The sequence below is a fragment of the Mercurialis annua genome, linkage group LG1-X (assembly GCF_937616625.2).
Source record: "Mercurialis annua linkage group LG1-X, ddMerAnnu1.2, whole genome shotgun sequence".
NCBI lineage: Eukaryota > Viridiplantae > Streptophyta > Magnoliopsida > Malpighiales > Euphorbiaceae > Mercurialis > Mercurialis annua.
In genome coordinates, this window is record NC_065570.1 from 3,566,099 (window position 1) to 3,805,813 (window position 239,715).

General features: G+C 32.3%; 22 protein-coding genes and 2 long non-coding RNA genes across 45 annotated transcripts; 14 read left to right on the forward strand and 10 right to left on the reverse strand.

The window, feature by feature from the left end:
* Nucleotides 1-1,421: 1,421 nt before the first annotated feature.
* On the forward strand, nt 1,422-2,438 carry LOC126665940 (VQ motif-containing protein 4). The gene has a single exon (XM_050358875.2). The coding sequence runs from the start codon at nt 1,564-1,566 to the stop codon at nt 2,314-2,316; it is 753 nt and encodes a 250-aa protein (XP_050214832.1). The 5' UTR covers nt 1,422-1,563; the 3' UTR covers nt 2,317-2,438.
* Nucleotides 2,439-47,584: 45,146 nt separating this feature from the next.
* Nucleotides 47,585-50,602, forward strand: LOC126679582 (uncharacterized). The gene is made up of 3 exons (XM_050374674.2): nt 47,585-49,416; nt 49,504-50,048; nt 50,126-50,602. The coding sequence occupies exons 1-3, from the start codon at nt 48,522-48,524 to the stop codon at nt 50,600-50,602; spliced, it is 1,917 nt and encodes a 638-aa protein (XP_050230631.1). The 5' UTR covers nt 47,585-48,521.
* A 9,631-nt stretch (nt 50,603-60,233) lies between these two features.
* Nucleotides 60,234-64,579, forward strand: LOC126686663 (nonsense-mediated mRNA decay factor SMG7-like). Of its 2 annotated transcripts, XM_050380811.2 has the most exons (6): nt 60,234-60,405; nt 60,610-60,690; nt 61,023-61,586; nt 61,676-61,798; nt 61,910-62,049; nt 62,447-64,579. In XM_050380811.2, exons 2-6 carry the CDS (start codon nt 60,634-60,636, stop codon nt 64,413-64,415), a joined length of 2,853 nt encoding a protein of 950 aa, XP_050236768.1. In that variant the 5' UTR covers nt 60,234-60,405; nt 60,610-60,633; the 3' UTR covers nt 64,416-64,579. The 2 variants fall into 2 exon arrangements, with proteins under 2 accessions (XP_050236768.1, XP_050236776.1); XM_050380819.1 differs by lacking the exons at nt 60,234-60,405; nt 60,610-60,690 and having other exon boundaries at nt 61,023-61,068; nt 61,199-61,586.
* Nucleotides 64,580-64,657: 78 nt separating this feature from the next.
* Nucleotides 64,658-68,583, forward strand: LOC126686677 (uncharacterized). 3 transcript variants are annotated; one of them, XR_007643982.2, is made up of 4 exons: nt 65,160-66,570; nt 66,662-66,819; nt 68,066-68,317; nt 68,451-68,583. XR_007643982.2 is itself a non-coding variant. In XM_050380833.2 (3 exons), the coding sequence occupies exons 1-3, from the start codon at nt 66,331-66,333 to the stop codon at nt 68,145-68,147; spliced, it is 480 nt and encodes a 159-aa protein (XP_050236790.1). In that variant the 5' UTR covers nt 65,160-66,330; the 3' UTR covers nt 68,148-68,583. The 3 variants fall into 3 exon arrangements, 1 of the variants encoding a protein (XP_050236790.1); XM_050380833.2 differs by having other exon boundaries at nt 68,066-68,583; XR_007643981.2 differs by lacking the exons at nt 68,066-68,317; nt 68,451-68,583 and having other exon boundaries at nt 64,658-66,570; nt 66,662-66,798.
* Nucleotides 68,584-69,862: 1,279 nt separating this feature from the next.
* Nucleotides 69,863-72,387, reverse strand: LOC126664654 (30S ribosomal protein S5, chloroplastic). The gene is made up of 2 exons (XM_050357161.2): nt 71,619-72,387; nt 69,863-70,240 (listed from the first exon to the last, which is right to left on the reverse strand). The coding sequence occupies exons 1-2, from the start codon at nt 72,296-72,298 to the stop codon at nt 69,991-69,993; spliced, it is 930 nt and encodes a 309-aa protein (XP_050213118.1). The 5' UTR covers nt 72,299-72,387; the 3' UTR covers nt 69,863-69,990.
* Nucleotides 72,388-74,035: 1,648 nt separating this feature from the next.
* LOC126665189 (late embryogenesis abundant protein 14-like) lies at nt 74,036-75,222 on the forward strand. Its single transcript, XM_050357912.2, has 2 exons — nt 74,036-74,179; nt 74,285-75,222. The coding sequence occupies exons 1-2, from the start codon at nt 74,045-74,047 to the stop codon at nt 74,969-74,971; spliced, it is 822 nt and encodes a 273-aa protein (XP_050213869.1). The 5' UTR covers nt 74,036-74,044; the 3' UTR covers nt 74,972-75,222.
* Nucleotides 75,223-82,201: 6,979 nt separating this feature from the next.
* LOC126665625 (dof zinc finger protein DOF1.4-like) lies at nt 82,202-84,431 on the forward strand. The gene has a single exon (XM_050358466.2). The coding sequence runs from the start codon at nt 82,939-82,941 to the stop codon at nt 83,866-83,868; it is 930 nt and encodes a 309-aa protein (XP_050214423.1). The 5' UTR covers nt 82,202-82,938; the 3' UTR covers nt 83,869-84,431.
* Nucleotides 84,432-100,673: 16,242 nt separating this feature from the next.
* On the reverse strand, nt 100,674-102,734 carry LOC126664916 (dof zinc finger protein DOF1.7). The gene is made up of 2 exons (XM_050357539.2): nt 102,550-102,734; nt 100,674-102,390 (listed from the first exon to the last, which is right to left on the reverse strand). Exons 1-2 carry the CDS (start codon nt 102,589-102,591, stop codon nt 101,416-101,418), a joined length of 1,017 nt encoding a protein of 338 aa, XP_050213496.1. The 5' UTR covers nt 102,592-102,734; the 3' UTR covers nt 100,674-101,415.
* A 13,636-nt stretch (nt 102,735-116,370) lies between these two features.
* Nucleotides 116,371-120,358, forward strand: LOC126665578 (dol-P-Glc:Glc(2)Man(9)GlcNAc(2)-PP-Dol alpha-1,2-glucosyltransferase). Of its 2 annotated transcripts, XM_050358411.2 has the most exons (8): nt 116,371-116,686; nt 116,778-116,866; nt 117,301-117,634; nt 117,934-118,207; nt 118,391-118,528; nt 118,599-118,803; nt 119,656-119,798; nt 119,879-120,358. In XM_050358411.2, the coding sequence occupies exons 1-8, from the start codon at nt 116,597-116,599 to the stop codon at nt 120,136-120,138; spliced, it is 1,533 nt and encodes a 510-aa protein (XP_050214368.1). In that variant the 5' UTR covers nt 116,371-116,596; the 3' UTR covers nt 120,139-120,358. The 2 variants fall into 2 exon arrangements, with proteins under 2 accessions (XP_050214368.1, XP_050214369.1); XM_050358412.2 differs by lacking the exon at nt 116,371-116,686 and having other exon boundaries at nt 116,777-116,866; nt 117,342-117,634.
* A 2,827-nt stretch (nt 120,359-123,185) lies between these two features.
* LOC126665037 (squamosa promoter-binding-like protein 3) lies at nt 123,186-126,164 on the forward strand. Its single transcript, XM_050357711.2, has 2 exons — nt 123,186-123,572; nt 125,862-126,164. The coding sequence occupies exons 1-2, from the start codon at nt 123,268-123,270 to the stop codon at nt 125,977-125,979; spliced, it is 423 nt and encodes a 140-aa protein (XP_050213668.1). The 5' UTR covers nt 123,186-123,267; the 3' UTR covers nt 125,980-126,164.
* Nucleotides 126,165-126,398: 234 nt separating this feature from the next.
* LOC126665036 (mitochondrial arginine transporter BAC1) lies at nt 126,399-129,085 on the reverse strand. Of its 2 annotated transcripts, none has more exons than XM_050357709.1 (8): nt 128,804-129,077; nt 128,577-128,666; nt 127,947-128,048; nt 127,673-127,777; nt 127,480-127,578; nt 127,221-127,409; nt 126,994-127,092; nt 126,399-126,876 (listed from the first exon to the last, which is right to left on the reverse strand). In XM_050357709.1, exons 1-8 carry the CDS (start codon nt 128,891-128,893, stop codon nt 126,742-126,744), a joined length of 909 nt encoding a protein of 302 aa, XP_050213666.1. In that variant the 5' UTR covers nt 128,894-129,077; the 3' UTR covers nt 126,399-126,741. The 2 variants fall into 2 exon arrangements, with proteins under 2 accessions (XP_050213666.1, XP_050213667.1); XM_050357710.2 differs by having other exon boundaries at nt 126,718-126,868; nt 128,804-129,085.
* Nucleotides 129,086-130,537: 1,452 nt separating this feature from the next.
* Nucleotides 130,538-136,075, reverse strand: LOC126659055 (glyoxysomal processing protease, glyoxysomal). Of its 4 annotated transcripts, none has more exons than XM_050352708.2 (14): nt 135,838-136,075; nt 135,703-135,749; nt 135,435-135,618; nt 135,278-135,325; nt 135,122-135,199; nt 134,180-134,323; nt 133,739-133,840; nt 133,462-133,565; nt 133,247-133,332; nt 133,068-133,162; nt 132,246-132,984; nt 131,609-131,801; nt 131,234-131,325; nt 130,538-130,986 (listed from the first exon to the last, which is right to left on the reverse strand). In XM_050352708.2, the coding sequence occupies exons 1-14, from the start codon at nt 135,901-135,903 to the stop codon at nt 130,721-130,723; spliced, it is 2,244 nt and encodes a 747-aa protein (XP_050208665.1). In that variant the 5' UTR covers nt 135,904-136,075; the 3' UTR covers nt 130,538-130,720. The 4 variants fall into 4 exon arrangements, with proteins under 4 accessions (XP_050208665.1, XP_050208667.1, XP_050208669.1 ...); XM_050352710.2 differs by having other exon boundaries at nt 134,180-134,268; nt 135,118-135,199; XM_050352712.2 differs by lacking the exons at nt 135,278-135,325; nt 135,435-135,618; nt 135,703-135,749; nt 135,838-136,075 and having other exon boundaries at nt 134,180-134,360.
* A 9,433-nt stretch (nt 136,076-145,508) lies between these two features.
* Nucleotides 145,509-150,592, forward strand: LOC126665529 (putative E3 ubiquitin-protein ligase RING1a). Of its 4 annotated transcripts, none has more exons than XM_050358351.2 (10): nt 145,509-145,789; nt 145,905-145,974; nt 146,804-146,862; nt 148,194-148,275; nt 148,386-148,506; nt 148,584-148,625; nt 148,708-149,226; nt 149,368-149,475; nt 149,893-150,102; nt 150,186-150,592. In XM_050358351.2, exons 1-10 carry the CDS (start codon nt 145,678-145,680, stop codon nt 150,216-150,218), a joined length of 1,356 nt encoding a protein of 451 aa, XP_050214308.1. In that variant the 5' UTR covers nt 145,509-145,677; the 3' UTR covers nt 150,219-150,592. The 4 variants fall into 4 exon arrangements, with proteins under 4 accessions (XP_050214308.1, XP_050214305.1, XP_050214306.1 ...); XM_050358348.2 differs by having other exon boundaries at nt 145,509-145,777; XM_050358349.2 differs by lacking the exon at nt 145,509-145,789 and having other exon boundaries at nt 145,915-145,985.
* A 4,312-nt stretch (nt 150,593-154,904) lies between these two features.
* LOC126665149 (dormancy-associated protein 1) lies at nt 154,905-156,401 on the reverse strand. Of its 2 annotated transcripts, XM_050357864.2 has the most exons (4): nt 156,188-156,401; nt 155,882-156,101; nt 155,681-155,738; nt 154,905-155,208 (listed from the first exon to the last, which is right to left on the reverse strand). In XM_050357864.2, exons 1-3 carry the CDS (start codon nt 156,279-156,281, stop codon nt 155,714-155,716), a joined length of 339 nt encoding a protein of 112 aa, XP_050213821.1. In that variant the 5' UTR covers nt 156,282-156,401; the 3' UTR covers nt 154,905-155,208; nt 155,681-155,713. The 2 variants fall into 2 exon arrangements, with proteins under 2 accessions (XP_050213821.1, XP_050213820.1); XM_050357863.2 differs by lacking the exon at nt 155,681-155,738 and having other exon boundaries at nt 156,188-156,371.
* A 2,996-nt stretch (nt 156,402-159,397) lies between these two features.
* Nucleotides 159,398-165,504, reverse strand: LOC126665148 (protein FRIGIDA-ESSENTIAL 1). 10 transcript variants are annotated; one of them, XR_008790595.1, is made up of 7 exons: nt 165,081-165,504; nt 163,006-163,480; nt 162,645-162,850; nt 161,065-162,560; nt 160,867-160,982; nt 160,125-160,212; nt 159,398-160,027 (listed from the first exon to the last, which is right to left on the reverse strand). XR_008790595.1 is itself a non-coding variant. In XM_050357861.2 (6 exons), the coding sequence occupies exons 1-5, from the start codon at nt 165,418-165,420 to the stop codon at nt 160,953-160,955; spliced, it is 2,547 nt and encodes an 848-aa protein (XP_050213818.1). In that variant the 5' UTR covers nt 165,421-165,504; the 3' UTR covers nt 159,398-160,212; nt 160,920-160,952. The 10 variants fall into 10 exon arrangements, 2 of the variants coding, with proteins under 2 accessions (XP_050213818.1, XP_050213819.1); XR_008790594.1 differs by having other exon boundaries at nt 160,388-160,982; XR_007637540.2 differs by adding an exon at nt 164,306-164,384 and having other exon boundaries at nt 159,398-160,212; nt 160,388-160,982; nt 165,081-165,214.
* Nucleotides 165,505-167,514: 2,010 nt separating this feature from the next.
* Nucleotides 167,515-173,476, forward strand: LOC126664410 (receptor-like protein 4). Its single transcript, XM_050356783.2, has 9 exons — nt 167,515-167,693; nt 168,079-169,146; nt 169,455-169,602; nt 170,702-170,773; nt 170,880-170,951; nt 172,094-172,165; nt 172,258-172,335; nt 172,610-172,791; nt 172,992-173,476. Exons 1-9 carry the CDS (start codon nt 167,621-167,623, stop codon nt 173,111-173,113), a joined length of 1,887 nt encoding a protein of 628 aa, XP_050212740.1. The 5' UTR covers nt 167,515-167,620; the 3' UTR covers nt 173,114-173,476.
* Nucleotides 173,477-177,090: 3,614 nt separating this feature from the next.
* Nucleotides 177,091-178,130, forward strand: LOC126676699 (ethylene-responsive transcription factor 12). Its single transcript, XM_050370967.2, has one exon. The coding sequence runs from the start codon at nt 177,245-177,247 to the stop codon at nt 177,824-177,826; it is 582 nt and encodes a 193-aa protein (XP_050226924.1). The 5' UTR covers nt 177,091-177,244; the 3' UTR covers nt 177,827-178,130.
* Nucleotides 178,131-186,233: 8,103 nt separating this feature from the next.
* Nucleotides 186,234-190,984, reverse strand: LOC126665407 (protein yippee-like At5g53940). Its single transcript, XM_050358199.2, has 5 exons — nt 190,795-190,984; nt 187,767-187,810; nt 187,423-187,531; nt 186,825-186,880; nt 186,234-186,720 (listed from the first exon to the last, which is right to left on the reverse strand). Exons 1-5 carry the CDS (start codon nt 190,888-190,890, stop codon nt 186,642-186,644), a joined length of 384 nt encoding a protein of 127 aa, XP_050214156.1. The 5' UTR covers nt 190,891-190,984; the 3' UTR covers nt 186,234-186,641.
* Nucleotides 190,985-195,814: 4,830 nt separating this feature from the next.
* On the reverse strand, nt 195,815-196,972 carry LOC126665830 (ethylene-responsive transcription factor 4). Its single transcript, XM_050358760.2, has one exon. The coding sequence runs from the start codon at nt 196,870-196,872 to the stop codon at nt 196,123-196,125; it is 750 nt and encodes a 249-aa protein (XP_050214717.1). The 5' UTR covers nt 196,873-196,972; the 3' UTR covers nt 195,815-196,122.
* A 9,752-nt stretch (nt 196,973-206,724) lies between these two features.
* Nucleotides 206,725-207,957, forward strand: LOC126665463 (uncharacterized). The gene is made up of 3 exons (XR_007637609.2): nt 206,725-206,765; nt 206,932-206,986; nt 207,080-207,957. It is a non-coding gene; the product is annotated as an uncharacterized LOC126665463 (long non-coding RNA).
* Nucleotides 207,958-208,112: 155 nt separating this feature from the next.
* LOC126665464 (uncharacterized) lies at nt 208,113-208,856 on the forward strand. The gene is made up of 3 exons (XR_007637611.1): nt 208,113-208,147; nt 208,282-208,446; nt 208,552-208,856. It is a non-coding gene; the product is annotated as an uncharacterized LOC126665464 (long non-coding RNA).
* A 13,088-nt stretch (nt 208,857-221,944) lies between these two features.
* LOC126680844 (MACPF domain-containing protein NSL1) lies at nt 221,945-225,342 on the forward strand. The gene is made up of 7 exons (XM_050376083.2): nt 221,945-222,384; nt 222,756-222,994; nt 223,517-223,703; nt 223,850-223,930; nt 224,000-224,183; nt 224,280-224,446; nt 224,529-225,342. The coding sequence occupies exons 1-7, from the start codon at nt 222,121-222,123 to the stop codon at nt 225,222-225,224; spliced, it is 1,818 nt and encodes a 605-aa protein (XP_050232040.1). The 5' UTR covers nt 221,945-222,120; the 3' UTR covers nt 225,225-225,342.
* LOC126680838 (pentatricopeptide repeat-containing protein At5g04780, mitochondrial-like) lies at nt 225,231-228,427 on the reverse strand. Its single transcript, XM_050376071.2, has one exon. The coding sequence runs from the start codon at nt 228,274-228,276 to the stop codon at nt 225,463-225,465; it is 2,814 nt and encodes a 937-aa protein (XP_050232028.1). The 5' UTR covers nt 228,277-228,427; the 3' UTR covers nt 225,231-225,462.
* Nucleotides 228,428-231,885: 3,458 nt separating this feature from the next.
* On the reverse strand, nt 231,886-234,896 carry LOC126680851 (protein DEHYDRATION-INDUCED 19-like). The gene is made up of 5 exons (XM_050376095.2): nt 234,504-234,896; nt 234,261-234,400; nt 233,262-233,339; nt 232,874-233,160; nt 231,886-232,253 (listed from the first exon to the last, which is right to left on the reverse strand). Exons 1-5 carry the CDS (start codon nt 234,589-234,591, stop codon nt 232,145-232,147), a joined length of 702 nt encoding a protein of 233 aa, XP_050232052.1. The 5' UTR covers nt 234,592-234,896; the 3' UTR covers nt 231,886-232,144.
* Between the last annotated feature and the right edge of the window lie 4,819 nt (nt 234,897-239,715).

Consider the following 239,715-nt stretch of genomic DNA (forward strand, 5'->3'; position numbering starts at 1 on the left):
GAAGTAAATCTAATAAATATATAAATAATTTTTTATTTGACCTATTATCATTCTGTTGGACATGTCATTATTTTTTTTTTTTTTGGTAAGCCCATCCGGTTTCCAAGGCTTCGCCCTGACTAATCCGGATCCGACCCGTGTCGCGCACCTGGCATGGTGGGTGAGTCTTCCAGTGGGAATTTTCTGCATTCACAAGGACTCGAACCCGAGACCTTGTTTAAGCGATACCAAGCCGCTTACCACTTGGACCAACTCCCATTGGTTGTTGGACATGTCATTATCTTTATGTTTCCAACAATTTTGTTTTTGAATAATCATTAATTTTACTATTAAGGTTGAAAATTATGCTTTGTTAACTAATTCAGACAACTAAAAAGTAAATGAAAAATAAAAGTACAAAATGTCAAAAACTGTAAAAAAGAAGCAGCAGTTTAAGTCTTCACAAAAAGAGGTTCCTAAAATCTAGCACTTTAAGCTGTTGAATTTTTTTTCACCAGTTCATAGATTCTCCCAATTTACATTTTCTCTGAAACCAAGACTCAACAGTCTATAGCACATTATCAATGTAATCGAGTCAAACTCGCAAGCTATCCAGATTTAACTCAAAAAATATTCAAAGCAGCTCAATTCATGTTGAGTCGAGATCGAATTCGAACTAATCAAATAGAGTTCAAACTTTAAAATACTTACTTAATAAGTTCGTGAGTGTAATTGAGTTTTAATGAATTTATATTTTACTGTTTATATTTATATATTTACAATAATATTTATATAGACAATCGAGTCAAATCGAGTCGAGATCGAGTCTCAATTATCCTATCTAATTCGAGTTCGAGCTCCTAAATTAAAACCTGATTGAGTTCACATCAGATTTTGAATTTTAAATTTTAAAGCCGAGTCAAGTTCGTATTTGGCAGTAGGGGTAAAAAAACGGCCGATCGAATCAATGAATTTCGGTTGGTTCGGTTTGGTTACAATGATTAATTTGGTTAGTTCAGTTTTAGTATAAAAATTTTGATTTTTCGATTATCGGTTCGGTTTGAATTTAAATCATCCAAATTAACCGAACCGACTCAATTAACTGAAATTTTAATTTTTTTTATAATTTTGTCGGTTTTGAGATTTTTTCCTATCTTATTCGTATCAATTTTGAATTAAAATGACTTATTCAAACGGTTTGATTTAGTGATTCGGTCGAACGGTTAATTCAGTTAAAGAGACCGTACCGACGAAATACTCACCCTTATTTGACAGTGTTTCGACTTGACTCGAGTCGACTTATTACACCCTGAAATCCATTATAGAAGATTTAGGAGCGTGGTTGACAAACACAAAATAATAGCGTGGAGATAAAATATTTAAAATAGGAGGAAACTTCAAAGCCCCTCTAGTCCCCACCAAAACATTTCTTACCAAACCAAAGAAAAAGTAACTAAAGTCTTCTCTTCTCTCTCTCAATCTCTTCTCCTAAAACAAAAAAAAAAAACTTAAAACTCTCCGTTTCATCTCCTCCGTTCTCCGTTCTCCATCTGAAGAAGCAGCACAACAAAATCCGACCCATCAATGGAAGCTCCACCAAATTACCAAAATAACCACAGCCCACAAACACACTCTCTCCTCCCTTCTCCGAACAGCCATAGTAGCACCAGTAGCAGCAACAGCACCACCACTTCCAGCAATGCTCCTCCGCTTCAACCGCCGCCGCTCCCCTCACCCAAACCCATCACCAGATCCGAATCCGCTAACCCTTACCCGACCACCTTCGTTCAAGCTGACACTTCTTCCTTCAAACAAGTCGTTCAAATGTTGACTGGATCCCCTAGACCCACCTCCACTGCCGCCACTCAACCCGACCCTCTACAGAAAACCCATACCCATAACATCCCTCCGATTAAAACCATGCCTAAGAAGAACCAATCTTCATCCGGGTTTAAACTCTACGAACGTAGAAACTCACTTAAAAACCTCAAAATCAACCCTCTCAACCCGATATTTTCTTCCGGGTTTTCGCCGCGAAAACCCGAGATCCTTTCGCCTAGTATTCTTGATTTTCCGGCTCTTGTTCTTAGCCCGGTTACTCCGTTAATCCCCGACCCGTTTGACCGATCCGGAGCTGTAAAATATTATAACAATCCGGCGAGAAATAATAATAATTTAATGGATATTGATGCGGAGGAGAAAGCAATTAAAGATAAAGGATTCTTCTTGCATCCGTCGCCGGCATCGACGCCACGTGAAGCGGAGCCACGGTTGTTGCCGTTATTTCCGGTGACGTCACCTAGAGTTTCATCAGGTTCTGCAAATCCTTCTTCTTGAATAAAAGTGTTTTAATTTTTAATCTCTCGTGTACGATTTTAATTAATTACTATATAATTATAATTAATATTGATGGCATTGTTATAATGAATATTTGCAAGAAATGAGCTTCAATTGTATAATTTAGTCTCTTTTGAGTTTTTTTGTCTTTTAATTTTCTTGGTAATTAGTTTGTTTTGTGTGAAGTGTTTGGTTACTGAGAAAATTCAGCTAAGCTAGATTAGTAAATAAGTTGGGCAAGTGATTGTCTTGTTATTACCTTTTCGAATTATGGATGAATTTAGATTAGATTAAGATAAAAAATCTGAGTAGTCAAATTTTGAAAATTAATCTTTCAGTATCTTGTCTTATTACATTATCGATCTAATATTTTGATTTATGCGGGTTAAAATCTCTTACTGTTAGTGAACTTTAGGCTTCTAAAACTTCGATTATTGTTATTTTAATTTTTGCATTTTGATAATTCAACTTTCATATTCTGAAATCGGAATGTTATTATCGCAATTCCAAATAATAATTACTTATGTGGCAATAAAAAAGTTGATTGCTTCATAAGCGGCAATGTTTCTACTCGACTAATATGTGCTTATGTCGATCTAATATGATGACCCGGGTTAATTTTTTTAAGGATTATTGAAATATAAGCTTCTTACACTTCGGTTATTGTTATAATATTTCTTTTATTTTGATAATCCAACTTCAATAATTGCTTGTATGACAACGGAAAAATTGAGTGTCGCTTAATTTTCTATTGGCTACATAGGCGATAATTTGCATGAATTCACTAACCTACCTCCCGATGTTGAAAATATAAAAGTTGGATTACCAAAATGTAGAATATAAAATTATAATGACTGAAGAGTAAAAAACCTATAGTTTACTAACCGCAATGAATTTTAACCGATATTATGCCAATTTAGTTTCCTTCTGTCTCCAACCAATTTATTTTTCAATTATGGAGTAGGCCTAATTTTTCTTTTAGTTTCTATTGGTGGCTATAATTTTCATGGGTAGTTGATTGACTCTTCTTTTCATTCTTCTTTCAATTAATGCCATAGAAATTTTGACTAGAACTAAATACAGTTCCATTACTCTTTAAGCATTTATAACAAAAGTATTGCTTATAAGAATCAAAAAAGAAAAATAGGTGTAAATGTTAGAAAACTTGGATCAAATGGCAAAAGCAACTTTGGCAAGCTGGCAAAGAAAGAGTATATAATTGGAGGAAAAAGATGCCAATCTCTATGTGATTTGAATTACTATAAGTAATCTTAAAGTTTTAATTACTTATTTAATAATCTCTAAACTTCCACTTTGTTTAAAGATAAAGTCTAATGTACCCAACTCTATGCTAGACTTTGTTGCCTTCTTTATATTGGTTATAGTGGGAAAATTAACTTGGCCTTGGAATCTTGATGGGTCCATCTAAACTTTGCCTAATCAAGAAGTTATAATTAAAAATGGAGCTTAGCTTAATCATGTGTGATCTCTTGCAAATTTTGGTTGATTGATGGTTGCTAATTTAATACATTGGTGTAATTAGAGTTTTGGTTGTTGATTATGGTATTGAATAACTAGATTGGAACAAAATTTAGACTTTCTATAAGGACCCAATTGTAAATTTAGGACCCACTTAGGAGAAGAAATGGTGGGCAAGAAAGGGAAAGGGAATTGACCCAATTGAATGTCATGGGTAAGGGGATACTTGAATTGGTGTAAAGGGTAGTTTAGTTCCTATTTCTTTGAATCTATCCATTACTTTGATTTTATAAAGTTCTTCTTTTTGACCCAAATTGGACTGATTTTTTATAAATGGGGACAAAGTGGGACTTGTGATGATGAAAGGAAGAATTCAAAGAAAGAAAAAGGAGTGAAGAGTTAAAGCCATAAAACATGGTGTGGGGTGTGGCTTCATTGTGTTAATGTTTTGTTTGCTTGCTTTGGTTTTGGAGACTTTAGCACCATATTGGTTTTTGGTGGGCCAATATTATTGAGAAAATGTTGAAACTTTCTTCATGTGCACTGTTTTATAACTTCTTTGGCATTTACTTCCCAATCATCATCATCATCAAACTCATCTTCATCCTTCTATTCTCAATTTGCAATTGCCTCCCTCCAATTTGATCAACCAAATCTTTTCAATTGGGTCAAAAATGGTGAATATTAGGGGTGTGTATTTGTGAGTTCTCTTCTTTTTAAAGAAGATAAAAATCAAATTGAATTATAGGGAAAAGTTTGGTTTGGTTGTCTTAACCGGAATACAAGATTTTTTTTTAAAAATCCGTAGTTAAAAAAATCATTAAATATGAAATTATAAACTCAATATATACTAAATTTTAATAAAATATACATTTTAATCATTTGAATATATAAATAATGTTATTTTTAAGAAACTAATATTATTTGTATAAAAAATAAATTATAAATCTAATTTGAATTTTTTTGTTATTCTTAAAAGGATTAATCATTGATTTTTTTAATTTTTTTTGTTTATAGTTTAAACTTTCAAAATTTTCAAATTTAGTTTATTTTTCAATTTTCAGTTTTAATTGGCATGCTTAATCAACTTTTGCTTTTCTTGGTGGAGGAAGCTCAACCCACCAGTGAGGTTCAAATGGAGGATCAAACAAGCTTAAAAATAAATAAATTATTAAGATAAAGAATATTGGTGGTGAACTTAACAGTTGATTTGGGTGCAAATGTCTATGATTGATAAGCAGAGTTAAAAAAAATATCATGTAAAATGGCAGAATTGAAAGTTACGTACCCATACACAACATTTGTAAAAATTTCAAGCACGATATTTTATTATCTTTATATTCCCACTACTATAAAGATTTGGAACCTCTAAATTTTATATTATCTATAAGATTATAAAAATGCATAATAATTAAGAAAAAGTCTTATTACCACGTACTTTTATATTTTCATTTCCTTCAAATACACAAATTTAAACAAAACATTTATTTATGTAATAATACTTATTAAGGGGGTTTCTCCTTAATAAGATTTTAATATGTGTACTGCATGGACTGAGCTGATGATGATTTAAACGTTTAATCCCGCACCAAGATTGACGTTAGCGTTACCTCCAACTCCAACTCCGACTCCAAGTGCTTTCTCAAGATCGGAACATTCAGAGCCGCTGCATCCATTAAGAATGGCCGAATCTAACAAACCCTTCAAAGAAGCAGCAGCATCAACATTAGCATCACCATTGATAGCTGCATCAATATTTGGAAAAGTTGCCTTTGCTTGATGATCACTTACTATGACCATAGCCAACATTACGAAAAGGGCACAATACTTAGCGTTATAACCCATTTTAGTTAATTTTGAATTTTGGTATACGTACAACTTAATTTTTTGATGAATGTATACAACTTAAATATTAATTAAGAGATGAAAAAAATGATATGGAGAAGTGGAGTATATATAGGAGGAGGATGTGATTTATTGTTAGATTATTTTGTGATTTAAGAAAGAATTTAGGGATCTTGTTTGCTTTTTTTAGCTATTTATGTATTTTGTTGAATTTTCCGAATTAAATTGCTCCATTTACTTGTGAAACATTGGGGGTCAATCAAGCATAACAATCACTGCTGTAGTAGTGAGTACATTGTGCATAGAATCAAGTTAATCATGGATTAATTATATTGACATATTGTTTCCTAGGGAGGTGTATCATTAACCGTAATGGAAGTTTTCCAATTTTTTTTTGTTAAAGCATAGCTAGTGTATATCTAATCACCCATCACGGATTTGCTCAGTTAGTTTCTAAATGGAGACTATAATCATCCGACAAAGACTAGTTCAGTACTGGTTCGATTATTTTTCGGTGGAATTTTATAACTAGCCTTCCCAAAATTTACTAAGAGGTTCCGCTGTGAATCCCCTCATCACCAAATTTATATAATCAAATTAAAGTTATTAGTTATTTCAGCTAAACGGTTACCATATTATTATTAAGATTAATAATTTGAATTTTGGTATACAACTTAAATTAAGAGATGAAATGGAGTTTGTTTATCCAGAATTCTACAACAGATATGACATAATTTACCAAACAAATTGTGTGCATACTCCTCAGCAGAATGGTGTGGTTGAAAGGAAGCACCAACATATATTGAATGTGACCAGAGCTCTTAGATTCTAGTCTAATTTTCCTATGATGTTCTGGTCTCATTGTATTACATGCCACTTATCTAATCGACAGGACGCCATCTCTTGTGATAAAAAAACTCCATATCAACAGTTGCATGATAAGCTGCCCACTTATAATCAACTGAGAGTTTTTGGCTGCCTTGCATTTGCCGCAGTTATTGATTCTCATAGATTTAAATTTGATGCAAGGGCTATGAAATGCCCGTTTCTTGGACATCCTTCATACACAAAGGGATATATCATGTATGATTTGTCCACCAAGAAAATATTCTATTCCAGGGATGTTGTCTTTTATGAGCACATATTCTCATTCTCTGGACCTTCTTCTATTACTCAACCACCAAACACACATTCTGATCTAGATTACCCTCTTCACTTAAATTCCTCACCAAATATAGATCAATTCAATATCACTTCTTTACCTATACTTCTTCTTTACCATGGACCGCTGTTCCTCCTGCAGCTTCTTCTCCTCTCATTCTTGTATTCCAGGACAATGATTTTCCAGAGTTTTGAAGATCTCAAAGAGTGAGTCATTTACCTGTTCATTTTCAAGATTATCATATTACTCTACCTCACACAACTACACCTCATTCGCTTGACTCAGTCCTAAACTATAATAGATTTTCTCATGCTCATAAACAATTCAATTTATCCATTTCCTCAGTTACTGAACCAAAAACATATAATCAAGCTTTACAATTTCCATGTTGGAAAGAGGCCATGAAAAATGAGATTAATGCATTGCAAGCCAATGATACTTGAATATTGACAGATCTTCCTTTTAGTAAGAGAGCCATTGGTTGTAAGTGGGTTTATAAGGTGAAATATAAATCCAATGGTGATACGAAACCATTGAGAGATTACCTGTATCCCAAGTAGAAAAACCGAATGGGACAGCCTCCCAAGGACAGTAGGAGGGAATCATGCCTGCCCTTGAACAGGTAGCCCTGCCTACACAAGCCTGTCCTCCTCTAAGGGCTCGGAAAATGAGAAAGGGAGAAGGATGCCCAGTATTGCTCGAGATCTCTCAATACAAGAAGGCGTTAAAAGATGCAAGGCCAGATTGGTTGCAAAGGGCTATACTCATCCAGAGGGCTTAGATTATCTTGAAACTTTTTCACCTATGGCAAAAATGACAACTATTAGATTGCTATTATTATCCTTATCAGCAATTAACAAATGGCATCTTTACCAACTAGATATCAACAATGCCTTTCTTCATGGAGATTTAGAGGAAGAGGTCTATATGAAACTTCCTCCTGGTTTTCATACTCAGTCTTCCAGAAACAAGGTATGCAAGCTTCAAAAGTCCTTATGTGGACTTAAACAAGCTAGTAGACAGTGGCATGCTAAGCTCACTTATGCTTTACATACTCATGGCTTTAAAAATGCAACTGCAGACTTCTCATTGTTTATCAAACAAACTGCAGAAACTTTCATTCCTCTCCTCATATATGTAGATGATGTCATTATTGCTAGCTCTTCTTTAGCAGCAATTAAGGAGATTAAAGCTATTATACATGCTGAATTTGGCATCAAAGATCTTGGTCCATTAAAGCACTTCTTCGGATTGGAGGTAGCAAGATCAGATAGTGGCATTAATCTCTCTCAAAGGAAGTATGTGCTGGATCTTTTAACTAAGACAAATTTAGTTGATTGTAAACTAGCTCTTTCATCAATGCTTGTTTCTTAAAAACTAGCCAAAGATTCTACAGACTTATTGCCAGATAACTCTACATATAGAAAGCCTGTTGGCAAATTTCTTTACCTATGTCACACAAGATCTGATATTTTATTTGCGGTCCAACAACTCAGTCAGTTTCTTGACTGTCCCACTACAGCTCACTTACATGCTGTACACAGAGTTCTGAAATATCTAAAGAATTCACCTGAGAAATAGATTTTTTTATCAGCTACATCTTCCTCGGTGTCGCAGGCATTTTCTAAATCTGATTGAGCATCTTGTCCTGAAACAAGAAGATCCATTTCTGGTCATTGTGTTTTCTTGGGAAATTCCTTAATTTATTGGAAGTCTAAGAAGCAAACAACAATTTCTCGTTCTAGCTCTGAAGCTGAATATAGAGCACTTTCTGGTCTCACTTGTGAATTGTATTGGATTTCTTCTCTCCTCAATGATCTCCAGCAACCCTTTACTTTGCCAATTTCTGTCTATTGTGACAATAACTTAGCTATTCAGCTAGCACATAATCCAGTTTATCATGAAAGGTCAAAACACATTGAAATCGATTGCCATGTTATTAGAGAAAAGATCACATCAGGACTGCTTCATCTTTTTCCTGCCAGCCATTCAAATCAAGTAGTAGATTGCTTTACTAAGGATTGCAGCTGAGTTCTTCAAACAGCCAAGGATTGCAACTGAGTTCTTCAAACAGCCAAGGATTGCAATGTTGATTCCTTAGTTGGTAAGCTATCCATGCAGTGTTGATTACTTAGCTGTCAAGATATCCATGCCATATCATCAATCTGTGTGCATCAGCATGAGGATAGTGTGCTCTTTTTCTAGTCCACGTGCAAAGCAATCAAGATGGTGTGCTTTGTTTGTTAGTTGATGAGTTGGCAAAAAGAGTTATCTAAACTGTTTTGTATAAGGTCTAATGTCTTAAAAAAACCCCAATCTTTTAACCCCTTTTCAATCATACACTGACGTCGAAAATTTGTCAATTTTACCCTATTTTGCATTTTTGTGTTTCAATTGTACCCTAAAAAATTAAATTAACGTCTTTTTCGTTTGGAAATTTGTTTAAAACATTCTCCATGTCTGGCATATATTAATTGTACGTTTTTAAAATTTATTTAAATTTAGTTAAATTAATTAAGAATTTAAGTTAGTGTTAATATGATTATGATTTTAGTTAGTTTTTAAAAATAAAGGACTTATTTGTATTTTTTTTGTATAAAAAAGAATTTAATTTCATGTTTAAACTTAGTTAATTGAATGATTTCATCATTTAAGTTAAAAAATTAACAAAAATTAAAAAATCGGGGTACAATTGAAAACGAAAAATTTAAAATTGGGTAAAATTGACAAATTTTCAACGTCGGGGTGGAATTGAAAAAACAATTAAAGGTGAGGGTTTTTTGAGTGATTAGGCCTTTGTATAAATAGGTAGTTAAGTTATTTTTGTTTGTAATCTGAAAATTCTCAATCAATAAAATTTCATTTTACAATTTCTTTCACACTAGTGAGTTTCAAATAAAGGATCTAACAAGTTTAACAAAAAAAATAAATTATTAAGATAAAGCATATTGGTGGTGAACTTAAGAGTTGATTTGGGTGCAAATGTCCATAATTGATAAGCAGAGTAAAAACAAAATCATGTAAAATGGCAGCACTGAAAGTTACGTACTCATACACAACATTTGTAAAAATTTCAAGCACGATATTTTATTATCTTTATATTCCCACTACTACAAAGAGGTGGCCTTTTCAATTGGAACCTCTAAATTTTATATTATCTATAAGATTATGAAAATGCATAATAATTAAGAGAAAAGTCTTATTACCACGTACTTTTATGTTTTCATTTTCTTCAAATACACAAATTTAAACAAAACATTTATTTATGTAATAATATTTATTAAGGGGGTTTCTCCATTAATAAGATTTTAATATGTGTACTGCATGGACTGAGCTGATGATGATTTAAACGTTTAATCCGGCACCAAGATTGACGTTAGCGTTACCTCCAACTCCAACTCCGACTCCAAGTGCTTTCTCAAGATCGGAACATTCAGAGCCGCTGCATCCATTAAGAATGGCTGAATCTAACAAACCCTTCAAAGAAGCAGCAACATCAACATTAGCATCACCATTGATAGCTGCATCAATATCTGGAAAAGTTGCCTTTGCTTGATGATCACTTACTATGACCATAGCCAACATTACGAAAAGGACACAATACTTAGCGTTATAACTCATTTTAGTTAATTTTGAAATTTGGTTTACAACTTAAACTTTGTTTTTTGATGAATATATACAACTTAAATTAAGAGATAAGAAAAATGATATGGAGAAGTGGAGTATATATAGGAGGAGGATGTGATTTATTGTTAGATTATTTTGTGATTCAAGAAAGAATTTAGGGATCTTGTTTGCTTTTTTAACTATTTATGTATTTTGTTGAATTTTCCGAAGTAAATTGCTCCATTTACTTGTGAAACATTGGGGGTCAATCAAGCATAACAATCACTGCTGTAGTAGTGAGTACATTGTGCATAGAATCAAGTTAATCATGGATTAATTATATTGACATATTGTTTCCTAGGGAGGTGTATCATTAACTGTAATGAAAGTTTTCCAATTTTTTTTGTTAAAGCATAGCTAGCGTATATATAATCACCCACCACGGATTTGCTCAGTTAGTTTCTAAATGGAGACTATAATCATCCTACAAAGACTAGTTCAGTACTGGTTCGATTATTTTTCGGTGGAATTAGCCTTCCCAAAAATTTACTAAGGGGTTCCGCTGTGAATCCCCTCCTCACCAAATTTATATAATCAAATTAAAGTTATTAGTTATTTCAGCTAAACGGTTAACATATTATTATTAACATTAATAATTTGAATTTTGGTATACAACTTAAATTAAGAGATGAAATGGAGTTTGTTTATCCAGAATTCTACAGCAGATTTGACATAATTCACCAAACAAATTGTGTGCATACTCCTCAGCAGAATGGTGTGGTTGAAAAGAAGCACCAACATATATTGAATGTGGCCAAAGCTCTTAGATTCCATTCTAATTTTCCTATGATGTTCTGGTCTCATTGTATTACATGCCACTTATCTAATCGATAGGACGCCATCTCCTATGATCAAAAAACTCCATATCAACAGTTGCATGATAAGCTGCCCACTTATAATCAACTGAGAGTTTTTGGCTGCCTTGCATTTGCTGCAGTTACTGATTCTCATAGATTGAAATTTGATGCAAGGGCTATAAAATGTCCGTTTCTTGGACATCCTTCATACACAAAGGGATATGACATGTATGATTTGTCCACCAAGAAAATATTCTATTCCAGGGATATGTTGTCTTTTATGAGCACATATTCTCATTTTCTGGACCTTCTTCTATTACTCAACCACCAAAAACACATTCTGATCTAGATTATCCTCTTTTTTCTCACTTAAATTTCTCACCAAGTATAGATCAATCCAATATCACTTCTTTACCTACTTCTACTTTACTATGGATCGCTGTTCCACCTGCATCTCCTTCTCTTCTCATTCTTGTATTCCAAGACAATGATTTTCCAGAGTTAACAAGATCTCAAAGAGTGAGTCATTTACCTGTTCATTTTCAAGATTATCATATTACTCTACCTCACACAACTACACCTCATTCTCTTGACTCAGTCCTAAACTATAATAGATTTTCTCATGCTCATAAACAATTCAGTTTATCCATTTCCTCAGTTACTGAACCAAAAACATATAATCAAGCTTTACAATTTCCATGTTGGAAAGAGGCCATGGAAAATGAGATTAATGCATTGCAAGCCAATGATACTTGGATATTGACAGATCTTTCTTTTGGTAAGAGGGCCATTGGTTGTAAGTGGGTTTATAAGGTGAAATATAAATCCAATGGTGATACGAAACCATTGCGAGATTACATGTATCCCAAGTAGAAAAATCGAGTGGGACAGCCTCCCAAGGACAGTAGGAGGGAATCATGCCCGCCCTTGAACGGGTAGCCCTGCCTACACAAGTCTTTCCTCCTCTAAAGGCTCGGGAAATGAGAAAGGGAGAAGGATGCCCAATATTGCTCGGGATCTCTTAATACAAGAAGGCGTTAAAAGATGCAAGGCCAGATTGGTTGCAAAGGGCTATACTCAGCCAGAGGGCTTAGATTATCTTGAAACTTTTTCACCTATGGCTAATTGACAACTATTATATTGTTATTATTATCCTTATCAGCAATTAACAAATGGCATCTTCACCAACTAGATATCAACAATGCCTTTCTTCATGGAGATTTTGGAGGAAGAGGTCTATATGAAACTTCCTTCTGGTTTTCATACTCAGTCTTCCAGAAACAAGGTATGCAAGCTTCAAAAGTCCTTATATGGACTTAAACAAGCTAGTAGACAGTGGAAATCTAAGCTCACTTATGCTTTACATACTCATGGCTTTAAAAATGCAACTGCAGACCTCTCATTGTTTATCAAACAAATTGCAGAAACTTTCATTGCTCTCCTCATATATGTAGATGATGTCATTATTACTAGCTCTTCTTTAGCAGCAATTAAGGAGATTAAAGCTATTATATATGCTGAATTTGGCATCAAAGTTCTTGGTCCATTAAAGTACTTCTTAGAATTGGAGGTAGCAAGATCAGATAGTGGCATTAATCTCTCTCAAAGGAAGTATGTGCTGGATCTTTTAACTAAGACAAATTTAGTCAGGGCGGATCTACGTTCAAGTTAGGGTAGGCTTGAGCCCGGGCTGAAATCGGAAAATCGGAAATCAAAGGTATAGAGTAATAGAAGTGTTGCCTGAAATTGCAGAGTTTGATTTGTTCAGCCATGGCTGCTAAAGGCTGGAGGAAGAAAATAAAGAGAAAAATAATAGAATGACCCTTTTAGCCTTAGGTTTAAAGGGACTGAATCCCTTCTGTTTTAATCACTAAAGGGCCAAAAGCTTGGCCCTTCTTTTTTCAAAATTATGAAAGGGCTTTTGGACCAGCTTTTACTTATTAAAATAGAAAAAGAGGAAATTACATCCTATATCTCAAATATGTGAAATGTATACATTCGTGACTCATTAAATTGAAAAGTGCAGAATTCCCCCTTTTGTCTTTAATACTTTTCAGTTATACATCATTTATTTTTTATCACTATTTTACCCCTAACTACCCACTAACACAGTAATCAACATTCAAGATCTATCATTGTCGCAACCACTGTCATATGCTCCGACGACCGCCTATAACCTCTACTTATACTCTGACGAGCACCGATGACCGCCGCAATCCTCAATTTCAACCAATAACCCTCTATCTAATTTCAATCGAACTCCTCGATTATGCCGACTCGATTATATGTGTTACATCCCAGAAAATGGAGAACAATCGTTGTTTGCATTTTCTTAAAAGACAAGCCTCAAATTTATTGTGATTTCTTCAACTACGGTAGATCTAGACAATAGATTTAAGAAGTTAAAATATTGCAGAGACAATGATGTGAAGCGGAGACCGGATTTTTTGTATTGCGACAGTGAAGAAGAGATTGGACTTCTCTTTTGTTAAGATAACGAAAGCAGTGAGTTGATTTCTCTTCTATTGTGATGGAAAAGATTGGTGAGTTATCGATTTTATGGATTTGAATACTATAGTTAGATTAGGAATTGAAAGTGGTTTAAATTATCATTTTTGTTTATTTTATGAGTTGTTAATTGTAAGTTTAAAACTCACAAATTTGATAAATATTATAATTTGATTTTTTCAACCATGAAAATAGTGTTGGATAATTCTAATAATATCTTCAAGTTCTGTGTGATGGGTTTGTGGAACTGTATGTATGTTTATGTGTTTGTGTTTATTCCTCAATGAAGCAATATTTGTCTATTTGTTTGTCATTCATGTCTTGCATTTTTCAGAGAGAACCTTTTTATTTTTTGCTATATATGTTGTTACTTATCATCGATGAACGTACTTGTTTATTGGCTAATCTGTCAAGCATGACAAGCAAATGAACATCAAGAAATTACTCTTGCAATTTCCTTGAGCTAGAGGGCTTAGCATTATCCCTCTAGCATACTCAACGTCCAGCAATTCTTGGTGGTCACTGTATGTATGTGTGTTGTGGTCATTTGTGGGCATAAAAGCTTAGATGCAAGATGATAAGGCTATTAAAATATTCAATTTTAAATCATTTTTAAATACAATCAGTTCAGCAGTTGAGATGCTCTTAAAAGCTTAACATCATGCATTTCAATCCAGTCATTCTCACTTAATTTTTGTTCATAATTTTCTCATTTTAACATCAATTTTCTTCTATTAAACATGCATTCAAATTTGACCTAATTTTAATCTAAAAAGTTAGTTTGCGTTGATTTCTTCTGTTTGTGAATGACCAAATGAGCTATTTGTGGTCGTGATAGCAAAAACCTATCACAATAATAACATCAAAGATAAGATATGCAAATGCATATTACATTATAATATGTTTTTTTGAAGATTAATAGCATATTATCAACCCTAAATAAACACGAAGTCAACTTCTTGATTATTAAATATTTATAATGAATTAATAATATTTTTACCTTTTTTTATTTTCTTTTTTTATACTTTAAGTAAAAAACTAACTTTAAAAAATGAGTTTTTTTTTATCAAAGATAAAATAAATGTCAACCGGAAATCAACTAGAAATCAACTGAAATTGACTAATTATCAACCAAATGTTAATAAAATATTAAAAAATTGACTTTTCGTTTATCTTTTGCGACACATTTGAAAACCACGGCTACCATAGTTTTCCTCCTTAATGTTGACAAGCGTCGATTTCGACTGTTTTGACGAGTTCACATTATGTTGAAGCTCTTTCTTTATAATTTTACTAAATTTTAAAGATCAACCAAATGCCAACAGAAGATCAACCAAATGTAAATTAAAGATAAACCGAATGTCAACCAAAAATCAACTGAATGTCAATTGAATATCGATAATATAATTTAGTTAATAAAATTTCTAATAAGGGTTTGGTTTTTTTTTCTCGTAATTACTTTTATTTTGTAATTTCGCTAAATCTAAATGATAAACTAAATGTCAGCCGAAAATTAAGTATAAATCAACCAAATGTCAAAAAAATGACTTTTCATTTGTCTTTCGGGACATATTTCAAAACTAACCATTTTCCCCCTCTTTAATGTTGACAAGTATCGGCTGTTTTGACGAGTTCGCTTTATGTTGAAGCTTTTACTTTATAATTTTATTAAATTTTAAAGATCAACCAAATGTCAACTGAAGATCAACAAACGTAAACTAAAGATCAACCGAATGTCAACCAAAAATCAACTCAATGTCAACTGAATATTAATAATATAATTTAGATAACTAAAATTTCTGATAAGGGTTTGGTTATGAATTTCTCGTAATTATTTTATTTTTGTAATTTCGCTAAATTTAAAAGATAAACTAAATGTCAACCAAAAATTAACTATAAATCAACCAAAAATCAACCAAATGTGAAAAAAAGACTTTTTATTTGTATTCCGCGACATATTTCAAAACTAACTATTTTTCCCCTCCTAAATGTTGACAAGTATTGACTGTTTTGACGAGTTCGCTTTATGTTGAAGCTCTTATTTTTTAATTACCAAATTTTAAAGATCAATCAAATATCAACAAAAAATCAATCAAATGTCAACCAAAAATCAACTGAATATCAATAATATAATTTATTTAACTAAAATTTCCTATAAGGGGTTGGTTAAGATTTTTTCGTGATTTAGATACTAATTTTACCGCGTAGCAATTTAAATTTGGGTAGGAAAAGTAAATGCATTTTATTTCATTTGTGTCTCAACCGAAGAAAAATAACCATCCAAAACTATTATAAAGGTCAAAAGGTAGACAAATTGTGAATAAAGTCCAACCTTCTTTAGACTCTTCAAGACATACAACAGATAGATAAGTCATTACTAGCCATTTGCAGATGAACACTATTGACCCTAATTTAAATTTGCTGGAAAGTTATTTATATGGCAATGATGGAAGAATGCACTAACAACAATGAAAATGTGCTTGCATGAGGAGAAGATATGGAGGGGGTTTCTCATACCAATTATGCCATAAAGCTCCACTTAATTCTCTGTTTCAGTGGATAAGGCATCGATTTATTGAGAATTTCTCATAATGTAAATACTGTTCTTAAGCTTGTTATAGGCAATTGTCTCTTTTCTGTGTAAAAACAAAAATGAAAAGGCAAACTAAATTCAATTTTTTTGAATGCAATTTTTCATTTTTTTATTGAAAAATGCAATTCTTCATTTACTCACTCAAACAATGAATAGTCTCCTCCTTTCCTTCACCCTATTCATTTTCCTATCCATCAATTCACATCTCTCAAGTAAGATCAATCTTTTATCATTAATCACTAATTTTTAATTTAATCACTAATTTCTCATTAACTTACAATTGTTAATTCAATTTCTTTCAAATTCATCAACAAATGCCGTTACACTGTCTGGCTTGGCATCCTCTCCGGCACTACCTCCTCACTGCCTCCTACCACCGGCTTCACTTTCAAACCCGGAAGATCAAGATCCATTTCCGTTCCACCGTCTTGGTCACTGTTCTCGAGATCCCTACGGTAAATTCTCTTGTCTTATTCGACTCTGATAAGCTCGAGTGCCGCGGAAGCGGCGCTATTCCACTGGCGACTTTAGCTGAGTTTGCTGTTAATAACGCCGAAAGTTTGGATTTCTACGATTTTAGGTTAGTCGGCGTTTAGAATCTCCAGATGCTTGTGATTCCGAAGAAGCTACTGACGAAAGATGTTGTGTTACCGGCTATTTGGTGACCTGAAGGAAAGAAGAAGGCGATGTGAAGATTTGGCTGCGTGCTTGGGAAGAAGGGGGGTATACTTGTCTTATTTAAATGCTAAATTAGCTTATTTTAGGTTTTGAGGTATTTATGAAAACTATTTTTTTTGTGAGAGATTTCTGCATTTATTTTTTAGCTGATGTATTTATAAAAAGAAAGGGGCTATTTGGGTGATTTGTGTGCTTGACCCATAGAAAAACTGACATTTAGCCTTTCTAATTTTATTTATATAACCATTTCTAGTTCCTACGGACAACTAGTACAAAAATTACTTCCATAAAAAAATTAATTTTCAAATTAAATTACTAATCTTTTAAATTAATTTATTGTTTCTTTATTAAATTATCTTTATTGTCTATCGATTTTTTAATTTGATTCTCTTAATGTTTTTACTTATTTTTCTGACTTAATTTCCTAAATTTTTACTTAATTTTCAATTTTTTAATCAATATATCTTTAATATTTTAATTAAAAAATAAAAAATTTAATAATTCTGTAATATTTTCTCTTTAAAAATCTATCCACAATTTTTTTAAGTAAGTTATTGTCCTTTTTACATTATATTTATATAAATTAGTTTAATTTATACTTTTATGTACTAATTATAATAAATTATAATTTTGGGTTATTTAAGTTGATTTATTCATGGAAAATGAAATAACTGATTTTACTATAAAAAATAATAATTTTTAGTTATTTTTATTGATAATTGATTTTATTTTATTGGGAATTAATGAATTTTATAATTTGATTTTTGTGTGAATATTTAGAGAATTGGCTTGATAAAAATTAATTAAAATGACTTAATTTTGTTAGAATACAAAAAATATCAACTCTACGGAAAAGTAATTCGGCCATAACTTTCGGGTAAAAAAGAGCACGTGTTGATTTTGATTTTATGGATATAATTGAGGATCATGGACATCGAATTTCAATTAATGAAAATGAAGCCAATATTAACCCAAGTAAATGTTTAAAGGTCTTTATGAATCAAGATCAATTTGCATAATAAAATAAATAGTTTTAATATGCTATATGGAGACATATTTTTGTGAAAATCAATGAAATCTATTTTACATCGCTTTCAAAATATTATACACGAATAATGCAATTAACTCGTGTTGAATATAGTTAATATTGAAGGTTAATATTATATTTTCTATCGTTATTTATCAATAAATTTTATATAAATGAGATTTAAATATCTATTATTACATGTCTTTTAACCCGGGCTGGAATTAAATCATGAATCCGCCACGATAAAGCATATTGGTGGTGAACTTAGGAGTTGATTTGGGTGCAAATGTTCATAATTGATAAGCAGAGTAAAAACAAAATCATGTAAAATGGCAGCACTGAAAGTTACGTACCCATACACAACATTTGTAAAAATTTCAAGCACGATATTTTATTATCTTTATATTCCCACTACTACAAAGATAATAAAAGAAAAAGTGGCCTTTTCAATTGGAACCTCTAAATTTTATATTATCTATAAGATTATGAAAATGCATAATAATTAAGAGAAAAGTCTTATTACCACGTACTTTTATGTTTTCATTTTCTTCAAATACACAAATTTAAACAAAACATTAATTTATGTAATACTACTTATTAAGGGGGTTTCTCCATTAATAAGATTTTAATATGTGTACTGAATGGACTGAGCTGATGATGATTTAAACGTTTAATCCCGCACCAAGATTGACGTTAGCGTTACCTCCAACTCCAACTCCGACTCCAAGTGCCTTCTCAAGATCGGAACATTCAGAGCCGCTGCATCCATTAAGAATGGCTGAATCTAACAAACCCTTCAAAGAAGCAGCAGCATCAACATTAGCATCACCATTGATAGCTGCATTAATATCTGGAAAAGTTGCCTTTGCTTGATGATCACTTACTATGACCATAGCCAACATTACGAAAAGGGCACAGTACTTAGCGTTATAGCCCATTTTAGTTAATTTTGAATTTTGGTATACAACTTAATTTTTTTTTTTGATGAATGTATACAACTTAAATTAAGAGATGAAAAAAATGATATGGAGAAGTGGAGTATATATAGGAGGAGGATGTGATTTATTGTTAGATTATTTTGTGATTTAAGAAAGAATTTAGGGATCTTGTTTGCTTTTTTAACTATTTATGTACATTGTTGGATTTTCCGAATTAAATTGCTCCATTTATCTGTGAAACATTGAGGGTCAATCAAGAATAACAATCACTGTGCTGTTAGTAGTGAGTTCATATGTGCATAGAAATAGAATCAAGTTATTTCAGCTAAACGATTAACATATTTTTATTAACATTAATAATTTAAAAAGCAAAAATTATTCTTGGTATTAGTTTTCCATTACATATAAGTTCAAAAGATAAATTGATATCAACATTTTAATAAATAATACAAAGTACTTTAATCTTTTAGAATAATCACAAAAATAACATTTTATAGATATATAGTTTGGTTAATTCTAGATATTTTGGCGGTTAATTCAGAAAGGTCATAAAAAATATAGTACTTAACCTATATAAATAAAAAAAGTTAAAAAATTTCAACCATGATCGAATAAAAATAACCACTAGTTTAATTAAAGTAAAATTATAATTTGATTTCGTGGATTAATTTAATCAATACACAAATACTGCACACTTCTATTATTACTTGCTGAGACATTTAGCTTACTTCCTTTCAAAAAAAGTAAAAGAAATGGAAAATTATGTCCTCGTACAATAACTTCGCTATTGATCATAAGAATTTTAACACGAGCAATCTAATCTTTTAGAATAATTATAAGAATAGTATTTGAAAAATTAATTTTATATTTTTTTTTGAAAATTAAACGTTGACTTTCTGATCGAAGAAATGAAGTCGTTGGACTGTCACCGGCGATTATGGTCGATAGTCGAATATATTTTAGATGGATATTATATAGATCTAAGAAAAACTTATATCGTTGTATTTATTGTCTGAATAACATTCAAAATTTGTATGGATTTAGCGTGGACTTTAGATGGACCTATGTAGATATTATATGTTGTATTCATGTTTGATTGATAAATTTAAAATTTCGGCGGATTTGAGAAGATTATAACGAATCTAGGTAGATATTATATTGTCATATTCATTTCATATCAACAATCTAAAATTTAGATAGATTTGATGTGAATTTAAGATGAACATATGTTAGAACAACACTATATTCATGTTCAGTTTATTTAAATAAATAACTATAAAATTAAATTCGAAGTCGGTTTGCTTATAAATGAATACGAACCAAACTTTATCGAGCCGAATGTCGAGCTGCATGCGAGCATTTTAGTTCGATATAGCCCAAGTTGGTCTTTGATTAGTGTGCAACAGTTAAGATAAATTTATATGATAAATACTCTATTATAAAGCTTATTTACAAAATTATTTTGCTTCTTAAAACTATTTATTTACTCTTCATTTTTTAAAAATTTAAAGTCTTACTCTTATATATGCTTTAATGAATTTTTGTCATGATGGTGCTAAAATTCAAACCGTTTGCATATTTTTGCAACTTCAAAAACTAGACCTCTCAAATGTTATGATTTTATTCCAATTTTATCTCTTTACTGCAATTCTTATCAATATTTTCAAAATCAATTTAGTTTTACTCATATGGCACTGCAATTTATATAAAATGACAAATTTATTCAATTATTTTAATTATTTTTATCAAACGTTTAAGAGAAAGTTCACAAGTGCAAATTCCACATTTTATAAACTTAAAATTTGTTTTTCAGTGAGTGTCGCAAGACTTCTGTTGAGAGAAAGAAACCTCATATTCATTGATAAAATGAAGTAATGAATACAAAGTACACTGATGATGCTTTATATACTTTAGCAATCATCAAGATGAAATCTAACCACCAAACAAAATATCCTTTTCTACTAACAAAGTATTCTAAGACTGTTAAACTAACTGCTACAAACTAACAGACTAAGATTCCTTAACTGATAAGTTAACGGAATCCTAACTAACTCAAATACCATTCAGCTCGTGCATCTTGTGTTATGCACTCTTCATGTCATTTGAGTCTAAGCTGAGAGAATCCAATGTTGCTGACTTGGCAATATCAGCATCCAATGCAGATGAAGATGACTTGGCACTGGCCCTGTCATTAGCCCCCCGTAAGCTGGCATTATAAATGTTTGTCATGCCAACCTTAGAGATTGCATGATGGAAAAATTATGGAGATAAAGGCTTGATAAAACAGTCTGCTAGTTGATAAGCAGAAGGAACTGACAGTGGATGAATGATTCCTGCGCTGATCTTATCTCTAATGAGATGACAATCTATCTCAATAGTCTTAGTTCTCTCATAGTAAACAGGTTATGAGCCAATTGAATGGCTGATTGGCTATCACTGTAGATCAAGACAGATTGAGTATGTGACAGATGAAGATCTTTCAACAAGTATAGCAGCCACCACACTTCACAAGTGAGAGAAGCTAAGGCTCTGTATTATGCCCCAGCGCTTGATCTAGCGATAATGGTTTGTTTCTTTGAAACACAATATATTAAAGAGGAACCAAGGAACACACGCATGCCAAAGATTGACTTTCTGCTGTCAATATAAGATGCCTAGTCAGAATCTGTGAATCCTTCAATTGAGTGCAACTAGTGCCAGGGAATAATAAGCCTTGACCAGGGACCCCTTTCAAGTACTTAAGACCCTGTGAATTGTAGTCATACGAGCATGAGTTGGTTTGTCAAGATACTAAGACAACTGTTGAATTGCAAAGGATACGTATGGCTTTGTATTGCATAAGTAGAGCAATTTTCCAACCAGTCTCCAGTAGAAAGTATTATCGGGTAATTGGATACTATCATTTTTGGATAGTTTTGAGGTCTTGAGCATTGGTGTTGGAGCAGGTTTTGCATCTAAAAAGCTATTTTTGTTAATAGGTCCATTGCATACTTTCTCTAGCAAAGGATTATACCAGATGAAGATTTAGCCCCTTCAAATCCTAGAAAATATTTGAGTGGGCCTAAATCTTTAATAGAGAACTAATCATGCAGAAATGCCTTAATGTCTTGAACAACAACAAGATCATTACTTGCAATAATGACATCATCTACATATATATAAGTAAGGTAAGAAAACTGGAACTTGTTTTCTTTACAAACAAAGAAGGATCATCAACTGCAGTAGGGAATCCTTTCTATAAAAAAGCCTGAGTGAGTTTAGCATTTTATTGCCTACTTTCATGTTTAAGGCCATACAAAGACTTCTGAAGTTTTCAAACCTTCTTTGAGTTAGAAGATTCAAACCCTGGTGACAATCTCATGTATACTTCCTCGTGCAAATCACCATGAAAGAAAGACATCATTAATGCCAAGTTGAAGTAGGCGCCATCTTGGAATAAAAGCAGAAGCTAGCAAAATCCTGATTGTTGCCATTTTATCCACTAGACTAAAAGTATTTAATTAAATAATCAATTCATGCTTGCTGTGTAAAGTCTTTTGCCACCAGTTTGGCCTTGCACCTTTCAGCTAAACCAGTGGCTTGACATTTTACTTTACACACCCATTTTCAGCCAATAGTATGTTTGCCTTGAGGTAAATCTGTAATAATCCTTGTTTTGTTATGATCTAATACAACAATTTCTGCCTACATTGCCTTTTTCCAACAATCATGTTGGATAACCTCATTATAAGTGGATGGCTCTTCGATATTGGTTATGGCAACAATATATGCTCTATGGTTATGAGAAAGGTTTTGGAAAGAAAGAATATAAGATATGGGATAAGGGATGGTAGTGTGCACATGGGAAATAATTTTGGTAGAATGACTTTGAGGTAAAGTCAGTGAAAGTCTTTTAAGTGAATGAGAAGGATTGATTTTCTGGTTGATCTTCTCAAGATAGGAAAGTCCTTTATCAGTTGTAATAAGAATCTCAACAGACTGTGTTTTATGATAAAGAGCAAAATCATCAAAAACAGAACTATTAGTAGATAATGATTGATCAGTGGAAGAATGTGCTATATCAATTACAAATTTAGAAAAAGGAAATATGTTTCATAGAAATGGACATCCCTAGATATAAAGAATTGTTTGGTTTGGATATTGAAGAGCTTATAAACTTTCACTCCAATTTGAAAGCCTAAAAAAATTGCTTTAATGGCTCTGATGTCAAATTTTGATTTATGAGAACGCACATTTGTGGCAAAGCGAAGGCAACCAAAGACTTAAATTTGAATAAGAGCAACAGGAAAAGGAGTCCTGTTAATCAAATGAACAACATGCAAAATGCATTCTGGCCACAAATAAAGAGGTAAGGAAGCCTGAAAATACAGAGCTCTAGCAACATTAAGAATGTGTTAAGATTTTCTTTCAACGATACTATTTTGTTGAGGTGTGTAAACACAAGATTTTTGATGTATTATTCCTTGTTCTTGATAAAAAGAAAACAAACATTTCAAATTCTAAACCATTATCTGATCTTATAATTTTGACTGGTTTTTGCAATTGAGTTTTTGTAAATTTGTAGAAGATTTGAATGTTTGATCTTGCTTCAGATTTTGATTTAAATAAGAAAATTCAAGTGAATATACTAAAGTCATCAATTATTGTTAAAAGGTATTTAAAATATTTAAGAAAAAGGGTCTGAAAAGGTCCCCACAAATCAATATATGTTTAAGATTCACTTAAGGAAAAGATAATCTTTCCTGTTATTAATAAATTATTAAAGAATTTAATAAATTCAGAGTAATGACAAGTTTCACACAAATTAGAAGCAGAAAAATAGATTGAAGGTTCTATTTTCTGCATAGTTTATCATTTGATAAATGACCTAATCTAAGATGCCATATTGATTTGGCAAAAGCATTATTGTTGAAAGCTGAATGAGATTGTTGACCTGATATTTTTGTTATTTGTTTATTACGTGTAATCACAATTCTTAGTTCTAACTATTTTTCTTTTGAAAATCAACTTCTCAACTTTAACTTACATTTTATAGAATCTATTAAATTTTGAAAAATGAAAATGCATAAGAAAAAGTCTTATTATTACCCACTTATGTTTCTTACAATACATACGCTATGTTTTCATTTTCTTCAAATTCACACGAATTTAATTGGAACATTTATATATTAATGTAACAATATTTATTTAGGGGGTTTCTCCATTAATAAGATATTAATGTATTTACTGCATAGACCGAGTTGATGATGATTTAGACGTTTAATCCCGTATCAAGATTGGCATCAACGTTACCTCCAACTCCGACTCCAACTCCGAGCGCTTTCTCAAGATCAGAAGTTAAAGAAGCAGTAGCATCAACAGCAACATCAACATCACCATTAATAGCTGCATCAATATCTGGAAGAGTTGCTTTTGCTTGATGATCACTTACTATGACCATAGCCAACATTACGAAGACGACACAGTACTTAGTGTTATAACCCATTTTATTTAATTTTTAATATTGGTAGACAACTTAAATTAAGAGATGAAAAAATGATATGGAGAAGTGGAGTATATATAGGAAGAGGATGTGATTTATGGTTAAATTATTTTGTGATTTGAGAAAGAATTTAGGGATCTTGTTTGCTTTTTTAACTATTTATGTACTTTGTTAGATTTTCCGAATTAAATTGCTTCATTTATTTGTGAAACATTGAGGGTCAATCAAGAATAACAATCACTGTGCTGTTAGTAGTGAGTTCATATGCACATGAAGACGTATGAGCTAGTTAATCACGGGCTGAGAGCATATTGTTTACTTATGATATTTAATCTTTTCTCAATTTCTTTATTAAATGGAGAAACAAAAGAAAATATATTTAGGAGGGTCGGTTTTTTTTAGCATGACATGTTTGCAATTTTTGATGATTTATTTAGGCTAAATGACATATTATTAACTATTTTAAATATTTTGAAGTCGAATAATATATCGTTTGGTTTAAAATTATTATCATTAGAATAAATTTATTATAAAATTCATCAATTATTTAAATAATCTAATATATTAAAAATTAATTAAAGAAAAATAGTAAATAGTTAAATTGCTATAAAAATTTTATTTTCATTTTCAAAATTTCCAATTAAATATATTAATAAAAATTAATTTTATTTTAAGAAAAACGTGGCAACACAATAAGCAAAAAATAAAAACGAAAACGGAATTTAAAATTAAGTACATAGGTTGTAAAAGAAAAAAATATATATAAACAACACTACCAACAAATGATTTTTTAGAAAGAAAAATCTGAAAAAAATATCATAATTAACAATGAAACGGCTTATATATATATTTTGACCTTTCCAACTCAAAATTTAGCAAACTAAAAGCATAAATTGCAGATTTACAATTAGAGGTGTGCAAGATTCGAAGGGATTCGAAAATTGATGAATCTTAAGAACTCTAATAAATATTAGGAATTTTTTAAAATGAGATCTTAGAGACTGTATCATAAATCAGTTCGGTTCTGGAATTGCATTTTTTGATATAGTTTAGTTTGAACATTCAGTTCCAATAGTTTGGTACAATTTAGTTCAGAAATCACTAGAAACACGAGTTTTATTTTAGTTTAAATTGAGAGATGCATAACCGAACATTAAAACCTCAAGAATATAATATTAAAATTAGAAAAATTATAAATTTATGTTGCAATGATGTTGTGAGTTGGTATATTTTTGTGGATAATTGGAAATATGTTGTGGGAGAGGAAAATGATACATCGTTTTGGAATGATAATTGGATGGACAATGGTCCGGTAATCTCGCTGTTTTCTCGGCTTTATAATCTTTACCAAAAAAGCAACAATTAAAGACGTATTGTGAGAGTTGGCGGTAGAGACATCGTTTACGTGGAAACGAGCTCCTTCTACTTCCTGATTTGCAAGTAATTTTTGGTTCGATTACTTGTACTTTGGGGAGTAAAGACGAATTTGTGTGGAAGTCTACTTCGGGTATTTTTAGTGCAGCTTCTTTTTGTAAATTACATGGTAGTTCTGGGGATAATTTTGGAGTGTTACAACTGCTGTTCGTCAGACTGATCTTGGGAATACTACTAAGCGTGTTTCAGCTTATATTAATGTTCGGTCTGGGAAATCTGTTCTGTTCAACTAAGGACTATTGTTTTTGCTCGTTAAGGAGCTGTTGATACTGATCATCTTGAAACTATTGTTAGAGCTGTTGGTGAAGAGCGGAAAAGAAGAGATGTTGTTGTTCAGATAACGGCAAGCACTAAGGTGTAACAGTCCGGTGTGGGTTTTAGGGATGGAGTTGCTGCTTCCGTGCGGGATGATTCTCAGGTTTAAAATATCGAGGACGTTTCATCTGTTTTATTTATTTCGTTCAAGCATGTCTGGAAAATTATAGTGTCTCCACGAGTTAAGTTTTTTCTTTGACTTGCTACTCATGATAGAGTTCCTTCTCTGCACTTTTTGATTATTCGTTCTATAGTTTATTTGGAAAACTCTATGTGTTCTATTTGCGAGATAGTGGAAACACAAGCGCACATCTTTATTCACTATAGTCTTGCCATAAGCATTTGGTGTGACATTCTTCATAGATTCGATGTGGTTTTGATTTCTCAGAATCTTTTGCAGATTTTATGTTGCAGTGGAATAATATTATTTTAAGGGATCCGTATTGGAAACTTTAGCAGGTTATTTGGATGCTTTTGATTTAGAAAATTTGGAAATGCATGGATGAGAGAATTTTTCAGGCAAAGGCTTCAAATAAATATGTTGTGGTTTTAGTTGTTTTTCCAGGGCAGTGGGGTTATATAAAAGTTGCAATAGGAAGTTTGCCTACTCGGCTTTAGATTATTTTAGAAATCTTCGTTGTATTTTGTTTCAGGATATTTAACTTTGTCATTATTTTAAGTCCTAGTTTTTAGTGTGTCTCTTTAAAAGTGCCACTTTTTAGGCGAAAGTTTAAATCTTAAATTTTTTGCCACTTCTTGTGGCTGTTAATATACTTATTATTCATAAAAAAAAAATATGTATGCAATATATGCCAATATGGTATCACACATTTGCTGCATGCAATTCTTTCTTTTCTTCAATGCATTCATTTTGTTCAAAAGAGTTGTGATACTAAATAGGCCTAATGTCTTAAAAAAATCCCAACCTTTTATCCCTTTTCAATCCTACCCTGACGTTAAAAATCAGTTAATTTTATCATATTTTACATTTTTTAATTTCAATTGTACCCTAATGCATAATATTGACCTTTTTTTATTTAGCAAAAATTCAAAAAAAATTCGAAATTGACCCTTCTTGCATTAAATTAACTTTTATATTAAATTGACCATTTTAAAGAATTTTTGTAATTTATCGATTTTGTGATTTTTACGTTTTATTTCAATTTACAAACCTAAACAAATTGATCTTTTTTCCCCGTTTTTTGTAGAAAAAACAATTTTCAGTTGAAAGAAATGATTTCTGCAAAAAAGTAAAAAATGATTTTCTGCAAAACAAACAGTGTCTGATTATCATGTTGCTATCACTGTATTATCATGTTGTTATCACTGTATTATCATGTTGTTATCATAACATTGCAAAAAAAAATTCTACAAAAAATATTGACTATCATGTTGTTATCACTGTATTATCATGTTGTTATCATAATATAATCACATGATACCGAGATGATAAAGTTTTATGATACCTATATGATAATGTTATGATAACAACAATGATAATATATATGATAATGTTATGATAAAACAGTTTTCGATGTTAGTATCACTATATTATCATGTCGTTACCATAACACTCAAGTGTGATAATGTTATGATAACTATATGATAATGAAGTAAGAAAAAGTTATGATAACCTACATAAAAAAAATATAGAAGGATTTCATGATAACATAATGATAATATTATGATAATTAGATGATAACGGAGTTAAATAACAATTATTTTAAATACTCAGAGTAAAAAAATAAATCCAAAAAATCTTAGAGTATGTTTTAAAACTTTTCCATTTTGAGGTAAATTTTTTTTTTTTTTTGAGATAAATACGTTAACTTCTCTAAATTAAATTTTGGTAAATATAAGAGTGGATTGATATTAGAATTTCCTCCCTCTCATTTGGAATATCGTTCTTAAAACTTGAATGTATTGATACATTATGCTAGCTAGTTTTTGCATATATCACATACATTATGCTAGCTTTTGCATATGTTACATACATTATGCATTCATTTTTTTTTCATTCACATAAATATAATCAAAACATTAATTTACATGACAATACTTATTAAGGTATTTTTCATTATTAAGATATTAATATGTATACTTCATGGACCGAGTAGTTCGATGATGCTTTAGACGTTTAATCCTGCACCAACATTAACGTTACCTCCAATTCCGAGACCAACTCCGAGCTCTTTCTCTACAAGCGAATTTTCAAGATCTGCACATTCAGGACCGCTACATACATTGGCCAAATTTAACAGACCTTTCACAGAGGCACTAGCATCAGCATCGGCATTTACAATTGCATTTATATTTGGAAGAGTTGCTTTTGCCTGATGATCACTTACTATGACTATAGCCAACACTAGGAAAACCACCAAGTATTTAGTATTGTAACCCATTTTATTTTATTTTATTTTAGTTTTAATTTGTGTATACAACTTAAAGTAAGAGATGGAGAAAAAGATATGGAGAAGTAGAGTATATATAGAGGAGGATGTGATTTATAGTTTTATTATCTTGTGATTTCAGAAAAAATTTAGGGATTTTGTTTACTTTCTTAACCATTTATATATGTACTTTGTTGAAATAAAAATTAAATTGCTCCATTTATTTGTGTAACCAATTAAGAATAACAATCACTCTGCTATTAGTAGTGAGAAGAGAAGGCTTAACCCATCAAAAGGTTCATATTTCAGTATTTTGATGATCTGGTTCTTTTTGACAATTTATTATTCAATAGGTCCTAATATTATTTGTTTTTTGTTTAATAAGTCCTTTTAGTGAGCTGTGAATGTGACTTAATCTCCGTTAAATTTTTAATAATTTTCACATCGGTAATGACAAAAGGTCCATGTACTTATAAAATTTTATTATCTAATGCCTCTTAAAGTTTAATGATGGAGCACATTTTACCAACATTTCAAATTAGTTGGACATTTAAAATTTGGTGTCATGCGCATTTCACAAAAGTGTAAACGCACGCTCATTTTCCGACCAGAAAGATCTAAAAATTTAAAATAAATTAAATATAAAAACTAAACAAAGACAAAAAAATTAAAATAATAATAATAATAATAAAGTTTTTAAAAATAACCTAAATATGACTTTAGCCTAGAGGGAAAATGTGACTCATGAGATGAAAACATATGAGCTAGCTAGTTAATCATGGCTTGAACATATAGTTGCTTTGGGGATGTACACTAAACAAAACTGAATTAATTGTAACTTTTTATTTTACTTTTTTTTAAACCACCACACAATTTTATTAAAAGCCTCACTTATGGCGGAGGGAAGCCGTAGATACATAGGCCAAGAGAGATACAAATAAATAAAAAAAAAATCCTCTTAAGGCATAAAAACGAAAGTTATAAAAAAAAAAAAAGAAGGCATACCCCACTCAACTAGTATTAGGAAACATATAACCATGATAATCCTGCAAAAGAAAAGTAGAAACTGAACTAGGTAAATGTAAAACATCAAAAGAAGTAATAACAGCTAAAGAGTGACCAATCTTGAAAATAGCGTCTACCGTCATATTCTGCTCTCTAATGATGTGAGTGAAAATCGTAGAGTTTATTAAGGAATGACTATGAGACAAGATTCTATTAATAATCCAAGGGGCAAAAATCGAGCCTTTAACAGTTTCCACCAAAATTTTGGAATCAGACTCCACTTGAGTGACAGCTGGCCAATAGTCTGAACCAACTGTCAAACACTGCAAAAGACCCTCTAACTCTGAATCAAGATTGGTGCTAGCACTCACTGGACTTGCAAAATAACTAATACATATACCTTAAGAATCTCTAAAAATACCACCTACCACACCACGACCAAGCATAAACGAACCATCAAAGTTGATCTTAAGCCACTTGAGGGAGTCAACCATCTGTGCCGAGACATTCTCTTAGGGATGATAAGAATGATTCCAATTTGAAGAGTCTGAAGAGAATGGATTTCCCTACCCGAAAGATGAGAGGAAAATTTAGAAGAAAGTTGAAGACAGCTCTAAGAGGGAAATGTAAAGAAAGAGAATCACCAGAATGAAAGCTAGCACATCTATGCTTTCAGATCTCCCAAAGGGCACGACACATCAACTACATTTTGAATTTGTTGAACTGGTTATACAAACTACCAAAAAGCCAATTCAATACAAATGCGGGATAGTGAGAGGAAAAGAGTAATCATCAAGAATACGACCTAAATAGCGCCAGATGAAAGAAGCAAGATGGCCATGAAAGAAGAGGTGATCATAATTAACATTTTGGTATCTCTTATTTGAAAATCAAACGATTTGGTACTTTAGTTTTAATTTTGCAAACACTTACAATCATCTGCTAAATATAAGTACCAAATCGTTAACGGAATTAAATGTGAGGTATCAAATCATTTGAAAATGAGATAACAAATTGTTAATGTTAATCTAATTGAAAGTGAGGTACCAAATCGTTAACATAATTAAAAGTGAGGTCACAAATCATTTAAAAGTGAGTACCAAATTATTAATGGAACTAACAAAAGCCTCTAAATATTGACGGAATTGAAAGTGATCAGATATCAAATTGTTTGATTTTCAACAAGAGTATCAAACTGTGAATTATGACAAATATGAGGGTAATAGAGTAATTTGCTCTAAAATATATAGAAACATATCATAAGTGTGAATTGAAATAATAATTTACTGATGTCGTTTATTTCACTTAATTAAATAACTGAATAAGTAAATTTAATTAATATTAATTATTTAAAAAATAAAAATAAAAAAGCTAATTTTTCATTAATAAATTTAGAAAGCAAATTAATATCTAAGTTCCATGAAACATTATAAAAAATATATCTGAGCTGCAGGATGAAACATGCGTTTCCACTTTCAGCGATTACGATATTGTTGTTAATCAAAATTTAAGACCACACTACTAATTATGGGAAATAGCATGAAGGTTATTTTTTTAGATAGGTTCCATCATCAATCACTAGTGACCGCATGATAAGCAGAATTTCTCTTCATTTTTCTGGATTTAAATAATATGTTGTTGTTTATTAATAGAATATGTCAAAATAAAATTACGAACTTTACATATTTTTTCATTTTAATCATGTAATTTTAATTTTATTATTTTCATATACGAATTATCACTTTTTTTTCAAATTTATACACGGTGCTGAGGTGTTACAGCTCCATTAGTGTAATTCGCTAAAGTGGAGGTTATTTTACACCAATAATGAGCAAATTACTCTAATGAATTATAAAATCAAAACTGAGGTACCAAATCATTTGATTTTCAAATAAGGAGTATCAAACTGTGAATTATGATAAATATGAGGTACCTTAGAATAATTACGCATTATAATAAATATTATTATTTTCTCAATGCATCAATAATCAATTTATTTGGAAGTGTCTAGATCAACTTGTGATATTTCTATTATGACAATATGCGCTCCATGCTGCTTACTTGCTAGTTTAGTCCTTGTTCAGTAAGTAAATATTTTGAAATTTTTAGAGATTTCTGGTGAATTTAAATAGTTAATAACTTCTCTATTGCGTAAATGACCAACGAGCTGTAATTCAAATGCTATAAGCGTTGAATAGCAATCTGTGCAAGGTCGTGGATTCATTTTCTCTCATAAGCACTCTCTCTTTCTAATAATAATAAAAAAATGATTGCATAAATGGCAAATTATCAACGTGACAAGGGTGTAACTAGGGGTGCCGTATTCTAATTAAAAGGCTAAATTCGACTAGGAAAATAATGTTGGTAATTTAGATTTATCCAAAATTGTATGGAACAATTTAAACTGATTGACAAGTATAATTTGAAACTAATTTAATAAAAAAATAATATGAAAACAATAATTTATTATTATTATTTTATTTTTATTATTACTAAAAGAAAAAGGCTTATTATCACACTTCTATTGCACACATTACAGACTATTAAAAATAATTTAAAATTAAATAACTTTTGGTTTTTGAATTAAATTTAATCAATTTTTTTGAGTTATTTTTTATTTTACTTAGATTACATTTTCTCATCTGTATTCAAGTTTTATTTTAGTATTTGTTACTTATAATATATCAAAATTATGTAATTAAATAGGCCTAATACTTTAAAAAATCCAATCTTTTACTCTCTTTTCAATCCTACTCTGCGTTAAAAACTGGTCAATTTTATCATATTTTGCATTAAATCGTTTTAATTGTACCTCAATTTTTTCGATATTTATAAAATTTTTCACTTAAATGATGAAATCATTCAATTAACTAAATCTAAAGATAAAAGTCAATTCATTTACATTCAAAAACGTAAAAATAACTCTTTTTAAAAAAAAACTAACTAAAAACCATAATCAAATTAATATTAATTAATTTAACTAAATCTAAATAAATTATAAACACATAAAATTATTATATGCTAGACGTAGAGAACGTTTTTGAATTTTTTTTCCAAATAAAAAAGACGTCAATTTAATATTTTTGGGTACAATTAAACACAAAAATACGAAATAGGGTAAAATTAACCAGTTTTCAAAGTTAGGATAGGATCGAAAAGAGGCTAAAAGGTGGGGATTTTTTTAAAGCATTTGGTCTATTAAATATTAGTGTAATTTGTGTTATTTTTTTGAATATAAATACAATCATGTATTTCAAATTTTCAACACATACATTTTGCTTTCATTTTCTTCGAATCTACACAAATGTAATCAGAACATTTATCTATATATAATACTTTTTGTATGGATCTATAGATAACACTTATTAAGAGGTTGTCTCCGTTGATAAGATATTAATATATATACTGCATGGTACGAATTGATGATGATTTAGAGGCATATAGGTTAAAAATGGCTAATTTAATCCTGCATCAACATTGGCATCAACATTGGCATCAACTCCGGCTCCAAGTCCGGCTACGACTCCGAGCTCTTTCTCCACGAGCGAATTCTCAACATCGGCACATTCGGAACCGCTGCATACGTTGGCCAAATTTAACAGACCATTCACATTGGCACTAACATCTGCATCACCATTAATAGCTGCATTAATATCGGGAAGAGTTGCTTTTGCTTGATGATCACTTACTATGACCATAGCCAACATTACGAAGACGACACAATACTTAGTGTTATAACCCATTTTTTAGTTTATTTTTTTATTTTGGTATACAACTTAAATTAAGAGATGAATAAAAGGATATACAGAAGTGGAGTATATATAGGAGGATGGTGTAATTTATGGTTAGATTTTTTTGTGTTTTAAGAAAGAATTGAGGGATCTTGTTTGATTTCTTAACTATTTATGTACTTTGTTGGATAGTTCGAATTAAATTGCTCTATTTATTTGTGTAACATTCAGGGCCAATTAAGAGTAACAATCATTTCTGTTACTAGTGAATATATGGGAGTAGGGAACTGAATAATCAAACCGACGTGTTTGGTTTATTTTGATTTTGACCCGAAAAGACTTCAGCTATGTTTCAACGTAATCCTACTGAAAATAATCAAATCGGACGACAAAAACGATTAAACCAGCCAATTTGGTTTACTTTTTCCAAAATTTAGTTCAGCTTTATTTTAGAAGAGAAATTTAATTCGATTGTGTTGTAATATTGATACCAATTATTGAAGGGCTAATTCAGTGGGCATATACTAATGTGTGCCTAGTTTGAATGATTAAAATACCTCTGAGTGCATTAAGAGGTTGTGGGTTCGAACCACGCCTTAACTAACAAACTAACAATTGAGTTTGTAAAGAGTTGATTACCATATTTGACATAGAAAAACAGTAGGTATTTAATTATGAATTTAATCGGCAAACAATAATATAGTAAAATAAATAAATAACATAAGAGATTTATATGTTTCGACAATTACGCTCATATCCACGGTTGAAATATCGAGTCATCAACTAATCATCAAAATGAGTACAAAAATTGATGGAGAATCACCAAATAAAATATATAATAAATATATTTTTGAAAAAAAAAACTCATAAAGTGATCTTACAAAAAATGCCCAAAAAAATCAAAATTAATTTATATTTCTCATCCCATTTTTTCAATGTTCACATCCGTATATGAATTGCATTAGGTGTTCACTTTTTTGTTCTTGCTCTTAAAAATAATAAAATTATATATATATATATATATATATATATATATATATATATATATATATATATATATATATATATATATAAATAATTTTTTCTTTTAATCCTAATTGAATTATACTTCTAATTATCTGGTGATGATGAAATTATTGCGCAAATACACCATCAATAAAATCCTAATATAAATAAATTTCTAAACATTATTACATTGTTTTGGAGAAGGAAATTTATAGATTTTCGCATTAAAGGAAGCTATACTTAATCCTTTAATTCTTTAGAGAAATTTAGTCTCAAACATATAAAATTTTAGGAAGATAAATTTTAGTTCAAATTGAATAATAACGAAAGCATAATCAAACTTTTCAAACCTCTAAAAATAAAGTTTAAGTCAGAGCTACTAATTCCTTCAGGCTGATAAGCTATAAAACTTGCAACTTCGCTATTTCACACCTTCATTATACCAAACCTCCGACCTTCAATTTTTCAGGCAGTTCGAGCTTTAGCCCACCCTAATCTTAGGGTAGATCCGTCCCTGTTTGTAGTAGCTTAATGGAAAGTTACCAACGTGACAATTAGTGTTGTGAAAAAATCGAATTGAACGGAAAATGAACCAAATCAAACCAAAAATTTAATATTGGTTCAATATTTTTTTAGTTAAAATGGTTTGATTTTGTTTTTATCAACATAAAAATCTAATATTTAGTTTTCAATTTGGTTTCAGCTGTTTGCAAACCGGACCGATTGAAAAATCAAATAACAAATAATTATTAATTTTTTTAAAAAATAAATAAATAAATATATTTATTTGTATTTTTTATTTTTTATTTTTCAATTATACCTAATATACAAGTTAATAAAATGGATAAAATGTAGTGATAATATATGTATATATAGATACATATATATATATATATATATGTATCTATATATCTATATATATATATATATATATATATATGTATCTATCTATCTACATATATATATGTATGTATGTATGTATGTATATGTATGTATGTATATGTATGTGTGTATCTGTATGTATGTATGTATGTATGTATGTATATATATATATAGTCAATAATTTCTTGAATTTTCATAATAAAAAATATATAATTAAAAAAATTGATTTTTAACCGAACCCAATTTTTTGGTTGGGTCAAATTTCGGTTTTTGACCTATTTTAAAACCGATCTGGTTTTATATTTTGGCCTATTTTTGATTTTGATTTTTTCGATTTGGTCACTGAAACCGACCGAGCATAGGCCTAGTGACAAGAGTGTAACTAGGGGTGTCGTATTATAATTAAGAGAATTTTTCAAAAATACCAATACTATGTATAAATATTTTGAAAAATATTTGAAAATAAAGTTTGACCAGTTGGAGTTCATTTTTACGGTTTGACTTTTAAAAGTTGCGAAATTACACTTTTTGAGTTGAAAAATACGGTTTTTTATTTTTAAAAACCAGTAAGTTTACTATCGGGTTACTAACAATTTACCAACAGTTTACAAAACAAAAAGTTGACTAACAGTTTACTAACGGTTGTTATTTATAAAAATACGGTAAATCTCTTATCAGTTTACTAACAAAAAGTTTACTATCAATTTACTAATTGTTTACTAACAGATTACTTAAAAATCAAATTTACTATTAATTTCTTTTTTAACCGTATAGTTAATTCATTAATCGTTTACTATCAGTTTACTAAAAAATAAGTTAATTTACCATACGTTTACTAACAGTTTATTAGTTTTACTAAAAATTATGGCTAATTTATTAAATATAAAGAATAGTTATATTTTTTAACCGTTTACTAACAGTTTACTATTGTTTTACTATCAATTTACTATCAGTTTATTTATTTATAAATAAATCATGCCCTTAATTTAACAATGAATTTAAAAGAGACAAATTGCCTAGTATATGAATATTTTAATCGAAAACTAAACAGAAGAGAAGAGATTTTATCTCTGGTTCTATTTTCTCATTAATGGCTTCGCTAAAATAAATTTATAAAACTTTTAGTAAACTACTAATAAATCGTTAGTGAACTGCATACCCACTTACATTGCTCACTGACTCCCAAAATTATCAACTATCCATTTTAATCAAAAATCCATCACTGAATTCACAGATCCACCGTTGTCAGCAAACCACCGCAACCCATCAATTCCAATAAATCCACAAAATCTGGAAAACCCTCAGCCGCCACAACCATCGATTAACAACCCATAATCGACGATTGTTCCATTTTCATAAGATTGAGCTGTTGTTGTAGATTTAGACATTTAAATCGACAACCCATCACCGCCGCCATCGCCGGCAACCTATGAATCGGCAACTCTTCGCCGTTGTAGTCGCAAAATCAGAGAAAAATACTGCTGCACGAAGAAGATGAAGATCAAAAGAAAGAAGAAAAATCCATAGCCATTGTCAAATCCACCGTAAAATCAAAAAGAAAAAAGTGTAAAATTCAAACACGCCGAGCTTCGACCGCATTTCTCAAGCCGGAGATGCTGAACAGTAAAAGTGAGATTATTTTGGGTTTCAACAGTGTATGGTCTAATTTCCTCTATAATTAAAGGCTAAATTCGACTAGGAAAATAGTGTTAGTAACTTAGATCTATATCCAAAACTGCATTGAACAATTTTAATCGATTGACAAGTATTCAGAACTGATTCAATAAAAAAATTGAGCAATAATTTATATTATTAATGACGTTTTTAATTTTGGTTAGATTTAGTTTATTAAACTTTAAAGCCCTTTTCCTTAAATAATATATTTGTCTATATAATTGGTATTAAATCCATCTTTCATGTCATGCATATTGTATTTTTATTATTATATTATTTAATTTGTGATATTTTCACACCAATTATCAGAGATAATTTAAAGTCGTTAAAATAAAAAATGATATTATTATTTTAAAATAAAATAGAAAGGTCTAATTGTAAAAATAAATCTAGAATTTTTGCATATATTTACAGTTTAAACTAAATTGTTTAATCTTTATAATATGAACAAAGGTCAATGTGCGCGCCACCTGAACTTATGATATAGGGTCACTTAACTCAATTTTTACTTTCTTGATCAATTAACCACAAAATTCTTACATTTTAGGTCAGATTATCCATAATTGTATTTTTAAAACGTGCGTAGTACAAACTTGAAGTGAGGGATGCGAGAGAAAAATTAGAAAACTCTCTAATTGCGATAAAATTATCCTAAATCTAATTTTTTGCAATGAAAAATTAAATTATGGATAATTTGACCTAAAGTTGAAGAGTTTTGAGGTTAGTTGCTCAAAAAAATAAAAATTGAATCAAAAGACTTTGTGTCACATGTTTAAGGGTCACGTTGACCCTTTGTTCTTTATAATATTGTTCCAACTTGATAGTTTTATTGTTATTTTTTTAATTAATTTAAATTTTATCAATTATTTATCTCAGTATATTACATATTCATTTTTTTTAACTTTTTTAATCATTTTTAATATCAATTTGGCTTTTTTTTCTTCAGCCACCAAAATTAGAGAATTTAAAACTATACTTGAATATTTTGATTTTTCATATTAGGAGTTAAATTTTAACATTTTAAAAAATAATTTTGCAAAATTACCAATTTACTATATAAATTTAGTTGAAAATTGAAACAATTAAATTGATTTAAAAAATAAAATTTTCATGTTGCCTTATAGGCAGTAGGGGTTTCTATAACTGTATATGTGGCACTCTCTAAGGCTGCTACTACACAACTTTTTATTTATTGTAGTTAAATAAAAAAATTAATTAAACACTTTAGTCCTTGGACAATTAATCTATTTAGTTCTGGTTAATTAAACATTTCAATTCCAAAAAAAAATTGAAATTGTGACAATGTTACAAAAATTAAAAAATTTAGTTTAAATTACAAATACACATATGATTATATCACACTTCAGACCATTAACAATAATTCAGAATTAAAAAAATTTCGGTTTTTAAATTAAATTTAATCAATTTCTTTTTTAATTATTTTTTATTTTGTGTAGATTTTTAGACTATATTTTCTAATCTGTATTCAAATTTTATTTATTATTTGTTGCTTGTAAAATATAAAATTATGTTATTAAATATTACTGCAATTTGTGTTACTTTTTGAATATTAACACAATCATGTAATTCAAATTTTCAACAGATACATTATGCTTTAATTTTACTTAAATATACACAAATGTAATCAGAACATTAATTTATCTATATATTTTTGTGTGGATCTATAAAAACACTTATTATGAGACAGTCTCCGATAATTAAGTTATTAATTAATATGTATACTGCATGGTACGAGTTGATGATGATTTAGAGGCATATAGGCTTAAAATGACTAATTTAATCCTGCATCAGCATTGGCATCAACTCCGGCTCCAAGTCCGGCTACGACTCCGAGCTCTTTCTCCACGAGCGAATTCTCAACATCGGCACATTCGGAACCACTGCATGCGTTGGCTAAATTTAACAGACCATTCACATTGGCACCAACATCTGCATCACCATTAATAGCTGCATCAATATCTGGAAGAGTTGCTTTTACTTGATGATCACTTACTATGACCATAGCCAACATTACGAAGACGACACAGTACTTAGTGTTATAACCCATTTTTTAGTTTATTTTTTTGTTTTGGTATACAACTTAAACTAAGAGATGGAAGTAAAAGATATGCAGTTTAAACTAAGAGATGAAAAAAAATATATGCAAAAGTGAAGTATATATAAGTGGAGGGTGTAATTTATGGTTACATTTTTTTGTGTTTTAGAAAGAATATTGGGATCTTGTTTGATTTCTTAACTATTTATGTACTTCGTTGGATTGTCCGAATTAAATTGCTCTATTTATTTGTGTAACACTCAGGGCCAATTAAGAGTAACAGTCATTTATTTTGTTAAGAACGACAGAAACTGAATAATCAAACTGAGGAGTTCGGTTTATTTTGATTTTGACCCGAAAACATTTCAGCTATGTTTCAACATAATCCTACTGAAAATAATCAAATCGGACCACAGAAACGATTGAACCGACCAATTTGGTTTATTTTTTCCAAAATTTTGTTAAGCTTTATTTTAGAAGAGGAATTTAATTTGGTTTGTGTTGTAATATTGATACCAATAATTGAAGGTTTAATTCAGTGGGCATTTAATTATGGATTTGATCAACAAACAACAATATCGTAAAATAAATAAATAACATAAGAGATTTACATGTTTCGACAATTACGCTCAAATCCACGGACGAAAGATCGAGTCATCAACTAATCATCAAAATGAGTATAAAAATTGATATAGAATCGCTAAATAAGATACATAATAAATATGTCTTTAAAAGAACTCATAAAAGCAATGCTTTTGAAGGCGGTGGAATTGAAAAAATAAATATTATACATAAAAATATACTATTTGGTTAATCGGTTAATCTAAGTTCCAAAATTCTTAACCATAATTGAATTAAATTTTTTATTAACCGAATCGAGCAAGCTAGTAAAATTTTGTAAAAAAAAGCAAATTAATGAAAATATCGACCAGATTAATACGTTTTGATCTAACAATTTGCTCAACCTAGTTGATAGTTGATGATATTGTTTCTTGCTGACATATTCAGCTCACTTCTTATTAAAAATTCATAAAAAAAAAATGGAAAATTATAATCGTGGGCAGTTCATCCAGGGTTATTAAGAAGTTAATTAGCTAAAAATTAGTGTCTTCATCTCACGAGTCACATGTACTCTATACTAACAACAAAATTTTACACTATGATTGTTATTTTTTATTGGCCATGCATGTTGCACAAAATAAATGGAGCAATTTAATTTAGACAATCTAATAAAGTAAATAAATAGCTAGGAAACAAAACAGAATCCCTAAATTCTTTCTTAAATCGCAAAATAATTAACAAAATCCCCCTATTTATACTCCACTTCTCCATATATTTTTTTCCATCTCTTCATTAAATTAAGTTGTACACAGAAATTTAAAAATAAAATAAAATGGGTTATAATACAAAGTACTTTGCAGTTTTCCTAGTGTTGGCTATGGTCATAGTAAGTGTTCATCAGGCAAAAGCAACTTTTCCGACTATTGATGCGGCTATTGATGGCGATGCTAATGTTGATGCTACTGCTTCTTTGAAAGGTGGTGTATCAGAAGTTGCTAATGTCAATGAATGTAGCGGTTCTGAATGTTCCGATCTTCAAAACCCGCTCGGAGTCGGAGTCGGAGTCGGAGTAGGAGTCGGAGTTGATGCTGATGCCAAACTTGGTGCAGCTTTAATCGTCTAAGTAATCATCAACTTGGTCCATGCAATACACATATTAATATCTTATTAATGGAGAAAACCCCTTAATAAGTACTATCATATAAAATAAATCTTTGGAATACATTTACGTGTATTTGAAGAAAATAAAAGCATAATAGGTAGTGTAATGTTTTTTTAAAATTTAAACAGCAATATCATGGATGAGACGAGAAGACTCATGAGTTTATGTACTCTTGTATTCGAAAATTAAATTTATTGGAGTTGCGGTCCCATTATAATGGATAAGCAATACATCAAAACATTTAAAAAAAAATCGTATTTCTGTTGTTTGCAAAAATAAAAATGAGATAGGGACTTCTATCTTTTAAACATTTGTTGAAAAAGAATTAATAATTAAATCATCTTTATATAATGCACGGTTAAAATATTTTAAATAATATAAGATCGATGTCCGTGCATTGCGCCAGTCAATTAAATAATATTATTTTTTAATAATTAATAATTAATTTTTTAAATTTAAAATTTGTAAGTTTAAGTAATATTTTTTTTAGAATCTTATTTAATATAATAGTTGAATTAGTTGATATAAGACGCAATTTTAAATTAAATTTACTAATTATGGAATCAAAAAATTAGTCTAATGGTAAAATAAATCCAATTTTTTTCCGGTTGTTACAATTTTAACAATTGTTTTAAATTTTATAATGACGTGCCAATTATATCATTTTGTTGCAGTTTTAGCCAACTTTTATTTTGTAATCAATTTAATTGTTCCACTTTGTTGTTGAATTTATTAGTTAACTCTGTAATTATCAAAAGTCATTTTCAAAATTTGAAAATTTAATTTTTAATAGTAAAAATCAAAAAATAACATTAAAATTTAATTTTAAATTCTCTAATTTTTTTACGGTTGAAGCAAAAAAAAAAATTGAAGCTAAAAATGAACTCAAACAAAGCTCATAAGTATTGTATTGAGGTAAAAGATTGGAAAAATTAAATTGATCGGAAAAAATAAATAAAATTACAACAAAATGTTAAAATTATGACATTTTTCAAAAATTACAAGTTTTAGTTAAAATTACAACAATATGCAAAGATTTGAAATTACTATGCTAATAAATCATTTTGTTATAACTCACATTAAATTAAATTATTTAATTTAATTAAATGCTCTAATTTAATAATGTATATAATAAAATTGAGCTAGAAGGAGTATATCTTGGAAAATTACCATCTATATTTTTTTTTGATTACTTGGGTAGGGGGAGCACTTGTGGGAAAAATAGAACCCACAACCTAGCAGTTTACTACTCAGCGCTTATAACATTTGAGTTAAAGCTCATTGGTAATTACGCACCTTCTATACTTCATTTTTTGAAACTTTTGCAAAAATGTTTTTTTTACCTTTAATCTACCAATAATTACTAATAATCTACTAATAAACAACCAAAAATGATATTTTTGTAAAGAATTTAGAAAACAGAAATATTTGTGGAAAAAAAAAACCGTATATCTTTTAACCGGTTAAAAATTATAATGTTTGTTTGTGCTTTAAATTCAAACTTTTTGCAAATTTTTTGGTTCGTTCAAAAAAATTACGTGCTTTTTTGAGTTTCAAATTAGAACTCTTCAACAAATCAAAGGTTTTTTTTGTTTTAGTTAAGTATATTCACAAAAAAAAAAAAAGCATATTGACAATAAAAATTCTAAGGATGTAAGTAGTGCACGAGGCAATGTTCTAGGTTGTTTTATACCATCAAAATATTTTCAGGTTATTTTTTTTTTCTGTTGAATAGATCAAATGCTAACTTTGTTGTACTGGTTTGATTTAGCATTTGATTTATAAGAGCGTACTTTATTTTTTATTTTTATTTTTTTTCTCGGATACTTTATTTTTTATTGAATACAATCTATTTCTGTTAAAAAAATAGTTCACTTTGTTATTTGAATTGGCAGCATGAAGTTGATTGTTTCCCTTGTAATCATTGAGCATATAAATGTCAAAAAGATCAAAATAGTATGACCTGTAGCACTAAGCTCATTAGCAATAGTTTTGGCACAATGCAAATACTTTGAATCAGAAATGTCTTTTCTTTGGATTTCTTGTAAACCACTAAATAAAGGCCAGATGACTAAAAAATATTAAATTTAAAAAAAAAAATCAATCATAAAAAATTAAATTTTTTAATTTTATCCAATTTATCCTAAAACGCAAGATTTCTTTTCAAATATATCCAACTCAAAAATAGCACACGCTTTACTTATATGGCGTCATTGGCTTGTATGTGACGCTAACGTGGCATACCACACATATGCCACCCTAGCAAATATTAGGTTAAACGTGCAAATAAATTTTTAAATTTAAAAATTAGGTTGAAACGATTTAAAATTAGGTTGAAACGAATTAAAATTTAAGGGTGTTAACATTTTTAGTGAAAAATCTAAAAATGTGTTTACACATTTAAGCTAATATTTGCCATGATGGCACATGTGTTGCACGCCACATCAGTGCCATATAAATAAAATTGCATGCTATTTTAGAGTTGGACATAATTGAAATAATAAATCCTGCGTTTTAAAATAAATTAGATAATATTAAAAGATTTAAATTTTTATGAAATTTTCATAAAAAATTTATTCATTTTAGTCATTTGTCCCTAAATAAATGACTAAATAAGCAACACATCTAAGTATATCAAAAATATTTCTATGAGCCTGCAATTCTAACAAATTTAACTTTTGAGCACGAGAGTATAAATTTAGGATTCTGATCTTCCTCCCATTTAGCATATCGTTGTTTGAAAATATAATTTATCCATAACTTTTGATTAAATTAATAAATATTTTTAAAAATAATTTTAATAGTCCGGTTCATTAATTTTACGAATTCTGATAATTATATTCACGTAATAGATACAAAAGATGAAAGATCTAAATGATAAAAGTAAAATTTATTTTTATCTCTTAACTTATTTTCATACTAAATAAGTCCATAATCAAAGAAATAATCGTAAATTTTAAAATTTATATATCTAAGTTTATAAATAATTGTATGTTATTATTATTTTTGAATTAAAATAATTTTATTATTATAGAAATATATTTATAATTTCTTCAAATATGAAATTAAAAGTGAAAGGTATAATTGAAATCAAAAGGTGTGGGTTTTGATGTTTGAGAGTGCAATTGAAAGTGAAAGGTGTGAATTTGGACGTAATCGGTAATTTTACAATGTCAGTGTGCAAACGAAAAATAGGCTAAAAGGTAGAGATTTTTTCCAGACCATTAGCCTATATTTATTATATATTTTTTTAAGATAAAGATGATATTATTAATAACTCAAATCATTAGCTACAACATTTGTAAGAAATTTAGAAAATGGCTAAACCATTCTTGATGACCTGACAAAAAACGGGCATAATGCGCTAACACGTGTGCTGGCTGATTCGCAGGTCGCCTTACATAAATAAAAAATAAATTAGTATACAGTTTCACTAACTCCAAACAATCTTGAATAAGAAGATCTGATTCGATACGGACTAGATTTCAAACATCTAGAATCACACTCAAGGCATCAGATTCTACTACCACATTGCAGCCACTCTTAAGACAACTTAAAGCTTCCATAATCCCTATAATCTCAGCGGAACGAGGATCAAAATTACTCGTAATATTAGCGGCTCTTGCTTGAAGTAAAACCCATCGCTATCTTTAGCCGTGCACCCCATTCTGACTGAGTTACCACTAAGGTTGCAGCTAGCATCAACATTGATCTTTAAAAAACCTTGATCAAGTTTTGCCCATTTTAGCTTGCCATCACCCTTCTCTGTTAACACCGCCGAAGCCTATATTTATTAATTAAAATCTTCATTTTTTTCATTGGTTTTTTGATATAATTGAGAGGACTTGAATTGACAAATAATGTTGTTTACATTATTTTTTTGGGAAATTTTTTTTTTTTTTTAATAATTGGGGAGGGGGAGCGCTTGTGGGAGGATTTGAACCCACGACCTTGACAGTTTGATGTCCAGCGCGTGAGCTACATTATACTTATATGAATATATAAATTATTTTACACCTTAAAGTTACGATACCTACTGCATATGTTACATACATTATGGTTTCGTCTTCTTCAAATTCACAAAAATGTATCATATATGATAATACTTAATGGGTGGCGATATTTTCAGATCATGTTTTGATAAGGTCATAACAGTTTTTAAGATTGCCCTTTAATAATTAGCCAGTTATTTTCTCCTTATGTTTATCTTTTTTATTCCTATATTAACATTATTGTTAATTTTCAACGTTGGTTCATATAGCTTGCTAAATTTTAGAATTCATCTTATCCCATGTTCTTCATCAAATTACTTGCTTACAATAAGTTGACCTCCATTAAAATTGAAACATTAAAAATTAAGTTAAAAATGAACAAGTGAAACCATTTTTCATTCACCATACAACCCTTAAATTTGAAATTATTTCGAACTAGAACATTTTTAAGATATTTTTTTATGATAGAAATAATAAGCAAATGTAGTACTATTTTTCTCTTGGCGCTTTTTAGAATAAAACAAAGGAACCACGATATTTGCTTACCGATCAAAATTAATGAGCACTAACAGTTTGGCTGAATTGGTATTACTGCAGAATGAAAATCATTTTTGGATTCTATCATAAATAACATCAAAATTGTAACCTAATAAACTAGCAAGAATTAATTATCTTTCATGGGTCGTTAGTACTTTTTTTTCTAATATTTCTTAAGAAGATGAATTTATAGATGTAAGTTACAGAGAAGCTAATGTGAAATAATTATAAGAGGGTTTAAATTGTTTACTATAATGCTAATTTAGGAATAAAAAAGATAACCATAAGAAGAAAATAACAGACTGATTAAAAAAGGATAATAATGTCAAAATCCTAAAAACTGCTCTGCCTCTATCAAAATATGATCTGGAAATATCGTCACTCTACTTATTAAGGGGTCTTTCTCGACTAATGAGATATTACTATGTGTACTTAATAACCGAGTTGGCGATGGTGATTTAGACATATATAGCTGTGAAATGACTAATTTAACCCTGCACCATAATTGAGATCGGCTGTAGGTCCGACTCCAAATTCATTATCCATGAGCGTTTTTGTCTCAACATCAAAACATTCAGAACCACTGCATCCATTATCATTGGCGAAATCTGAAAGACCCTTCCAAGAGGTACTAATATCAGCATCAGCATCGGCATCAATAGTTTGAAAAGTTGCTTTAACACGATGATCACTTACTATGGCTATAGCCAACATTATGAAAATTACACGGTACTTAATATTATAACTCATTTTATTTTTATTTTATCAAAATGTTTGTATACAACTTAAAAGCAGAAATAAAAAAAACAGACATGGGTATAAAAAGGAGGAGGATGTAATTTATGGTTATATTATTTTATGTTTTAAGAAAGAATTTAGGGTTTCTGTTTGGTTTCTTAACTATTTATGTACCTTACTGGTTTGTCCAAATTAAATTGCTCCATTTATTTGTGTAACAAGCATGTCCAATAAATGGGTGATGTGATGTCCAAATTATATAATAACGATAAATAAAGTGGGAGTTGATGAAAAATCAAATAGAAACCAATAAGAGGAGACATAAAGACAAGTGATAGTTGGTTTGGTTAGCTATGCTTCCACTATGATTGGATTAAGCTGCGCAATGCATGGATCAATGCTAATTCAAGTATTACTAAAAATTTAATCACTAGTCAAATGGTCTTTTAAATACTAATATGACGAAGAAAAAATAACAATATAATAATTGAAAAGAGCACTTGTTTAATATAGTAATCAATTTTAATATTCTGAAATTAAAAACAAACAAATAAAATTTCAAGTTGCATTTTTTACTTTTTTTCATTATTTCAAAATCTTGTACCTAAACGCATCTTCATTGGTTAAAAGTGTGTACGATAAAATTAAAGCTTAATCGTCCAAAAAATATGAAAAAAACAAGATAACAATATAATTATTGACAAGAACACTTGTTTAATATAGCTTTCGAATTTTTTATATTTTAAAATTTGAAAACAAATAAATAAATCTCATGTTACATTTTCAACCTTTTTGATTATTCCAAAATTTTGTACGATAAGGCTAAGGTTTAATTATAAAAAAAATTCATATTTTCGGCTCTCTTTTTTTATGGTGAAAAAAGTTAAAATTATCAACTGTAGTTAATTTTTCAGTTTTAATTTTAGTCATTCGTTCGAATTAGAGTGAAAAAATATTCAAATATGTCGTTCATATTACTTCATATTATTCCAATTACCTTTTTATCATCAAAAATATAAATTATGAAGGGCATGCTTGTTTTTTCCGCTCCACTTTAAACAAGTGATTTTAATTAAAATTGAAAATTGAAAAATTGAGCTAAAATTGATGTTTTCATATATGATTATTTGCATATTTATCTATTGTATGTAATTTATTAACTTGTTTATTAGCTATAATTAGCTAATATAAGTAAAAACATTTGAGAAAATAATTTTATTAAAAAAAATAGCCACCTTTATTTCATTTTATTTTTATCTTTGTATGTTAATTTTTTTATATATCATTTAATTTTAAAATAGATGTTATGGCAGATTAAAAAAAACTGAATAAGTATCCTCCGCTTAAATTGCCACTTTGAGTCTTTATATTTCTAAGCTATATCTAAGGCTGCAATTCGTGTCATCCTACATAAACGTGTTGTGTACTTTTCAAAAATAGATATATTTTGTTAATTCAAACACGATGCATTTAACTAATTTGTTAAAATATTATTTAATGGATTTAAAATTATCAAGCTATCTAATTCGTTTATTAAAAATGTTATAATCAATTACAATGCTAACCTTATAAACATATTTTTAATGAAACGAACATAATTGATGGAGTCTGCCTTCTGAACCGGTGAGTGAACCTGCAAAACAGGGTAGAAGCTAACCGGACGGTGGTTGTCCGATTAACTCTCCGATGCTAAAGTCAGTTTAGAGCTTTGAGCAGCGTTTTGAGTATATGAATGTAATTGTAATTCTAGGCATACCTCGTGCTCCTTTTATAGTAGACGAATATACCTAGTAGAGTTGTATTAGGTAGGTGAATCCTACTTTGTAGGGATTCGGCCGTATCTTAAGGATTCTCCTGATTTGTCGAGATCTACCTTAATCTGATAAGAGTCCTATTTAGGAACGTCTTCCTAAATAGTCTTATCTTCCTAAAGTAGAGCTTATCCTTCCATATGTAGTGTTTGTGTCCAAATAGGACAAGGTTTCCATATTTAGTCGTTTATCCGAATCCCGGACCTGACGCGCTCTTGGCGGATCATGTGGGATTCGGTCTTTATTAGTGTATTACCGAATCTTAGAGATTCGGTATCTCCTTCATATCTTTCCGTCTTCAGGGGGAGTCCGGTGTCGCCTGAGAGTGAATCTCCTGCAACTCGGCTCCATTATACTTACAGTAGGATTCGGTATCCATCATTAGCCCCCCCGCAAGTGAGCTGAAGTAGTTTGGCATTTATGCCTTAGTGGATTTTAGCTCTTTTGGAGCTGAGTTCTTTTATGCGGGCGAGTCGCTTTGCATTCCGGGCGAGTCGTTTCATATGTTTGTGGGTGACGTTTCTTCTTTAGTAAGATTCTGTGTTGCCACGTGTCGGCATTTAATGATTTAAAAGGTTAATGATTCAAAAGCGTTTTGTATTTAATCTCTTCGCATTTCTTCTTTTCCCTCTTACTTTGCTTTTCGAATTTACTCTCATTTCTTGTAGCTATTTCCTTTTCGTTCTTCGTTTGATTGTTTGATTCTTCGTGACTTGTTTTCTCCAGATTTTTCAGGTATGTTTTCTTTCGTCGTTTGGATGTTAATATGGCTTTCTTCTTTGTATATTCTCCATGCTTTATATTCTGGAAATTTCTTCTGTACTTGTTGTTCTTTGATGTGTTCTTCAACGTGTTCTTCAATATATTTTTTGTTTGATCCTTATTTTGTGTTTATGTTTGTGATTCCCTGTTCTAGGATGCCTCTTAGTCGAGTGGAAGATGCTTGCGCTGCTATGGCTTTTACCCGATCGAAGCTTCGTAGGGATGAAGTCTTAGATATCTATTTTAAGTATAGTTTTCCTTTTGATTATAGGGTAATATTACCCGGTGCCGATATGGCTGCGTCTGACTCTCCCGGATCTTCTTGTAGGGCGGTTCTTTTTGAAGAGCAATTTGCTGCTGGTCTTAGGTTTCCTTTGGATCCCTTTTTAGTAGAAGTGTGTAGGGATTTAAAGGTTGCTCTAGGGCAACTTTACCCTGGTACGATTAGAGTAGTGCTCGCCTTTTCGGAGGCATGTAGGCTCCGGGGCTGTGCCCCTTCTCTCAAAGTGTTATATCATTTTGTAGACTTTAGGAAGTGTGATGGCTGCTTCGTTTTCGCCCTTGGTAGAGAAGGGCGATCTCGTATTTATCTTCCTTGCCTAACCAGTCGCTGGCGAAGGCGCTTCTTTATTGTCTATCATAAATTTGCTTTTCTTCATTTTTCGGATGGTTTTTCTTCTCATCCAGTTCGGAGCTATTCTTCTCCTTTAAGTTTATCCGAGTCAAAGCTTGCTTTTGACATATCTTCCTGTAGTATTGTGTCGCGTCCCATTTTAGATGTCTTGGTTAATAGTCATCTTCGGAGTCGATGGTTTCCTTTGGAGGATCCTCCTCGAGGCTTGGCGGATCTTTGCTACTCTTTTGTTCAAGGTATATTAATTTGCTTAAGTTCTTTTTAATGTTTCTTTTGTAGGATGTCTTCTTCTTCTGACGATTTCCTTTCCGGATTTCAAGTAGATTTGGACGTTCCGATGGGTGGTCCTGACGTTCCTATCGCCGACGTTATTCCTGGCGACATTGTCGTGGATGGGGCTCCTGTTGATATCCCCCTAGCTCCCGCCGAGGTAGCGTTGCCTGAGGTTATTGTTATAAATGATGATGATGGTGATGACTCGGCTGTTCCAGTCGACGACGAGGCGATTCCGTCACTACTCCCCCCTCTAGCATCATCTATCGTTTCGGGGGGAGTTGGGGGTGTGGCCTCAGGGGGGCCTGTTGTTGCTGATTCGGGGGAGATTTCTCTAGGTCGAGACCCGGATTCTCCGTCTAGGAAAAGACGTCGAGTTGTCGATGATTCTCCTACGAGGGAGAGTTTTCCTGGAAGCTCTTCTTCTGCTCCAGACTTGGTTCAATGGGTCGAAGGTCAGGATCCTGCCAGTTTGCTGAATCCGAGAGTGCTAGCGGAATATATCCGGACTTTGGCGATTCCTGATGATGTCACGTGGTTCTGTGGTAGGCCGGGTCAGGAGCTTTCCGATCTGGCTTGTTTTCATGGTTTCTCTGTAAGTGCTTTCTTTCTTGAGTATAATATGTTTTTTGTATTCAGTTGCTTTCTTATTTGTTTATTTCTGGTGTGTAGGCCCTTCAATCTGTTCTGGTATTGAACGACCGCCGACAGTGTGCCGAGGAGGAGGTCGAGCGTCTGTCTGCTCTTTTGGCGACTTCCGAGTCTGAAAGGGCGAAATTGAAGGCCTCTTTGGAAGAGCATGATTCCCTTCTGGCGCAGCTCAAGGCGCAGGATGCGATTAATGATCGCCAAGTGAAAGTGATTGAGAAAAAGACCGATGACTTGACTCAAGAGATCGAGGAGCTCATTCGGATCAATTCCCTTGTTGGTGGGGAGAGGGATAGTCTTAGAACGGAGGTTGAAGGTCTTCACATCCGTCTGCTAGATACGAAGGCTTTTTACTCTGCTCTGATAAGCGAGTATCGCCTTGCGATTGGGAAGAAGCTTCTGGAGCAGAATCCCAATATTGATCTTTCTGGGGTTAACGGGTTGGATCCCCAGGCCATCGCCCGTGATCTCCTCGTCAAGATTTCTAAAGACCGTGTTTAGTGGTTTTCTTTTGATTGTATTTGCTGATGTATTAATTTTGCTTTTTGTAATTCGCAATTTATGAATATATTTTCTTCGTTTTTCTTCGAAATGTGCTTTTGCCTTATCTTTATGTACTTGTCTTGCCTCGAGGGTTACTCTAAACCCTGTTCTTGGCGTTGCTTTTTGTAGAGTTAATCTAAACTCTTTTTATTTTTGTTTTTGTTTCGAGTTAATCTAAACTCTTTTTTGGCGATTCGCCTTTTCTGAGTTAATCTAAACTCATTTTTAGCCTTTCGTGGCGATCTGCCTGGTTCGGCTATTTTGCTTTGAGTTAATTTAAACTCGTTTTCTTGGTTTTTAGCCTTTCGTGGCGATTTGCCTGGTTCGGCGATTTTGCTTTGAGTTAATTTAAACTCATTTTCTTGGCTTTTAGCTTTTCTTGAGTTTGATCTTTAATTTATTTTTTCTTCTTTCGTCTTTGATTTAATCATTCGTGGCTGTTCTTGATTTTTATTTCTTTATTGGTTCGTCTGGCTAATCAGATGGTAGCGAAATTGAATTTTTATTGATAAAAAGATGGCATACAAAGCATTAAAGATAGATTTGACGCCATCTGGTAAGACGGAGAGTCGTTACCGATGATGGGTCGTTTTTCATTCCTATTCTTCCTTCTTTTCGGTCTTGTTTTCTTGGAGATCCACCACTGATTCATCATAGCACTTCTTGGCTATTCCTTGGTCTCCTCTCAGCGTCACTACTCCCTTTTCAGTCGGTACCTTCATTGCCAGTGCTCTGATGCTGGTTACCGCTGCCGAGTCATGGAGGAAAGGTCTTCCTAGGATGGCATTATATGTCAATTCCATGTCCACTATGTTAAATAGTGACATGATTTTCTTGTTCATTCCTCTTTCTGGGCCGATTATTACTTCCAAGGTGACTGCTCCCAGCGGGGTGATGGAGGGTCCACCGAGTCCTGATAGCGGAATTGGGACTCGGCGTAACCTTGACGCTGTTCCTCCCAACATTTTGTATGCTGCATTCGTCATGAGGTTTACTGCACTTCCTTCGTCGATAAGGATCCGCTCCATGTTCCAATTTTCAATGATAGTAGTCACTACCAAAGCATCGTTGTGAGGTGCTTTGACGTGTTCATAGTCTTCTACATCGAAGATCACTGGCGGCATGTGAGTTTCTCGTATGTTCATTACTTCCTTCCTTTGCTTCCTCCTGATCGTGGAGCTACTATGCCCTCCACCATTAATCATGTGTATGGTTCCCAGAATTTTGGATGGGCGCTCGTCTTCCTTTTCTTTTGGCTTGTCTTCTCTGTTTCTTTTTTCTCCCTTGTCATTGCTCTTCTCTTTTCGGGCCACAAATTTCCTCAGTTCGCCTGTGTCGATCATTCTTTCGATCTCGACCTTTAAGTCTCTGCAGCTATCCGTTTCGTGTCCGTAATCGTCGTGAAATTTGCAGTACTTTCTGGTGTCTCTTGCTTCTGCTTTCATTTTGGGTGGCCATACCACGTTTTTGATGTTTTCTTTGATCCACATGAGGACATTAGTTCGGCTGGTGTTTAATGGAGTGAAGTTATTCTCATCATCTCTGGGATCATATCTCGATTCATATCTTGTCTGGGGGGCGAATCGTCTGCTTTCTTCGGGTCTTCCTCTTCTGTCATCAGGTTTGGACTTGGTTTTTTCTCTGGATCTCTCTTTTGATTCTTTTCCTTTTGCTTCCTTTCCGCGAATCGCCCTTCGCCCTTCGTCTAACTCGAAGTATTTCTGAGCTATGCCCATTAAGTTTGAGAAAGTTGTGGGTTTATTGACTAGCAGCTTGTCCACCAGCTTTCCGAATCGCGTCCCGTCTCGCAATGCTTCTGTCGCCATGTCGACGTTCAGGTTGTCTATCTTCATAGCTTGCTTGTTGAATCGTTCGATGTAGCTTCGCAGGGTTTCTCCTTCTTCTTGGATACAGGCTCTTAGGATACTGGTAGTGGTTTTAGCTGGGATGTTTGTGAGATATCTGTTGAGGAATTCTGTTGAAAGCGAAGCGAAGCTTTTGATCGAGCCTGGTTTTAATTTGTTATACCATCTCTGGGCTGTGCCCGTGAGCGTGGTAGGGAAAACCCTGCAGAGGATGGCGTCTGATACGCTGAGTAGCCCCATGGTCGCTGTGAACCTAGAGGTATGGTCTCGGGGGTCTCCTTCCCCATTGAAAATTGGCAAAGTCGGCAGCTTCATGCTGTACGGGATGGTTTCCTCCATGATCTCGGGCGAGAGGGGTGATCCTTTCAGCCTGAGGTCCTCTATATCCAATTCTTCAGATTTTAGTTTTTTGAGCGCTTTGGCGATCTTCTCTTCTAGATCTTCTTCCACCACATATGTGGCTTTGCTTTTTTGGGGTGTCTCTGACGATTCGCCCTCTCCTTCTTGGTGTTTTTTCTTATTTTGTTCTTTCCCTGCATCTCTTTCTTGTCGCTTACTCCTCGGTGGGGCATCTTCTTTTTCCTTCTCCCTTCGTTCGTCTCGTTTCGTATTCAGACCGCTTCGGGCGTCCTCCTGGTTGTGCTCATTTCTGGGTGCCTTTGGTGATTCCTCGTTAGATTTTTCTCTGTCAGGACTTTCCTCTTCGCTGGTTTCCTTTTCTCGTTGGTTTCTTGCTTCGTTCCTCTCTCCGTTTCCTCTGGTCCGAGGTTCCTTGCTTTTGTTGTTTTCTGCCCTTGTCTCCCGTCGGCCTGGGTTTGCATTTCTTGTTCTTTCTCTTCTTCTGGGAGCTGTAGGGCTGAAGTTTTCCCTTAGCATTCTCATAGTTTCTTCGTGCCTGTCGTTTGTTCTTTTGGCCTCATTAGCCAATCTGTCAAGATTTGCCTGCACAGATTCTAGTATCTTTTTCAGCATTTCGCTGTGTGGATCTTGTGTCGCTGCATTTGGTGCTTGTTCTTCAGTGCTTAGGTTGAAAGCAATTGGGATGCTTCCTCTTATTGGATTAGTTTGGTACTGGGGTGTTGAGAAAGAGAGCCCTCCGGTGTTGCTTTTTTCCCCGGAGTTGAGGAGCCCGTCTTCCGTCACGTTGATTATCTCCGGAGTGCTTTTTGGGTCCATTGGTTGTTTGTCTTTCAGGTTTACTCTTTCAGAAGTCATCTTCTTCAATGAGATTTGTTTTTGAGTTCAGAAAAGCTCCTTCTTTTGAAGTTTAGTTAAGCTTTTCCCACAGACGGCGCCAATTGATGGAGTCTGCCTTCTGAACCGGTGAGTGAACCTGCAAAACAGGGTAGAAGCTAACCGGACGGTGGTTGTCCGATTAACTCTCCGATGCTAAAGTCAGTTTAGAGCTTTGAGCAGCGTTTTGAGTATATGAATGTAATTGTAATTCTAGGCATACCTCGTGCTCCTTTTATAGTAGACGAATATACCTAGTAGAGTTGTATTAGGTAGGTGAATCCTACTTTGTAGGGATTCGGCCGTATCTTAAGGATTCTCCTGATTTGTCGAGATCTACCTTAATCTGATAAGAGTCCTATTTAGGAACGTCTTCCTAAATAGTCTTATCTTCCTAAAGTAGAGCTTATCCTTCCATATGTAGTGTTTGTGTCCAAATAGGACAAGGTTTCCATATTTAGTCGTTTATCCGAATCCCGGACCTGACGCGCTCTTGGCGGATCATGTGGGATTCGGTCTTTATTAGTGTATTACCGAATCTTAGAGATTCGGTATCTCCTTCATATCTTTCCGTCTTCAGGGGGAGTCCGGTGTCGCCTGAGAGTGAATCTCCTGCAACTCGGCTCCATTATACTTACAGTAGGATTCGGTATCCATCAATAATTAAACCATAAACTTTTTAGACAATCATAAATTTTTATAAAACAATCATCAACAAATAAATTATGTATATTTCGTAACATATAATAAATTAATTGATTAATATAATTAATGCACATGTTTAAACATGTTTTATTAGATGGAATTATAACTTGTTCAATATTTAACCGTATTATTAGTAGATTGATCCATTTTTTGAACCAATTTATATACTTATATAATTGAGAGGACCAACGGAGATCTCTCATTCATTATCACCAAATAAAAGTTTTCTTATTAATTCTCAACAAATAGAGCATTCTCATCAGTTTTCACTTTTTCTAAATCACTTATTTAAAATATATTAATTTTAATGAGTGTTTTATTTATATTAACTTCTAATCTCTACATATCATATTGTTCTAATCTTATTAACTTCTAATCTCTGCATTTTATAGTGTTTAATATATATTAACTTTTAATCTCTAAAAATCATTTATTTATTGAATATTAATCTTTAAAAAATAAAATTAATCTAAAATTTTGACAAATTTACATATTATAAAAATATTTATTTTTTATAATTTTAACATTATACTTTATTTTATTTTTACCTAATATGAAAATTGTTATTAAAAGAATAATAATATTAGAGAGCATCAGCATTTTCAAATAATCTATTATTAACATTAAAAGAGATTTTTTTTTATTAGTCTGCATATTATAAAAATTATATTTTTTATATATGTTTTTTAATAAATCTAATATTAAAATAATTTATTAATTTGATTCCTCGTAAATACGCGGGACTTACGTCTAGTTTAGTTGTAATTTTAACACAAATGCGGGCTATTAATCACCCATGACCCCTGACCTTTGAGGGTTCGGGCGCAAAACCCCCTAATATTTACAAACGGGCACAACACCCCCTGAGGACGAAAAATACCCCTGACGCCGTCTTTTCTGCTCTACTAACATTCTTAAAAAAATAAAATCTGACGGCGTCACATCATTTGACACGTCATCAAAAAGAACAGATCTGTTCTTTGAAGAATAGATTATCTGTTCTTCAAGAACAGAAGACGACCCAGCTGGGTCGTCTGCTCACCTGAAGAAGACGACCCAGGTGGGTACGTCTTTTCAGGCAGAATATGATGACAAATTTTCGGTCATCTTCAATTCGGAGAAGATGACAAAAAAAAATTTCGGCGGTGGTGGGGTTGTGGCGGCGGTTGGGTGTGGTGGTGGTTGGGTGTGGTGGTGGTTGGTTCAGTTGTTGGGTTAATCAAATGGTTGGATAAAATTGGGTTGATTTGTTTTTTTTTGTTTTTTTTTTTAATTAAATTAGGGGTATTTTGAGTGTTTGAAATTTTAAAGGTATTTTGCTAACGTGTCAAATAACGTGGCGCTGCCAATTTTTTTTTAAAAAAATGGCATTTGATTGAAAAAGACGGCGACAGAGGTATTTTGGTCGTATTTGGAGTTTAGGAGATTTTATGAGATCCGTCATAAAAATCAGGAGGTTTTGTGCCCAGTGGAGATTTTATGTCTGAATTTTTAAAGATTAGGGATAATGGGTGATTATTAGGCAAATGCGCGATTCTGTGTTGCATCACATCATGTAAAAAGATCGTGGCGAAAATTGGCCTTACTATGGTTAAGATATTATGAATAACGTTAACAATTTTGAAGTTAGGTTGGTCAATGGCAAAGGGAGCTCCTGTCTTGATCTACGGCGTGTTTAAATTTTAATTAACGGAACATACTTCTCCTCCCATCATCATCTTGACTATTTAGGTTATTTTGTTTCTTTCCTTTTAAATTTAACAATTGAATCATTGTCCATTAAAAAATTAAAAAAGTGGGTCAAAAAAATGAATATTTAATATGTAATAAATTGATTCAATTTAAAACAATTTTCTACAATTAAAATAATTTTTTTAACTTATGATATAATTGATAAATTAAATGTCTTTTCTAGAATTTAAAATTAATAAAATCATGAAGAATGTGGATACTACTATGTTTTTTTTTCCTTCGAATAATGCTAAATCTAGTCTTTAATTTGAACACGACAATAGTACTAATATACCATAATTTTCTTTCTAATAAATTCACATAAATTCAGCTTACAGAAATGCAACTTTAACTATTAAACTGTAAATTTCAATATTTTATTATAGGCTTAAAGTCTGAAAAACTACCGATCTTTCAAAAAAAATTCAATAGCACCCTCACCTTGTAATTTTTTCAATAGCACCCTATTTTGTATTTTTGACTTTCAATAGCACTCTAAAATAAAAAAATTAGATGATTTGATTACTATAAGGATTAAAAAGTTCAAAAAAACTAAATTTAAAGGTGAAATCATACTTTTTTCTACTTGAACACTTTTAAACAAGTTTTTTAATTTAAAAAAAGTTCAAATAAGTCTTCGATAAATGAGTTTAATTTGATAATTTATGGTGCTATTGAAAGTCAAAAATATAAAATAGGGTAAAATTGACTATTTTACAAGGTCGGGGTGCTATTGAAAGTCAAAAATACAAAATAGGGTGTTATTGAAGAAATTACAAGGTGAGGGTGCAATTGAAAAAAAATTGAAAGGTCGGTAGTTTTTCAGACCCTAAGCCTTTATTATAACTACCGCAAATGAGTAAATTATTATTATTATTCAAAAGGAGAGTATTTTTGACCGTTTGTAAACAAAAATTCCATAATTTTTAATAAAATATTGTCCAGCGGATATCATTTGAATTATAAATACAACTCACGGGTATAAATGAGTCAAATTTGATCTCTGCTAGACAATAATTTGCATTATATAATTCATCATGTATATATGTATTTTTATTTTTTAGGAAATTTGCATTATATAATTCATCAGATATCATTTGAACTAAATTCCACAATTTTTTAATAAAATATTGTCCAGCAGATATTTTTATTTGTTTATGCTGATCTGTTAACTTATTTCTTTGGTCTTGACAAAAATGAAGACATTTGGTTCATTTTTCCGGATAGAGTGAGCCCCTATTAATTAGTGGGGCTTTTTTAAGCGAGCTTAATAAATAAATAAATAAAATATTTATTTTATTTTCCTATTTACATACTTATATTATATGCTGAGGAACCATAATGTTGGCATACTAGCATTTGAGAGCAACCTCACTTCTCAACTACCCACCAGCTTTTGCACACGTGTATATTATATCTCATCGCATTTAATTTAAACAATTCTAAAACTATTCAAAGTTCCCATTTAATAAAATAAAAAAGAGAACAAAGGATCATCCTGGTGCATGAATTTATGCGTTCCAATTAATTAACACCCGTTTAATTATCTTAATCGATTACTCTCTTCAGTCCATAATTTTTATCGTATTTGGCTTTAACATAAAAATTAAAAAAATAATTAATATATCTTAATTTATAAACACTTTTACTAAATTAATCCTACATTAAAACTTGTTTACATTTATTATTATTATTTTTATTGGCTCAGCGTATTCTTTCAATAAATTAATGGGGGCAAACATGGAAAAATAGTAATTAATGTTTGTTTGATATTTTAAAGTGACAAATATTATAAACTAAAAATATTTCTCAAATGCGACAAAATATTATAAACCGGAGGGAGGGAGTACTAGTAAATATATAGTATTATTTTTGAATCAATTAACTTTTAATTATATAAAATGAACAAATTTATGAACTAGAACAATCCAATTTGACATTTAATTAAAAATAAATAGTATGGTTTCTAATTGATCTAAAATAGAAAATATTATTTTTAATTGATTAAAATGACTACGTGTGAGTTAATTGATCTCGATGTACAAATTTATAGACTACAACGATCCTTTTTCAACAATAATGGTATTTAAAATTCTTAGATATACTATTTAAGTGTTTGAATTTTTATAGTTTTAAATCAGTATCCCAATTTTTAAAAATACTAGTTTCGCATTACGTGCTATGCACGTGGCTCATAAAATAACTCGTCAATATAAACTTATTATAATTATATCAATTTTTTATTTATAATTAATATTAAATTAGTTAAGAATTTTTGTAAAAGTAAATATAATATATTTGGTTATTAAAGTTTTTTCCATACTGAATTTTTTCTTTTTTTGGTTTTATAATAACCATAGTTAAATAATTAATTTAATTTTATTAATAATATCTTTAAAAATAATAAGATAGAAATTTAAATAATAATACATTGACCAAATATATTATTTTAATTTTGTAGTTAAATCAAACTAAAAGATAGATATTCCTACTAATTCAATTTAGTTATTTTTTACATACTAAAAATTAAATTGGAGATAATTTATCTACCTATTCTAATTAGGACTTTAATTACGATAGTGATTAATTAAATAACTAATTAGTTAATGACTATAAAACCTTTATTTAGTAATAAACTGAAAATGATTATTCAGTAAATTTGCATGTCCCCCTCATCCGTGTATTTATATATAGTATAGATACTAAAGTATGTTAAAATAACAAAAATAAACCTCATATTTTCTTAAGTTTTATAACTAAATTAGCAAAAAATAACACTTGTTTGATATTTTAAAAAAAATCAATTTTAGATTAGCATACCTAAAACTCAAACACTAATAATATAATTTTTCCTCAAAAAAGGCATTTGACTATAAACTTTGGACTACCTTTTTATCCAAATTTTGCAATTGCATAGATTCTTTAATTTCTTGTTAAATTAGAAATAAATCTTTGGAAACACCTCTAATATGAGCTATTGAATTGCATCTTAGTAAAGTTATAAGACCAAAAAGATGGCTTAGCTTAGATTGCAAGGGATCCTCCTCATTTTAGTCGACAATAACTCAAAATCATATCATCACCTTACTTTCTTTATTCTTTATGTTTCTCCATTTTATTTATTAATTTAAATCACTTTCACATCAACATTTTTACGGATAATTATTGTACAAATAAAATAGATTCAAAACCAAAACTCAAGAAATTGAATCATAAAGACTCGTACATGGAACTTTTATGAAAGAAAATTGAACTTCCCTCACCCATTACAATTAAAGAAACTGAAAGATAAAATCAAAGTAGCCATAATAAATTTGTTTTTGAGAAAACGAATTTATGTACGTTAATATAATTTGATTTTAATAATTTAGTGTATAATTCTTTAAAATACGCACAATCACATCTACTTTGCATTTTTAGAATGCGTGAAATAGCCGTAAAAATATAAAATATAATTATACTAAAACTAATATAAAACATTAAATATGAATATGTTAAAAATTAACATACAAATATTTAATAAAAATTTCTTTATAGTATTATTTTTTATTTTAAAGAGTTGTGAACTAAATTATTAAATTAGGCTAATTTTAATTTATATGAATTCGAAATCCGAATTTAAAAGATTAAAATTATAGTTATTGAACTATTTTTAGCTTAATTGTTTTAACAATCATGAAGTTTACATGTTTCATAATTTTACCACAAACTTTTAATACTGACAATTTAATACATGAACTATCTTTTTGCAATTTAAAACACTGAATAATTTTTGGCAAAAAAATGTTGATATAGACAATGCAATAAACACTGTTTTGGTGCTGAATTCATATCTTTTAACGGAAAATTGCTCAATGTTTTTAAAAATTGGTGTTCAATATTATCAAAATTAAAAATTTACGTAAAAATTATAAAACAAATTAGAGTTCGGATTTTTAAAAATTATGCTATTATTTTGTACTTAGATTTGAGAGCGTAAAGTCAATAATAATAATAAAAATAAAAATAAAAATAAAATAACAATAAATGTGATAATAATCCACATCTTAGTTTGTCTATTTCACAACTGAAACAGTACAAAGTGGGCAGCTATAAGCAGTTCTTGCTTCTTCCAATCCCCGCACTTCAACTCTCTCTGTTTTGTCTTTGTTTGTTTGATTTCATACACAATTTACTTTAGCTTTTAATTCTTTCATGCTTTTTTACTGCGCATGATATGCTCTTCAGGTACACTTTTTTTCTTTATCCAGTTCTTGAAACTCTTCTTTGAATCTTATTTTCTTTTATCGAAATTTAATATTTTCTTGGCTTTGAGTTGTTCATCTTGCGTTTAATTCTTGTTTTTCTGTTGCTGCATGCTGCTGTTTTGCAGTTTTTTTATTTTGTTTCTTGGTTTAATGTAAATTTTGAGTTTTGTTTAATAATTGGCAGGCAGAGAGATTTGCAACTCCAGTCATGGATACAGTGAATTCAATTAAGGATCAAAAAGAAAAACCAAAATCTCTAGTTGAGGTGAATTTTCTGCAGTTTCTTTTTTGCTTGAATTTCTACACTGTTCACTTCAAATTCCAGGTAGCACGGACACTTGGCATTTCAGACACGAAACTTCAATTTTAACATAGCAAACATTAAAACAACTCCGTTTTGACGTGTCCGTGTCCAAGTGTCTCGTTTTGGAAACATGTCGGGCACTTGGCGTTTTGGACACGAAACTTCAATTTTAGCATAGGAATTCTTAAAATAACTCCGACGTGTCTGTGTCCAAGTGTCCTATTTCCCTTGTCCGTATCCGTGCTACCGAGAATTCTAGTTGGAGAATCTGAATGTTGTGATAATTATTGCAGGCTGCTAATTTAGAGAAACAGTTGTGGTCATTGATAAATACAAGAGGTTTATTGCATTCTGATATTAAAGCTTTATACCAAAAAGTTTGTTGTTGCTATGAGAAAAATTTCCTTAATGATCATGAAGTTTCGGAACTTCAGGATATTGAATATTGTTTGTGGAAGCTTCACTATAGGCACATTGATGAATTTCGTAAAAGAATGAAGGGAAGTTCTGGTAATGAAGAGCCTATGAAGTCCGTGGCACAGCATGTAGAAGGGTTTAAGTCATTTTTGTTAGAAGCAGCTAGGTTTTATCAAAACTTGATCGCAAAGATCAAACGATATTATGGTCTTACCGAAGAATTTTCCTTCATTAGAGGAAATTCTGTCTCTATTGAACCGAGGAAAATGCAGAAACTGCAGTTTTTATGCCATCGCTTTCTAATTTGTCTTGGAGATCTTGCTAGATATAGAGAGCAATGTGAAAATTTAGACATACTGAAACAGAACTGGTCCGTTGCTGTCACGCATTACCTAGAAGCATCCAATATTTGGCCGCATAGCGGTAACCCTCAAAATCAGGTAATTTCGAGCTACATAATGTAATAACATTGTTGTATTCCCCTTGTTATTTAGTACATAATGTTTGATACCTAGTATGTTTATTGTAGTTGGCAGTGTTGGCTACATACGTTGGCGATGAGTTTCTAGCTTTATACCACTGCATAAGAAGTTTGGCTGTTAAGGAGCCGTTCCCTGATGCATGGAACAACCTTATTTTGTTGTTCGAAAGAGTAACTCCGGCTCTTCCATCTTATTTAGGAAATTTGTCATCTTTAAATTGATATGGTAATTAATCAATTTATTTTTATATAATATTTCAATGATTTTTCATGATTTTGCAGAACAGGTCATTTCCATTACAGTCACTTTCTAATGATGCATCAAATTGCAAGATGTTACAAGGGAAACATGAAGAGTTGGAGGAAACTCATCTATGGCCTCTTTTCATCAGAATGATAAGCTTCTTCTTCATAAAATCCAAGTATTCCTCGAGATCCTACTAGATTTAGTTAAACAGCTACAAAATTTTCAGTTTCTGGTATTTGTAGGCTATATTGCACATAAACTTGTCGAGTCCTATATTTCAGCATTTTATTTTTGTTTCCATAAATCTTTTTGAGAATCTGGAACTTTATATTTACAACCTATTCTTATCAAAAAATATAATTTCACAGTTACCTATTTTTAGCATTTCCCGTTTCAGTATTTCCTTATGCAACAATGCTTGTAGGGTGTGCTAGTAATGCCTTGTAGTTTAATGTTTTTGTTTTTTGCTATTCACATAAGCGTCTACTGCTGCTTATTTATAATACATTTAAAGCTTCCAATAAAGGCTCTACTCAAGTTCTGATGTTTCTGCCATTTTTTACATGATGCAGTTTGGAGGATTTTCCTTGTACTTTTGCTTCTACTATAAAAGAGCTGGACATATTGATGGCATTAGATGATTCCAAATTAAAATCTGCTGTGGAGGCTTATCAGCGTATGGATTCATTTAGAACTGGCCCTTTTCGAACACTTCAAATTGTATCTATTTTCATCTTTGTCATCGAGAATCTGATAGACTGTCCAGAAGCAAGAGATTCGAAAAACAAGAATCATTTCCAGCAGCTTGAGGTGATACAGGAGGCTCTGACTGCTGCTTTTACTTTCGTGGGACGCCTCGCTAACAGATGCGTTCAGGCTAATGTCTTGGACTCTTGTCCTCTTTTGCCGGCTTTACTTGTTTTCTCGGAGTGGCTGGTGAGCATTCTTGATCAAGTAGAACTTCGCGGATCTGATGAAAAAAGTACAAGCGCTATGCTTTCCTTTTTCGGCGCATTTCTTGAAATTCTTAGGCAGATTGATAATAATAAGAGTAAAATGAAGGCTCCAGGAAAGACTGCTCTTTGGGAAGATTATGAATTGAGGGGCTTTGCACCTTTAGCTTCGTCTCATGTTTCGTTAGATTTTTCAACTCACTGGGCAAATGCAGACAGTTACGAAAATGGAACTGAGTGCCGTGCCCACCGCCTTACTACTGCTGCAATGAAGATTGCAGATAGATCAAATAGTAGTCGGAAATGGATTTGTTATGATAAGTCTGGAAGAAATTTTTATATACCGGAGTCAACTAAATTTCAACAGAAGACAGAAACTGAAATCGCAAAATCCCCCAGTACAGTTGTTGAGATGAAAGAGTCTAATCAGCAGCATATTCAGAAAATGACGGAAGAATCTGAGAAGCTGGAGGAGAAACCGAGTAGCCCTGCTGTGGTTAGCAAATCTGTTACCACGGAGGATGAAGAAGTCATTCTCTTCAAGCCTTTGACAAGATACAATTCTGCACCACTTTACAAGCCTATCATGGCTAATGATGAAGCGACTCCTGAAGATACAGGTCACGAGACAGTACCTGCTGATGAATGCTTGCGACGTGCTACTTCAGTGTTAATGGCACAAAACGAGGCTCGGGCTGATCCTTCACCATTCCATTCCGATCTCGCTAATTTCAGGGGCAACAAGCCGGCTCAACGTCAGGATTCAGTAGCACATACATTTTCAGAAGCCTGCACTTCCAGTTCTTCCGGACCGCCCTCGCTCAATGTGTGGGTCCTCAATAGAGGAAGTTTGAGCAATGACAAAGTGAAAGGGAAGCGAGATCCGAATAAGCATAGCATGCCACCTATTGAGGAAGTAGCATCTCCGTCACTGGATTATCTCTCGATCAGTGACAATGATTTTAATGTCATCAGTTCCACACATGAACCTATAACTGTTGACAACTCTTCTCCGGCTTATGCAGCTCCAACGCCTTCCGCCCCTTTTCTGCCTGATGATGCTGTTTGGTTCAATGGCATTCAATCTAACTTAACCAACTTATATGATGCATCAAACGTGAGTGGCCATTCAAATTGGACAGGTGCTCATCGACCACTCGATTATGGTCTCGGTATTCCAGGTTTTGCTGAAGGATGTCCGCCGCGGCGACCAATGACCTCCTCTGAATGGCTTCGGCAATACAGGGAAAATCACAATCTTGTTGAGTGGACCCCAAGTCATGTATGGCCTGCAAATACTTATGCTGCTATGAACACTGGATCTGGTCTTTTCGAACAATTTGGAGTTCCATTCGCCGCTAACCCGCTGATTTACGAGAAGAGTCCACCGCTCAATTCAGGTTTTCCTCCTGGTTATGGCATTGTTGATCACAGGAGGGAGAAGCTCTATCATGGTCATCAAAGACCAAGCCCTTACGGGTGCGGCGCAGTGAATGCACCCGAGCCACTTCTGCAGTATCTTAAAGAAAAAGAGTGGCTGCTCCAGCAAGATCCAGCCTTGAGAGGTCCCAAATTTATGGGAAGTTGAAAATCTTTTAGATAAAACAATGCAATGAGGTTTTTCATATTGGTTTATTAATGCGTACGTGTACATATGTATGAGTTTGAAAGAAAAGCTTAAACGAAAGTTTACAGAAATTTCTGCCGTGTATTTGATCATATATACATCAATTACAACGTTTAAATTTCAAATGTGATCAACTTAGGGTGTAAATGAGTATATGTCAAATTTCAGCTAGAGTATGTTATACAAGCTCGAGCTCAAGTGATCTAAAACTCTCAAATTTGAATTCGAGTTTGACTCAAGAGTTTAAAAATGTAAAATTTTAATGCATTTAAATTCTTTTTCACTATAAAATATTGAATTAAACATACACTTAAAAGTAGAAGTATAAAAGTTAATATAGTAAAAACATATATCACTATTTTATTATGTGTTAAGAAGTTTACCCAAGGTGCGATGTTCTGTCGGGAAGTGTAGGCTATGCTCCGAGCTATTTTTGGCGAAGCTTACAAGAATCTATTGAGCTTCTTCGAGATGGCTTGGGATGGAGAGTTGGCAACGGGTTGGATATCTGCATTTGGAAGGATAACTGGTTGGGGTTTAGCCCTCTGAGTCGACCCTTGGTTATGAAGAATTTGGCTCCTGATGCCCGTGTTCAATGTCTGATAGATGAGGATAAGCTGGTTTGGCGAGAAGGGTTGATTCGGGAAACTTTTTTGGCTTTTGAAGCTGAGATGATCCTGGCCCTCCGGATAGACTGTTTTGGATGTACACAAAGGATGGACAGTATACGGTTAGATCTGGATACAAGATTGCTCAAAAAATTAAATGGCGAAGCCAAGAGAGCAGTGGTTCAGCAGGAAATTATTCAGCCATCTGGAAAGCTATTTGGAGATTACAAGTGATCCCCAAAGTGCAACACTTTATATGGAGAATTTGTTCAACCATCCTTCCGTGCTTTCAAGTATTGAGTAGTCGAGGTGTTGATTGTGATGTTTTATGTCCTAGATGTAGAACACATCCGGAGTCGATTCTTCACGCCCTTAAGGAGTGCAGCTGGGTTAGGGGTTTGTGGCTCGGGTCTCGTTTGGGAATTAGAACTGATTTGGTTCCGGCACCAAATATCACTGCTTGGATTGAAGGTATGATCAAGGTCTTGAGTAAAGCTGACTTAGCCTATTTTGCTTCAGTATTATGGCAGATTTGGTTCTCTAGAAATCTGTTAGTTCACGAGAGCAAAGACGAATGTCATGAGGTGATTTTGCAACGCTGTTCTGAGTGCGAGGCTGAAGCTGATTCAAGTGCGAAAGAGGCGAAGTCCGGGTCCATAACTGGGTGGTGTGCTCCTGCGCAAAATGTTCTGAAAATAAATACAGATATGGCTTTGATGGCAGACGGTACTAAAGCAGGTCCGGGTTTTGTTGTTCGGAATTCTGCAGGCCAGGTCATGGCTTCAGGGGGTAAGCGGATTAATTCTGTTCAGAGTGTTGCTATAGGTGAAGGGCTAGCCATTTACTTCAGCCTTATTACTGCTGCTGATTGCGGGTTTAAGGACGTGGAGGTTGAGAGCGATTCTCAATCAGTAATTCAACTGATACAGGGAGGACGCTTGGATACATCGCAGCTGGGGTTGGTGATTGAAGATATCCGTAGCTTATTTGCGCGCTTTCATAGTACTAGTTTTGTTTTCACTCGTCGAGAGAATAACAAAACCGCTCATTCAATTGCTAAATGGGCGTTAACTTGTGCGGATGTTATGGTGATGATGGAAGATGTTCCTATTCACATTAGGCCTTGTATTACCGAAGATATCGCTTCGGCTTTTGATAATTAATACAATGCTTCTTTGATGATCAAAAAAAAAAAAGAAGTTTGTTTAGGTTCGTGACTCTTACGAATCCCCTTAATTGATATTTGAAATCTGCTCGAGATAAAACTCATGTTGGCTGCACTGCAAAGGCATATACGGCACCGTTTTAAACGCATTAAGTCAACCCCCAAAATCATACACCTCAATTCAATTTCAATTAGGTCTTCTCCAACGTTTTTATTTCCTTCAAAAAGAAAAAACAATTCACAGATCCGATTCGAATCTTCGACAACAAAAATGGACAAGAAGGCAGAAGACATGTCATCAGCAGAAGCTGTGTTCTTAGGAGCTCTAGCTCCTGGTGTCAATGTTAGTGCCATTCCTTTTAATTTTTAAAATTTCTAAACTTAAAATTTGAAAAGCTTACGTCTTTATGAATTATGATCCTTAAAATTTTCAGGGTCCGACATGGAATACGCTAAAATCAGCATTTGTGTTACTGGGTGTGTCCCTTGCTGTAATGTTTGGCTTAGCATTCTCTTCAAGTGATGTTTGGTTGATTCTTCATGTTGGGTTTCTTGTTCTGATCACTTCCACACTCTTTTTGCTTCTTAGCTGGTAATTTCATTGAATTCTTTGCTCTTTTAATTGAATAATTGTTTGATGTTTTTGATTGGATTCGGAAACATGTAGGAAACTTGGCGTTTCAGTTTTTAACATAGAAAACCTTAAAATAACACTGTCTCACCGTGTGTCCAAGTGTCCCTCTTCCCCGTACCCAAGTTTTGTGCTACATAGCTGTTTTTATCTGAACAGGAAACATGTCGGAAACTTGGCGTTTCAGTTTTTAACATAGAAAACCTTAAAATAACACTGTCTCACCGTGTGTCCAAGTGTCCCTCTTCCCCGTACCCAAGTTTTGTGCTACATAGCTGTTTTTATCTGAACAGGCAACTGTATTGGCTTTATAAAATGCCTATCTCCTCGAATGAGTTTTCGTTAGCCATTCATTACTACACCCCAGCTCACGACTCTAGTCATTGTATTGTGCAGCCACCAGTGTGATGTTGTCTGTCTTACATTGCTTGGATGCACCACTTGTATAGTAGATAGAGTACTAAGAAGTAAAAACAGTATGAAGGTCCAGTTGCACCTTTTCTTTTCAACACCAAAAGGGCGGAAGGGCGGAAGGGATAACGAATCCCGGTTGATTTTATCATTTGATCTCTTTTTTGCTACGAAATGTATATAGAACAATAGCTATTTTTGGGATGGGTACCCAACTTCGTCATCATAGTACTCATCTATTGTATTTTGGCTATCCTTTCAAATAAAGACATTATTTCTTAAATCGTCATTACTGAAATTCGAGTCAAGAGCGTGTAGTTCGGTGAAGCGCATCCTTTACTACTAGGCTACCACCTGGACGGTATTGCACCTTGTGTCTTACAGTAGGACATTTAAACAACTTTTTGTAATTCTCTTGAAGAATGGACCATGAAGTCTCTTACTGTTAGAATCAACAATGGATAAGCTGTGTTATATACAAGCTAAGAGAAAACGGAACTTTCTCATGTATTCATTCGGGTTTTTCTTCCTAATTCTCTGCTAATATAAATGCTTAAATTCCATTTATAGAGAAAGGAGATGGATTAAAAGAAAAAAGAAATTCTGCGCACTTATTCACATATTGATTTAAGTTGTCAAACTAACCCATGGATTGAATTTGATTTGTTTTCTTATTTTGAGAATACAAAAGAAACAGAAGTAATATTAATGAGTATTAATCATATCTGAATGTGAATAATAGGAACATTTTAATTTGTACATCTCCTAAAGCAGAATTGTTTGAGTTTCCCTGCAGGTTTCTTTCTCAGACTGGTCTGGTTGCTGTCGAACATCAAATGCGAGAAATTGGATTGGTTCCAAATGATCATAAGGAATGAAAACAAAATCTATTGCTTTGTTAATATGTTTATGACAAGCAGAGATGAAAACAAAACACCCATCAACAGTCGAAAGAGCCGAAAGACTTTTACATTATTACTATTTGGTTACAACATATGATTCATTCAACCATAACAAATTGAGACGAAAAGATTTCACAAGCAGAAAGGTAATCACCAATCACCATAGCTCCTCGTTATGCTTTGAGAAGAATTTCCCGGCGTGCTTAATTGTGCCGATTCAATTAGTCATGTTTGTGTTCCTTCTCCTTATGTTTATCTTTTTTGGACTTGATGAAACAGAAACATGAGCAACAAGGAAACTGAAATAGGAACTTCATCTCTTTGATGCTGATTTTAATTGTTTGGAGATCTTTATGTATATAGAGGTTCAATACATGATTATTTTATTTATGGTATATCTTTTTGGATGCCATTCTTATCTCTATACATACAAATATGCTTAACTTCTCCATTTTCGTATTCATGGTAATGTATTTGTCTTCTGCTTTCTCAATTTTCCATGTGGCTACTTGCATGAGACAGGCCAAAGGAGAAAAGGAAATGTTTTAAAAAGTGAGTTTATTCTGTAATGCTTTCCTTCTAGAAAATGCATTCTCAAGCTAACATTAACAAAAGAAAGTAAATGGATTATCTTCCTTAAAAATCATAATTTGAGTGTTTTCCAGGGCCCCTTCAACAAGAACAAAATAATTTTAACTCAAACTTGAAAATATTTTTATTTATTATTGTATATCAATTTCAATGCGTTTATATTTTTATTTATTTTTTTTTTTATAAATTTGTGTTTATATTTCATGGTTGCATTTTAAACTATTTAAAAATGACTTGACCTTATTTAAAGAGTTATGAATTAAGTTGTTTATATGAATCCGTCTCACAAATTTAAGGATTGTGATGACCTTTTATATAAAACAAATCTTGTGTCTCATGCCGGAAATCAAATAAATATCAGCAAAGTCTTGATGGCTATTTTAGAGTCAAATAAATAGAAGTACAATTTGATCGACGGTTATATAATAAAATACATTAAAGTACAAAAAGAAAATTAATACAAATTATATCTATATTTTTCAATCTTGTTCCCATTTTATGATTACTTCAATTATAAATCAATGATTTGATCTTGAATGAATCTGATTCAAAAATATGAAAAATAAAATTTCATCAATAATAATTCAACTCTTTACTCTATTAATGTATTCGTGACAGATATACCTTGAAACCGCGTATCAGTTTGTGGATAGTAGAGTTACCCTGTCTGTTTGAATTTTATGTTACAGTTAATTGAGCTGTGGAATCCAGTTGATGGCAATAAAACTAAATTTGTTTCAGCACATATGGGGTTAGTTTCTGCACTGGCTGGTCCATTGAAAACTGAAAAGATTGAATCAGCAAGCCATGACTTGTGTGTCAAGTTATGGGAATGAGATTTTTTCTGCTGTAAACTCCTCCATGTCTGAGTATTAGCATTTCAAACCTATGGATTGTTTTTGAAAACCGCAAATTTCATTCTATCGAAATGTACAAGGAGCTGCTCGTATCATTGAAATACGTCAACCATTAACATCTTATGAATCAAAGAAAGAAAATCTGCAGCAAAAAGCCTTTCTGTTTTGCTTGCTTTCTGTATTTGTTTACAGTTTTGGAGTTTTGAAAAGCGGTTTTTATAAGCAGAAATTTCTTAATACACGTAAATGGAATTACAGATTTTTTTTAAACATGCCAATGCAGAATAAGAGTTAATTTCCTATTAACATGGAGTTTTCTAGTTGCATCTGAAAAAGAAAAGAAAACAAAAAATTAAGATGAAAAAAAGCAATTACTTCCATAATTCCTCCATTGGGATACCTCGCTCACGAGCAACATCGCGGAATTGCCTCATTTTCTGTACTGCAACAACAGTAGCTCTGGCATTGTTGAGGGCATTTTTACTTCCAATTTGCTTTCCCAAGGCGTTCTCAACACCTGCCATCTCAAGAACAATCCTCACAGCACCTCCCGCAATCACTCCCGTACCAGGTGAGGCGGGTCTAAGCATTACCTTTGCTGCCCCATAATCCCCATCAGACCTGCCATCAATTTACGCAGACAACTTAGTAGCGGCATATCAGTGGCAGCAGCTTAGTTTCTTTCTAAGCTCATCGGTAATTATAATATGATGAGTGAAACATCCACATTGAAAGAAATGCAAATGGTGCACTCAAATGCATAACGATGCTCATGCGTCACCGACTAAGCTATATACTTTGCCCTTACAAAATATAGCCATATCAATCAACTCTAGAATTCAGATTCTAACTTCTTTAAGAAATAACAGTAGCAAAAATAAATGGACTTATTTCATCAATTCAAGCTCTAATTTTTTAACTTGTTTATGCGCAGTCCAAGTAAATTAAAAAAGATCTCCTCATCAACTGCATTCTCTTATAAATATCTAATTAATCGAACAGCTCCAACAAATAACTTACTAATTTAACCATTATCCCTATGGATCTGACTTCAGCCTGCAATAACGCAGTGTTTTTTTAAGGTTCGCTTTCTTAGAATACGGTTGGGTAACTGAGAATTTTCCGACACTGCGTGGATCGAAATCAGGGTGTTCCAAGGTCTATATCAGCATATATGAATAGCAGATAATAAGCCTCTTGGGTCAAATTTGAAACAAATCAATACAATCTTCAGGGTCTAAGCTTTTTCGTTCAACCAAGATGAAGATCAGACACAAATGGCTCAATTATACCATGAAGCCACCCGCAACTAGCACTATTTGCTGAAAATGCCAAACATTGTAACTGTCACACTCTTAGGGCACTACTGATGACCTTACATAATCGCTGAGATGCTATCTTATTCTTTAACCAAACCTATAAATCCGCAGATTACCTTCTAAAACAAAACAACACAATGCCTACAAGACCCACACAGGTTAATAAAGTTATAAGGGGCAACTCGAAGAATCTCAGCTATAAGTAGATCAATAAAACCAACTCAACTGGATAAAAGTAATTCAACATTAAGAACTCCCCAGAATCCAATAATCACCACTTGCCCTAAAACCACAATCAAAGACTGAATGAACACACCTTAGAATTCATACAATTTACTTAAAACAAACACTACTCTTGTTCAGACAATTGATTCCATTATCTTCACAAAAACTTAGTCTCAAACCATGTAGCACAAGACACAATACGGCGAAACAGAACACTTGGACACGAACACGGCAAAACAATATGTAAAAAGTGAAGTTTCGTGTATGAAACGTCAAGTTCTCAACAAGTTCCCCAAACGGGAAACATTGATCGAACAAAGTCTCCGTGCTACTTTATCTCAAAAAACAGCTTGAACACATAAAAAGCAATGAACTTTAAAAATAAAAACACAAAGCAGTGAACTTTCCAATTACCCAAATACAAAACCAAACATTCCAATCCAAAAAACACATACCTATGAGGAAAAGTCGAGTATTTCGTCAAAGGAACAGAAATAATATTCCTCCTAGCATTAAGAGCAGATTTTTGAACAGCACCAATAACCTCCTTAGCTTTACCAACACCAACCCCAACATTCCCTTGCTTATCTCCGACAACAACAATTGCCCTAAAATGCAACTGCTTCCCTCCCTTAACAACCTTAGTAACTCTCCGAACTTGAATCACTCTCTCCTCAAACCCATCTCTAATCTTCTCCTTCTTACTCTTCGTCCCATACCCAGTTGCCTTCTTAAACTTCGAATCCATTACATACACGTCGTTGCCCAGAACACTCTCACCGCTGTAAGCAGCGCCGTACAGCTCCTCGTAAGCTTTAGAAATTTCCTCCTCGGTTTCCATGGGTTCTTCATCGAAAGCCGGTGGGTCGACGAAGTCGTCCGGTGGGGTTGGTGGGTCGAAAACGATGTCTTCTGAGTTGAAATTGTCGAAGAAAATTGTCTCGTATTCAGCGGTGGGTTTTGGTGCGTCGGTATCGGAGGTGGATTTTGTGGCGGTTGTGATGGGTTTTGGGGTGAATTTGGGGGAGAAGAAAATGTGTTTGATGGGTTTTAGAAGGGTAATGTTGGAAGTTTTGGTGGTGTGGAGGGAGAGGGATGAGAGTGAATATGTTAGTGTTGTGGATGTTGCTGCCATTGTTGATATGGGGAGAAGAGAGTGGAGAAGAGGGTGAGAGGTGACTGACTTATCCTCAAGAGAGGATATGTTGTGACAATGTGACTAAAAGGTCTTTGATTTTGGTGATGATGGAGGGTCATTTAGGGGTAAAGTTGGTATTTTTAATATTGTTGATTTGGTAAAGTTCTTTAAATTTGGGAATTAATTTGAACAAAGGATCAATTCATCCTTTAATTTGATACGAAATATTGAAAAAGTTCAAATTGGTGAAAGTGAATCAATTTAACCTTTCCTCTTCCAATCTTACCTCCGAGAGTTATACATACTCCCCATTAAAAAATGATAAAATAGTTCTTAGTATATTATCTTTCTTGAATTAGCGTTTAATGATTTTCAAGTATCAATCTAATCTATATAATTTTAACTTCCATGTATTATAAAAAAATTATTTGAAAATTTAGACCTTTTAGCAATTTTTCCATTTCATCTTCTAAACCAAATTTTATAACCTTGAATCCTAATTTTTAATCTTGTTGTTTGCAGCTGAATTCGCATTCTCTTGCGAACACAATCAGAAGGCAGAAGAACAACTTTGCCTCGTTGTTCAAACAATCTTTCGTTTATGGATTAATATCGATTATTAAGGAGTATAAGTGATCTAAAAAGTATGCTTGCCTGGCCGTCTTCGTTGCAACAAAGGCACCTCGTCCAAGCATTTCGTCGTACTCAGCAATGAACTAACAGCAACCACAACATAAATGATGGCATTGGAGAAGTGATGGAGAAGAAGCAGTGGTAGGACGACGACACGTGGTCGACGACAACATGTTGTGCTTTTAGGTCAATTTTAGTTTGGAATTAAGTTTAATTATATTTTTTTATGTATTAGTACTAGTTAGGATTAATAAGAGTTAATTAAACTTAATTGGAGTTTTAATTGTAATTTTTATGTATTAGTACTAGTTAGGATTAATAAGAGTTAATTAAAATTATTTAGAGTTTTAATTAAAATTAGGGGTGAAACCGATCTGGTTTGACATAGTTGTAGATTGAAATGATCCGATTTTACGAATTTAAACTTTTTTAATAATTAGTGCCAGATTGAGAGGGTAAAATGATCTTTTATTCAAATTAATTTATTATAAAAAATAATATGAGAATTTATGAATTTAAAACTTGTTCACGCTTCAAAATTCATCACTTAAGATCTCAATTTCTAAATTTAAAAGTTGAAATCTATCACTTTTTAAAAGTAATTGACTGTATTAACATTCAATTATTTTAAATATATTTTTGTAAGTTCATGATTTTACATTTAATTGATCTAAATTTATAAAGTTAATAAAATATATGAATTTAAAAAAAAAAATCAATTCAAAGAGCTCTTAAAGGAAACATCCACATTTTTAACGTGGGCCATGAGTCCATTAGAGCCAGAAATAGAACAAGACCGGACCATAAGAGCAGATAATGGGCCATTTATTTCACCTTCAGCCCAGGAAAGACCCAAATACTCAGTTCAGCGAATTTGCCCATTGCTGAAGTTAACTGAACAAACCCAGTTTTGAATTTTGCCGTTTCTCTTAAAAGAGAACGTGTGTTGAGCCAACCTCCTTACTTAAATATGGTAAAGCTCTTCACTACACGTAGCAACTTCTAGCTTACGTGTCACTCACATAAGCTGCCACCTTTCCTCTTACACCATTTATAATCAACACCAAGCACCAAATTAAAGAGCACAAAAAAAATAATTGAAGAATAACAATGGCAGCATTTTCAATAACCAAGAACATCATCTTCAACCTCTCAAAAACCTTCCCAAATTCCCCTTCTCTGTTTCCCGGGTCTACCCATAATGTCTCTCGGGTCTGCTTCACCTCCGCCTCTAAGCACAACCGGGTAGCTAGCTTAAAACATATATATATATATATATATATATATATATGAAGTTGGCTTATATTTTACGGTTTTGAATTTTTCTATTTTGTATATTTGTGGTTTCAGGACAGAAATGCAGAGAATGATAATGATTTATCGGATGTGGCGAGAGAAACGACCAAGGAAGGCGCTGAAAGAGCGAGAGCACGAGCAGAGCAGGCTATGGAAAAATCGGAGGATATGAAAGAAAAGGCTAAAGAACGAGCGGGTGATATGAAAGAAAAGGCGAAAGGATACGCCCACGAAACTAAAGAGAGTGCGAAAGAGACGGCGAAAGAGACTAAAGAGAAAGCGGAAGATTATGCGTATCATGCGAAAGAGAAGGCTAAAGAAGGGAAAGAGAGGGTTGCTGATACTGCACATGATGTGAAGGAAAAGACGAAAGAGAAGGCTGAAGAGGGGAAAGAGAGAGTTGCAGATACTGCACATGATGTGAAGGAAAAGGCGAAAGATTACGCTGGTGCAGCTTCTGAAAAGGCGAGAGATGGGGCGATTAAGGTGGTGGAAACGGTGGGGAGCGTAGGAGATAAAGCGAAGGAGACGATGAAAGGTGCTTGGGATGCTGCGAAGAATACTACTCATAAGATTAAGGAGACAGTGGTCGGAAAAGATGATACCAGTAGCGGCACCAGCAGCAGTGAGAGCGACGAGGATGATTATGGTAAACGAGGGAAAGCGATGGATGAAGATGTGGTGGATTTGAGACGGAAAGCCGGTGGAGGAGAGAACCTTGATTTCAATAAGAAGGATTGAGGGATGAGTTTTGCTTTGATCTTTCTTCTTTGTTGTGTTCCAACACATAAGTAAATTACATGTTAATTGAGTATTTTCTTTATTCTCAGTTTGCTGGAGCAAGTGATCAATATATTTCGGTATTTTGGTTACTTGATTGAAGCCTATGCATACAGTACTAAGTTTCATAATTCTAGTGTTGCTTCGCTGCCAAAAAGGATTGTGAGTCATAATGTTTTTTCTAAATAACTTGGTTGAAATGTTCAGACAGAATTGCTTATTACGGTTTCTTTTTAGTTTTGAAGTAATTAAGCAATTGACATTTGATTTAACGACTGCTCATTATTTGATTTTGAGGATAAATCTTGATTGTAAAAGAATCCGAGTTTGTTTTGATTTTGCTCAATTATCTAGCTCAACTCAAATTCACTGGATGATTTAGTTACCTAAAGAGGAATAGCGACCCAAAAAATGTTTGGTAGGCCTTCATGCCAGCTAAAAAAATGTCAAATGGAAGAAGCATATGCAAATAAATCAGTAATTCTAAAATAAATGCAGGAACTTTTTTGTGCTTATTGGACTATAATTGTTTAAAACGATGATCAAATAACAACAAAATATGAATTAGTTATCGAGCCCATTTTTTATAAAATGAATACTAAATTATATGTTTTTTTTTGTCGAAACTAAATTATATGTAGTTATATAATAATTGGTAGTTTAGCAAAATATCTAAAATACTAGGCTAATAATCATCGATGGTCTTCGACCTTTGTTCTAAGCTTCCGTAAACTTCCTATACTTTTAAAAGTTTCCCTAAACCCTCCAACCTTTATGGCGGCGCTCATTCACGGTACTTATGGATGAAAATACCCCTAAGCGCCGTCTTTTTTTTGCGGCTACAATTCTAAAAAGCAAAATAAAAAGACGGCGCCACGTGTCATTTGACATGTGGTAAAATATCTAAAAAATTGAAAAACCCAAAACACCCTTACAACTATTAAAATTTAATTAAAATAAAAATAAAAAATCAAAGCAAATCAACTCATTCAAATCACTGAATTATCAAAACCGAACCGCCACAACCGAACCCGCCTCCGGTCATCTTCTCAGGTGAGAAAACGACCAAACTCGTCGTCTTCTCAGCTGAGAAGACGACCGTCTTCTCAGCTGAGAAGACGAGCAACAGCTCGTCTTCTCAAAAGTGGAGAAGACGAGTTGCTGCTCATCTTCCCAACCGTCTTCTGCACATCTGTTCTTGGAGAACAGATTCAGATCTATTCTCCAAGAACAAATTCCGATGGGTCGGTGGCGGGTGGTGGTCGGCGGCGGGTGCGGTGAGTGGTTCGGGTTGGTGGGCGGATTGACCGTGGGTTGGGTTTGATTAAGTAAATTTGATTTGATTTAATTTTTTAGGGGGTATTTTACGTGTTTCAATTTTGTTTTGACATAAATGACGTGTCAATTAACATGTGGCGTCACTATTTGTTTTTTTCCAAAAAAAAGACAACCAAAAGGGTAGTTTCGTCTATAAGGGCCGTGAATGGCGCCGCCATAAAGGTTGGGGGGGTTTAGGGAAGCTTTTGAAAGTATAGGGGATTTACGGAAGTTTAGGGTAAAAGTCGAGGACCGTCGGTGATTATTAGCCAAAATACTAAAAATATTTGTAAAATTTAACTCATAAACTGAAAGTTTGCTAACGTATCTAAAAACTTTAAATATTTATTTTTTTACTCTGCAGTTTCAAACAGTTGCAAACAGTTTCAAAAAATACAATTTGAAACCGTTTTAGAAAATTTTTTGCCTACAGTTTCAAACAGAGTTTCAAACGGTTAAAAAAAATACAATTTGAAACTATTTTATAAACCGTTTTAAAAACAGTCTATAATAGGATTTCAAACGGTTTATAACGGTTTATTAAAAAATATTTTGAAACCGTTTTTAAAAACAGTTTCAAATACAGTTTCAAACGGTTTCTAAAAAACAGTTTCAAATACAGTTTCAAACAATTTACAGAATATTTTTACAAATTTTCAGAGTAAAAAAATAAATTTTCAGAAAAAAAAATAAACAAATAAATTTTCAAAAACAGAATATTTTTACAAATATTTTTAAAAAACGGAGTATTTTCTGCAATTTCCCTACAATAATTACAAATTACTATGTTGACTGAAGTTCGGGTTGAATAAAAATTACTTGGGCTCTAAATTAGTATGTAGAATTGTAGCTCATCTTGTATTAGGCTAGGCACTTAGGGCTCATTAACATTTCGTCCATCTTTGACAATTAAAAAAGTCTAATTACTTAAAAATATCTAGTTTTAATATACAGTCTCACTTTTTAAGACTGTAACTCTATTCTGATTTTGATAAATACAATATATTTTAATTAGGGCTTTTTACATAAACATCTAATATTTGCAAAAATATATCTTTTATACGGGTAAGAGTTTTCAATATGAAAACTACCATCCACGCTGGAGATTATTACTTTTATACGGATAAAATATATTTTCTACTCCAAGTCAAATCCTCATAAACCAAATATTTTTCTCTCTCCTCAATTTTCTCTCTCCTTTTTCTCTCTCAACTCACCTTCCGCTGTTCCATTTCCATCGTTTCTCTTCCATTGTTCCACCTCCGTCGTTCCACCTCCATCGTTCTGCCTCCGCCGTTCCGTCTTCGTCTCGCCGTCATCTTTCTTTTATCATTTTAATTTCAGATTTGAATTTTTTTGTTCTTTTTTTTTATTTTCATATCTGTAATTTGTTAATTTTTTACTGTTTTTTCACCATTAAACATGTATAAAAGAGTATTTTTAGAGAATCTAATACTCATTTCATGTTATGTAGAATAATTTTGTGATTTTATGGAATAAAATTATGTTATTTCTGCATTTTTCTTGTGTTTCTGCGTTTTTTTTAATTCTGCAGAACGATTTGTTGATGATGATTGATTGCTGAATTATTATAATATCACAGTGTTTTTGATTTTATGTTGACTTTATGTTGATATTATGTTGCTATCAACTGAATTTTTTTTTTATTTTAACATTGGCAAATAAAATAATATTGTCTGTGAAATAAACTAAAAAATTAAATTAAATTAGATTGAGACTAGATAATGATATGGTGAGACAAATAACGAAGTTGAATTATTGTAATGATATAGTGTTGACATTGTGTTAATTTTCGGTTGATATTTTGTTAATTTTAACATTTGTGAAAAAAAAAATGATGTTAAATTATTATGGTGTTACAATGTTAATCTTATGTTGATATTGCGTTAATATTATGTTGATATTTAGTTAATTTTATCATCAACGAAAAAAAAAACACATTATATGTGAAAATAAAATAAAAAAATTGAAATTAAATTGAAAAAATGTTGAAAAATAAAAATTAGTATAAAAAAGATTGAAAAATTTGAATCAGTTAGTTTATTACATATGTTGATATCAACATAACATCAACACAAGATCAACATTATAACATTATAATAATTCAATATCATTATTGTTTTTTTTTCACCAATGTTAAAATCAACAAAATATTAACCGAAAATCAACACAATTTCAACATTGTAACATTATAATAATTCACCATCTTTATTTGTCTTCTTTCCCAATGCTAACATATCATTATCTAGTCTCAGTTAAATTTTTATTTTTTTAGTTTATTTCACGGACATCATTATCTTATTTGTCAATATTAAAATCAATAAATATCAACCGATTATCAACATAAAATTAACATAAAATCGACAACACTGAAACATTACAATAATTTTATCAATCTACCATTATCAACAAATCGTGCTGCAGAATTAAAAAAACGCAGAAATATAACCAAACATAGTAAAACTGCAGAAATAACATATTTTCATTACATAAAATCATAAAATTATTTTATGTACATGAAAATTATTATTACATTCCTTAAAGATAATATTTACACATGTTTAATGGTAAAAGAATTACTGTGACTTAAAAACAGTTAATAAAACAATTTCTAGATCTGAAAATGAAAAAGAAGAATAAGAAGAACGGTGAATCTTTTCGTTTCAAAATCGGATCATATGCCTTTAAAAAACTTTTTAAAATCGTTAAAAACTTCTGATATCTATTATTCCTTCCGACAATAAACTCCGGTTCAGATCTGAAAAAGAAAACACAAAAATAAGAAAACGGCGGCGGAAACGAAGGCGGCAGTGGAGCGGCACTGAGACTTGATGAAGAGCGACGACTATCAGAAGAAGAAATCGTGTGGAGAAGAAGAAAAGAAACCGCTATTTTCAGAGAAAAAAGAAAAAGAAACCGCCAATTCAGAGTTAAGAGAAGGAAGTTCGTAAAAAAGAGAAGAATTTAAAATTCTAGGTCAACAAAGTAATAAAATCCGGTATGAAAAGTAAAGAAATTGTTTGGCCCGTATAAAAGATATTGGGCTGAAAAAATCCGTAAAACATATAAAAAGCCCTTTTAATTATTGACAATTATTTAAAAGGTCATTTTTTTTCTCATTTATAATTAAATTGTTTAATTTCGTTGATTGTAGTCTAGTTTCTGTTTAAAAGGAAAGCTGGACTATGAATGGAAAAATTTTAAAACTGAAGCATTTTTTTCTATGAATATACCAAATTGGCTATAATTGAAATTTAATAATCAAAATTAGCATAATTTAATGTTTTTGAAAGGGTAGATCATAAATTTATTTATTTTTAAATATGAGATATCTATAAGCATTTATATCAGAAAACTAATACTGGAAATGAAAGGAAGAGTCGTCCTCGAATTATTTCCACATTTAAAACAATATTTGTATACTCCTTTTTATTTCGTCATACTACATATAGATGATGATGGAACTAAATAAATACAACCTTTTCTAAGGGTAAGTAAATATTAATTAAAACAAAATTAACCATAATTCGGTTAATCTGGTCGGTTTAGTTCAACTTATATAAAAAAAATTATTTGATTCAAATTAAGGTTTTTAAAAATTTATTGAATCGAATCAACCGGATATTTTTTATGATTGCTCTTTATATTTTAACATAAATGAGCCAGGTAATTTGATGAGTTTTTGATTTTATACATCTAAAATTATTATAATTCGGCTAGTTTTATAGCGATTAATTTGGACGATTGCCGATTCAGTTAAAAAGTTAAAAAATTAAGAAAAATTGATAAATCCAATATAGATAATTCGATTCGATTTTAACAGAAACGACCAAATGTTGTACTCTAACAACTACAAGGAAACACCCTCACCCTCACCCTCACCCTCACATCATCAACAACAAAATAAGAAAGAAAGAAATGTTTTGTAGCGGTTGTCCGCAAGGTGTTGGGAGATAATATGATATGACTGTGAAGATAGAGGAGCAGTTGTAACGGATATATGGGCGTCATTCCTCACGTAGCTCTCTTCCATCTTCAATACTAACTAATACACAATGTCTAGTGCTAATTCTATATATCTTGTAATTTTAGAACCTCAATGAATGTACTCCGTGCAAGAAAAAAAACCCATCAATTTTTTTTTTGAATAAAGGATAAAAAAAACCCTCTCAACTTGACATGAAGGATCAATTACATCCAAAGTCATATAAATAGGTCAAAAAAGTCCAATAGTTGCAAAAATGGATCAAACCACCCTCCTAAACTATGCAAAAACCGGATTAAATAACCCCTCCATTCATTGGAAACCACTCCATTCCGACCAATGACCGCTGCGAATTTATCGAAAACCGCCGATAATTTTTTGTTAAATTCTATCCTCCTCCTCTTTTGAAGAGCAGATCTGCTCCTCGCCGAAGGAGCATCTCGTTGAGGAGCAACAACAATTTGAAAATTTTAAAAAATTATAAGGGCTATTTTGAACTTTTATCAGAAGAGTGTGTTTCGTATGCGGTGTGAGAGTGAGCGAGGGAGCATGAGGGTCGTGTTTGACCCGGTTTATAGTTGTGGATTTTTTTTGATCCAGTTACATGATCTTGGGCCTATTTTGATATTTCGTGTCTAGTTCGGAGAGTTTTTTAATCCTTTGTTTCACTTTATTTAATATATGATCTATTTTTAAGGTTTGTTGTCCTATCCATTTTCAACTTAATAAATCATTTCAAAGAACATGACAAAGGTTTTTTAAATTTTTAAATTTGAGTTATTTGGCCTCTTTTTTTTAGATTTGTTATTTAATAGATATATTATATTTTTCATTGTGGTCTCTCCAAATTAATTTAATTGGTCACAAATGCGTTTTATGGTTAATGTAACACACACTGTTTTTTTTATAACATATCCGGTTATATGTATATTTAAATTCGGTTTCAACCCATTTCATGGTAAGTGTAATATACACTCTCTTTTTTTATAAAATTTTAAAATTAATTAGAAATGAAAACCAAATAACATTAAAAAAACAAAAGGAAACATACATAAATAAAATTTGAAAGCATACATTTATGATAGATTTAACCTAAAATCAATTCTAATCGACGGTAAAAATAAAAGAATAAATTATTATGAGGCTCTCTATAGTTGTCATAATTAACATTTTATGTTCTTTTATTTAAAAATTAAACGATTTAATTTTTTAATAAAAAAGAGTAAAATTTAATTTATGATAAATATGAGGAGTCTTATAGTAATTTTTTTAAAATAGAAATAGCCCTTAACTCTCCAATTCCAGTTTGGTTAGGACTTGGGAGTTTCTAATACAATTTGCTTCGCTAACTGTCAAAAACACCCAGGCTAGGTAGCTATATGAATCTATATCTACTCATATATATGTACATGCACATGTATTTTTCTGTACCAAAATTCCATGTGTTCTTCTAATTTCACTGAATTGTTACCTAATCAAATAGTAGTACACATCAACTTAGTTTATCTAGTGCTGCCAAAATTGAATCCTGGCTCATAATTTATTGAGTAAAATTTTCATTTGGTGCTTTAATTTATAATTTACAGTAATAATTCACTCTTAATTATTTTCAATTAAAAATAATATTTTTAGATATTCTACTATTGATTTAAAAATAAAAAATATTATTTTTAATTGATAAAAAAAATTGTATATGAATTATATAAATTTGAATGGCAAAATGAAAGATCAAATTGACTCTTTATTCGTAATTTATCAGTAAATGATAAAGAGAATTGCATGGTTCGAATGGAATATTAGATCAAATAAAATTCAAGACAATTAGAGGATATGAATGTCATTTTATAGTGAATGAAGGTTCGAAGTAGAAGTTATCAAGAATGGGCGTCCAATGCCAAAACGGCACAAAACAGTGATGTCATAAAGAACAGAAAGAAGAAGAAGAAGAACCATTAAATTAAACAAAATCAAATACTAGAAGATTGTAGACAGAGAAACACCTTTACATAGTGGAAACACAGAGAAACTCAAAAGAAAAAAAAAAGTAGCCAAATTCTGACACATACACCACCACCGCCCACCACCTTCCACCGCCTCTTTACACCTCACTCCTCCGCTCGAGTAAGCAAGTTCTTGATCGGATCTCTGAACTCAAGTTTTTTTTTAATATGTTTCTTGATTCTTGCTTCAAGATTAAGACATCGGTAAGTTTTGTTTTGTGCTGACCAAACCGTACATACAGTTAAGTACTTGTGTTGTAATATTGGTATTTGATATCTACATATGGTGTTTTGTTGGACATGTATAGATATGGTTAAAAGAATGGAATGAAAATCTTGGTGGATTTTGAGATATGGAGTGATTGATTTTGCATTTGGTATTATTTGGTCAATTTTAATTAATATGAGAGATGCAGACCGTGGTTTGTGATGGTTGTGGGTGGACATGCACCCGGTAAAACTCAAAACCGCCGTTGTTTTTTAACTCTTTAATTACTACTCAAATTTTCCCCTTCAAAAACCCTGCATGCAGACCAAATTATAATCCTAACCCAAGAACAAAAAAGAGCTTATTTCTTTGACTTTTTCAACTAAACACAGTCAGTATGCAGCAAGATCAAGATTTGATGAAGCAGAATAATCAAGATCGGAGAATGAAAGCTATGATTCAAGGAGAAAATCAGAGTCAAAATCAGCAGCAGCCGCAAAAATGTCCTCGGTGTGACTCACTGAATACAAAGTTTTGTTATTACAATAACTATAGTTTATCTCAGCCGCGTTATTTTTGTAAGAGTTGTAGACGTTACTGGACTCAAGGCGGAACCCTAAGGAACGTCCCGGTTGGCGGTGGTTGCCGGAGAGGTAAGCGGGTGAAAACGTCATCTTCTTCGTCAACGGCTAATAATATTAACAACCCATCTTCTTCTTCTAGTGAGAATAATTCTAGGGCTCAGTCTTTGGTGACCTCAACTCAGAATATGATCGCAAATTCATTTAACAAAGAATCCGCGGCTGGTTCTGGAATTTCTTCAGTAGGGTCTTATAATTATTCTGCTGGTGGTTTTTTGATGAATTCTTTAGCTAATATTCAGTCTTTGAATAACCAGCCACCGTCTCAGTCTAATTTCAGTCTGAGTCATCAGTCTTTGAATCTTGCCGGTGGAGAATTTGGCGCTGGTACTTCAAATTTGAGTCTTCTGCATGGGTTTAACGCTGTTCTTCCACCTTATGGATCACAACAGATTCAACAGCCGAGGCAATTCTACCATATGGGCTCTCATCATGATCAACAACAGCAGCGAAATTGGCAGCATCAGCAAGCAGCAGGGTTTTTGAGGAGCAACAATATTTTAAACCCTACCACAACATTATCTGATAGTAATGCTTTGTGGAGTACTGTCAGTACCAGCACCACAACCGGCAACAACACTAACAGCAACAACACAACCGCCATTGGCGGTGGCGGTGGCTCTTTTGGTTTGAATTCAGCTGATCAGTGGCATCATGATCTGCCAGGTTATGGTCCTCCACCATAATTTCTTCTTTATCAGAAAGTTTTAAACGTACAGACAGCTGCATGACTCTTTTTTTAAGTCATTATTTTAAAAAGCTGGTTTTTGTTTACAGTTTTATCAGAAATGGATTCATTCGGTGAATTGTTTGAGCTGGGGATTGGGGAAAAAATGGTGTAATTTGTATATGCAAATGCAAGAATGTGGGCACTGGTTTTTGTGCTTATATCGTATAGAAAAAGAAATTTCTGGGTTGGGTTAGGTTTGATTTGAAGTTTAAACTTTTTGATTTGTTTGGTTGAACTTAATTTGCTTTAGTTCTCTTTAGTCTTTATTGTTTTGCTTTTTTGTTATTAAAAGATGTTCCCCAGCTTTATCATATTTCAAAGTTTTTAATGACATTCAAAAGCATAGTTTATAGGCTTTAATTTTTAGTTTTGTTTGAGATTAAATAGGGTTTTGTGATTAAAGGGTGCATGAGATAGTGGAGCTGATGTATCTGCAACTGCTAAAGTTGTTCGACAAGACGCTTTGTTTTTGTGCATGTGGGTGACTGAGCTTATATATATAAAGATGTTTTTAGCCTATATTTTAATCTCCTTATTTCTCATTGATGATAAAAAAAAAATTAAAATAATTTATATCCATAATTTTAGATATTTTATCATATATTTTTTAAAAAATAATTTGAGTATCTTAGTCCATCCAATTTCATATTGAAATAATTACTACATTTTATAAAATTTTCACTTTTTTTTTTCAGTAAAGGAAGGGTTAAATGAGTTTTAAATGAGGATAACCTATTTTAAATAGATCTAAATTGAAGGATAAACATATTGTGATAAGTTCTAAAAGTGATGGATCGGAATGTCGGAATATTTGATAAAATGTTCAAAAATTTAGATGTAAAAGAAACATTTTGCCATAAAATGAATGTCTATTTGCACTAAAAGGCTTTAAATTTATCTAATTTAACGATTTAAGCTCCACGTTAGAAAATCATAAATTATGTTTTAATCTTTCATTTTTTTGGCAATTTGTGATGCAAACTCAGTAACATTGTATAGTAAAAAAAACGATACTGCATTATGACCAAATTTGTCGAACAATGAAAAGTGTGGCTATCATTTAGCAATTTTTAAACATGGAGCTTAAATTGCCAAAATATGTAAAATTGAAGCATTTTAGTACAGAAAATCCCAAAAACAGAAACACTATCATAAAATCCCGGTCATTTATGGTTTGTGCAAATGCAGTTCCTTCGTCAGCAAGGCTAAACCAATTGTTATAGTAGTTGGCTATCTAATTGCCTTAATGTTTTGGCATTTTGTCCTCTGTCGTATAGCATAAACGACATTAGTGAGAATGTTTCTTGTGACACTCCATCGTTCTCAGGCTTTACAGTTGAATGCGTTTTTAATAGTAAAATTTTGAAGTTGGCCCTACAAAGGAACAATAGGAAAGAAACAGAAGGAATTGCGTATTAATTAGTTGGGAATTACAGGTCAAACCAAAGCACCAAAAGCATTAATGTCAAAATTAAACAAGACCACTTTTCTAATATGACTATTTAAAATTTGACTCATACTTGCTACTCATACTTGCTTAATAGGTGACCTTTTTAGAGCAAACTGTCAATCATTTTTTAGAACTTGTGTCTCGTAGTCTAATAAATTTATTTAAATTTTTTTAGTCAATTGAATTATCAAATTTATTTTCCAGTCAAATAAGTCATTTTTAATTTGTTTAGTTAATTGTGCACCTTCCCCCAATGCAGCCACCTTGGGCGAACTTGAACACCTTGTCTTAATACTAATTTCGTTATTTTCGGTGAATTTTGTTTTCTATGGACATATTTGAACTTTTAGGTTTTATTTAATTTAAGCCAATGACAAAAAAAAGGCCAATTTTTTTATGAAAGTTTCACAAAAATCTAAAAACCTTTCAATTTTATTCAATTTGTCCTGAAAGACATGATATCGTTTCAATAATGTCCAATTATGTAATTTTGCTCATGTGGCATGTGTGCGCAATAAAAGCAAAATTATGTAGTTGGACATAATTGAAACGAAATCATGCGTTTTAAACAAATTGGATAAAATTGAAAAGTTTATACTTTTGTAAACCTTTCATAAAAGATTTGGGTTTTTTATGTAATCATTTGGCCTTAAATTTATAAAAATTTGAAAAGAATTAATTTATAAGTATGAGTGAACCCAACTAAGTCTTAATCACGTTTTAGTTTGTAGATAAAAAACTGGCCAAACTTACTTTTAGATCCTTGTATTTCTAAAAATTTATTTATTTGATTTTTAAAATTTTATCTTTATCTAGTTCTTATTTCGTTTATTTAGAATTTTTAAGTTCATTTTTTTACTAAAAAGGAGTGTCCATTATAATCCCCGTAAAACAGATTGAAACCGAATTTAAATGTCTACCGAATTCGACACATTAGTAAGATCGTCACATCATCAAGGACCAGATAAATAGAAATGTTATATGATCCTATTGCATAACGAAAAACTAAAAATCAAATAGATAATCAAAAATTCAAAAGCATAAAAATCTTTTATTATTTTTAACGTAGAAATTGTTAATCACTTAACTGATAACGAGTGCCACGTTCACAACTTTTGTCTATAAAATGATTCATTAAATAAAAAAGGTATAATAAGAGGCCTATTGAACAATAAGTATCAAATAAATTGAAAAAAAAAAATATAAAGAGCTTTACATAGGTTTAACCTAAAATTTAGTCGGCTTTGGCCCGATCGGAATCCACTCAGATAAATTATAACCTATTAATACTAGTGGAGGTGGAGATGAAGGTGGTGCTGTGATTTACGGGCAAAGCAAATCTTTGGTCTGCCACGATGAGATATATGTGGGCAGAGAATAAAAATAGGGTACATATGGGTTTCCTTGGGATAAACCCATCACTACTAAAAGAGAAAAAAAATTAAATCGATTGAATTGGTCGTTACTCGGTTGGTTTGGTTAAAATCGATAAATATATAAGAAAAATATAAAAATAAAAATAATCTTTTGGTTTATTCAGTTGGTTCAGTTAATTTGAATAACAAAATTCCAACTCGAACCGACAATTAAAAATCAATTTTTTTATATTAAAATCAAACCAATATAACTTAAGTTTATAATCAAACCAAATTGATCGAAAACCGTCGGTTTGATTGGTTCTGCTTACCCGTTTTTTTCTCACCCCTATTTCATCTTCCACATTCAAATGGTAGTTTGATTAGAGAAATGCCAATGCATGGATAAAATATCCAGTGTCTACCTTTAACACCACATCAACATCTAATTGATGTTCAATTGAGGGACCTATCTCCTCTCTTTTTAAAGGCAAAACATATTGATTATTAAGCTTTCTTTGTTTATTCAGTATTTTCTTAAAATATTTACTTTTATCAAACTTTACAGAGCAAATTACTTTAGGTCCCTCACGTTCGTTATAATTTACAGTTTGGTGTCCGTTATTTGAAAATCAAACGATTTGGTATCTCAGTTTTGATTTTATAAACTATAAGACCTTTCTGTTAAATATAGGTAATAAATCGTTAACGAAATAAAATATGAGGTACCAAATCGTTTGAAAATGAGGTACCAAATCGTTTACACAATTGAAACTAAAGTACCAAATCGCTTATATAATTGAAATTGAGGTACCATATTGTTATATAATTGAAACTGAGGTACCAAATTGCTTGAAAATAAATTTCAAATTTTTAACGGAACTAACAAAAGGTTCTTATAGTTTATAAAATTAAAACTGAGATTGCAAATTATTTGATTTTCAAATAAGGGATATCAAACTGTGAATTATGAAAAACGTAAGGGGTGTTACAGTGATTTGCTCAACTTTATGTCCAATTTATTTCAAATTTTAAGTCCTCTCTTGGACTGAGAATATGTATCACACCGGCCATAAAATGTATGTAAAACCAAATTTAAATGTTCATTTAATTAGGTATGGACATAGACATATTAAATATAAAAAAAATTAAGAAATTATATAAAATAAAAATATAAAAATATAAAATTTGTTGATCAGTTAAATTAATTAATCACTTAACATACGACGTGATAATAATCTTGTTATTTAACAATGACTGAGCAACACACTTTTAATTTATATTCTTAAATAATTATTAAATGGAAAAAAAATTGATAATAGTAATTTTTTTTAAAAGAACAAATAAATAAAAATCTTAAAATGCATTTTAAGGTTAATGTCAAAAAAATCATGAATTTTAAATGTTTTTTCATTTTAATCATACAGCTTAAATTTTGTCATTTTCATACACGACCTATCATTTTTTTTTTCAAATTCATATATAGTGTCGAAGTGGCATTTATTTATTGGTGTAAAATGACTTCCACCTTAACGACTTACAACAATAAAGCCATTATAGCTCAGCGTCGAATATGAATTTAAAAAAGTCATAATTTGTGCATGAAAATAATAAAATTTAAACTACGTGATTTAAATAAAAAAACATATAAAATTCGTGATTTTATTTGATATTATCTTTTTTTTTATGATTAAGCCGTTTTTAAAGCATAAATAATAAGTGGAGGGCCCTTACGGGGATATCGCCACATCATTTCCTCAATTTGGTTTCACTTTTTTTTTCTAATTTGTGTTAATCTTATTAAATTTTGTGGACATTATTAACTTTTTGTTGCTATCATTTTGATTAGCGTTATAGTGTAATGACAAATCACACAAGCAATACTATCATTAGGCTCCCTTTTCTTGGCTCCTTACAGTGAAATCAAACATAGTTTCTGTGGACTGTACCCACGTGTGTGTGTTTTCCATATCCAAAGATTTGAAGTTTTTCAGTTTAGAAATAAGAGAGCTGACTTTGAAGCAAAATTACTAAATTGTTTCAAATTAATTCATTTCAATTTGGCCAAATGTTGTAAAAAGGCCAAATCTTTCACAAAAGTCTTTACCTTTCAATTTTATCGATTTTGGCCAAAAACTGATTATTTGGTTTCACAAAAGTCCCGACCTTTCAATTTTATCGATTTTGGCCAAAAATGGATTATTTGGTTTCACAAAAGTCCTGACTTTTCAATATTTGGCATGCCACATAGGCGCCATATAGGCGTCATAAAAGCAAACTGAAATCAAATTGAGAGTTGGCCACAATTGAAACCAAATAATTTATTTTTGGCCAAAATCGATAAAATTGAAAGGTCGGGACTTTTGTAAAACTTTTATAAAAGGTTTGGCCTTTTTACAACATTTGGCCTTTCAATTTCTATACATCTTTCTAACCTTTTTCAGAAAAATAAATACTATTTTATAATTTGGAAAGGGTGATTTTTTACTTTATATTTTTATTTTGTACTATTTATCTTTTATATTTAATTTTAAAAAAGTTATATAAATTTAAAATTTTTGTGCTCGCAATAGATATAAAAAAAAGAGTTGGTTTTATTTGTCACAAATAAATAAAATCGACATATTATATTATCATAAATTATTTGTAAGAATATTTTTTTTTTGGTCAAAAAATATGGATATATAACATTATTTTGCCAATTTAAAAATTCAAAAAATAATTTTAATTATTTTTAATTCGTCGAGGTTCACTTTTGGGCATAAGCTGGGTTTGGAACATTAGTTGGGGTCGATCGCAACCAGAGACACTAATTGGGATAAGGGTTTAGGACCTCGATTATGGTCAAGATTTGAGACCAATAATTAGAATTGGGTATTGAAACTTGAGTTGGGGTCGAATTTAGTTCAAATTCGAGTGGGGTTGAATTTATACCCACCCAAATTAGAGTCGGATCGTGAACCTTAATTGGGGTTGGAATTAGAATTATATGTTTGATTCGAAGTTAAAATCTAGGATAAAATCAAAATTCCGAATCGGGATCAAACTCAGACTAGAGATAAATTTTAGGTGACGTGACAAAACGATTTGTCACTTCATTTTTTTATTTTTTGGTTATAATTTTCATTTTCTATTCGTCCAAATAAATAATATATGAAATTAATCATTAATCATTCTTTTTTCATATAAATTTCCACTTACAATCCATATCTTGAATCGTACAAAATCTCAAAAATGAACTAGTGCTTGGTTTCTTGCCTTATAAAATAGAGAACTAGTGAAGACTCAATTGAAGAATGAGTTTTGACTAGGTAGAAGAGGAGGGGACCTAATAAGTGAAGTCGCTTTTATTTGAGGTTGCTTGGAAATGAAGAGTGGACTCCATAATATATATTGAGAGACATTTTTCTATCTATTTTGCAAGATTTAGTGGGCAAGAGGATGTGTCACACATCACCACCCCCAATACTAGATTCATGATTTGGTTTATATAGGAACGATTTGGTTGAGGTTATAATTCAATATCTTAATAAAGATTTATTATGTAGTCGGTGGGTTTTAATTTAGTGAAAAACAATCATATTAAGATTTCTCATTTAATATTCATCAAAAAAAAAGATTTCTCATTTAATTAATTAAGATTTTTTTTATAAAGAAATATAAGGAAAATATTTTTTTTAAAACACCCACTTTTTAATCACTTTTCAACTATATTCTAATTTTATAAAATAGGCAATTTTGTCTAAATATACATCTTTTACTTTCGCTTGTACTCATTTTTATAAAGTGGACTTTTTTACTTGAAACAAAATTCAAAAAAAAAACTCTTATTAATGACTTATTTGAACTCGGTTCCACTTGAAAAATTCAAAATAAAGAATTATTTTAATTTTCTTAAGAGGATAAGGGTTATATATACCACTAACATTTGGCTCAGGATCATGTATGCTCCTATGCTTCAAAAAGGTAAAATATACCTCTAACGTTTTTAAATGGACTCATTTAACCCCTTACATTTAACATGGTTAGACCTTTTTCTAGAAAACGTTAGTGATTTATATGCGTCCACGTTAAAATTTTAGGGGCATATTTGTACCTTTATAAACTATAAAGACATAGATGATCCTGAACCAAATATTAAAGGCACATATAACCCTTTTTCCTTTTCCAACTGAAAAAAGAGATTATGGGATCAATTGAAAGTGAAAGTTACAAATTTAGATAAAAATGACGATTTTATAAGGTCAAGTTATAATTGAAAAGGATTAAAATGTGAGTGTTTTTAAAATATTTTGCCAAAAAATAAACTAAGATTTTTTTTAGTTCAACTATAAGGTGTTCGAAAGGTGTTTCAACTATGAAATGGTATTTTTGAATTGTCATATCCAAACTAGTACTTACTCGATCTAGATAATTTTTTATGCAGAAAAATAAAGTTTTTGTTATAAATTTTAAATGTTTCTATATATGAATACGGTTTTAAAATATCACTTCATTTGAATTAAAAGAACATTTAATCAAATCGGTTGACTTAAAACAAAGACACTCACATTCTATATGTGTGCAATGTCAACCCCAAAGTAAGCATAATAATTGTACAGAATAATTGATTTTCACCATCATTAAACTTTCTAGTTTTTTCATTTCAGTCAATAAACTATTTGTTTTTTAGTCATTAAATTTCTATTTTTTTATTTTGGTATTTCAGGTTAAAAATGCTTAAATAGCAGCCGGAAACTACACGTGGCAACCTGATTTTACTAGTTTTACTTTAAAAATATATCACACATAAATAATGTCATTTTAAAAATGAGTTTTTAGGTTAAATTATGCATATATTGCAAGTTTTTAGGTTAAACAAAATTAATTCTGGCTGCCACCTAAGTATTTTTGCCGGAAAATACCAAAATGCAAAAAAATAAAAGTTCGATGATTAAAAAAAAAAATAGTGACTGAAATGAAAAAACTCGAAAGTTCAGTGATCATCAAAATTAATTACCCAATTATACATGTGAAATTAGTTTCTTGGATTGAGATGTGAGCAACTTGGAATTGAAACATGACTATGAAACAACGGTCATTAGTCACTATTAATCAATCACATTTCAGATAACGACGTATAATATAGCTAATTAAATTAAAACAAATCAACTACATAGTTAGATAGTATTTTAATTTTAATCTTATTATTTTTAATTTACACTCGGTGTACACTTTTGAAATGTAAATATATATAAATTCAGATATGTAATTAATTAAATACAAATGTAAAAAGCCTAAATCTTGTATCTCAGTAAATAGAATATTCAACACTATATTAAAGCAATTTAAATCATATTCCATTTATTTAATAAATTTTTTAATGTGTGGGATTGTTATGACTCATTTTAACCTATTTATAATAAACTAGTGTCGTTTTACGTGTTTTACACGTTTCTCGTAGTGTAACTCGTCAAAATATTATATGTATATTTAGTTAATAATTATTTTTATAATTATGAATTATGTTTAAATATAAAATATCAAATAATTATTGATATAGTAGCAAATTAGAAATAGTATACTCTATTCTATTTATAGAGAATATAAATTGAAAATATTGAATAATAATTTACTAAAAATAATTTATCTTAGTTAGAATTTTAAATGATTAAATAATAATTAAAATAATAATTGTTAAATATTAAAATAGTCTATTTGAGTTAGTGTTTTAAACAATTATTTCTACATATATATTATAAATAGTTTATTTTAATTAGTACTCAAACTCTAATTAATTTTAATAATTATTTGCATTGGGAAGCCCATAACCAATTTTAAGGGCTTGCTATTAGTTAACTGTTAGGTCCATTTAGAAGGTATCTTTAGTTGGTAACGGTTATTTTTTTTGGATAATCTACACAAATCACTTAAAAATGTTAATGTCTTATATTTTTACTTTGGCTTTTTTATTTTTACAATGATCTTTCAATAAAATAGAAAAGTTTTCACAATAAAATAAAAAAGTTTTTGAGGCATTAGCCTATAAATTATATCCGTTTATCTCTAACTTTTTTTAATTGTGTTTTCAGTGTACCGTTTCTGATCTTTTTCTTGTAATGATCATGAGGTGTCTTGAACGGATTCTAGCTATAAAACGACACTTTTAAACCTTTCACATTCAAACTGGATTGGTCTCTTGTATGAGGCAAAACTCTGATCCCAAATTTTAAACGGCTGCATACGTGAGTACGGTTCGAACCCGCAAACTTATTTAAGTCAGGATTACCAACTCATTTGCATCTTGGAGTTCTCTCCGCCATTGTTTTAAAACCGAACCGGTGAATGAACCGATAAAACCATCGATCACCGGTTCAACCGGTTCAACCGCTGATTTAACCGGTTAAGTAGATTATGCCTTCATAAAATGAAGTCACGTGTTCTTTGATAAATTTTGGTAGACTTATAAGTGATGGGCTTGTAAGTGATGGGCTTATAAATCCTAAATAACACAATAACTTTAAGGGACGATGACAAAATTACCTAAAATTTTAAAAATATTTACAAAAATATCTGTAAATTTTTTTTATTTACAAAAATATGGCTAATTTAAAATTAATTACAAAAGTACCAAAAAAATAAAAATTAATTACAAAAGTACGATTTGTATAATGTCGGTATAATTATGGTATAATTTTGGAATATTAAAATTATAAATCAGATAATTTAAAAATAATATTTAGTTTCTTATTAGTATAATTTTAATATATTTTCGGTATATTGACTATAATTTTTTTTATATATTTTCTAGTTGATAATATGTATATTTTTTTTATATGTACTTTTCACTATAGTTGGTAATGAACTAGAGAATTTGTATATTGTTGGTATAATTTTAGTATATTGTTAGGTTAATATTTAGTATGCGATGTAGTGTAATATTGATGTAATAATAAAATTTCAGTATATTTTGATGTGTACACTTTTGGTATACTGTTGGTATAATTTTGGTATATTATTAATTTAATTTTTAGTATACGATTTGATGTAATTTTGGTAAATTTTCATTTAATATTAATAAAATCTCAGTATGTATAATGTCGGTATAATTTTGGTATAATGTTGATATAATGTACTTTTATTAGTATACTGACATTATACCCACAGTATACACCGTATGTTTGATATTTTTTTTTATTTTTTTTGTACTTTTGTAAATATTATTAAGATTTTTGTAAATAAAAAAAATGAACATGTAGTTTTGTAATTATTTTCATTTTTTTTGGTAAATAGTGTAATTTCCTCTAACTTTAAAGGGCTTTTTAAATAAATACCAAAAAAATAAAATATTCTCAAAAATACTACTTCAAAGTTTTTTTTTTAAAAAAATACAATCTTTACTTTTTTTTTGCAAAAATGACTTTTATTATTCTTAAAAATATATTTTTTAATCTCAGGAATACGATTTTGGTTACCAGCGGTATACTAACACCGTTGGTTAACCAACAAATAAAACTATTACAAATTCAAACTTCCATTTTTGTTAAACTAGTTGAAAATTCTATCATAAACCCCTCCGCCTTCATCACCGAAAGAGCAACCGACAAATAAAATCTAAATCGTCTTTTTTAAATTTAAAATTATTGATTAACCATTAGTTAATCATTTATTAACCAATAATGCATTAAAAACAAAGCTCATTGGTGTACCTTTAGTACACCATTGGTTAAATAGCAACAAAAATAAAAATCAACAACAGTTAACTAATGATTTTATTAATAATATATTTAAAATAACATTTATTACAAGTTACCCAACGGTTTGCCTAATGTTATCTATTGATTACCCAACACCCAAATATATCACTTAATTCTCACAAGCATTTCTTCAAACACATAGAGTGCAATATGCTGTGCAACACAAAAAAATCGAACCAGAAACATGAAATTCACCAACTGTGTTTACTAACGATTTCATTAATGATATATCAAAAATAAAAATTACAGGTTACCTAACGGTTTACTCAATGTTAACCATTGGTTACCCCAACACCCAAAAAATATTACAACTCTCACAAGCATTTCTTCAAACACATAGAGTGCAACATGCTGTGCTACACACAAAAAATCAAACCACCATTAAATCAACATCATCGTTCACAAAAAAACAAGAAATGAATTAATCAACACCCAAAATATTGATTCTATCTCCGATTTTGAATTGTTCGGCAAAGCGGCAGCTTCAAATCCAGCTCCGGCGATGTTTCTCTCTTTTCAGCAGATCTGACCAAATTCGGCGAGGTTGCAATACCATTGTCGGCTCGATCTATTTCCTATGCACCTTCCTGTCGGCGTGGTTGCAGCTTGACTGTTTCAGTGATGGCGGAGAACTGCCGTCGGAGGCAGACTTACGATGATTTCTACTATGTTAGCGATGTATGGCGGCACGACACTAGTTTTTCTTTTCAACGGATCCGAGGAAGAAGAAGAAATGGAGAATACTGCTAAGATCGTATTTGTCTAATTTAGAAAGCATACAAATCAAAAAAAGAAGAAGAAAGGAAACGTAATTCTCTAAAATGAAACTAAAGAACGTATTTGTCTAATTATTTTGGATTAAGCCCTGTCTAATTAAGTCAACTTTATAGTCTAGGATTTTATCTTTCAATTTATTAAACTTCTTTTTTTCAACTGAAGAACAAATTTCCGCCTCCTTTATCTTTTCCAAGCTTCTGTCCATGGCTTCTTTTCAATTTATTTTATTCCTCTTTCATTTCTTCTGTCCATGGCTTATTTTCAATTTATTTTATTCCTCTTTCATTTCTTTCTCCACTTTCTCTAATTTCACTTAATTTTTTTACAATCCACAAACAACGATTCTATCTAATATAAAAATGGAATCTTTATCTATTATATTTCATTTTTTGTTCAATCTTTTTTAACTCTTCCTCTCTCTTTTATATAAGAGTTTAGTGTTTTTTAAAAAAAATGAACTTTTTCACGTGAGATATATTAAATATTGGGTTAGTTTAAGATTCTAAAAAATGAGTTATTGTAGAAAATTAGAGATGTTGTTGAACTTGAAATCAATATATGAAGACCTGCTTCAATAGTGAAGAAAAAGATAACCGGGCGGTTTTTCCGGTTCAACCGGTTTAATAATTATCCGGTTCTATGGTTTTTCCGGTTTAAAAGGGTTCAACCGGAAATCCGGTTTTAAGACAGAACTAAACCGGCCAGACCTCCGGTTTCCAGTTAAACCGGTTGAATCGGCCGGTCCGGTCCGGTTTTTAAAACACTTCCGCTTCTCTTTAAATTCCCATGTTTTTTTTTTCAATTTTTACATCCTCCACCTTCACTAACTGTTTTTTTAATAAAAAATTGTCTTTGAAACGTGCTAATATTAAAAAGTTTGGCTTGTAGTTATAAACTTGAATTTCAAATATATTTATTTTTTTTACTTTCGAACTATTTTAATTTGGTATAAATAAATAGTCAAAATTGTATAACAATTTCAGCAGAAGATGGGCAATTGAGGTGCTGATTCCTTCAATAGATTAGGCGGCTAATGCTACCAATGGAATTCTCAATTTCATGCTTAGGCCTTTTATTCTCATTCCATGCTTATGACTTTCATAATGGAGTGAGAAAGTTATTATTTTAGAATTCCTTATTTAAATAATACATCACTGTCATTAATTCTGATTATAAAAGCTAAATAATGTTATTGTGTAGCCATATAGATTTAAAATTTTCTCAAATTGATTAAATCTATTATTTTCATTCAACTCACACTCTTCATTGTTAAATGAATAATAAAAATTAATATGATATATTTTATACTTTTTTAATCTGAACTATACATTTTATAAAATTGGTTGGTTTTAAATAATTCTGATCCTTTTTTTATTAAGAATGGAATGACTATTAATGAGAATTAGGCTGCTTCTATTGTGGCTGTTGATAAAGACTTTTTTATTGTGCTATTTAGGCAATCCAACTGAAAGTTAACATATTTTAAAATTGAAATAAATTAAGAAAAATATTTAAAATATATTAATTTATAATTGTGTGATTCATGAATAAAATATGTAACAGAGTCGAGTTTGGACATATTTGATCGGACCAACCGAAAGTTTCACTTTTGTAAATATAGATTTAAGATGTTAGAATTCACTAAATTATTTCTAATATTTATTGTCCAAGCTCAACTCATATATTAAATTTATTCGGATTAAAATTGAATGTAAAAAACGAGATTAATATGAGATCAAAAATAAAATTTAATAAAATAATATCTATATACAAGTTTGAGCTAAGTGGGTTGGCCGGTCTGAACGGGCTGGACGAATATCCATCTAACGGGTAGGAGTGGGCATTCAGTTAGTTATGTTAAAACCAAACTCAAACTTTCAAAACCGAATTAATCGATCAACCGAATGTTTAAAACAAACGACTAAATATATATGAAATTCTAACCAAATTGAACCAATAAAAAGCAAACCAAACAGGTTGGTGGTTTGGTCGGTTTGGTTAAAATCAAAAAAATACTAAGAAAAATTAAACAAAAGTAGAAAAAAAAAAGTTAATTTTTTTGATTTAGTCGGTTCAGTTAATTTAAATAATCTAAATCTCAAATCGAACTGATATAAAAAAAATCAGATTTTTTTTAGTAAATTTCAAAATCGAACCGGTTGAACCCTTGTTGTCTACCAATCCGGCTGAAAATCATCGTTTTAGTTTATTAAATTGGTCGGTCGGATATTTTGCTCGCGAAGGCAGATCTAATCCGAACTAGATAAGAAACTTCCGCAATAATTTGCAGGCTAGATTCGATTAAAAAACTGTGACATAAGCATCATCTAGAGTTGAAAGTTTTGAATACGAACAGAATTAACCTAGCTAGTAAATGAAGTATGTATTATTGGAAAATTATTAGAAAATGCGTACCATATATTGATCTATGTTGGGCCTAGATTTGGCATTACTAGTTATAGATATGAAATGAAAGCTGCCACCATCTGCAGCATTATTACAAGCTAGCTATCAGCAGTTGCATGCATCTAATCATATAAGTTAACAGCAACTCTGTATAGTCACCGACTGTCCACATATAGCTAGCCACTGCATGCCTTGTTCATCTTTTCTTCGCTTTAGGGGCACAATTTTGTAGCTTTTTATGAGTACGTGCACCATTTACAGGTCCCATTATGTGCTCTTATCATGCCAATCAATCTTACATTTCTTTTCAATCACCAAAACTCAAAATTGTGTTATTAGGAGTCTCATGTACATAATGAAATTGGCTTATATTTCATTATTTTCAAGACTCACCGCAATTTGCAAATTATTTCTTGGGATATTAAATTTTTATATTACTTTATTTTAATTTTAAAATTTTAATTTATTTTAAGTTAGACACTAGAATTTAAAATTATAAAATTTGAAAATCTTCCATCAGTTAATTCGCCCTAATTTTATGTCGTCCATATAAGTAATGTTTTGTCTGAATTCATTAAGTAGCCTTTTGTAGTTCAGAAAATGAAAGTTAGATCATCAATATAAGAAATGAAATCATGGTAACTGATGGAGTTTACCTTCTGATCCGGTGGATTAACCTGCAAAATAGGGTGGAAACTAACCGGGCGGTGGTTGTCCGATTAACTCTCTGTTGATAAAGTCAGTATTGAGTTTTGAGCGGCATTCTGAGTACATGAATGTAATTGTGTGTTTAAGCAAAACTCAACCTCTTTATATAGTACTTGAATATATACCTTATAAACTTGTAATAAGAAAGTGAATTCTGTTTAATAGTGTATGACCCTGATTAGGAGTGTGGTTCCTTATTCAGACAAGAGTCCTATTTAGGAACGTATTCCTAAATAGTCTCGTCTTCCTAAATTAGAGATTATTTTTCTAAGTTGTAGTTCGTATCCAAATAAAAAATATTTTTGAGAATTTTTATAAATCTGGTAATCTGGTTGAATCCCTAGGTTGGCGCGCTTTGTCAGAGTCCTCGATATTATCCTAGCGGATCGAGGTTATATTCCAGTCAAGACGGATCTCATAGATTCGACCGCTGGTTTCGTCTGACTAAATCCTTTGGACGGGAGTTTAATATCGTCCGGAGATGGATCTCTTGCGACTCGGCTTTATAGTATTTATGATAGGATTCGATATCGATCGGTAACTAAAATGTAAATAGCTTATAAAAATTTAGTAACTATAATTTTTTCTTAATCCAAATTATTATAAGCTACTTGAAGCTTATCAGTAATTTCAAAATAAATTAGCTTATGTGGCGATCAAATTTCACCACATCAAGAACAACGGAAGAAAATTCCCAGAAAATAAAAAATTAGTGAATTTGAAAAATTTATATATATTATTGATATAAAAGAAAATACAATGCGATGATTGTTAAATAAACTTAATTTGATCCGAAATCACTAAAAATATTTGTTGCTTATAATTTTAAAATATACTGAATTGAAACTAATTAATGTACTCTAACCGATATAGAAATTAAATTAAAGTTTACTCTGAAATTTAGTAGCCTATTTTCTTACAATTCATGAACCATTAGGAAGTCACTTATCTACTACAACCTAAAGAGCCTTGAATTTGATCTCACTCATCTACTAATATTATGAGATTATCATAATTATCACAATTTTTGTCAAAAGTCTCCAATTATGTAATTCAATAATTTTCATATATAGATAATCCATAAAGAAGTGTTAATGGTGCACATTGTTTAAATTATTTGAATGTAGTGGCTGGCTATCAATTTGAGCTCTTATACTACACCATAGCAAGGGAATCTCCAATAGTTCCCTCCTTATAATGGAAAATGTATTCAACCAAAATTTCTTAGTCACTACTAATTTTTTTCTTATTCAACTAACAGGAATTAGGATTATTTTTCAGTCTGGGTTTAGTTTTTAATTCACTTATAATTTTTTGACAATCCGTATTTAATCTCTATTTAACTCTAAATTTATTACAAATTTATCTCTATTTCTAAAAAAAGTAATTCTACCTTTTTAAACAAAAGCGGTCTCAATCGGGATAGGAACCTACCTTATAGCATTCGGTATAATTCCGCCCTACAGTGGCGAAGCCACCTTGTGGAGAAGGTAGTCAATTGACCACCTTCTCCCCAAAAAAATACTTAATTAGTACCTATAATTAATTTAAATTACATTTATAGTTCTTCTATTTTTATGAATTGACCACCTTAATTAATTATTTCATACTAAATTATAAAATTTGCCCCCTTTTTACATAATTTCTGGCTTCGCCCATGCCGCCCTAGTATGTGTGTTGGGATGAATTCTATCAAAGTCGTGAAGTCAAATACTCTCAGAAACGCTCCAATCTCATATACTAATGATAAAAAAAACGATAAATCTTACTACAATAATTTTATTTCAACTGATTGGTCAGCTCTAAACTGTCTCCCCAAAATCTAAACTTGCATGGCGCCTTAGACATTTGCAGTTATTAAACATAGCCACTAATCAGCTCTCTCTCCCCCATCAAACTAGGAAAAGAATTAGGTTCTCCAGACAGAATACTAAAATCCAAATCCAGACCAGCTGAAATCTAGCTCCATCTCAGTTTACAGCTGCCTGACAAAAATTCTGATTGATATTGTCTTCTAGGAAAATGTACTACAGAATATATGCACTCTTCTTGGAATAAACCATAATTTACTAAAATACAAGCATGCAATAACAATATCTACAGTTTTTACTCGTACTTCTCACCTTAACATACCTAAAACTAACAAAGAGTAATCCAATAATGGTCATAGATAATTCACTCATTAGTTACAGGACATGTGATATTAATGAATGTAATTAACCGATTAATAAATATTATCTGTCACGTAATTTATGAATGGTTCATAATTTTACGTAGCAAACTCGGGTATTCTTATTTATCTTAAAGAAAACACCATGAACAATAAGCATTTGTCAGTCCCAAATCCATAATTTCCTTACCAATAACATAAAATACAAATTAAAGAAGTCAACAACATATAACCAAGAAAATTGAACCCCAATAACCAAAACAACATAAACAAAAAATACCCACATTACAAAACCAATCTCCCTCTTCTCTATACCACTTAATTATACCCAACCCCCAAAAAGTATCAAATTCAAAAACAAGTAGAAAAAAATTCATCAGTTCCTCATAGAGGATGACTAATTGTAACATATGTGCCCCCAAATCCCCAACCTAATAATAAAAAAAGTACATGTCATGCATAATTATATATACATATACTAAAGTAAATGATCAACTTACTGATGATACACAAGAAAAGTTGCACCAAAACAGTTGATCTTTTTTTCTCCACACTCTGTAGATAATGATGTTGATGAGATTGAAAAAGGATCCGAGGTTCCTCTCAGCGCAAATACGGATTCTGATCAACCTTTGACATAAAAATTATCGGCTGATTTCTTGCAGCTGACATGATCTCTCCGATCCAAACTCCTCTCATCTTTAATTATGCTTCATTTTTCCATTTTGTCCAATTTCTTGATTTTGAATCCCACCACTACTTCACTCATAAACTCCACTACAAACAGAATTAATCAGCAAAAAGATTATGAAAAATACTAACTAGAGAGATCAAGATTATTTAAAAGAAAAGGAGGGAGAATTTTTTGAAAGAAACAGTTTTTTCAGTTGGTGCTAGTAGATCAGAGAAGTGACTGAGGATCAAGAATTGGCTGGATCATGCCATATCCACCGACACTGGCTGTGTTATTAGGGTTCCAATAAAGTGAAGGCTCTGATGATGAGAACCCCATTTGCTCTATCTGATTTTGGTATGACATATTATTCCAATTCAACCGCCTTTGTTGTTCTTGCTCATTTTTCACTTCTTTCATACCAAAATTCCCAGATTCAGTACTGTTATTGCAGCTCATTTGCAAATCTTCGAAAGATTGAAACTGGCTCGGCGCTCCGATACCGTCTTTGATACCGAACTTGTTTTGCTGGTGGAAGCTAGAGGCAAGTAGGTTTGCTATAGTCGGAGCAGTAGATGAAGAGCCATATATGGAAGATCCATAATTAGAGAGTAGTGAACTTGAAGTGACCGAATCTTGATTTGCAAACCCTAATGCAAGATCTTGATACCCAGGCATATTCTCTACTGATCTCGAACCGAACCTTCCAGTAAACGGGAGATGCTGATTCATCTCAGATGAGTTAGGGTTTAGGTTTGAGTTTGAGTTAGGGTTAGTGCCAGTGGTTAACCCATAAAGCAAATGACTAATATGACTTGAAGAAGAAGTAATATGATTAGGGTTTGCAGTAGAATTTGCAGTATTATTATTAGTACCGTCACCGCCGCCGCCAGAAGATGAACAAGAAGATGGCCGTTTCACTCGTTTGTTCTTCCGGCAACCGCCACCAACCGGAACATTCCTCAAAGTTCCACCTCTAGTCCAGTACCGTTTACAAGCTTTACAAAAATGTCTGGGCTGAGACAAGCTGTAGTTGTTGTAGTAGCAGAATTTAGTGTTGGAAGAGTCACAACGAGGACACTTAAGAGCTTGCTGAAGCTGCTGCTGCTGCTGCTGGTTTTGTTGTGGTTGTGATAAATCTTGGCCCCTTTTCTCCATTAATTTACTCGCTGATGAGACCATCAAGCTTTTATCATCATCTATCTGCAAAAGAAAAAGGAAAAGAAAGAGTGAAATGTGGTGTTTTTAGGGTAAAAATAACAGCACAAAGTTAGATATTCGGATCCAAAAGCAAAGAAACAAAAACAATGGGGTCATATAATTTGGTATAATAATAATAATTGAGAAAGAAATTAAACAAACCTGTGGTGTCCATTCCATTATTTTCTCACAGTTCGTTTGCATTTTTAAATTTTTCTGTTAGCACAAAGGAATATGGCTGAAACAAAGAGTTAACAGACAAAGAGCAGGTGGCGACGTCTCTGGGTTGATGGGAAAGAAATATTTGAGTTAGTGAGAGAGAATGTAGAGAGAGAAAGAGAATGATTTACTAATTTAGTAAGGCAAAATATTTTATTATACTCGCACATCAATTATGATCTATTTGCCGAATATACTATAATTTTAAAATTAGTTTGATTCATCATTTATTTAAGATATAATAGAGGTTAAGTTCTGATAAAAAAATACGGATAAATTAAAAATTAAGTCCGATTTTCAAAAATTCTTAGTTTTCCACTGGCATTCATAGTACTTTTGAATTATCAATAACATTATTATTAATTTTGGGATGATGAATATTATTATTTAAAAAATTAAATCATGTTTTAAGAAAATTGTGTGTATATTTAGCACATGTCGAATAAATAATAAATGGAGTTAAGACGATTTTAAAATCATGGTATAATGGACAGACAAAACAATAAGAATGACCATAATAATAACATTTTGCCATTTATTAATCAGAATTTCACGTGATGAGTGTTGGATTGGAAATAATATAATGAAGTAATATTTGTATTATGAGGATAAAGTAAAGCAATGGATGAAAAAGAATGTATGGAGCATTAAAAATGGAAGAAAAAGACAGGGAGATAAAGCAGGAAGCAAACAGATGAATCTTTTAGAGGTTCAAGAAACAACATTAACATTAACATCAACACTAACATTAACATTAACAGTAACATTAACAGTAACAGTAACATTAACATTAACATTAACATTAACATTAACATTAACAGTAACATTAACATTAACAGTAGTACTAATGACTATGAGAATTTACATTCCAATTTGAGGGAATCCCTAGAGCTCGTTATTCGATGAACTCGCACCGCAAATTCCACTTAATTCTTCCACTTTACCTATCTACGCAAATTCTTTCTTTTTCCAAAAATAATTACAAATTAAATCAAATTGAACGATGATGGTTATTTTGGTTAAGTTCAATTTATATTAACAAGAAATTTCTACAGCAATTTAGGTCATAATTATTTATGTGACAATAAAAAATTGTGTGATTTCAAACTTTTTTGTTGCTGTACAAATTATCAACCTAAATTTGTACAGTAACCTCTCATTTAATTAAAAAATGAAAAATATTAGTATTAAGATATAGTAAAATAAATTATGGCAATTATCTTATAGAAAATCTATGCTTTGATCGTATAAAATACCCTAAATTTAATTTGATTTGATTAAATAAACATATTTTAATTTAGTTCAGTTCAGATCAAATGCAAAGCCAATTCTTTTTTCTTGTATCCACGACATCAATGGTGGTTATAGATGAAGTATATATGGCCCTCGTAAGTTTATTTTAACACTTAAATTCGAGGAAATATGAGCAATCAATGAATTATACTTCAAACGATATAAGCGTCAGACATTATTTTGTTAAAGTCATGTGTATGATTTTTTTCCGGAAGCGCTCTTACTTCTCTATGATTAAAAAAAACATGAGCATTTTTTGAGGTAGCAAAAAAGGGTATGTTAAAATGTTGGCATATAGCTGCTTTATGAATGAGACTATTCAAGTGTTAAATAGAGAGAATGTGAAAATTCCAAGAGATAAAAGACAAGAGGGGCCATGTGATCACACTCCATCTTTAAACAGGCAAAACAGTAATTAACCATCCTCTTTATTCCCGAGCTCTTGTTACCTCTCTTTTGCGTACTAGGTTTTTGCTAATATTGTTTTTAGGGTTAAATTTTGTGTGTGTTCAGTGAACTCTATCTCATTTACAAAACGATTATCATCATTTTGTTTTTTTATTTTTAATAACTTAACTTACAATTTTACATCAACAAGATTTACTTTAGCAATTCATGCTAAAAAAAATATTTATGTGACAACATACACATAGGATAATCACATAAATTTGCGTTGCCACATTAGTAATTTTTGACCTGAATTACTATAACCTCCTTTAGTTGACCATAGTAAAAAAAATCCGACAAAAGATTCTTATCTATATTTAAAGTATTATTTTTAATGCAAAATGTACGATAAAATTTGACTGTTGTACATTTAAAAGTTTTGAAAAGAGTTTTGTCTTATACGAAGTCTTAATAAGTCCGGTTTGAAGAAGTCGGAACTGTGACTCTAAATATTAAATTCTATTCATTAAAAGAATCGTCAACAATATGAGTAGGAGTTATATTTAGTTCAACTCGAGTTGATTTCCATCTTTCCAAAAATCAAAACGAATTAATTTTTTTACTAAGTATATAAGTTTCAAATCGAGCTGGTCAATTCAACCGAAATTCTAATTTAATTTGGTTATTTTTACTATTAAATCAAAGCGAACTGAATTTATCGATTCGGATTTTTTAGTATCGATCCGTTTTTGCACCGGGTTGAGAGATGAATGAAGTGAGGGTACATAGGCATGTGGTGGGCAGCTCAGCTAATCTGCAAAGGGGAAAAAGCAAAGAAAAGCATAGTTTGGGGAACAAATGGATTTTGTAGTATTTCAAGGGATCTTCTATATAACTTCCCATCATTATTCTTGCGCAGTCCTACTCCTTTCTTTTACTTTTTATCTTTCCCAATTACTATATTCTTATTTTACCTTATATTACTATTCACCATAATCTTATTATTTAAACTCTTTTTATATTTTTAATTTTCTTTGGTTTGTGTGTGGATTTGTTGATTAATATATCTAATTTTGGATGTTGATGATAGTTTCTAGATTTGGTTGTAATTTTCTGGTATTTTTAATTCATCTCTCTAATCCAAGCATTATTGATTAACTTATTAATGTGTTAGAATAATTGCTAAATATATTATAAACTTCATTGTATTTTACTATTTAAATATGAAATTTCAGCTTTAACAATTTTACGTATAATTTATTTTTTCTTTTATAATTTAGTATATACCGAATAATTTTTTAATAAAATATATTGATGCGTGAACGTCAGATTAGTGAAATGATAATATTTATATCAATGTCTTATTATTAAAAAATTGTTCAGTATTTCATTTGCAAAATAATAAGAATTCATATTACAAAATAACAAAGTTGAAAGTTCGGTTTATAATTATAAAATAAATTAAAATAAATTATTTATTTGTACGATTAATCTTATGTTTAATTAGGCCTATGTTAGGCAATTCGATGTAACTATATTAGGTAGTCATTAGTGAAATAAAAAGGTAGAATTCAATTAATTGGGATTAAGAAAAAAAATTATAGAATACATTATTAAGATATAATTGGTAGTTTTCAATAAACTTGTTAATTAAGAAATGTTGGCATAAAAACAGTTTAGGCCCACCACATATTCACCATCACAATCATATATTTCGTTTCACATTTGTGCTTCCAATCAACTTGATTAATAGTCCAATTTCTTGATCCTTTTTCAGTATCATCCACGATTTATTAATTGTGATACTGTTTGAGGAAAATATTTCGAAATTGGAGTTTAGCATATATATGTAGCTTTCTATAGAAAGATTGATATACGTGATGACAAAGTATTTTCCCATTTAATTGACGCTTCATTTTGCTAAAAGAATTGAAAATGGTGGTAGAGTCAAATACGTTATTCCATTTTGGCCTAATTGAAAAAGAAATTTAACTTTGTGTGTGTTTATAATTTAAGTTAAATTTTAATTTATATAATATTATTTTAATTTGATAATTTTATTATAATTTATCCATTTTTTCCAATGATTTGTTTTTAATATTTCACCTCATTACAATACATAATTATTTTGTTTGGAGTTTTTAAATTTCAAATTTGTTTTTTTACCATCGAAAGTTAAAAAAATTTAAAATTATTTTTATTTTTTAGATTAAAAGTTAATTTTCAAAATTATAAAAATAAATTATACTAATTGTGAAGTTAATCTATAAATTCAACTGAAAATTAAAACAACTAAATCGGTTCGAAAAGAATTAGACAGAGTTGCAACGGCCAGTATTACAACAAATTAAAAGGTTCGGTTTATATTGCAAACACATGCAAAATTTTGATTCTTTTTTTTACAATTATACCTTTAATTTTTCACAATTAATACAATATGATAATTTTTATTTGATTTAAATAAAAGGTATCACTTTATGCATGCTTAATTTAAATACAGAACATTATTTAAATTTAAAAGATCTATATATTAATTTTTTTTCATCTTATAATTTATACAATAACGAGCGCTATATATTAAATTAATTTAATAGCTATACTTTATTAACTTTATACTATTCCATTGCAGTTGCATATAATATCTAAGTTGCATGAAGCTTGAATCATTCAATTCAAATTCAACCAAGAAAATCTCTAAATTATTGAAGTTTACTGGCTAAACTCTTGGATTATGTGCAAACCCTATAGATTGTATGCACATCTACGTGCCGACAGTATGGGCAACCTATATAATTAACAATTTCATTTATTTATTGTTTGTGAACGTTAACAATTTCGGGTACAAGTAATTTTTTAATCAAATAATGTATATAAACTTTTACATTATATATATATATATATATATATATACGTGGACCGCTTAAAAGAGAAGTATAATGTAACGGTTTTAAAAACTTTAATATATTCCGATAATACATTAAAAAAGAATAGGGATCTAATTTATCTTTAGTTCATGATGAAATTTAAATTTGATGGATGTAGACTAAGGATAATTGAAGCATTTATAGGACATTATATCTTAGGTACCTTGCTCATAGAGGGAATTATTTTTCACTATATATTAAGCCTCATAATGCATACTTGTGGGTATATTGCCTATCCACAATAATATTGACAAAGCACATCACTTTTTTCTTTCATCATGCATGTTCAATTAGGTAGACTTACAAACAAAGTTTCTTTTAACTTATAGGTAGATTTTACTTTTTAATCTCACCAATCCCATTTACCCTCTTGTAATGTTAATTAAAAGTTCATTATTGATAGCTTCTTTTGTTTGAAATAGAATAAAAAAAGCAAAACAATATACCTTTGAATTTCACTGAGTACCTTCGTATCTCTTTATGATCAATATTTTCACTATTAGAAAACAGCCATTTATCTATCGCTAAATAACCAAATTTCATCGTTGAACATGTTTAGTTGTCCATTGCTCCATATTTGATCGCAATATTTTATAGCGACGGCAAAAAATTGCGACGGATTTAAAAAAAAATAGCGACGGATTTAAATCCGTCGTTAATTTTTAAAAATTAAAAAATTAATTTTTTTAATTAAAATCGTAAAATGAAATATTATTTAATCGGTCCCACCGTCACCAACCCACCCACGATAAACCATACACTGTCACCCACCTGCAATTTTCACAAACTTTCCAACTTCTTAATAGGTCACCCATCCTCCCATTGCTTCACCCAAATTTCATTAACCTTATAATATCCCCACACGTAACTCCATCTTAACCAACTCATATTCTAATTATATATCTATGTATATTATATTGGGACACATATTTACTCTTGCAATTTACTCCTGCATTATAAAATAATTATTTTTTCATACTAATTGTTTTTAAATAAATAATTAATAAATTAGTTATTATAATAATTATTTTAACTAATAATAACAAATTTTTACTTTTACACTTTACTACCTCATTCTAATATAATTACTTTTTAATAAATAACGTTTTTTATAAAAATAATACTTTTAGCGACGAATTCACGACGGATTCCACAATCCGTCGCTAAAAGTGAAATAAACATTGGCGGATTTCAATTTGATTATTTTTTAATAAAAATTAGTACAATTTGATTATTTGATCATCTCATTGAGTTCAAATTTTCTATTAATATTATCATAAAAATAATGTTTTTTCTTATATTTTTTAAAATTTTATTTTACGGATTTCAAACTTCAATGTTTTTAAATTTTTTGGTTAAATTTATCCACCCAACACACATCTAGTCTAGATAAGAATCTCTTGTCGTAAAGGTGTGCAATCTGAACCAAACTGAAAAATGAACAGAGTTAATTGGCTTGATTTTGTTTGACATTATAATAAAATTTGATTGTCTAGATTGGTTCGATTTTGAATATAAAATCAATTATGTTTTAAACCGAATCAGAAAAACCGACAGTGTCATCATTTCATTTGAAAAACATTCAACTACTTAAACTTTTATAGACTGTTTGGATCAATTATAGTGCAGTTCATTTCAATTCATTTAATTTCTAAATGAATTCTATTTGAACATCATTTAAAAATGAATTTTTGTATTTGATTTTTCCGATTTTAAATATAAAATTAATTTAAAACAAATAAAATAATTTGAATATTATATTTCGAGTGTAAATACAAATTTAAATTGTCAAAGTTTGAACCAAACACATATTTCGTAGAAATTTAATTCAATTCTGTAAAAATAGTATAATTCATTTGAATTAAACAGATTCTTAATTTGATATAATTTTGTAATTTGATTCGACTCGATTCAGTTTAAACCACGCTGGGTAGTTGTGAATTGCAGAGGAAGAAGGTAAGTAGGGCCTGCATGGCGACCCAGTGAGAGCACATCGAGTCGGTCAGCAGCAGCGGACAAGAATAGCAAATTGGCGAAGATGAAAATAACCCAACACGCACGTTAACGCCAAAGTCTGCATCACTATACATTACAGAGGCAGAGTGAAGTGGTGGGCTGGGGACCAAACCAAACCATCAAATCAAATCCAACCCACTGCCCAGACAAAAATCTCATTCCATTTCTGTTCATTTCTTTTATTTACTTTTTCCTCACTTAATTAGCATTATTATTGGGCATCCAACAAAATCTCTAATACATATTGCAGTACAATACCATATTATAAAAGTACCCTTCTTTCTAATATTGGTTTGATCTGAAATCTATTATTAAATTGATGAAAAAAGACTATAAATAGCATCACCAACTAACATATGGACTTATATTGTCTGAAAGAAAATATAAGGACCTACGGAAATAAAAATATAGACTTATATTGTTTGAAATAAAAATATATGGACTTATGCAAACAAGATAAGGAAAAGGTAGAGGGGGCAGCCGGGGAGGTCGCCTCCTCCCTTTCCCACCGTTCTTTACCTTTTCCGGTGACATTATGTGGTCTAGTTTTTTTTTTTTTTTTCTGGTCTAGTTTAAATTTTAATTTTGACATGATTGCGATAATTACATGTCAAACGTAGCTAACTAATTTTTTTAATACTATTTTAAAAAAAAATCATCTATGACCAAATCGTTTAGTATTATTTATTATAATCTAATTTTTATAAGTAATTTTGATTGAGAATAATTGTGAAGTTTGGTTTTAAATAACAAATATTGCAAAAAATTATTTTTCTAACAAATATGTCTGATTGGCTATAATTAAATTATATTTATAGAAATTATATTTTCAAAAGCTTGTGACTAAATGATAAAAATCAAAAAGAGAATTGGTATTTATTAATGGTAGCCAAACAAATATTGAGTAATTGATTTGTTTTATATTTTAGGCCTAATGTCTTAAAAACCCCCGACCTTTTAGCCCCTTTTCAATCATACCCTGACGTTGCAAATTTGTCAATTTTACCCTATTTTGCATTTTTGTGTTTCAATTGTACCCTGAAAAATTAAATTAACGTCTTTTGCGTTTGGAAATTTGTTTAAAACATTCTACATGTCTCGCATATATTAATTGTATATTTTTAAAATTTATTTAAATTTAGTTAAATTAATTAAGAATTTAAATTAGTATTAATTTGATTATGGTTTTTAGTTAGTTTTTAAAAATAAAGGACTTATTTGTACTTTTTTGAATAAAAAAGAATTTAATTTCATGTTTACACTTAATTAATTGAATGATTTCATCATTTAAGTAAAAAAATTAACAAAAATTTAAATATTGGGGTACAATTGAAAACAGAAAATTCAAAAGTGGGTAAAATTGACAAATTTTCAACGTCGGGGTAGAATTGAAAAAAAGTTTAAAGGTGAGGGGTTTTTGAGTGATTAGGCCTATATTTTAATAGAATAAAAAAGTGAAAAATCTTAAAACAGCTAAAGAGATCAATGGGTAATTCTTTACATAGTTAGGTTAATATTGTATAAATGGGGTTAATTATTCACATGGATCCATTGGCAATTGATGGTGAATATGATGAAAATGAATTGTTTGAAAGAGCATCGCATATATTTCATATCATGTACCTCCTGTACTTTTGTGTAGTCGGTAGCTAGCTAATGGTGTGCAATATATGGATGGTAAATGAAAATAAAAAAAGACTTCTATAGTACTTAAGACAAAATCAATTAATTTATAAGCAAATTACTCTGAAATCCTATGAATATGTCATAATTTATGAGCAAATTACTCTAAAAATCAAACTATTTAACTACTCATTTTTATTTCCGTTAACAATTTAGTCTTTCCGTCTATTTCTGGTGTTAGTCAACCAAGTTAAAGGATAAAATCAATAAAAATTAATTTTTTTTGAAAAAGTGGTCATCCATTTTTATTTTCGTCTACGATTTTGTCCCTCAAGTTTGAAATTAATTATTCCTAATTTTTTTACCTTAATTGACTAACACCAAAAATAGACAGAGTGAATAAATCGTTGACAGAATAAAAATGAGGGATCAAATCATTTGATTTTGAAATAAAAAGGATCAAAGTGTAACTTATGACAAATATACGGATTTTTTTAAATAATTTACTCTTAATTATTTAAAATTATAGCTTAGTTATTATATATACACTATATTATTTGTAAATTTTACTGGTCTCATTTAATATTTTTGTAGTTTTTATTAAATATATTTATATTCTGTTTGAAAGTGACATGATATAGTATTACAATATATTAAATAAATTAAATTTTATATATATTGACATATAATATTACGTCATATCTGCTATAAACAAATAGTGAATATATTTATAAAAGTGTAAATGTAATAAATTAAATTGATAAAATTTAAAATTTATAAGATATTTAATAAACAAACTATAATTGTGGCTATCCAAAATTATTTTGCTAAAGCTAAATGTTAGGTCAAGTAGTGAACAAACATGCAATGTGTTTGGGATTTATCATGTCTAATAATAAATTTAGACATTTCTATTAAGTGAAAATATAATAATATAAAATTTTATAAAAAAGGTTATATTATATTTCTGATAATATTATTTAAAAATTTAAAAGGGAATAATTGCTCATGATATTTAATTTAAATGTGTCTATAATCATGTTCCACGGAACAAGGGAATATGTTTTTATGGCAAAAAAAACACGATGATGCCAATTTCAAATGAGGTAATCACTTACCCACATACTTCCCCACGTTGATAGAGAAGAATCAAATTGGATCACTAAATAAAAAATTGATTTATGAAGATTATTTTATTATTATGTGATTGCTAAGGGTCCAGAAATAAAATTCCCCACTTATACCTACCAATAATTACGATTTTCCACTCGTTCAATTTGATTTCATTGGTCAAAATCTGCTACATAAACAACAAAAAGATGGATTAGTTAGATCTCAATGAATATTTGGCATAATAAAAACATTGGTCCATGGTGATTTAGACAGCATATAAAAATCATTATTTTGACCTTGTAACGAACATTTGTGTGTATAAAGCATAATTTAGACATTACAAGCTAAAATTAAAGAAAAACCTCTTACCATAAAAAAAAAAACCCTCTATTACAATTCAAGAAAACAATGCTATTTAGTATCAAAATATAAATAGAACTTTTAAAACATAAAATGAAGACTAGCTCGGAGCGATATAAAATTTAAATTCGAGCAAAAATTAGTTTAAATAAGAATAAGATTATAACCCAAGTAAATATTAGTTCAGACCAAAATAAAATCAAAATCCTAACCACTAGCTCAAAACATGATAAAAAATAAACTTGGTCACGAACGACCCACCTATCCCTAGTTCATAATTTTATTTGTTTTTTTTTCTTTCTGAAATATTGTTCTCTTCATTATACTATTTGATAAAACACTAAACAATAAGTCCAAAGTGTGTTAAATTTCATTGACCTTGCTGGAAGTGAGCAACTCTCAAGGAGCACCAGCAGGAGATTGAAGGAAGGAGCAGCAGGCAACAGCAATAGCTGCAGCGAAGGCGACGACAACGATAATAATAGCAAGGAATAAGGTATAAAAATGACCCTAATATTTATCCTGTGGCTCACCTTTCTCCCTAATAGTTTTGAGTTTCAAAAATGACCTCAACTTTTCCAAAGTGCAACAAATATACCCTCCGTCTAACTGTGGAGGGTTATATTTGTTCCACTTTGATAACGTTAGGGTTATATTCGAGACTCCAAAAACATTAGGGCAACGGCTAATTGTATGCCACACAGGGCCGGCCTTAGAGAAAACGAGGCCCTAGGCGGTAATATATATAAATTATGTATTAGTTTTTATGATAATTAATAATATTTATTATTATGAATAGTAAAATTGCATAATGTAAAATTAATACATTACCTTAAATTTTTGATTTTTTTATTAATTTAGCTTATTGATATTTATAACAAGCTAAATTAATAATTAAAAAATAAAAATAATGGATAACTAGAAACAATGGTTTGGAAAAGAGATGATGAATCTAGAGAAAAATTATGAGACTTTAAAACATTGAAGAAATATTGTAATTTGTCAGATAAAAAGAATTTATAGAATATATTTGAAAAGTTATTAAGGTAATTTTAGTTTGATTACTTAAAAAAAAGATTTTGGTTTAATTGAGATTTTGTTAACATTATTGTATATTAAGATTGGTTGAATAATATTTGACTTTACTTTTCTAGTTAGTATTATTGACTCTTTAATATTAGTGCAGTATAATCTATAGTTTCAAACTTAAGAAATACGTAGTCAAAATATTATTGAGGCCCTCATATTTCTGAGACTCTAGCCTAGATCTTAGTTAGGGCCGGGCTTGATGCCACATCACCCGAGTTAACGTTCAAACACGCTACCATTAGATCGAGGGTATATTTGTTCCATTTTGATAACGTTAGGGTCATTTTTAAGACTCAAAAAACATTAGAGGGAAATATGAGCCACATGATAAATAATAGGATCATTTTTATATCTTAACCTTATAGCAACGTACTAGCAGTGGCGATATTGGATAGGCGTAAGGCTAAATTAAAGGGAAATGAGGGTATTTTAAATATAAAATTATTTTATATAAATAAAAAAAATTATATGAGTTAATTTTCATTAGTATCTTATATAATTCATGTGGATATTTAAAGTGGTAATTCCTTGAATAAACTATTCGCTAACTTCTTTACATTTTTACCTGTCAGTTTTTGATTTTTTCTGATTTTTTAATTATAAAAAATACTTTTTTTTAATTTCACAACTACCTCTTTTTCAGTTTTTAATAATTTATTCTCTTTTTTTATAGATTTTTTCCTGGATTTTTTGTTTAATTTTTTTATTCGTGTTTTTATAGTGTAACAATAGTATATATATAGTGTATTTATGGTATTTTAATAGTATAAGTATAGTGTATAATATATATAGTGTATTTATGGTATTTTTGTAGTGTTTTTGTAGTGTATACCATAAAAACACTATAATACACCATAAACACTGCAAATACACCATAGATATACTAAAAAAACGGCAGTAATACACCAAAAAACATAGATATCCCGAAAAACACCAAAAATACACTATAAATACACCAAAAATACACTATAACGTAAATATATTATAAAATCACTACAAATGCACCGTAAATCAATTTGTTCTTTACAAAATCAGTAGCAATAAATAAATCTATGAATAAGAGAGAGACAAAATAATTATATGAATAATAAAATAATTTTATAATTAAAAAAATTATAGATCTACAATAATTTACTTACAAAATATTTAAATCATCAAAAAAACCTACAAAATTACACAAATCTAAAAACGATGTTGAGAAATCCATAGCACGAACGGAAGACACGAATGGACTAGCGCGAACGGAAGAGACGAACGGAAAACCGACCGGAAACGACGAGAAATCCATCGGAAGTAGATGAACGGAAGCGCGAACGAAGGCGCGAACGGAAAAGCAACCGGAAGAGACAAATTGAAAATCAAACGGAAAAAAAAAAGAAAAGAAGAAGAAAAGAAGAAAGAGAAAAGAGTGGCTATATAAAAATTTAAGTTAAAATGATATAACGCTTATATATATAATGAGTACTATTATAAATAAGCTAGTAAAATAGTTAGCGACGGAAATAAGGGAAAGATGACCAAAAATGGTGTAAATAAAATTTAAAAATAGGGTATTTTGTAAACAATCCCATATTTTAATGGCAAATTATTTATTTTGTGATATTTTTGCTTCAACTTGGCTTTTTTAATTGTGGTATAGGCACGATGGTTTCTTGGATTACAAAATCAATGGCCCACTAGGATTACAACAGCAGTGGAGGAGTTGTTGATTTTAGACATCGTCGTCTAACTTTTGAAGAAGACTGCGAGGTCTTTATAAATGCAACAGATTCCTTTAATATTAATGAGGATGCTGGAGTAGTTTTAATTGATATCTTTGATCTAGTTTTTTGATTTTCGAAAAGTAGATTTTAATTGGGTAACCCATTCGGTGGCTAAAAGCCCTTGTAGATGACTGTTTTGCAGTTCTCATCATCTTATCTTGGAATGGCTTACTCATTAATGTTGAGGAGTCATTTCCTATTTGTATATATATCTTTCTTCATTTAATGAAGTTTAATCTTTGACAAAAAAATATATTTTAAGCTATTTAAACATGCACGAAATTTCTTCTCCCTTCTTTCCTAACAACTTCCTCTCTACTTCATCTCTTAAAGAGTGGGAGGAGGTGATTTCCGATCTCAATCGGAAATCACCCTCTCTTCGCCTATAAAAATATAGGATTTTATAAAATTAGGCTCTATTTCAATAAATTTACATGTTCGATAGTTTTTCCGGTATGGATTTTCGTGTTATTTTGCTTGAAAAATTATGTTTTTAGGTTTTTGTGGTGTGTTTTCTTAGATATCTCAGGAGTCTATAGTGATTGTTCAAATTTCATAGTCAATTTTTTTGTAAATTAAATTTTTTTGGATCGATATTGTTCTAACATTTTAGAATTTCATTGAAGATGAGAAAATACTAATTTTTAACGGATCACGCGAATTGCCGGTCAAATCGGAAGGACAAATCGAAGACCCGCTCTAATAAAATTTTGCTCTCAAGTCTCGTTCGGTCCTTTCATACAAAATCGATGTCTAAATTTGCCTAACTTCGATTTATTTGCTTGTATCTTAGGTTATTTGTTAGTATTTTAGATCAAAACTAAAAGATCATATATTAATTTTGTTATATGATTTTCTAATTGTAATTTACTCTTCATTAATGAATTCTTTTTTTTTAAAAAGACATGCACATTATTAAAATGGACTATTAAATCTCACGACATATAAATATAATTTAACAGAACTATAACAACAAGGACAATCAAATTACTAAATTAAAATTTAAAAACAATTGAAATAGTAACTAATATTTAGATACACAGAAAGAAAGAAAAAAAATTAAGGTAATATATGTTAACTTTATATTCTAAGGTGATAATTGTCCCAACTTAAAAATTACAATGGTTTATTTGTGCATTTTTACCTTTCAATTTTTTTGGCCCCAGGCCCCAACTACTAAATAGAGTACGTACGAGATAAACGCCCTTAACGGTGCCGTTTTGATCATCTTCTTTCTCTTGTTGATCTCTAGCCGTCTCCGTCTCTCTCTCCAATTTCTTCATCAACTAATTATCGACATATAATTGATGCCAATGGCAAATATGATTTTTTACGCAAACTTTTGTGGCTAAATTGAAAAAACAACAAATTTTATGTTAGAAATCAGAATTAAAGGAGAAGATACAGCAAAGTTTTGAAACAATGGGGAAATTAGCAGTTGCGGTGATAACGAGCTTATGGGTAATTCCGATTTCAATCCTAGTCAATCGGATTGTGCCTGATCCTTACATGGTAATAATTTCTAATTCCTTTTCTCCAAAATTATTATCTTTCTGATAATGTGATTTAAATTTGAAGAAACCCTAATTAATTGATGTTGCAGGATGAGATATTTCACATACCTCAAGCTCAACAATATTGCAAGGGAAAATTCTGGAGTTGGGATCCTATGATTACTACTCCACCTGGATTGTAAGATTTCTGTCTCTGTTTTCAAATATTTTGTTTAGCTGCCTGAGGTGGCACGGATACGGAAAAACAGGACACTTGGACACGTACACCGAAACGGTGTTATTTATAAAGTTTCCAATGTAAAAGATGAAGTTTTGTGTCTGAAACGTCAAGTGTCTGGAACGTTTTTGAAACTTGACATGTTGATTGAATGAAGTGTCTGTGCACCTAAAATCAGCTCAAAAATTGAATTCTCATAAGCTTTTTTTTCTTCAAACATTAAATTGACTAATTATAGCTGATTTTAATTCATTGCATTTTAAAATTTCCCAAGCATTACTGTAAGAAATCAAGAAATTGAATTGTTTTCATAAGTGGATGTGGTTTGGATGCTGTTAGATTCATTACGTAGTTAAAGAAGTTGAGGATTAAAATGCAATGCAATACTCTTGCAGGTACTTTCTTTCACTTGCCCATGTTGCTTGTTTGTTTCCAGGCATGTTTGTTGTGCGACTGGTCTCCTTGTTTTCTGAAGCATGCTCCACCACGATTCTTCGCTCTACAAATTGTGTTATGGCCGTATTGTGCAGCGTTATTGTGTATGAGATTATTGTCCACTTAAGGCCGATTCTTGATGAAAGAAAAGCAACACTTCTTGCTGCTATCCTAGCTCTGTACCCACTCCATTGGTTTTACACTTTTCTTTACTACACTGATGTTGCATCGCTTACTGCAGTGCTTGCAATGTATCTTGCGTGCTTGAAGAAGAAATACCACTTTAGTGCATTGGTAAAAGATCTAACCTGAATTTGTTTTAAGACTATTTAGAAGATAAAAGAGTCTAATTAATATAGCTTACAGAATTGGCTGTTAGATGTTCACAGACTTTTTTATGGTACTAAATAGGAAGTGTTTCTGAAGTAACATGAATGAAGATGTTTTTTATTGGGAACTATTTCCCATAGGACAGCATCAGCATGTTATTCATTCCTATTTCATTTTTATCAAAGCTATTATTAAATATTTAAATACTGATGCTATGCTTTTATCTGGAGCTGGTAATTATTTTCATGTTGTTCGTTTTGCAGTTTGGGGCTTTAGCAGTTTTTATTCGTCAAACAAATATTATCTGGATGGTTTTTGTCGCATGCACAGGCGTCATAGATTTAACTCTAACCAGCCAATGTAAAAATGTGAAAATGGATGAGCTAAATGAAATTGTTAAAGAAGCTAGTAATTTATTTCGCAGCAAGTCTGTCACGGAAGACTCAAACATGAGAAGACGAAAGCCTACTAAAGCTGCGTATGCAAGAAAGTATCTGACATTCTCTATGAATAGCTCCAGAACAACTGATCCCACAGGTTTTGATCTGAATGTATGATTCAATTTTGGGTGATTGTTTTATTTTTATGTGATTTGTAATTCATGAAATCACCTCTCATTCTGATGGGACTGGAAAATGAGTTTGCCAATTTGGTCCGGCATCATCTTTAGTTTTCTTGCTTCTCAATGTTAAGATTACACCATTTCACATTATGTTGTAGGTTTTCTTGATGAGATAAGGGAAATATGTTTGACTTCATGGCGGATGAAGTGGAAAATTATTTTATCCTTTAGCCCCTTCCTTATCATATTGGCGGCTTTCTTTGCTTTCGTTAGATGGAATGGGAGCGTTGTTCTAGGTAATATTTATATCATATTGGTCTATTTGATGTGTAAGAGTTTTTTTCTCACTGTCTCTTAATCTTGCAGGTGCGAAAGAAGCTCACACAGTATCACTGCATTTTGCACAAATAATGTATTTTGGCCTTATTTCTGCTCTGGCAGCAGCTCCTCTGCATTTCTCATTAAACCATGGCGCAAAAATGTTGCAATCAATCTGGAAGAACAGGGCTCTCAGTTTGAGTCAGTTGCTTGTGGCATTTATTGTTGGCTTTCTTTCTGTTCATTTGTTCAGGTCAGTTCAGATTCTTGTATTATATGCTAAGCAAAGAAAAGATATATGTCACAACTTTAAGGGTTAATTGCAAATAAATTCATGACCTTTATATGAAATTACAATTTTATCTCGTTCTTCAAAGTTGTCAATTTCATGACCCTCTCAAAATCCTATGATTTTTAGCCGGCTACCGTTATATAACAAGAGGACCACATTCTGGTAGCCACGGTAGCTAAAAACCAATGGAATATTAAATGGCAAAACCCATACTGAGGCCCCTCTACTTTACCAATTTTATTCGAGAAGCCCTTACACCAAAGTTCGTCACGTCCGGGTCCTTGTACTTTGCAGAATCACATTTTGATGTCCCTTTTTGTGTTTTTTCCGGTCCCTCTACTTATAATTTGTGATTTTTCCGGTACACATAAAAAGACTTAAAAAATTATAAATTGATAATTTGAGGGACTGGACGAACAAATAAGGTAAGTAGAGGGACTTTACGAACAAAAAAAAGAAGTATGGGGCCTTCTTGAATAAAAATGGTAAAGTACAAGGGCCTCTGTATGGGTTTTGCCAATATTAAATTGGTGATATAATTATAAAAACAATGTGGAGAATGGAACTGCCAAATTTGAAAAAATGTGACAGAATTGTGATTTCATATAAAGGTCATGAATTTATTTGCAATTAACACTAAAGGTAATGTTTCCCTGGCTTTTGTTAAAGAAGAGGAAGGAAGAGGGATGGAAATGTTTTAAAAGCTATATGGAATAATAGTAATACAGTAAATTCAGCATAGTGAGATGGTTTTTCAAACATTCAGCGGAATCACCGCAGTGCGTTTTTATACATTTCCTTCTATTATTGCAGCATAGCTCACCCCTATCTTCTTGCTGACAATCGGCACTATCCCTTCTATCTCTGGAGGAAAGTGATCGGAGCTCATTGGTTGATGAAGTACCTTTTGATTCCCTTTTATGTTTATTCTTGGTTTTCGATCTTTAGCATATTGGGTTAGTATTCTCTCTCTTCTTCCTTTATGATTTAATACGTTGAACTTCATTAACACCTTGTTTGCATCTTTTATTGGCAGTGAAAGGTCGACAAAGAACGTGGGTGTTGGCGTATTTCTTGGCTACAGCTGCAGTGTTAGTTCCTGCTCCACTTATTGAGTTTAGATATTATACCATACCATTCTTTTTCTTGATGCTTCATTCCCGTATCGATGATAATCGTAGTTTAATCCTTATCGGACTGATGTATGCGGTAATCAATACCTTCACTATGACGATGTTCTTGTTTCGGCCATTCTATTGGAGCCATGAACCTGGGGTCCAGAGGTTTATTTGGTAGATGGCTCCCCAGAGAGTTACTTTATATAGGATTTTGGACAACACTCAAGTCGCTAACCGTTAACAACCTTTTTCCGGTAGCTCTAGCTTCTGCTTTTGCAGGACTCTCAAACAAATGCAAAAGCACTTGCTTGTAATTTTGCCGTTATGTGAATTTTTTTCTCGATCAGGAACTGTTAAACATGTTCTTGCACGAGACGAGTAAAAGTATTTTTCAATCAGCTTTGCACAGACGAAGTTGAGCATTTCAGAAACAATGATTCAGTGAAGGAATTTAAGGAAATAATGAGATTGTTCTATGTAAAATTATATATTGATCATCTGACTGGTGCAACAGCTTCTTTCATTGTTTTCACCAGTTAAAATTAACCACATCCCTTTCTGAATACTGCACGTCTTTAAGCAATCTTCTTGAACCTGAAATTTCTATTTGGCAGAGAATAGAAGAAACACAACGATAATACTAAACTAAAGTGGGTCACAGGAATGTATGAATTGAGTTGAGTCCGAGTTATACCGAGCCTGAGCTTGAGCTGAATCTGAATTATGCTGAGCACGAGCTTGAGTGTCTCATACAAGCTCGACCAAGACCTGGTGTGTATACAAGCTTGACCTCAAATTTGAGCTCAAATGGACATAAATTGCTCAATTCAAATTCAATAAAAAAATAAAATTAGTTATTAAAAAAATCACAATAAATATGGAATTCAATCAAGTCGATGACATACATCTAAATTTAGTAAACAAAAAAACTATGATTTTATGTGCGTAAGAATCAAGTTCATTTAGAATAACAAACCTCAAGGATTCTTTTAATTGATATTCAAATTCGGCTTGAGTTTTAAGTTAATTTAAAAAAAGTGAGTCGATGTGGTGTAATTCACAAGCAACTCAACTCAACTCGTTGACATCTTGGTGGTCATATCACTTGGACTATAGGTTTTATTGCTCAAAACGCGCTTAGGAACAATTGTATTGTAAAATTGGCAAAAAAAAAACTGTACAAACCAACGAGCTGTATCTCAAATGGTATAAGCGCTGAGCAGCAAACTGCTAGGTTGTGGGTTCAATTCCTCCCACAAGCGCTCCCCCCTCCCCCACTTATCAAAAAAAAAAACTGTACAAAAAATTGGCAAAAACAGTTGTACATAAAGTAATGATCAAATGATTCATATTGAGATGAAATAATAAGAAAATTTAGATCAATTTGACCTAAAATAATAAACCTCATATGAGTCTATTTGATCTTAATGTATGAAATTACACCCAATTTCCCATCGTACAGAAATTTCCACAGCATGAGAATTAATTTCATATATAAATAGGTTGAAACTAAAAAGTTCAAAAATCGATAAATCCATGATTTGGCCTTGAAAAGTTAATTCGGTTCTATGAATTGTAGTACTGAAACCTACAAAGTGAGCAGAAAAACACATGAACACAGTAGATTTTGAATTGAATTGATCACTTTAATTTCTTTCTGAAGTTGCATGCCTTAGTACAAAATGGGGACCAATTTGGATGATATAATTGAGGTCGTGGTCCTATATTTGATAATAATACAAACAAAAATATAGGTGCCTGCCCACTTTGCTTAAAAACTGTTGGCTTTAGCAAAATTGTGAAAACATAAAAGAGAAGAATTAGATGCCATAGACATATAATAGAGATAGCTAGCTAGTGGCTGTACTATATGCATCTAATCTTTGATAGATATGTTGGCAAAATTATTGAGTATTAGGGTTTCACCTTTCCCCTTCAATCAATTGCCGAACCAAGAGAGCCGGGCGGCCGCCACAATCGCCAGTTGCCGGGTTCTCTTCCTTTTTGTCATTAGATATTTTTTTACTCTCTCATCTCACTTTCATATTTTTTGTACATGTACTGTCCGATATCCGAAATCATTACCCCTACTAATCCCAATCGAGCGTTCGAGCCAGATAGAACGCCATAAGGCAACAAAGCTCTACCGGAAAGTTTAAAAAGTTACATTATACAAGGCTCGGAACCAAGATCTTTTACTAAGGCAAATGCATTATGAGAAATTTATAAGAAATGACCTTCCTTAATCCAAAGCATCCAAAGCATATTTGCATCTATTTGACCTTAGTATAAAGATCAAATAATTCTACATGAAAGATTAATAATCTAAATGTTCTTATAAATTAGTATGCTATTATCACTTAAACGATGTTCATATAGGCAGTTTCAACGTGAATTAAATGCTTAAAGATTGCAAAAATAAAGTAAAATATTTTTATATACCCACAACTGTATTTCATTTGCCAAATATATATTTCACACTTTTAATATTATGTCAGATTGATCCATCATTTATTTAATATGTGTTAAATATATATTTATCTTTGGAGTATCATAACTCGTCAGTTTAGAATGATTTCTATTGTTAATTGAAGATTTAAATCATACTCTAAAAGAGCGGTAGATATGTTTGACACATATGATGAATATATAGAAATATTTTGGCCAAAAATAAATGAAAAGACCTAAAAATTAAGACAGTAGAGAGGCTTACTGTGTTCTTTATTATTTAATGACCTAAATTACACCAATTATAGCAACTTGATCATTTGAAAAGTCAAAGTATAGTACGAATTATCTTGACCTAGCATGACTATACTTTTTTTTTGGTAAGCCCATCCGGTTTCTAAGGCTTCGCCCTGACTAATCCGGATCCGACCCGCGTCGCGCACCTGGCATGGTGGGTGAGTCTACCAGTGGGAATTTTCTGCATTCACAAGAACTCGAACCCGAGACCTTACTTAAGCGATATCAAGCCGCTTACCACTTGAACCAATCCCCATTGGTAGCATGACTATACTTTTATATTGAATCAAATGATAAAAAAACAAAAAAAAGTATATATATACGTACAAACCCTAAACATACACAGTTAAAAAAGAGACATTTTTCTTGATGTAATCTACGCCAATCAACTCACTGTCTTGAATCTCATTAACCTAAACCTAAAACTTAACTTTATTACTGTACACCCATATGGTCGATAGAGAATAAAAATGAAATCTCTTGTGGTCCACATTTTGCATTCTCTCTTATTTTGTCCTTCTGTTGCTTCTTGTTTTTTTTGCATTATTTTCTGGTTCTCAGAATGAATACAAGAAAAGCTGAGGGAAAGAGAAGCTTGAAGGAGATCGACGACGATGAGGAAGAAGAAGACGACGAAGATGGCGGATTAGGGTTTCCAGAAGATGATAAGAAAAAGAAGGGTAAGAGAGGATCTAGTGGTGGTAGTGGCTCAATGCTACCAGTTTCTTGCCAAGCTGAGAATTGTTCCGTTGATATGAGCGATGCGAAACGATACCATAGACGCCATAAAGTCTGTGAGTTTCATGCCAAAGCTTCTTATGTTCTTGTTTCAGGACTCCATCAACGCTTTTGCCAGCAATGTAGCAGGTCAAACCCTAAATTTTTCATTTCACTTTTTTCCTAATCTTTAATTGCTTTTTACTTGATACAAACCCTAAATTTAGAATTTAAAGATTTTATGTATTTTCAATATATTGAAAATGAATTTTTAGACTTCATAATTAAAATAGATCACTAGAGATATAAGCCATCCTGTATAGGTTACTTTAATTGATTATTTTGGTCATAAGTCAATTTAGTTAATAGGTATATTCAAGTTCAAGCCTTCATTAATTTGGTAGTACAATGTCTAAATTTTAATTATTGGCGGTAGCCATTAATGGAGTGTGTTTTAATTTTATTTTTCAAAAATATCAAAGTTAATAGTATAATTTTGTTATGGAATTAATGATATATTTGCACAGGACTTGGCATAAATTTTTAAGATAAATTCTTATATTTCCATAAAAGATGCATAACCAATCAAATATTATAAAATTTAGGCTAAATCAATTTTGGGTCTCTAAACTATACTAATTTGATTCATCAGGTTCTTCAATTTCTATTTAACTTTCTCAGATCATTTAAATTTTTATTTTTTAGTTCGTCTCAGTTTCAATTTGATTTCCTCAAATCCCTAAATTTTTAGTTTTTGATTCATTAGGTCCTTAAACGGAGATCCATTTAAAGACTTAATGAACTAAAAAAAATTAAAAGTTTATACATCCAATGAACTAAAAACAAAAGTTCAGAAATTTGAGGAAGCCAAATAAAAATTGAAGGATCTGATGAATCAAAATAACAAAAATTTAGAGACCTAAAAAGTCAAATAGAAGTTGAGGAAACTGATAAATCAGAACTTTATAGTTTTAGGGATTCCAAAATAGATTTAGCTAAAAAATTAATGGTATTTAATTTTTTTTATTTTTTATTTTGTTATCATTTGAGTAATTAGATTCATATGTCTTTCATGGCCAAATTTAGATAAAAATCTCTCAATTTTAAATTTAAAGTGATATCTATTTATAGTATTAGGCTAAAGATTTGGCAATCTAGGACCTTGTTCAAGATGAATTTAATGACCTAATACTCATGGCCATGGATGCTCTTATGATGTTGAGTGAAATAGACTTCAGTTAGGTATAGAATAATATTAATAGATGGCTATGAGATTTTTTAGTGCATGGATGTTAGTAAAAGGAAATTATATTTCATTCTATTGCTAACTAAAAGGAAATTAATAGATGGCTATGAGATCTTTAGTGCATGAATAATTTTAAAATATCACATCAATGGAAAACTATTTTTTTTCAAAAATAAATACTGTAATCAAATTGCTTTATTAGGCAGATATATGAAACAGACGATTTAGGTTATTAGATCAAGTGAGAACGCCTCTCCCAAGATCAATACTTTTAAAATAAAAAAAGAGATATAAAATAAGAGTATATGTGATTAGTGATATATATGAGTTGAACCGAGTCAGAATTATCTAAGCTCGAACTCAAACTCGACTGTGTTATACAAGATTATATAGTTTCACTAAAAAAATAAATTTTAACCAATTAAAATGGTTTATTTTTAAATTTAAAGGTAAAAACAATTAATACATTAACAAATAGGTCTTTTTAATTAATACTCGAAGTCGGTTTGAGATTAATTCAAGTATAGCTCGAGCTTGGCTTGATTCAAATTTTTCGAATCGATTTTGAGTAATTACATATGGTGTTATTTGACTATGATTAACTTCAAAAACTATTAATTTTTTAAAAAAATGATAAGAATACACTGTTGGTTATATTGCCCTTTTTCTTGAGAATTATTGGTCATACTGCACTTTATATTTTGAAGTAACAGCTGAACCAAAACAAAAAATCTGTGTAAATTAAATAAATGAGGACGATTGGTGTGAGTTAATTGATTACGCATGACAAAACAGTAAACGAACAAGACAGGGATGTGACATATGAGCTGGAGATGACAATTCAATTATGAATCATTCTTAAAATGGACATAAAATAAATACCACTTGCATTTATGTCTTTTCTATTATGGGTTAAAATACAATTAACTAAAGTCTATAGTATAATTTTAACATAAGTTTTTCATTTTTAAATTTTACAAGTTTGAATTATCTTTTTTATAATTCGAATTATCGATTGAAAAATTGACCAATCGGTGTTAATATAGATACCGAAAGTCATTTGTTTTTGTATTTCGGCATTCCGCATCAGCGTCGATGGATTGATACCGTTTGTTAATTAGGCGATTCAAATTGTGAAAAAAAGAATCCTACAATGAATTTTTGGTATGCGATTGAAATGGTACTTTTGGCAGGTTCCATGAAATAACGGAGTTTGATGAGAGCAAAAGGAGTTGCAGAAGGCGATTAGCCGGACACAACGAAAGGCGCAGAAAAAACTCATCGGAATGCCACGGAGAAGGCTCTAATTGATAACAACGGAGTTTTACTTAAATTGGATGGAAAGGCTCTATATTATTTCCGAATAAATTTGCCTGTTCCAGCCATATTTAGATCTATTTTTAGATCTAAATATGTAGTCTCTAGCATGCTCTCTCTCTTCTGTCAATCAACTTAAACTGTAATAATTATGAATTTGCTAAGCACCTTTCAAACAATCTCATTGGAGTGTTAGTCTTTAAATTTATTAAATTTTGTTTAGTATTTTGAATTTGCCTCCAAATGGTAAAGATGTGCAACTGAATCCAACAAAATAATCAAACCGAAACAACAAATTCAGTTAAGTTTAGTATAAAATTATAAAATTTACAGTTTTTTGGTTCATTTGGGAGATTATAATGTTTCATTTCCATTTTGGTACAAACTGAAAGTCTAAAACGAACCCAAAACAATTGAACCAACTGCTAAAGTTCGATTTAGTTCGATATATCTTAAATCTATGTGAATTCCGTTCGGTAATTTGCATCATCCCCACATTGGAGGCAGACATTATAATTGTATACACTAGTACAAAATTGTCTGAAATAAATTATCTAATTTTTAAATCCTCCTGCACCATAATTCTAAAGAACTAGAGATGCTCTGCGAAACAACAATATCAGAGCTCTCTACTTCAAGAACTAATAACTGATGCTTTATATTCATATCAGTTACGGTGTCTTCCTTTATAAGACCTCATCAACCTAAAACATCGTTTGCTGAAAAACAATCGCAGCGAGTAAATTAGTACCATAGTTAATCGCGCCTGATCCCTAACATTTTCATGGCCAGCTCCCAGGTGACTATAGCGGCAGCATTAGCAGGAAAAGCTCTCATGATTGTCGGACCCAAACCTGCATAGCATCCTTTAATTCCAGCTCTCCTGTAAATCTAACAAAAAGGGCCCTATTAGCTTGTCTATTTCCTTTTTAATTAGTCTGCAAACCCCTGATGCCGGAGGTTGGCTGTGATACAGATTATGCAATTAACGGAGTAAAGAAATCTTACCGAGTTTAGTACTCGGAATGGATTTCTGGTGGAACTTTTATCTGGAGCAGTTTGGATGATGGTTTTCGCCACATCCAAGGGCAAAACAGCAGACCAGAACTAAATAACACGGAAGAAAATAAATATATTGCAAAAAGAACAATAGGCAAAATGTCGCAAGGTAACATTATAACTATCAGAAAGAAACGTTTTAATTTACAGAAATGCAAGACTTTTAATACACTTACAGCTACACCACCAAGGCCGCCGCTCAAAATTCCAATCCCCATGTCAGTCAAGTGGCTATGGTTAGATGAAGAGGATTTCAGTTGTAAGTGCATGTAATAACGAACATATTCATAGACGCTGAAGAAGGCCGCATTACCACAAGATTCTCTTAACAATGTTGCCAAACCTCCTCTAAAAATACCTGAAGCCTGAAAGGTATTTCATCAGATTAAGACCATTTTATACATTAATTAGCTGATAGGCAGGCGAGATTCTCACCCCGTCATGTTTCACTGTTTGAAGAACACAATCAAGAGGGCCACTATATCTACTGTACTTTGGAATCAAGGAGTCCGTGCCTTGGACTTGCATCCTACACTGGAGAAACTCAGTTTCATAAATGCTACAAAAATGAGAAAAAAGAGGGAGCAATCACATAATTTTGTGATTTCTACAAGCATTGTCAACTAACCTTTACTAGCTCAGACGAACATAATATAAAGCTGATAATTGCTCCACTATAAGCTGCAGAGGGAATTATTACACGGGGATTGGGCACATCGCTATTTTTTCCTTCCTTCATGAATAACATAAGGGGAGAAACGGTTAAGGGGAGAAACGGTTATACTAGGAAAAAGAAAAAGTAATTAACTTAATATGTCTGTAAAACCATCAAGCAGAATGTCTTCCGCATGTCAATACCAGAAATTAAGCAAACTGACTCGTCCAAATTACATCTTGCGTACCTGCAATGAATGCTTCGTTTGGGAATAAATACCAAAGAGAAGCGAACTCTCAAAAGCCACCCCAATAAATGAAGATGTCGCACCCCTATAAAGTCCTTTAACCTGTCAAAACAACTATAACTATCTTTTGCAAAGTACAATTTGCTCTAAACAAATTCAGACAATTTCCTCACAAGCAGCAGAACTAAAATGAATGTGAGCATGCTCGAATAAGCTATCGTAAGTACATCACATTTTAACAACAAAGCGCATAAATTAATGCTAAACAAAGAGCAGGGACATATCAAATTGATCAAAAGTTCAAACTTTTTTTAAACTGATTTCAGTTATACTTCATTAGCTTGCGAAACATGTAAGCTTCATCATATGCTTATACTAGGAATAGGAAGCACAGACATGGACACAGGACACTTGACACGGAAACGGGAAAACGGTGTCCGAACCGTTCCTGAAACGTCGATTGAACGAAGTGTACGTGCTACCTGGTGCTTATGTAATTCCTTACATTTCATACGAATTCAACAATAAGCCGATACACGAGGATTATAAGTCAATCAATCTAACTAGCATATATCAAACAAACAATCAAGTAAAAAAATTAAAGCTCCAATTTTTTTTTAAAAAGCATACTCCTTCAGTCTGTAGAATCCTAGCAGTGCAATGCAGACCATTTCTGTACTTAATCCCATGAGTTTCTGTATTATGTTTTTGCATCATCACCTACAAAATCAAACCAAAGAAATACACATACAAACTCAAAGTTCAGTAAACTCAAAAACTGTATACAAAAACAACCCCCCATACCAAGAATGGGCCAGAATCAAAATTTAAGAGGTACCCGTATCAAATATAAGTACCTTGACCGTGTCAAAAGGAAGACCAGTGATAACGGTGGCAACTCCGGCGAGTAAACCGGCGAGATACTCCTTGTGAGCAGCCGCCTCCATTTTTTACTCTTATTTTTAACCAAGGGGCTGTAATTTAGAGTAATTGAAAAGGATAGAGATGGGTTGGACTTTGTCACCAATCGGGTACTGTGTTTTTTCTTGAACGTTGAATCTGAAATGGATGCATGTTGAATCAATTGACTCAGAGTGAAGAGAGACGGTGAAGTGGCATGGTGTTTATTTATGGGAAAATTGACACGGGTGGTGTGTGAACTTTCCTGAATCTGTTATTGCAGTCACTGATCTTTTACTTCTTTCAAATTACTCCTTCTATCTTAAAATAGTACACTTTATTATTTCCACCAAAAATACAAGGCCTAATTATTTAAAAACCACCCATCTTGTAAATTTTTTTCATTTATACCATGACTTAGGAAAATTTTCAATTGTACCCTATTTTTGATTTTTATGTTTCATTTGTACCCCAAACTTAAAAAATTTGATAATTTAATTAATTTAAAAATGAAAATATTAAAAACAAAATACATAAATGATTAATATTAACGTTTTATTAGAATATAGGTTAAAAATGAAGGACTAATTTAAACTTCTTTCAAAAGAAAATAGGTCAATTTAACTCATTAGGGTAGAGATGAAATATAAAAATCAAAAATAGGGTACAATTGAAAATTTTCCTAGGTCATGGTATAAATGAAAAAAAGTTACAAGGTGGGTGGTTTTTAAGTAATTAGGCCAAAATACAATTAGTATTCTAGATATTTATAAATGGCCTAATCACTCAAAAACCCCTCACCTTTAAACTTTTTTTCAATTCTACCCCGACGTTGAAAATTTGTCAATTTTACCCACTTTTGAATTTTCCGTTTTCAATTGTACCCCAATATTTTAATTTTTGTTAATTTTTTTACTTAAATGATGAAATCATTCATTTAATTAAGTCTAAACATGAAATTAAATTCTTTTTTATTCAAAAAAGTACAAATAAATCCTTTATTTTTAAAAACTAACTAAAAACCATAATCAAATTAACACTAATTTAAATTTTTAATTAATTTAAATAAATTTTAAAAATATACAATTAATATATGCGAGACATGTAGAATGTTTTAATCAAATTTCCAAACGCAAAAGACGTTAATTTAATTTTTCAGGGTACAATTGAAACACAAAAATGCAAAATAGGGTAAAATTGACAAATTTGCAACGTCAGGGTATGATTGAAAAGGGGCTAAAAGGTCGGGGTTTTTTTAAGACATTAGGCCTTTATAAATTTATCTTCATATCATTACCCTTATTAAATGTGCCGGCCGATTCAATTTTTTAAAACAATGAAAATAAATCGCAGACTTTTAATAATAGCAACAATAAATAGATTAATTTAAAGATTGTTATTTATTAGAAATAAACAAATATTTGAGATAAATAAAAAAAATGGATAATTATTTTGGAACAGAGAAGTACCATTTTAGCTGATTTTGATTATTGATATGCTATGTGAAATTAAAATAATAAACTATAACAATAAATTGACAAATTAAAATGATAAACTATAGCAATAAATCTAATATATATATATAATTCCAGTGAGATAGATTCTTACAATTGTTTCCACTTTGATTTCACAATGGATAACTTGCATTTTGCTGATAAAAAAAATCAAGAAAGAAGTTCTACAAAATGAAATGACATGCAGAAAATTTATAGAATAGCTCTCGTGTCTGTATACAATCTTTTTCTTTTTTAGAAGGTTTGTATACAAATTTAAGTAAAGTACAAATATCAAGCACCTAAAGGCACTTTCTTGATTACCATTCTTTGTGTGGCATATAAAATGTGGCGTTCATGCTGATTATATCTATGACATTGTCATAATTTGCTAGGAAAAATCTCATCTGATATACTCTCTACCTTAGCTAGTTGAGTTGAGCTTCTCAAAATCTTGTCTCGTTCGGCTATGAAATTTGCAAATTTGGAACCTCTTGCTTGTTTTTCGTTACCTTCGAACAGTGATTCCGGAAGATTAGGCAAAGGAGGAGTTGGCTTAGGAGAGAATGATGGCATCAACGCCCACACCGAAGAAAGTTGCTGATTAGGTTCGTCGAGTTTCTGCAGAAGTGATATATCCTGCATATCTGTCTCCAGCAAACAACATTATCAGATATCGTCAATGTATCAAACTTCAAGGAACATAGGAATCAAGTTTATAAAACAACATAAACATTTTGGTCTTTGATATTCAGCATATTTAACTGATCAAGTATCTGATACGGAAAATGATTAACTTGAGCATGCTATATCTTGCAGCAGAAGAAATAACTGAAATTAGCTCCATTTCATGATCAACTTTTTCTCAAAGCATAAAAAATTCCAGTAAATCACCTCTTGCAAACTCAAAAATCGGCGCCAATAGTGCACAAGGAATGCTGAAGTTGAGATGTGGTATAACTGTCCCTCCCCCATGCCTTGCATTGCTGTATCAAGAATACATCTCGTTAGATGCAGAACAATCTCGAACCGATGAAGACTTAGTAGGAGGAAATTAGTATTTCGAGCTAATTTAACACTAATTTCACATGGCACCATCATTGGTCAGAGAATCTTTTGGAAATGCAACACTTAGGTTATGTTTGCTTCATAGAATTGATAAGGAATAAAATAGTAATTCCATATGAAGTTCATATTTAAATAAGTAATAGTGATTCCATAGAATTGCTATTCTACCGCAAACCAAAAACAGCCTTAAATAAACTATACCTGGTAACAAGTCCAATCATATGACCTTCTGAATTGATGACAGCACCACCACTAGCACCAGGGTGGACAGCAGCAGTTGTTTCAAGCATTGCAGGAATACATAAATCCCCTCCTTGGATGGATCGATGAAGTGGAGGTGCTTCCACTTTAACTATTTTTGCTACCACTCCAGAGCAAACAGAAGGGGAAAAGCCTGCACCATTTGAAGCGCAAATGAGTTTGAAGGACCACCGCAAAGCAACAAAACATACAATCAGGAAAACCTTTTCTGAGATTACTAACAAAGCACCATATATTAAATTATGAAAAACAACAGAGATCCTGAGTAATGATGCAGCGTAATAAAGGATCTTTATTTTGTAAGAAGCCAGTTGACGTATCTACATACATGTAATAATGATCATAAAGTTGTCAATACGACAGTAAACTACAAAATAAATTACAAAAGTGCACTCCAATGAATATTTGAAACTAAATGATTGAACATAATAAGTATTCCTGAGAGTGAACCCAAAATGAGAGAAAAATATAATGATGCATGAAATGAAGAAATTTTAAATAAGATGCTTATGGCATGGATTTGTTTCCAAAGTTGTTCACAATCTAAACAGATGTACAAGGTTCACAAGGCCATTACCACATCTTGGTCCAAACAGTCCATGTCCGATAACATACGCCTTTGATCCCAAATTCGGGCAGGAAAAATCCACCTTGATAGGGCAAAGCTGATCTGGAACATATTCAAGCTGCAGTAGGGCAACATCCAGAGGTCCTTTTGAAACATAAACTATTTTAGCATCACACCAAATCCAAGGGTTAACATGATCCAAGCGAACTCTTATGTTTCTATGGACACTGTAAGAAAAACTAAATTCGTATCTCTTATTCTGATCAATTAAAGAGGAACCCGTGATCTTCGCCGTTTTTGACGGTACCCTCTGACTCTCCCTGTAGCTATCAACGTTGCCACGCCCGGAAAATACAGATACTTCAGGTGGGATGAAAAGTTCTCCAGACTTCATTCCATTTCTTCCACCATTGACAGTTGTTTTTCCAAATCTCCATGGTTCTAACAAGTGAGCATTTGTGAGTATTAGGCCTTGATCATTCAGCAGAACGCCGGATGCCCATACACCTTCATCAATGGTGATAAGACAAATGGAAGTCATCACCTTCTCAACTGGTAGGGGTGACGAGCTATGAGAATCAAATTGTTCATACTTATATCTAAGGGGTACATCTGACCCATGGCTGTGTGCATTTCCTACAGCATCAAAATTATTCTTGTTAATTGTGGTTCCTTTTTCTTCATTTTGAGGCTCCTTCAGCAGCAAGTCACTGCAAGCAGTTGCAACGGCTTCCCATGGTATCATCAGCTGTTACCCAAGCTAGAATTATGCATGATCCATTAACTACCAGATAATACAAACAACGTAAAATGAGAATGTTTTCCAGTTACCTGAATTTCAGCACCAGTACACTTTTGCCTCAATGGTCTAGTCAATATACCAATGAAATGTCCACATTCACCAAAAACTGGAGAACCTTCCATTCCTTATATAATTAGTACCAAAAATGGAATCAGAAATCGGAAGCACAAACAGGCTACTCATAATAACCTCAGAAAAAATTATCAACCTGGTAGACACCGAATATCAGCCATCAGCAAAGAAACATTAGATGATCTAGCTGGATAACAGTTGGCAATAGATCCCATTGACAAGCTGGTTCAGGAAGTAAAGTGTTAAGCAAAACAAACGTAGCTTTAAAATGTCAATTGCGTCATTGATGCCATTTATAATCTTATTAAGAACATGGTAAATAAAAATAAATGAGAAAATGAAAAAACATACCTGTTAAAAAAGTGCACGGGCGAAAGAATACCAAAAGGAGAACCCACTGTTAAAAGAGAGTCCCCCCTATTAATTGAAGGTGATACCGTAATGATTGGCAGATCCTAAATGACAACAAATATAAAAGCATTATATAACTTAAGCAAGCAAACAAGCTAACCATAATGAAAATATTAATGACGGTGTCATCTCCCATATCTATAAATATAAATAACAATAGAAAACAACAAACATTGTACAAAAGCAAATGATAGAAAAAAATAAACAGGAATGATACCTTCAAATATAAAAAGACTCCAAGAAGTGCAATTCTAGTAGTTGTTTTGCTCACGACGCTTGGATCACCAGATTCCCCTATTACCATATGCTTCTTGCCCTCCTTGAAAGATGCATTCCCATCCTCAGTCAGAAAGGATCCACTTTTGACATTGCTCAGCCAATTAATCATATTATGCATGGATGCTAATCCAGTGAAAGTAATACTTGTAAAGAAACTTAATCAAAATGTCATTCTGGAAACTTATTAAACTTACGAAACGTTTTTCTTTCACATATCTTTACTTACGAAACTTTTTTCTTCACATATTTTTGAGTTATTTGGATGAACTTGATAAAGAGTACAAGAAGAACAATAGTCTAATAAGCTCAAAAACACCCCCACTAGTATCAAAGGTTGGAGACAAAAAAGCACCAACATAATTTATTGTTGTTTACTAACCTGTGCCGGAATCACTTCCTTAAAAGCCCGAGGACCATTATCATGTGAGGCCAGAGACCAACCAACCTCCCATCCATGTTCCAGTGTCCCTGAAGAGGATTCAACTAGTGATTGGAGTGCGCGTGAAGATGCAGGAACATCAACCTTCATTTTGAATGGGTGAATCAATAACGTGTAGGATCTACATATTCGTTCATTTTTTCAACAAGTAACTGAATCAAACAAAATAAATCAACAATAAAGAATGTTAAAACATCCCTACGATCAAACCATTTCATCTCATCATCAGTTTAATTATTGAAATCATAAAAACAAACATTAGATCTATATTTCTCGTTATAACTAACCAATCAAGTTACCAAAAAAATCTTTAATGTTGACACTTCCCTATGATCTAGCAATTCCATCTCATTATTGAAACCATAAAACAGAAGTGACATGGGGGCATTTGGAATTTCACCACCCACCAGATCATTTTGATTTAAAGCAAAAAGTTGATTAGTAAAGACTTGAGATCTTCATGAAAGACACCAAAAACATGCTATCCATATAAAAACTTTATGAACACCAGCCACTTAAGTCGTGACCCGTCATTTGTTATAAATTCTCAACAGTCTCCCCCTTATCATTGGCCATATTCACTTAAAAGAAAATCATATGCGATACTAATGGAAACCACTATGTTCCAATTCAATATCTAGGAATAGCCAACATTGTCATTATCTATCACACTGATGGATATGAATCTGTAAATTTATAATGCTCCACTTAAGTCCCAAAACAACCAAATGAAACAAGTAAAGCTTAATATTCAATAACTAGCAGAGCTTGGTGGTGGAATTGTAAGATAATGAACCATCCAGCAACTTAGCATAGGAATTACTGATTTGCTAAAGCTTTTTTTGATGTCCGAACAAAGAGAAGAAGAATCCATGTACCTACCAATCTTAAAAGTTGAGCACTATGCCACCGAGAACCTCCTCCATCAAAATTTCCCTCAGCCACTCTCTCCACCATTTCCTGAAAATCACACTCAAACTGTCATAAACACAATCCTACAGGACACATCACTTTCAACTAAAAAACATCACCACTTACATCTATCATAACATCAATTTGAGCACCAGCAATCATCTCTGGTCGACCCTGCAACAAAACCACAACTTGCTTACCATAATCCATAAAAAACACAACCAAACTAAACAAAAAACAAAACCAATTCAATTTACGCATGTAAAACACTCGAAACTCAAACCTGATCACTCCTCTCTCTATGTTGCAACGACAAAAAGGACTCAACAACAGAAGCAACAGTCACAACAAGAACCAGAACCTGGCCCTCAACACCATCAAAGCCCAAGACTTTCTTTGCCAAGTCAGCATCAAAAAGGGTATCAGGCAACAACATCCCAGAAGCTGAAAGTGTTGTCTTTCCAGAACTACAAACATACCCATTAACAAAAATTGTCAAGAATTTCAAAAAAGTTACAATCTTTCAACAATGAGTTACAATCATTACTTACTTGTAATGATGAAAAGCATGTTTTCTCATCTTAACGCCTTTTGGGTCCTAAAATAAGCTCCCAACAATGAGTAAAACGTGTAAAGATTGAGTCTTTACATGATTTGTAATGTAAAAATAAACGAAGAAGACTTACAGGGCCGGTGACTCTGACCATAACGGCGAAGTTCCGGGCAAGATTAACGGTATCTGGGGAACCCATGAGATTAAACCGAAGAAAAGTTTGGTTTGAAAGACTGTAACTTTGGGCTCGGATGAGATTATATGATTCTTATCATCTCGAACTAATAAACAAAACTGCTGCTTTGTTTTCTTGCTTTCAGGATGATTCAGAGTTGTGGATACTAACGGTGTTACGGTGACATCAATTTTACAGACTTTGATGTTAAACGATGTCGTTTTGCAGTTTAGTTTTTTATTGGAAAATTTCATTTCTGTTAATTTTTAAAAAAATTAAAAAGATTCGGCTAATTTAAAAGTCAAGCTTCAATTTTTTGACTAGGTCACTGATTGTCATTACTTTCTCTGAAGCTATACAATTTTTAATTTTTAATTCAACTTATATTATCTTTTTATTTTTAAAAAATATATAATAGACTAGTTAACAAGTTGTGTTTATTTCTAGTATACATTTATGGAATTATAATCAAATCGTATTGAATCGAAAGAGCAATACTAGACAATGAGCTCCATTGGTGGCGGAGCCATTCATCGGTGGAACTATACGCTCGCTTGGTTAGAGTTGGTCGGAAATATAATTTTTTTTTTTGAAAAAGTTTTGATTTTAAATCTTGCTCTTATTGATATGAAAAATCGTTTATTAAAATTGCATTCCTTACAATTTCTCCGATTAAATATTCTTACTATACCATTATTCTCAAATTCACTTGGTGCAGAGGTAATGGGGAGAGAGATCCCATTTTCGAGAGACTCGACCGGGCCCTCGGAAATTCAAAGTGGAAAGAGATGTTCCCAAATTCTTCAGTTTTGACTCTGCTCAGAGAAGCCTCGGACCATGCCCCGCTCCTCGTAGACTCTGATACTGGAGCTGGATTTACTAAGAAGAAGAGGAAGAAAATAGTGAGATTCGAATCCTTGTGGGTTCGAAGAGACGACTGTGAAGAAGTCATCAAGATGGCTTGGGGTAGCGATGGTACAACAGGTCGGCTGGGTGTTCCTTGGAAAATCAGTAATTGTTTGAGCAGACTTCAAGATTGGAATGTTAATGTGGTGGGAAATTTGAATAGGAGGATAAAATATAAGAGAGCCCAGTTATTTGAGTTACAACAAAATGCTGCAAACTCTAGCCAGTATAGCATCGTTAGGGGAGTAGAAAGCGAGCTGGAGGAATTGTACCGCTGCGAAGAAACTCTATGGATGCAGAGATCAAAGGCGTTATGGTTAAAAGAAGGAGACAAAAATACAGCTTTTTTTCACCAAAAAGCTTCTCAGCGAAGGGCGAGAAATCACATAAACGGCTTGTTCAACGAGGAGGGGAATTGGTGTGAAAGTGAGGATGACATGAATGTAGCTATCAGAGATTATTTTCTGAAACTTTTCAACTCCACTTGCCCGACTGATTGTGAGGAGGCTACAGCGGGTATTCGAAATAAGTTAAAGCCAGCGATGATAAACTCCATTAACAGGCAATTCACGAGAGAGGAGGTGGAGAAAGCTCTTCGGCAAATGCATCCGCATAAAGCTCCAGGACCGGATGGTATGTCGCCGCTCTTTTATCAGAAATATTGGCATATTGTTGGTATTGACATCAGTGATCTCGTTTTGGCAATCTTGAATGGAGCTCCCTTTCCGGAGAATGTGAACCATACTAATATTGTTCTTATCCCAAAGAACAAAAATCCGGAATCCATGAAAGATTATAGGCCGATTAGCTTGTGCAACGTCCTATATAAGATGGTTTCAAAAGTTATCACCAATAGACTGAGAATGGTAATGCCGGGGATCATCTCAGAAACTCAGAGCGCATTTGTTAAAAACAGGTTGATTACTGACAACATCTTAGTAGCTTTTGAGTGTTTTCATTTTATGCACCAAAAGAGAAAAGGCAAAAAAGGGTACATGGCCATGAAATTAGATATGAGCAAAGCCTATGATAGGGTGGAGTGGGGCTTCGTGAGGAAAGTCATGGAGAAGATGGATTTTCCAATCCAGTTCATTGATCTAATCATGAAGTGTGTTTCAACGGTCTCTTATTCAGTGCTTATAAATGGTGTCCCTCAGAGCAAGTTCCTTCCAAATAGAGGACTCCGTCAAGGAGATCCTTTATCGCCTTTTTTATTCATCATGTGTGCGGAGGCGTTTTCAGGTCTGATCTCCGAGGCTGTGCAGGCAAACAAAATACATGGGGTACAGGTAGCGCGTAATGCCCCAATCATCTCTCATTTGTTTTTCGCTGACGATTCGATTATTTTTGCTAGAGCCTCTGAAAAAGAAGCTAGTGAGATCCAAAAGATAATAAAAGTTTATGAGAAAGCATCGGGGCAAATGATCAATTTCGAGAAAACTGCGGTGTCGTTCAGCCGTAATATAGGGGCTGCCACAGGAAGACTAATTGCAAGCCAAGTGAAAGCAAAGACGGTAGTTCACCACGACCGCTACCTAGGGCTGCCAACCTTTGTGGGGAGATCAAAAAAAGAAATCTTCAATATCCTCTTAGAAAGGGTGTGGAAGAAACTAAGTGGGTGGAAAGAAAAGTTGCTGTCAAAGGCGGCTAAAGAGACTTTATTGAAGTCGGTCATTCAAGCTATCCCGACTTACACGATGGGTGTGTTTAGAATTCCTGCCAGCGTGTGCCAAGAAATTCAAAGCCTCATGGCTAAGTTTTGGTGGAGAAATGGTTCCGAGGGTAAAGGAATGCATTGGGTAGGTTGGGAGAAAATGTGTCGCTCAAAGAGTAGTGGTGGTTTGGGCTTCAGAAACATTCCGGCATTTAATTCGGCTATGTTAGCGAAACAAGGTTGGAGAATAATTCAGGACGAGAACTCCATGGCAGCCCGCATCCTTAAAGCTAGATATTTTCCGAGGAAGTCTTTTTTGGAATCAAATCTTTGCCCGGGGGCAAGCTACACTTGGAGGAGCATTCACAGTGCTATTCCCTTGCTTAAACAAGGAATCCGTTGGAAAATCGGAGATGGTAGTCAGATTAGAGTTTTTAGAGATCCTTGGGTGCCACGTGATGGTCTGTTTATGGCTCACCCGAAGCAACCACATATGGATGATAATCTGACGGTGAAAGGATTGTTAGATGCTGAAACAGGTACGTGGAATAAGCAGTTGGTTAGAGACCTGTGTACTGACCATGATGCTCATTTCATTGAAGCTATGAACGTTAGGGATGCAAATGCGCAAGATAGAATTATTTGGCATTACTCGCCGAGGGGTTTCTTCTCGGTTAAGGGAGCTTACTACCTAGAAATAAACAGTAAAGACACGGCAGGAGGGTCAGGAACTGTTCATGGCGTTTCAACGATGCTGTGGAGGAATATATGGAAAATGGGTATCCCACCAAAAATCAAACACTTTGCTTGGCGTGTTATTAATAATAGCTTGCCAACAAAGAGTGCGATAGCTCATAGAACCTCGCTAGGTGATGGTCTTTGCTCGAGATGTGGAGAAAGAGAGTCCCTGACTCACGTTTTCAAAGAATGTGGCTGGGTTAGAGGTATTTGGTTCGGTTGTACGCTAGGTATGGATACTAGGAGACTTCCTGCAGCAGATTTTTGGTCATGGGTGGATTCGTATGGCAGCTCCTGGAACCTGGAAATGACTGAACTGTTTTGGGTTATGTGTTGGGCCATTTGGTATGGAAGAAATCAACTCTGCTTTAGTAGTAATGATATTCCCTACGAGGTTGTTATTTCTTTGTGCTATAAGACACTGGCTGAGTTCAAGGAAGCTAATGCTAAAAGCTGCGGAAATTCAGAGAAGAGGGATCCCGTGTGGACTAGACCAATGGAAAACTGGATTAAAATGAATTCTGATGCAGGGATGGCGAGAAGAGGTAAATGGGGTATTGGTTTTGTTGGAAGGGACTGTGCAGGTGAAGTTGTGATTGCTGGGAATAAGAACATCCAGATGAGACAATCTGTGCTCGAGGCAGAAGCAGAGGCCTTATTATGGGGTTTAAAGATAGCAACTGAGTGCTCTCTAAAGTTGGTAGAATTTGAATCTGATTCAGCTCAACTAATTTCAGCTTTAACCCATGATGAGGAGTATTTAACAGAAGTTGGAGATATATTAAATGACATCAGAGCTGCTGCAATGAACCTTGAGGGCGTGAAATGGAGGTTTGTCAAGCGACAGGCTAACTCTCTAGCTCACATGATAGCTGCAGAGGCGGAGTCAGATGAGGGTCGAATTTGGATGGAAGAAATTCAGCCACAATGGATGCAGACTTGGAATGAAGATTTATTGAAGAGTTGTTTAGCTGATAGTAGGTTTATTTCTGTTTAGTTTGGCTGGCCTTGCTGTGTAAGGTTATTGTCTTTAATCAAAAAAAAAAAAAAAAATACTGTCTATAAAATATAAAATATTCTAAATATACTTTGAATATTGAACTAATTGAATAATTAACACATAAATACTAGTATATCTTTCATCGGGCAATTTTCGACCAACAAAGTATTAATGTGGAACAAAAATTTAAAATTTAATATCCAATATTATCAAAATTAACAATTCATATTAAAATTACAAAACACCTTAAAATTGGCAATTAAATCTTAAAAGAATATTTATTAAGTGGTGTAGGTAAATATTTGCCATTATTAAAAGCAAAAAAGAAGAAGAGAATAGAATTACGCGACGGGGAGAAGGGCAGCTAACAACACACAACAAGAAAAACAAAGGTCAAGCAAGCTCCAACATCCACCGTCGTCACCACAGTTGAGAATATAGGAAGTTTCTCTTTTGTATTTCTTGTGTTATGTATTTTTGACTGATCTGATTACAGACAAAGGCAACAAGCCTATATATACAAGAGAACAGTGAAGTAAAAAGTTACCCTAATACAAGAACCATTAGATGATTGACACATCACTCACTTACATAAAATAAAGTAAACCAAAAGATATATATACACTGAACAACAGCTATTGACTTTCTCCTTCAACACCCCCCTTCAAACTTGGCAGTGGTATGGGATTCTCTACAACTCCAAGTTTGTCCCTTAAATATTGAAATCTTGAAGGAGACAGTGGTTTTGTTAAGCAATCAGCTATTTGATCATGAGAGGGTACATACCGAACATCGAGTAGTTTCGCCAGAACTCTGTCTCGCACAAAATGAACATCGATTTCAATATGTTTGGTTCTTGCATGGTAGACTGGATTTGCAGCCAAAGCACTTGCACTCATATTATCACACCATGTCACTGAAGTTGTCGGTAAAGGAAAATTCAACTCTTTAAGAAATGATTCGAGCCAGGCGATCTCACAGGCAACTTGAGCTAATGCTCTGTATTCAGATTCCGTGCTTGACCGTGCTACCACAGATTGTTTCTTTGAACTCCAAGACACAAGTGTATCACCCAGAAAAACACAATGCCCAGCTGTAGACCTTCTATCTTCCGGGCAACACGCCCAATCAGCATCTGAGAAACCATAAAGGGAGAGATTAGCACAATGCTTTATGTGAAGTCCCATTATTTTTGTACCCTTTAGGTATCGTAATACTCTCTTAACCGCCTGCCAATGTTTCATAGTTGGACTTTGAAGGAATTGGCTGAGCTTGTTGATTATAAAGGACAAATCAGGTCTTGTGTTCGTAACATATTGCAATGCTCCTATAACACTCCGATAGAGGGTTGCATCCTTCATTGGTTCCTCGCCTGAGATCGCTAGCAGTTTGCCGGCAACTGCTGGTGTTGGGCAAGGTTTGAGGTGTTCCAAATTGGTTCTCTTCAAAAGCTCTTCAATGTACCTCGTTTGAGTCAAATACATACCAGTGGCATCTCTCCTAACTTCAATTCCCAGAAATAGGTGAAGATCCCCCAAGTCCTTAAGAGAAAACAAGTTGTTCAATTTTTCCACAAACTCTTTTAGAGAATTAGGCTTGTTTCCTGTAACAATCATATCATCCACATAGATAAGTACAAGAATTACTTGCGTTTCATCATTGAAAAAGAACAAGGATGAGTCATTTTTTGAGTTCTTGAAACCCCAATTCACCAGAACATCTCTTAATTTTTCAAACCATGCCCTCGGAGCTTGTTTGAGGCCGTATAGAGCTTTGTTCAATTTGCACACATGGGTCGGCCTCTGTTTGTCTATAAATCCTTCTGGTTGGTGCATGTAAACCGCTTCTTGCAGGGTGCCATTTAGGAAGGCATTGTTGACATCTAGCTGCCTCACTATCCAGTTTCGTGAGACTGCTATAGTGAGAATAACTCTCACCGTAGAAGCTTTTACCACTGGACTGAAGGTTTCTGAAAAATCAATTCCGGGAGTTTGATGAAACCCCTTTGCCACCAACCTTGCTTTACATCTTTGAAAGCTCCCGTCAGCATTGTGTTTGACCTTGAAAACCCATTTATTGCCGACTAAATTGTGGGAGGATGAGTATGGCACCAATGTCCATGTGTTGTTCCTTTTTAAAGCAGCAATTTCTTCCTCCATTGCTGATTTCCACATGTCACACTTAATTGCCTCTTGCATTGACAGTGGCTCTTTTGGTGACTCTGATGTCTGTGCTGTGAAAAGATGAAAATCTGATGGGTATGTCTTCGGTTTATGGATCCCGTCTTTGGCTCTAGTGACCATAGGATGGCCCGCTGGTTGAATTAAATTTTGCTCATTTGTATCAGCCTGTGTAACTTCAGGTTGTGACCCTTCATCAATAAGTTGATTTTCTTGAGTTTCATTTGTCATCGGAAGAGAACTATCATTGGCAGTCTGACTGATTGGACTTTGAGCTTCATGGCTATCAACATCAAAGTCAATAGTATTTCCACCACTTATAGCAGATTTACTCGAAGTGGCGCCGACTGCAGATTGCGAAGTTTCAGGTGACAAAGCTTCAGCTGATGAAGCTTCAACAGAGACTTGTGAATGTTTTATACGATCTAAATCGCTATGATATGAGGATGTTGGAAGGTGTAACCAGGAAGGTGAAGTGATAACAGTTTGAGTTTCAGGCTGCTTTGTGTTTAGGAATCCTACTTTGAAAGGAAATTCATTTTCATTAAACACAACATGTCGAGAAATATACATTCTACCCGTTGAGCTCAGACATTTGTACCCTTTATGAGGATTACTATAACCAAGGAAAACACATTTGGTGGAGTGGAATTGAAATTTATGATTTTGATATGGTCTCAAGCATGGAAAACAGGCACAACCAAAACTCTTTAAGGACAGATAGTTTGGAGATTTGTTCAACAGTTTCTGAGTTGGATTTTGATGGTTTAGGACAGGTGTGGGAAGGCGGTTAATGAGAAACACTGCTGTTTGAAAAGCTTCATACCAATATTTGAGTGGCATGCTTGCTTGAGCAAGGAGAGTGAGGCCTGTTTCCACAATATGCCTGTGTTTCCTCTCTGCTCTACCATTTTGGGCTGATGTGAGAGGACAAGAGTGACGAAATTGTATGCCATGTTGTTGAACAAAACTAGCGAGACTAAGAAATTCACCTCCCATGTCTGTCTGTAAGCATTTTATTTTTGTGTTTAGTTGGTTTTCCACAAGAGTTTTGAATTGAACAAAGGTATTGAATACATCAGATTTTTGCTTTAGTGGATAGATCCATGTGTATCGACTGTAATCGTCAATAAAATGAACGTAGTATTTAAAACCAGAAGAAGAAGTTATTGGAGCAGGTCCCCACACATCACTATGAATTAATTCAAGTGGTTGTTTCGCATGAGACAAAGAAGAAGGAAAAGGAAGTAAATGAGATTTTCCATATTGACAGGCATCACAAAAGTCTTGTTTTTCATTTAATTTCAAATTGAGATTACAGGACTTCAAAATCTGATCTAACACTCTATTTGAAGGATGGCCTAAGCGTCTGTGCCAAACTTCTCTTAGGGAATTTAAATGACAATTAGGACTAGAATTATTCGACTGACCCAAAGCTGAAATTAAAACTTGATGGTTAGGATAATTGGTTTGTGGTTTTGATGGAGAGAGCTCAAATCTATATAGTCCATTCTCAAGTCTCCCTTGAAGCAGCTCCAGACCTGTCACTTTGTCCTTAACAACACAACCAACAGAGTCAAATTCAACAATAATATCATTGCAGGCAGTTAATTGAGATATGCTAACCAAGTTCTTTTCAATTTGCGGAACATGTAATATGTCCTTTAAAACCAAGGTTTTATTGTTATTTGTTGTAATATGAGAGTTTCCTATGTTACAAATGCTCAGTCTCTCACCATTTCCAACAATTAGAGTAGACTTACCGTTGTAGTTTTGCTTTTGCTCAAGAATGTCAGGGTCATTCGTCACATGGGTACTTGCTCCACTATCAGCAAACCAGGCTGGATTATTGACATTCTCTGGGCATGCAACATAGGCAGAATGTGAGTTGGTTCTGTTTTGCTCAATTGGTGGCGTGTTGCCCATGTAGTTGTTGTTGTACCTGTAGTAGCAGCTTGCTGCACTGTGACCACTTCCTCCACAGACTTGACAAATCAGTTTGAAATTGTTATTGAAGTACCTGCCTCCTCTTCCTCTGGGTGGCCTGCTTCCTCTATTTCCATGTCCAGATCTTCCGGCATATGAGGTGCCAGAATTGTTGTAATTCTGGAAATGGCTTCTTCCACCTCTGTTTTGATGCGCTCCTCCTCTTACTGAATAATTAACTATGGGCTGACCAAGGTTGATCGATGACATTCCGGCACTCATTTGCTCTAGTCTCTTCTCATAGCTTAGGAGTTTAGCTTGAAGTTCTATCCATGTTATGTTCTCCTTTTCTTGTATTTGACATACCACAGGGTTATACTCTGAGGAATCCAAGCCCGCAAGGACTTGAGATGCTAGATCATCCATTGACACCGGATGTCCTGCCAACGTTAGGTTATCAGCCAATTTTTTCATTGACTTTAGATACTCACTCATCTTTTGGCCTCCCTTTTGCATTTTCTGAAATTCTCTTTTGTAAAAGACAACATTGGATCTGGTTTTGACCCCGATTAGCTCGCCTATCGTATCCCACAGTTGCTTCGACGTCTCAACACCCATAAGTTCTGATGCAACGTCAATGTCCATTGAGTTGTAGAGCCAACCAAGAAGCATTTGATCATGTGCAACCCAATCTTCATAACTGGGGTTTCTCTTAAGATCAACATCTGTTGATTCTTCAATATTTTCAGTAATGAATTCAGGTGGAGGTTTATTTGTACCTGTAATGAAGCCTTCCATTCTATTTCCTCTGATTACTGGTAGTACCATGTTCTTCCATAACAGGTAGTTGTCGTGGTTCAACTTAACCGCGCAATAGGCTCCAAGAGGATTTGATGATGAAGAGAAAGTTCTCTGCTGAGGATATTCTTCGACTCCTTTTCCTTTGGCTCTAGACATATCACTTTGAGTTGTCGAGCTTTTTGCGGCGCTGGCCATGGATGCTCTGATACCAAGTTGAGAATATAGGAAGTTTCTCTTTTGTATTTCTTGTGTTATGTATTTTTGACTGATCTGATTACAGACAAAGGCAACAAGCCTATATATACAAGAGAACAGTGAAGTAAAAAGTTACCCTAATACAAGAACCATTAGATGATTGACACATCACTCACTTACATAAAATAAAGTAAACCAAAAGATATATATACACTGAACAACAGCTATTGACTTTCTCCTTCAACAACCACCACCGCCACCACCACCGCCGTCAATTTATCCGCTTCCCTAATTCTGAAGCACCAACCTTTCCCACATTTTATCAACCCATCTTCGAAACCTTAACTACTTTTCTAATTATACAACACCAACTAATTCATACATATATATACAAAATAATGCCAGCCCAGAAACGTTCCCACGACGAAGACGATCTTCTTCAGCCAAACAACCACCGTGAGCAGCAGAACCACCTTGATGGTGGTGGTGGTGGTGACGGTACGTGTATTGGTATTGATAATCTAACTGAATAATTGTAATATTCATTCAAATATGTGCATTTTGTTTGGGATTTGATTAGTATTTTAGCTTAAGTTTTCATCTGTTGCTAATTTTATATGAACAGAATCTGATCGAAGCCCATCATCCATTAGTAACCAAGAAGATGAAGAAGAAGAAGATGAAGAGAAAGAAGAGTGCGTAACGTGTAAATATATATCATCTGTGTAGTAATTAATTCCTTACTTAGAAGTTGTAAATATCACTGCTTTTTAATTTCCTCTGAAAATCTATTTTATTTACTGCTATAATTATTTGACGCGGGTATATTCGAAATCTGCATGCTTTCATTATATACATCCGCTAGCTACTATATTTTTTACTTTACGAGATCATACACTATATATACACATATATAACTGTTACCGTTATATATATGTAACTGTTATATCATTAGGATTCTCATTTTTGTTTCTATTATTGCATGTGTTTCACTCTGCTGTATTAATTTCTTTCTGTTAACGGCTACTATGGCTGAGTGTGTTCTTTGGTGTTGGGTATTAGTAGTTTTGATTTTTTTGTTTTGTTAGCTTGAATTGATGTATATTTGGTTTTTAGTGGTGTTATATATGTTTTGGTGGCTAATGGATAATAATAATTGTTGTGATTAGATTTGTTTATCTAGGTGAGAGTTTGTACATAGTTATTACCAGATCAATTTTAGTTAATACCCTGCATTTCTCGAGTGTTAATCTCACGCAACGGTTGTATCTTTAATTACTGCTTATTCTTTTATATTAAATATTCCAACATGACAGACGCCATGAATGACGTGGCCACGTGGGATAACCGTTGCCTTGTATAATTATTCGCATTTCTTTTGATAGTAAATTAATACATTTGTGAGGATTATGGATATTAAAGACATGAGCAGATAATGCATGAAAAAGAGGACTGATAGTTTGATACTGAACAATGTGATATGTGCTTGCAATTTATGTTAATTCTATTATTACTTCTTTGCAGATATGTAGTGGTAAAGTTATCTGAAATTCGCAAGGAAGTACAGTGTCCAATCTGTTTAGGTATGAGTTTCAGTTTTCTGTATTCACTTTCAGCCATTTACAGATTAGAAACTGCAAGTAGACACAAATATGAAGAATGGTTGATCTCTTTGGATAGAGTTTATTGTTTCATGTTCAGATGCTCTTTAATTTTTGTTTTCGTATCTTATCATTTACATCTATGCAATATTTTGGAAAACAGAAACAATTCTTTCTGATTTGAGAACTAAAAAATTTCTATAACTTATTTTGATACATACTACACCGATAGCTTAATTATTGAAACATTTTGTTAAGGCTGAGGTGCTCAGATATCAAGCACCATAATCGAGCCTTCTGGAGATTGTCACTAGATTTTATAGTGTTTATGTTTCTCTAAGTGGCTCTATAAGCAAATGGTAGATGTGCATAGCAAATCCCCGGTTATGCTGGTTCTTCCATCATTAGGCTCTCAAAGTGATCGATAAAGTGAAATACCAGGAAATTTTGCTTTCGGACGAAAAGTACTGAAATTATTGTTCATATTAGAAAAACATTGTCATAGATTTCCTTCTCTTATTCTATTGTTGGGAGGGGAATGCTGTTGGGTGAAGGAGTTTTGCATAGTATCTAATAGGTAAACTTTAAAATAGTTTGAATTATAGCTGATTTCTAAACCCTGGCTTTTTGATGATTTTCACTAGAACTTATTGTGCATTCATGAATTGTTTCTAACTTACCAATGTTCCACTTCTTTTTATACTGTAGTTATTTTATCATAAATGAATGCATAGGCCGAATTCTCATGTTTCTGTTATATGCTTGATCTTTTTGGGGAACAATATAGTATTTCTGTTTAGCTTAAGGCATAAGAAAATAATACCTATCAATTTGTATACAAATTTTATTTGGTCTGCCGTTGTGTTTTCACTGGTAATCTGGTTTATGATATTGTGCTATAGTTTTCTTCATTTATTAATTTCTATGTTACTTTTAAACATGTGATCCATATTTAATAAGACTATTACTCTTGCTGCTGCTGGTGATGCATAGCTTATCGATAGGTAATCTGTCCACATCACTATGTATATACTTGCATATTGTATTATCTCCTTGAGAAAGATGGGGGAGAGAAACAGAGAGTTTAGACCATATAAATGCTTCGGTGTTGCAAATATATTTCACATCTGCAACTTCAGATGCAATCAAACATCTCTACCAAATTTAATTTCTCTATGTAATTTGTTTGTTAATGTAGCATTATGGTCTAAACGCAGGTTTGGAGCTAATAGCCACTTCTTTTTCTTCACATGCACATACAAGATTCACTGTACTGTTGGAAAATATTATCAATCTAACCTTTGTATTTCTAGGGATCATTCGGAAAACAAGGACGGTGATGGAATGCCTGCATCGCTTCTGTAGGGAATGCATCGACAAATCTATGAGGCTTGGGTAATTCTTCAACCTATTGCCTGAATCAATAAAATCGCGTGTTCTCTGCATAGCTTTTTTGATGTCTCTTAAAAAATTGACATTTAAACGTATGTTACATATCACTACAGGAACAATGAGTGCCCAGCTTGCCGTACGCATTGTGCCAGTCGTCGTTCTTTAAGAGATGATCCAAATTATGATGCACTTATTGCTGCTTTGTATCCAGATATTGACAAATATGAGGCAGAGGTATGATTTTGTTAAACCATTTTTAGTTTGACATATAAGTATTTTACAAGCATTAATTAATGCACTAACTGTTATAGGAATTGGCTTTTCATGAAGAGGAGAAAGCCCGCAATAATCAGGTTCCTGATGATTACTCTGCAGCAAACTTGTGTGAATTTGTTTTCTTTTTAATAGCTTTAATATGTGCGTTTCTCTTGACAGATCCAAGCTTCCATTGCTCAGACTATTCGCCGCCAAACTGAAGCTCTTGGTAGGAAAAAAACCACAGCTAAATCCACATTAGCTGCATTTGCAAGGAGAACAACAGGCCGTTACAGAGATGCAAACTCAAGGGGGAGGAGAAATTATCGAACAATGGATCTTCAAGGGTCTGATGAAAATGAGGATACAAATGGTGACGGAGGAAGAGATTCATCATCTGCTGAGGAACAATGTGCAGAAGTTAAATTAAAAAGACAAAAGAGATGGGGTGGTGCTCGGTCAGCAGCTGCTATTGCAGATGGATGTGGTGATGAGAATGATTCCGAAGTTAATTTAGAATCGATGGGGTCTTCTGTTGGGTTTATAGGTCCCTCGGAAATGCTTGCTTGGGGTAAAGGTGGTATCCGCAGTCATACACGATATGGCGGTGCAAATGCTGGAAATGGCAAGAATGTTCGGAATAATCGTATTTTGAAGCTGGCAGAATATCTTCGGAACTCAGAAGAAAATAATATTGAGGTAAAGTATATTCATCTGTGGCGATCCTGCAGATTCAGCGATCCACTATTAATTGTGGCATCATGCTGTTACACTGAGCCACGGATTTTATATCCACCTTGAATGCGTTCGAAATGCTTGACGTGCTTCATTGTATTGCAGTTAGATGTGCATCTCATGCTTGTTTCTCTCAATGAACAAAATATTCCGAGTTTGCAGCAGCCGTATCTCCGTTGCAGACCAACTTTATCAATCAAACACTTATGTCAGGTGATCTTTTCTCTACCCAGAACCAACCTATTAATGATGAGGTTAAACTTTTATGCAATTACTGAACTAAATATTTTTTGCATAATGGTTATCATTGTTTTATTTGTTATATTTTGGTAAATGAACTGGCTTTTTTATATCAACGGAAGATTACTATATTCAGGTTGAAATTTATATGGCAACAAATGCGTTGGATAACTACATAAATTCCCGTTACCACATAAGCAACTTTTGACTCGAATTGCTGTGGTAACCTCGCGTTGATGTAAAAATAAAAGTAAAATTATTAAAATCTAACAAATAGAACGATGATAATTTTTCTATAAAAGGTCTATAATTCAATAAGCACAATTTTTTTTAACCCATCAATGGCGTTTCAGCTTCTGTCGCACTTCTAAAATTTGGTTATCAATGCAGTATGTTGCTTTCCGAACCGCTCTTCAAGCGGATGAAGTTGAAATACACTTGGTGAAAGAGTTGAATTCCGAACTCAATCGGTCAATCTTTACAAGTATGTCGATTTCTAAGCCTAGTATTGTCGATCCATGCAAAGTTAAGTTGCAAGTTTTAGATGAGCAAGATACTCTAAGAGAGCTCAAAACATATAATTTCGCACAAGGACATTTGGTGAGCTTGTGTTACTTTGCTCAAATCTACACGATAAAAGTTGAGTGTACGATAATGATCTTTTTCTGCTCATATTATTTCAGATTCTGGCATATCAGAAAAAGCTTCGGAACTAAAGATGCTAACAAAGCCTGCTGCAGAGTGCAGCCTCACTGTATAGATACCAAAATTTTGTCTTTTTTTATTTTAATTTAATATTTATTTCGGGGTTACGGAGTTGAACGTGTAGATATATCAATCTACACTTCCAAGAGGGATCGGATCGAGCACAAATCGAGTTTTCTCTTTGTTTATTTTTTTGTTTTTTCTGCTGTAGCATTCTTGCTCTAGACTGTCAGATTAAATCATAGTGTTGGTAATTTCTTGTAGTGAGGACAATCGGTTGTGGGGCTTTATATTTGCTTAGTTTGTAAAAATGTAAATTTTGTCACACATGTTTTTTCTAAGATATTTACAATATTGGGCAGAAATTTGGTTTTGGTTCCCGTTATGATACAATTTGTGCTTTAAATTACAGTTTTTAAGCAGCCATAGTTTCTATTAGCTAATCAAAATTTTAATCATAGAATTGAAAAGGGTGGGGAAATGTAGACAGAGTAATATAAGATTGATCAGGAAAATGAAAATAATGTGGCGAAATATTTATTCTATAAAATAGATAGTTGAGGAGTTCTATATTTTTTTTAAATAAAATTAAAATATAAAAACTGACAAATTTTGTGTAATATAATTAGAGAAAAATAACAAATATCATTTTGAAATAAAAGTGCGAACAAAAAGGTTCGCATTCTGCAATTTATATATCGTTTTAATCCCTGATCAAAGTAGCTTCGAAAGAGAAAAAAATTCGTAGATAAATTAAGTCCACTATGTAGAACTATAAATTATTTGTTTATTTAATATGTGACACATAACGTGATTATTTATAATTATCAAATGATACAAATTATATTAATTAATTAATAATTCTTTTTACAAATGATTTGTGGTGCAATTGGTACATGTGAGCAAACCAACAAAATTAGATGCAAATGATTATCATTATTTCTTGATAACTTTTAAGGTACATTATTTATATCTCCACAATATTAGCATCAAATAATTACATTTTGTTCTTTGTTCCCTCCTTTAATTATTACTTGCATTTTGATAAGACGCCTTACCTAACTTCTTTGACAAATAGTCCCATAAATTAACACTCTAGAGAGCTACATGACATGTCACAGTTCAAATCTGTTACATTTTCTATTTAATATTTTTAATGGAAATAAGTTAATTAGTCTCCATCCAAACACATAGGACCTTTACCTAGTAAAACATATAGTAATTCGGCGACCAAAAAAAAAGATGGGCTTTTTACACAAACAACCTAATTTGCCAATTTCTTATCTTTTATACGGGTCCTAGTTTGCCTTTTCTAAACTACCATGTGCGGCCTATTTTATTACTTTTATACGGACTTTATATATTAAACCCTAACAGCATACAAATCATAATTTCATTTATTTTCTCTCTCCTCATCATTCAATTTTCTCTTGCTCTCAGTTCATCTTCCTCTTTTTTTTACCGTTCGCCGTCTTCTGCTGAGCCGTCCTCTGTTCCTCCGCTCCTCCGTCATCGTTCTCTTCATCGCCTCCGTTGTCATCTTTGTTAACGCCATCATCTCCTCTGCTCATCGCTGTCATCTATTTGATTTCAGATCTATAATTTATTCATTGTTCTTCTTCTTCTTCTTTTTTATTTTCAGATCTACAATTTTTACTGTTATTTCACCATTAAACATGTATAGAGATTATATTTTAAGAATATAATGCTAATTTCATGTTATGTAATATAAATTTATGGTTATATGGAATAAATTTTTATTATTTCTGCATTTTTTGTGTTTGGTTGTATTTCTGTGTTTTTTTATTCTGCAGTTCGATTTATTGATGATGGTTGATTGCTGAAATATTATAATATTACAGTGTTGTTGATTTTATGTTGATTTTGTGTTGATAATCAGTTGGTATTTCCTTAATTTTAACATTGAAAAAATTTATTCTAAAAAAAACATTAGCAAATTAGATAATTTTGTGCGTGAAATAAACTAAAAAACAAAATTTAAATGATATTAGATAAGGATATGTTAGCATTATCATGTTGACATGTTGTTGATTTCTTGTTGATATTTTATAGATTGTCACAATTTTTCAAAAAATTATGTTTTCTTTTATTCCTTATGTTGATTCGTTGTTGATTTATTGTTGACATTATGTTGATATGTATTTCAACTTTTTTTGATTTTCAATTTTATGTTGACATGTTGTTGATATACTGTTGATAACATGTTGATTTTTCAATTATTGAAAGAAAAATAAAGTTAGTCTTAAATTGATGTATTAATGAACTATTGATATGTTTTTGATAATATGTTGATTGTTTTTGACTTAAATCAATCAATGTTCTCATTTTACAAACATCTTGACTAAATTAGCATTAATTGTTGATTCGTTGTTGATTAATTGTTGACATTATGTTGATAAGTATTTCTACTTTTTTAGATTTTCAATTTTATGTTGACATGTTGTTGATATACTGTTGATAACATGTTGATTTTTCAATCATTAAAAGAAAAGTAAAGTTAGTCTTAAATTGCTGTATTGAGACATGTTGACATATTTTTGATAATATGTTGATTGTTTATTGCTTAAATCAATCGATGTTCTCATTTTACAAACATCTTGACTAAATTAGCATTAATTGTTGATATCATGTTGACATTATGTTGATATTTGTAAATATGATAGTAGTAATTCTACTATAGAACAACAAAGGTACAAAATGTTTAAAATAAATGAATCTAATAAAGATATTAGCATAGTAAGTAATCAAAACAATATGAAAAAACAACAACAATAATTCAAATGAAAAAAAAATAAAATTCTTCTTACATATAAAAATAAAAGTATATTAAATATACACTAACACAACAGTTCACAAATTAAAGAAATCTATTTCAAAATATTTTTTTTCCTCAATTCTCTTTGCAGCTGCATAGTTTCTTCAAAATCACTTGTATAACTGTTTTGCGTTCCACCTCTCATACCTAACTAAATTTTGACAAAGACGGTTATGATACAGTTTTATTTCATCTAACGAAAGTTTATTTCACAGAAAATATTATCTTATTTGTCAATGTTAAAAGAAAAAGAATCAGTAGATATCAACATAATATCAACATAAAGTCAACATAAAATCAACAACACTGTAAAATTACAATAATTCCGCAATCAATCATCATCAACAAATCATTCTGCAGAATAAAAAAACGCAGAAATACAACAAAACACAAAAAAATGCAGAAATAACAGAATTTTATTATATAAAATCACAAAATTATTCTATATAACATGAAATAAGTATTAGATTCTTTAAAGATACTCTTTATACATGTTTAATGGTGAATCAACAGTAAAAGATAAACAAATACAGATCTGAAAATAAAAAAAAAGAACAAAAAATTTCAGATCTAAAATTAAAAAGATAAAAGAAAGATGACGCGGCGAGACAAAGGCGGAACGATGGAGGCGAAACGGCGAAGGCAGAACGGCGGAACGGAGGAGGCGGAACGGCGAAGGCGGAACGGCAGAACGGAGGAGGCGGAACGGCGGAAGCGAAGGAGCAGAAATCGTGAATTTTTTTTTTCACAGCTCAAAAGAAATCGTGTAGAAGAAGAATGATGGAGAGAAATAAAAAAATCGTATAAAAAAAATAAATTTGAAGTACAGGTTATCAAAGTAAGAAAATGAGGTAGGTAAAGTAAAGATTTAACTTGTCCTGTATAAAAGTAAATGGGCTGCCAAAATCAGTATTTTATATAAAAAGCCCAAAAAAGATATAGAAATTCCGGATCCATTATTAATTTTAAAAATAACATAGATATATAATACAACAAAATAATTTTAGTACTATACTTAATCGACCCACTTGAATTAATTTCTAACCACGTTACTCTCCCCCGATTAAATTGAGTAAACGTTCAATTAATTTATATAAGATCGGTTAAGTTCAATAAAAATTTATAATTAATGCGATTATTTTGATCAATTTGATTGATTAATAAAAATATTTAATACGGTTATGGTTATAATTTTTGAAATTCAATTAACAAAACTATTAAAAAGTTAGTTTTGTCGATTCAACCAAATTAACTAATTTGGTAGTACGGTTTTATATTCAAAATTTTAAATTAAGACTTAAATGTATAAAAATCACCAATTTTTGCGTGTTTGCAAATTTAACATAAATTTTTAATTTTGGCATAACATGAACTTTTCATTTTTTACAATTAAAACCATATTTGTGTTTCCTTTGAAAAAACGGTGCCGGTGTATTAATTGTAAAAATTGAAAAATTTGTGTACCCTTTTGTCAATATTAAAAATTTATGTTATATGCAAAACACGCGAAAGTTGGTGATTTTTATGCATTTAATTAAATTAATTCAGTTAATTCAATTTAATAATAGATTTCATCAGTTTATTTTTAATTGAATCAATTAATCCAAACTTTAACTAAATCAATTGATTTTTACCAAACCGTAAGGTTTGATCACCTACTCCAAAAGCCTATCTCTTCTTACAGCTTATCCATTTCCACATCACAAGAGAACCCATTTCCAATTATGAAATTAAATTTACTCATTGCTTAATTTGCCGTCACCAACTTTGGTTTAATTCTACTAATTAAAAATTAAGCAACTTGGACCAGCACTACTAAAAGATAAGATGAGACCAAAGATAAATATCAAGTATACTAAAGTTATAAAACATATAATTTATTTATTTAATAACAAAAAGTCGTTTCATCACGACCGTCCAAGGGCAGATCTCACACTTACAAATACCATAACATCAACGGTGGATGATACATCCCACACGTTGGCATTTTCACTAACAAAAAGTAGCATAAAAATACTTAGTCAGCTTCCTAGCCATAATAGCACCAACAAAACGACGAGGACAAACTGCAAACAGAAAACAAAACGACAACTATTTACACGGGTGGGACCTCTAATTCCCTGCCACATCAGCGATGCTTGCTCCTTGTTTCTCCACTGTACAGCCTGCAATTATTACAAATCAACCCATTAATTCACAGTTAAGAACTTGAGATCAAAATAAATAACAAATAATTCATTTAACTCCTTTAACTTGGGAGGAAAGATTAAAAAGGTCCAAATTGATAGTTTTGAGCAAATAAATCCAATATTTATAAAAAACTTGAAAATCTTAATGCCATAATGCCTTTCAAATCCTCCTAGCCATTATCCTACTGCAATAATTCTTGCTAAGAAGAACGCCCTATCCAACAAACATAATATTTAATTTTAAATAAATAAAGATAAAATTATCCAACTTTATTAAGAGTTGTGTTAATCTGTCTTTTTTGTGCCAAATTAAAGTGTTAAAATGAACTTTTGTTGAATAAATACTAAAGAAAGTAAATCTAAGCCATATGATGAAAAATGTAAACAGATCTAACGGTGATGGGTCGACTAAAGTATAAATCAAACTTAGCATAGTATATACAATTACCATATACTTGCATGCATGCAAAAAGATGGAGATTTACTCCCACGCGCCACTATACAACCTGAAAAAATTATCACCTTCTGTTTGCTTACCAAGAAAATAAAATCTTACACTGTTTTCCTTATATTTTCTTAGATCAACAAATAATATAACTATATATATATCAATAAAAAACTATAGTTTATGATTAATAAATTTATGTACCAGTCATAAACAGTGGGAGAATTAGGGTGCGATGGCTTGTCAAACATGTGAGCGCCGAGACTCTTGGTGGCTATGTTGCTACCGGGGTGGAAAACACTCCTCCATACGTTATCTTTGCGAGCAGACACCGGAGTTGTAGGTGTCACCGGAGTAGAAGGTGTACCTGGACTCGCCGGCATCGACAACGACCTCTGATACTTGCTCGACTCTCCTTCAGCATCTGAACATGCAAAAGCAAAATTATCAACTTCAAAATAAAATATTTTGTGCATATATGTAAGTCTATATGTATGTGTTTATATATACCGACGGTGAGGCTGGTGATCTTTCTGAGCTTGCCAAGGCCGCGGTCCGGCTGAGGACCGGCGACGACATCATCCCACATCTTGTCTAGCAACATTTTTTCTTTGCTTGATCGGTGGAGTTGTGAAAGGTGGTGGAAATATATAGATAGATTAGGTCTATTTATGGATGGGAAATGTAAATCCAGACCGGTTTTGTCTATTTCCAGGAGCGATAATTAAGTGTTTGTGAGAGTGAGACAGGGTAGTGGTGTGGAATAAGGGAAAAATTGTGAGTGGAAATGATGAAAAAATGGATAAGGATGAGGACCGAGTAAAACATGGGCCCCCGGAAATAATATCTCTTCTAATTGCTGATGAATTGATGGGACAAGTTTTGGTGGTTTGCTTGACACGTGGAAGGTCTTTGTCCTATTCTGGAGACAATTTTGGGGTCTACAATATGGAAAATTATCAAGGTTTAATGGTGAGAGACGTGGGTTCTTGTGATTGGAGGATGATTATGGGACGTCTGATTGTTTCAGTAAAATAATAGATTTGTTTTTCAGCAGCCACTAAATTAGTGAATTATTTAAACATTTTCTTCCACTAAATCTAGTTAGTCAATACTGAAATCAAATATTTTTAGCTAGGTTCAATTTTCATTTGAACAGTATAAAAGTGAAAGAATGTTAAGTTCCTAAAATGGTTCCACGTAAAGATGAAAGTGGTGTTGCAGAAATGGTTTTTCATGTACCCTTCATCTATAATATTGACAATGAAAAAAGACATTGCTGTTATGCAGCCATATGTTGTGCCCATGAAAAATGATGGATAGAGCAAGGGAAACTACAGGAAGAGTGTCTTAGTTATGGGCTCGACTTAAATAGTCATGGAGGGATTTGGAAGAACTCTCGTAAATAAGTCGAGCCAAACTCAGATTAAACAAAATCAAAACTTGAATTCAAATGTGTTATATAAATACCTTCAAATTTTTGAGTTTGAGTTCGAACTCAACCAATATTTGAACTATTCAAACTCGACTTGTGTTCAATAAAAAATAAAACCGATTCATAAGAGCTCATTAATGCCCGCAAGCCTCTTTAATTGATTATTGAGTTTAGGGTGAGCATTCAGGCAAACTAGTCAATTGACCGAATGCTCAAAATCAAAATGACCAAACATTAAATATCAACCGAAATTGAGCAAACAAAAAAAATTCAAAACCAATATGAACCAAACAAGTCGATAAAAATACAAGAAATAATCAAAAAACATATTCGATTTATTCAATCAATTTAGATAGTCCAAATCTCAAACCAAACCAAAAACTATAAATTGAATTTCGAAATCATAAAACCGAACCGTTTGGATCTAAATTTATCACCGAACCGATCGAAAGTCATCAATTCAATCAGATATTTTGCTCCTCCCTACTTGAGTTTGGCTCAAGATAAAACTTGAGTAGTTCAAGACTACTAGAATTTTTTTGAGCCAATCTCAAAATTGTTTTTAATCAATCTCAAATAGTTCGCAAATAGTCCAACTTGTTTATTAGCCTAAGTGCATTGTAGATGATTATTAGTTCTATATTTCATTTTGCAGGAAAAAAGAAACAAAAGAGTAGGACATAGAACTACTGTTCAAGAATGCAATTAAAAGAAATTAACTTAATTTTTCAAAAATAATATTATGACCATTTAAAAATAATATTAGAACCATTTAAAAATAATAGTTATCTAATTTGTTAGAAGATTAATATATTTAAAGTATAACATTTAATTAATAAAAATTAAACAGGTTTTCATTTTTTTTAATTAAAGATAAGAAATGAGCTGCAACCGACTAGATATTTAAGCCTTTGACAACAAAAAGAACCAGTTATTTAAGAAATTTAGGAGAAAAGTGGACAAAAGTTTCGACTGAAAAAAGTAGTAGAATAGCAGCAACCAACTACACACTGGTAATCAAAGAGTGAAACCATTAATCAGTATCTTTTTCAGTGCAAATATAATAAATAACTAACAATAATAAACCATTCTGTACTGCCTAAACAAATTCTATAAATCTTCAAAATTCCTAATGATGATTAACATATAGAGACAAGTAGACAACTGAGAACTTATGTTTCTAGGACAAAAATTACTTACCACCAAAAAAGAGCGAAAACTAGGGATCTTTTCCATGCTTTTCCTTTTATTCAACATAATAAATAAGATCCTACAATTAAATAAAAGCAAGCACATTCCAATTACGCATGAATTTCAAAGAAAAACAACAATCCTTTAATTGGAGAACCGACATATAACAAACAGAAAAGAACAAATGCTGCCTTAAATTCATGATCCATGCAAACCTTTCTAGATTTGATATACGAAGGTAGTTCTTCCAACCAAGTTAGCAGCAAAATAAGATTTCTACGTATGTTACTGCTGCAACAAATTCGCATGAATCACTCTTTACTACAACCAAAGTCCCCCCCTGCAGAGTATTAGCAAAAGCAAGACCAAAAATTGGAGTTTAGGCACACGAGCAGATTTATCTGCTAGTAATCCAAACAAGAATTCCCTCATCTCGATCTCCAGTGCAAGCTCCAGCTGCAATGTGTCAATCCTAGAAGATGAACCATAGACCTGAAGAAACTTCCAGGCACACAAGCCAAGTGCTAAAGTACATAATTCCCCAACACAAACTGCCAAATCACACTAAATGTAGTTTTTTTTTTTATATAAACTAAAGTTTATCAGCAAGTCGTTCGGCTTACAAAGTGAAGAATTTGGTGATAAAAGGCACCAATGCAGCTCAAGTTGTTATAATAATCAAGACTCAATGGTACTCCTTATGCTGTTTTCCTTTGTCATATCAACTGAAGCACTACCACCCAAAAGTTAAATATGTAACTACACTAAGTTTGTCAGAATAGGACATAGCAAATTAATCAAGTGCTAAACAATTTTCACTCCAATTGACATTAGAAAAAGATTTCATATCAAATAACAATCTCAAAGATCCATCTGGTAATGAAGCACTTCTTCGATAGAATGGCCCTAGTCAGCGTGATTATTACCTATAAGTTACTAATTTAATGTAACTCTTAGTTCCTTAACATACCATTGTCTCGTGATCAATACCTCTTCTTATCCTGCATTTACTTTAATGTCTTGGGTCCCTTCATTTGCTATTTTTTTTCACTTCATGACAAATAACAAACGCAACAGGGGGTGCAAGTGTAATCTTAACACAAAGTTGTATCATCTTATAATCCTTTAATTGTATGAGTACAAATCAGATTATGGGAAGGCTGTTACCAGCATCAGAAAGTTTGGGTTGAGGAAGAACACTCGAATACAATACAGATTAAAAACGAGAATGAAACATGACCAGATTCTAACCTCTATCTCAGCCGTCAAGGGGATAATAATAATTCACAATACTATGAATGCTTGTTGCTATTTTTTCTGTTTCCAACCATTCTTCTTTGCATCATATTTTATGTTTCTTCTCTCCGGCAGTGAGTTTTTTTACCCACGAACCCTCTAGTGACCCCCTCAAGAACCAATGACATTTTGCTGTCAGACTGTATTGAACCCCCTCTCCCTCTGTTATGACTGCCCCCACACCATCCCTCCCCCCCGGGATATCACAGGTTTAAGGATGCAGAAAGAAGGTAAAATGGGATCACCATGTTTGAATCCAGAATTAACCAGGAACACTTAAATGAGGTTCAACACCTCACCTTCATCGTAACCATTCTCAAAGAAACCTTTCTAACACTTGAATGGATGAGATGTGATGGGTTGATGATTCATATTACTGATGGGGCCAACTTATGAAGCTGAATCCTTATCTCTAGTGGTTTCAAATCCTGAACTTTCATGGTTGAAAACCTGGTCAATCTTGATGGAAAGAATTCTGAACTGTATTTTCTCAAAATTAAGTCATATGCAAAAGAAAAGTAGTACCTTGCTTCATAAATATCTCCTCATGTCCTCATGTCCAACTGCGTCATATACATGCAATATGCACCAACTCTCCATCAACCCCTCGTATCTGAAAACCACAAAAATTATGAAAAACCAGAATTTGTGGAAACAAAAGAGACCATAACAAAAAAAAGACTAGATGAGAACAGCTGTTCTAAAGCCTTCAAGTCAACTATGATCATGGATTTCAATTATCAAACAATAAAACCGAAAAGGAAAATACTAAAAGGAAAATTCCATACTGTTGTCTTCAAGGAGTAAGTTTGTAAGTATTTGAAACACATAAGCATAGAGGCATTCCAGGCCCACATGAGAAAACAACATAGTCAAACCCTTTGAAAAGAACTGCTGAACAACACGCACTTGAATTTGGATCCCTTGTGTTTTTTCTCTCAAATATATATATAAAAAAAAAACAATGCACCAAGCAGGCCTGAGAGAGGCTAAGAAAAAACAAATTCAGAACTAGACTAAACTTATAAATGCACGTTACTGCAACATCAAGGCTTATAATTAGTAATTCTGTTGAGTTAAGCATCTATACTTCTAAGACAATGCTATAAAACTAAATGCAGATCTAAACTTCATGACTTATTCCAAAAGGACCAGACATGAAGAGGGGAACACGGCCATCCACTAAAATATTATTACGTCGAAATTCATGACCTGACATTCCACCAGAGTCTCAATTCTAACAATGTAAAATGAGCCTCAGACATACTGTTGCGTCTAAAGACTCCAAACACAAGAATGCATAGGAGAACTGTACAATACACTAAGAAAGGGAACATGTCTTCGCCTGGCGTGTCAAGATTTTCCATACTTTACACAATATGCCTGCAAATGAAAGAGGCAGTTTATCAAAGGCCAAGCATAAACTACTTTCAGAATCAGATTATCTCTAGACTAGGATCCTCACCTCAACAAGCTTTGCAATTTTAGGTTGGGAGAAAAAAAGGTATTGCTTAGACAATTCCACTGTGCTTGGAATTTGATGGGGTGGCAAGGTGCTCAGAATCTTGTCAACTGCTTTTTTAACTATTGTGTTATGTGCATCCTTGCTGAGATGACCCTCACGCCAGGTTGGTTTTAATAATTCTTTAACAAAATCAATGGTAGCTACACGAAAATGTTTCAAAGCTCTTGATTCTCCATCTATCTTTTGGTCGACTTCCATATCATTAATTTGCCTACCCCTATCTACCTTGACATCTTTTTTGCGTTTTGGCCCATCATTTTGGTTCCTAGAATCACAATCAGCATCAATTTTGCTAGTACTTGGAATGTCCCTGAAATGACTAGTGCTAGAAGCATTTTCTTCCTTGGGCATGGTCCTCTTTTTCCCATCTACAACACAAGATCCTCCTGTCACTGCTCCAGTAACAATTATATCTTTTCTGAGTGTACAGTGATTATTGTCCTCCACATTTTCTTGGAATTCACTATGAATGGACTCTTTATGTTTGTCGTTGTTGCATTCTGGGTTGAGGACCTGATTTACTAATGAGTTGCCATATGCGAGTTGCTTCGACGTATTGCGACTGGATGTCCCTTGGCTAACAAAAGAAAACTTGAACGGAAGTCTGTATCCAGTACTGGGTAAATCAATACTATCGTGAAGAGGGTCATACAGGCTTCCTGGAGATGATGCTGGTATTGGAGTTATAAAAAAAGATGGTCGGAAAGGTATAGACGGTTCCCAGTGACTTGAAGAATTTTTTGCTTTATGTTCAGCACAGAACAATGGATCCCCAGATATACTGGTTACATGTAAATTTTCTCGCCCAGAACCCAAAAGCGGGGAAGCACTTTGCAGCAACGAAGATGGTCTAGAGTAGGCCCTATCATTGTCAAACAGTTTTTGACCAAAAGGACTTGAATTCAAAGAGGAACTACAAGCAAATGATGGTCCTATCCTTGAAGAGATGTGATGCGTACTAGAAATAGAATTATCCAGGATTGAAGCTTGCGTATAGTGACCTCTAATATACATTGAAGTATTCAAAGTATTTAAAAATGAAGAGGGATTACCACTGCGGTAATTGCCCGATGTTGCAGCTGAGCCACTAGAAGAAGATCTATGTTCAGGAAGTAAGCTGTTCTGAAATGAAGCAGAGCTACCATTACTAATTGGAAAAACATAGCTCCCATATTCAGCTCTTCCTATGTTCTCTGTAGCTAAATCCTTCAAAGAAAAAGAAAATCCCAGATCATCTTTGGATGAAGAAAATTGATGGGTGACAGGTTGGAGACATCTCTTAAGAGATAAAGATGCATGTTTGTCATCCAATGGCTGAAACCTTTGGGTGTCTCCATTCTGAGGTTCCAAGTTCTTTTCTGTAGAGAAATGAATGGAAGAAGCCTTTAGATTAAGGAAACCAGGCAGCTTTGGATTTTCCTCAGTGTTTCTCAAACCTGATAAAAGAGAACTTGTAAGAAGCACATTATTGATTTCATATAAACCAAAGTTCGCCAAACACAACAATGAATATTCTATACCTTCATTGAACTGGTATCCTTTCGAGATACTTGTGGCAGCTGTCTCTCCCTCAAGCTGTTCTTCAGCGTTATCCGCTTTATTGTTTACATGAAGAAACCTACATGAACTCCCTTTAATGCACCATCCTTTGGCAAAAAAATCACATATAACTGCTGGCCGTTTATTTGAATCCTTCAAGTCAGGGGAAGGAGAAAGACTTCGTGTCCTGGAAAACCTAATGGTTAGCATGATGTAGGAATTTGATGTCTCGGTTAAAGTAGACAAGTTTAAATAGAAAAGGAGATATTAGGCAGTGAAAGGTAACAGCTCTGGCGGTATGAAAGTAAGAATAAAGAAATTATTGAAACAGTATTGTGAAACCTTGACACAGATAGCTTTTTGTCATCTTCTGGTTGCATTTCCGTTGCCTCATCTTCTTCATTCATATCTAGAATACCATTGGCTTCCATATTTATGCCCACTTTCATAACTAAGGCATCAGATACCTCATTTTTCGTGATATTAATTGGACTGCTGGTCTCAGCAGCCATAACGTGACTATTAGAAATCGGAGATTTTCCATCACAATTGGGTTCGTTGTTTCTTTTAAAGTTGTTCATAAGCATAACTCGAGAATCATCATTCATCGAGTGATCTCCTGATCTCGCCTCAGGATAGTTTACAAATGATTCCTCCTGCATCATTATTGGTTCACATGAAGGACCAGAAACTTTGGAACTATCAACATGATTTTCTAGAAGAGAGCTAGATGGAAGCCTCAGCTCTGATTTCCCAAGAGTAGAATGTGAATTCAGTTGGATTTCCTCCCCCACAAACTCCATGTGTTGACTAACATCTACAGGGAAGAAGAACTGAATCAAAACATGAAACAAATCTATCAGATTTCCTAGAAGGCAGGTTAGATAATACCCTAAAAATAGATCCTTAGGACACTCCATCGCTAAATTAAATATGAAACTGATGACCAACCCAAATGAATCTTGAATCTTGATTAATATTGCTGAGCTTGCACAGTTGCATCTACTTAGTATTGTCGAGCCAAGCATACAAGGTAAAAAGCTACTTCATTTATAGCGGTAGGACTGAAACATATAGGAACTATGCCAAATCTAACCAAGTAATGATAGTACTAAGAATTTTCTACTTAGTACTAATAGGAAGTGAATGGATTAACAAGAAAACCAGTCTTAAGAGGCAAAATTTGTTAAGTAGAAGTCACTGTTGGTAAATGCAGTTTCTATTTGGATTATTATAACTAGTGATGCATAAACACATTATACCTGAATTTTTTACAATATACAGTGCAACAATTCTTTTTTTTTTTTTGCTTTTTTTTCCCTCCTATTCTATGATGATTACAGGATTTCACTCCTACCCCGCGGTGACTCGAACCCAGGATCTCTCAGTCTTAGGTGGGGTGCTCTTACCACTTGAGCTAGCCCATCTTGTCTCCATTAACCTTGCTCCTTTCATAACAAATGAAATTTGCTAAAATTCTAATACTTGGTGCATTGTTCCCCCAAAACATTTAACAAATTAAACTAGATTTTCTCTCTCTTGCACTAGATGAAGAGAAATGAGACTACAGTTTTATTACTTGTATGTAATGTTTTGGCCTTTTTAGGTAGCAAAATTGCAAAACGACAATAGATCGGCTAACCAAATCTAAGGATGCTGCTCTACTTGAGACAGAGAGAACTCTTAAAATGGCTTTGGCAAAAGCATCCTTAGTTGATGACCTTCAAAACAAAAATCAAGAGTTAGTGAAGCAAATATGCCAGGTTTGTCTTTGTATAACTGTCATCCCGAGGGCTGATTGTGCGTGAAAAGCAAATGGAAATTATCATAGAGAGATCTATTCTGTTTTAATGACTTATAATTAACATTTACCATAAGGAGAATATAATCTTAGACAAAATGCCACGACAAAAGGTTTCTGAGGTTGAAAAGCTGACCCAAACTGTTCGTGAGCTCAAGGAAGCTGTCTTAGCTGGAGGGTTTGACTGTAGATCCTCCAAACTGGTTTTGAATTCTAAATATGCACAGGATTAGAAAAAGACTCCGGAACGTGAAGTAGCTCGTGCGAAAGTTAGTGCGAATCAAGTTGCTACTAAAAACAGTTCCAATGCCAGAGATTCTAGTTTCTATAAGCTGCATTAGATTTTTTTTTCTACATTTTCCTTCAGAGTGCAAAATTTCCCTAATGCCAATAAACTAGCGAGCTCCCTCTAAAATCCACCACAGTTAAATAAAATTATCAATCATAATCTAATGCCTAAGTTAGATATTCAGAATAGCATTATGCAATATGCATCCGTAATTGTACTATTGATTGGTATTGAATGTGCGCAGACTGACAGACAAAATAATTAAATCAAATTCAATTCAAGAAAACTTAAAAACAAAGTAAAAAATGACAGTAGATAAGAACTGACCGTTTGATTTCTGATCAAATTCTTTTGTTGAATCCAACGGTTGATCTTCTTCTTCATCATCTTCTTCTACTTCTTCTTCTTCTTCATCGTCGTCGTCGTCAACTTCGACTTCAATCTCTTCTATAATCTCTTCGTATTCTTCTACTTCTATCTCTTCGTATTCTTCTTCTTCTTCCACGCCATCGTCATTATCTTCGCCGTTTTCTTCTTCTTCTTCAGCTTCGTTATCATCGAGTTCGAAATCGGAGACTGTCGCGCGTCGATTGGGAGGAGGAGAAGTGCGGTTGTGATCGACGGAGCGCGCGGCGCCGGCGGACGACGATTCCGGTGGTGGCCGCATTGCTTTTTGTGTTACGGCCTTACGGGCGTTTTTTATTTTTTATTTCGTTCGACCCTTTTTTTTTAATCGTTATATTTGTTAATTATTTTTAATTGGCGAGTGAGTGAAATTATTGCTGAAGTTTGTTGTTATGAGTTGGGTTGAGTTTTGTCTAGGATGGGCTGGGCTTCAAACTTATCGAATTATGCCTTAAGGAGATAGTTCTGGGCTTTTAAAAGAATTATCAGCGGAGGTGATTTATTTTATTTTTGAGGGCAGTATTGTAAATTCTAGAAAATAAATTTGCGTTAGAAAAATCTCAAGTGTGTTCAAATTAGACCTAGCAATTCGTGTATGCGGGTCATAAACGGGTCAAACCCGTTTATACATGAACACGATTAGGCTAAATACGAACACGACACGATTATTAATCGGGTTTGATATACAAAACCCAAACACGACACGGATATTACACGGGTTACACGACACGACACGTATAAACACGTTTATTTAAACGTGTTAATGGATCAACCCATTTAAAGTGACACGTTTAAACCCGTTTAATTATTTAACTACTTTTTTAATTTATTTAATATAATACTAACAAAATTATTACTATATTTTAAAATAAATACTATTTTAATTATATATAATACAAAAAATTTAATTAAAATTAAGAATTTAATAACATTTAAATTATAAAAATAAATAATATTTAATTAAAAATTGTTAACCGTGTTTAAATGGGTTAGGCGTGTATAACCCATTTAGACCCGAATTAATCGTGTCATAAACAGGTTGACCCGTTTATGACCTAAACCCATTTACATCAAAATCAAATCCATTTAACTTCGTGTCGTGTCATATTATTTAATCGTGTCGTGTCTAAAATTGCCAAGTCTAGTTCAAATGGTCGACCTAATTGCAATAAAATGGTTTTTTTTTTGAACAAAAAAATGGTTCTTTCTTTCTATGTCGAAACCATAGTTTATATTAATGGATGTTCCCTACCTATAATAAGTGCCAAAATCATTCACCAAGCAGGAACAAGGAATTAAGGTGGCCATTGTTGTCACAATCCCACCAACCTGATATGGTTCCAAAATATCACTTAAATATGATTAAAAAAATCACTTCAATAATTTTATTTTATTTGGATACATATGGAGTTAGATAATAGATAACTCAATGTACTAACTTTAAGTTGTAATCATAAATTTGATAAAAAAACAATTATTCAAATCTAAGAATTATAATAAATTAGGAAACCAATTATTATTATTATATTATACTACTTTATTTAAAGAATACTAATAAAAATTTAAAATGATAAACGAATTAACAAAATTAATTATATGTTTTTTAATTTTTTTGGTTATTATTTTTTATATTTTTATCGAATTATTTAACTAAAATTATTATTAAATAATTTAATTTTAAATACTTTTTAGTTTAGTTTTTTTTATATAATTAGAAGAAAAATTTTTGTGGGAAGAATCGATCCTGTGATCTGTTTACTCACTTTGTAAATTGATATTGATTACACTCTTTTTTTTAGCAACTAAAGAGTTTAATGTCATTCAAAATCCACAACTAAATTGAGTTTGCATTCTATAGAAGTCATCAATGGAGAACTGTTAGAAACATAAATTCATTACAATGCAAATATTATGCCCGATAATTGCGCACCAAATTATGGCTAAAGGCCCGTCTCGTGCCTTAAAAAAGAAAAAAAGTGAAGTCAGACCCCCAAAAGTCAAAAACGTAACCGGCTTCACGCATATCCTCAACCGTCCGATCAAAATCTACGGTTTAAGACACCCGTGAACAGCTTCCAGCTTCTCCTAGTCACGTGCCTTTTGTCCTAAAGTAGACCCAAACAAGAATTCTAAACTGGAAGTAGCCAAAACACAAGTAAAATTAGCAACTTCCAATCCCACGTCACCATCTGAATAAGCAGTGGCCCAGCAGGCAATAGCCAATCAGAGTACTGTCCTACTCTGATGTGGACTCATGAGCTTTACGCACCGTCCGATTAGATAAGGTCCATCAAAGCTGGTGTACCCCACACACTTCACTAGTCAACAAAATTAAGAAAAAAAAAAAGCTTACTGTTAATGTTTAACGCTTACCTGCACACACGTCCCTGCACTTTTCTTTTTTTTTAAAAAAAGCTTCGAAGAATCAATGGAGATGCTGTGAAGAAATTTTTGAGCTAAAAATGTTAAGATATAAAATTTATCTTAATCTCATTTTTTGCTTATTTAGTTTCTCCATTTCTTCAGCTAAGCAAGGTGAGTTAATTTCATTTTACTTTAATTAATTTTGAATCAGTTGATGCTTAGGTTTTTAGTTTGATAACTGAGTACCTTTTAAATTTATGCTTAGTTTTTTTAGTTGATAATCTTTTGTAATTTGAGTTTAATTGGATCTGTTCATGAAAAAAATGATAGACAATTTTGTTTTTAACCAGTTTGAACTGCTAATTAGTTCAGTTTATGTTTGCTAAAACCTAAATAATTAATGTGTTTTTATTTTTTTTAGTTAGTTCAGTTGGAAAAATAGGAAACTGATAATTAGTGTTAAGTTACATTAGCAAATTGAGTGAATTATACACTATTTTAAGCTTGGAGATTTATTGGCTGTTAGCGTTTCTTTATCGTTAGTTTTGTAATGCAGGACCATGGGTTATGCGCATAAGCTGCGGAGCTCGTGTAAATGTGCATACCCCACCTACTAATACACTTTGGTATAAGGATTTTGCGTATACAGGAGGCATTCCTTATAATGCAACGATTACGAGTTATGTTGCTCCTCCACTTTCGACACTCCGGTTTTTCCCCCTGTCTGAAGGTCCTAACAATTGCTACAACATTAGAAATGTGCGAAAGGGACATTATTCTGTAAGGGTGTTTTATGCATTGGTTGCACATCATGATCCTGATCCTAACTCTGATAGTGAACCGTTGTTTGATATCTCTATCGAAGGAACACAGATTTATTCTTTACTGTCCGGTTGGAGTAGCCATGATGACCAAGTATTTACTGAAGCTCAAGTGTTTCTTACAGATGGCACTGCGTCTATCTGTTTCCATAGCACTGGTCATGGCGATCCAGCGATCCTTTCGGTCGAGATTCTTCAAGTTGATGATAGGTCGTACTATTTTGGTCCGGAATGGGGTCAGGGGATAATCCTTAGAACAGTAACCAGGTTTAGTTGTGGTAATGGGAAGTCAAAATTTGATGTAGATTATAGCGGTGATCGATGGGGTGGGGATAGGTTTTGGAATCGCATGACAACATTTGGCCAAGGTTCAGATAAAGCTATATCTACCGAAAATAGCATTAGAAAGGCTTCAAATGCACCGAATTTTTACCCGGAAGCTCTTTATCAAACTGCTCTTGTTAGTACTGATATTCAGCCAGATTTAACATATACAATGGATGTGGATCCTAATAAAAACTACTCAATTTGGCTACATTTTTGTGAGATTGATGTTTCAATCACTGGTATGGGGAAAAGGGTTTTTGACATCCTGATTAATGGTGACACTGTTTTTGGAGCTGTAGATATCGCCAGAATGAGTGGGGATCGTTATACTGCTCTTGTGCTTAATACAACAGTTGCTGTTAATGGACGAACTTTGACAATAACCTTGCGTCCTAAAGAAGGAAACCATGCTATAGTCAGTGCCATTGAGGTCTTTGAGATTATCACTGCCGAATCCAAAACCTTACTGGATGAAGGTACAATTACCAAGCAATTCATTCTAGTGTCTTGTTTGTTTAGCATTCTTTCTTTATAGGACATCTCCAATTGGATTGAGACTCAGCACTTTTACATGTGGACTATTTGGTTCTTGTGTTATCATTTGTGTGTCTTACTTGACGTTTAATTTTATGAGTTCATATCATCATGTGTTGAAACAAATAATTAAGATTATCTACATATGTGTCTCGCTTTTGTTTGACTTTTGGATAACGAATGCAGCTTTCAGAAGTTGAAAGTAGCCATTTATGTTAGTCATTACTAATTTTATTCTTTTTCACTTTAGTTAGGGCTTTGCAGACACTGAAGAGTGCCTTGGGCCTTCCCCTTAGATTTGGATGGAATGGTGATCCATGTGTTCCCCAGCAACATCCATGGAATGGAGCAGATTGTCAATTTGACAAAACTAGCAGTAAATGGGTCATCGATGGGCTGTACGCACTTTCCATTCCTTTCCTTGTATACATTTTAGTTCCATTTAAATGCTTCCCTTAGCAGTGGCGGAACGAGGGAGGGTCGAAGAGGGTCGGCCGACCCTCCCTCGCCGGAGAATACAAGGGACCGGGACCGGTGGTGCTATTCCATCACCGGTCCTCTTTTGTCTCGACCCCCACTGTTGCTGCCATCCAAACCAGTTGGAGCGGCGGCGCTGCACCTGTTTCTTTTTAACAGTTTTGCTCTTTTTATTTTTTATTTTAGTCCAAACGACAGTGGTTTGGATCATAGTCAAACGATGTCGTTTCGAATTTAAGTTTGAAACATAAGCAGATGGTTATCTGTTTCTGTTTCAAATGAAACAAATACATTAAAAGTCAAATTGAACCCCTCTTTTTATTTTTTTCTTCTCTTTTGATTTATAAACCCTAATTATTAAATTGGATCTCTTTCACTCAATTAATCACACTATACCAATTAATTCTTAAAACCCACCATTATTTCTACTCAACAATTAAAGGTATTGTAATTTTTTTCTATTTTAACCTAATTTTTTTCTATTTTTTATAATTAATTTATTTTATTATTTTATCTAACAATAATCTTAAATTATATCTTGTTAGTTTATATAAATTGATTTAGCGATGTCAAGTGATGGGTTTGATAAAATTTCAATAAATAAATCATTTGTAAACTCGTGTAAAATTTAATCCTAATGAATTTATTGTTGATCCCGTGTCGAAAATTCACCTCTTGCCCTTTTTAATTTTTCGTGTTTTTTTAATTTTTTATATTTTTTATTATTATTAACTTAATATTTAATATTTTTATTTAATTAAATTTTTTATTTAATATAGTTCTATATTTTTGTGTGTTATTTCGACCCCCCTAATTTACAATCCTGGTTCCGCCACTGTCCCTTAGTGTCTTGAATTCTGGGCTTAAAGTTAGATATTGTTTGAAGTTTCAGTTTTCAGTACCAGCATCAATTTCCTTTATGTTTTTTTCTGAACTATTAAGCATCTGTCATCCGATTAAGTTGACACTGAATATGACTAGTCAGTAAGATACTAAGATGTTTAGCTTCTTCATGGTCAGCGGTCTTGACAACCAGGGTTTGAGGGGTTTCTTGCCAGGTGACATGTCTAAGCTTCGGCATTTGCAGAGCATGTACGTTTTTAATGCACAGCCTATTCTAGTTTCAGTCAAAATATATTCCAAATATTGGTGATTCTACATTTGCTCTCTTACATATGTTTAAATTTGGCATTTGCAGAAACTTAAGCAGTAACAGCATTCGTGGAACTATTCCATCATCAATTGGATCAATAACCAGCTTAGAAGTACTGTAAGTACTTATTGAGTTAAGTTTAATTAGTTTCCTTACTTGAAGGAGCAGTCCTAGTATGTTATTTTTTAGTTGTCCATCAATGCCCTGGACATGGATGTTCTTTTAAATCTTGTCTTTGCATATTTTATAAGAGAAGAGATTGGAAACATGTATGTTTTGCAGACAAACCAGCATCTTAGTTAAGAATAGTTTGAATAATCTAATATTTTGAGTAGTTCTTGCACTCCACGGTATCTTTTGTCCAGCTTAGATCTGAAATTCAGGTCTTTTCAGTTGAAACATGTAGGATGACTTGATATGCATTTCATAAGATTAGTACGAATAGAAGAGAATCTTGCATTTCTAGCGCTGAGGACTCACTCATTAGGAGAATGGGGTCATAAGTAATAGGTAAATATCTGTTTTCTCACACCATACTTTCCTAGCAATCTGTCACAGTTCCAACTTAGGTTTAGCGTGGATTTTCCTTGCAGAACAAATGTTAGGCAACGAATATCATATCCTAAATAAAAAATTATTGTCTGGCAACGGTTTGTTACAATGTGTGATCGGTAAAAATGTGTATATGTGGAAAGAAAGATTTTTGGCATAAAATTAATGGAGTGAGAGGAGAGAATGTGTCATCTGAAAGTAGAAATGACAAGGGGGAAATATATCGAAAGGTAGTAGCTGAAGCCGGAAGAAAAGGATAAACTTGAAAGAGGGTAATTAAAATTTTGTGAGATTAGAAACTGTAGCTGATTGGGGATGGAGCAGTGTGTGTTCGAGGGAAGAAGTAGAAGGAAGCAGCCGAAGGCATGCAAAATTCTTAAAATTAGATTACAGTTTGCTATTGTTTTGAAGTTATGGGTTGGGGCTTGTAAATAAAAAAGGAGATTTTCTGTATTTCCACTTGAAGTCGTAACACTTCCTATCATATCGACTGAAGTGAATACTATATTGGTAGATTCCCCTGTATCATGCTTCCCTAGTTGTAATTGATCTGAAAATATTCCTTTTGGATTAAATTACTTGATGCAGAAAAGAAAGTTCCTAAGGAAATGAAAATATCAGTTAAAACTTTACAAATTGTCCCAATCTGTGATTTTGCATTATTACCTCATCAATACATCATCTCAATGCATCTTGCTGTTTTGCAGGGACCTCTCCTACAATTTCTTTAATGGATCAATACCTGAGAGCCTTGGGCAGTTGACATCATTGCGGAGATTGTAAGATATTTTATTCAATCTACACATGGTGGACTAATTCATAATGTTTAGATATTTTGATGTTGATTCTAATTCAAGTTTTTATGGGGCAGGAATCTCAATGGCAATTCTCTGTCTGGAAGAGTCCCAGCTGCTCTGGGAGGAAGGCTTTTGCATGGAGCTAGCTTCAAGTATGCTTTTATGACATTACTTTCAACTTTATTTCCTCTGCTTCATGTCAGGGATAGTTTAGTTCCAGTTTTTTAGTTTCAAACACTACAGCTCTGTCACTATATACAGTACGAATTTATGGTCAAGTCCTCTTCTGATTGCTCTCATGTGACAAATTAAGGGTGTCGATAGTCTGTAGTTTTATTTTATTTGTTATTCGACTAATATAGTTGCTGTTGTTTCATTTCATTTTCTTGCTAACTCGTCAGGATTTACTTGCTGTGATTTCTGCAGTTTTACCGATAATGCTGGTCTTTGTGGTATACCTGGATTGCGGGGGTGTGGACCCCACCTCTCAGCTGGTGAAAAAATTGGCATTGCCTTTGGTGCATCAGTGGCATTCCTCCTTATGGTTATCTGTTCAATGTGTTGGTGGAAAAGACGACAGAATATTCTCCGCACACAGCAGATTGCAGGTAAGGCTAACAGAAAGATAATCACAGCATTATTAATATTATCATCTAAACTCATGTTCCAAGTTCCTAACAGTTAGGATGCTTGACAATACAATACTGTTGATGGTTGATCAAAATTAACATCCCAATTTTCTTCCTTCCCACATCAGATTCATTTCCTTAGTTGCAAATTCACATACTGCCTTGTCTTTTTTTAACAGCAAGAGGTGCTCCGTATGCCAAGGCGAGGACCCACAGTGCGCATGATATCCAGATGACAAGGCATTATAATCACGGCAATGCACGGACAGCTGCTGAGAATGGGCCAAGCTTACTGTCATGATAATCGGCCATGATCTTCAGATATCATTCCAACTTGAAATTTCCTCTTGCTGCGGTTTCTGGAATCGGAGATGCATCAAAACATGTTAATCCCCTTACCTGATGATTGATTTGGCACATATCTCAACCAGCAGTTCTGCCCAATGTATGCGCCCATTTCCTCAAGGTTTTGGGCAGTGAAGTTGGAAAAACCAAAAATCAGGTAGAAGCACCTCTGAAAACATCAATGCTTTCTTTAGTGCTATCAAATGTCACCACATAGAGTGAAAATCATGTACATTTCTTCAATTCTTTGGTTAGTTAAGAAATGAATCTGATGCATATAAATATGCTTGAAAATATATACCCTAATTTCTACTCTGCATTTTTATATTGTTCTAGTTTCAAGAGACTGTCGTGATGTTAGTTATGCCGTGGCACCACAGTAGCACATAATTGTCGGATTGAGAGGATTATAGATTATACGCTATGTTTGGTTCATGGAATAGATATTTCATAGAATTGCTAATCCACTGAGCACATAGTCATAGTGCTCAACCTAAGTTTTTTTCATATATAAATGCAATTTTGCTCATATATTATATGCTTATGTGTAGGCCTTTGTTAAGGATAAGCTTGGTTTCATGAAATTATAATGTATAAGGTCTAGTCTAGAGCTAGTTAGTGTGCCATTTACCAAAGCAGTAAAGCTATAATGTTGAGTTTTGGTGGGTGAGCTACTGAGTTGGGGGCTCCAAGCTAACCCTATTAAGTGAAGTAAAATTTGGTGAATATTTAAACTCTGGACCCCTATTTACTCTTTAGCACACTCCTATGGCTATAGCCAACTTTTACACTTAAATATGGGGTGAGCAAAAGTTTGGTTAAATCGAATTTACCGGTTTAAACTATCTATTAAATGTTCATTTCAACCAAATTAATCGATTTAAACTATCTATTTTGGGTATTTTGATTAGCTCAGTGGGTTCGGTTAATAAATATTTTCAACTTGATAATGATTAAGAGTTTTATAAATTCGACTAACTGAAATAACTAAGTTAATTAAATATTTAGTTTATCTTTTGGTTTTAATTACAATTCTGAAAGGACCATTATTGAAAAATAACTCAAAAAATGAAGGAAATTATTTCATTAAAATGGTTATTGCATCCCCCATAGTACAAAAGTCTAATAATATTCATATTTATATTCTATAACAAAAATTCCATAAAATACTATGTTTATTTGCACCTATTTTGCTGGTTCACATTGTAACATTAATAATTTTTTACCATAAAAATACAAATTAAACTATTTTGTGCCAAATTATAGGGGCTAAAATGAACCATTATTGAAAAATATTTAGAGGCATAATGATCGGAGAAAGTGGTCCAAAAAAAACAAAGCAACTGAGCCATCAACCATGTGTCCCATTCTGAGTAAGAAAGTGAAAGCCCCTCATTTACCTCCAAAACAATCATTTTTTATTTTCTAAAATTCCTTTTCACCTCACCACACGTGTCCATGACGTTATCGTTAAATAAATTTAAAATTATTTAATACTATCCATTAACCCACCTTCACGTGAAATTGTGTCAGTCTCTCTGCACCTGAAAAAATAAAATCTTCAGCCACCCACCACCGTCAGCACCACCGTCCTCCACCACTCACCTCCGTATCCACTGCATCATCCTCTACACTGCCACCGTACGAACACCGCATAAAATAATATTCTTCTCTCAAATTTTTACCCTTTTTGATCAGAGAACCATCAGCCCTAAAAACAATATATAGCTCTACCTATCTAATACTATAGGTTATGAAAATTAAATTATAAAGTTAGTCAAACACGCCATCCATTTCTCTGTATTTAACTATTTAGGATAAATTATATTTTTGGTGTATGAACTTTTCCTAAATTTTCATTTACTGTATGAACTTTTAGTCTCTCATATTAGTATTTCAACTTTTTTAAATGTATCAAACATGTATGTTTAAAAAATAAAAATGAATTTCATTTCATTTAAATATATACATTATATTAATAAATAATTCTGATAGTATAAATAATCAAATTTCACAGACAATATTTTTTCAAAATGAAGGATATAAATGTGAAAAAACGTACAAATAATAAAAATATAGAGTATATTTATGATTAAAAAATTATAAAATGTCAAATATATTAAAAGTTATCTATACATTTATATAAAACAAAGAACATAATTAAACTCAAAAAAATAAAAAGGCATAATTTATTATGGATAATATGAATAATTAATATTGTAAGTAATTTTAGGTCTTTTTATAACTATCAATTTCTTTTATTTATCAAAATGATTCAAAATAATATATTATGGTTTTTCAATGCGGTGTCGTAAGTAGGAATATATAACTTTATCAAGTTTTCGTGCTTTTTAGTTGAACAATAATTCACTTATACATTTTTTTTTAGGAATTATACATTTTTAATTAAAACAACGAATTATATCACAAAAAATTAAAATAATTTTTTGATTTTATTGGTAGTTTGGTGTCCGAAAAATAGACATATAGCTTTACTCATTTGATTCATTTTTAAAAGTTGAAGCACTAAAATGATATAAATAAACGTGTAGACATCCAATTATTTTAAAAAAGAAGTTCGGATATTATTCTTGTAATTTGTCCATTTAATTTATTTATAAGAAAAAAGAAAAAAACTGAGACTCGGTCCTGTCTCCTGCAACTCAGACACCACTACTCTATGTACCCTCCACGTGGGGTGGCTCTGCGTACTTTTGTTTTTTCAAAAGAGCAGCTATTGTCCAATCACAAGCCGACACGCACACTCTTCCATCTCTGCATTATCTTTTTCTCAATCCACACTCTACTGCTTACAATAATCATTTTTTTATTAATATTTTTATATTTTGGTGTAATAATAAATGCAGGCGCCGCTCAGCAGCGCCGTACAACGTTTGTGTTAGGGCTGACATCATCATCATCATCACCTCCACGATAGACTGCTCACTTAATAAAATAATCCTTCTCTTGTCTAATCAGGCGGCGGCTATTTTGCTTCAAGTGGGACCCTCTTTCTCATTATAATTTCTCAGATATTGTTTCTCGCCGTTGGATTACCATCATACGGTGCAACACAACAAAATATGAACATAAAGTTCAATCATACCCTCAAATTTGTATCTCTTGATAAAATATTTTTTTTAGTTTTGTTTTTGTCAATTACATTCTTAAATTTGTGTTCTTAAATTAAATAAATCACTTTAATTAATGAGATTGTCAAAAATATGTCTCAAAAACTAAATAAGTACGCATTTGAATTATCCGGGTAAAATGTTATTTAAATTAAATTAATATAGTTTGGACAATTGATTAATTAATTAAGTTTAAAATAATTTATTTAATTTTGAAAAACAAATTTAAAATTTTAACTGAAAAAAGAGTTAAAAATAACGTTTTATATCAAAATACAAATTTGGATGTTGAATTTTCCATTTATTAAAAAAAATTAATACAGCCCTCAATAATGTGTCTCTGAATCAATTAAATACATGTTAATAAAAATATACCAAATAGTTAATGCACTCCTAAAATTTATTTCTTGGTGTTAAATAAATCACTCTTGATATTTTTCAATTAATTAAATTTTGAAATTTATGTTTTAAAAATAAATAAATTAATCTTAACTCTTTTTTAACTAAATTCAAATTGTCTCAATTTAAATTAAATAGCTTCTAAATTATATATTTAAAATGCGTGATTTATATGACTTCAACTGAAGATCGATTTTGTCTAAAGTAGTCTATTATACTTTGACAAAAAAAACTATAAAATACAAGTTTCTGAACCTAAATTGACTACAAAAAAATAAAAGTGACTAATGTGGTCCTGAAACAGAAATTCGAAAGCCAAATAAACCTTTTTTCTCAATAAAAAAGTGCGGAAAAACAAAAGATAAGGGAGGGAAACAGAAAAAGGTAATGCCATTTCTTTATATATACTAAATCAAACTCATAACATAAACAACATAAGCTGGTCGTGCCGTCTAGCCGACGATTACGGGTGACTGAAGTGGGTCCCCTTCTCTCTGTTTTTAGACTGCCTCTAAAGTTCACTTTTTTTCTTATTTTTCTTCACTTCTTAAATTTTAATGGCGTCTTCATCTTCTACAACTTCAACTACTACACGTGAAGGTCACTACAGAGGCGTACGGAAGCGGCCATGGGGACGTTACGCAGCAGAAATAAGAGACCCGTGGAAGAAAACTAGGGTTTGGTTAGGTACATTTGATACACCGGAGGAAGCTGCACTTGCTTACGACGGCGCCGCTCGTTCTCTAAGAGGCGCTAAAGCTAAAACTAATTTTCCGTCTCCGCCTACTGCTCTTTCGCTCGACCTCAACGTTCCTTCTGATCATTCTCATCACCACCACCACCATGGCCATGGCCATCACCATCGTTGGGCTTCAGCTTCTGCTGCCACCGGCCACCGTTTTGCTTTCGGTGAGTTTTTGCAGACTGGGATTCTCAAGGAACTGAACTTTAATGGCGAACCCGGTTCAAATCAGGTTAAAAACGAAGGTGGAGTTGGTTTTACCGGTCTGGGTCTCAGTGTCGGCGTTGGCGGCGGTGGTGGCCCAATGCCGGAAATGGCTGTTCCGTCGTCGTTTTTGGGGATAGTGCGACGTGGGTTGCCGATAGATTTGAATGAGCCGCCACCTTTGTGGCTGTGATTATCTACTGTGTTTAGCTGTTAATTACTATTACTAATGATGGTCGAGGTGTGTCTTATTATTCACTGTTTAGGGCATTTTTTCGAGGTTTTAATTTTAATTTAACTTTACATATTTAAATCCTTTCTGTTTAATCTAATTATGCTCTTTGTATGGTTTGATCTTATGTAATGTACTATCAAACAGGGAGCTAGAAAGTAACCTCGTATCATAATTTTTAGACTGCTTATTAATACTCCAATCCAATGTTTCTGTATATAATGTCAATATGTTATTTCAATATTATTCTGCTTTTATTAGTTTATTTTATGACTTCTAAATAATTTATGTAGTTATATCCAAATTTAATTCATTTTTTAAACCGTTCTGCTAAATAATTATTAATTTTTAATGCCGAATTTTATATAAATTTTATGTTTAAAATTTAAAACAATATAGTATTTAATATTGATAATTTATTTTAAATTGGCAACTAAAAACAAAAAAGCAAGAAGTACTAAATCTATTATAACCGTCATTTGACTGTTGTGTACGCGCTAGTGGTTGAGAGTGGGGAATTTAGATGGTAAATGCGAGGGTAAGCGTGTGGGAATAGCACAGGAGGGGGAACTGTTTCTGTTCTGATGTGTTGCAGCGTACGGTTTGGTTCGGATTAGAACCACTCGCTGGTCAAAGGGCGTGCACGTTGTCTTAAATTTTTACGATTTGACTGAACAACTTTTACTACCATTTTTTAACTTATGTCACTGTGTCAGTTTGGTAATATTCACAAAAGTGAAGTGAATGTGTATCCCAATTCCCAACCAGCAGTCAAATTAATTTGATGGATTTTTACATCTTTATGTGAGTCCATGAAAATTATGAAGAGGATTAAATTTACTTGCGTTAAACGTTGAATTTATTGTTTTTGTGAGTCATGCCGCAGTTGATGACTTAATTAACCAGAAATTAAGACGTGTGAAATATTGGAAACATGCAAAAATTTGAAGATGTTATGGCTGATAGGCCGTAAATGAATTCGCCGAATTTTAAGGTGTTTATACTCGGTTCATGTTTGTTCGAATTTTAAAGACAACATTTATATCCGGCTTATTTAGAACATATAGTATTTATCTTCAGTTTGTACTCAGCATTTGTTTGTTCGTCTCACTGTTAAACAAACGAGCTCGCCCCGATACTAAACAAACGAGTCTGTAGAGATACTAAACGAGCATTGTTTACGAGCTCGTCTGTTAAGTAGCTAAACGAATACGAACTTGCCTCGTTAAGTAGTTAAATGAATATACACGAACCGTAAGTTAAATGAACAAGCCTTTTGTTTATCAAAACTACGAACCTAGTTCTGTTTAAAACAATGTGGTTTTAAAAATTTAAAAAAAATACTTAGTTTAACTATGTACTAGTCTTAGAATTCTTAATCAAATTTATTTATGAGTCAGTCATCGAACTCATAAACAAGTTCATGCACGAGTCAATTCACAAACTCTTAATAAAAAATTATATTCGAGGTCATCCATGAACTATTAAACAAACTTGTATGAGACATGTTCGTGAATATAAATGAGCTTAACAACATTTTACTCATGTTCGCCTCGTTTAGTCAAATGAATATAAAATCAAGTTTGACCTATGTACATTTGAAATACAAACGAGCAAGAAATGAGTTTTTATCGAGCCAAACTACAAACTGCTCAATGATCGGCTCGTTTACAGCCTTACTGGCTGGTAACACAAGTTTACGAGACTATATCATAATATACACATATATCATTAAAGAAATTGTAAATTTTATTTAAATATATAATGGGATAATATCATATTCTATAATTTTATAGTTTTCAAAAAATAAAAATAAAAATAATTTTTTTAGTTAACCTCAAAATAAAAAAATATTGGTGGGACAATATTGTCAGACAAAGAATCATAAATTAATAAAAATGAAAATCTATTTTTTAAATGTTTTTCACATGAGTTGATTGAAGAAGATTAAAATACAATAATGAAAGTCATAGAATAAAATTTTAACATAAGATCTTATAAATTTTAATCTAGCAAATAATTATAAAACAACGGTAAATATAAGCAAAATATTGATTAGAAAGTAAAGAATTGAGCAGGAATCTTGCTAAAGGTGTCATCTTAAATCACAACAACGAACAAAGCTCTATTGGTACGAGAGTCTTTTTTTATTAATTTTTATTAAATCGCGAAATCACTCAATTTGTTGATACTTCGTAGTTCTTGAAACATCACTTCAATAATATTTAAATTTATAGATCACCAAAAAATCGTGGATCATTAACAACTTAAATATAGAGCCTGAACAATCATTAAAGAATCTAAATTAATAAAAAAAAATTATGATAAGCATCCCACATAAAAGGAATATTCCTTATTTTTGTTCATAAATTAGTAATTTTATGAATTTATTATTGGCCTAATACCTTAAAAAACCCCGACCTTTTAGCCCCTTTTCAATCATACCCTGACGTTGTAAATTTGTCAATTTTACCCTATTTTGCATTTTTGTGTTTCAATTGTACCCTAAAATATTAAATTAATGCCTTTTTTATTTGAAAAAAATTTAAAAACATTCTCCACGTCTAATATATATTAATTGCATGTTTTTAAAATTTATTTAAATTTTGTTAAATTAATTAAGAATTTAAATTAGTGTTAATTTGATTATGGTTTTTAATTAGTTTTTAAAAATAAAGGACTTATTTGTACTTTTTTGAATACAAAAGAATTTAATTTCATCTTTATACTTAGTTAATTGAATGATTTCATCATTTAAGTAAAAAAATTAATAAAAGTTAAAAAATTGGGGTACAATTGAAAACGGAAAATTCAAAAGTGGGTAAAATTGACAAATTTGCAACGTCAGGGTAGAATTGAAAAAAACATTAAAGGTCGGGGGTTTTTGAGTGATTAGGCCTTTATTATTCTATAATTTTATGAATTAAACACTCCTTTAGAAAAACAAAAATTAGATAGTCCATCTATAAGAATAGCTATTCTATTTAATAAACTAAACATTATGTAAAAGTTAAAAATATTGCTTCATATAAGTTTGTTTCGTGGTAGGAGAGGATGATTTCCGACTTTTGATCAAAAACTTATAGTGCTTTTCGCTTGTATATTTCTTTTCCTTATTTCTTTACCTATTTCGTACTTCTGTTAAATAAATTGTTCCGCCTTTTATCGTTTTTAATTTGTTCTGTTGTTTGTTCAAAATCAGATTCTATATTTTTCCTCTAAATGATTCTTGAAGAAATTAGTTGTTTTGTATCTTGATTCGAACAATCGTTTAGTGTTTGTTTCGATTTTTGGATTTAAGTTTTTTGATGGATGGATCAATATTAAAATAGTCCCCGAGTACATTTAGAACGGAACATCTTTGTAGATAGTAGTTCTAATTACAGATGCAAATAACTTTTGGAAGGTTTCATCACTGATATTTACATGATATTGACGATGTTGAACGTTTATTTCCAAATTTATATTATGTTATTTAATTTTTAGTAGATCAGTTGTTCGTTTTTCATTTATCTACTGTTTGTTGGTCTAAGTTAATATGACATATAATTCGACATTCTTATCGATCTTTCTATTCTACCTCCATTAAAAAAATTAAAAAAATAAGTCTTTGAATTATACTATTGGTTTAATGTCACATCCCATATACTTCTGCCGTTTAAATTATTCCATATAGTGCTAGCTAGAGGGAATGTACCAACCAATTAATCAAGAATTGATGGTGGTCTCTCAAATATACATTAAAATTTTATTGGACTATATGAATACAAATCTTTTAAACAGTCAACATATATAAAGAAATTAAGATCCTTGGGTTTTAAATTGTAATAACAATAAAAGTTTGGTGTATTATAAAAATAAGAATTGAGATTACCAAAATATATATTGGGTCAACGTTATCATACTCAACATTTCAAAAATCTTATCTAAGTTTCGTTAACCCTTCAAGCTTTGAATAGAAATTATCTAATGCTGTAGATGACGATAGCCCAGAATAAGGGGATCTTAATGTCAGATTTCCTTATTTTCTTTTCTTTTTTAATTTATGACACACAAAGTAAACAGAGTCTATGGTCGGTGCATATAGAAGAGATGGATAAATTCTAGAATACCAAAAAATTAAACCATTGGATTAATTAAATAAGAAATTAAAATTTATTTTTATTTAGTTAAAACAATTAAATAGATTAATTCAAAATTCAATGAATAAAAGAATGATTTTGATGTTTAGTTAAAAACCTAATGAAAAACCTGAACTTAGAAATATGTTTTTTTAATTAATAAACTCAATCATTAAAAAAAATTATTATTTTTGATACTTTTTATGCATATTTTGAACTTTCAAAATCATAAAATTTAACTCATCTTTTAACTTTTAATTTTAATTGTAACTATTGTTTAAAATAAAATATAGAAAAAAAAATCAATTTTGCCTTTTATATTTCTTAAATTACAATTATGTAAAAATTATAAACATGCGCGAAAGATATATATGAACTATTTCCCATTCCATGATTATGATTCAAATAAATGATTGCAATAGGGGTTGTTCTTGATTTGAGCATAGCCAAACGTTGAGGTATTTAAATACAGTTCGTTATATGAATAAGGTGTTTATATTCGTTCGAGTTATAAATAAGACGTTCATATTCGGTCTATTTAAAATTAATAGCGTTCATGTTCAGTTTTTGTTCAGCTCATATTTATTCCTTTATCTGGTAAGCTAACAACTTGAAAATAAACTCATAAATAAGCACGTACTTTAACAGTTAAACGAACGAATACGAGCTCTGTTTGATAACTAAAATAAAAGCACATAAGAACCTTGAAACAAACAAACACTAGTTTTTCTTATCAAAATAGAAGAATATTTTATATTTAATTTAACTACGAGCTAGTTCGTAAATTTTCACTAGTCTTTATACGAGTTGTTCACAACTATTTATCGAACTAATGTACATGCTAGTTTGCAGACTCTAAACGAGATTATACACGAGTTTCACGAACAATTAAACGAGATGTTCATGAGCATATACGGGTTGAAAAATATTTCATATTTCGCTTGTTTAAATAAATGAACATAAAATATGTTCGAATTTGGTTTGTTTAAGATGCTAAGAATACAAATCAAGCTCTTATTGGACTGAACGTTAAAGTAGTTCAATTTGTTTACATCCCTAACTATAATTGGAATCAAAAATTGGAAAATCACAAACGAACAAAATAATACACACACATATATGTATATATATATATAATTAGTTTATTAGTTAAAATTAAATCAAAATAAAAACTAAACTTTAATAATTTTATTTTTATGTGAATATTACGGTATTTTTAAATTATAATAAAATAAAGGCCAAATGTTATAAAAAGTTCAAACCTTTCACAAAAGTTTCATAAAAGTCCTGACCTTTCAATTTTATCGATTTTGACCAAAAACTGATTATTTGGTTTCACAAAAGTCTTGATCTTTCAATTTTGTCAATTTTGGTCAAAAATGGATTATTTAGTTTCACAAAAGTCCTGAACTTTCAATATTTAGCATGCCACATAGGCGTCATATAGGCGCCACATAGACAATTTGAAATCAAATCGAGAGTTGGCCACAACTGAAACCAAATAATTTATTTTTGGCTAAAATCGACAAAATTGAAAGATCAGGACTTTTGTGAAACTTTTATGAAAGGTTTGGCCTTTGTACGACATTTGGCCTAAAATAAAATGACAACACCGCAACACGCAAGGAACCAGTACTCCAGTGTAATAAGCAGTAGCGAAAACATACAGCTGAGCATCATCAGTGCTGCATCTGCACCCGGCATCACCACCATCAAGCCGTCATTTTTAACCTTCACCTCTCTGCGAGCGTACGTGGACCTGGACCGGGTCCCACATATAACAAAGGACACAAATACATGAACAACATTGTGGACCCCAGACACTATTAAGACATAAAATATGCAAAATATTGGACCCCACATAAGAAAAATAAACAGAAACGTGGCAGAACTGCATGATTGTTGGGTTGAATAGAGACTCCTCTCACGAGCGGATCTGTCGGCACCAGAGGAGGTCACGGCGGTCTAAGGTTACCCACCACACATAAAATATTGTCTCTGTCGTACACAAAACTCCGTGACTGTCGGTGACTGCGGCGGCTGCCGTTATGCGACGTCGTTCGCATGTATGTGTATGACCATGTCAAATGGTACATGTCATCATATTGATGATGATGATGCGTTTTGACTGGGTCATTCTGTGGATGCGTGAGCAGCAGAGATGCCAAGTCACATCACTGGGTGGGGCCTCTTTTATAACCTCATCGTCTTTGCTTGTCACTGGTACTGTGCCACCTCACCTCCTATTTTATATTTTAAATAATTATGTGATGCATTTTATTATACGTATTTGTCACTTTATCTGCTAGCTTAAAAAACTGAATCATACACAGAGGACAAAATTAGTAGTACTGTCCCACCTGATATTGTCTAGATTTTTTAATTTTTTGCTAACGGATTTATATGTTTTAGTGTTTGCTAGGGTGTATAAAGCCGAGACCGTAATCGAGTTATACTAAATTTGAACTCGAAATTAAATATGCGGCTCGAATCACTGTCACGCTATTCAGATATGATCTCAATTGACATTCGACCTACTCAAGCTCGATCTTGAATGACATTCAAACTAATATAGCTTGCGCTTGAGCATATTTGAATGTATTCTTATTTTTTTATAACTATAAATATAAAATTCAACTAATCAAATGATAAACACCTAAATTTAATGATATTATATATCATTATAATAAAAATTTCTTATATGTATAGGGTTAACTATTATCTTATGTCTAATCATTCTCTTCATTTAATATTTAAAATCGGCCCGGAATTAAATTTTCACAACTCTTAATTCAAACTCGGATCCAAATTTTTAAAATTAATTTAACATAATTTGTGATCAGTTCAACTCCTGTGCACCCCAAGTGTTAGTTGGGATAAGGAAAAATGAAACTGGTAGATGCGGCCACATTGTGTGGGAAATGGGACCAATCTAAATTCAACGGAAAAAGGTCCATTTTGCAGAACCAGAAAAACAAAATTAAGAGCGTCAAAAAATAACTTGGAGCGCATTTATCGACCTGGGACCATCAAAATTCGACTTAAACCTCAACACACCATTTTATTTCGGTTGAATTAATTAAATATTATAATTTTAACACTAACAAATAACCTAATTACTAATTAAGTAGCTTCTATTTCTATCAACCAAAAAAGAACCATCTCATATGTCAAAATTAACCAACTGACACTTGACTATTTTAACAAAGGCAAATCATTTTTCATCCACAATTTTAGTAGTTTTATCAAATATATTCGTAAAATATAAATTGGGCATTAGAACATCTCCGATGGTTCTCTTTATTTTAAAGAGCATATTTGGTAAAATAAAGAGCATCTTTGATATAAAGAGTGGTATATTTAAATTTACTCTAATAGATTCTCTAATATTAACTTTTTATTTTTATAAATAATATTAAAAAATAGAAAATATTAATAATATTGATTTATTTATTTATTTATTCAGTTTTTAAATTCAAAAATACAAAATACTACATTTCAAATGAAAAATAAGCAATTTATTCTAAAATTTGAAAGTTTTTTTTTTAAAAAATGAAGTAAAGAGTGAAAATGGCTCTCCACATGTCCCATTCTCACTCTCTTTTTTAAATTTAAATTTTAAAAAGTCCATTGGACTTTAATTTATTGATAACTCTTTAAATTAAAGAGTTTATCAATTTTAGAGAGGCTATTGGAAATGCTCTTATGATCCACCAATTTTACAAATTAGAACATATGTATTCAAAATTTAAATTGTACATATTTTTAGAAATTTTTGATTCTATAAATAACTATTTTATACAATTGATTTGTAATTTCAATTTAGAAAAAGATATTTGAATTTAAAATTAAAATTATATTTTTAAAAAATAAATTTAAACCAACAAACTGCAACTCAAATAGTATAAACGTTGGACAGCAAACTGCTAAAGTCGTGAATTCAAATCCTCCCACAAACGTTATTTCTTCCCAATTATAAAAAAATATTTAAATTAGAAGTTGAACATTTTTATCAAAATTCGCAAAATTGACAGAGTAGGATAATACGTGACAAAATTATCAATATTATATTTTGCCTTAATAAATAAACAATATTGTTTAAATTTCAAATCAATTAATTCTCAAATTTAATTGTCACAAGTATAAACGCATTCATTTTGTATAATTTAAAAGTTTATTTTAGAGTAAAAGCGGTATTTTATTAATTCAAATCAAAAGCAGTTACATGGGCAAAAAGATGCAGGAAATGTACGCTAAAGAATACGTCTTAAAATAGCTAAATGACCCTAATACACTATTCAAAACAACAATTACCCTTTGCTCATACTTTCATTCTAGTTCATATATAAATCCAACACATCTACGGATTGTTCCGCTTGCTCTTAACACATACACATTACACTTCCTAATGCAAGCATGTCCAATCTTTATCCAAATTTATTTACCCTTCTTCCGGCGTTTTTCAGGTTCGCTTCTCCCCTCGCTATTGTAATAAAAAAAATGAAATTCGACATCACCACTTAGTATACAGGCCCAAAGATCTCAACCGAGTCGGAAGTTTTCTATCTTATAACTCCTAATACTCTCAATATATGACTCGAGTTGTATGTGTATATTGTTTTTACAATCCAGTTCACAACAGTTGCAGACAAATCCTAATGATTCTCTCCGTCACTCGAACTAGGACGAGTATCCAAATTGAATTCTTCCGAGACCTCCTCGTCTATCCTCCATCTGTATAACCCATGCATGCATAGCTTTAGATTTACTTATCTACTTAACTCAGATATTTAGTACTATTTTATGACAAGTGACAAATACTAAAATCAAACTAGCACCTTTCAAGAACAAACTTCCCTTCCTTGTACTTTTGGCTTTTGTCATGTGCTGCAACCTACAACATCCTCAAACAAATGAATTAAATTATTATTTTTTATTATATAAAAGAAAGATTCAAATCAAATTTGCAGTAAGTAGAGCATATTCATCTGTTTTGAATTTGAAGTCATATAGCATGCATAGGCAAAATGTATGAAATAAACATATCAATGACGGAAACTTGGTGGATCTGTCATCTGATTTGAACAGAAATTTTGGTTTTTACACGGACAAAGACTTTGATATTATATCACTTCAGATTAAACTTTCACAATTAGTATGCTTAAAGAAAAACTGATGTTGATTGTTCTCATGTTTTCGTCCCGGTAGAAAAATAATCAAAAGAATTCCAACAATTAACTCCTCTTCATGAAAATAAACAAATTATGTCATGATGGTTTTTAGCTTAGAAAACTTGCTTCATGAAGAAACAATTTGTTATAAGTATAACAATGATCTTTTCATATCTAAATTGTATATATGAGTAGAATATGCACTCAATTACAGCCGGTACAACGGCTTCATTCACTAAAGAAATCAAATCAGACGGGAGCTTACATATTTCCATCCAAGTTGTTGTCCACAGCAGCAGCAATAGATATCCTCTACAGTATGCATACCAGAAAGCATCATCCTCTCATCTGGAGGACCAGCTGTTATGTTCACCCTGTAGAACAGGAAAAGTTGAATTCTTATTATACAGAAATTCTCTTATATTTGCTCATGGTACAGCAAAGGAATGCATTTTTGACTCATAGTTTCTTGGATTCAAAAGTTCTAGAATCACAGGTATAATAAACTTAGGAAGGAAAGCACAACAACAAAAGAACATATATTGCAACAATGACAAACGTAAGTGTAGTAACAAATTTAGAACATGTATGCTAAGAGAAAGAACTTACACATTGCTGAATAAGTATGCCCTCCCTTTGCGACAATTAAAAGTCTGCCAATCACAACCAATTATAGTGTCAAAAATAAGCATGCCTAATTATAGTAAAACAATGTAGAGAAAATTAAACTGATTACATTAAAACAAGGCCAAACCCATACTAAGGCCCCTGTACTATACGACTTTTGTTCAGCAGGTCCTTATCTCAAAAATGTTATCTGCTCAGTCCCTGTACTAGCATTTTCGCGACTTTAATGCCCTTTTTTGGACGGAAGGGAGAGAGTGTATCTCACTCTCCGTTAATTAACAGAATAATATGATATGGCATTCCTTCCTCCACATGGAAATCTACGTGGCATAAATTTAAAAGTTTATCTCATATAAAATCAGAACTTAACAAAAAAATTGTAATATAAAATAATTTTGATGGCAAAATCATAATTTTGCCATCATCTTCTTCCTCCATCTGTTTAACCAGCACTGCCAATTTCTTTTCTTCCTTCCTACTATATTGTTACCGATGGACAATTCAAATACGATACGATTGTCACTCGCTGCGCAACTCTTTTTTAATTCATATCTGCCACCACCACCGCCATCTTCTCAACCTTTTCAAGACCGTAAACCTCCACTGGCCTCAAAGCAATCTTCTGCCCGTTGTGACCTCCAGTGACATACACCGTGGACGATCTGAAAAGGGAGACAGACAGCGAAATATGAACGCAAGACATACATTGACGCTTCGTCTCCACTTTCCAAAAACTGCAGATCCAAGAATTGGGCATTTGGTGTTGCTGCTGCCGCACGATCGTCTCTTCATTCTCATATACAGTGGTGATGGATAATCCTCCGAAAATTAAGGATGGTGATGCTCATAATGGCTGGGTCAGTTGTTTGAGATTTTAAAGAAAAAGAATAACATTTCGAATAACAAATCAAATAAAAAAATTAACAGATCTAACACATAATTAATAAATAAAAACAACAAATTGACATTATCAGAGTAGTACGAGAGTGCATGATCATTGATGAACCGGAGATAGCTGCCATTAAAGAGATGGATTCAAAGGGAAAATTGGTGAAAGAAAAAGAGGGTATGGAATTTAAGTTAGATGAAATGAAATAAATAGATGGCAAAAATGGAGTGAGTGAAAGTTAGAAAGCCGTGGGTCAAAATATGAAGTTTTAGTAACTGTGTGTTTGAGGTGAATAGTGGCTGGGCAAAATTGGATGAGCGCGGAGAAGACGAAGTGAACAAAGGAAAGGAGAAAATTACTTAAAAGTCCTTTAATTTTATGTGTATTTTATTCTTGTTTATAGGGATCAAAAGTTAAAAAAACCACGACAATTTATTGTTTACACTCTCCCATAACGAAAGTGAGACACACTCTCTTCATTCCGTCCAGATAAGGGCATTAAAATCGCGAAAATGCTACTAAAAGGACTGGGGAAATAACATTTTCGAGATAAGGGTTTCTTGAACAAAAGTCGTATAGTACAGGGGCCTTAGTATAGGTTCGGCCTTAAAACAATTGACAAAAACATCAATACAAAACGAGACAACTCTAGAGCCTGTACTCTACTTTTAAAAAATCTCAACAATACGAGTCAGAACAAAGTTCCATATTTATAGTTTTTAGATTTATTTGAAAGATTAAACAGTAATAGCTCATGAGTATAACCAACTTGGTTTAAATTGACAACCTGATTAAAATTATAGAATTTGGAATTTTCATCAAGAGCTGAAGTTATGCCAGCAATTCCTTCTTGTTTCCTTTAAACCATTCTGCTCTTAACAAGAATAATCATTAGCACTCGCTAAAAAACTGCAGATTCGCTGATCACCAAAGAGGGCTATTTCTCCACAATGTTCGGAAAAAAGAAACCTCATTCTCTTATACTTTTATGATTTCGGCAGCAATTACTATAGTCTAAGTATCATAACTTCTTCCAGAATTAAAGTTCGTCATGTCTATATCTATTTTGGTATTACTAGTATCCGAATCACATGTACTGATAATCATATGCTATACTAGGCTTAATCCTAAAAAAGAGCAACCTCCTTGCACTCAGACATACGTTAAAGCAGAATCACATCCTTTGTTAAAAAAAATTGAGGCTTTAATGGCAAAGTTTAGATGATTTTTAAGCTAGTACATTGTATATAGGGTAAATTACATATAAAATCACCACCTTTACACGAAATTGCAAAAATAACACGACCTTTAAAACGTGTCAATTAAGAGCATCACCTTTCATTTCTTTTTAAAAACAACATGGGCACGTTTTTAGATAAAATTTTGCTGACTTGGACACCCGATGGGAGTGCCACATGTCATGCCACGTCAGCAAAAACGCCACTAAAAATGTGCCCATGTTGTTTTTGAAAAGAAATAAAATGTGATGCCCTAAATTGCCATGTTTTAAAGGTCGTGTTATTTTTACAATTTTGTGGAAAGGTAGTGATTTTATATGTAATTAACCCTTGTATATATATATATATATATGTTTAAAGCACGCCACATGCATCGAGTCATTGACTCAAAATGTATAAAAGAGAAGTACAACAGAAGCTCCAATTCGTTAAATTCAATCCTGTGCCATGTCTATGTTTATTTATACTAAAAGAAACATCTTTCACTTGCAATCTTTCCTCAACAGCTAATTCCCAAGATTAAATCAACATATGATCAAGATTATGCTTGAAAAAACAATTCCACTTAATTTTTTTTAATCAGCAATAAACCATCCTCATATTAGCTTATAACATAACCAAGAATACAACTTTACATCAAATTGTAAGACACCCTTGCAGTAAAAATCACATGTGACCAAAACCCAGTTAACCACAGTCGCAAAAAACTCAAAATAACAAATTTCAATCTTTTACCTAAACCCTAAAACTTTTTCATCTCTAAAATAACCAGCAGACCTATTTGAGCTCAAATTTAAAGGAAATGACCCAATTGAAAAGCAATTTTCATCAAAATTCAATCCCACTAATTAAAACCAAATTCAATGGAAAATTGACGAAGTACCCGAGAGAGGACATCGTCGGCGAGAGCAAGAGGGGTGTCGCAGCACCGGCAACTGTAGCATCGGCCTTCTATGTCTATCACGAATATTCTTCCCATTAGTTACCTCTTCTCTCTCGCATGCCCAGCCCGCCCAATTATTTTTTGCAAAGTTTGATGATGACGATGACCCTAATCCAAATGGTTATAACTTATAATTCTAGTTCAGTTTTGTTGGTTACTTGCTGGTATAACTGTTCATGGCTGGGCTGTATTCGGTGGATCCTATCCGAATCTTATCGGGCCTGAACTACGAGTCTAAATCCAATTAGAATTTATATATTAAATTCAAATTTTATATTTAATAATTTTTTTGATATAGGGTACTTCAAATATTTTGAACGGATATCAATTATAAAAAAAAATTAAAATATTCAGCTAGATATTCACTCAAACTGGATAAATTCCTTAGATAATGTAAACTCTTACTTTTATTTAGAGTGTATGATGTGATCTACATTTATTATTGAAGTTTAGTGTATTATTTAAAATCTACTTTTATTCGGACGCCTTTTTATGGGTTCATCTAAAAAATTAATCAAATATACAAATACAATTCACATGTAAAAATTTATATATTTGATAAAATGTATTGAATCTAGACGAACTTGATGAATATTTGACTCAATGATTATCTCTTTTATAATACAAAGAATATTTAATCTGAAACAAATAATTGCAATATTATATAATCCATTTTTGGTGACTTTGTATACTGCATTGTTTGCTCCGTCCATTTATGCACTAATTAAAGTTCAATTGTGCCTACCTGTCTCTGATCCGCATTCGATATCATGAAATAAAATCAATTAGTCTAAGTTTTCAATTGAATATAATCAGAGTCAATTATCTCGAGTTTATATCAACTAATTCAGTTCATCAGAACTATAATGTATATAAAATATTAAATATAAAATATAAGATATAGTTTTCTGTCAGGTTAATTAAACACAAAAGCAATATGAGCTGTCCATTTGCAAACCTCATTAGCTTATCCAATCACGTGCCTAACCACTTGCATCATTTTAATATTCTTTTAGTAATTATTTAGTCATACTTTAAAATTTTAAAATTAGCTACAGAACCTAATAAGGAATTCCATTAAATTACCAATTTTTGAAAACTACCAAAAACGCCGTCGTAGCTTAGAATAATTGCAATAAAGAGATCAGAATCAGATAGAACGAAACAAGGGGCGGCAGAATAAAATTTATTTGCTAGAATGAGCTGCTAAAATACGCTGGGGTGTGGTCAGTGTCACCTCAAGAGCTAACACATGTCCTACTTTTAAAAGGCGGCAATGCCTTGCAGCCGCCCCACACCTAATTCTTTTCTTATTATAAGAGGAAAATGTAAGATTCCACTTTAGACCCTTATGAATTTAGTGTTTTCAAATTAATTTTAGCATTTTAATTTTATACTTGTCACTTTCTATATTTTCTTTTTAGAACTTTCTTTATTTTCTTATGTTATAAAAAAATCACTTTTATATTATTAATATTTATTTTTTATTTAAAATTAATGAGTTATCTAGATAAATTAGCGTGTAATATATTTGACAATATCATATTATTGAAATGAATATAATTGTTTTTGAAAAAATTATCTAACATATTCTTAATATGTGCAAATATGAAAAACTGACAAATAAAATAAAATAAAAAAAGTATTAAAATAGAATATTTTTTTTATTTAGTTTAAAAATTGAAATATATCTTTTGTACTTCCTCCGTCCCAATACAGTTGTCCACTTTGAGAAATTTTTTTGTCCACAATTCTTGTCCACTTTCAAAAGTAACTAACTTTTACACTTAGTTTTCCTATATTATCCCTATTTAAAATTCACTAATGAGTAAAGTGAAAGTAAATTGCAAGTGGGCCCTATATTAAATAAGGTTATGACAAGAAAAGTAAGGAAAATTTCACAAAATCCACAAATAATAATTGCTTTTCTTAAACTGTGTAATAAAGGCAAAGTGGACAATTCTATTGGGACGGAAGGAGTATATAAATTGAAATAATAATAATATTTTTTTATTTTATTGCTATTAATAATGGTATGGTAAGTTATAACAAAGAGAATTCTACGTAATTAATAATTGGAGCTAGACATTTTAGATGGAATATGTAAAAAGAAAAATTCCCTTTATATTTTTTAATAAAAAAATGAAAAAAGTACATAATTTTCTTTGAATAAAAAAAGTATTAGGTTAAAACATTATTTTTATGAAATTAATGATAGTGATATTGGATTATAATTAGCATGAAACGTGGAGTATGAATTGGTAAGTTTGCCGTCTAAATTATGGGGACTGAAGAAATTGGGACCCGCCAAAAAAACATGTTATGAACGCAACACGCTCTACCACCCGCCGGCTCAAATGTCTGTCCCTATCGGACACGTCGCCTAACCTAGCGCCGTATTTTTATTATATTTTATAGTCTCGTATATTAATGATTGTTGAACCCTTTTATTGTGGAAATAGAATAATGTATTTTTCTAATGAAGTGTCACATATTGGTTCATGCTCTATATCTCGTAGACTATTTCTTTACTCATACATGCATTGGTTCAAAATATTCAAATTCAAAGATCAAACAATTTAAGTAAGATTGTTCATTTTATCGTCATAAAATGTTGTGATGTTTATGAAAATGATTGATTCTAGTATAATGGAGCAAAAACTTAAATATTTCAATTTTTGTAAATTTGTCTAATTTTTTAATTTAATAATATGTAAAAAATTATTTATTTAATATTACACGATTGATTTGATTGTGGTGATTTTCGGATTCTAAAATTCAAGTTTTAATATGATTTTTCACAAGTATGTTATTGTCCTCTTTTCATGAAGAGTATATTAAGTGGAAATTAAATCAAATGCGATGACTATGTACTTTAATATCTTAAATCAATTTACAGGTGTTAAGAAAGTTAAATCAAGTTCTGTCTTTTATTAATAAGCAATTGATGATTTATTTTTTATTTTCATAAATAGATATGCGAATCAGACAGCTCTAGTTAGCGTAAACATTTATATCATGTTAGATCATTAGGTTTAATTTTCAATTTGTTTACAAATATAACTATTTTACATTAGATATAATGAAATTTGATGATGAGTTAAAAAAAGTAGCTAATTTTGTTACACTTTAACTGTTGAAGTAAAAAAATAGATTTGAAACTCAAAATAATAAAAAAAATTAAATATTATACGAAAATGAAGAATTAAATTATTAAATTAATTATAAGAAATAAATAGACTTAGCGTAAAATGATCAAATTGAAATATATTTATCTTTTAAAATTTTAAACAAATTTATTAATAATTAATATATAGTTAAAATGTTAAAAATGCTGGACAAAACGCTCTTACTCTTCCAATAACTCAAAAACTATTAATTTCATTTTTAATTCAAAAACCTTCATTCTATAAAATTTATCAGACGTGGGAGAAAAGTTGTATTGTATGTGACCAAATCTATAAAATAAAATAAATGATTAATCATAATAAACGAAAGATATGAGTAATTCTAATAAAAATAAATATAATAATAGACAAAATCTTGTGCGTAGATATCGACGACCAAAGAGCCGGTCCCACCAAAAGCGGCAGCCACTTCCACTTCATGAGCCCGCGTCTTAGTGGGCCCATGTCTTGTCTCCATACCTTACTTTCTCCTATTTTTTTCGGAAAATAAAATAAAACATCGCACAGCCGCATAACACGTGCAAGCCTTACACGAGACTCTAGAATTAATCCTAATCTAATAAACTCGCACTCAGTGACTGTATCTCACGCGCCACTAACCATGTTTCTTAACCATATAACAAATGGATAACCATAATAGTTAGGCAATAATCACATGATTAACAAAATTAATTTAATTTAGTTTAGTTTTTAATTGCCGTTTTGGTCAAAAAGGTGGTGCTGTTGATAAAGCATGGGGCGTTACTGAATTAGGTGCTTATTATGGGCCATTTTATTATTATTCTCTGCTTCAATCTTTACAATATTATTGGATGCTCGGTGCTGGTTATTTGCCGATCAATGGAAAAGATAAATTAGTCAACAAAGAGAAAAAACTTTTTATTTTTTAAACAGGAGAAAAAATTCTAAAGGTCCTTTTAATAAGGAATGATGAGTTGGAACCTAAAAATCTCAATGTTTTGTTAAAAATTTGATGAATAATTGTAAGCTTCCCAACTAGTTATTGTGAGAATCGAAATAAATTGAATTTGAATTATGCTAATTTGAATTCCAATTAGGATGGATATGTTATAAATATAAAATCGATTTTAATTCCAGCTTAAATTTAAATTTAATGCAAGTTTAATTAGAAAATTATTATACTTAATGCATCGAATTTCCGTTTTCCGATGAAATATACCACCTAAATTTTAGAATATAGTAAGAATCAATATAATAAAACTATAAATTATCATTTTATGATATTCTCGTTTAGTCTTGCAACCTTGACGAGCTTCTTCACTTGATATCAGATTAATTAGACTCAAGATAGAATTCAAATAACTTAAAAATCGAAAATGAGTGAATCTAAATAACTCATATGAGTATTTTTGGTTATGGCCGGCTAATTAATCACGATATTGAACTCCCCAAAAAAAACAAATAGTATCATATTTAAAGCATAAAAATGGAATATAGCTAAAATATTGTCTTGTAAAAAACTTCATAATTTTGGTATGAACCTTTAGAATGAAAATCAAACAATAACAGAACAGACAATTACTTGCAACCAAGGCATACAGCCACGTGGTAGCGAGAATGAAGTTTAACTGCCATCACTATCCATTACCACACCACCACCTAAACCCCGTGCACATTGTCCTTGCTCCGACAAACATCACCGATCACATGTTTCCCCTGAATAACAAACTCCGGCGACAAGATAACAGTCAATTACAAAACTAAACAACCTTAAACATAAAATATTGAGAATTAGAACTACTTATTCGTGGTAAACAACTGATTAAAACTGGAATTAACAAAACAAATAAGTATTACATAATCGTGATTAACAACAACAGTGAGACAAGCTCACCGTTGCAAAAAGGGGAAGATCCGCTTCCAAATGCTACGTATACACATCGACAAGGATGAAAAACCCAATCACAAAGCTCTTATGATTTGCTTTTGTATTTTTTTTTCTAATCTAATTTAATCCTATCAAACAAAGTAGGAAAAACAAATCAAATTTCAGAGAGAATTTGAAATGGAAAAGAATTATTAGGAACGGTTTGATTTTGCTTTGGACCGTTCAAAAAAATCAGGCGATTTCCGGTTGGGCCGGGAGATTAAGATCGAAATCAAAAGATCTACGTGGCGGATGATCAACGACGGACGATGAATCAGAATCACTCTGAGCCTGAGCCTGAGCCTGAGCCCCACCGCCGCCAAACATTATCACCTGTTGCTGCTGATGATGATCAAATAACAGCCGTTGATACTGATTCTTCATCATCGCATCAAAATAAAGCGCCTGTTGTTGCTGATGATGATGAGTAACTCGATTCATCACCGGCGCTGTAAAAACACTGCCGACCACCGCCGGCATCACCGGCTGAAACGGAAACCTAACGCCGCCAGCAGATGAAGAGGAGCAAGGACCGAGATTAAGATCCAACGGTGAAGAAGACTCCATCATTAACGCCGGCGTCTCACGGCCGCTTGATGACTCGACAGTACTACTAGGGCTAGGGCTCTGATTAATATTATCATTCTCATTATTAATCTTCTTCTTGCTCATAAAAATATTACTGTTAACGTTCTCAGTGACGGCTAACGGAAAATTAGTTTTTGCTTTAACGCCGCGAAACTCACGAGCAGCAGCGTCGTAAGCACGTGCCGCCTCCTCAGCAGTATCAAATGTTCCGAGCCAAACACGGCTCTTCTTGCCGGGATCTCTTATCTCCGCCGCGTATCTTCCCCATGGCCTCTTCCTCACGCCTCTAAAATGCACATCCTTGGATTCCCCGCCGTTAGATTTAACGGCGGCCGTCTTATCTCTCGGCGCCATGAGAAATTTCGATTTTGAGTTAAAAAAAATGAAATAAAATTGAGAGAGAAGCTGAATGCTGAATGAAACGAGTGGAGACGAGCGGGTTTTTATAAAGAGGAAAATAAAGGGATCGGCGAGGGACAGTATAGTCAACGAGGGATTTGACTGAGAGGGAGGGGCGGCTGAGAATGGAACATTACGTGGCATAATTTATGGTAGCATTAGTAGTATGATTTTATTACAACGTAAAAAACACAGCACACTCTCGGATTTTCAGCGCGTGTAAGAATTTAAGGTTGAACAAGTTGTCGGCATATTCTGCTATCTCGCCGCGTGACTTGGATCTGTTGGGCGCTGTTATTTTTGACAGGCTTTATTTTGTGAGCGACAGACACTTATCTCCGCTTCACTTCACGGCGTTCCTTTTGAACCGCTCGTGTGGACCAACTTAAAGTAAGAAATTGTAACCAATAGGAAACTGTCACGAGTCAGTTTTTAATTTTTAATTTGTTTTTGTAATAAAGCTTTGTTCAATGTCTCAAGCCCTACGGAACCTAACGTCTGTAACCACATGATTTCTGACACACACACTCGGTTTCTATATCAACCGACATCTTTCCTTCTTTTTTACCTTCTTTTATCTGTTACGTGTACTTCACTCTCCTTCATTTTCACTCAAAAAAATTTAGATTTTTGTTCTGGTTTATGTAGTAATTCATAAATTTAATTTTTTGATTATTGGTCAAACATCAAAAAGTTCTTGAACAACCGTGGGTTAGAATTTAAATTCTTCCTTAATTATGTCTATAAGACAATATTAAAGTGATTGTTTGTCAATAATCCTTTTATAATTTGTTTTCAAAGAGATCCCATATTAGTAATAACTGTGTCTTAATTGCTTTCAGTATGTATAAATTTTTATTGTTGTTGAAGGTTTAGCTGCGAGCACTTTTTGTTTTTCCTTCGATAGAAAAGCTAATAAAGTCCTACTACGAAATAGACACTAAGGTAAAGTGGGATACGCCTAAGCCATAAATCTGGCCTTTGCCTCTTGAGCCAGATCATGAGCTTCTCTATTGGCAGGTCTGCCAATGTGATGAAAGTTGCGGACATCAAAGGAATTTGAGACTTACCAAATATCATGACAGATCCCCCAGCTTGAAACTGAGGATGCAACTCCTGAGTTGATAGCTCGGGAAACCAGAATGGCATCACTTTCGAATCTCACACTCTTCCAGTTTTTCTTTAAACTCCAAAGCATAACTTCCCTTAACGCCAAGAATTTCATAATGCCAGGGTCCCAAATATGTCTGAAAATTGCTGAGAATTGACCCAGCTTTCTCCAGTTACAGTCTTTAGCCACTCCTGCCACTGAGCTGAATTTCCTTTGGGCACAAGTACCAGCGTCATACTGAATAATTACTGAATACCTCTGGTCCAAATTGTCTTGCACAGTTGAGTTAGGGATGGGAGGAGGAATACTGTTAGTGGCCACTGACAGGTCTTGGATCAGGGAAGCGCTTGCTGCTTCAAACTCCTGGTGAAGGATGAAAGCATTTGTTATCACCTCCTCTATTGACCAACAGTTATTCTTAAAAATAAGGGCATTTCTTGCTTTCCAGACAGATCAAAGGAGATAGCAAAACACCAAGATGCTGGAATTAGATCTATCTAAAGACCTGAGATCATCCATAATTGCAGGCCATAAATTGTTAAAAGGCAATTAGATCTATCTAAAAGCATTTCATTCAAGCAAAAATTGTTGCTGACATGCGAGGTTTGATAAAATAAGGTTATCAAATTTTTAAACAATGTTTATTTTTTATATATATTTATTTGTATATTGAAAATTTCCATACCAATTTTGTATGGACGTTTTAAAATCTTCTAATTTAATCATATTAAGAAAATTTGATAGCCACTAAATATATATGAATGAATATATGAATGCAGTCAAATGAATCAAAATTTACATGTGTTTTTTTTTAAAAAAAGTAATATTTTTAATTTTTAAAAATAGTAAGTTTAATCATATTTTTCATTATTTTAATTTTATACAGATGATTATATTATTTGACGCAATATTACTATCGTTTTCTACTTTAATAAAAAATTCAGTATTTATTTTTATTTTCTAGCAAAAGAATTACTAAATTAAATTATATTTTTTATGAAATAAAATAAAATTTAATGAATTAATTTGTTCGATTCAGACTCAGTGATTTAGTTTGATTTTTTTACACCCATTAATCATAATTCCATCTAGAAAAGGAAAGGAGTTGATTCTTTTCTCTACCAATTGTGCTACCTAATTAGCAACATGACCCAGTACTATGTGGGGCTAATATGGTACTCTATGTTTGAACACTGCATAAATTAAAGAATTTAAAGCCTACAAAATTAGATTTGTGTTCATATTGACTCTCAACAAAACCTATACCAATCAATTTCTACCCTAATATGAAAAGCTTATAATTCCTTTTCTTTGCTCATTGTAATTATGTTTATTGAATGGAAAATGTTATTTAACCCACCATTTTGTACCTCCTTCATTGTCTCTTCTTACGTGTCAGCATTTAATTCGTCCAATTTTCCTCCAAAAGTGTATATCTCAAAAAAACAACTTTTAATGCATCCACTAATTTGTTGCCACGTCAGGTGGGTTAAAAAAGGTGGGTTAAAAAGGAGGATTATATACCATTACTCTTATTGAATTTGACACATAATTTAGCTTATCCAATAGGCAATTAAGCTAATTTCTAGTATTAATTGCAGCTAAATGTTAATAATGCTAGTACTATAATTCATGCATTTAATCTTGGAGTATTAGAGGTTTACCAGAGAAATATAGTCTTTTAAGCATACTAGTATTTGTTTCTAATTAAGGTTTGAACAATTGAAATAAATTTAAGCAAAATGAACTTATTTACCTATAAATATAGTCTTTTTGCCAAATATATCATGATTTTTGAATTTTGCCGATTTGAACCATCATTTATATAATTTTTGTTAAATATACTCAAAACTCATTTGAATTTCACCAACTATACTCAGATATATTTGAATTTTGGTATATTTAACAAAAATTGGATAAATGACGAATTAAATTAATAAAAATTAAAAACTATAATATATTTGATTAAGAAAAAGGTTATACCCGCGAGTAGATAAATTCATTTTATCATGAACTTGTGGTGGGCTGTGGATAAATTTTGACTACTTAATTTATTTTTTTGGGATATGTCTCCAAATAGATATATTTCTAGAAATTAGTTAGATCCCACATCAAATTATTTTGGGACTACAATATAGCTAGTTTGGCCATGACTTTCTTTCCATACATTGTATTTGTATAATTTGTAAACATTCTCTCCCTTTTTTCTACTCAATAATGCTAACTAACCATATAATTTGATAATTAAGATGATATATACTCAATAAATTTGATTTTTACTTAGCCATAAATTTACAATAAAATGCTAACATATCAATTATAATGAAAGTATTAATATAAAATTATTAAACTAAACATCTGTTTTTTTAATTATTCATTTAGTAAAATATATTTATCTCTAATTAGTTGTTCATTAGAATTTCAATGTGACTCTATTATTTTTAAAATTTATTCTTTCTTAATAAATGACTCTATGAGTCAATTTACAATATATTTATTAACTAATGGAATATATTTTTATTTATTTTTATAATTTAAGACAAAACATCAACTATTTTAGTATGTACAATTTTGACTAAATGTACAACTAAAAAAACAGAGAAAATATTATTTTGTTCAAAAATAATTAAATTATTAAAAATAGAATAAGATTGTTCCGATTTGATAAACTTAATTTTCTACTCTAATATGTATACATATATTTCTCAATATAAAATATGATTTTTTTAAAAGAAAAAATGAATTTATTTTGAACAATTTTTACTCTTAAAATAGTTTCATTTTTTATTCACATTGCCACACCATATCATAAATAGACAAATAAGACATTATTTTATCCACTAATTATTTTAAAATAATAAATAAAAATAGGAAAAAGCTATCCGGATAGAATCTATCCGGATAGAGAGGTCTATTTTAGTCTTTCGGTTTAATATTTGAAGGTTACTTAAGTAATTTAAATTAAATATAAAAATAAAAGGACTATTGTAACCTTCAGTAATAAATAATGTTTCGAAATTAATTATAGGACCTATCGTAAATGTTTTGAAAATTAGTTAGAGATATGGCCGGCATAGTTGGCTATTAATATTATCATGTTAGGGAATGGGAGAATTATGATGTTTAACTTCTGTCATGTACATTTTGATTTTAAATAACTAAGACAGTGTTATTTTAATTTTGATTAAAATATAATAATAAATATTATAATAAATAGAAAATAACATTTTTATAAATTGTCTTTCACAAAATTAATTTTATTTTAATTTATAAATAAAATATCTGACCATATTAAAGTAAATTAAGATGAATATTCAATAAATATAATTTGAAGTTTTTATATTATTTCTTTTTATAATTTTTTAATCTTGAACTAATTAATAAAAAAAATTAGATAACTATTTTTTTTTAAGCAATATTTTAATTTTTTAATTATAAATTATAAACTTAATGAACTAAACTCTTCAATTTTAGAACAAAATATTTTGAAACTTGTACATATATTATAATTTACATTTTGATCATTCCGTTTGAAACTCAAACAATATACTCTAAATCAAAATGACTATATTGTGGAGCTGATGGAGCAATTTTTATTTTTATTTTTGTCCACAATATAATTTTTTTGTTAATTTTTAGTGTTTGTCAACTAAATCAAAATGACTAAATTAAAAGGAAAAATATTTCAATGTAATTCTTAAATTTATAGTTTAGTATGTCTTGATAAAAAAACATATTATTATGAGATTTAGTGGGTTAACGACTTTAATTTATTTCGTATTTATCAAATTTTAATAAACCACTGAATTTCATATTATATTCATATTTATATTAAATGTAAGTTTAACGACTAAATAAAAATATTAATTTTTTAGTTAAGTCTTACAACCTGCTCAGGGTGTTTGTTAGCAATAGAACCGGCTTTGTATTGTCATCGCTAAACAAATACCAATTGTTTTTTTTTTGCTGTTTAGTTAATTTTGAGTCTATGGTAATTTTAGTTGTTAGTTTTGCATGCAATACAATGTTTACTAATTGGTATTTGTTGTGCAATCTTAGAAATGTGTTTGCAATTTGATTTTATTTGTTGTATTCATAGGGTTAGTTAATTGTTTTGGTGAAATGAGAAAGGCTAACCAGGGTTATTAACTAATTTTTTTTGTATCAATTGGTTGTTGTGTTGAGCTTCTGTTCATTATCGTTTTGTTATATTGGTTCTGCTTTGCCGGAGGTTCAAGCCTTGGTGGTGACTGTACCTGCATTTATTAGGTTATGTTTCTGTTAAAAGCTTAGTGATGGGTGAAACTTAAATTTGATTCTTCTAGTTTGATGAGTGCTAGTGGTGAGGTTTTTATAATGCTTAAGGAAACAAAATATTAAAGTTTCGGAGGCAGCTGTCTTCATTCAGTGGGATCAAAAGAGAGAGTTCATGTGTTTTGTGATAAATTTATTGCATTTTGCAGTTCCAAAGAAGAAAATTTATTATTGCTTATAAGGAAAGAAAACATCCTAAACTCGTAATAAAACTGAAACCCAGCAGCACTGAGCAACAAAACAACTACAGAGCACTATTACAGCAACTCAATCTCATCCCTACTGCCATTTTAGTTTTGGCAAAAACATAATCACTGGACAAAGCATTTTGGCAACTCTTTGCCGTTGTAATTCTCTTGAATATCAGGAGTATAGATTTTTTTTGAATTCAAATAAGTTGTAGAGATATAACATTAATTACTAAAAGTAAATGTAAAAGTAAACAGAAATTAAAAATTAACAGTGATAATAAAAAATGACAGTAAGATTAGAAAAGTAATTATTTTTTAATTAAATAATTAAATTTTAAAAAAATGGATTTCTATCCGGATAGATTCTATCCGGATAGCATCACCCATAAAAATAAGCTTATCCTTGTATGTATAATAATTAGTTGGATCACTTAACTTGAAGCTGCAAAATCGCAGACATTTATGCACTCAATATTTTGCTGTCGGATGTTTGACAAAACCACATAATCCAAAATCCACGTCCTGAAATTATTAATCAGAACCATAAGCACCAACTTATTAAATTGAAAACATTATCGAGTATTTATATTTTAAACTATCTATATAAATAATACTCCCTCCATTCCGTTTAAAAAAGGACAAATAATTTTTTCACATAAATTAAGGGACTCTTTTAGCTTAAATGAGGTCGCGAGTTCGAACCGTACTCATGTATGCAGCCGTTTAAAATTTAGGGTCAGAGCTTTACCTCCTATAAGGAACCTACCCGGCTCGAATAGGATTAGTCTGCATGTGAAAGGTTTAAAGGTGCCGTCTCATAGTTGAAAACCATTCAGGACATCTCATATACTCTATACACAAAAAAATCATTAAATACTATAATGCTTTCTTATTTTACCCCTATTTATAATAATGTTGTATTTTGTGTATAAATTAATAGTCATTAATTATAAAAAGAGAAAAAGGGGTAAATAAGAAAAATTTATATGAATTGGCATAAAAAATACGATATGGTTTTTTTAAATGGGATAAATAAAAATGAGATATGTCCCTTTTTAAATGGGACGGAAGGAGTATTTATAATCATTTTATTTAATTTTAAATTTAATTTAACAGGTTGCTTAAAAAACAGGTGTGCTGGATCCAAATGTAACTCGTGGGCTTGTGGCTATGGTTAATTGCATGATTAATCGAGGGTGTGGTGCGGCCACCACACAAGAGAGGAAGATAACCATTAATGTGTTGGCATATCCTATTCTCTTTTGTTTTATTGTAATGAGAAAATCAACTATTTTTAAAATCAAAATATGATATTTTTAATATTTCATTATCATGCATATTAAAAAACATCATATTTATCAAAAAAAGAAAGATATAGTGAATTGTTGGATCACATGCATTTTGGATCTCATCTCCATCATAAACAGGACTACTACCATTATAGCATATTATGAAAATAAAATCAAGTTTATAATTTAGTTAATTATGTAATATATTATTTAATATATTTAATATAATAGTATTCACGAATGATATAGTGGATAAATTTTAGAATTAATTATAATAAAAATTATAGATTTTAGCATGTTTTATAGTTATAATATAAATTCTAAAATTAAACAATGTAAGAGATGGAATAAAAAAAATTAACTTAAACACTGAAGATAATTTCGTAAAAAGATATCGGAGTAGTCGTCAGAAATGTGTATACTATATGCAATAGTTATATAAATATTATTTCATTTAAAAATAGTCTTAATAACCAATATATTATATCATAATTTAAACTTATATATATTATAATTTTTTTCTTGACAAAAAATTTATATTATAACTATGTACATAAAAATTTATAATTCAATTTGAATTTTATGGAAGACCTATCTATGCTATGCATGCATATGTGAGTGAAGTGATTGAGAATAAAATTATTGCCATATTGACTGTTTTTACTTGAATTTCATTATTTTGTTTCCACTTATGATTTGTTGGTCGCATAGCCTAATATTCCAAAAATATTAAAGATGTTCACATGCATTTTTTTGCAATTTCTCAAGTCTTCTGTTCCTTTACTTATGTAATATTCTACAGTTTGCACCGCGTTTTGTTAGGTATTTAATTCTGTACGAGATATTATAAGGAGATTCAAGAAAGTCAAATTATTATTTTTCTTTTTTTATCTAGTCAAATTATTGTTTCATTCTAATGGAAAAAGAAGACTACCTTTATCTGATAGAGCTGCCATTAACATTTCCAACTATAATTTATGTGGAATATATATTGTATTTTCCACAAATTTATGAGATTTTAAAAGAAAAAATTACTATTGTAAATACATTTTTGAACTATTTAGAGCATATTCTGTCTGACATAAAGCAATAGTAATATATACAATAAAAATATGTTAATGGAATAATTTATATATACATACATAAATACAAATGATGTAATTTTTCTTTTAATTTTTTGTCATTTATATTGATGGTACACGCTGGATTAGCCGTATTCCAAAGATACAATACATGGCGGAAACAAAAAAATAGCAATGCCTCAAAATATGCTAGGTCGAATTAATTTTATTTTTTTAAATCATGAGTAGCTAACAAATATTTTTCTTAAAATAGTTATAAATGATCTCATGACTAAGAGAAAACAATAATATTTTTTTAAAATTTACTTTTTATTTACTAAAACAAAAATAACCATATAGAGTTTTCTATTAATTTCATTTTATTGCTATCTTTAAGAGTAATTTTATTTATTTATTGTGGTAGGTGAGATCAATATTATTATTATTATATATTTTTTGTTTAACTTTTTTTATTTTTCTATTATAGTAAGAACTGAATTAAAACGGTTTAACAACAAATGTATAATATTTAGTCAGAATGTAATTAATTTTTTATAATTTTTTTTTTGGGTCCTTTTTATGAAAATTTATTTTGTCATGAAATTCAGTATCTTCTTTTATATATAAAGATTAAAAAAAAATTATTTTTCAATTTCAGTATATGATTTTGTGGAATACCACTCATATTATAAAATATTACTACAATTATATAATTGAAAATATTACTAAGGTGTTTATTTGAATGTTATTTTGATTGAATAAAGTCTTTTAACTCCTCTTTAATCCGTTCGAGCTTTAGATCTATGTTCTTGTAGATCTAAAAATTGGAAGATCACTAATGGATCTATATTGAAGCTGGGATTTTGAAAGTTTGAAGTTTCAAGAATCAAACATTTTAAGATCGTATTTTCAATTTGAACCATGTATCTTTTGGTTAATTTTTTGATGGTTGAGAAAGCCCTAATCGATGATTGTATTAACAGTTTTCATCATTATTTTAGAATAGTTCTTTTAATTTATTAAAAAATCATTCATCTATGTAATTTTCATTTTTATCAATGAAAATTTTAATCTTTGTTAAAAGAAAAAATTTAAAAAAATCCCATGAAATGAAGGCCCGTAGATAGCTGACTTGCGTAGAAAACACCAAAACAATCGCCGCCGCAGCCCTACTATTACTATACATAGCTTAGAGCATCTCCACTCTAGTGCTAAAATACCTCACAATGCACTACCACATAAGTCACTTTCAGCAACACTAGCATGGCAACACTATCAATACTGTTGCAATAGTACACATAAGGCAACAAAAAGATTACAGTAAAAAAATGTTACAAAAAAATTAATAAAATTCTGAAATTTACAACATAAGACAACAGATATGAAAAAGTGTTGCATTAGCTTAAGAAAAAGCAACAGTTTAACTGAAGTTAGCAACACTTTTAAACTGCTGTCTTATTATAAATATAAAAATTTTAAATTTTTTTAATTATAATATTTTTGTTAAAATGGGAAATTATATTATAACTTTTTTTTAATTAAAAAAGCTAAATCACTCTCTCAATTTTAAATCAAAATTTGAAAATAATTAAAGGCCACAACCAGTTTTTGCCATTCGAACAAGATCAACTTGTTTTGATTGAATTCAAAAATGGGTAAATGGACCAAAAGAGCTGCATATACAAAAATTACACCAAAAGAGCAAATGCCATTCAAAAGGCTCAAAAAGTTTCCAACATTATCGGGAACAGATTTTAAATTTTTATTTTGTGCTCTCGTTTTCTCTCTTTTAGGGTTTCAACAGCAGCAACAACCTTCATCCACCTCCTCCGCCTCTACTACTGTGAAATCATCATCACCATCTGTTACTTCAATTGAGCAGGTGATTCAGCTCTCGCGGTTTTCGAAATCGAAATTTGCTTTTTTGATTTCAATTTCGATTTTGATTGATTTCAATTTCGATTTTGATTTTGATTTCAATTTCAATTTTGATTTCAATTTCAATTTCAATTTTGATTTGATCTTGATTTTGCTTTTGCTTTTGTAAGATGCTTTCGATTTTGATTTAGACATTTTGCGTCAGCTGTTAATGTTGCAGACGAGGTTTGTTTCATTATATCGTTAATTATTATCATTAGTAGTCACTTTTAAGTGCTCTTTCTCATCCAATATCACTTATTATGATGAATTATACAGGGAGGAGCTACTCATGTAGCTATAATTGTAACCAAGAACTAGTGAAGCTTCCGGTAATTTGTTTATTCGCCAATTCATATCTCGTCATTTTAGTTTCAACTGTTAGCTCTTATAGTCATATCTTGTCATTTTAACCTCAGTTGTTTGATAAACCATTTTGACCATCAGGCTATGTTTAAGCAATCTACAAAGATTAGGTTTATTAAGAAAGAATTGTAATTTCGCAATGCTGTATAGATAATACTTCAGCCGGCATTGTTGTAGCTCAAGTAAAATAAATTTATAGAGCTACAATAATAGTCTAGTGCAATCCAAATCAGATTCTGAATCTGATGCTTCTGATGGTGCCTCTAGCGTCCAAATTCAAGTGACCGGGTCTGGACACGGACAAAGCTTATCAGAGGCAAGTATTTGTTCTTTTGTACATATGCCTTTTGAAATTGTCTATTTTTGTGATTTTGTAGAGTTCCATGAAGATATACGTGGAAAATGTAGTTTATATATTATATCTAGTAATTGCTTTCTGGGATCATAACTTTTCTTGATTGATGTTGCTTCTCTTTGATTAGATGATGAAGTTACTCACATTTCAGACTATAATATTCTAAAAATGATAATAGGAGCTATTAAGAGCATCTATTTAAATAATCATTTAAGCACAATGTATAACGATTTTTGAACCTTTGTTTTAACTTTTCACTTCTGACCTCAGTGTGCATACCTTTGTTTCAACTTTTCACTTCCCACCTCAATGTGCATTCCATCAAATTAACCATCAGCCACTTTCTTTGCTGAATGTAGAATGTACATGAATTTTCAGTTTGTGATTTTGTAGCAGTTGGACACATGCATGTTAACAAACATCTACGTAAAAGTTCTTATTAAACATTTTGTCTTTCTTCTGTCTTGTGCATAATTCATCTTCTGGATTTGGTATTTCAAATGTGTTCTTCATGTACTTTTGAATTTTTTAACTTTCTTCAAATATTGGATTTTTCTTTTCTTGATACATAGATAATTGTTTCTTGTGCATGAACTTTACAAGAGAATGAGTTCTGACTGTCCATGGTAAGTTTATGGCATTTGCCGTTCTATAAGAGTTGTTTTCTCATTATAAATACAAAAGTTAATTGTACCAAGTTTTACCTTCATAAACTTTAAGCAATAAATGAATAATTTAGTCTCCCTTGTTTGACATACAGGATATAGAGCTTAACATCCAAGTCCAAGTGATCAAGTATTCCGCTATCTCGAGGGGTGGTAAATTGCCATATGCAATTGATCGGGAATGCAATGGATTATGGTGGGCATCGTGAAAATGGAAGACACAAAAAATGGATTGCTTCGTCTCTACCGGAAATGGGTTTGTAAGTCATTTCCGTCTTCTTTTTTTCTTTTCCATTTTTTTAAATCATGTGGTTTGGATCTTGTGTTTTTGTGTTTTTAATATATTTTTTTGATCCGTGTACTAGCCACATCTCAGCTTGTCGCAACTATACTTTCCCCGTGCTATGGCAGGTGCCAATTCTCTTCAAATTTGTTCATCATGAACATCTTCATTTTTAAAGAAATCTACATCTTTAACATTTATGTGTTTTTGCAGGATTTCAGGAAGATATTTGTAGAAAATGATTCCGTAGTAGAAAAGGCATTTAATTTTTAGTAGTATAATCATTATTTTTTATGAATATTTTGGTGAACATTTTTTGTTTGTGATGTAATGGATGGATGGAATATTTTCCGACTTTGAATTTTATGAATATTTCCCGTTTTCTAATTTTGGTGAATATTTTATGTTATCCCATTTTAGTGAATGTTTTCCGTTACTAAATTTAGCGAATAATTTTAGTTTCTGCTTTTAATTCATGTTGCGTGTTCTATACAAATCGTTGTTTAAAGTCGTAGCCAAACCATTGCATCAGTATGTATAAGTGTTGCCTAAAATACTATCCAAATTGTTGCTTAAAGTACTATTTAAAATGTTGCCTTATAAAAATAAATGTTGCCTAAAATACTATATAAATTGTTGCCTTAGAAAAATTTATGTTGCCTAAAATGCATTACAAAATTGTTACATTAGATGTTTAAAACCGTTGCTTTTGTTATTAATTGCAGCGATTTTATTTGTATTACAATAAAATAAAAAAACTGTTGCAATAGTTATCAGAACCTACTGCAGCGGCCGCAAATGTAGCTGATTGAAAAGCGTTGCAATAGGTCTAAGGCAACGGTTTTCGTACATACAGCAACACTTACATGGTGTTGCTGAAAATGACTTATGTGGTAGTGATGCTATAATTTAGCATTTAGTATAAAAAGCACATCTCCATTGCACTTCTATTTCATGTGCTAAATTTAGCATATGCTAAACTTTGTGCCAAATTTGTTAGAAAGTTTAGCATATGCTAAATTTTATTATATCTAAATTATTTACAGATTTGCCATCAATAATGATAATCACTTATAAAACTATAAATTTAGCATTTAGTTTAGCATTTTGCAATGGAGCAAATTTTAATAATATGTGCTATATGTAGCATTTTATCTTATTTTATGCTAAAAATAGCATAAAAAATACAACATGCAATGGAGATGCTCTTAGGTTAGATAGAATAACATTTTGGAATTTTCTTCTTAGCTATGTTTTTAATTTCCTTGTTTTCATCAAATACTATGGGCCATAGCTAAGGACATGAATTCGGTTGGAATCAAATTATATTTAAATTTTATCAATAACCTTTTTTTTAAAAAAAAATTATTCGTTTTGAACTAAATTTTAACTGAAATATTTTTATTTTTATTTCTAAATCTGAAATCAACTGAGAATTTTATTTTCAATTATATCAAATGAACCGCACTAAATTTATCGTTTTTTTTTTGAGTTGGATTGATTTTTTTCACACCATTATAAAGGATATCAGGGTATTATTTTTAAATTAATTAATCTATTTTCCTAACAAAATTAAGCATTAATCTTTTTAGCATGCATATAGTCAAATATGCAAAGATGCTCCTTCAATTAATTCGAAACAGACTGAATAGGACCGTTAAGATGACAAACCTCTCTCATTTTTTTTTAAAGTTGCTCCATATTCAAAAATCGAATACAAGGCTTCTAGTTAGTATTCGATTGCTTCGGTTAAAATTGAACCAAACTATTTATATTAAATTGACTGAACTATTTAGATTTTAGCCGAACCGATTGAATTAATTAAATTTTACAAAATTGGAAATGAAAGAATAAATTTGTTGATTTGGTTAAACTAGTATTTATAAATATTTGATTTATCCGATTAATCAAATTTCTATAACCAAACTAAATTTTTAATAACTGAATCATCCAAATTATTTAATTAAACCAATTAAAATAAATCGATGAGTTTAATTAATTTGATTTTGATTAATATTTGCTCACCCCTATCTCTAATTAATGATTAAAAGGCTGAACAAAGGATCACTTTACCCCCTGAATTTGGCGCAAAGTATCAAAAACGTTCAAATTAGCAAAACAGGATCATTTTTACCCTGAACTTGTCAAATTTAGTACAAAAACACCCCTCCCCACTCTCATCTAAGAGAGTGAGATACACTCTCCGGTTTTGTATAGTGTTTTTTTTTCCTATGTGGTTTTTCATGGCAAAAAGGTTTTAAATGATACAAATTTTTTTAATTATTGCAAATCAATCCATAATAAGTAAAAAAAGAACAATTTAAACTTTTTGATTTTAAAAATTTACATATTAAAATTTATATCAACTAAAAATAAAAGGGGCTTTTTTTGTACTTTTTATAAATAAATCAATTTTTTTTAATAATTGATGAGCAGCTGCCGGTGAAGAATCCGACAGCTGCTCATCGCCGTCTCTCACAGAGACGAGCTCGTCGTCTCTGTGAGAGACGACCTTCGTCTCAGTTGAGAGACGAACCCATCTGGGGTTGTCTCTATTCAGAGACGAAACCATATGGGTTCGTCTCTGACAGAGACGATCTGCAGTCTCTCAACGGAGACTCCCAGCGATGTATTTTTGGCCGGTGGTTTGTGAGTTTCGAGCGGTGGTTGGTGGAGGTGGAGAAAAAGGGACGGTGGTAATAGCGGTGTAAAAGAAAAAACCAATTAATTTGTCGGTTTAGAATTACATTAAATATTTAAATTAATTAAGTTAATTGTTTAATTAGATTATAGAGTAAATTATTTAAAATTTGGAATCTCACTCTCTAATTTAGTGCCACATCAGCATTAGGGGGTTTTTGAGCCGGTTTTGCTAAATTCATGGTAAAAGTGATCCGGTTTTGCTAATTTGAACGTTTTTGATATTTTGCGCCAAATTTGGAGGGTTAGATGATCCTTTGTTCATAAAAAGTTCATAACACTACATCTCAATCCGCCAATTGAATTAAGCAATAATTGAAGATGATAACATGTCAATTTTCTTTTATTTTTTCCTTTTATGTGTATCCATTTCACACCCTTATCATTACGGGCTGTCCACGCAGCAGCAGCAGCCACCGCAAAGAAAATTTCTACGAAAGTGCAGTGTGTAAGAGAAGCTGTTCAAATTGGAATTTTGTATTGTTAGGTAATAAGGTGTGGATGTTGTCTGCAATATGACAAACATGAATGCCAATTAAGGTACAATGTCCCCACACTCATAGCTTAGTGGCCGTAACATTATAAGTTGGTATGAACCAATGTTTTTAAAACCGAATCGGAAATCAAACCGATTTTATTGGGGGTTTATAGTTTGACCGGTTCAACCGAATTCAACCGGTTCAACCGGATTCGACCGGATTTTTGAATTATAATAAATATAAATTATTTAAAATAAAATACATATATTATAAATAAAAAGTATGATACAATATTTAAATAAAATTATCTTTATAAATTTTATTATATAAAAAATAATTATAAATAATTAATTCTTAAGAAAATATAGAATAATTACCCTAAATAAAAAGATTACTTTTTTATTTTAATAATAATAATTATTAAATTAAAATTATACAATTAAATTTTATAAATAAAAAATATGACGGAATGCTTAAATAGATGTAATTACTCAAAGTATGAAATACAACTATAAAGGCGTATACAGAATAATTATGTTGTATGAGAAAGAAAGAAAATATAATTTTTAATTTAAATGAATATTAAATTTTATAAAAAAAATTATAATATTACATTTAAATAAAAAATTATATAAAATAAAATGATAAACAATTTATAATTAAGTCTTTAAAATACGTACAGGGAGGGATTAATTACATAAAGAAAAAAGGGACTAATAACATCAAATGTGTTTAAAAATAAAGAGAGATAAAATCAAATGTGTGTGCGTGTGCGTGTGCGTGTGCGTGTGCGTGCGTGCGTGCGCGCGTGCGTGCGCGTGCGTGCGCGTGCGTGCGTGCGCGTGCGTGCGTGTGCGCGTGCGTGTGCGCGTGCGTGTGCGCGTGCGTGTGCGCGTGCGTGTGCGCGTGTGTGTGTGTATCAGTAAAATATAGAATGCTTTGTGTGAAAAAAAAAAGTACTACTCACGTAGGTGTGAACACACAAACAATGGATGTGGCACATCATTTTTACAACAAGTCAATAATTATTTGCGATAGAGAATCTTTATTTATTGCTTATTTTTTTATCATTACACATTTGCGCATGACTAACGCCTCATTAGTTTGTTGTACGAATGACGTGGCGCAACCGTTGGTTGTATAATTATTCTGGTTATGTAAGGGAAAGGAAAATTGAGCCATAAATGGACAAAAAGAAAGCTGATTTAGACAGAAATTCTAAAAACCGGATTTGTCTGATTTTTACAAAAAACAGGAATTTTCCGGTTTGATCCGGTTTCAGCCGATTTTCGTACTCTTTGGGTTTTAACATCTAACCGGGCCGAACTGCTGTCCGGTTCCCGGTTAACCCGGTCCTACTGTCCGGTCCAGTCCGATTTTAAAAACATTGTTATGAACTATATAAGAAATCTTGGGTTGGAATCCTTCCGCTAGTATATTCTTTCCGTCTCATTTTAATCAAAAAATATATTTTCTCGATATTCTATTCACACCGATAAGTTTTAATTAATATTATTCACACTAACTTTCTTTTAATTAATACGTTAATGTGACACATTTTATGTAATATAAAAATATAAGAATAAAGTTACTACTTTTTTTTTATAACAAAGTGAATTGATGATTTTCTCGATTAGAATAGAACGGGAAGGAGGAGTAATGAAAGTTAAATACATTCAATTAATCAGTTAGGTCATGCAGTTGGTGCTGAAAATCTTGGTGTACAGTGTGCATAGTCATCAGCTGGGACTATTTGAACCGCGTTTTCTTTTGGTATAATTTTCCTGGAAAATACTATGTCTTTGATCTGACTCTTTTCTTCTATTTATCAGCACATGAAAATTGCATTCAACAATTTGGTAAAATTTAAAAACCTTAAAGCTGTCTCTCAAAATAAAAGAGAGTCAATAATTGAAAATGCTTAGAAGTTTCATTTACTAATGGGTAATGATGGTCGGTTATGCATAAAATATTCAAAAATTACTATGATTGATTATTGGTGGTCGGTGTCCGTTAATTTATATGTTAGAATCAATTTACTCACACTTGATAATTTTAATTCATTAAAAATATTTTTTGTTATCTATATCATTTGCAAAATAAACGCGTTTAGAGACTGTGATGATCAAAATTTAAAGTTAATTGATTTGAAATAAAAAAAGAATAATTTTCATATAAAATCTCAACATTTTGTGTTTTTAAATATTAAAGTACAATGTTTAAAATTTGGTTTAAAAAGGCCTAATCTACAGTCCAAATTTATTACCCGATGTTTAAATCATTTAAAATCGCCAAAACAACGTCGTTTGCTGAAAAAAATAAAATTATTTGGTGTTGTACAGTGCTGATAAATGAGAAAGGAGCTTTTTTTGCCAAATTTTAAAAGTTATACTTGAGTCGCTACAAATCGCAAATACCTGAAATTTATATCCATCTAACACTAAAACAAATTATATGTAATTGTTAAAATAATTAAATGCAACTTAAATGACCATAACATATAATTTTAAAGACCACAATTTTCCTTTCTTCTTTTCTTTACTAATAATATCATAGGCAATCACTTTGAAATCATAATATTTGATATTTTAATTTGATAATTCTATGAATATAAACAAAAATTCCATTTTTATAGTATCATATAAATGTGTGGTTTTGTTATATTTTCAGTAAATAACAAACAATATTAAGAATAAACAAAATTTAATGAGCTCAAAATCATAACATTTCCAATTATAATAATTGAAGAACATTGCAATAACATAATATAAAACAAGCTGTATGCACTAAAAACATACACAACGTTATTCGTAGATCGTCTTATAAATTTCAAAAACATAAATTACATAACTGTTTGAGCAAGATGGTAATCGAAAACTTTAATTCATAAAAAGTCTGTCATATAAGTTTGAAACACTTATGAACTTTTCTTTATCTGATTGAAGTGTTATACAATCAGTTAATGTTATTATTATTATTAGAGAAACCAACCCCAGAGTCAGGGTTGAACCCCTAACTTTTCAAAATCTACGACGAACAATGTAACCCACTTGTTACCTACTGAAACACTTATGATTCACCAAGCTGCACATGTATATAATGGTAGAACTAGAATTTTAACTTTAAATGAATTTTATTTTTACTTGATGGAACAATCGTTTAGTTGTTTTAAGTACAAAAAAAAGGTCAAACAATAATATAATGTTTTTTTATTATATATACGCCTTATCATAATTAAATTTTAATTATGGAAATATATAAATATAAAAAATTATTTATATTTTATCTATAAGATTTATGTAATTTATTTTATATTATTGAAGAGATAACAATCTAATTTATTTTTACGAGGTTTAATTTAATTCAATCCATTAAATTCAACAATAAATAGAAAACTTAGCTACAATATACATATCCAGTAATTATGAAGATATTATGAATTTCTATAAAATCTGATAAAAATATATTGAAGCACTTCATTGAACATATTACATGTAATATCAAAAATGATACAAAAACGAGATCATACACTTATGAATAACCAAACCACATATCATAAAAAATCAAAACAAATCTAAAGTTTAGCTAACAAATCTAAAATAAAACCGTCTAATTAAAAATAGATATAGATTTAAATATATTTATTTTTGTTTGAAATAAATTTTCGAAAAAATGATATCGTTCATCATTTTAAGCATAACTTATTATGCAGCAGAAATAAAAGTAAAACATCGCATGCAATATCTCAATACAAAAATAAACGAGACGAAAGAGAGAATAAGTTTAATTGGAGATAATCGAAAAATTTGAGAGGAAGAGTTGAAAATTCTAACTTCGAAATTTAAAGTGAAAGTAAAAAAGTGAACTGATAAAATAGAAGAGTATAAGAACAAGCGAGAGATGCTGATGTCAGAAAATATAAATTTAATAAGGAAATATTACACTAGTGGCATAATTTTTTTTTCAAATTTTTTATTTTGGCATCTGATAATTTTTGTATTAGTGTTTTAATTTAATTTTTTGTAAAACGAAAGCTTTTAGTCATTTTCATATGTGCCGAAAGATGAAAATGTCTCTCCTTTTTATTAAAATTTACGTGTTATGTTAGTTAAATATATAATAATTGTGTGAGTAATAATACACTTATATGTATGTGCATGATTCAAATAGCAAACTATATTAGTAAATTTAGATTCTCAAAAAAGAAAAACTATATTAGTAAATTTTAATTTTTTTTTTTTGCGCCTTATTCATAATCTGATCAAAATTGGCTAAAAGCACTCTTTTAATTTAAAATTAATAACTTAAAATATTATTTAAAAAAAATAAATGACTTTAGACACCACTTGTTGTAATTTATCCTTCAATTAATATGTGGTATTTTTTCTATAACTATATACATATGTGTATATATATTTGTGATACCTTGTTGGGCCATTGGCCTAAATTAACATTTGGGGCAACCTGCAACGTCAAGACCTAAACTTAGCTGTTATGGAAGATATCATTCACAACTGGGAACTATGGGTTGGGCTTATTCAACGTAGAAAATTGTGAACTGGACTGGTGGGATTTCGTTTTGTTGTTGACGTGCATGTACGAAAATAATTTACTAGCAGAGATTAGTTGTTGAATAACCTGTTTTGAAAAATTATTGCACACAACCGTTGCGCCATGTCATTCGTGCAACAAACCAATTGTGCGTTAGCCATGTGGAAAATTGAATGACAAAAAAAATAAGTAATAATTAAAAGATTCCCTATCGCAAATGCTCATTGGCTTGATGTAAAAATGACGTGGCGCAACGGTTGCATGAGATAAACACTCTTTGGATTTAGTTAAACAACAAATACAGTAAACTTTCTAATCATTAATACTTATAAATTAATAATTTTAATAATTAATAAAATTTACAGAATCAATTTCAATATTATGTCTTATTTAATATTCAATAAATTAATAATTTTAATAATTAATAAATATTTAATTTATTATGAATATTAAATACTCCCCCTGTCTCATTTAATAAGGGACATATCTCATTTTTATTTGTCCCACTTAAGAAGGTCATATCGTGTTTTTTGTGCCAATTCATATAAATTTTCCTTTTTACCCCTTTTTCTCTTTTCATAATTAATAACTATTAGTGTATACACAAAATACAACACTAAAATAGGGGTAAAATAAGAAAATACTATAATAGTTAATGCTTCCTTAATATATGTGAAAAACTCATTTGCCCCTTCTTAAACAGGACGGAGGGACTATTAGAGAATTGAGTATACAAGCAAATTTTAGATAAAAAGTACAAAAAACCCTTCGAAATTTCTTCAAAAATACAGATCAGCTCTTAAAGTTTTTTTAGGCAAAAAAAACCCTTATTGTTTCTAAATTGAACAAAATAACCCTTTCGTCCATGACTTTGACAAACTGCCGTTAACTTGCTGATGTGGCAGTATGAAAAAAATTTAAAAATACTCTTAATGTTTAAAAAAATTACTAATTTTATATTTATAGATTTTTTATACTATTTTACCCTCTTCTTTCTTCAAATTAAACCCTAAAATTAAAAAAAAATTGAAACTAATTCGGGGCAAGAATCAAATAAATAATTCTGGGCAATCCATCCACTCCGCCTCCGTCCCCTCAACTCAATAACTCTGGGCAAAAATCAAATAAATTCCTAGACAAATCCAAACCTTATGTTTTAAATAAAAAAAAAATCCAATTAATAGGTCATTTAATGATTGGCTGTTCATATAAATTATGCCACGTGTTATGTTTTTAATGGATGGGTTCATAATCCTATGTGGTGAACTTGGTTCACACAAAAATTTCTCGTCATAGACGGAAGAGTTTTTTTGTCCAATTTAAAAATAATAAGGGTGTTTTTATTCAATTTAAAAACAACAAAGGTTTTTTGGGCAAGGCTGATATATATTTTTGAAAAAAATTCGAGAGTTTTTTTTGTAATATTTTTCCTAAATTTTATTAGTCTCTCTAAAGAACGATTGACCTGATTGAGCTATTGGTGCTTGACATTAGGGGTGAGCACGGTTCGGGGGAGTCCGGGGATTGACAAATCTCCGGAACCAAACCAAAAGTCGGGGATATCAAAAATTGGATATCCGGATCCGTACCAATAATCGGTTCGGTTCGGTTCGGAGATTTTATTTTTCGGTACGGTTCGGTACGGGGATTCGGTCCTAATGGTTCGGTACGGTTCGGTACGGATATCACTAAAACCACGGATATTTTTTTATTTAAAATGCGATCTCTACTATATTATAATATATTATTTTGACTTTTAAAATTAATTAGCTACTCATTCATTCATTTTTTTATATTATCAACTATCACAAGTAAATAATCATCAATAAAATAAAAAGGCACAACATGTATATTATCGTTCGATTTAATATTAATTTTTTAAAAATTTGATAAGGGTAATTTTAAATATTCTCAAGTCTAAAATTATATAATTTTTGTTAAAACTATGTAATTTGGTAAATCATAGAAAATAATGAATATGTGTTGTTCATATTAACTTATAAAAAATACTTTTAATAATTATTAAATATTTGATAAATTCATATAAATTTCATTGAAATATATAACTATTTTGTTTTTATGTAAATTAATAAAAAAATTATATATATAGACTAATATATTTAATATATATTATTTAATTTTATAAAACAATTTTAATTTTTAGTAATTCAAAGTTAATACAAATATAATAATCAAATGAAAATTAGAATAATATATATATATATAATTTCGGTTCTTCGGGTATAAGTTCGGTACTTCGGTTCGGTACGGTTCGGTTCGGTTCTCGGTACGGTTATTTATAAAAGATCCAGAATCGTACCAATAAAATTTTCGGTACGGTTCGGTTCGGGGAAAGTCAATGGTCAACGGATATTTTTCGGTCCTGGATATTTTCGGTCCGGTTTTCGGTTCGGTTTTGGAGATATCCAGGATCCGTGCTCACCCCTACTTGACATGAGGTTTATTCCTATATTTTTTTATTAGAAAAATAAAAATAAAAATTATTTATTTTTATTTTTATTTTATTTTTTGATATAGATAAAAAAATTCAAAAATTTAAAGAGTATCCTTTTGAATTATTTTATATAGATAATTTATGATTATTTTTTGAATAAAAACATAGAAAAATTACTCAAATGGGAAAAACATTCTTATTTTTTTAAAAAGGGAAAAGGGTCATTTATGCCCTTAAAGTTTACCTCCAGGATCAAGCAAGCTCTCAACGTCCGAAAAGGTTCAAATATTTCCTTAACGTCTTAAAAAATGAACAATCAGGCCCTCCAATTTTTATAATCAGGCCCCCCAACGTTTCATTTATAAGTCAAAATGGGGGTCTGGTTATTCACTTTTTAAAACATTGGGGGTATATTTGAACTTTTCTAAACGTTGAGAGCTTGTTTGATCCTTGAGGCAAACGTTAGGGGCATAAATGACCCTTTTACCTTTAAAAAAAAAGATAATTTCCTCAAATCTTTTCATTCAATTTTTTTTTGGTTTTAGTCCTTTTTTATATTAGGGGTTTGGATTTTTGTTTAGGGTTTAGCATTTAGCATTTAGTTTTTCAACTAGAGGTGGCAGACAGTGACAGATGACAAAGGTTGGAGATAGTGGTTGACGGTGGCCAGCGGCTGTGAGCAACGGTTGACGGTTTCCGCCGGTTACTTTTGGTGTATGTGATGATCGAAGGTGGGGGGGGTGATGGTTGGCAGTCGGAGACCGGCGATGGTGATCTACAGTTTCTGTTAGTGACCATCAATGGCGGCCGAAGGCGGCGGCTAGTCGGAGGCAATGATGGTGGTTTGGACTTTTGGTTTAGGGTGTAGTATTTAGCGTTTTATTTTAGGATTTACTTTTTAAACTAGTGGTGGCAGATAGTAACAGACGGCGGAGGTTAGATATAGCGGCTGGCGGTGGCCGATGACATTGAGCAACGGTTGACGTTTTCCGTAGGTGACTGTTGGTGGATGTAGTGGTCGGAGGTGGGGGTGGTGGTTGGAAGTCCGAGGCCGACGATGGGAAGCACCAGACAACGGTGGTCGACAAATTTTTCTGGTGACCATCGGTGGTGGCCGAAGGCGACGGCTAGTCGGAGGCAATGATGGTGGTCAAAAGTGATCGGTGGTCGGTTTCAGTCGGTTTAGGTTGGTTTAGAGTGGGTTAGCATTTCTATAATTTTTCAAATTTCTATATATTAATGTAGTGCGTTTTTGCAAATTTTTGTATTTCTCAGATAGTTTTGTAAAAAGCCCAATAAACATGCACACTAATGGGCCGAATGTTTGGCACAAACTTTGTTGAAATGGCCCACAAAGGAGATTAGCCTTTCTTCCTTATGGTTTGAATGCTTGACATTCACATGTTGTCGCTGATAGTTGGTTGGTTTAGTATATAGTTTGACCAAAATTTATATTTTTTTAATCCATATAACCTCTACATTTAACGTCCTATCTATTAAACCTTTAAACTTGTTAAATAATCCTATTTGACCTTTTAACTTGATAAATAAATAAACATTAAACTCTTTTGTGTGCACTTGGCGCTTGAAATACTTTAAAAGACTGTATGTATAAAAGAGTTTAATGTTTATTTATTTATCAAGTTCAAGAACAAATAGGATTATTTAACTAGTTCAAAGATTTGATATGTGAGACGTTAATTTTAGAGGTCAAACAGATAAAAAAGTATAAAATCATGGATCAAATTACATATTAAGTTATAGTTGGTTGGACTACTTACAATTTATTTACAAATTTGTTAAATCCATGTGAACACATATATATGTTTATCTGTTTTTTATTCTAAAAGTTTTGACTTTGTTTAGTTTTGTAATTAATTTATATTTAATTTTAATTTTTAGATGAAATTTGAGTGTGCACTACACTCGTTGTGAAACGAATGTGAGGCCAAATTTGAAGAAATACTAGATATCATATAAATAGAAATTTAAAAATATAAGGATCGGATAAATAAAAATATATAAGTTCAAGGACAAAATAATGTTTTTTTTAAATATAAGAAGCTTTTGAATAAAAAAATTTAATCCAACAACCGAAATTCACTTTACTATTTTTCCATGTGATAACGCTATAATTGAACACACGCATAATGATTCTATCTAAGGATCTATTAGATCAAATTTGTGAAATATTAGACCTAATGAATACAAAATTTTGAAAAAGACCTAGATAAATAAAAAGACAATATTGACCTATTTAAATATTTAATCTCATATCAAATTTGAATGTCAAACAAAAAGAACTTGTTTATATAAAGTGAAATCTATTTTTTAATATTTATTTATTGAACTCAAATTTATTCGAATCAAATTTGAATAGCTAAAATATTGTTCATGTCCGAGTTTAATATTTGAAAATCTTAATCTGTTTAACACATTTAAATTCAAATCGACTCGTTTGTTTATATTCTTGTTGTTGCTGATAACACGACTCCAAACCTTGTTAGATTCTATCTCTACTAAAAACAAATTCAATCGGCGATCGATGAACACTGAACACAATCAACTTTGTAAGGAGTCACATAGTGATCGGCCTGTAACTAAACCTTGAATGATATTTTTTCATCTGGATATAGATCAAATCCTCAATATATTGATGCCGCCGGACCCACTAAGCATTCATTGCTGCAATCTCTCCGGTCATGGGTAAGTTTATTAATTGCGAATCATAGCTCGCTAGTTTTTTCAACAGCTTTCATTTGCCTGGAAATTTATGCATTTTGACAGTCAACATTTCAAAATCAAGTTATTTATATTTTTCTTACATTTTAAGTCGCACATAAAAATTACAGTAACATCATATGGAGTATAAATTATTATAAGGTGGCCAACTGTGCATCACATGTGTACACTTGACTATATATTTCAATTATTATTATTGAAATGAAAACCCACTAAGATTTTTTTTTCTTTAATTAGTCAGCACGTCAGATATTTCCATTAGTCAATCAGTTGAAAATTCTCACACATTTTTTTAAACAGAGTCCGAAAACGACGTAGTTTAAGTCAATAAATAATGTTCCCTGCCCGGCTTTTTCTAGTAAACGCCTTCAAATAGCGGCAAAAAACGGTATCAAAAAAACACCATATAAAAGATGCCATGTGGCGACGAACAGAAACAGCCGCCATTTTCATTAACGTTCAAAATAACAAACTTTTATGTCCTAATTGCCAATTCTTAAGTCAAAAATTTGTAATAAAAACTTGAAAATATAAAAAAAAAGTCACTTTCATATTCAATTAGAAACTCAAAGAAACAGTTAAACTGAATCAAAGACCACTTCAACATTCAACTCGAGAGTTCTTGTCGTCTCTTTTTATTTTGATTCATTGACATCTCCACCACAAAAAAGTCTCCAACTTTTGTTTTGGGTTTTTGTGGGTTCTTGATTTTTTTCTTCAGAAGATGGCTTTGAATCGAATCGACCCACAATCTGCAGCTGAGAAAGCTGTTTCTGTTATCGGGTTTGGTTATGATTTAACCCATGATTTAAGATTATCTACATGTAAACCCGGTCCTTCTGGTTCTAAATTAATCGACATCGACTCAGGTATTACCCGAGACCTTGTTATTCCGGGTGGGATTGTTGTCAGAAATGTTTATAGTGGGATTAAATGTGATAAAGGTGAACGAACCAGATTCCGGTCCGATGTTTTATCTTTTAACCAGGTAAGAAGTTTGCATCTTTTTGTTCTTTGTTTTGTTTTTTCAATCAACGTTAAAGTGTTTGACTGGGTAGCAGTAGCACGGCCACAGATGTTCAAAATGAAGTTTTTTTTTGTCCGAAACTCCAAGTTCCTGATATGTCCCTGAAATGCAAAATGTTCGATTGAATGAAGTGTCTGTGCTACTAGACACTTGGCGTTTCGGACACGAATTAAAAATGACAGGAAACCTTTAAATAACACTACTTTGCGTGTTCGTATTCTAAGTCGTCCGTTTTTCCGTGTGTTTATGTCCGTGCTACCTAGACGGAAAGCTTAATCTTACAATAATGACTAAACTTAGGACAATCTTTTTGGTTTGATTTGATGTTTCAGATGTCGGAGAAGTTTAATCAGGATGTTGGTTTATCGGGGAAAATTCCGTCAGGATTGTTTAATAATATGTTCGACTTCAGGGGATTATGGCAGAAAGATGCAGCTTCTGTGAAAAGTTTAGCTTATGATGGTTGGTTTATATCCTTATATAACATTGAGTTAGAAAGATCCAACATTTCTTTGTCTGAACAGATAAAACAGGAAGTTCCTACTTCATGGGATGCTGTTGCTCTTGCTGAGTAAGTTTCTAGCAGAATATTAATTGAGATAATTACAATAGTCCATTCGGGTTTCAGTTATCGAATACCTAAAATGCCGGGAGTAAATAGTATTTTTTGAAATCGAGGGGGAAAAGCTGAGTAAGTTTCTAGCAGAATATTAATTGAGATAATTACTATAGTCCGTTCGGGTTTCAGTTATCGAATACTAAAATGCCGGGAGTAAATAGTGTTTTTTTTTGAAATCGAGGGGTAAGCATGCTTTTTAAAATTTGGAAGAAAAATGCCAACCTTTTATTTTTTTTGTATTTTTGGTAGAAAAATAGTCTTTCTTAACCAAATGATGTCGTTTTTGGCGGTTTTTACTAATATGAGCGGATAATGATTTTGCTGTAAAATGTCAAGAAATGAAAGACTGAGTGTTTTTGCAAATAACCCGTTAATTTACGCATAGTTCTCACATTTCGTTTGTAAAAATAGAGAATGTAGTAATTAAGATGCCAAGTTATGCAAATTTAAATGTTCAATGATGTGCATTTTCAGCTTCATTGAGAAATATGGGACTCATATTGTTGTTGGAGTAAAGATGGGAGGTAAGGATGTAATAAACATAAAGCAGCTACAGAAGTCAAATTTGCAGCCTCCTCAAGTGCAGAAATTGTTAAAGAAATTAGCTGATGAGAGGTTTTCGGAAGAGGGATATGTTGCTGAATTGCCAAGAAAATCCAAGGTATAATATGAATGGAATTATCAATCAATTTAAGCATTAGCATTTCGGATTTTAAGTCACGATTTCAAGTTAATACTAACGTAATTTGGAGGACTGATGATGGAAATCTTATTCTGACATGCTATTACAATTTTTTTATATTTCAGAATGAACCTCCAATGCCATGGGATCTCCGACAAGGATTCACTTCAACTAGGCCGCCTGTTGTAACTCCCATAAAGAACGAGGTATGCTTCTCGGTATCTAGTCCGAAAGATGAACGGGATCTTTAGCTGATATAAAATTATTTTCCTCAGGATGTAATGAGTATTGCTGTTCGGAGAGGAGGCGTAGATATCGGCCAGAGTCATAATCAGTGGCTCTCAACTATACTGCAATCACCCTATGTCATTTCAATGTCCTTTGTGCCTATAACTTCTCTCTTGACTGGTGTCCGTGGCAACGGGTTTTTGAGTCATGCCGTAAATCTTTACCTTCGATGTATGTACATATCTTCCCGTGCTGTTGGTTTTCGTGTAATTTTGATTGTGAGCATATTTCATTAGTACCTATTTGATGGCTCCTGAAATCTTGCAGACAAACCACCTATAGAGGAACTGCAACAGTTTTTAGAGTTTCAATTGCCTCGACAATGGGCTCCGGTCTATGGGGATTTGCCTCTCACTCTTAAGCGCAGAAAGCAAGCATCCCCGTCTCTTCGATTTTCCTTTATGGGCCCGAAGCTGTACGTCAACACTGTGCAGGTGATTCCCGTAATGCTGATCCCTGATAATAAACTCGTGCTTGTTTCGTATGATGCTGAGTTTATGGATCAATGTGTTGCAGGTTGATTCCGGAAATAGACCGGTGACAGGAATCCGCTTATACTTGGAAGGCAAGAGAAGTGACCATCTGGCTATTCATATTCAGCACCTGTCAACTCTTCCGAATACTATTCAACTCTCTGATGACCATAGCTACGAGCCTGTTGATCAACCTCTAGAACGAGGTTATTTCGAACCTGTCAATTGGAGCATTTTCTCGCATGTTTGTACTGCTCCAGTGCAGTATAATGGAGCCCGCATAGATGACTCTGCTTCTATAATGACAAGGGTCTGGTTTGAGGTTAAGGTTATTGGGATGAAGAAAGTTCTGTTCTTGAGACTTGGGTTCTCAATGGTCGCATCGGCTCGGATTCGCAGGTCAGAATGGGAAGGACCGTCAAGTTTATCACGCAAGTCAGGACTTTTTTCTGCGTTGATCAGCACGAGATTCAGTGCTGGACTGACACCGCTGCCTGAAAGTCCAGACAAAGTGGACCTAAATTCTGCAATTTATCCTGGAGGTCCGCCCTTACCGACAAAGGCACCTAAATTTTCAAACTTTGTCGACACAAAAGAAATGGTTAGGGGTCCGGAGGACGCACCTGGATATTGGGTAGTCACTGGAGCCAAGCTTTGTGTAGAAAGTGGTAAAATTTCAATCAAAGTAAAGTATTCATTGTTAGCTATAATGTCAGAGGAATCGATGATGTTGATATGAGGAGACTGAAACCAAATAGTTCATATTCTGTTGTAAATGGCAAAAGATGTACATTATTGTTTGCTCAGATTCAATTTCTTACAGAAATGAAAATTTCAGTGGAAGCCTTTGCTTCAAACCAAGAGTAGACAAAAAATCTTTATATAATCTACCAAAAATGAAAAGAATGTCTACATCAGGCTATCGCAATGGCCGTTATCGTCGAACAATCTATCAAAAATATTCTAATCTATGAACGTCACCAGTAATCCCCACAAGAACATGAACCGTCTTTGAAATGGTGGTACCGATTGATGTCTCTCAGAATTATCTCCCTTGAGACGATCTTGCAGATAAATTTGAATGCAGTATGACAATCCAAACAAACTCGAAGATTCTTCTTCACCCTTATGGGTGCTCCAGGCGGAGTAGCTATCAAGCCAAAGGCGACTGCAAGTTTTTCGCTGTGGTGGGACAGAAGCTGCTCTTTTTCGCTTCGTGCAACGTCGTGCAGGTCAATTTCTACCATAGGAACATAGCCAGCTCTATTTAAAAGTTCAGCTAACTCATCAAGCTTTGCATAAATTTCTTTACTTCTATAATGGTCTCTATCTCCTACTATAAATGTGTGTACTTTATCTTTTACCTCAATCCAACTCATTCCAGGCTCCTTCTTTACCTTGCTGTCTTTCATGAGTCTTCTCATTTTCGCCACATCATTGTACATGCCGACTGAGGCATAAATGTTCGCAAGAAGAACATGGGTACCTGATTTGTCGGGTTCTAGGGAAAAAAGCATCTCGGCAGCTTGTTCTCCAAGCTCAATATTCTTATGAACTCTTGCGGAACCGAGAAGGGACCCCCACACTGAAGCATTAGGTTGAAAGGGCATTATATTCACGAGCTTCATCGCCTCCTCTAATTTTCCAGCTCGACCAAGGATGTCAATCATGCAAGCATAATGTTCCTGTGTAGGTTCAATACCGAACAACATTTCCATTGATTTAAAGTATTTCTCGGCTTCAGAAACCAGACCGGCATGATTACATGCACAAAGCACACTCACTAGAGTTATATGATTAGGAGAAACACCATCCTTTATCATTCGGTTGAAAAAATCGAGTGCCTCTTTTCCATGCCCATGTTGAGCAAGTCCTCCAATCATAGCAGACCACGATACGATTCCTCTCTCAGGTATTTCAGAGAAAGCACGATCTGCATCATCTATGCTTCCACATTTAGCGTACATATTAACAAGCGAATTCCCAGCATAGCTATCTGACATGAATCCAAACTTCAAGACATGAACATGAACTTGTTTTCCTTGTTCATATGCTGACAAATTGGCACAAGCATTCAAAAGAGAACTGCAAAGGAAAGAGTCTGGCCTGATTTCCCTATCCTGCATTTTCAGATATAGCTTTAAAGCTTCTTCCCCTTGTCCATTTTGTGAATAAGATGTTATCATAGATGTGAAAGCCACCAAATCTGCAAATGGGCTCTCTTTGAATACTCTGGTTGCATCTTCCATGCCGCCACACTTTCCATATGTATCTATGAGGCTGTTTATTACATAATTGTCAAACTCAAACCCTGACTTCATAGAAAGTGCATGAATTTGGCTGCAAATGTGGTTAACATGCAAGCTAGCTACTGATTTAAGAACTGTTGACAAGGTTATCTGGTCGAATCCTACTCCCTCCTTGTGCATCAAGGGAAAAAGAGAGACAGCTTCTATATCTTCCAAATTTTGGGAATGTCCGGTTATCACAGCATTCCATGCAATCATGTTTTTCTCAGACATCGACTTAAAAACCAACCTTGCGTCAGTCATCAAGTCACACTTGAAATACAAATCTATGAGTCCCACTCGAATAAAAGAATCTGATCCTATATCCATCTTTATTAAGCTGGAGTGCAACTGTCTTCCCAATTCCTTGAGACCCATAGCAGCACAAGCTTTAAGCGCGCTTGAAATAGTATACATATTCGGGCACATTCCTGATCTATTCATGTTCTCAAACAACTCCAATGCCCAATGATGGTGCTCACGAAGAACACAACCAGCGATAACAGCATTCCAAGAAACAATATCAGGTTTCGCAATTTCCTCAAAAACACAGATAGCCTCTTCGAGAGTCCCTACTTTTGCATACATGTCAACAAGCGCATTTGATGAGAATAGGTCTAAATCGTAGGCAAGCTTAATCAAATACCCATGAATCTTTCTTCCTTGACCAACATCCTCTAAGCCAGTACACGCATTAATCATACACGACAAACTAAACTCATTAGGCCTTACTCTACTCAAAACCATTTCGCCAAACAAAACAACCGCTTCCTCACATAAATCACTCTGCACATAACAAGACAACAAAGAATTCCATGAAACAACGCTTCGCTCAACCATTGCATCGAAAATCTTCCTCGAATCGCCAAACCCTCCACATTTCGCATACAAAACGACTAAACTATTAGCAACAAACTCATTATTTTCAAACCCAGTAACAACAACACTCCCATGAACTTGCCTCCCAAGAATTAAACTCCTAGTAACCACACAAGCCTTGAGTACACTAGGAAAAGTAAACTCATTACACTTAACACCCAGCAAATGCATATCATAGAAGGCTAAAATTGCTTCTTTACCGAACCCGTTTTGTGAGTACCCGGAAATCAAAGCAGACCAAGAAATTAAATCTGGTTCAGTACTTTGATCAACCATGTTCCGTGCATACCCGAAAGACTGGCACTTTGAGTAGAGATTGATCAAAAGGTTCCTGATTTTTGGGTTTTGAGATAAACCCAATTTGATAACGTGGGAATGGATTTGCTTGCCTGGTTTTAAAGATTTTGAAGCTGTGCATTTTGGGAGTAAGTTGGAGTAGAGTGTTGAGATGGATGTTATATTTTGGTGTTGGTTAATTTGTGTAAAATTGTGAATAAAGCTGACGAATTTTGTGGAGAAAAGGTTTCGGATTTTACGAATGGTGAAGGATTGGAAGAGAACGTAACGTTGTTGTTGATGAAGTGTTTGTTTTTGGAGGGAGTGGAGATTATAACATAGTTTCATTGTCCATCTGATTCGTTTTACGAAAATAACATCGGACAGCTAAACACTTTACTGTCGACACAAATCGGTTAAAAAGAAAACACCCTCCACATTGTCTAAGGAGCAATTTGCCTCTTACACACTAAATAAATTTCATGGACAAATTGATTTTGAAATTGATAGAATTAATCCTATTTTTACAATTTATCCCCTCAACTTGTAAGCTAATTGTCTCTTCAGTTAGTAATTTATCTTTTAATTTGTAAATTAATGTAGAAAAATGGAGCTAGTCGACCATAACCGCCAATTTTAAAATTGATTTGAGCATAAAATTAATTTATATGCTAATTTTCAAGTTGAGGGGCAAATTGCTACTTAAATCCTCTCCACAAGCTAAGTCTTACCGTTTCTTTGTGTATTTTAAAGTTTGTACATAAAATTCCAATCTCATTTTTGCGATTTAAGTACATTATTTAAAACTTGCTATTTAAATCTCAACATTTTATTTTTTGGTATTTTAAAGCCTCATTGTCTTATCTAGGGATGGCAATGGGGCGGGGTGGGGACGGGGACGCCATTCCCATCCCCGCGTCTATGGGGAATCCACATCCCCGTCCCCATTTAATTAATGGGGTTAAAATCATTCCCGTCCCCATCCCCATGGATTCCCCATCCCCATGGGGATCCCCATTCCCCCTATAATTAAATATAATTTATAAGTAATTTTATTATTTTCATAAAATATTTGAAAAAAAAATCATTATAGAAAATACTATTACCTTTTATAATATTATATATTTATAACTAAATAGAAACTAATAAAAAAATTATGTTAAATTATTTAAAATTATAAATAACATACTAAAACTTATAATATAATATAAATATACATAAATATAAATCGGATCCCCATGGGGACGAGGATGGGGATCCCCATGGGTGGGGACTATACTCCCCGTCCCCTCCCCATCTCCGTGGTTGGGGAATGATTTTCCCCCATCCCCGTACCCATGGGGGTAATTGGTGGGGATTCCCCGCCCCATTAGGGGCGGGTCCCCACGGGGAACGGGGAATCCCCTCCCCATTAGGGGCGGGTCCCCACGGGGAACGGGGAATCCCCTCCCCATTGCCATCCCTAGTCTTATCAAATATCGTTTTAGTAATCAAAACGGCCAGAATAATATCATTTTTTACTGGAAAAATGCCTAAAACGACATTGGACCACAAGATGAAGAATTTAGAAAAATTGGAATACAACGTTTTGAATAATGCTTTTAAATCACAAAAACATAAAAAGTAAAGATTTTTTATTCAAACAACCTTTTATATTACTTGAAATCAGTTTTAAAATGGAGCTACACATAATTTATTTCTAGTTTAAATTGCTTATATTGATAGTTCAATTACACTATTACTGCCCAAAAAGACAAGTTTTATACATAACTAAAAAAAGTAATTTGCTGTGAAAAAATTGATCATCCATGTCCCCTTTTACCATCCAGCATATCCCAGAAAACTGTAACCAAAACACAAACAAGCACCTATTACAGTCGGAAGAAAGCAGAAAGAAGATGAATAAACATGCACCTTGATGTTATTATAATCAGCAGCGGAACCAGGACTTCAAGTCGAAATTTTTACATTCTGATATTTAAAAAATCAAACGGTAGTAATACGTTACAAATTTATAAATTTGCAGTTTTAACCGCTCCTAACACATGTAGGGGCGGTTTAAATAACCCAAAAAATCTATTTTCTTTTGATTTTTTTTCCGGTGAAGAGGGTGGGCCAGCCCTCCTCGTCCCTCCCTAGTTGCGCCGCTGATTACAATAATATTAGTGGACTACTATTTACCGCCCCAAATTACTACCTACCGCCCAACTTTTTACCAAAATACCCCTAAGCCATTTTCAGTTTTTTTTAAAAAAATCAATTCTCTCAATTCAATTAAAACCCCAACGAATACCCGAGCGAATTTATAATAAAAATGTCAAAATCGACTAAAAATAAAAGGCGGAACATCCGGTAAATAATCGGTTTTTATTTACTTAATTTTTTAATTTTTTTTAATTTTTTTTATTTTTTTTAATGGACCATCGCCGTCAGATGGCGATGGCCCATAGGGGTCATCGCCTCGATTTGGCGATGGCCCCATAGGGCCATCGCCAAATCGAGGCGATGACCCCTATGGGCCATCGCCATTTGAGGGCGATAGCCCATTAAAAAATTTTAAAAAAAAATTTAAAATTTGAAAAACGAAAAAATTAAAAATCGATTAATTATTAGAAGTTACCGTCCTCTAATTTTAGGTGATTTTGATATTTTTATTATAAATTTGCTCGGTTATTTGTAGGGTTTTTAGTTGAGTTGAGAGGATTGATTTTTTTTTTTAGCTGAAAATGGCTTAGGGATATTTTGGTAAAAAGTTGGGCGGTAGGTAGTAATTTGGGGCGGCGAATAGTAATACCCTAATATTAATATAGTTAGAAGAAAGCAAAAGGAACACAATCAGAATAAGGATAAAGGCCTGTAAATTGACCTGAGAGAACGAATAGAGAGACGGTGGGAAAGAAGACGGAAGAAGAAATTAACTCCATGGAGGAACATCACAACTCCACTACAACTCATTCCTAACGCCAACACTTCCACCACCATTTTAATCTTTGTTTTATCAAACCCAACCAATCACTTTACAGTTTACACCCACAATTCACAAATTTTAATGAAACTTCAAATGGGGAAGATGAAGAAATACTCAACTAGTTGTCTTGTCGAAGTGGATAATGTTTGGAATTTGAGTTGAGTAGACCGTTGTTTATACTCTAATGTAAGCAAGTGTTTAGTGGGCTCAACTAACACCAATGTAATAAAATAACCCACCGACCCACGGCCACCAACTTCCATTATTTACTCAACGGTTGTTTTGGGCGGTGTTCATGGTTAGTTTTTGATTCGAAAGTGAGTTGATATGGAACATGTTTGTCTATTTGTTTGTAAATGATATCATTATGTGATACGCATTGAGAAAGGATGAAACGTTTTTCCAAATTTGTTGACGGTGCGTTTTGTTTGGCGGCACCGACTGCTGCCCACCGCAGGTCTACCACAAGTAATGGTGGACATCTAGATTAATTGAACAAACAGTTACCATTGATTCCAGTTAACAGTGCATTTTTCGTCATTATTACTTATAGTCTAGGCAGCAGGGGAACAGAAACAGATATGAAAAACGGAACACTTGGATACAAACACCATCTAAAGCATTTCCGAAAAAGAACACGTTGATTGTATGAACCGTACTACTTATAGTTGCTTGTTAAGTTAAAACAGAAAATAACGGCAAGCTTTTACACCTGAAATGCGATCGAATTTGCTTTCTGAATTCTTTTGAAGTTACCTTCAAGCAAACATAATTTCTTTGGTAGGTAAAATAAAAGATCAACATCCTGGAATAAACATCGTATAAATGTAACACTTCCTTTTAGACCAAGTACGAGAAGACTTGAGTCTTCGGCATTTATATACATTTTCATTTTTCACTGATTCGCATTAAAGAACAAAGGCTCCTTCCGATTTACACAGCAACTGACCGGAGCATAATGCTGCAAAATCAGGCACGAAAAGAAGGTCTATCTTGCAACATAGCCAAGTTTTCATAAAGTAAAAGTCTTGAACAAATTCTGCAGGAGGTATTACATGTTTTGTCGAGATGGAACTAAAATGATGCGATAATATCTATCTATCTATGTATCATCCAGCATTGATGGAATTGCTTCCATATATATAAATAAGGTATGCATTGGTGTTGTTAAGTAGTGAAAAAACAATTAAAACTCGCACCAAATGATACCTCTTATGAATATTTTTTTATAAATGGAGTTTCTGCTAGTCACTCTCGTAACAGAGACGAAAGAAGCAGATCCTGCACGAAACCAGCTCTTCCGGCAGCCTGCTTCATCCTTTCCTCCCTTTCTTCATAGCTCAAAGAAGAGTCAAAACTGCAAGCAACAGACAGATATAAAAACAGAGGTCAAGGTATGAAGCTAAATTATACTAAAGGTTGATCATGCATTAGCACGAGATTACTCAACTATGTTGCACGAAAACGGAAACATTGCAATGAGAAGCGCTCAAACAGAAAACGGAAAAATAATATTTTTGCTAAGAATAAGTTATAAATATGAAGATTTGGACTTTTAGAAGCATTTCCAAAAACAAAAATGAAATGCCCCAATATAAGATTCGACAAGCTTCGATGCAACATAGTTACTTGGTCAAAATTTTCATGTAAAACCATATAATGCGATTGTTTTTGTTAGCAAGATTCTCATAATTCAATTAGATTCCTCAAGAACAAGGAATCGATAATATGATTGACGATATACAGAATATAGCAAGACAGCATCTATCATATCCAAGATGAGTTCTTTAGTGGAAACAATAAATAGAGGACACAAGCATATAGTTGAAGTAATAAGAAAAATTAAAGCCATTAACGAAATGAATAAGCTCGCGGAAAAATTCATCCACACTTCATTGCCAATGTTATATGGACGGTAAACCAGGGGAAGAGTTCACAAAATGCTCCACAATCTATCAAGCAAGTAAAAATGAGTACCTTGATTTCCACATATTTGTCGGTGCTGCACTTTTTGCAGGAGTATCTTCCACGCTTGTTGCCACAGATTTTGAAATCTCTTCAGCTTCAGATGCAGGGAAATTCAAAATAAGTGATGAAAGAAATGGGTCAGTAGCTGCATTAGACACATTATTAGCATTGTTTGGCCTATATCCACCACCCCCTAACAGCATTTGCAGATGCGCCTCCCTTAGATCTCGTCCAAGGAGAGACAATGCTTGACTGTTTGGAACTGCAACTCTGCGTAATCTGCGACGTCTCTGCAAGTAATCTCCAGTTAAGGAAAACTCTAAATTGATCTAGTTAATAGATAAAGGCTCAGAGTTTCATGAGAAATTAAAATGCAAGTTTCCGTATTAAAGGATATCTTGAACAAGTGTCCATGTTGCAGAGTTATATGACTTAGCATGTCCCTCGTCACTTTAACGGAGCATATAGGACAAACCTGCATTGGAAAAATGAATGAAGCATAAAATTCTTGCGCAAAAGTATCATCAGAATCAAAATTGCTGTTTGTTTGTTCATTATTACTCAGAAACATCTTAAGAGAAATATCTCATTAATCCTCCATTCTCTTCTTTCACATTCATAGTTAGGCAAACTCAAACATGGGCTAGACAGATCATGGCCATTATGGAAAATCTCCCATCGATTATGCTACACGGAAACTTTTCCATTTCTACATTTCAGCGTTTTATCTCCGTTTCAAAAAATGTTACATGAAAATGCTTTTGAAGCTCCAAAACTTTATATTCATAACATATTTTTGTAAAAGATATCATTTGGTTATTTTCCATTTCATGCTTTCAGCATTTCCATTTATGTGCTACACCTATAACCAACATCAGTAACTAACCCAGCAAGATGTCAATAACGATCTTTACGAGCATATGCATAAAAACATAAGATTTTTTATTTCTTACAATAACAATCCAACACCCTTCCATTATTACAACAAAAACACGCGCTCAATTTTCCATCTCTCCCATGGTAAACCAACCATCCCTGAAATTTTTCCTCACATAGCATACCCAACAAGGTTGTAAATATTTCCATCATTCTAAATCGCCTTAAACGGAAAAGATCAAACCCTTTATCAATACACAGACAAAATATAAACAAGGACTTAGTTGGTCCCCTCAACCTATTTCTATAGAAACAAAAATGAAAAAAAAAAATCAAAACCAGACAATCTGCAAGCCAAACAACATGAAATCAAACTAAAATTACACCAAATATCACAGCTTTTCACAACACAATCTATTGTAAATAAAATTATATGATATCAATAAAAAAAAAAGTGCATAATTATCAAGAAATGCACAAAAACAAAGAAAAAAAAAACATAGAACATATCAAAACTTACAGTAACTCTAGATTCACAAGAGTGTTCATCTTCAAGATGGGAGCATAAAGAAGTAATATCAAAATCCTCATAACAATAAGGACATGGAAAATCCGGTCTGACCTCATCTTCTACCTCAAAATCATCGATGCTGAACCGATCTAATCCAATCCCAAATCCAAACCAAAAAAATTACTACAATCGCATACACAGATCAAGAAATCAACCCAGAAACAAAAAACATAAAAATCTCAAAAAAAGTACCTAACTGGGAGCTCTGTTGATGCTGCTGCTGCAAACTATAATGTCTTTTAGCAGCTGCAAGACGAGAAGTCCAAAAATCAGAGTCCATAATCACCCCTTTGAATTGAATCTTTAATATCTATAAAGATTATCAATCTTTAAGCTAAATTTAAGATGTTTGACTTTAAAAAATAAGATAAAGATTGGTTTTAATTATTGAATGGTTGCATGTTTGTAATAAGTTTGACCGGTTCTTGGTTAAGGGTGGTGATATTTTTTGAAGAAGGGGAAGCTAAGCTTCAAAAGCAAAGGAAAATGGCGATGAAATTAAGGAAGGGAGAGAAAAAAAAAGAGATATGTGGACATGACAGGAGATGATGTAAGAAAAATATGTGAGTGAATGTCGGATTTTTACCTTTGCAAATTAACGCACGTTGGTTTCTGTTATTTGTTTTTCTTTGCGGTTGTTGTTCTTGTTTTTAAGGTGGGAAAGGTGATGGGTAAAATTATTTTTTGTGGCTTTTAAATTTTACTGGCTAATTTTTTTTTTGTGATTTTTGATAATGATCGGATTTTATGAGGTTGTAGTTTCTGTTTTGGTGGAAGTTATTTTGTGATTTGTTGTTCCAATTATGAAATTTAAATGATATGCTACTGAAATTTAAATAATTGATATGATATTTTTTTTAGGGTAAAGACTTAAAATTTATTTGGTGGGAGTTTGATTCCGTTAACTAAAATGAGAGTGCTTATCTCATACAACTGTTACGTCATATCATTTTAAAATAAACTAATTAACATTTGCGACAAGGACATTTTTTTATTATTAAATTTTATACGTGGTTAATTCAGTGTAAGTTTATTACACGAATAATATAATGCAACAGTTATATATATATATATTCAAATATTATATAATTTTCTCAAAAATGGAATGATACCGACATGTTGTTTCTAGCAAAGGTAAAATTTAGCAAGATAAGAATTTATGTACAATATCTTAATTCTACGGACGACAAACAAAACACTAAATATGACAATGGAAAGAAAAATGTGATGAAATCTCTTAATAAAGTCATAAAAGTGTAATCAAGCTAAAAATAGGTGTATATATATACAGTTTAACATAATCTAATTACTGATTAAAATGCAAGATAAATATTTTTTTTAGAGAAAAGAAAAACTTTATTAATCAAATAGAATAATTAACAAGTTCATTGACCGGGAAAAAATTTCACCGTCAGACAAAACATATTTACCGACCCATTTAACTAAGGCATGTGCCACTTGATTACATTGACACTTAAAATTGAACTAATATGACTATTAGTTCACAATTCAACTCGCGGTTCAATAAATTAAATACTAGAAGATAAATATATTTATATATTTATCTGGCTTTTTTGTTAATACTTATATAAAACTTTAGCTAATAAGTAATAAAAATATATCACATTTTAACTAATAAATAGGAAAAATAGGATGATCCGGTTCAAGAAAAAGATAGAATGATCTAATAGTATAACTTGTTCAATAATAACTGATAACGTAGCACATCTAGTAGGGGCGAAGCAACCTCGCCAGGAACGAACATCGCTAAGTCAAGCATTTTACCGACCTGGTAACAATTCCCGACCTTCTTGAAATCATAGAACGCATGACTTGGGGGGTCACCGGATCGATGGGAATTCAAACATCATCCGAGACAATCATGTCTGATAAGGTCGGACCAAGATTCGTACCCGAGCTCTGAAGTATGTCCAATTCAGACCTAAGCCGAGCTCCGAGCTCCTGAGCCCGAAAGACTGGACCATCTGGTCCGAGCTCTGAGCTGCTCTCAGATACAGGAACCATGATAACTTGACTCCCAAGATATCCGGGCTCCGAGGTCCTGCCCGAGAGCGCTCACTCGTGTACCAGATCCTGGGACCACAGAAGATCTTCTGACAGGTACGTGAGGAATGTTCCCTCTGACACACCTAACAACCCGTGCCACCCGCAGGGATATTCTACCACGTCAGCATAACTGATTCTTGGGACCACTGGGCTCACAGCCTGCCAGCAAGGCAGGTTTGTCCTTAAACCCTAACTATAAATAGAGGGTTTAAGGACAAACCCTAGGTAATTTCTTTTTCTCTACTCTAAGCACTCTCTTTTCTCTTCTTCTTCTTCCTTTACCTCAAATCTTACTTGAGCGTCGGAGTGAACGTCCGGTGACCCCCACCGGAGTTCTTTCTGACCTCTGTCTGTTTGTGGTGTGCAGGTCGTTATAGCTCGGATCCTGTTTGGTGATTTATCACTTGGCGCCGTCTGTGGGAATCTGTTTTGTATTCCCCTGTTCTACTCTGGTTCTCTTGACGTTGCTGATCAGATCTTGACAAGAAACAATGGCTGATGATCCTGTTTTGGACAGGGTAGATCCTCTGGGAACTACGGTTACCGATACTAACTTGGTTGGTGGAGTCTCTGCTAGTGGTCGGACCTCTGTGATCACTGGCTTAACTCCTCCGGCGAATGCTCAGGTGGGAGGATCCAGGGCCTCCGGCAGTGGAGCTGGATTTGTGCCTTTATATGGGTTGGAAAACTATCCAAGGGCGAACCCTTTTGCTTCAGATGCAAGTCACACCCACTTATCAACCCCAGGAACCACCGTGCCTCAGAGTTTCCTCCACAATACCTTGTCTCCCACTCAACTCAACTTCCCGGTAGACGCTACACTGGTGGCTACGGGAACAGGAACAACTTCTAGGCAAGATATACCTCCGGCGGTCTTACAAGCTCAAGAATATTTAGAATACATGGCTCGCCAGCTGCACCAGGCCCAGCAGATGCACTTTGCAGTCATGTCCCAGTATTACCCAAGTTACAATCCCTCGGCCACCCCCGTGGCCCCCCCACCCCAAGCTGCTGAGTTTCAGGATGGTCGTCCTCCGAGAGAGGAAGGTCGGAGCGATCACCCACGACCCAGACCTAGAGGTCCCACAGAGCATCAAGCACCCAGAGGCGAAGATCATCGTGACACTAATTTGCCGAGAGACGAAGGTCGGCATGATCGCCCTCTGCCGAGAGACGAAGGTCGGCATGATCGCCCTTTTCCGAGAGACGAAGGTCGGAATGATCCTCCTCCTCCTCGAAGGGAGGGGGTGCAAGACGAGAATCTACCACCGGGGACACAGCGCGGTGACGCTGGTTTGGGGAGGGGAGACCCAGACCCGGAGGCAGATCCTCTGCGGACCGCGAGGGCAGGAGTCCCACCGGTCAGGAGAAACGGGGCAGAGAGTGTTCACAGCTCGGGTGCAGCATCTCAGCATCAGAAAACTTTGCATGACGAGGTTACTCGTCTGGTCCAGGCCGAGCTGGATAGGCACAAAGGGCACAAGGCAGAGTCTCGACCTTTTACTACCTGTGGCATTGCTAGCCCTTTGTCAAAGGCTATATGGGATGACCCATTTCCAGATAAGTTTAAATATCCGCCCATTGACAGATATAACGGTTAATCCGACCCGATGACTCATTTAAGTTGCTTTCAGGTTGCCATGGGAGTTCAAAGTGTCTCGGACGCCACAGTGTGCAAAGTGTTCCCCTCGACGTTGAGTGATGCGGCGCAAAAGTGGTACCAGAACCTCAAGGAGGGCTCTATTACTAGTTTCAGGGAGCTTGCTATGGCTTTCAAAACTCATTTTGCCCCGAGCATCGAACGAAAGAAAAGATCCAGTGATTTGAAGAAGTGCTTTCAAAAACCGGGAGAAAGTTTAAAAGCTTACATTGCTCGGTTCAATGCCGAGGCGATCATGATAGAAGATTTGAATGATGATACCGCCATCGATGCTATGAAAGATAACACCAGCATGCAAGTCTTCCGAGACAGCCTGATCACCAACCCGGTTGACACTTACACCGAGTTGATGGACAGGGCTTGGAATTATATCAATCTTGACGAGGAAAGGCAGAGGAAGTCTTATGGGACGGCTAGCCCGGTTCCCAGTAAAACACAGAACACTCAGGGATCTAACCGTAACCAAGATCGGTACCGACCTCTGAACGAGACTTCGGGGTACAGAGGTAGCAAGCCATTCAATGCTCAGACCAGTCCGCCAAGCACGGGGCCTGGACCTAAGCCAAGTTTCAGTATTGGAGGAGGAACGGAAGGATATGTGGATCGAGCAGGAGTACCGAGACAGTACGTGCCACTTAACACGCCAAGGGAGCAGATTCTATCCTGGATCAAGCACAACAACGAAGAGATTCGTTATCCACCAAGGCTAGTGAAAGATGGAGACCGATCCAAGTTCTGTGATTTTCATGATGGTTATGGCCACGAAACGGAGGAATGTGGACGTTTGCGAAGCGAGATAGACAAATTAGTCTGCCAGGGGCGATTACAACATTTTGTTGTGGCCAAGGAGGGCCAAGACCGAGGAAATACGAGGGTCAACTCGGTCAGGTCGGAGCCCGGGGGGAATAGGGAAGCCCAATCCCCATCAAAGAAAACACAAGTCACGGGAGTAATCAACACTATCTCAGGAGGAACCTCAGAATCCGAGTATGGTCGCAAACGCAGAAAGAAAAAGCAAAAGATGGTCATGTCGGTATCTACCGGGTCGCCATGGCCTAACATTGTTTTCGGGTCAGAGGATGCGAAAGGAGTAGATTTTCCTCATGAAGACGCTTTGATTGTATCGGCCATCATTGGTTCAAAATGGGTAAAACGATTGCTGGTGGACGATGGAAGCTCGGTTAACTTGTTGACTCTGTCAGTCTTTTTGACAATGGGAGGATCCAAGACTGACCTCAAGCCTGTGAACATTCCTCTCCTGGGGCTGGGGGGAGCTCCGGTCACCCCAGAGGGCATGGTCGAGCTAGACTTAGAGCTCGGCATCGAAATACCTCAGGAGGACGGAACAGAGGGAATTCTGGCGGAACCAACACGGAAGGTACGTTCACTGTTCATGATAGTTGACATGCCTCTTGCTTATAATGGTATTCTTGGTAGGCCTATGTTGTATAGCACAGGTGCAGTGACTAGTATTCGTTACTTGATGATGAAAATCCCAGTAAAAAACGAGGTCATAACTATCAGGGGAAACCAAACCCTATCTAGGCAATGTTACATGGCCACTATGGGCAGCACGGTGGAAACGATGAACATCGATACACCCGAGCTGCTCATCAGAGAGAAAAAAGCTCAGAAACCCCGAGAAAACTTAGAAACGATTGAACTTACAGAGGGATC

Excerpts from the sequence above, each read along its gene's own strand:
- LOC126676699 (XM_050370967.2), top strand. The coding sequence starts at position 177,245 with ATGGCGTCTTCATCTTCTACAACTTCAACTACTACACGTGAAGGTCAC.
- LOC126664654 (XM_050357161.2), bottom strand. The coding sequence starts at position 72,298 with ATGGCAGCAACATCCACAACACTAACATATTCACTCTCATCCCTCTCC. Across the intron at positions 70,241-71,618 it reads TACTCGACTTTTCCTCATAG|GTCTGATGGGGATTATGGGG; the intron begins GTATGTGTTTTT and ends AATTGATGGCAG.
- LOC126665940 (XM_050358875.2), top strand. The coding sequence starts at position 1,564 with ATGGAAGCTCCACCAAATTACCAAAATAACCACAGCCCACAAACACAC.
- LOC126679582 (XM_050374674.2), top strand. The coding sequence starts at position 48,522 with ATGTTTTCTTTCGTCGTTTGGATGTTAATATGGCTTTCTTCTTTGTAT. Across the intron at positions 49,417-49,503 it reads TTGCTACTCTTTTGTTCAAG|ATTTGGACGTTCCGATGGGT; the intron begins GTATATTAATTT and ends GATTTCAAGTAG. Across the intron at positions 50,049-50,125 it reads CTTGTTTTCATGGTTTCTCT|GCCCTTCAATCTGTTCTGGT; the intron begins GTAAGTGCTTTC and ends TCTGGTGTGTAG.
- LOC126665578 (XM_050358411.2), top strand. The coding sequence starts at position 116,597 with ATGGGGAAATTAGCAGTTGCGGTGATAACGAGCTTATGGGTAATTCCG. Across the intron at positions 116,687-116,777 it reads TTGTGCCTGATCCTTACATG|GATGAGATATTTCACATACC; the intron begins GTAATAATTTCT and ends TTGATGTTGCAG. Across the intron at positions 118,208-118,390 it reads CAGAACAACTGATCCCACAG|GTTTTCTTGATGAGATAAGG; the intron begins GTTTTGATCTGA and ends ATTATGTTGTAG.
- LOC126665625 (XM_050358466.2), top strand. The coding sequence starts at position 82,939 with ATGCAGCAAGATCAAGATTTGATGAAGCAGAATAATCAAGATCGGAGA.
- LOC126665407 (XM_050358199.2), bottom strand. The coding sequence starts at position 190,890 with ATGGGAAGAATATTCGTGATAGACATAGAAGGCCGATGCTACAGTTGC. Across the intron at positions 187,532-187,766 it reads GCATACTTATTCAGCAATGT|GGTGAACATAACAGCTGGTC; the intron begins GTAAGTTCTTTC and ends CCTGTTCTACAG. Across the intron at positions 186,721-186,824 it reads GGGAAGTTTGTTCTTGAAAG|ATGGAGGATAGACGAGGAGG; the intron begins GTGCTAGTTTGA and ends TGGGTTATACAG.
- LOC126659055 (XM_050352708.2), bottom strand. The coding sequence starts at position 135,903 with ATGGGTTCCCCAGATACCGTTAATCTTGCCCGGAACTTCGCCGTTATG. Across the intron at positions 135,619-135,702 it reads CATGCTTTTCATCATTACAA|TTCTGGAAAGACAACACTTT; the intron begins GTAAGTAATGAT and ends GTATGTTTGTAG. Across the intron at positions 134,324-135,121 it reads GTGCTCAACTTTTAAGATTG|GTTGATGTTCCTGCATCTTC; the intron begins GTAGGTACATGG and ends TTCAAAATGAAG.
- LOC126665148 (XM_050357861.2), bottom strand. The coding sequence starts at position 165,420 with ATGCGGCCACCACCGGAATCGTCGTCCGCCGGCGCCGCGCGCTCCGTC. Across the intron at positions 162,851-163,005 it reads AAAAAGCTATCTGTGTCAAG|GACACGAAGTCTTTCTCCTT; the intron begins GTTTCACAATAC and ends TAGGTTTTCCAG. Across the intron at positions 162,561-162,644 it reads AGGATACCAGTTCAATGAAG|GTTTGAGAAACACTGAGGAA; the intron begins GTATAGAATATT and ends CTCTTTTATCAG.
- LOC126680844 (XM_050376083.2), top strand. The coding sequence starts at position 222,121 with ATGGCTTTGAATCGAATCGACCCACAATCTGCAGCTGAGAAAGCTGTT. Across the intron at positions 222,385-222,755 it reads ATGTTTTATCTTTTAACCAG|ATGTCGGAGAAGTTTAATCA; the intron begins GTAAGAAGTTTG and ends TTGATGTTTCAG. Across the intron at positions 223,704-223,849 it reads AATTGCCAAGAAAATCCAAG|AATGAACCTCCAATGCCATG; the intron begins GTATAATATGAA and ends TTTATATTTCAG.
- LOC126664410 (XM_050356783.2), top strand. The coding sequence starts at position 167,621 with ATGTTAAGATATAAAATTTATCTTAATCTCATTTTTTGCTTATTTAGT. Across the intron at positions 169,147-169,454 it reads CAAAACCTTACTGGATGAAG|TTAGGGCTTTGCAGACACTG; the intron begins GTACAATTACCA and ends TTTTCACTTTAG. Across the intron at positions 172,792-172,991 it reads CCGCACACAGCAGATTGCAG|CAAGAGGTGCTCCGTATGCC; the intron begins GTAAGGCTAACA and ends TTTTTTTAACAG.
- LOC126665037 (XM_050357711.2), top strand. The coding sequence starts at position 123,268 with ATGAATACAAGAAAAGCTGAGGGAAAGAGAAGCTTGAAGGAGATCGAC. Across the intron at positions 123,573-125,861 it reads TTTTGCCAGCAATGTAGCAG|GTTCCATGAAATAACGGAGT; the intron begins GTCAAACCCTAA and ends TACTTTTGGCAG.
- LOC126664916 (XM_050357539.2), bottom strand. The coding sequence starts at position 102,591 with ATGCAAACGAACTGTGAGAAAATAATGGAATGGACACCACAG. Across the intron at positions 102,391-102,549 it reads TAATGGAATGGACACCACAG|ATAGATGATGATAAAAGCTT; the intron begins GTTTGTTTAATT and ends TTTCTTTTGCAG.
- LOC126680838 (XM_050376071.2), bottom strand. The coding sequence starts at position 228,276 with ATGAAACTATGTTATAATCTCCACTCCCTCCAAAAACAAACACTTCAT.
- LOC126665830 (XM_050358760.2), bottom strand. The coding sequence starts at position 196,872 with ATGGCGCCGAGAGATAAGACGGCCGCCGTTAAATCTAACGGCGGGGAA.
- LOC126680851 (XM_050376095.2), bottom strand. The coding sequence starts at position 234,591 with ATGGACTCTGATTTTTGGACTTCTCGTCTTGCAGCTGCTAAAAGACAT. Across the intron at positions 233,340-234,260 it reads CTTGTGAATCTAGAGTTACT|GTTTGTCCTATATGCTCCGT; the intron begins GTAAGTTTTGAT and ends TTTCCAATGCAG. Across the intron at positions 232,254-232,873 it reads ACAAATATGTGGAAATCAAG|TTTTGACTCTTCTTTGAGCT; the intron begins GTACTCATTTTT and ends TGTTGCTTGCAG.
- LOC126686677 (XM_050380833.2), top strand. The coding sequence starts at position 66,331 with ATGTTGGCTGCACTGCAAAGGCATATACGGCACCGTTTTAAACGCATT. Across the intron at positions 66,571-66,661 it reads CTCTAGCTCCTGGTGTCAAT|GGTCCGACATGGAATACGCT; the intron begins GTTAGTGCCATT and ends TAAAATTTTCAG. Across the intron at positions 66,820-68,065 it reads CTCTTTTTGCTTCTTAGCTG|GTTTCTTTCTCAGACTGGTC; the intron begins GTAATTTCATTG and ends GTTTCCCTGCAG.
- LOC126665529 (XM_050358351.2), top strand. The coding sequence starts at position 145,678 with ATGCCAGCCCAGAAACGTTCCCACGACGAAGACGATCTTCTTCAGCCA. Across the intron at positions 148,626-148,707 it reads AGAAAGCCCGCAATAATCAG|ATCCAAGCTTCCATTGCTCA; the intron begins GTTCCTGATGAT and ends TTCTCTTGACAG. Across the intron at positions 149,476-149,892 it reads CAATCAAACACTTATGTCAG|TATGTTGCTTTCCGAACCGC; the intron begins GTGATCTTTTCT and ends TTATCAATGCAG.
- LOC126665149 (XM_050357863.2), bottom strand. The coding sequence starts at position 156,281 with ATGTTGCTAGACAAGATGTGGGATGATGTCGTCGCCGGTCCTCAGCCG. Across the intron at positions 156,102-156,187 it reads GATCACCAGCCTCACCGTCG|ATGCTGAAGGAGAGTCGAGC; the intron begins GTATATATAAAC and ends TTGCATGTTCAG. Across the intron at positions 155,209-155,881 it reads TCTCCCACTGTTTATGACTG|GCTGTACAGTGGAGAAACAA; the intron begins GTACATAAATTT and ends TAATAATTGCAG.
- LOC126665189 (XM_050357912.2), top strand. The coding sequence starts at position 74,045 with ATGGCAGCATTTTCAATAACCAAGAACATCATCTTCAACCTCTCAAAA. Across the intron at positions 74,180-74,284 it reads CCGCCTCTAAGCACAACCGG|GACAGAAATGCAGAGAATGA; the intron begins GTAGCTAGCTTA and ends TTGTGGTTTCAG.
- LOC126665036 (XM_050357709.1), bottom strand. The coding sequence starts at position 128,893 with ATGGAGGCGGCTGCTCACAAGGAGTATCTCGCCGGTTTACTCGCCGGA. Across the intron at positions 128,667-128,803 it reads TTCCTTTTGACACGGTCAAG|GTGATGATGCAAAAACATAA; the intron begins GTACTTATATTT and ends TTGATTTTGTAG. Across the intron at positions 127,410-127,479 it reads AAACAGTGAAACATGACGGG|GCTTCAGGTATTTTTAGAGG; the intron begins GTGAGAATCTCG and ends AATACCTTTCAG.
- LOC126686663 (XM_050380811.2), top strand. The coding sequence starts at position 60,634 with ATGGATACAGTGAATTCAATTAAGGATCAAAAAGAAAAACCAAAATCT. Across the intron at positions 61,587-61,675 it reads GCGGTAACCCTCAAAATCAG|TTGGCAGTGTTGGCTACATA; the intron begins GTAATTTCGAGC and ends TGTTTATTGTAG. Across the intron at positions 62,050-62,446 it reads TTCTTCTTCATAAAATCCAA|TTTGGAGGATTTTCCTTGTA; the intron begins GTATTCCTCGAG and ends TACATGATGCAG.